This window comes from Anas acuta, chromosome 5 (genome assembly GCF_963932015.1).
Source record: "Anas acuta chromosome 5, bAnaAcu1.1, whole genome shotgun sequence".
Classification (NCBI taxonomy): domain Eukaryota; kingdom Metazoa; phylum Chordata; class Aves; order Anseriformes; family Anatidae; genus Anas; species Anas acuta.
The window spans coordinates 53668724-53931902 of NC_088983.1; the positions used below are offsets into that span (position 1 = coordinate 53668724).

Here is a 263179-nt window from a genome sequence, read left to right on the forward strand (position 1 = left end):
GGCCCCTTGCCAAAACCACAGCTGCTGTCAGAGCATTTCCAGTCCAGGATGGATAATCAATAAAAAGCACGAAGCCATTTCAGAGCCCTGCCAGGCTGTGACAGGTCCTTGGGGCATCTGGTTCCCTGCGCAGCCCCAGCTCGGGCATCAGCCTGGTGCTGCTGGCCTGAGGCGGGGGCAAAGTCCCTCACAGACAACGCCAGCCTGGCCACAACAGGCCCTAGAAAGCAATCTGATTTATTTTTTTCCAGGCTGACTGCTGAGTAATTGACCAGAGCACAGTCCCCGGTGTCATCTCAGCAGACGCAGGGCTCTGGAGCTCAGGATATGAGCTGAGAGTCAGAACTGAGTTACAGAGGGGAAAAACGTGTGTTTTCCGTGACAAGAGCTGTGCTGGGCCCAGAGTAACCAGGAAGCTGAAGCAGATTTGTGCTTAATTAATCTAAGCTCTCTGCTTGGCTCCGTAGTAGTGCTCCCAGTAATGGGAGAGGCCAGGCCACGGGCACTGAGTCTGCACAACCAGCATCTGGCCATGCACGTTAGAAGGTCCTTTCATCATTAAAAGGAGAAAATATCTCCTAAAAGGAGAAAGCATCTCCTGTACCTGTCATCTCTTGATACGTGTGCAAGCTCCAGAGCCCCTCACTGAGGAGTCCTGCTTGTCAGAAACGTCCTGTATCCTCGTTGTGTTTTCCTTCTTTCGGAGCAGCCAGCATCTGGAACGTCTCTTCACTTAATCTGGATTTCTTCAGCCTTTGAGAAGGAAAGAGGTTTAATCTACCCAAGCTGTTCACGGTTGGCTGTGCCATTGTGGAGCCAGAGACACCATAAAAAAATAAAAAAAAAAAAAAAAAGAGTTTTTTTTTTTCCTGTTTTTTGTTTGTTTGTTTTCCTGGTGTTGTCTGGCCTCTTATCCATCTCTTTCTCCTCCAGCAAGCAGAGCGCAGGGAGACTTGAGGCTCTGGGCCAAATCAGCCCCTGCTTCACGACGTCCTTCACCACAGCCTCTGCAGGAGGCAGGTGGGGTGCCCGAGCATCCCGCAGGGCAGCTGTGTGCTGTCTCCCAGGTCGTTCTCACCCAGGTGCCACCACTTGTCCACCTGGACCCACCAGCATCTGTCCCCCACAGCACACCAGCACACGGTGGTGATTCAAAAAACCCAGGTATCCTCAGGGTGACAGAGCTGTGGTGCAGCAGGATCTGCCCAGCTGCTGCCGGGCGGTGGGGCAGGGTGAGGAGCAGCCCCGGGGGGCTGAAATTCGGGCTAAACCCAGGCTGCAATCTCCTCCGGGCAGTTTGCACGCTCCCAGCGATGAGCAATAGCCCTGCTGTTTTGTCGGCATGGGAAGGAAGTAGGCAAGGGCAGCCCATGGAGGAAAACCATACACATCCTTCCAGAAGCCACGTCCCTTGCAGCTTGGAGACAAATCCCACGAGAGCGAAACCTGCTTAACCGATTACAAAGCGTTTGGAAGTTGTAAAACCCTACCTTGGCACGACTGTGCCGCGTTCGGCTCAGAAAGCAGATTTGGGTTTTGGCTCTCTGCCACCAGCTGGTAATTACAAAGAGTGTCAGCCAAACTAAAAATGTATCTTGGATGGAAAGAGACCCAAAACAAAGTCAAATAAAGCCCTTTGTAAGTGCTGCTGCCAGGATCCTGGCACGGCTCCGATCTTCCTGAGCCTTACCAGTCCTACCGTGACAGCACTCAGGCTGGGTTGACTTAGTGTAAGCACGTTAATGGCTGCAGAGTAGTTAAAAAGTAATTATTAAGGATCGGTCTGGTATATGGAGAATGGTGCCGAGGAAACTGGAGGTCAGCTGCACTCTGTGCTGATTTTATTACTAAAATACCCGCAGCTCCAGAGCTGGGCACATCCTGTGAGCAGCGAGGGAGCTGAGATCCGGTGGCTCCCATGAGAGAGATAAAGCCCAACCTGAATATGAGGCAAATTTACTGAGCTGGGCTGTCCAAAGCCACCTCAGGATCTAAGGGACTGGGGTGAGCCCGGCCAGTGGCTGTGCAGAGCTGGATGCAAGGGGCAACCCACACTGCTGCCTTACTGCCTCCCCCAAAAAATGCAGGGAGGGAGAAAAGCATCATCTGGAGCAGTCATCTGAAAAGTCAGCAGCCTTCTGCCTGTGGTTTTGTACCAGAAATGCTCTTTTTATGGGGCTGGACATCACAGGGGTGCTCTGGCCACCTGTGGGTGACCTGGTAAAGAGCAGGAGGGCAGCCCCAGGTGTTCCTAGCCCCAGAGGAGAGGGAGGAGATGAGCACATCGACCCCCAGCTCCAGCAGAGCAGTTTGCATCTCCTTCAGGGGTGCTCATCACCATCTCGGTAGTCCACAGCACCTTCATGACGTCTCCAGCAGGCTGCTGGGCTGCTAACATCCCTTCATTTGGGGAGGGAGATGGTTGGTGAGGGCGGCCACAAGCCAAGCTCTGACGCTTGGCCTTGAGAGCCATTAGAAATGAGCCCTGGTCGGGCTTATTTGCTCATTTACTTGCTGCAAATGCAGCCATAAATGGTGTACTAATAGATCCTCTGGAAGAGATTTGCAGCCAGCCATGGGTCTTATCTCTAATTACGTGTCTGGCTGAGCTGCATCTGGCTCCAGGGACGTCTGGGTGTATTTGGTTCCTGGAGCTCCTCTTGAAGCCCGCTGGGACCCTGGGCGACGAGCAGCGCCAATTAATACCCACCCCGGGGAGAGGCAGCCGCGGCCACGCGCCGGCTGGCTGCGGGCTGCCGTGGCTAGGAGGAGCCGTCCCACGGGGAACAAAGAGCCCCCGGCATCTGGGAGATGCCACCAGGCCGAAATAGGGAAAAAACTGGGTCGATTGGGCTGGCGTTTTCCGCTGGGATGGAGGCAACTCCGCCAAAACAGCGGGAGAAGGCTGGAAAAGACTGGGAAGGGAATACAGGCAGGCTGGGTTTTGAAAGTGCCTCCTTTCCCAAATGTCATGCCCGTGTTATCGCAATGTTTCCAGTGTTGCCAGAGCAGCCTTTTGTTCCAAAAGCTTCATTTGCATTTAAAGAAGCCAGCTGTGAGGGGTAGGGGGGGGGCAGTAAAGATGGCTTTGCCCCCTCCCCGTATGAAACGAGCGGAGAGCCAGAAATGATTGCTTCACGTGGAGCAAAAACAACCAGCTGCGGCTCCAGGCGTTTCCCAGGTCTGCAAACAAATAAATACAAAATAAATAAATAAATAAAAAGGGAAAAGAAACAAAACCAAGCCAACGTTTCAGCTGGGTGCAGTCGCTCCCGGCTTAGCTCTGGAGCACCTCGCTTTCCCCTCCTGCTGACACGTATTTGGTTTCTGTTTGCAGAGCCCGGCAAACCCTGCTTCACCCCATCCCACGGGGGTGCTCCCTGGGGCCGGGGGGTGCGCTGAGGGCAGCCGGTGGGCTGGGGAGCAGCCGAGCCCCCCGTGGGTGGCGGGGTGCCACCCGCTGCCCCTCATCCCGCTCCGTCCCCCCCCGGGTGGGGTGTCCCCGGAGCGGGGGCATTGCTCTCCTCCACCGTCTCCATCGCTCTGGCGGCTCCACATCCCGCTCTCCTGTTGCTCAGAGATGTGGAGGCAGTTGCTAAGAGACACCGAAACGTCAGTATCTGGCCCTCAAGGAAAAAAAAAAAAAAAAAAAAAAAAGGAAAAAAAAAAAAAAACGAGAGACAGAGAAAGAGAGAGACAAGGGAGGACGAGGAGGAGGAGGGGAGGAAGGAGGTGGGGAAAGACCTGCTCCGATTGCCAGGCTCGGCAGCAGCCTTGGCTGCGGCTGCAGGAGCCACTTGCCCAACTTGGTGGCCACCCGAGGACCCCTGCCTGGCCACCCAGGCCTCGCGGCGGCGGGGAGCCGAGCTCTGCTTTGTCCCCAGGGCAGCGTGAGTATCCCGGGGACCCCCACGTCCCCCCGGCGCCACCGGAGGGATCGGCAACCATGGCGGGGAAGGGCTGGGGGGGCGGCTGGGGCGGCAATTCCCCCGGCAAAAACCGGCTGAGGTGGGGAAAAGATGGAGATGTGGGGAGGGCACGGGGCGAGGGAGGAAGGAGCAAAGATGGCCAGGCAGCGGGGCCGCCTGGGCGAGGGATGCTGTGGCGGAGGGAGGGCCGGGCGTGGGGATGAGGTTGTCTCTGCGGGGGCCAGGCCAGAAGGGTGTCCCCAGCCTCGGGCAGAGCTGACGGCGGCGGCTGCTACGCCCCTGACTCTGCCCACCGCCTGCCAGGATGAGCCGAGCCCAGCCGGTGGGCTCGGGGCCCTCTTTGTGCTCTGCTGGCGGAGGCACGGGGAGGGCTGGGGGTGGCGTGGATACCCCGTGAGCCACAGCCCCCCCCCTCAGCAGGGCGTACCGCTAGCTTGGGTTTCTCTCACCCCTCTTCTCCACAGGCGGCTGAGAACGGCCTGACAGCAGCCCTGTGCCGGGGGGGGACTCGCTGAGCCCCCCGAATGTCTCCGGGACACCCCAAGCACTGCTTGGCTAGCTCGGAGCCCACCTCCGCTCCCCAAATCCTCCTCAGCCACCTCCAGCAGCCCTCGGTGTGAGCGGAGGGGTGACACCACCCCCCCCCAAGCATGGTCCCCGCCGGGCTGTGACGGGCAGAGGATGCCGCTGCGGTGCGGCCGGCGGGCTGTCCCCGCGCTGAGGCCGGCTGGCCGCCCCGTTCCCCGCGGCATGGAGCTCGCCGGGCTCTGAGATGGGCCCGGGGGCTGGCCGCCGGCCCGCCATGCTGCTGGGCCCCTGGGTGGTGGCGGCGGCGGCGGTGGTGGCGGCGGCGGGCGCCGGGGCGGGCTGCCCGGTGCTGTGCACGTGCCGGGGGCAGGCGGTGGACTGCAGCGGGCAGCGGCTCTTCTCGGTGCCCGCCGAGCTGCCGCTGGACACCGGCAACCTCAGCCTGGCCCACAACCGCATCGCCAGCATCCCGCTGGGCTACCTGGCCTGCTACGCCCAGCTGCGCGTCCTCGACCTCCGCAACAACTCGCTGGAGACCCTGCCCACCAGGCTGTTCCTCGGGGCCCGGCGCCTCACCCACCTGGACCTGAGCTACAACAACTTCAGCCTGGTGACGGCCGACATGTTCCTGGAGGCCAGCGAGCTGCTGCGCCTCGACCTGAGCCACAACCCCTGGCTGTGCAAGGTGCACCCCAAGGCGTTCCGGGGGCTGGCGCAGCTGCGGGAGCTGGACCTCAGCTACGGGGGGCTGTCGGCGCTCAGCCTCGATGCCCTGGAGGGGCTGACGGGGCTGGTGACCCTGCGCATCGGCGGCAACCCCTGGGTGTGCGGCTGCGCCATGGAGCCCTTCCTCAAATGGCTGAAGAGCCGCATCCAGCTCTGCGCCTCAGGTAAGGCGGCCCCCCGTTCCCCACCGCGTCCCCTCCTATCCCCCCCACCCCAAATTTATGCACCCTGACGCCGCTCCCCTTGCCAGATTCACAGCTGGCCAAGTGCCAGGCCCCCCTGGAGGTGAAAGGGGTCCCCCTCTTCTCCCTGACGGAGGAGAGCTTCAAGGCCTGCCACCTCACGCTGACCCTGGACGACTATCTCTTCATCGCCTTCGTGGGCTTCGTGGTCTCCATCGCCTCGGTGGCCACCAACTTCCTGCTGGGCATCACGGCCAACTGTTGCCACCGCTGGAGCAAAGCCAGCGAGGACGAGGAGGTTTAGGTACGGCCGGGGAGGCTGGGACGCGGGGCTCGCCCCCGTTGCCCCCAGCCACCCCCAGCCTCCCCCGCTCCCCACCCCGGCCCCCACCGCCTGGTGGGGACACCGGACTGTGCCTTGTCCTTGTCCCCTCCCGCTGTCCCCCCCCCCCCCCGTGCCTGGCCGTCCTGGGGAGACCGGGGGACGGTTCCCCTCTTCTTTTGCCCAGAAATGGGGAATTTTCACCCCAGGACCGACACCACTGCCATGAACCCCAGCGGAGTTTGGAGCCCCCCCCCCCCAGCTCCTGGGGCTGGTGGAGGTGGTGGCATAGGGGGCTCACGGGGGGGTCCCGGGGCCAGGAGCCTCCACGCGGTGCCAGTCAGTGGGAGATGGAGCAGGGGCTGCAGCTGGGGGGGAAAGGGACCTCCATTTGGGAGAGAGACCCCCCAAAAGCAGCGTGTGCCTTGAGGGATGCCCGCACCCACTGCCTTGGGGGGAAAACCATGGAAATCCTCACTTTCACCCCGTAAACAGCACCGGTGGAGCAAGAGCCCGGCAGCCTCCAGCTCCCTGAACCCTGCCCGTGCTCTGCGACCTTGCCAAAACGTGGGGGCCAAGCCCAGGACATGGCACTGCCGCCCGGCTCAGTGCCACCGCCTGCTGGGGGACAGACCTGCGCCTCGCTGGTGACCCTGGCCGCCGCTCGGACTCACAGACAGCCCCAGGGCCATCCCTCCTGGTGCTGGGACAAGAATCAAAGCCCCACGAGCAGCTCCCGGGCACGGCGTTCACCAGCCACCTTTTTGCTCCTTTCCCTTCTCCTCCGAAGTTTTGCACAGGTTCGGGGCCATTCCAGGTGCCCGATGGCTTGGGGAACCTGTCCTGATCTCGTCGTTAGGAGGCAGAAGGAACTCCAAAGGAATTAAAAAAAAAAAAGGAAGAAAAAAATAAAGCCAACAGCCCCTCTGCCCAGCCAGGGTGGCCACTGCTCCCACGTGCGTTTTACACCGTCTTTGTGGCCGTTCCTGCAGCATGCAGGGCCGAGGACTGCCGCCTCCACCCCAGCTGTAAAACCCCTGTGGCCACATAGCACTTTGCTGCCAAGAAGCATTTGCTCCCATCCTCGGCCTCCCGGGGTGGGTTTTGCTTGGGGAAAGCCCCCCCCCCTCTCCTTGCCCCTTCCCTGGGGCTGCTTGCCTGCCGGATGCATCCCGAGGAGGGGCCTCCCGTGAGTTGTTTTATTTTCTTACCGTGTTTCCATGCCTGTAGCTGGAGTGTAGATGCACAGTTTAGAAACAAATCAACCAACCAAAAAAAAAAAAAAAAAAAGAAAAAAAAAAAAAGAAAAATCGGGGAAAAATAAGGCAATGTGCTGGCTTGATGACTCCACCCCCAGCACCGAGTCTCTCCCAGGGCTGGTAGCAGCGTGAGGGCAGAAGGCTGGGTGCAAATCACTGCAGGCCCCATGGCAGAGCCCAGCGATGTTGCCTCTGGGGATAGAGGCACTGGGGGGGTCTCTTTTTTCTTTTCGGTGTCTGCCCCTGCCCCACCAAAACAGCCTCTGGATACCAGGGACCAAATATGTGTTTCCCCCAGCAGTTCCTGACCCTGTTATTGGGTGACGGAGGAGAAAGTGCGAATTCAAAGCTCCCCAGCATCCCTAAATTCATCCAGACCAATTTTCTGCCTTTCTGAAGCAAAAGGGCCTTCCCTCGCGCTTCGCTGCCCTGCATGGGGAGGGCAGGGACCTGCCTGAGGGTGCCAGCCCCCACGCCAGGTGCCCCCACACCACAGCCACGGCCAGTCCTGCAGCGAGCTGGGGAGCACCCGGGCGTGGAGGCAGCCGCCCTGCCCTCCTGTTGTCCTCTCCTTCCCTCAGCCATACCCTCATCCTCTCTTCTTTTTCCTTTCCTTTCCTTTCCTTTCCTTTCCTTTCCTTTCCTTTCCTTTCCTTTCCTTTCCTTTCCTTTCCTTTCCTTTCCTTTCCTTTCCTTTCCTTTCCTTTCCTTTCCTTTCCTTTCCTTTCCTTTCCTTTCCTTTCCTTTCCTTTCCTTTCCTTTCCTTTCCTTTCCCTCTTCTCTTCTCTTCTCTTCTCTTCTCTTCTCTTCTCTTCTCTTCTCTCTCTTCTCTTCTCTTCTCTTCTCTTCTCTTCTCTTCTCTTCTCTTTCTCTTCTCTTCTCTTCTCTTCTCTTCTCTTCTCTTCTCTTCTCTTCTCTTCTCTTCTCTTCTCTTCTCTTCTCTTCTCTTCTCTTCTCTTCTCTTCTCTTCTCTTCTCTTCTCTTCTCTTCTCTTCTCTTCTCTTCTCTTCCCTTCTCTTCCCTTCTCTTCTCTTCCCTTCTCTTCCTTTCTCTTCCCTTCTCTTCCCTTCTCTTCCCTTCTCTTCCCTTCTCTTCCCTTCTCTTCCCTTCTCTTTTCTCTTCCCTTCTCTTCCTTCCTTTCTCTCTCTTTCCTCCTTCCCCCCTTTCTTTCCCCCTTCCCCACGCTCCACCAAGCGCTGCTGGATGGGGAGGGCGAAGTGGGAACCGCCAAGTTGGACCCCACAACCCGGTCTTTGTACGGAGCACATTTTATAAACGTGTACTTTTGTAACAGTGAGCACTTTTTCAGAGCTGAACCTCAACAATAAAGAACACCAGTGCAGCCTGTCTCGGGGCTGGGGCTGGGGCGGGGGGCGCGTGAGCGCGGTCCCAGGGCCACGGGCACGCGGCGGTGGGTGTGGGGACGCGCGGGACCGGCCGGGAAGGAGGTGGAAAACAACCTGCAGAAGGCATCAGCCGTGTTTTCCCCTCCTGGAGCTTCCTGTTATTCCTCCGGCAGCATCTCCCGGCGCGGCGGGGCCCAGCTGCTGGCGGCCGGGTCACTGCGGTGTCACCCGGCTCCCCGGGGCGGCCGGGGGCTGCTCCTTCAGGCTGGGGCCCAGAGGTCGGGCAGCAGCTGTGTCGTGTCCTGCCGGCACGTGTGGCCCTGGGGACACCCAAGCCTCGCCCCAGCACCCCCGTTTTCATTCCACCCATCCGTCTCCAACCCCTCTTTCCCTCCTCGTCCTCCCTCCCTCCATCTCCTGCCCTCCCGAGGAGCTGGGGGGCCTCCAAGCCTTTCACCCCTGGCTGCTGGAAACATGAAAAAAAAAAAGTCTCCTTCCACTTCAACCCATTTTAACCCCTTTAAGCCCATCCCCTCATTACCTATCGCCTAAACTCTGCCTTTCCAAGGTCCACGGAGCTTTCCACCAACTCCTGAGGCTCTGTCTCCTCCTAACACACACAACCTGGTGAAGGGCCCAGGGCTCACTGCCCACCACGGGGACAGATTTTGGGTGGGTGGCCCAGGGACTCGTGTGTTGGGGACATAACAGGGCAGCGAAGGACTGAAATCTCCCCCCTTGCCCTCTCCAGGGGGGCTGAGCAGAGGAAAGCAGACATTTCTCACCCCATAATTATTTTCTCAGTCATTTCTGAGCTGCGAGGTCTGGCGAAACCTCCTCTGCCCAATGAGTAAGCCGAGTTTGGACAAATTCAGGTGTTCCCAGCACGAATTGGGGCCGTGCCCCACCTCGCCACGGCACCGCAGCCCCTGCAGCAGGGACCGTGGGTGACGTGGGGTCCCCTCCCTGCCGCCGTTTGCTTTGGGGAGGAAAGCGTGAAAGTGTAAACAAGGAGGTGACTTCAAAGGCAAGCTGGCCTCACGGGACACCTGGGGACATCAGCCGGGCTCGGCACGCCGTGATATTATTTTTGCACCTCCGGTGGGAGCTGGGAGCTGGGGGCTGGGAGGCTCCTGAGGGTCCTGTCCCCATCCGTGCTGGCTTCTCCACCTCCCCCATCTCCCTGTGCAGACTGCCCGTGTCCCAGTGCCACGTCCCCACCATGCCCATGTCCCCACCGGGGCCACACACGCGACACTGGAGCCCTGCAGCCAGCCAGGCCCCGCAGCAAGGCACGGCATCGCTCCTCAAGGATCCCATCGCAACCAAATTCACCCCCAGCTCCTTATTTTATTTTTTTTTCTGAGGATGCTCCCGGCCGTGGCCCCCCACCCCCCTCCATCCCCTCTATCTTCCCTCCTCATCTTTCCGCAGCCGCCTTTCCCCCCGCGCTGCCGCAGGAAGGCAACACCTTCCTTATCTCCTTCCGACCGTTGGTCCGGACCCGCTGCCCCTTCCCCCCCTCTCTCCGGCCTTGTTTTTCTGAAGTGTCCCTGCATTTCCCCCCAGAGACTCCTCGGCTCAGCATTTCCCTCCTCCGAGGGAAAAGGGAAATCTCCAGCAGCCGGATAGAAAGTCCGCAGCTCCCGCCGCCGCTGGCGAGGCGCCCCGTGCCTATATCCGTGCCTGGCCGCCGCGCCTGGGAGGAAGCTGCCCGTGCCTGGGCTCCTAAAAAAAAAAAACAAATCGGGGCTCCCTCTGCCCCCCTTTGGGGCCAGCTTGTTTAGGGGTGGTGGCCAGGAGGATGGAGAGGCAGGCTGGGTGGATAAGCAGGAGCCAGGAGCTCTTTTCCTTGCGTTTTCCAGCAGGGCACCTTGACTATACTCACCCCAAATTTCCCTTTGGGCCGTGGTCTCGGCTGCAGCATTTCCAGCATCCCAACCCCCCTGGCTCTTAGCCCAAGCCTGAAACCATGGGGAAACCCCAAAAAAGCCCCAGCCAGGGTGCAAAGAGCTCCAGTAGGCTCACCTCCATAGCTGCACCCCCTTTGCTGTTACCCAAACCAGATCTCCCTGGCCACCTTCCTTATTTACTGCACCGAGACAAAGGGCTGTCCCTGCGGGGTGATGAGCGAGGCTCAGCTGGTCCCAAATCGAGGACAGGGCAGGCAGCAAGGTCGCCCCAGCCCTCCTCCCCCCCGCGAAACAACGGGAAGCTCGGCGAGGAACCAAGTAATGATCCCGCATCCTTTCCAAGTGGGAACAAAGGCCAAGGAGACAGGATAGTTAATCGCGAGTAAATGAAGGATGTAAATAGCAAATAGGGGGAAGATTTATTTCGAGCAAAGCCTCAGGAAGCGGCTGGGGCTGGAGATGGAAACGGGAGAAGAGCGTTTTGGTGGCTCATCAAAATCCCCGGCCAGCGCAGGCCATTGTCCTGCTGGCGCCACGGGAGGATGGGGAAGGGGATGGGGTCCCCAAAACGCTGTCCAGCCCCAAACTGGCCCTGAGCCCACACCATGGGGGTGCCCTCGGTGCTGGCCTGGGGCGCGGGCAGCGGCCCCCGGCTGCTCGATGGCATCCACGGCCCCAGGGGGGAACCACTCAGGGTGTATCTGGCCTGAGATAAGGAGGATAAAAACCTCAAACGGGGATTTGGGAGAAGGGGACAGCTGCCTGATGCAATCAGAGCCTCCCACTGGGGCGGGCTGAGCTCCCACCCCGTGCACCAGAGGGTTTTTTGTTTTTTTTTTTTGGGGGGGGAGAGGTTCTTTTTCTGGGTTTCACTCTGGTCTCACCGTGCTGCGATGCAGCAAAGCGGCGCTCAGGGGTGGGAATTTTTGCACTTCCCAAAGCGTGTGGGGACGCACGGCGTGCACCCAAAATGTGGGGGGCGCGGGAGGGGGCATGCACACACACACAGCAAATCCACCCAAAACCCATGCAGCCCCCCCCCACCCTCTCCATCACCCCAGAGGGAATCGCATACTCCACTCTTTTATTTTTGTAACCAAAATTCATTTATTTGTCACAAATCTCGCGGCCGCTGCCCCTGCCCAACCCACCCACCCATGCTTTGGTATCCCCCCCCCCCACAAAAGTATCCCACAAGCAGGGGCTCCCCAAAGCAAGCCAGGCTCTGGGGCGCTGAGAAAACAGGAGGGGGGGGGTCCCCCAAAAATACCACAGGGGCCTCTCCCCGAGGAGACCAGCTCAGGGGGGGTGCTGGGGTGGGGATGGGGGGGCTCAGGCGCGGAAGAGCGTCTCCTGGGTGGCGGGGTCCAGCTTGCCCCCCCCGGGCGGCCCCCCTTTGCCCCCGGGGGGGTGGCTGTGCCCCGAGGAGAAGCTGCCCGAGCGCTCGGCCCCGGGGCCGGGGGGGCGGCAGCAGAGGAGGGCAGCACAGGCCCGTCGGAAGCGAGGGTCAAAGAAGGCGTAGAGGAAGGGGTTGAGGCAGCTGTTGATGTAGGCGATGCCGGTGCAGTAGGGGTGGAGGTTGTTGAGGAAGGCGTGGAGGCCGCAGGACCAGGGCAGCACCTCCAGGTCCATCAGGACGTAGAGGGTCTTGACCAGGTGGAAGGGCAGCCAGCAGCCCCCGAAGGCGGCCACCAGCACGGCGATGATGGTCAGCAGGCGCTTGCGCTTGCGGGGCCCCTCGGCCCGCTCCCGGCGAAAGTGGCTGGCCACGGTGCGGGCGATGAAGAAGTAGCAGGTCAGCATGATGGCGAAGGGGGCCACGAAGCCCAGGGCGGTGGACGACAGCCCCAGCCCCACCTCCCAGGCGCTCTCGGTGCCCGGCACAGCCAGGTCCCCGTAGTCCATGTAGCAGGTCACCCTGGTGTCCCCCTCCAGCGCCGCCGCCCGCCGCAGCACCAGGGCGGGCAGGGCCAGCAGGGCGGCCAGCAGCCACAGGGCCACGGTGGCCAGCAGCCCGCTGACCCGCGAGCGCAGCTTGGCCGTGGCCAGGGGCCGCACGATGGCCAGGTAGCGGTCGAAGCTCAGCCCCGTCAGGCAGAAGACGCTGGCGTACATGTTGACGAAGACCAGGTAGCTGCTCACCTTGCAGGCGGCCGTGCCGAAGGGCCAGTGGTAGCCCAGCCAGGCGTAGGCGGCCCACAGCGGCAGGGTGGCCACGAAGGTGAGGTCGGCGGCGGCCAGGTTGGCGATGAAGGTGTCGGCCGAGCGCCGCCGCTCGCGGCCGCCCTTGAAGATGGTCCAGAGGACCAGCCCGTTGCCCGCCGTGCCCAGCAGGAAGACCAGCAGGTAGATGGTGGGCAGCAGGGACAGCGAGGGGCCCCACTCCTCGTACTCGCACTCCGTCTCGTTGTCCCCGTAGGCATAGCTCTCTGCCAGCTCCTCCATGCTGCCGGGCTCAGCTCAGCTCATCCCCGGCGCCCTGGGCTCAGCACCGACCTCCTCCGGCCCTCTGAGCCCAGCCCGACGAATCCCACCTCGTTACCTCCCCTTCCTACCCGCCCTCCGCCCTCCTCCTCGGTGGGACGGGACAGGATGGGGAGCCCCCGTGGGAAATTTCACAGCTCCCCTCCCCACACACACACACCTCCCATCTGGCTGCCCCGGCCCCCTCCCAGGGGTTTTACCAGGCTCTCACCCAAGTGTCAAAGCGTCAGCCCACGAGATAACCCCGCTGCCCCCCGCCGCGGCCACCCCAGCGCCCAGGCTGGGTGCAGGGACACGGAGAACCAGCTCCTGGGGGGGGGGGACACGGGCAGGCACCCCCCAGGGACGTGGGAATTGGATTTCACATCTCAGAGGTTGCCTTCGGCAGCTGGGGCGTCGCACCCCAGGGTTTGGGCATTTTGCAGCTTGGGGCTTCGCAGCTGGGACCTCCCAGTGGGCGTTTGGCACTTGGGGTTTTACATTTGGCATCCCAAACTGCCTGGGCCCTCTTCTGAGCACTGCGGGAGCCATTTATGCATTTAGCCAAAATCTGGAGGGGGGAAGTTGCCGCTTGGGCTAGCGAAGGAACATTTTAAGGCATCTGCTGCACCGGTACGGTGTAACGCAGAGCCCCCAGGGACCTCACCGTGTGTGCATCCTGTGCTGACTATTTTTGTAAGGTGAAGGAGCAGAAAGCAGCCCTGCCTTGATGAGAAATCACCTCCAAACCCAGAAACGCCGGAGGGAGCAGGGCTGAGAGGCAGGATGCTGTCCCACCGAGGCTCAGCTCTCGCAGCTGCGGCTTTGGGCAGAGCCCTTCGCCAAGCCGCGTGTTTGCAAAACGCAGCCTGACAAAGCCACAAGCCTCTGCAGAGGCTGAGACAAACACGGGGCTCGGCTGCCCACAGCACGGAGACGAGAGGTGCCTTTTGCCATTAAAAATCGATAAATCACCAGTCGGAGGGATTCAGAGCGAAGCGAAGGCACGCTGGGGACAGCAGCAACGCAGACACCGAGCCGGGCACAGCGGTGACACCACCACCCCCCTGCCAGCACGGCCAGCCCCTCAAACCAGTGTTAAAACCAAAAAAAAAAAGAGCTGGTGGCGAGGTAATTGGGTTGCTGAAATACAGGGCAGCCCTAAGGGGGCTCCGAAATAAGGCGGGGGGAGGAGAAGCCCCGAATCTGAAGCAGCTCTCAGCCCCGTGAGAACAAATGGGGGGCTTCATCAGGCTCGGGAGGGGGGTGATGAATAATAAAATCTTCTGATTACCTGGGACAGGGTCAACTGGGAAAAGCCAAACGTTAACCCTGTAAGGAGCTGCGAAGGTCAGCATTTCGTGGAAAAATTAGAGAAAAAGCTGTTAAAATGCAATGCCTAAATGTGAGGGCTGCTAACTTCATATTTTAAGTTTCTTTTTTTTAAAAAAAAAAGAGGAGACAGAACCACACAAAACCCCAAGACTGCTGAAGCCGTTACTTAAGACAGCTAATGAATTGAATAAAACAGGGAAATAAAAAAAATGCTAATTAGACCCTTGGTATTGCCAGAAACTGCTACAAAGGGAGATGTTCCAGCCCGGGTAATGAAGATCACTATTAATAACAATTCCCCACTATTTTTGTCTTCTGTGGGTAGCGCAGGAGAACAGGTAACCCTTTGCAGCCTGGCGAAGGCGATGCCTGGCCGAAAAGCAATGGATGGGGAGGGAGGGGGCCGAGCGGTGCTGCTCCGTCCCACTGGGGGACAGCAGGAACGTGCAGAGGGGCCCCGGGGGGAAGGGGAAGCAGGAGGAGCTGAGCCCACGGCGAGGGGCTGTGCGAGGAGAGGTTTTTTCTCCTGCTGGGTGCTGGGCTCAGATCTGCGAGCCCATCAGGTAACCTCGCTCTTAGTCCCCCTAATTCGCGAGGCTCCGTAGCCGAAGTGCTGGAGCAAATCCCACATCCCCATGGCAGCACCGGGAGGCTCGGCGGGGGCAGCGACAACTGGACGCAATCAGAGATAAGCGGCCGAGATTCCTCTGCAATTCAGCAGGAGCCGGAGCATCTGCCGGCCCCAAGCCCCTGATAAAGCCGAGGGCTCAGCGGCACCAGGGGCGAGGAGACCTCAGCTCTGCTAACAGCTGAAAGCTTTCCCAAGGCATGCCGTGGGTCAGGGCACCCGTGGGGAGGTAGAACCCATTAATATCCACCCAGAACCCAAAAACCTCCCTCTGGCTCGGACCAGGGTGCTGTCCCCATATGATGTTTGTCCCAGCCTGCACAAAAACCTTGCATGTGTGTGGCAGAGGGCCCCAAAACCAGGGCTGGCAGTGTCCTGTGCAGCTCCAGGGGGGCACTCAGCGGTGCCATGGGGCCGAGCTCCCCACGTACCCAAACGGCGTGCCAGGAAGAGCAGAGCTGGACTGTACCCCGGCACGGGATTTGGTGATTTCCTCCGAAGTCACTTGGAGTTACTCATATCCTACCAGGGAAGCAACAACCCCTTGGCTCCATCTCTCCATCTGTCTCTTCTCCTTTCCGCTAGGCTCTGCCGGGAAGAAACCGCTTGGGGTTCCTCATGGCGGGGAGGGGACAGGGCCCGGGGCACAGCCAGCTCTGGGAGGGGAGCAGGGATTGCATTTTGCAGGAGAAGCTGCCTGGGGAGATTTGTAAACTCCTCCAGTCTTCCCTGGGATTGCATGAGGAAAGAAATGCCAGCAGGAACACAGGCACGGGCAGCTCGGCTGGGATTGCGGCTGGACTCACAGATGGAGGCTGGGTTGCTGGGTTTCTCAGGAAGCTTTGGGGCCAGGACCGTCCCTCCAAGCAGGCTGCAGGGACGTGGGGACAGTGGAGGTGTCCCCAGGCACCCCCCCACACACGGCGCTGAGCTCCCCATGCCGGCTGCAGGCATGCGAGGGCAGAGAGCTCCTCCTGGTGGCTGTCCCCGCAGCCTGGGGACAGGGACACCCCCTTCCCCCAGCCCCAGGGAGCCCCCAGAAGAAGGAAGGACACCCCAAGAACCAACCAACAAAGTTTTATTGTCCTGAAAAGTGGCACCAAAATAATGACCTGCTGCTCTTGGTCTGGAGGGTGGTAGGGGGGTGATGGGGAGGGAACGGGGCTTGTGGGTTTCCACCACCAACCCCAGCCCCCGGGAAATGTGGGGGGCTGAGGGGGTGGGCAGAGGAAGAGAGACCCCCGGGGAGTCCCTCGGGCCTCGGGGGGGGGCGGGAGGTGAGTGGGGAGGGGACCCTGCGAGCATCATACAAAGTGCATAGATGTGTGTGTGTGTGTCCTGCCACGGGGAGGGGGCGAGCTGCTCCGGGGGGAGCTGGCCGTGAGCCTCCCGGGGGCCACGCTGGCAGGAGAGCGAGCCTAAAAAAGAGACACGGGGAGGGGGGAGACACGGTCAGGAGGCAGGCAGGGAGCCCCAGCCCCTGGGGGGACCCGGAGCTGGAGGCATGTCCCCTCTGGCCCCTGTCCCAGCCGTCCCCGTGGTGTCACCCCCGTGCCGTGCCGGTACTCACCCCGCGGGATCAGCTCATGATTTCTTCTTCTTCAGCTTCAGCGCTTGCAGCCAGTGTGGCGGGGAGCCGTCTGACCTGGGAGGATGGAGCTGCATCACCAAAATCCCCCCGAAACACGCCCAAAGAAGCCCTGGGGGCTTCTCCCAAAGCCCTGGGGGGACGCGGCCAACGGGGCCCCCCGGCGCGGTCCCGCTCCCCAGAGGGGTCGGGCAGGCAGGGAGCCGGGCTGCGGCCAGCTGCGGAGGCAGCCTCCAAGCTGTGGCTTTAAGGGCTTCGTCCCAAGCACTGTTTAGGGTGGAGCAGCCCAACTCTCCCAGGCAACGGGGCCTTGGGAATGCCGGTCCCAGCAAGCCTCCCTCCCCGCTCCAGCCCCAGCCCCGAGGCCGGCTGCCAGCAGCAGAAACACCAACCCCGGGGCACCGGGTTCCTCGGGGCCGTGGGACTCCATCACAGCCCCACAGGCACCTTGGCACGTCCACCCCGCACCCCACAGGTCCCCATTGTGCCCACGGGGGGGATTTCACACCCCTTTCCTCCCCAGGGCCCTCGGCACTCACCCTGAGGACTTGTCCGGCTTGGGGGGCAGCGCCAGGGGCTTCCCCCCCAGGCCGGGGATCTTGCAGGACTTGGAGCGCTGCACGTGGGGGTCCTTCGGGGGGGCTGCCTTGCTGTCTGCTGGCAGCGCCCCCTCCTCGGCAGAGCGGTTTCGGCCCCTCAGCTTGGCCTGGGCGTGAGGGGTGCAGTCAGAGGGGTGCTCCCCGCCGCCCCCAGGGCCCCCCGTCGTACCCTTTTCCCTCCCCAGCCACCCCAATACCCACACGCTGCCCCCGTGGAGGGATCGGGTCCCCTCTTCCCGGCTGGGACATGTCCCTGGGGTCCTGCCGGGCCCGTACCTTGAGGGCAGACGTGTTGAGGCCGGGGAAGAGCGGCACCTTGACGCCTTTTCCCGACGGGGACGCTCGCACCCGCCGGCTCTTGGGCTCCTCTGCTGCCTCCTCGTCGGAGGACGCGGCCGCGCGGGGTGGACGGGGCTCTGTGGGGACAGCACGGCCGTGAGGCGCCTCTGCCAAGGCCACAGCACCTCAATGTCCCTGCCCCGCTGTCCCCAGCCGCAGGGATCTGACCTGTGGAGTCCTGGAAGATCCAGCTGTCCCCCTCCGAGGTGGCCCCGGGGCGGAGGGCGGGTGCCCGGTGCCTCCGCTTGCGGCCCAGGCTGGCTTTGGTGCGGTACACGGTGCTGTCCAGGACCTCCGTGTCCTGCAAACGCACGGGGGGAAGGTCAGTGCCCAGCACGGGGGGTCCCCCAGCCCCCCCATCCATCCCACAGGGCTTTATGCCTCCCCCAGGGCAGCAGTGACCCTACAGCGCAGGGCAGCCTGGTGCCCACAGCGCATTTGGATCAGGGCTGCCACGAGGGGGGGGGGTCAGCAGCTTCCCCCCACCCACTCACCTCCAAAAAGGTGAATTCCTGCCCGGAGAGCTCCGCGGGTCCCTCGGGCTGAGCGGGTTTTTCCTCGCAGCTCTGCGGTCTCTTCGCATCCGGGTGGTCCCAGGGGGTCTCCTCCTGGCTCCCCGCTTCTGGGGGGGTCCCGCTGCCAGCCTCTGGCAGCAGGGGGGCTGCAGCCACGTCCCTGTCCTCTGCGGGGCTGGGCTCGTCCTCATCCTCATCCTCATCCTCGTCCCGGGGGGGCTCTGAGGCTGGGGGCTGGGAGCTCAGCCCTGTAGGCTCAGCATCGGCACCCAAGGGTGGGCTGGGGTCCGAGAGGTGGGCGTCCATGGGGGTCCTGCTGGGGGAGACGAGAGGAGAGCCCACAGTTCCCCCAGCTGCAGCCAAGGGAAAGCCCTCCCAAGGCTGACGGAGCTAAGTCTGCCAGATCCTCCAGATCCCCCCCCGCCAGCTCCCTCCTTACCCTGGTGCCGAAGCCCCGTGGTCTCCTGGGCTCGGCTCCCCGGCACCGAAATCCCGGCTGCGTGCGGCACAGCGGGCGTCGAAGGCGCTGGCCCACTCCTGGCGCCTGGCTTCAGCCTCGCTCAGCTCCGTGCTCCATCCGCCTGCCTCCTGGGGCTGCCTCCAGCCTGCTTCCTCCTCCTCATCCTCATCTTCCCGGGGCTGTGCGGAGCTGCCTGGGGCTGCCCCGTCCTCATCCCAGGCCATCTGTCCCGGTCCACCATCACCGGTGCCAGCGGTAGGAGCCGAGGGGAGGTCGCCGTGCCAGCCTCCCGGGGGCTCCCCGCGCTCCTGCAGGTCCCCGGGGCTCATTTCGGTGCTCCAGGACATGGGGCCTCCTTCTGGCGCTGCAGTGCTGGCGGGGTCGGGCCCCTGCTCCATCCCAATGGCACCGAACTGGTTACGGTGCTCAGCTGCCCCGCGGCACAGCTCCTCCATCCAGCCCACGGCGCCGCTCTCCTGCTGCTCGCCGCTGCCCCAGCCCGGCTCCGGGGCCGGGTGCCCAGGGGCAGAGGAGCCGGGCAGCTCTTCTGTTCTGACCCCAAAGGCACTGCCCGCTTCTGTCTGGGCCGTGCCGCGTTCTCCAGCCCAGCTCAGCCGGCTGGGACCGAATTCTTCCTTCCTGGTGGCCACGGAGCCGAACTCGCTGGCCCACACTGGCCTGCCGGGGCCGAACTCCCTGTCCTGGCTCTCCATGGCCCTGCTGCTGTACTCCTCGTCCCAGGCCGGCCTGCTGGGGCTGAACTCCCTCTCCTGGCTCTCCTCCTCTCCAGCGCCATAACCACTGCCTTCAGCCGGCCTGCTGGGGCTGAACTCCCTGTCCTGGCTCTCCATGGCCCTGCTGCTGTACTCGCTGTCCCAGGCCGGCCTGCTGGGGCTGAACTCTCTGTCCTGGCTCTCCATGCCCCTCGTGCTGTAGTCGCTGCCTTCGGCCGGCCTGCTGGGGCTAAACTCCCTGTCCTGGCTCTCCATGTCCTGGCTGCTGTATTCGCCAGACCAGGCGGGCCTGCTGGGGCTGAACTCCCTGTCCTGGCTCTCCATGGCGCTGCTGCTGTATTTGCTGTCCCAGGCCGACCTGCTGGGGCAAAACTCCTTCTCCAGGCTGCCGGCGTCCCCGGTGCTGGATCTGCCAGCCCAGCCCAGCGTCAAGTCCTCCTCCTTGCTCTCAGCATCCCTGCTGCTGTATTTGCTGGCCCAGTCTGCGCCCAGCTCCCTGTCCTTCATCTCGGCGTCGCCGGTGCCGTACTCGCCGGCCCACACGGGTGTGAGCTCCCCGGCCGGGCTCTGCAGGTCCCCAGAGCCGTACCTGCCAGCCCAGCTGGGCTGCCTGGAGCTCAGCTCTTTGTCCTCCTGCTGGCCCACGCCGTAGCTCCTGCTCCACTCGGTCTTCCCAGAGCTCGCCTCCTCTCTGCCGCCTGCGCCGTCCAAGCCGTAGCCGGTGCCCCAGCTGGCTTTGCCAAAATCTTGGTCCTGCAGGCAGCTTTCCCCCAGGCTGTGGGGTTTGGGCCAGGTGCCGCAGCCCAGCCCCGCGTCCCCCAGCAGCTCTGTCCCTTTGTAGCTGCTGCTCCAGTCCCTCTCGGCGGCGCTGAAGGCCCTGTCCTGCCGCTCCACGTCCCCCACGCTGTGCCCGGTGTCCCAGCTGGATTTGGTCCCCACCTCGCCGGGCCAGTCCCTGTCTCTGGCCACAGCCTCGTGTCTCCAATCAAAAGCAGCGGCCCGCTGGGACCTCCCGATGCCGAATTCGCTGCACAGGTCCTTCCGCGACCAGCCCAGCAGGTCCTGGGGGAAAGGGAGCCAGAAAATCAGAGAGAGCATCAGAGAAACACCACAGGGGGCGAGCGGCCACCCTCAGCACCCCTCCCGGAGCCAGCCCAGCGCCCACCACCCGCAGCCACTGCACCCACCCAGGGCCCCTCGGAGCCCCTCGTGCTCCGAGCCCTCCCCAGCTCGTCGCGCAGCTGCAGGTTGGCCAGCAGCCTCCGCAGCACGGCCGCGGTGCCCGGCTCGGCCATGGCTCTCCGTGCCGGCGCACGCGGCGCCCGGCCCCACCCCGGCTCTCCCCGCGCTGGGTGCTCAGCCTCCACCCAACCCGTTGGACGGCTCCGACGCAGGAGAAAAAAAAAAAAAAAAGATGAAGAAAAAAAAAAAAAGCAGAAGCGCGCAGCCGGGTTTTAACCCTTGCTGCCTCGCCTCCGTGAGTCCTCACCTCCGAGCCGTCGGCCTGCGCTGAGCCGCGTCCCGCTGCCTGAGCCCCCGGCGATGCCAGCAGCTCGGTCAGCCAGCCCGGGTCGGGGTGGGTGTCGGGAGCCCTGGAGGAGCCTTCCTCCCGGCCCGGCCCGCCGGGGCCCTGCAGGTTGGAGGCAGAGCCGCCCGCTGACCCCGGCTCCCAGCAGGATTCGGGCTGCGGAGAGGCTGCGTCCGCCCGGGTGGCCTCCACAGGGGGCTGGGGCTCAGCAGGGTCCTCCTCAGGCTCTGTCACGTGCAGCACGGTGCTGTTCCACTCTGCCTCCTCCTCCTCCTCCTCTTCCTCCTCCTCCGCTGAGCCCTCGGCCTCCAGCTTGGCTATGGGCCCCCCCGGGCACGGATCCCCCTCCTCCGGCCAGCCGCCAGCCCTATGGGATCCACCATCCCCTCGGGAGCCCGCAGCCTCCCCGTCCGACCCGTTGTCCTCTTCGGAGAGCCCCGAGTCGGCCGCCTCCCGGATGGGGGAGCTGGGGGGGGACGGCAGCCCCCTGCCCCCCCGGGAGGGGAACGTCCACTCGAAGGAGTGCGAGAGGCTCCAGCTGGACTCGCTGCCCAGCGAGCGCTGCGCCGCCGGCTCCCCGGGCTGGGGCAGGGCGCTCAGCGAGCCCCCCAGCTCCCCCATGCCCTGCCCTTCGCTGGGGGGGGGCCGCAGGACCCCCTCGGAGCAACGTCGGAGCCCCGAGTCCCTGCTGGGGGGGGGAAGGCTGAAATCGGGACCCTCAGGGGACCGCGGGGATGTAGGGGAGTCATCGGGTCCTTCCGGGGAGCCCGGGGGACGAGAGGCTCTGGAAGGGGGCTCTGGGGAGGGGCTGGGGGGGGACGGGGGCTCTGCAGCAGCCTCAGGGGAGCCGGGGGGGTAGGTGGCACGGGGGGGCAGCTGGGGGGTGCCTGGTGTTGGGGGGCTGGAGGTAGCGGGGGACCCTTCACTGGGGGTGTGGGGGGAGCCAGGGGAGCGGGAGGCACCGGGCTGGGCTTCGGCCGGGGCGCCCGGAGCCTGGATGGAGGCAGCGGGGAGATCCTGGGCTGGGGGCTGAGCGGGGGAATTGGGGGAGCCGGGGGCCAGGGTGGGGGAGCCGGGGGGCAGCAGCTCCGGGGGGGCTTCGGGAGAGCCGGGGGCCAAGGCGGAGGGCTCGGCGGGCTGGAAAGGAGCGCCCGGGGCTGGAGGCGGGCAGGAGGGGGGTCTCGGGGAGCCGGGGGGGCCGGGGGTGCCCAGCTGGAGAGAGGAGAGCTGCGGAAAGAACGGGGTGGGGGGCACGGGGAGGGGGCACAGTCACTCAGGAGGAACCCCCCGGGCATCTCACCCCGTTCCCAAAACCCCGTCCCCTCCGAATCCCGGGGCAGGAGGCGCCCACGCTTCCTGGCAGCTCCGGGGCCGCTTCCTGCCTGACTCAGCCTCGGCTGCTCCCCGTGGGCCCCGGCCCCGCTCCGTGCCCCGTGGGCAGGGCCAGGCAGCACCCAGAGCCCCCCCAGAGCCCCTGCCCCTGCCCCAGCCCCCCGCCAGAGGCGTGCAGAGAGACACGGAGAGGAAGAACCGAAGCGAGAGGAAACAGAAACGCCCCCAGCCCCAACCCGCACCGCCCTGGCACCGAGGGCCCAGCCCTGCCCGTGGCCAGCGGGGTTCCTTCTCCTCCCCCCCGGCCCCGGCACGCTGCTCGGTGTCCCCGCCACCACCCAAAATCCTGGCCGGTGACTCACGGCTGCTCCTCGTCCCCACCTCGGCACCGCAGCGGGGCTGGCACCTGCCGAGCCCGCCCCAGGAGCCTGGCACCCCGAGCACAGGGGGGGAGCAGGGGGGAACCCGCCTTCCCCCCAGGGATGCAGGGAGGGATGGAGGGAGGGGGCTCGGCACCAGAAAGGAGGAAGGAGAGACACGCACCCCGCAGAGAGGGAGCCCCGGAGGAGACAGGAGAGCCCCAAAGGAGAGAGCCCAGGAGCGGAGCAGCCGCGGCGCAGGAGGGGGCGGCGAGAACTCACGTCAGGGGGGGACGGCGGCCTCCAGAGTCGGCGGGGGTCCCCGGCACAGCTCAGGCCGGCTGGGGAGGAGCCGCTGCTGCGGGGAGACGGGAGGCTGGGTGAATGCCACGGGCACCCCGCTCTCCTCTCCCACCACCACCCCCACCGGCCCCAACCCATCCCCGTGGGGCGAGCTGCAGCCACCCCGCATTCCCTGCCGGGTTCAGTCAGGGGGCTGGTTGCATTAGGGAGGGGGGAGAAGGGGCTGCAAAGCCCTCGCTGGGAAGTTTTTCATCCTTCGCACAGCGAGTTTCTCACACTCAGGATGAAAATAGCCCCTGCCCTGCTCCCAGAGGTGCCCGGCTTGCGGGAGCACGGCCAAGGGCTGGCTCGCCACCAGCCCGTCCCGCAGCCGGGAGTCCCACAGATCCGGCGTGGACCAGCAGGAAAAAAAAAAAAACAACGAGGGTGGGAAACAGGGAGAAAAGGGAGAAAAGGGAGCGTTTCCCAGGGGCAGCGAGCCCCCGAAATGCCCAGCTGGGGCAGCGGCAGGGCGGGCTGGCAGCTGTCCCAGCCGGCAGAGGGCTGCGAGCACGGTTCCGTAACCGGGCCAGCCCGTTCCTGCGGTTTCCACAAACCACCGGGGCTGTGGCGGGTGACCCAGCCTTCCCACCAAGGCAGCTCAAGGCGCTGTTGGTTAGGAGGAACCCCGGCCTCGTGCCGGAGCCCAGACCTCAGCTCCCTCCCGGCCCCGTTATTCCCTTCCCATCGCGCGCGGCGCCGCCCCCAACCCTCGTCCCCTCATCCCCGGGGAGCGGCCCCGCGCCCCTCACCTGGTTTCAGCCACTGAGCTCCTCTCGCCCCCCGTCCCCGGCTCCCCCCCGGCGTGCTGAGGGGGCTGCAGGGCTTCACCGGGGGGGGCTCCCTCCGCCTCCCCGCCGGGGCGCCTCCTGAAGACGGCGGCGAAGGGCTTGGAGCCGAAGCGGCTTGGAGAGGCGGCGTCGGGGCAGAAGGGCGAGAGCCGGGCCCGCTCGGGGCTTGCCGGGCCCTCCCTGCTGTCCATTTTGGCCAGGATCTCCTCCACCGTGGTGCCCGGGAAGCGCTCCGGCTTGGCCGCCACGGGCACCGGGGTCACCTTAAAGGGAGCGGGGCCCTTGCGGGATGGCGTCGGGGGGGCCGCAGGCGCCTCGCCGGCGGGGCTCGCACCCGGGTCTTCGGGGGCCGAGGGCGGCGGGGAGGGGAGCCCCTTCCCGTTGGGGGTCTCGGGAGACTTGAGGGTGAAGGAGGGGCGCCGGAGGGCCCCCCCGGAGCTGCCCCCGCCGTAGGGCTGGGGTCCCGCCAGGCGGTTCATCTTCTCGGCCGAGGGCAGCTCGGGGCGAGGGTGCCGCGGGGCCGGCGGGGGGTGAGGCTTTGCGGGGACGGAGGGCTTGGGCAGCACGCGGGGCTTGGGCCGGATGGGAGGTTTGGGGCGAGCGGTGCCTGCGGGAGGGAGACACGGAGAGAGACAGGGTGTTAGAGAAACCCTACAGCCCCGAGAAAAGCCCTACAGCACTGACAGAAACCCTACAGCCCCGAGAGATGCCCCGCTCCAGGCTGAGGGCAGCACAACCCACGTGTGAGCGGCTGTGGGTAGGGGGCCGGGCTGGTGTCCGGGGGGCTCTCACCTTTTTCGGGGCTGCCGGCCGCCAGCCCGGCCCCCCCCGAGGCGCAGGGCAGGGGGGGGTGCAGGGGCTGGGGCTGGGAGGCCATGGCGGGGGCTGGGGCCGGGCAGATCTCAGCGAGCGGTCAGCCCCTGGGGGAAGAGAAAAGGGAGAAGCGTTATGGGGTGGGGGGGAAAAAATCAGCGCCTGGGCTGTCCGCTGGGGCCCACCAACCCTAAAACCTCCCTAAAACCTCCCGGATCCTGCCCCGGCACCACGCCAGCCCCGCCGGGCACCTGCAGCAGCGCCCACGCCGCGTGCCAGGCTGCTATCAGGCTGCCGGCCCCGTGCCCGCCCTTGGCACAGCCGGGGCACCCCGACAGCCGCTCCCCACGCCCCAAATCACCACCGGGCCCCCCCAGGTCCCCCTGTTCGCCCTACAACACCCCAACCTGCTCACACCACCCCCATTTCTCCCCCGCTGCCCCCACACCCTCGGGGCAGGCAGCAGGGGCCCTGCAGCAGCCGGCTGGGCGCTGTGGGGTACGTCACACCGCCAGGCGCCCGTCCCGGCCCCACAGCAGCAGCGTGGGGGCAGCGTGCCAGCCCCCAGCCCCCTCCCCGACACCGCCAGCCCCCCGGCACCCACGCCAAGCCCCCCAGCGCCCCGACCCCATGCCGTGGGCTCCGCCGGGGGGCCGCTGGCACGGAGGCAGGGTTAAGGGGTGCCCCATGGTGGGGGTGCCCCCATGGAGGGGGTGCCCATGGGGCAGGGGGTGCCCCCCTCACCTTCCCCTCTGCGGCCTCATGGCCGGGCCGGGGGGCGCGGGGGCTCCTGGGGCTCGGGCCGCTGCCGTGACTCAGGGAGCGCTGCGGGGACAGGAAAAACTCGCTCCCTGCCTCCTCCTCCGCTCCTCCCGGCCCTGCCCTGCCTCCCCCCCCCCCCATCCCTCCTCCTCCTCCTCCTCCTCCTCCTCCTCTTCCTCACCCCCCCTTCACCCCCCCACCCCCCCAGCCCCTTTCAGCCCCCCATCTCCCCCCGCCCACCCCCTGGGGCCCACATCTGGAAGACATCTCCCCCCCCCAGCCCCAGCCCCAGCCCCAGCCCCTCCCCAGCCCTCCGCCATCTTCCCCCCCCCCCTTTCCCCCTTCCCTCCCCCCCCCACTCCGGGCCCCCCCCTTCCCCACCCGGCGGCAGCCCCGGGCCCAGCTCCCGGTGGCGAGGCCGGAGGGCGGAGAGGAAGGGCCGGGGGGGGCGGAGGAGGGGAGGGGAGGAAGAGGAGGGGAGGAAGAGGAGGGCAAGGGGCGCCCCCCCCCCCCCCTTTCTTCCCCCTTCCCCCATCCCCCGGGCCCCGCTCCCGTCGCCATGGCAACGCGGGCAGGCCTCGGGGCCGTCGCCATGGCAACGCCCCCCCCGCACCCCCCGTTGCCATAGCGACGCTCCCCGGAGCCCCCCGCTCATGAATATTCATGAGCTTGACCACGCCCCCTCCCCTCAGGCCACGCCCCCTCCCCGCGGGGTGCGGCCGCGGCGCCGCGTGGCGGGGCCGGAGGGGAGGGACCATAGAGACGCGCTACCATAGAGACTAAGGGGAGGAGGGACGGACGGGGGGGGGTGGGGGGACGGCGCCATGTTGAGGCCGCGCGGTCCTCCCAGCCTCCCTCAGGGCCTCCAGGGGCGTTTTTCGTTCAATAATAACGGCTGTAACGGCTGTAACGGCTGCAACGCGGCCTCAGCACCTCCCCTCCCCGGGGAGCCTCGGGTGGAGGCTGCGAGGCGAGGCCCAGCAGCACCAGGCCCCATGGAGGCCCCATGGAGGCCCCGCCGCGCCTCAGCCAGACGCAGGCCCCGGGGGGGTGTTTTTGGTGTTTGTTTTTTTTATTCAAGGCGAATGGACCCCAGATACAAAACGGAACCAACAAAAAGAGAGAGACCAAACCAAACCCCAGCGGTTTAAAAAAAAAAAAAAAAAAAACAACAAAAATCCGTGGGTGAGGAGCGGGGCTGAGGCTCCGCGCCCCCCCCCCCCCCCCGGCCAGGCGCTGAGGGGACGGGGCTGGGGGGGCGCCCCCCTGCCCTGCCCCCTGCCCCCTGCCCCCCCTGGCAGCCCCTCAGTCCTCCCGCTGAGCTGGGAACCAGCCTGGAGCCAGCAGGACAGCGCTAATCCGAGCCCGAGGCCGAATCCTCCGAGCTGGGGGGGGAATTGGCGCCTCCCTCCTCCTCCGAGTCCTGTGGGAACAAGAAGGGGCGTCAGGGGGGAGAACGAAGCACCCCACAGGTGCCAGGCTCTCCCCCGCCCCACTACAGGGCCCTACCTCCTTCTTGCTCTCCGCGGAGGAGCTCTCGTCGCTGGAGACGAACTCCTTGCTCTTGAAGCTCTCGCTCAGACCCTTGGCAGAGGACTTGGTGGAGGACGAAGACCTGGAGGCAGCGCCCTTCTTCTCCGCTTTCCCCTTCATCTGCTTCTCCTGCTTCTTCTTCTTCTTTTTAGACCTGTCCCTGTGACAGGCAGAAGGGATATTAGCCTGACCTTGCTGAGAGAGGCCCAGCCACTGTGAAGGCAGCAGAACTGGATCCCAGAGGCACGAAGCCCGGCCACCGCCCTCCTGCCTGCTCAGCACACTCACGTCTTGGAGCTCTCGGACCTGCCGCCCACGCTGTACTCCTTCATGGCCTTCTCGTAGTCCCTCCTGGCATCTTCTGCCTTGCGATCCCACTCCTGCAGCAAGCACACGAGGTCGGCAGGGCCTTCTCCTGACCACGCTCAGCCCCACCAGTCCCCACCCCACTGCTGTTACACCTCCCCGCTGCTGAGATCGAGGATCCTGAGCCCAAGGAAGAGCCCAGCAGGGCTCCTGGAGCCCACTCTTCCCCTCCTCGAGCAGCCATCCTCGCCCCTTGCTTCTTTTCCCGAGCGACCCACCTCTTTCTTCTCCTTGGACATGGCTTTCCAGAGCTCCCCGGCCTTCTTGGACAGGTCCGTGATGCTGATGCCGGGGTGGTCGGACTTGATCTTCTCGCGGTTGGCGTTCAGCCAGAGCATGTAGGCGGACATGGGCCTCTTGGGGGCGTTGGGGTCTTTCCCCTTCTTGCTCTGGGGGCGGCAGGGAGTGGAGAGAACCAGCGTGAGAGCCTCCCAAGACCCCAAGCACTCGACCTTGCCTCATCTGCAGGGTGAGTAAGGGCCCAAAGGAGGCAGAGCATGGGCTTGGACAAGCAGCTCAGAGCTGGGTATCTCAAAGGATCAGCGATCAACGTTTGGGGAAGCGGGTCCTGCCCTCCACAACCCCTCCAGCCACCCCCTCTCACCTCCACCTGCTTCTTGCGGGGCTTGCGGTCCTTGACGATCTTGGCCTTCTTGGCCGGCTTCTTCTCATCCCGGTCGCTGTCGCCATCGCCGCTGGAGGAGCTGGCCGAGGCGTTGCTGTCAAACCTGGGCGAGAAAACACGGATTCGGGAACAGCCTGAGCACGTGGCAAGACCTGCCCCGAATCCTCCCAGCCCCCAGCAGCCTGCAGGCCGAGCTGAAGCTGTGCTGGCACTCAGCAGCCCCCCGGGGGTTTTCCTTTACACGAACGTGGCTGATGCTTTCCTGACTTCCCGTAAACTTTGGGCATCAACACCACTCAGATCAACCCCTCCCCTCCCAACAGGGCGGGCAGTGCCCCCGAGCGCCTGTCCAGAGCCCAGGGGTCAGCCCAGAAGCGTGCCCACGCCTCCAGAATTCATGGCCAGGGATTTACAACAACCCTACCCGGACCTGGCGCTCCCCCAGCCCCATCCCACCACTGCCCCGACACAAATCCCTTCCAAAAGCGAGCCCTGGAGACCCCCGCCCTGCCCCTACTCACTCTTCAGCCACGTCATCGTCCTCTTCGACAGGGTTGAAGGATTCATCTGGAAGGAGAGCACGGGGTGAGGATGGGACCTCTCAGGGCTCTGATCCTGCCCAGGAGCGGGGCAGGGATGTAACCAGAGGGGGAAGAAGCCTGGGGACCCCGGACAGCCCCCCAGGGTGGCCCCTCCCGCCCCCCTGGCCCCTGCACCCACCCGTCTCCTCCCCAGAGCCGTCGCTGCTGTCGTTGGCGTTCTCCTCGCGGATCTTGCCCTCCTCCTTCATCCTCTCCAGGTAGGCATCGTGCTGGTCCTCGTCGGAGTCGGCGTACTCGTCGTAGCTCTGCTTCATTCCCTGCGGGAGGGACGGAGTCAGAGCGCTCCCCACACCCCCCACGGCTGCACACACGCCACCTCTGGAAGCCAAAACCGCTGGGGTGCTCCTGGGCAGGCCCCACACGCATGCACGGACACCCCCCGTGTCCCCTCCCCGTCAGGGAGCCAGGGATGGGGACAGCCAAGGTCCCCCAGGAGTGTTATTGGGGTTAGGGGGCCCCTCTCGCAACCCATGCTGGCGTTACTGGGTTTAGTCAGGGACCACCACAGCCATGCAGAGGAAACCTGCACCAGGAGGAGGAAGAGGAGAAAGAGGAAGGGGAATCGCACGGACCTTTTTCCTCTACAAGGGCAAGGAAAGAAAAGAGAGGTGAAAAAAAGGGGGAAAAAGAGGAGGAAAAAAAAAAAGCAGCAGAATCTGGGAGAAAAAGGCCCCGGCCCTGTCCCAGCCCGGCCAGCAGGGCGCAGAGGAGCGGGTCGTGGGGTGGGTACCTCCTTCAGGCCCCGGTTCTTGATGTTCAGCTTCTTGGCGTTGACGAAGTCGAAGAGCTTCCCGTACTCCTCCCTGCGGGACACACACAGCCCTTGGGAAACCGCCCGGCGCGAGGGGCCGAGGAGGGGCTGGGCCGGCCCCGCGCCCACCTCTCGATGCTGCTGAAGGTGTACTGCGTGCCCTGCTTGGTCTCGATCTCGAAGTCGAAGGAGCGGGTGGTGGTGGTGCCGCGGGCGAAGTTGACGAAGGAGATCTCGTCGAAGCGGATGTGCACGGGCGGCTTGTGCACGTAGATGAAGCCGCGCTCCAGCGGGTACAGCAGCCCCGAGCTGGCCTTGTAGGAGCAGGTGATGCACTGCGCTCCCGAGTGCCTGGGGGGGGCAAACACAGCCACGTCGCGGCGCTGGGGGGGCGAACACCCGAAATTTCACCACCCGTGGGAGGACGCAACGTGCCCTCACCCCTGGAAGTTGCCAGGCACGGTGATCTTGCGGTTGACCAGCGCCTTCATGACGCGGCTGACCATCTCGTAGAGGGAGCCGGACATGTTCTTGGTCAGCCGGCCCTCGAAGCGCTTCTCCACCTCCTCCCTGGGTGGGTAAAAAGGAGGGGAAGAGGCTGAGGATTTGGGCACCGGGGGGTTCCTCGCCAGCCCCCGGGGGCAGGGAGGGGAGGGGAGCTCACTCGTTCATGTTGAGGGTGAGCGAGATGTCCTCGTCCTTGGAGAAGAGCAGGATGAGGAAGTGGTAGCGGGTCTGGCCCTGCTTTATGGGGGGATCCAGGCTGATCTGAAAGGACACGATGAGCTGAGGACCACGAAACCCCAAAAAAACATCGCCCTTCCCCGAGGGAGGACCCTCCAGCCCACCCCTCCTCACCACAAAGAACATCTGGCGCTGGTCCTTGTGGGGCAGCAGGAAGAGGCGCAGCACGGTGGTGTAGGGGATCTTGTAGTCGAAGGTCTTGCCGTGCAGGTGCAGGAAGGTGGGGTAGATGCGGATGTCGTAGCGCCCGCGGGGCGTCAGGCACTGCAGCTCCCGGAAGATGCAGATGGCATCGCCCGTGGCCTGGATCACGTCCGCCTTGGACAGGACGTTCTGCGCGAAGGCCTGCGAGGAAAAGGGAACCTCGGGCACGGATCCGGCCACGCCGAGACCCCCGGGGTGCTCTCTCCATCCCCCAGCCCTCAGCTCACCTCCACGGGGTCCACGCCGTCCTCCTGGGTGGGGGGCACGTAGAAGCGCACCTCCATGAGCGAGACCTCGGCGTCGTCGTTCTGGTGGAACTCCAGCGTCACCTCGTTCTTGCCCGTGGTGCACTGCGAGACGTTGCTGAGGGGGATCTCGAACACCGGCTGCTCCCCGATGTCGAAGGACAGGAGCTGCCCTGCACGGGGCCAGGGGGTGAGAACCCGAGGATGGGATGGAAAATGCCCAAAATCATGGCTAGGAAGGGGGCAGCTGCCCGGAGGAGCCCCCTGAAGCTGGGAGCTGCAGGAACAGGCACCTGGTGGGACGGGACCCCCCCGGCCCCACCGCCTGGAGGCACCCCCTGCCCCTATTACCGCGACTCACCTCCGAACCTGACCGTGCCCCAGTTCCAGCCCTTCACGCACAGGTCCTTCTCCGCCAGCTCCAGGCGATAGTGGGCCTTGAAGAAATCCGACAGCTTGTCGAACTCCTGGCAACAGGGAACGCCGTCAGACACCCCCAAGGGCACCATCCAGAGCCCCCAACAGGGGACAGAACCCACAGAAATGAGGGAAACAGGGACAAAAAAAGGGGTCAGCTGTTGCTGGGGGGGAAGGGGGTGTTGTAGGGCGATGCCCGGACACACGGAGGAGGAAGGCCGGGAGCAAACATCGCCGGGGGCTCACCGATTCCCGAAACCCATCGTATTTGTAGACGTGGCCGTTCTTGGTGAGCAGCTTGAGGCCGTGGCCCAGGGCCACGCGGCGCCACACGCCCTCGGCCAGCTCCGAGGCCTGGATGTTGTCCACCTTGCCCGTCTTGCTGTTCTTGAAGATCACGCCCTGGCGGCTCAGCCGCAGCCGGCCGTCATTCTGGGGGGGCAGAGGGTGTCAGGCTCCCCCCCGGACACCCCCGGGGGCTGCCTCACAGGGCACGGATCCCCCCACGGGGCGACCTCCCCAAATCCCGTCAGGTTTTGTTCTCCACGCACCCCTGACCACCCTCGTTTGGGGTTTGGGTGGCCCAAAACACCCCCAGGATCCCATCAGGCTTGTAGGAACAGCTCCCAAACGCCACGGATTTATGGGGGGGGGATCCTCGACACCGGGGCTGCGCCACCCGATGTGCAACACCCAGCACAGAGATCCCAAAACACCCTGGCCCTATACGTGAGGGCCCTTGGAAAATGAGAGGAGGGATGGACGGGGTGGGATGGGGGTGGGATTGGGGTGGGATTGGGGTGGGATTGGGGTGGGATGGGCCCCCCCCCTGCTGCTCACCATAGAGCCCTTCACCTCCTGGTAGATCTCGTTGAACTCCAGCGTGTCGGCCATGGCCAACGGGGCCGGGGGGAGCCGGCGGCGGCCCCGGGGGCTTTTTGGGGGGAGGAGGAGGGGGCCCGGGCCAGGCTCTGCTCAGATCCCCCCCGGGGGGGCCGGCATGCCCTGGCGCGGGGACGCTGAGCACTGAGGAGCTGCTGGGGGGGGGGAGAGAAACCACAGGGGTGAGCACAGCGAGGAGAAGGCACCCCAGCGGCACCGCATGGCCCTACAGCACCCCGTGGCCCCATACAGCCCCCCCGCGGCCCTACAACACCCTGTGTCCCCATACAGCACCCCGTGGCCCCATACACCCCCCTGTGGCCCCATACAGCCCCCCACGACCCCATACAGCCCCCCCATATCCCCATACGGCCCCCCCGTGGCCCCATACAGCGCCAAATGGCCCCCTACAACCCCATATCCCCCCCCACGGCCCCATAAACCCCCCCCAGCTCCCCCCCCATGCCAGGGCCCCCCCCACATCCACCACCCCCCTACCCCAGCGCCCCCCCCGGCCCCATAAACCCGCCCCCCACCCCAAAAAATGCCCCCCCCAAAAAAAAATCCCGCCCCCACCCCAAAACCTCCCCCCCCTCCCCCAAAACTAAACCTCACCCCCCACCCTTGGGGGTCCCCCCCCCCCCCAAAATCCACCCCCCCCCCGCACCGCCGCCACTTTTCCCGCCTGCGCAACACGCACCTCCCCCCCCGGCCTTCCTCCTCCTCCTCCTCCTCCTCCTCCTCTTCCCCCCCCCCCGCCGGAACCCGCCCCCGCTTCCGCCATAGAGAGGGCGCCGCAACGTGGAGGACTAGAGCGGCACCCCCCCCCCCCCAAAAAAAATAATTCGGGGGGGCCCCGAGGGGATCATAGAGACGCGGGGGGGGGGAGGCTGAGGGCAGAGGGGGGCGCAGCGCCCCCAAAAGGGATGAAAAGGGATGGGGGGCACGGGGGGGACCATGCATGGGGGGGACCCCAAAAGGCCGGGGGGGGGGGGGCAAAAGGTGCATGGGGTGCTCCGAAGCTTTGCATGGACGCCCCATAAATGGGGGACCCCAAAAAAGGGGGACGCCAAACAAGGGGCACCACAAACAAGGGGCACCCCAAAGCCCTATGAGGACACCCCAAACAGGGAACCCCAAATAAGAGGCACCAAGGGGCACCCCAAGCAAGGAGCACCCCAAATAAGGGTCACCCTATATAAGGGTCACCCCAAACAAAGGGAACCCCAAACAAGGGGCACCCTATACAAGGGGCACCCCATACAAGGGGCACCACCAAAGCCCTACAAGGACACCCCAAACATGGAACCCCAAATAAGAGGCACCAAGGGGCACCCCAAATAAGGGTCACCCTATATAAGGGTCACCCCAAACAAAGGGGACCCCAAACAAGGGGCACCCTATACAAGGGGCACCCCATACAAGGGGCACCCCCAAAGCCCTACAAGGACACCCCAAACATGGAACCCCAAAGAAGAGGCACCAAGGAGTGCCCCACACAAGGGGTACCCCAAACAAGGGGCACCCCAAATAAGGGTCACCCTATACAAGGGGCACCTCATATAAGGGGCACCCCAAAGCCGTATGAGGACACCCCAAACACGGAACCCCAAAGAAGAGGCACCAAGGGGTGCCCCAGACAAGGCTCACCCCAAATAAGGAGCACCCCAAACAAGGGGCACCCTATATATGGGTCACCCCAAACAAAGGGGACCCCAAACAAGGCTCACCCCACACAAGGGGCACCCCAAACAGGGCCCCCCCCAGCCCTGCCCCACCCCCCGAGCCCCCATCCCTCTGCCCAGCCCCTCTCTGTGCCCCCCGCACCCCATCTCCCACCCTCCCCTCATCACCCTATCACCCCCTGCACCCCAAAAACCTCTCCATGCCCCCTGCACCCCCCCATCTCCCCCCACACCCCCCCATATCCCCCATCCCCCCCCATATCCCCCCCCACCCCCCCACCCCCTGCCCCTTCCCTCCCCCTCCCTCCCCACGCCCACGCCCTCCCCCTCCCTCCCCCGCCCCCCCCCCGCCTCTGCACCACCCCAGCTGCCCAGCTCCTTGCCAGCCCCTCACCAGATCCCCACCAGATCCCCGCCAGATCCCCGCCAGATCCCTGCCAGCCCCCCCCCGGCCCCCCATGCCCCCCCCGCGCCCCCAGCCCTCCTGCCTCTCCGACTTCTTCGCCTACGAGACCCCCAAGTCGGTGGTGGTGAAGAGCTGGGTGGTGGGCGCCGTCAACCGCGCCGTGCAGCTCCTCATCCTCTCCTACTTCATCGGGTGAGACCCCCCCCGACCCCCCCCCCGACCCCCCCACACCCCTCTGGGACCCCCCTCACCTCCCCCAATTCCTCAGGGACAGGGGACACGAGGTGCCACGAGGGATGAGGGACTGTAGGGTGCCAGCGGGTGCCCGTGACCCTAAGGGGTGGCACGGGGAGGAGCAGGGGGGGGGACACACAAAGTGGCCGTGGTGGGGGCGTGGGGGGGGTCCCTGCCGCTCACCCCCATGGGGTTTGGGGTGCCGGCAGCTGGGTGTTCCTGCACGAGAAGGCGTACCAGGTGCGGGACACCACCCTCGAGTCCTCCGTGGTCACCAAGGTCAAGGGCGTGGGGCGATATGGGGACCGCGTCCTGGACACCGCCGACTACGTCACCCCCCCGCAGGTAACGGCACCCCCAGGGGGGATTTGGGGTCGATCCCTTCATGCCGTGTCCATGATCCCATAAGGGACACTGGGCACCTCCTCGCTGCGGGCGGTCCTGCCCCAAATAACCCTCCTGTGCCCTCCCAAAACGCTGTGGGGTGGTGGTGACCCCCCCCTGTGCCCCTCGCCCCAGGGCACCTCGGTGTTTGTGGTGGTCACCAGGCAGATCCTGACGGAGAACCAGGCGCAGGGCGTCTGCCCCGAGGTAAGGGGCCGGGGGGGGGACACGGGGGGCACCGGCGTGTGTGTGTGTGTGTGTGTGCCCCCCCCAAATCCCAAATTATCCCCCCACCCCGCAGAGCGAAGCCACCTACCGCTGCGCCACGGACCGCGACTGCCGGGGGAAGAGCCTCACCACAGGCAGCGGTGAGTTTGGGGCTTATTTTGGGGGGGTATCCCCAAAAATCCTACGGGATGAACCCCCCCCCGCGCTGACCGCTGCTCCCAGGGGTGCTGACGGGGCGCTGCGTGCCCTACAACGACACCCTGCGCACCTGTGAGATCCGCGGCTGGTGCCCGCCCGAGGTGGACACCGTCAGCGTGTGAGTCGTGGGGGGGGGGGGAATAAAACAGGGGAGGGGGGCAGCGGCTCTGCGGCCCCCTCCCCTTCAGGCACCCCCCCGGCTCCTCGCCCCACAGCCCGGTGATGCTGGAGGCCGAGAACTTCACCCTCTTCATCAAGAACAGCGTCCGCTTCCCGCTCTTCGGCTTCGAGAAGTGAGTGGCACCACGGGGACAGGGGACAGGGTGTCCCCTGCCGGCACCTCACAGCCCTGTGTGTGTCCCCCCCCATGCCATGTCCCCTTTTGTCCCCTGTCCCCCCCCCAGGGCCAATCTGCCCCCCCAGGCCAGCGCGGAGGAGCTGCGGCGCTGCCGCTTCCACCCCGAGCGGCAGCCGCTCTGCCCCATCCTGCGGCTGGGCGACGTGGCGCGCTTCGCCGGGCAGGACTTCGCCGCCCTGGCCACCACCGTGAGCCAGGGGGACACGGGGGGGGCACGGGGACAGGCTGACGGGGGGCGCAGGGGGCGTGGGGACACGGGGACGCAGCAACAAGGGGAGTGGAGCGCGTGGGTGCTGGGACGTGGGGACGTGGGGAGGTGGAATATAGGGACACGGGAGCGTGGGGTGTGGGGACGTGGCAGCGTGGGACACGTGGGTTTAGGGCTGGGGGTTGTGGGACACAGGAAAATGGGGCTGTGGGGATGGAGACAGGGGGCACGGGGTGCATCTCGCCCTCCCGGCTGGGCAGGGGGGGGTGCTGGGCATCAAGATCGGCTGGGTGTGCGACCTGGACCGCTCGTGGGAGCTGTGCCTGCCCCGCTACTCCTTCACCCGCCTGGACGGCGTCACCCGGCACAGCCCCAGCTCCCCCGGATACAACTTCAGGTAGGGCCGGGTCAGCGCCCGGCGTGGGGACAGCGGGGTGGGGGCAGCGGGGTGCCATGGGGCCGCGTTCCCCGCAGGCACGCCCGCTACTACCGCGGGCACAACGGCACCGAGCTGCGCACCCTCACCAAAGCCTTCGGCATCCGCTTCGATGTCCTGGTGTACGGCAACGTACGTATGGGGTGCAGCGCCCCGCGGACCTATAGGGGCTGTAGGGCCGACCCCGCACGCTCACCCCCCTGCCTCCCCTCAGGCTGGGAAATTCGGCATCGTCCCCACGCTCATCAACACCGTGGCCGCCTTCACCTCCATCGGCGTGGTGAGTCGGCCCGGGGCGGGGGGCAGACCGATGCCCTATAGTGTTGTGGGGTCCCCCCCAGGCAGCCCCCAGCCCCAATGGTGCCACCCCGTAGGGCACGGTGCTGTGCGATATCATCCTGCTCAACTTCCTGAAGGGCGCTGAGCACTACAAGGCCCGCAAGTTCGAGGAGGTGAGGGGCGAGGCCGGGACGTTTTGGGGGCTGGGGCCGTGCTGGGGGGGCAGGCCCTAAAAGGGTGGGGGCATGGGGCTGGGGGTTACACGCAGAGCCCCCTGGGTGCCACTTTTGTGGGGCAGGGGCTAACGAGGTGCCTGTGCCCTGCCCCCCAGGTGCCAGAGGCCAGCGTGCCCCCCGCCCCCAGCAGCCCCACAGCGGGTGCCCCCGGGGCCATGGGGGACCAGGGCCGGGAGAAGCAATCCACCGACTCGGGCACCTCCTCCCTCGGCCTCTAGCCCTGGGTGCTGTGGGGCAGCCCCCCCTTGGCCATCGATTCCCCCTCTCCCTCCCCCCCAGAGCCCCCCAGCCCCACACCCTGGTGGCCAACCCCTTACCCACGCTGCCAACAGGACAGGGATGGGGGGAGAAATGGGGCCACGGGGCATGGAGGGGCTGTGGGGTGCACATGGCATGGGCAACCCTATAAGGGGCATGGCAGGACCCCCAGCCCCCAGGTGAGGAGTGGGGATGGGGACAGGGACAGCAAGGGGGGGCTGCAGCCCTGAGGCAGGCACGGGGGGTCTGCAGTGCCCCATGGAAGTGGCGGGGGGATGTGGGGGCACGGGCAACACGGGGCCGGGGTGGCCACAGGGGTGGCAGCAGGGCATGAGGGATTTGTGGGGTCGTGGGGGGGCTGAGGGGTAAGGGGTGGCAGCGGGGGCATGGGGACATGGGAATGGGGTGTCCCCAGGGTGGTGGGAGCCAGGGCCATGGGGGTGTCAGAGGGGGCCAAGAGCTGGGGGCAAGGGACGGGGTGGTGCTGGGGATGCCGGGGGTGGTGAGGGACATGGGGTGGTGCTGGGGACTGGTCCAGGAGCAGCCGAGGGGATGCAGAGCTCCCTGACCCCAATAAACCTCCGTCACACAGCCCCCTGTCTGTTCCCTCTGTGGGGGGAGAGCGAGGGGGCCATGAGTCGGCTGTGGGGGCTATGGGGTGAGAGGAAGGGGCCGTCAGAGCAGTGCTGCCAAATTGGGGTGGCCGTGGCCGGGTGCCACAAAGGGAGGGGACCTGTGCCCAGTGCCGGTCACAGAGGGACCTCGTTCCCAACACCCCGCTCTGCTCTCTGTCCCCATCACAGCCTGGGACCCCCCCACCCACGGCCCTAAACCAGAGCCACCCGGTGCCCCCCCAAACACAGAGGCCAGGCGTGAGCAGCAGTGCCAGCAGCTGAGGCTTTACTGGGAGCTGGGCTGGGGGCGCAGCTTGTGCTGCGGGGTGGGCAGGGGGTGCCCGGCGGGGCACTGAGCCGGGGGGGGCGTCCGGGCGACGGCTCCAGAGCTCTCGTTTATTGGGACAGCGCCCTCAGTACTCGCAGATGAAGGGCAGCCTCACCCGGCACCTCGTGCTCCTCCAGCGCCCAGCTGGGGACAGGAGCTGGGGTCAGGCCGTGCACCCAGCAGCCCCCCCCAGCCCCCCCGTGCTCCCCCACACGCACACCCGGGTTCAGCCCCACAGCCCCCTGCCCTCTCCTGCCACAACACCCCCCGGCATCCTCCCAGCCCCCCAGCCCAGCGCTTCTCAGGGCCCCGGCCCCCCACACACCCCCCTGAGCCCCCCGAGCCCCCCGGGCACTGACTTGCGGTGCAGAGGGTGGTGCAGAAGCGCCCCGTGAGCAGGGGGTAGCCGTGCAGCCAGTAGGCGTAGTTCCAGCCGCTGCGGTCAGACCAGTGGCAGAACACGCTGCCGCCCTGCGGGGTCACCGGCGTCACCCCCGGGGACACCCCTGGGGACACCCCTGGGGACACCCCTGGGGCCAAGGTGTCCAGGGGTGGCAGGGAGCGAGGTGCTGGGATGGAGAACGGGACCGGGACCCCACAACGGGGACCCCAGTGCGGACAGGTGCCCGCGGCCCCTTACCACGGGCCGGGTGATGGCCCCGATCCAGACGCGCCCGTTGTTGACGCGGGCGCGAGCCCTGCACTGCAGCAGGACGTTGGTGCGGTAGCTGTGGATGGAGGCCAGGCGGCCGCGGTAGCAGCGGGAGCACACGCGCTGTGGGGGGACGGCGCCGGTTACGGGGCCGTGCTGGGGCCGGGGCCGGGCGGCAGCGGGACCCCCCGGCGCGGCCCCCCAGCCCTGCCCACCTGCGCGGTGTGGAAGTTCTGGCAGCGCCGCACGATGATGTAGCGTAGCGGAAGGTGCGGGCGCTCTGCGGCTCCGTGATGTTCAGCGCCTCCGTCTCGGCCTCCAGCGGGCACTCCTCGGCCTCGGCCTCGGCCTCCAGCTCCGGCTCCGACTCTGGCTCCAGCTCCATCTCCTCCGGCTTGGCCACCTCAGAGGGGCCGGCAGCTGGGGACGGCGTCGGGCATCACTGCGGGTGTCCCCATGGCACCCTCGGACGTCCCTGCGGCTCCCCGGGGGCACTCACCCAGGTGGCGGGCAGAGGCCGTGCCCAGCAGGGCCAGGGCGAGGAGCAGGCAGGGCCGCATGGTGCTGGGGGCTGCGGGGACACGGAGGGCCTGGGGGGACCCCCTTGGCCTGGGGCCGTCTGGCCCCGGGGGACGGCCCCAGAGACCGGGGACCCTCGGCTGCCACGGTGCCACCCCACAAATCCAGTCCCCAGAACCACCCCCACAGCCCCAATCCGCAGTGCCACCCCCACAGTCCCAGTCCCAGTGCCACCACGTGTCCCTCCAACCCCCGGCATCCCCAGCACCACCCCTGTCCCATGCCCCAAGCCCTTTGTCCCTCTGACACCCCTATGTCCCTGGCCCCCACCACCATGGGGACACCCCATTCCCCATGTCCCCATGCCCCCACTGCCACCCCTTACCCCTCAGCCCCCCCATAACCTCCCAATTCACTTGTGCCCCGCTGCCCCCCTGTCTACGCTTCCCCAAGGCCACCCCCAGCCCCATGCTGCTCGTGCCCCCACGTCCCCCCGCCCCTTCCATGGGGCACTGCAGAGCCCCCATGCCTGCCCCAGGGCTGCAGCCCCCAGCCCCAGCCCATTGCTCAGGGCTGCAGCCCCCCCTTGCCGTCCCCGTCCCCGTCCCCGCTCCTCACCTGGGGGCTGGGGGAGCTCTGCCTGCCGCGGCCCTTATAGGGGTGCCGGGGCCACGTGTCCCCCGCAGCCTTGCGCCACCCCGGCCCCAGCCCCAAGCCACCAACCGCCAGTGGCTCTGCTCCGAGGGGACACTGGGGGGGACCGGGGGGGCCGGGGACACGTTGGCCGCTTGCCCGAGGCCGCTTCCTCCCCCGGTGGCCGCGGGGCCCCGCAGCGGCCGGTGCCAGCCGTTGGCCACAGGACCACCACCCTCCAGGGCACCCCGAGCCCCCTGCCCACGGGGTCCCCGCTCAGAGCCAGCGTGTCCCCAAGGGAAGGCCCTGCTGCACACACTCAGTCTCCTTTCGGGACACGGTCGCCCACCCCGCTGGTGCCGTCTGGCTGGATTTCGGCAGGGCTTTCCATACTTTTCTCGCAGCATCCTCAGGACAAAATGCACCGCGGGCAGCTGGGCACAGCGCAATGCAGGGGGGCAGCTGCCTGCCGGGGGGGCTAAAGGGGCTGACATCTGGGGGCCGGTCACCTCTGGGGTTCCCCGGGGCTCCATTTTAGGGCCACTTCTCTTCAGCGTTTTCCTCAATGACTTTGTTCAGCCCCGAGTAGGGCAGGCTGAGGGGAGGCCTCATGGCGGCCTGCAGCTCCCTCACAGGGAGCGGAGGGGCAGGCGCTGAGCTCTGCTCTCTGGGGACAGCGACAGGACCCGAGGGGACGGCATGGAGCTGGGACAGGGCAGGGTCAGGCTGGGGGTTAGGGAAAGGGTCTGCACCCAGAGGGGGTCGGGCACTGGGACAGGCTGCCCAGGGCAGTGGTTAAGGCACCGAGCCTGCCAGAGTTGTAGAAGCATTTGAACAAAGCTCTCAGAGTCAGGGTCTGGTTTTTGGGTGCTCTTTTGAGGAACCAGGAGTTGGTCTCGATGCTCCTTGTGGCACCCTTCCAGCTCAAGGTGCTCCAAGTGTCCTGCCGTGCCCCTGGGGGGGAACATCCCCAGGCACCACAACACGCTGGGGCCCACCCAGCCAGAGAGGGGCTCTGCAGAAGGATTTGGGGCTCCTGGTGGACACAAGATGTCCGTGAGCCAGCACGTGCCCTTGCTGCTAAGGTGGCTGCTGCTGTCCTGGGCGGTGTTAGGCAATGCTGGGGGACAGGGTGCTGCTGCCTGGGGGACCCCAGGGTGGCAGGGGACAGTTGGCCCCATGCCCAAGGCCACTTCGCCTCCCTGCGGACACGGGGCCCCAAAGCTGCTGGTGCGGGCTGTTGGCCCCAATGGCCATCAGCCTCCGGGCAGCCCTGTGAGCGTTACACCACCACCCTATTGCCTGCCGCCATCCCCCGATACCACTGCCCCGTCCCTGCAACCCAGCCACCACCAGCAGCAGCCTGTCCCCTGCCACCATCACTGTCACGGCGTGAAGGGCCATCATGGCACGGCCAGGGAGAAAACACTGCCATTGCCTGCTTGTTCTTCCCGGTCAGACAGCCAGAGGCAGCCCCTGACTGCAGTGTCTATATCCCAGCCTGCTCCTTAATCCTCTGGGTGCAGACCCTTTCCCTAGCCCCCAGCCTGCCCCTCCCCTGTCCCAGCTCCACGCCGTCCCCTCGGGTCCTGTCGCTGTCCCCAGAGAGCAGAGCTCAGCGCCTGCCCCTCCGCTCCCCTCGTGAGGGAGCTGCAGGCCGCCATGAGGCCTCCCCTCAGCCTGCTCTGCTCGGGGCTGAACAAACCCAGCAATTTATGAAGAGAAGTGGCCCTAAAATGGAGCCCTGGGGAACCCCAGAGGTGACCGGCCCCCAGATGTCAGCCCCTTTAGCCCCCCCGGCAGGCAGCTGCCCCCCTGCATTGCGCTGTGCCCAGCTGCCCGCGGGACATTTTGTCCAGCAGGATGCTGTGAGAAACGTATGGAAAGCCCTGCCGAAATCCAGCCAGACGGCACCAGCGGGGTGGGCGACCGTGTCCTGAAAGGAGACCGAGTGTGTGCAGCAGGGCCTTCCCTTGGGGACACGCTGGCTCTGAGCGGGGACCCCGTGGGCAGGGGGCTCGGGGTGCCCCGGAGGGTGGTGGTCCTGTGGCCAATGGCTGGCACCGGCCACTGTGGGGCCTCACGGCCACCAGGGGAGGAAGCGGCCTCGGGCAAGCGGCCAACGTGTCCCCGGCCCCCCCGGACCCCCCCAGTGTCCCCTCGGGGCAGAGCCACTGGCTGTTGGTGGCTTGGGGCTAGGGCCGGGGTGGCGCAAGGCTGTGGGGGACACGTGGCCCCGGCACCCCTATAAGGGCCGCGGCAGGCAGAGCTCCCCCAGCCCCCAGGTGAGGAGTGGGGACGGGGACGGGGACGGCAAGGGGGGGCTGCAGCCCTGGGGCAGGCACGGGGGCTCTGCAGTGCCCCATGGAAGGGGCGGGGGGACGTGGGGGCATGGGGAACATGGGGAAGGGGGTGGCTGCAGGGTACAAGGGAACTGGGGGGTCATGGAGGGGGCTGAAGGGTAAGGGGTGCTAGTGGGGGCATGGGGACACAGGGAATGGGGTGTCCTCAGGGGCGGTGGGGGCCAGGGCCGTGGGGGTGTCAGAGGGACAAAGGGCTGGGGGCGAGGGACAGGGGTGGTGCTGGGGATGCCGGGGGCGGGAAGGACACGGGGTGGCACTGGGACTGGGGCTGTGGGGGTGGCACTGGGGATTGGGGCTGTGGGGGTGGCTCTGGGGACTGGGTTTGTGGGGGTGGCTCTGGGAATGGGTTTGTGGGGTGGCACCGTGGCAGCCATGGGCTCCCAGTCCCTGGGGCCACCCCCCGGGGCCAGATGGCCCCAGGCCAAGGGGGTCCCCCCAGGCCCTCCATGTCCCCGCAGCCCCCAGCACCATGCGGCCCTGCCTGCTCCTCGCCCTGGCCCTGCTGGGCACGGCCTCTGCCCGCCACCTGGGTGAGTGCCCCCGGGGAGCCGCAGGGACGCCCGAGGGTGCCATGGGGACACCCGCAGTGATGCCCGACGCCGTCCCCAGCTGCCGGCCCCTCTGAGGTGGCCAAGCCGGAGGAGATGGAGCTGGAGCCAGAGTCGGAGCCGGAGCTGGAGGCCGAGGCCGAGGCCGAGGAGTGCCCGCTGGAGGCCGAGACGGAGGCGCTGAACATCACGGAGCCGCAGAGCGCCCGCACCTTCCGCTACGCTACATCATCGTGCGGCGCTGCCAGAACTTCCACACCGCGCAGGTGGGCAGGGCTGGGGGGCCGCGCCGGGGGTCCCGCTGCCGCCCGGCCCCGGCCCCAGCACGGCCCCGTAACCGGCGCCGTCCCCCCACAGCGCGTGTGCTCCCGCTGCTACCGCGGCCGCCTGGCCTCCATCCACAGCTACCGCACCAACGTCCTGCTGCAGTGCAGGGCTCGCGCCCGCGTCAACAACCGGCGCGTCTGGATCGGGGCCATCACCCGGCCCGTGGTAAGGGGCCGCGGGCACCTGTCCGCACTGAGGTCCCCGTTGTGGGGGGGTCCCGGTCCCGTTCTCCATCCCAGCACCTCGCACCCTGCCACCCCTGGACACCTTGGCCCCAGGGGTGTCCCCAGGGGTGTCCCCAGGGGTGTCCCCGGGGGTGACGCCGGTGACCCCGCAGGGCGGCAGCGTGTTCTGCCACTGGTCTGACCGCAGCGGCTGGAACTACGCCTACTGGCTGCACGGCTACCCCCTGCTCACGGGGCGCTTCTGCACCACCCTCTGCACCGCAAGTCAGTGCCCGGGGGGCTCGGGGGGCTCGGGGGGGCTTGGGGGGGCTGTGCTCGGAGCCGGGGCCCTGAGAAGCGCTGGGCTGGGGGGATGGGAGGATGCCGGGGGGTGTAGTGGCAGGAGGGGGCAGGGGGCTGTGGGGCTGAACCCGGGTGTGCGTGTGGGGGAGCACGGGGGGGCTGGGGGGGGCTGCTGGGTGCACGGCCTGACCCCAGCTCCTGTCCCCAGATGGGCGCTGGAGGAGCACGAGGTGCCGGGTGAGGCTGCCCTTCATCTGCGAGTACTGAGGGCGCTGTCCCAATAAACGAGAGCTCTGGCGCTGCGTGTCCATGTGTTTTGGGGACGTGGAGGGGCTGTTCCCCAGCCCCGTGAGGCAGAGGGGGTCCCAAACCCACAGCAGCCGCTGGGGACACCACAGGGAGCAGCACAGTGATTGTTAATATTTATTCCCCCCCAAAACACCCCCCCATCCCCCACTGTGCCCCCTGGCACAGGTCCATCCCTTCCCCAAAGTCCAGTAGAAAACGGCTGCGGCAGGCGCTGGGTGCGGGCTGCGGGGCTCAGTGCGGTGTCTGGGCAGGGGTCTCGGCGCTGGGGGGGGCATCCAGGGGGCTGCTGACGGCCTCCAGGTCCTTGGCACGCCGCCGGCACTCACGGGCCACCACCACGGGGCTGACGTAGGCCACCAGCACCACGGCAATGAGCCCCACATTCACCTGTGCGGGGCGAGGGGTGTTGGGTTTATGGGGCAGGGGTGACCCCACCCGGGCAAGGAGCCTGTGCTCCAGCTCCTCGGCCTCCCTGAGACTGCGTGTGCCGGAGGCAGCACCCCACAGCCCATTTTAACATGGTGCAGGACTTCCCGACCCTTCATGGGGCAGCACCCCCATCCAGACTTATTCCCAGCCCTCCATCCCATCATAGGGCATGAACCCCACCCAGCCCCAGACCAAGACCTCCACTCATCCACGGACCCTTACCACCCCCCCTCTGTAGAACAGGAGCCCTAAACCCCCTTGGGGCAGCCCCCCACAGGCTGTAGGACCCCCAGGGGCTGCGGCGAGCACTCACGTAGAAGGGGTCCCCATTGAGCACGCCGTTCACCAGGGCGATGCAGGGGTACTGCAGCAGGGCCACCAGCGCCGACAGCGCCATGGCCAGCCCATACAGCTTCCCGAAGTGCTGCGGGGGGAACCTGCGGGGACACCCCGCACGTCACTACCACCCCCACACCATTTGCTGCCCCCTCCGCCCTGTCCCCCAGCGCCGTGTCCCTCGCCACCACCCCCTGTCCCCCGGCACCGCCACTCTCCCGGGGCGCAGGACTCACGCGATGGCCAGGAAGGCGGCGTTGCCCCCGTAGAGGAAGGAGCGGCTGATCACCTGGAGCACGAAGGTGGCGAGCTGCACGGGCAGCACGGGCACGGCCGCGCAGACGGAGAACAGCACGCACTGCGTCACCGTCACCACCAGCGACAGCACCGACGCCTGCAGGTCGGCCAGCGCCCCCTGGGCTCCTGCGGGCACCGCAAGGACAGGGCACGGTGGGGACGTGTCCCCAAGGAGCACAGGGGCCAGGGCACCGGCATGGTGGCCCCCCAAGCCACGTGGGCACAGCGGGGACATGCGCCGTGCCGAGTCCCCAGGGTGGGCGCGCGGGGACGGGGGCGGTTACCCTCCGGGTGGTGCGCCTTGCCCCGCTTGTGCCGGTCGAGGATGAGGCCGTTCCAGGGGGCGCAGAGCACCCCGCAGAGCTGGGTGAAGGCGAAGGCGTTGGTGTAGGTGCTCACTGCGGGGAGGCAGGGTCAGCGAGGGGGCCGCGGTGCCCAGCTCCCCCCGGGTCACCGGGACCCCCGGCGCGGCCGCCGTGCCCTACCCAGGTTGGTGTCGCCGCGGGCCAGGTGGTCGAGCAGCGGGTTGAGGGTGCCGATGAAGAGGTAGTGGCGCAGCTGCATGACCGAGAGCCACACCACGTGCCAGAAGAAGAGCCACGACAGCACGCAGGGGCGGAAGGGCACCGGCGCCGCGCCGCCTGCACGGGCACCAACCCCATAATCACACGCATCCCATAATCATAATCACAAAGCCCATATTTAGAGACCATGCCCACCCATCGGGCCACACCTCCCAAATGGCCACACCCGCCCCCATTTGGCCCACTGAGGACCCCCTACTGATGCCCATGTGCCCACACCCCATAATCTGCTTGACCATGCCCAACCCTAAGCCATGCCCCCTTCATCTGCATATGATCTGCATATCATTTGGGAACGCCCACCCCCAGCATGCTCAGTCCCAACCATGGCCCTGCCCACCCCCGGTCATCCCCCCTGTCCCCCCGGTTCCCCCGTCACCTTTTGGGGCGCTGGGCTCCAGGGGCACCTCCTCGGGGCCCTCACCCCCCGGCGGGCGCTTCTCCTCGTAGGTGCGGTAGGACTGCGACCGCCCCGGGCACTGCAGCCTGCGGGAACGCTCACCCCGTCACCCCACCCCATCCCAGCGCCACCCCCACCACGGGACGGGCACCCCCAAGCACCCCCAGGACGGGCAGTGCCACCAGAAAGGCACGACCCCACCCGGGGATGGGATTTGCCCCCCCGTCGGGACCTCCTTACCCATAGTTGTAGTTTGGGGGCAGCGGGTAGGGGATGCGCGTGCGGGGCATGAGGAAGAGGGTGCGCAGCAGGTGCCAGGCGCTGCAGGCTGCCATGAAGAGGAACATGGCCTGCAGGGGCAGCCCGCGCTCGTACAGCACCTGGGGACATGCACACGCTGTCACCGCCCCGGCCGTGTCCCCAGCTGCGTCCCAGCCGTCCCCGTGGCCGTGGCTGTGCCCCGGCCGTGCCCCGTCCTCCCGCAGCGCCCCGCGCCCACCTTTATGATGAGGAAGATGGCAGAGGAGGAGTCGAAGGCCCCGTTGTAGAGGGTGATAACGATGGAGCGGTACTTCCCAAAGAGGTTGCCCACCTGGCGGAGAGACCCCCCCCGCATGACACCGGCGTCCCCAGCGCCAGGCGGGGTGCCCCGGGTGTCCCGAAGCTCACCTGCATGTTGGTGAGGATGAGGAGGATCCCGCCCACCGACAGCATGGACATGGCCGGGAAGAGCAGCACGGCCAGATCTGGGGACAGCGGTGTCAGCAGGGCTCGGAGACACGGGTGGCCCCCCAGCCCCCATGGGGGCAGCGGCACCCAGCCCCCGCGGGGTCTCACCTCGCGTGGAGAAGGCGACCAGCAGGGTCCCACCGGTGTAGAGGGAGCTGAAACGTGGGGACAGCGGGGACAAAGTGGGCACAGGGCACCGGGGGAGAGCTGGCAGCCCTGTGCCCGCGTGGCACCCGGCACCCCGATGTCCCCTGGGCGCCCCACCACTGCCTCACGGGACACCTGCAGGGCTGGGGGACATGGGGACAAAGCAGGCATGTTCTGGGGACATCAAGGGGGATGTCTGCGGGTCTGGGGGTGTCCTGGGACTGTGGGCAACATGGGACACGCCAGGGACATTTGGTGGCTGTCCCGGTGTCCTGGGGCTGCCACCCGCGCCTCCCCCGTGCAGGCAGAGCCCTGCCAGCCCCACCCTGCCTGGGCTCCCCGATAACCGCCCCAGTCCCGATAACGCCCCCCTCACGCCTCCCCGGCACCAGCACCCTGCTAACGAGCCCCCGGTCCCGGGGCACCCATGGGTGCCGTGTCCCTGCCCTCCGACGCGGCCACTCACATGGCAATGAGGCGGGCCACGGCGGTGCCGAAGCGGTCAAAGACGTAGCCCATGGGCAGCGTCATGAAGTTGTTCATGAAGGAGCCGATGGTGAAGATGAGGGAGAACTGCTCGTCCTGCCCGCTGCAGTCTGCAAGGCAGCGGGGACACGGGGACAGCGGGGACGTGGGCACCGGCACGGCGGGGACAAGGGCATGGGGACGGGAAAATCAGCACCCAGGGCACCAGGCATGGGGACAGAGGGCAGGGACGTGGTGCACCAGGACAGAGGGGACACTGGGGAAGCTGGCGTCCCCTGGCACCGTGACAGTGGGGATATAGGGATGGGGACTGCAGGAACACGGGGCACCAGACACTGGGGACACGAGGCAGAGGGACAACGAGCAAGCAGGACGCGCAGGGAGCAGATATGGGGCCAGGGGAGCAGGAGGGATGGGGACGGTGTCCCCGGGGCCATACCGGACAGCGTCCTGTTGGGGCTGGGGCTGGGGCTGGGGCTGGGCGAGGTCTGGCACAGCTCCCCGAAGTACTGCAGGTCCTTCAGGACGTAGACGAGGGAGGCCCAGCCGAAGATGATGCCGCAGAAGGCCCCGCACTCCAGCAGCCCCGAGAGCAGCGTGCCCAGCCGCTTGGCCCGCCCCGCGCCCCCTCCCGCCATGCTGCCGGGCACGGGGCTCCCGCTGCGCCTGCGGGTGACAAACGGGGGGGGTCACAGCCCGGCATGGTGGCACCCCGCAGGGCGCGTGGCCAAACTGCCCCTTGTCCCCCGGTACCCTCCCCATGCACCAGCACCCCCCGTGCGCACGCGTGCCCCCGCACACCCACCTGCCTGCGGCCGGCCCTCGTGCCACCGCCGCGGAGTTTGGACCCGGGGCCGGACCCCGTTGTGCACGCACGGCCGCCCCGCACGCACCCGCGGTAATCTCACAGGGGCACCCGTGGGCCCCCCCGGGGCTGCCGGCACCGATAGGCGCTGGTCTCCTCTCCGCAGCACCGCCCCCCCTCCGCCACCCCCTCGCCTTATCTCCCCGCAGCACCCAGTCCCAGGGAGCTGCCACCTCCCCTGGGGGCCTGGCACAGCCCCCGGGGACATTGGCATGCTGCTGAGCACCTGGGGACAATGACACGCACACCCTGCCCCGGGGGCCTGGCACAAACTGTAGGGACACTGGCACAGCCCCTGGGAAGCTGGCACACCCCCTGGGGACAATGGCACCGTGACAGGCGCGCTGGCACCCCCCCAGGGATGCTGGCACCCCCTCCTAGGGACGCTGGCACCACTTGTAGGGGCTCTGCCACACCCTTGGGTGCCCGGGGAACCCCAATCACAGCCCCTGGGGACACCGGGACCCTGCTGGGAAGCCCTGGAAAGCTGGCACACCCCCAGGAACCCCATCAAGCACCCCCTGAGGGATCCCAGCACGTCCTCTGGGGACACCGTCACATCTTGGGGACCCCGTTCCCGTGCTGGGGCCCACCGTACCCACACCAACCCGGTCCCAACGGTGCCACCAGTGTCACCAGCCGGCTGCCACGAGCACCAGGCTCCCATCCCCTGGCCTGTGTGCTCCGCGCCCCCCCTCCGCCCAGCGCCCACCCTGCCCCTCGGTGTCACCGCGTCCCCGCACTGTCCCCGGCGCTGGCTTGGCTGTCCTGCGGCCCCGCGTAATGGCTGCTAATGAGGCTTCATTACCGCTGGACGGAGCCGGGCAGAGCGGCTAAAGATTAACCCAGGCCCCGTGGCCAGATGGCGACGGATGCGTCCCAGCCTTCAGCCACCCCACGGGGACTTTGTGGGGCTGGGGCGCGGGCAGGGGTGGCACGGGGTGGCCGCGGCCACCGGTCCCAGCATGGCACGGAAGGGGACGTTGGCTGCCTGGTGCTGGCGTGGCAGCGCAGGACACCCCAAAAAAAAACCCACGGGTGACCAGGTCATCGCCAGTGGGGGGGTGATGTCCCCTCCGTCACCCCGTGCCACCCCCGGCTGTGACATGAGGCTGGTGGGGACGCCCCCCCTCTGGGATGCGGGGCGCTGCCCCACGGCCCCCCACATCCCCCCCATCCCAAAACACCCTGGGGTGGCAGCGGGGGGCTCCCCACGCCCGCTCAGCCCCGCAGCCCCCCCGGGCAGAGCCGTGCCGAAGCGGGGCGGCGCCGTGCGCCACGAGCACCCCGCGGCCCCCCAATTCCCCCCCTCCCCGACTCCCTATCCCCAAAACCTGCACCCCCCGATCCTGCTGAGCCCCTCCCCGGCCCGGCCCGGCCCTGCACGGCTCGGCTCCGAGGCGCCCCCCCGCATCCCTCCGGGGATGGCACCGCGGCGGCTCCGCCCCGCTCGGGCCCGGCTGTGCCCGGCTCGGTTCGGGCTCAGGCCCGGCTCGGATGCTCCCGGGGCTCCGCACTCACCCCCGGCCCCGGCAGCGCTCGCCCGTCCTCCGCGGCGGGGGGGGCGGACCGCCGAGGTCCGGAGCCTCCCCCCGGGCGTGGCGGAGGCTGGGGGGCGACCTCCGGGGGTCACCTCCCCCTGGGTGTGTCCCCGGCCCCCCCCCCCCCCGGCTGCGCCCTGCCGCGGTGTCCCCCTCCCAAAATCTGTGTGTGTGTGTGTGTGCGCCCCCCCCCAGCTCCATTCATCCTCACCCGGCCATTCAAACCCCCCCCTGCGCCCCCCCCCCGCGGCTCCATTCAGCTGCTCAGCACCCAGCCGTCCGTCTGTCCGGCCAGCACCGCCTGCCCCCCCCCCGTCTGTCCGTCCAGCCACCCATTCACCCCAATATCTGTCCCGCTGCTCAGCCACCCCCCGATGTCACTGCGCCCCCCCCGACCCCCCCAGCACCTCCTGCCTGCCCTTCCCTCCCCACCCGTCCGTCTGTCCGTCCTCCACCCCAATCCCTCATTGACCACCCCTACCCGCCCGCCACCCCATTGCCACCCTATCCCTGTTCCTAGGCCTTATAGGGTCACCAGGGGCCTGTCCCCGTGTCCCCACGTCGTGCCCCCACGGTGGGTGCCCCCACTGCACCCCCAGCACCCTACAGGCACCCTACAGGCCTATAGGACGGGGACAACCCTTGGCACAACGGGGTGCCCGGCTCCCTGCGGGACGGGAGAGACCGTGGGGGCCGCGCTGGGGAATTTGGGGAGGGGGACACAATTAGGGGGGGGGGACACCCAATTAGGGGGGGGGGACAGCGAGCGGATGGCAGCCCCTGAGTCAGCCCCGTGCCGCCCGCGACGCCCACCGCTCCCCGCCAGCGTCTGTCTCTCCAGCTTGTGATATTTCGCTCGCCGGGAGCCGCGCCGGAGACGGCACCGCAAACACGGCGGGTGCCAGATTGTGCCGCCGCAGCCTGGCACGGCCACGCGTGCCCCTCCCCACCCGTGGGGCCGCTGGCACCCCACGCTGGGAAGGAGGGAAGGAGGGAGGGAGGGGGACACACGCACACGGGACACCCTGGTGGCGCAGGAGCCACCCAACGCCCAGGCTGGCACCGCGGACAGCGCCCGCTCCGGCACCGCGGACAGCGCCACGGTCCCGCGTGGCCGTGGGGACGGAGCGAGGCCACCTCCCGAGCCCCCCCTCCCGGCTGTCCCCCCGTGTCCCGCGCTCGGGACGTCCCCTCCGACCTCCCCAGGCCCCCCGCGGCGAGTCCCCAAATCCTGGAGAGGCTCCTCCGCCGTGCGCCCCCCCCTGCCCCCACTCTCGCCGCGCCCACTCGCGAGTCCCCGCGTCCCGAGTGGGGCCCCCCCGTGTCCCGCACCCGCAGCGGGCACTGCCCACCCTCTGCGCCTCCCCTCGTCCCCGCGCTGCCCCCTTTTGCCCCCCGCGGGTGGGCGCGTCCCGCGTGGGTGTGCGCGCCCCCCGTGGCGCGTCCCCCCCCCACGAGGCTTAACGGGACGGCCCGGCCCGGCCGGGGAAGGGTTAAACCGAGGGGGGCGGAGCGGGGCCGCCCCGGGATAAGGCGCGGCACCGGGCACGGCTCAGCCCCTCCGGGAGCCGCGGGGAGAACCGAGCCCAGCCGTGCCCACCCGTGCCCAGCCGTGCCCACCCGTGCCATGCCCCGGGGCGGCGGCGGCGCTGGGGGCGGTGGGCGCTGCCGGCGGCGTAACGGGGGGTAAGGGGGGGCGCGCAGCCCCCCCCCCGGTCCCGGCCATGAGCACCCGTGCACCGGGCAGTGCCTGAGCGCCCGCTCCCGGTCCCGGCCGCCCCCACCATGCTGCCCCCGACGGCTCGGGACCTGCCCCAAGGTAGGCGTGGGGCGGGCCGGGGGCAGGGACCCGCCGCGGGGGGGGGCGCACGGCCCGGCTCAGGGGTGCCCCGGGACCCCCGCCCCCCCCCCCCCTCCCCTCCTCCCGGTGGCCGCGGGGACGTCGAGGGGGCGCAGCTCAGGATTTTGGGGGACCCCGAGGTTCTTGGGGTGAGCCCCGAGCGCACGGCTCGGGGAGGGGGGGCCCGGGGTGAGCGGGGAGCCCGGGGGCACCCAAGGGTGCCCGGGGTGCGCTGCGGGTGCCGTGCGCCCCCCCCCCCCCCCGGGGTGCGAGGAGCACCCCGGGGTGCGCCCCCTCGGGGGGGAGCCCTCAGGGGGAGCCGGGGGGGGACGGGGGCACCCCGACAAGGGCGCGGGGCGCATTTAGGGCGCGGGGCCAGCCGGAGTCCTGAGACCCCGCAACCCCCCCGCGGCACCTCGGGGGTTCGGGTACCCCGCGGGTGGGTGCCCGGGGGGGGGGGGCGCAGCGCTCGGGGAAGGGAAGCGGGACGGGGGGGTGGGTTTGGGGGGGGGGGGGAGCTTTTGGCACGGGGAGCGGTGCCCGGGAGCCGGTGACTTCAGCGCTAAACTGAGTCAGCCCGCGGCGAGGGGGAGTGACAGATGGGGCGCGGGAGGGGGGCGCCGGGGGGGCGCACGCCGGCACGGGGCGCCGGAGGAGGGGGGCGGCGCCGAGCAGCTGCGCCGGACGCCTCCTCGTCGTCGTCCCCCCCTTCTCCGTGTACCGGGGGGGGGCACACGCACACACACACACACACACACACACAGAGCCGCCTCCCATCCCCCGGTGGAGGCAGCTCCGCGCTTCCCCCCTTCCCCTAAAAAAAAAAAAAAAAAGAAAAAAAAGAAAAAAAGAAAAACTCCCCCCCAACCCCCCCCCCATCTCCATCTCCACCTCTCCGGGCCCGGGGCCAGGCCGCGGGGCTGAATTATGGATGAGGCTCTCGGGTTGCACCCGAGGGGGGGGGGGGAACCGATATGGAGAGGGGGGGGACACGGGGGCGCAAACGCACCCGGAGCGGCGGCGACGCGTGTCACCGGTGCGCGCGTCAGCCCGCGCCCACGCCTGCCTTGCCCCGCACGTGGCCGCGGCACGCGTGCACGTGGCGCCGCCCTGCCGCCGGGGGCGCGCATGGGGGGCATCACCCCCCTCGGGGGGGGGGGGGCGGACCCCACGGGAACGGGGGTGTGAGGACGGTGAGGGGCGCCCCGAGGGCTCCTTGGGGTGCGCCGGGGTGCGGGGTGCGCACGGAGGTTGGGGTGGGAACGTGAGCCTGGGTACGGCCCGGGGGGCTCCGGGGGCAGCGGGGTTGTGCGGGGTGGGTGTGGAGCTCTTGGGGTGCGTGGTCCTATAAAAAGGTCGTGGGCACGGCCCCGGGGGCTCCTATGGGGTCTTGGCCCTATGGGATGGGCATGGCCATGGAGAGCGCCTTGGGTGCGTGACCCAAGGGTGGGCACGGCCATATGGGGTGGGCACGGCGTTATGGGGTGGGCACGGCGTTATGGGGTGGGCACGGCGTTATGGGATGAGCTTGGCCATTTGGGATGAGCACGGCCATGCGGGGTGGGCACAGCCCCAAGGAGCTCCTGGGGCCAGAGAGAGCCCGTATCCATCCCGCACCCTGGGGTGCTCCTGGGGGTGCCCTCCCCGGGGTGCCGCGGGGTGCTCCGGGCGCCGTGCGGGGCAGCGGGTGCGCGGGGCTGGGCTGGGGGCTTCGGGGCGCTGCCCCAGGCCGTGCCCCCGGGCTGATGCCCCACTGTGCCCGCAGGCGGGCGCCTGGCGGCCCTGCTGCTGGTGGTGCTGGCGTGGGTGCCCGGCGGGGCACCCGCCTGCCCTGCGCTCTGCACGTGCTACGTCTCGCCGCCCACCGTCAGCTGCCAGGCCAACAACTTCTCCTCGGTGCCCGCGGGGCTCCCGCCCGGCGCCCGCCGCCTCTTCCTGCAGAACAACGTCATCAGGGCGCTGCGGGCGGGCACCTTCGGGCCCAGCACCGTCACCCTCTGGCTCTACTCCAACAACATCTCCTCCATCCAGCCGGGCACCTTCCGCCACCTGCCCGCCCTCGAGGAGCTCGACCTGGGTGACAACCCTCACCTCCGCGTCCTGGCGCCCGACACCTTCCACGGCCTCCGGCGCCTCCAGGCCCTGCACCTCTACCGGTGCCAGCTGGCCAGCCTGCCCAGCGGCATCTTCCGTGGCCTCCACAGCCTCCAGTACCTCTACCTGCAGGAGAACGGGCTGCTCTACCTCCAGGTCCGCCTGCGCTCGGGCAGGGACCCGGGGCAGCGCCGCCGGAGGTGGCCCCGTGGGGCTGGGGGGAAGGGGGTGGCCGTGGGGCGGGCGTCGGAGCTGGGTTTGGGGAGGCTGGTGGGGTTTGGGGAGGCTGGTGGGGCACGGGGCAGGGTGATGGGTGGGGATGGGGGTGCGGGGATGGGGCGTGAGGTGGGGCACCAACGGGACGTGGAGGTCTTGGTGGTGCCCATGGAGCGAGGATGGGGAGAGGGCGCTGGTTGATGGCTGAAGGATGGGGACGTGGGACGAAGATGAGGGCTGCCCGCGGGGCAGGGACACGGAGATAAGGGATATCTGATGTCCTTGGATCAGGAACTGGGGCAGGAAGATGAGGGATGCCCACGGAGCACGGATGGATGACACCCACAGGAATGGGATGGGAGGAGGTGAAGGCGACGCTTGGTGCCCGTGGGGCCGGGACAGGTCCCCAAAAACGCCCCCAGCACCCACGCCCTTTCTCCCCGCCCCGCAGGATGACCTCTTCGCCGACCTGGCCAACCTGAGCCACCTCTTCCTGCACGGCAACCGGGTGCGGGCGCTGTCGGAGGGCGTTTTTCGGGGGCTGCCCAGCCTGGACCGGCTCCTGCTGCACGCCAACCGCCTGGCCGCCGTGCACCGCCGCGCCTTCCGCGGGCTGTCGCGCCTCACCATCCTCTACCTGTTCAACAACAGCCTGGCGGCGCTGCCCGGGGACCCGCTGGCCGCCCTGCCCGCCCTGCAGTTCCTGCGCCTCAACGCCAACCCCTGGGCCTGCGACTGCCGCGCGCGCCCGCTCTGGGCCTGGTTCCGCCGCACCCGCGTCTCCAGCTCGCCCGTGCCCTGCGCCAGCCCCCCGCAGCGCCGCGGCACCGACCTGCGCCACCTGCGGCCCCAAGACTTCGACGGCTGCCCCGAGGAGGACGAGGACGAGGAGGAGGAGGAGGAGAAGGAGGAGAAGGACGAGGGTGGTGGTGGCGGTGGTGGTGGCGGTGCGGTGGCCGTGGTGGGCACCCCCGGGCGGGCGCTGGGCCGCCCCGGCACCCTGCCCGCCGCGCCGCCCTCCGCCTTCTATCGCGACGGGCTGCCCCCTCACGACCTGCGGGGGTCCCAGCCCCGGCCGCCCCCCCCGTCCCGTGACTCCCGCGGCCCCCCCGAGGACGACGTCCCCTTGGCTGCGGCCCCGCGCCTGGCCCCCGCCCTCCTGCCCCTGCTGGCCCTGCTCCTGCCCACCCTCTGAGCCCACCCTCTGGGCTGGGGGGCTCGGCCCCATTTGGGGGGCACCCGGACCCCTCCTCGTCCCCGGGGGGGTCCCCCTGGGTTTCCCTGAGCTGCTGGGGGCACCTGGAGCAGAAGGGGGGGGGTCCCTAGGACTCGGCCCTCCACCCGCCCTGAACAAACCCCCCCCCCGCAGGCAGTGAGCGGTCGGGAATTATTTATTAAAAATGGTCTTATTTTGGGAGCCTGGGGCCCGGCTGGCTGCGGCGCTGCCTTTCCAGGTCACGGCGCGCTCTCTGCTCCTGAAATATTGATGGGCCCGGCACCGCCGCCGGCCCGCAGGGCGCCACGGCGCACGCACGGCTCGCTGCGGCACCGCACGGACAGACGGACGGGGTCAGGACCGGCCGCCCCTCTTCTGGGGTCTCTCCAGGGGTTTCCTCTCCCGGTTCCTTGTCCCAGTTTCCCCGTGTAGGTGTCTGGTCAGGTATCTCCCCCCAGAGCATCCCTGGTGGTGTTTTGGGGTCGTCCCTGTCCCTGTGTGGGTGTATTAGGGTTTTCCCTGCCCAGGTGTGGTGTATTGGGGTTATTCCCCTGCAGGTGTCCTCGTGTGGGTGTTTTGGGGTCGTCCCTGTGCAGGTGTCCCTCTCTGCCTGCCCTATTTCCCTGTGTGTCCCCGTAGGGTCTTTCCTAGCCATCCCCTAGCGTTTCCCTCCCCCCCAAGCCCCCGGGGGGCCGGCAGCGCCCCGTCCCCACCCCGCAGGGGATTAGGAGGGGCTGAGCCCGGCTCTGCCTAATCCCAGATTACATGGGTGGGGCTGGGGGCACGGCGGGTGCCCCCCTCAAGGACACAGCTCTGGGGGACACCGGGGGGGGGGGCATCCCCCATCCCACAGCCAGGTTTGGGGCACGAAGGCACGAACCCCTGACAAAACACGGCAGGGTGGGTTTGGGGGGCGAGGCGAGCAGCCAGCCGGCCCCAAAGCCTCCAGTTTATTAACGGGGGAAGGGGAGGGGACACACACACACACCAAGGGGGGGTCAGGCGGTGCCCGTGCCCTGCTGCATGCGCTTGAGGAGCTCCTCGTCCTGCAGCGACAGCTCCGTCAGCTTCTTGCCCATCCTCTCGTGCACGTCCAGGTACTTGGCCACGCAGCGGTCCAGGCACACGCTCTCGCCCTTGGACAGCTCGGGCTCCTTGTAGTGGGGGGGGACGCACTTGCGGTGGCACGCCTGCGTCATCCTGCGGGGCACCGCGCTGTCACGGCCCCGCCACGTGCCCCAGCACCCCCAGTGCCCCCCCAGTGCCCCCCCAGGTACAGGCAGTTCCCCAGCCCCCCCCCCAATCCCTCAGGCACCCCCAGTGTCCCCTAAATGGGGTCCCCCCAAAGACCCCCAAGACCCTTAGAGCCTCCCAGGCCCCCCAGCTCCCCCAGTTCCCTCCCAGCCCCCCCAGTGTCCCCTCACTCGGGCCTCTCAGCCCCCCCCCCATTCCCTAGCCCCCCCAAGACCCCCTAACTCCCTGCAGCCCCCCAGCTCCCCCAGACCCCCTCAGCCCCCCCCAGGACCCCCAGCTCCCTAATCCCCAACCCTATCAGGACCCCCAGCCCCTCCCCAATCCCCATGGCCCCTCAGGACCCCCAAGCTCCCCCCAGACCCTCAGGACCCCTCCAGCCCTCCTAGGACCCCCCAGCCCCCCTCAGCACCCCCATACCCCCCCAGCCCCCCCAATCCCCAGCCCCCCCAAGACCCCCTAAAACCTCCAACTCCCCCCCCAATCCCCAGCCCCCCAGCCCCCTCCCCAGCTCCCCTGAACCCCCCCAGGCCCCCCCAAGCCCCCCCAGCCCCCCCCAACCCCAGCCCCCCCCCCCAAAACCCCCTCCCCAGCCCCCCCAGGACCCCCCAGAACCCCTCAGCCCCCCCAATCCCTAACCCCCAGGACCCCTCAGCCCCCCCAGCCCCCCCAGGCCCCCCCAGCCCCCTCACCGGCTGTACATGTCGGCCATCATGTCCACCTCCAGCTCTGCCGCCAGCTGCTGGGCCCGCAGCGGGTCCATGGCGGCCCCCGGCGGGAAGCGGCCGCCCCACGCGCTTCCGCCCGCACGCCGCCCCGCCCCGCCCCGCCGCCGCCCGCCGGCCAATCGGAGCCGGGAGGGGAGGGACTGGCGCGCCGCCCAGCCAATGAGAGGGCGGGGATCGAGGGGTGGGGCGCGGGGCGGTGAAGCGGGAGGGGAGGCGGGCTGCCCGCCCTCAGCCCCACAGGGACGGGGCCGGCGCTCGGCCCGCGAGTGTGGGGCTGGGCCCCAGTGGCACAAATGTCACCAGTGTCCCCCCCAGTGTCCCCCAGTGTCTCCCCAATGTCTCCACATGTCCCCAGTGCCCCCCCAAGTTCCTAAAGTCCCACATGTCCCCTCATGTCCCCCTATGTCCCCCTATGTTCCCCATGTCCCCTCATGCCCCCCCAATGTCCCCCATGTCCCCACATGTTCCCCATGTCCCCCAATGTGCCCCCAATGTCCCCCCAATGTCCTCCATGTCCCCCCATGGCCCTCAACGTCCCCCCATGTCCCAAATGTCCCCTCAATGTCCCCTGTGTCCCCCAATGTCCCCACATGTCCCCCCATGCATCTGTGTCCCCAGTGTCCCACCACATTCCCCTGTGTCCCCCCCGTCCCCCAGTCTCCCTCCATGTCCCCTCACATGCCCCATATCCCCCATGTCCCCCCCAATGTCCCCACTGCCCCCCCCATGTGTCCCCCGTGTCCCCCATGTGCCTGTGCACTCCATGTCCCCTGTGTCCCCTCATGGTCCCCATGTCCCCCCAATGTCCCCATGTCCCACACCTGTGACCCCCCCATGTGCCCCATATCCCCCCTGTACCCATCGTCCTTGTGTCCCCCCGTGCCCCCCACATCCCTGTGTTCCCCCCATGTCCCCCCCATACCATTTCCCCCCGACCTTCCCAAACCCCATGGGGGTACCGCTGTCCCCTTGTGTCCCCATTGTCCCCCCCGTCCGGCCATCCCGCTGCCACCCACGCGGCCGTGTCCCCTCCTCGCCCGTCCCACAGCGTGTCCCCCGCTCCCCCCGGCCCCGCTGACTGAAGGCGGCACCTGCGGTGCTCAAATAGCGCCGGGGGCCGGGACGGGGCTGGGGAGGCCGGGACGGAGCCCGGAGGACGGTGAGGGTGGCCTGGGGGGGATATGGGGCAGGGGGCTGGGGGCCGGGGGAGCTGGGGGGGTGACGGGGGCGTTGGGGAGTGGGGAAGGGGATGGGGAGAGGAATTGGGATGGGGTGGGGTGGGGGAGGCCAGGGGGAGGCTGGGAGGGGGAATGGGGAGAGGATTTGGGGGAGATGGGAGGGGGACGGGGCAGGGTTTGGGGTGGGGGGGATAGGGGGGAGAGGGAGCAATGGGGTGGGGGAGAGCTCAGGGTGGGGAGAGGCAGGGGGGAGGCTGGGGGGGGGCATGGCGAGCCCCCCGCTGACAGCCCTGCGGCCCTGCAGCAGCGGCATGGAGCCCCATGGAGACCCTGCCCCCGGAGACCCCAAATTCACCACCCCTGGCACGGGGGACCTCACGCAGCCTCCTGGGGGGGCGGCGGAGGCTGGGGGGGAGGCCAAGGAGGAGGCAGCGAAGGATAACGGGGGGGAGGCCAAGGGAGAAGAGGGCAGCGGGGGGGAGGCCACGGTGGAGGCACCAAGGAATAACGGGGTAGAGGCCAAGGTGGAGGCTGCAAAGGATGACGGGGGGGAGGCCAAGGGAGCAGGAGATGTCGGGGGGGAGGCCAAGGCGGAGGCAGCGAAGGGCACCGGGACTGAGGCTGGGGGGGACACTGGAAAGGGCGCTGGGGACGAGGCCAAGGCAACGGAGGAGGCCGCTAGGGATGGGGGCGAGGGGGAGGCTGCGAAAGGAGCCGGGAGCGAGGCCGGGGGAGCGGAGGCTGCCGGGGGCGAGGCCGATGGGGGGGCAGCGGTGAAGGAGCCCCCGGCGGCACCGGCTGCTGGGGGAGAGGCCGAGGTGGAGGCGAAGGCTGAGCCGGCGGCTGCAGGCGGCCCCCGGGGCCGGCAGGTGAGAGGGGACACGAGTTGGGGACAGGGGGACAGGGGGACAGGATGCGGTGCCACGTCCCGCTGCCACCCCACCTGTGCCCGGCAGGAGCCCACCTGGCTGCAGGACGAGGAGGACGAGCTGTGGCCCGAGTTCCCCCCCTGCTCACCCAGCGCCGAGGGGGCGGCCAGCCCCACGTCCCCCCTCTCTCCCACATCCCCCGTGTCCCCTACGTCTCCCCTGTCCCCTGTGTCCCCCACATCCCCCACAGGTAAGGGTCGTACTGGGCAGGGACACTGGAGCCCCCTACAGATCCCCTATAGATCCCCTACAGATCCCCTACAGATCCCCACATCCCCTCCCTATAGGCTCTGTCCCCAGCCCAGGGATGCCCCTCAACCTGGGACCCTGCACCCAGGGGGTGTCCCCATGTGGGGTGCCCCCCCCACCCCGCTGACCCCTCTGATTTCCCCCACAGCTGGTGCTGAGGGCTCGGGAGGCAGCGAGAGGTGAGAGCCGGGGGGTGGGACCCCAAAACCCGGCTGTCCCCATAGGTGGCACCCCCAGCGGTGCCCCTGTCCCCACGCACGGTGGCCACACCTGTGTCCCCAGGGCTGCATCCCCAGGGGGGGCCGCGGGACCGGGCGCCCCCCAGGGTGGTGGCTGTGGGGCGGCCACGGGTGAGTGCCAAGGCGCAGGGGCGCAGCGCCATCCTGGAGAAGTTTGGAGGGTGAGTGGGGCCTGGGGGGGGACAGGGGGAAGTGGGGGCTCAGTGGGGTGGCTGGGGGGGAATGGGGTGCGTGAAGCAGTCGGGGAGGGAATGGTGTTGTTATGGGGCACGGGGCAAAGGGGATACAGGGGACGTGGGGCACGGGGCCGCTGGGGAAGGGCCCCGTGAGGGAAACGAACCCCCGGGGGGGCACCGTGCGCTGCCCCATGGAGCGGGTCGGCCATAGGGCAGCCAAGGGCCCGGCCCCACACCTGAAGCGCCCGGGGGGCGCCGGCTCGGTGAAGGCCATGCTGCTGGAGTGGTGCCGCGCCAGGACCCGCGGCTACCAGGTGAGGGGCGGCGGGGCGGGGGGCCGGGGAGGGGCTGCCGGCACCCTGACCCCCGCCCTGGCCGCCCAGCAGCACGTGGACATCCAGAACTTCACGGGGAGCTGGGGCAGCGGCCTGGCCTTCTGCGCCCTCATCCACAGCTTCTTCCCCGACGCCTTCGACTACGGCAGCCTCCAGCCCCAGGAGCGCCGGCACAACTTCACCCTGGCCTTCGCCACCGCGGAGTGAGTGCGTCCCCGTCCCCTCCGGTGGGGAAAATCGGTGCTAGGGGACGGTTGGGCCAAGGTGATTTTGGGGTCTTCCCAACCCTCATGACTCCGATGCCGCGGTTTTAGGGCGCGGGCCGACTGCGCCCCGCTGCTGGACGTGGAGGACATGCTGCGGCTGGCGGTGCCCGACGCCAAGTGCGTCTACACCTACGTGCAGGAGCTGTACCGCAGCCTGGTGGCCAAGGGGCTGGTGAAGACCAAGAAGCGCTGAGCCCCCCCACACACCCCCAGCGCCCACCCCGCTCCCCCCCCCAGCGCTTCGTCCCCCCGGCAGTAAAGCTTTGCAGTGCCCGGCCTCGTCTTTATTTTTGGGGACCCCATCGTGTTGAAGGCTCACGGAGACGAAGCAGGAGAGGGAATAAATTAATCACTTTATGGACGGAGTGGGGGCGATGCCCAGCCCCCGGGGGGGCTCAGGAGGGGGCCGCAGTGCTGAGCTGAGCTCAGGACCCGGGAGGCTGTGGCCGCGGCTCGGCGTGGCTGCGGGTGTGCTCCTCTGCCCGCCGCCAGAAGGTTTCGGGCTGCTCGCCCAGCTCGCGGGCCAGCTCCAGCCGCATCACCCGCTCCCTGTCGGGGTGGTCCAGCAGCAGCAGCAGGTCCTGCAGCACTGCGGGGGGTACACGGGGGGTCGGGGGGGGGTCAGCACCCGGATCCTCCGCACCCTGGCATCCCCCAGCCCCCGGCACCCACCGTGGATGGCGCGGGTGCTGTGCTCCCAGATGTGAGGGGAGGTGAGGGGCTGGCAGACGTGGCCGTCCTTGCTCACGCCGGGGTGGTAGATGCTGGTCAGGAGCCTGGCGCGGGGGGGTTCCAGCGGGTGGTGCGGGGAGAAGGTCAGCTCGAAGCGGAAGGCGCCCATGTTATAGGGGGGGTTGTTCTGAGGCACAGAGCGGGGCGTCTCAGCCCCCCAGTGCCGCCCGGGCACGGAGGGGATCCCCCCGGGACAGCCCCCACGGAGCACCCGCAGCCCCATGTGCCCCATGGGGGGGTGGGAACCCCACCCACAGCCCCCTGGGTGCCCCCACATCCCCCCAGTCTGCACGGTGTCCCCAGGGGAAGCCCCCCTATAGTGCTTCCCACAAGAAGGACACCCCCCCCGTGTCCCCAAGAACCCTGTGCACCCCTGGGACCCCCCATGCACCCACGGCACCCATATGCACCCCTCACGCCCCTGAGCCCCCCATCCCCTGGACCTCCCCTGTATCCCCCCACCCCCAGGCCCTCCCCAGGACCCCCCCACCCCAGGCCCCCCACTCACGGGCAGCAGCAGCCCCCCCCAGCGCAGCACGTTGCCCTCCAGCAGTTTCAGATCGCAGACCCCCCTCCACTGCTGCACCTCCTCCAGCTCCTGCGGGGGGGGGGGGAACGAGATTAGGGGTGGGGCCACCCCAGTACACGCCCCGACGGGGAAACGAAACTGGAAGTCGGCACCCACCGGCACCCACCGGCACCCACCGGCACCCCACGGCACCCACCGACACCCCATGGCACCTGCTGCCACCCCACAGCACTGGGACCCACTGGGACCCCCCGGCATTGGGACCCTCCTGGCACCACACCCTCTGACACCCACTGGCACCCACCAGCACCCACCGACACCCCCTGACAGCCACCAGCACCAGGATCCCCCCCGCACCCTCACCTCGGGGCCAGCACCCCCCAAGTGCCACCAGCACCCCCCACAACCCCCTGCCCCAAATACCTCCCCGCTGCACCCCAGTACCGGGACCCCCGCCCCATTAGGGTGGGCACCCAGCGTGCCACCCCCGGTGCCTCCACCCACCACTGCCAGCCTCCTGCTCATGGCCATCGGTGCCGGGTGCCGGGTGCCGGGTGCCGGGTGTCCCGTTGGGCACCTCGGGGTGGGACCCACCTGAGGCCACCCCTTTGGGGGTGGGGTAAGAGGCTGTAGCCCCTCCCTGAATATGGGGGTCAGGGGGGGCAGATGGGGCAATAAGTGGCTGTGCTGCCCCTTGGCACCTTGGGGGGCATGGAAAAGGGGTCGTTGGGTGGGTAGGCTGCCCTACCCCATTTCCCAATGGGTGCCCCATAAGGGGGGCAGCTCCTCCAGCCGCTGTGGGGTGGGCTGGGCGATGTGGGGTCAGCACCTCTCACTGCGGGTGCCCCCGCCAAGCCCGGCCCTCAGCCCCCCCTGCACCCTCCCTCCGCCGGGGCTGATTTACGGGAAGCCTCCCCGGCCTCCCGCCCTCCTTAATCTTTAACCACGCGGGGCTGCGGCCGGCCAGTTCCCCCCAGCGCCCGGCCGGACACTCGGGGAGCACCCCCCCGGCACCCAGGTGGGACGGGGACGGCCTCCTCCAGCACCCAGGGCTGCGGGGGGATGTTGGGCAGGGGGCTCAGGGGGGTTGGGGCGCGCGGTTTGTGGGTACAGGGGCTGGAGTGGGGGCGTCGGGTGCCCTTCGGGGCCGTGACCAGTGCTTGCCCCGCAGGATGGCCACCGCGAGGTTCTGCCTGTCCCTGCTGTGGGTGGTGGCCGCAGCCTCTGCCGCTGTCACCCCGGTAAGTGTGGCCCAGGGACGTGGGTCCCCACCCCCGGGTGCCCCCCTGCCCGCCCTCACCAGGGTCCCCGTGCCCAGGTCCCCACACTGGAGGCTTCTCCCAGCACGCTGAGCCTGGGCACGCCGCAGACAGCGTCCCCACGTCCCAGTCCCACCCCAGCCCCTCTGGGGGACGTGGGGACGCCGTCCCCGCCTGCGCCCAGCCCCGAGGAGGAGCCCACCCTGGACATCACCCTCGAGAGCAAGGAGCCCCCGGGCACCCAGGGGCCAGGGCCAGCACCCGAGGAGCCCGGGACCACCGCCAGCAGGAGCACAGCAGGAGCTGCCCCCGGGACCACCGAGGATCCCTTCGGCACCCTGAGCGCAAGCCCCCCGCCGTGCCCCGGTGACGAGGACCCCCCCGAGGCCTGCGGGGCGCCCACGGGGGCGCAGAGGGCGGCGGTGGCCGAGGCCCTGGGCACCTTCGCCGTGCGTTTCTACCGGCACATGGCGGAGGCGGCCGAGCCCGGCGCCAACCTGCTCTTCTCCCCCCTCAACGTGGCCCTGGGGCTGTCCCACCTCCTGCTGGGTGAGGGGCTCCGTGGGCACCGCCACCCCGCCTGGCACCCGTGGGTGCTGCTGTGGGTGCCCGCTGAGCCTTGATGTCACCTGCAGGTGCCCGGGGTGAGACCCAGGAGCGTTTGGCCGCCGTCCTGGGCTACCCAGCGGGGTTGCGGTGCATGCACGGAGCCCTGCAGCAGCTGGCCGCCGTGCCCGGGCTGCTGGCCGCCTCGCAGATCTTCCACCACCCAGGTGAGCCGGGTGCCAGCGGGGGGGTGCCAAGGATGGGGGCGAGCCCAGCGCCTCCTGACGCGCCCCTCCGCTGCGCAGCCCTGTCCCTGCAGCCCCGCTTCTTGAACGAGTCGGAGCGTTTCTACAAGGCGCTGCCGCAGGAGCTGAGCGGCAACGAGAGCCTGGACCTGCAGCGCATCAACGCCTGGGTGCGCCAGGCCACCCGCGGCCGCCTGCCCCGGCTGCTAGCACAGCTGCCCCCCGAGCCGCGCCTGGTGCTGCTCAGCGCCGTGCACTTCCAGGGTACGCCGCTGCTTTTCGGGTTCTGGGGGTGCTTGCGTGCTCGTTGCCCTGCTGGGATCCCCACAACCCACGGTCCCCACGGTGCCGTGTCCCCGCAGCCCGCTGGCAGACACCGTTCAAGGCCAAGGAGACGGTGCCGCTGCCCTTCCTGCGCCCCGGCCTCCCGCCCGTGCCCGTGCCCACCATGACCAGCAAGAAGTACCCCGTGGCCTCCTTCACCGACTCCCGCCTGCAAGTCCAGGTACCCCCCTCCCTCCCCATACATCAATCCCACGGGATTTGGGGTGGGATGCCCCCCTCCACGGTGACCCGAGGCTCCGTCCCCCAGGTGGGGCGGCTGGAGCTGAGCGAGGGGCTGAGCCTGGTGGTGCTGGTGCCGCGGGGAGCCCCGGAGGCGCTGGGGGCCGTGGAGCGGGCGCTGGACCCCCCGACCTTCCTGGCGCTGCTGCGGAGGGCGGCCGGCACCCCGACACGCGCCACCGCCATCGCCCTGCCCCGCGTGCACCTCGACCTCGCCATGGACGTGGTGGCCCTGGTCCACGACATGGGTAAGGCACCCCCCGGCGCCCGGCCCTATAACACCCGGGAGGGGTCCCCGCTGTCCCCCACGCCCCCAAACGTCCCCCTCCTCGTGTCCCCATGTCCCCGTGTCCCCGTGCCGCAGACTACGGGCTGTTCCTGGACGCGGAGCTGTGCGGGCTGGCGCGGGGCCCGGCGGTGGCGGTGGACGCGGCGCAGCACCGGGCCGTGCTGGCGCTGGACGAGGCCGGCGTGGAGGCGGCGGGGGCCATGGCCACCTCGGTGGCCCGCACGGCCCTGCTGCTGGAGGCGCTGCAGCCCTTCCTCTTCGTCGTCTGGGACCACGCCGGAGAAGTCCCCCTCTTCATGGGGCGCCTCAGCGACCCCCAGCCCTGATGCCTGCCCCATGGGGGGCACGGCCCCCTCCTTCATCCCCTTCTCTCCCTGCTTCTCCTCTCCCTCCTTCCATCCCTCTCTCCCCCTTCCCATCCCATCCATTCCTTTTTCCTTCCCCCTTTCCTCCTCTCCTCCCTCCTTTTCTCTCCTCCCCTTCCCTCCCTCCTTCCCTTGTCCCTCCCTCCCTCCCTGCTTCCTCCTCCCCTCCTCCCATCCCATCCCATCCCATCCCATCCCATCCCATCCCATCCCATCCCATCCCATCCCATCCCACCCCACCCCACCCCACCCCACCCCACCCATCCCATTTGCCCCCATCCCATTTTCCCCCTTCCCATCCCTCCCTCTCCTCCTCCCCCCCCAAACCCCCAGCCCCCTGGGGTGCCGCAGAGCCCCCGGCCCCCAGTCACCCCATCAGCTCCGGGCCTGGGGCCCCAATAAATGCTCTGTCCCCCTGCACGGCTCCTGTTGGAGGGGGGAAGGCAACGGGGGGGGGGGGTCTATTAGGCTATTTGGGGTGGCAATTTGGGGGCTATCACCACCAGCACACCCTGGGGGAGCGCTGGGCACGTGCCAGGTGTCCCCCAGAAGGGCCAGGGCTAAGCGAGGGGGGAGCAGCAGTGCCGGGGGGTGACACCTGGCACCTTCCTATAAAAAAAAAAGCTTTTATTCCCCTAAAAAAGCTGCCCGCAGCCCCCCCCCCCCCGTGCTGGTGATGGGCCCTGTGATGCCCCGGCAGGGTGCCCCCACCACAGGGCACCGGGAAGGTGCGGAGTTGTGGGGTGGGGGGGGGACACCGCACTGCCACCCTGACAGCGGGGTGCCCCCCCCGACAGCGGGGTGCCCCCGGCGTGCCGTCAGTCCCAGCCGTTCTCCTTCACCATGTGCGACGTCTCGATGATGAACTTCCCCTCCTTGTACTTCTGGCTGCTCTCGAAGGCCTGCTCCTGGGGGGAGGGCAGCCTGAGACCCCCACCCCCGTATAGCCCAGGATTTGGGGTTTAGGGGTGCCGGGGCCGCGGGCCAACTCACGTATTTCCAGCCCAGGGTGGTTTTGCAGCTCTCGCAGAAGATGTCGGCCACCGAGTGCAGCCCGGTGAGCAGCAGGCGCTGCTCGGCCGGCCCGCAGCCCACGTTAACCCTGCGCAAAGCCGGGAGCCGTGGGCACGCCGGGGGTGTCCCCGTCCCCCCCCCACAATGTCCCCTGAGCCCCTCGGGGCAAACAGAGCCCCGTGGGGACACCCCCGGTGCCCTGCGGTACTCACACGGAGTTGAAGAGGTAGGCACGGCCATGGCTGCCCTGGAAGGACTGCGGGGACACCAGTCACCAGCGGGGACACCCCTGTCCCCACCGCGTCCCCCGGGGGCACCACCACGACCCCCCTGCCACCCCCGAGACCCCACGCGGGGATGCCCACCGCCCCGGGGACCCCACAAAATGGATGCCCGGCACCACAGGGACCAGCCCCCCCCCCCCCAGGGGAGGATGCTCGGCACCCCATGGGGACACTCGGGGGGGACGGGACGGGGACGCAGCGCGGGGGGGGCACCTTGGAGATGAGTTCCTCGTGGCGGGCCAGGTGTGCCCGGCAGTGGACGCAGCTGTAGGTGCGGTGTGAGCGGGGCAGGTAGCTGTGGAAGGTCCTGGGGGGCAGGCAGGCGGCGGGGGGCAGGTGGCGGCGGGCTGGCGGCGGGGGCACCGAGGGTGGCAGGGCCCCGGGGGGCCGGGGGGGCGCGGGGGGCACCGTGCACCCCCCGCACAGCCGCTGGCAGGGGAAGCAGCGCAGCAGGGTGCTGAGAGCCGTCTTTCCTCCCGTGCCGCGGCCCCCCCAAGGGGAGAAGGGGCTGGAAATGGGGGGGGCGAGCTGTAAAGGGGGAGGAAAGTGAGGGGGGGGCAGCGCTGGGACCCCCCCCACGGGGTGTGCAGGGGGGGGGCAGTCCCCGGTGTGTCCCCCTTTGGGGACATGGGGGGGGGCAGGGGGATAGGGGGGTGTGGGGGGGGTTTGGGGGGTTTGGGGGGGGTCTGAGGGGGTCCAAGGGGGTGCGGGGGGGCCGGTGCCGCGCTCACCGCCTGCCGCTGTCCCCAATGTCCCCGCTGTCCCCGGTGTCGCCGTCCCCGGTGCTGTCCCCGGGCGGGAGAAGGGGGGTGGGGATGGAGGGGGGTGGGGGTGGGGGTGGGGGGGGCACCGCACGCCCGGGGACTGCATCACGGCCCCGTGACTCATCCCCCCCCCGCGTGACGTCACCGTGACGTCACCGCCGTGATGTCACCGCCGTGATGTCACCCCTGTGACGTCACCCCGGGGGGGACGCCGCAGAGACGGGGCCGTGGGGGTCACCTCGGGGTCTCCCCCCCCCTCTTCTCGGGGTGCCCCCTCCCCCAGCCCCCGCCCCCCGCAGAGGGGAGGGGCATGCAAATGAGATGCAAATGAGATGCAAATGAGCTTGGTGCAGGGAGTGGCGTGCAAACACAGTGTGAATGGCACCGGGGGGGGGGCACACGGTGATAGATAGCCCCAATCAGGGCTACAGCCCCCCTCTGGGGGGGGTTATGCAAATGAGATGCTAATTAACCGCGGGGGCAGCGCCCGGACTACAACACCCAGGATGCCCCGCGCGGCTGCCATAGCAACGGCGCTTCTCGGTGGGCCAGTAATGACGTCACTTCCGGCGCGGCGCGCGGCCCGTCAGGGCGCCGGTAAGCGGGAGAGGGGGCGCCATGATGGGGGGGGCCGGGACCCCGAGCCGGGAGGGGGCTCCGAGAGGGGCCCGGGGGGGCTGAGGGGGCCCGGGGGGAGCCGCGGGGAGCAGGAGCGGGCGGGGGGCGAGGCCCCGGCGCTGCAGCCCCGCCGCGCGCCCCCTCAGGGCCGGCGCCAAGATGGCGGAGGAGGGCGGCGAGGAGAAGAAGCAGGTGGCCAAGTTCGAGCTGGAGCGCGAGACCGAGCTGCGCTTCGAGGTGGAGGCGTCGCAGACGGTGCAGATGGAGCTGCTGAGCGGCATGGCCGAGGTGTTCGGCACCGAGCTGACCCGCAACAAGAAGTTCACCTTCGACGCCGGCGCCAAGGTGGCCGTCTTCACCTGGCACGGCTGCAGCGTGCAGCTCAGCGGGCGCACCGAGGTGGCCTACGTGTCCAAGGACACCCCCATGCTGCTCTACCTCAACACGCACACGGCCCTGGAGCAGATGCGCCGGCAGGCGGAGCGCGAGGACGAGCGGGGGCCCCGCGTCATGGTGGTGGGCCCCACCGACGTGGGCAAGTCCACCGTGTGCCGCCTGCTGCTCAACTACGCCGTGCGCCTGGGCCGCCGGCCCACCTTCGTGGAGCTGGACGTGGGCCAGGGCTCCGTCTCCATCCCCGGCACCATGGGCGCCCTCTACATCGAGCGGCCGGCGGACGTGGAGGAGGGGTTTTCGCTCCAGGCCCCGCTGGTCTACCACTTCGGCTCCACCACGCCGGGCACCAACATCAAGCTCTACAACAAGGTGAGCCCCGGGGATCTCGCCCCACGTGCAGCAGGGCAGGGGATCCCTGCCCGCCTCTGTGAGCCTGGGGTCACCCAGTTGGTTTTGGTGCTGGGTAACACTGCGGCTGTGCCAGGCTGAGCTGGGACATGGGGCTCAGCACGGGTGTCAGCTCGCAGAGAGGAGCTTGGCCCTGCCAGCTCTGCTAGGATTGAAGCTGTGCGGCTTCCTTTCCCTTCCTGCTGCCCCCAGCCAGGCTGTCTGCAAGCAGAGAGCCCCCAGGCAGAAAGAGATCCCACAAAAGCACATAGAAGCCGATTTGGACTCGCAGTGTCCTGCTGCACCTGCTGCTTGGTGACAGTTGGAGGCCCCTGTTTGGCCCGGAGCTGTCCTCAGCCCCTCTTGCCCCTGTCCCATCTGTGGGACACCAGGGAGAAACTCTGGTGTGGCTGAGCACCCTTAAGGTCTCGTAATGTGGTTTAGGAACAGCTCCAGCACCAAGCCTGGCAGCTGACTGGGAGGACTTCCCCCCAGGGGGTTGTCCACGAGCCAGACATCGCTCCTGTGTCAGCAAATAAACCTGCCAAGCACATTTAGGGACGTTGCTGATGGTCAACGTGTCCCTAAGAACAGGACACGGCCTCGTGGCGTGGCCTCCTGCCCACCCCCATCAGAATCGATGTGCTTTGGCTTGCACGCCCTGGGAGCAGGTCCCAAAGGTGATGGTGAGGGGTTTTTGGGGGGTGAATTTTGGGACGCTGAAGTCAAGGAGGTTATTTGGGATGACACGGTGAGCTGCGGGCTGGCTGTGAGGAGCGAGGGGGGGGCAGAGGGAAGAGCCCAGCTCCCGTTGTGCCCCCAAAGCTCTCCCCGTCTGCCCCGCAGATCACGTCCCGCCTGGCCGACGTCTTCAACCAGCGCTGCGAGGTGAACCGGCGCGCCTCGGTGAGCGGCTGCGTCATCAACACGTGCGGCTGGGTGAAGGGCTCGGGCTACCAGGCGCTGGTGCACGCCGCTTCCGCCTTCGAGGTGGACGTGGTGGTGGTGCTGGACCAGGAGCGCCTCTACAACGAGCTCAAGAGGGACCTGCCCCACTTCGTGCGCACCGTGCTGCTCCCCAAATCCGGCGGGGTGGTGGAGCGCTCCAAGGACTTCCGCCGCGAGTGCCGGGACGACCGCATCCGCGAGTACTTCTACGGCTTCCGGGGCTGCTTCTACCCGCACGCCTTCGACGTCAAGTTCTCCGACGTCAAGATCTACAAGGTGGGGGCGCCCACCATCCCGGACTCCTGCCTGCCGCTGGGGATGTCGCAGGAGGACAACCAGCTGAAGCTGGTGCCGGTGACGCCGGGCCGGGACATGGTGCACCACCTGCTGAGCGTCAGCATGGCCGACAGCGCCGACGACAACATCTCGGAGACCAGCGTGGCCGGCTTCATCGTGGTCACCGGCGTCGACCTGGAGCGCCAGGTCTTCACCGTGCTGTCCCCCGCGCCTCGCCCCCTGCCCAAGAACTTCCTCCTCATCATGGACATCCGCTTCATGGACCTCAAGTAGCGCCCCCGCCCCCCCTTCTCGCAGCCCCCTTTTTGTACCCGTTCTTATTAAAGCCCTGCCTCGGGCTCCTGCCTCCTGCTGCCTTCTGCCCCCAGCCCCGGGACGACCGCCCAAACCCCCGCTGCGTGTGCCTGGGGGGGCGCCTGGGCACCCCGTATCCCCCTGTGGGGTTCCCGTGCCCCGGGGCTGAGCTTTGGGGTCCCGCCCCCGCCCCAATGCCGTGCCCGGGGCTCCCCCCGCACGTGGTACGTTCCCCCCCGTTCCCACATGGTACATCCCAACATGGCGAACTGTGCGCATGCGCCGCTCTGCCCCCCGAGGCCACTCCCCATGCCCACACTCTGCCCTTCCTTCCCCTTCCCGCTCTGCGCATGCGCCGCTCTCCCCCTGAAGCCACCCCGCCATACCCACACCCCGCCCTTCCTTCCCTCCTCCCTCTCTGCGCATGCGCCTCACTCCCCTCGAAGCCACCGCCATGCCCTCACCCCTCCCCACCTCCCCTCCCTCTCCTCCCTGCGCATGCGCGCCTCCCCGCCCCTCTCCTTCCAGGCGGTTCCCGGGGCGGCAGCCAATGAGCGGCGGCGGGCGGCGCGCAGCCTCACTGCGCAGGCGCGGCCGTGACGTAGTGGCCGGGCCGCCGGAGCGCGGCGACGGTGCGGGCCCGGAGCGCTGCCCCCGCCGCCGCCTGGGCCGCGCCGAGCCGGTGAGTGCCGGGGGGGGCCGGGGGGGGCCGGGGGGGGCCCTGACCGACCCCGGAGGCACCGGGGCCGCCCCCATCGCGCCCCAGCCTCCCCTGCCCCCTCCCCGGGCCTCCCCCGCCCCTCACGGGCCCCTCAGGGGCCTCCCCGGGCAGCCCCTGGTGCCCAGGCCCGGCCGTGCCCCCCCCCTCCCGCCTCGGTTCGCTCCTCAGTGCCCTTTGGTCGGCTCCGCGGCCTCCTTTGGGCTCGCCCCAACGGCACGGCCGTGTCCGTGCTGCGGGTGTCGGGGGGCTGAGGTTTTGGGGAGCAGGAGGTGAGGCAGGGATCCGTGGGGCAGCCCTGGGCTGGGGGAGGCTCTGTCCCGGCCGGCTGGGCGAGGTGGAGCAGCAAAACCTCCCTGCAGGCGTGCTCCTGGCGGGTTGAGGTTTGAGAAGCTGCCGTGTGAGCTCGCAGCGCTTTGGTTCCCGTGGCCCGGCGGTGTGGCCAGGAGCTCGGCGCCTGCTCCCGGCCGCACGCTGCTGCCCTGCCCGGGGAGGAACTGCTCCTCGCAGCGCGTTTCCGTGCTGCTCTCCGGCCCCGCTGACGTAATGGGCTGCGCTGGCAGGTGTTCAACCTGCCTTCTTGCTAAGCGGGGCCAGATTGTCGGCGTGAAGCCTGGTAATCCCAAATTACCGGCCCCGGGGAGCTGCTCGCGTCTCCCTGCGACGAGAGAAAAGCCCCACGGAGCCTCCCCTTCATCTCGCTGCTGCAGGAGAGGGGGACTCGGCCAGGGGACTGTAGCCTCGTCTAGAGCAAAGCGAGGAGACTCAGGCAGCTCGGCCGCCTTCATTTAAGGCTGGGGAGGTGGCAAACGGGCGGAGCTGGCGTCACCCAGGGGCTGTGGAGCAAAAGGAGCGTGCTGGGGCTGGGTTTCAGCTCCTGGGCGCGGGCGGTGCAGACACGGCGGGCTGGGGACGGGGCAGAGCACACCCCGCCGGCCCGCCGCCCCGGGCTTGCGTCACTGGGAAGGAATGGTTGGGCTGCCCGGCCCGCGGAGGCACGGCGGGGCAGGTTTGGGGCGGGCAGGTAGCTGGGAGCTGCTGGGTGCTCTCCATGGGTTGCTCCCAGCACAGTGAGGAGCTGTGAGGGAAACCCCAAAGGAGAAGGAAAAGGGAGTCCCCGGTGCCGCAGCAGCCCCTAAAGCCTGACTGGGAGGAGCAGGGAGAAGGGCAGGGCCCCAGAGGCGTGGGAAGGAGGGGCTGGAAGGGGCTGGGGACAACAGCAGAGCACGGGTGTCCCTCAGGTGAGCGGGGTGCGGCTGGCCTCTGGGGCTGGGGGAGGGCGGAGAGATGGGGAGAGCCTGAAGGAGACGGGCTGTGGGGAGAGCGGCAGTGGGGTGGGCTCTGCGTGTGGCTGGGAGCTGAGCCCGCTGCCAGCGGGGTGGGAGCACCCCGCTCACGGCTCCAGGACACCACCTGGGTTTCCGAGGTCGGGCTGGCTTTGTGCAGGGCCGCAGTGGGAGCGGCTCCCCCATTACTCAGCCCTTGTGCCCCGCCGCCGGGTTGTGTGACGGAGCCCGCTTAATTACGACGCCTGGGTGTCATTAAACGCACCTCTAATTCTGCGCCGCGGCGCTCCCGACCCCCGCCAGCGTTGAGTCAGCGCCGACCATCGCCCTGCCCGCCCCACAGGACAAAACTGGGGGAGCAGCAGGGGATGGGGATGGGGATGGGGGAGGAAGATGAGGAGCTGGGTTTTGGGGCGGGTCGCTGCCTCCTGCTCCCCTTTTTGGGCCGGTTTCTCCAGCAGCCCGGCCTCCTGCTGCCAGCGCAGGTCCCGCCAGTTCCTCCCCTGCTGGGGACACTGGTGTTGGCCCCGGGCATCCCCCGGGGGACAGAGGCCGGGATTGCCGGCCTCCTGCAGCCTCCGCCCTGCCATTAGGGCTGGGAGCCTTTGATTAGCCCCTTTCCCTCGGCGTTTCACACCAGCAGGGCGAGCGGGTGGGAGGCAGCAGCCGGCCGCCAGCCTGGCTCTCCCCATCCAGGTAGCGGCGTTCTGCGGGGTATTTCCACTCGAACACCTTGATTGCCTTGCTGATTTATTGCCCTTCTCTTTTCCAGGTGATGCCCGACGCCTGATTTTAATGGTTTTATGCATTTTTTTTTTAAACATATGGATTAACAAGGAGCAGCTTCACCTCCTCTCCGAGATGGAGCCGGATGGAGCAGGCGCCGCTCAGGCCACGGGCGAGGCAGAGCCGTGCAGCACCCTCCTCACCTCCAGCACGCTGCGGGGCTTGTGAGAGCCCTCCCTGACAGCTCTGCCCGGGACCTGGCCCCAAATGGTCTCCGCGGGGAAGATTTGATGAAATTCCCCTCGCTTTGCAGCAGCCGGGTGGAAACGAAGCCTGCTGGGAGGCCGGAGGGCCGGGAGGAGGAAGGAACGAGAAGGAAGAGGGTGAAACCGCGCTCCACGGGGCCTTCCCCTGCAGCCCCCCTCGCGCAGAAAGGATTTACAGCTCAGCCTCGCACCAGCTGTTCCTCGGCTTTGCCTGGCCGGGGAGAAATAAATAAAATTAAACGGCCACCGCCGGGCAGCCGGCCCCGCAGCCCGCAGGAATCAGGGAGAGTGCTGCTGTGACTGGCAGGGGGGAGGAGGAGGAGGAGGCCGAGCGGCTCGCTGGGGAGACGTCCCCGTCCCCCTCCTCCCTGCGCCCACCGAGGGGCTGCGGGGCTGGGAGGGCGGCGCAGCTCCCGGCGGGGCTTTGTGCCGCCAGCTCCTCGCCTCCACGCCGGCACGGGCCACGTGGGGACCTTTTCGGAGGCCAGCGCCTGACCTAGGGGCTCTCAGCCTGACGGCTGGGTGAAACCCAGACCCGCTTCTCAGCTCGGAGTTCTGAATTTTGGGGTTTTGAACTCTCTCGGGGCTGTCCGGAGGCCGCAGCGGACTTCTCCCGGCCTCCTGCTGCGGCCGGAGCTCGCTCGGGGAGGCCGGGCAGCGCCTCGGCCCCTTCCTCCTCCCCTCCCCTTCTCACCTGGCTCTGACTCCAGCTGGGCCTGGGCTATGCTGCAGGGCGGATTCCCCAGCAGAGCTCCACCATGCCAGCAGCGTCCGCAAAGAGGTTCAAACCCAGCAAGTACGTCCCGGTCTCGGCCGCTGCCATCTTCCTAGTGGGAGCCACCACCCTCTTCTTCGCCTTCACGTGAGTCCTGCTGCTTTTCGGGGCCCCCGTGGGGCGGCGGTGGGAGCGGGAGCAGCAGGGCAGGGCGGCTGGGATCGCAGGCCAGCGGGCGCGGGGTAACCTGCTGGGGAGCACCTCGGGGAAACTGGGGCACTTTCACACGGGTTTCACTGGGGTGGCTCAGCCAGGGAGGGAGGTGGAACTGATGGGGCGGTTTGTCCGGCCCTGCCCCTCCTACGGGATGAGGGCCCTGCTCCTTGTGGCCAAGGAGCCAGCAGCAGCACAGGCAGGGGGTGTTTTTGGGGTTGCAGGGGGTGTTTTTGGGGCTGCAGGGAGGTGTTTTTGGGGTTGCAGGGGGGATCCGTGCCCGCGGAGGGGAGGAGGAGCCGTGCTGGGAGAGGAGGAGGTGTGGGGCTGCGGGCGTGCCGCGGCGCTGCCTTGCCCCCAGCGCTCTCATGTGCTGCCAGCGACAAGTCCCGGCACAGCCGGGCAGGCTGCGCCCCACGGCTCGGGGAGCAGACCCGCCGAGTTCCCCGGGACATGCGTGGCTGCAGCAGGGAGCAGCCTTCCTCCTCCTCCTCCTCCTCCTCCTCCTTCTCCTCCTCCTCCTCCTCCTCCTCCTCGCCACACACCGCCAGCCGGGCAGGGTTTAAAGTCCCCTGGGCGCAGCAGGGCCCCTGGCAGCTCTCCCAGCCGCTCGGGTCTCGCCGTGCCTGATAAGGCCAGGGGTTTGGGGCCGCCCCAAAGGGCAACGCCAGCCCCTGCAATCAGCGCTCGTTCCCCGGGGCCAGGGGTCAGAGGGTGGCAATAGGCTCCTCCCAGGAGGCTCAGTCCCTCCGTGCCCCACGCTGGGTGCGCGGCCACCCCCAGATGATGGCAGGGGGGTTCCTCCTCCTGCTGGCCCCGTCTGTGTCCCTGCTGGGGTCCTTTTGGGGCTCCATCCAGCCTGTTTGGCTCAGCCCCGCTGTCAGCGTTCCTGCTGGCAGTGACTAACACGGTGATGGGGCTTAATGGTGGCCCTGGCTGCCCTCCGCTCCTTTCAAGCCAAGATTTTGGGCTTGGACACGGCTTTCCTAGAGAGAGGGGCTCCTGGAAGGGCTTCCCCACCTTCTGCCTCCCCTCCGAGCGGGGCTGGGAGCCTCCCGTGGAGTCGGGGCGTTGGGTGCAGGGACAGGGACAGGGAACTCGGCCCTGCCCTTCCCCGGGGCAAAGTCCCCTGAGGAGGAGGCGCCGTGCCCTCAGCCCCATCCACACGAGGAGTGGGGTGGGAAACGCCCCAAGGGCAACCCCGGCTGTCCTGTGGGGCCGAAGCCCTGCGTGCAGCCACCTCTCTTCCCCTCCTCCTCCTCCTCGGCGCCCTGCCCCGCCGGGCTGGCAGCACCCGCCGGGCGGCCTGGGGAGGCAGAGCCGGCACGGCCGGTGCGGCACGGGGCTGCCGGGGAGCCGCTCCCAGCCCCGCAGAGCTCCCGGGGGAACGCCGGGGCGATGCCACCGCAGATAGGTGCGGCTGGGGAGGCAGCGCCCCGGGGAGAGGCGCCCTCCTCCCTCCCCGGCTTCCCGCGGGGAAAGCTGTCACCCTCTGCTTCGTGGCGGAGGCGTCGCGGCGTCGAGACCCCAAGGACTGCTCACCCCAGAGGGTGTTAGAGGGCTATGGAGGACCCCACGTTGCCTCGTGCGCTGCCCCCTCCGCTCTCGCTGCCTAAATCCATCCGAGTTGGGTGCTGCGGAGGAAAGAGAGGGACAGATGCTGCCCTAGATCCGGGGGATTAAACTCCCCGCAGCAAAGCAGATTAGGGAATTACTCTGGCGCCTCCGCGGGGGAAGCCCGCTGCCCCGAGCCTGCACCCAGCGGGGCCGGGTGGGCGCTGGCAGCTCCCTGGCCCCCTCCCAGCCCCATGCAGGAGCACCGAGGCTGCTCGGGAAATGGTTTTGGGGGGTGGGGAAGAACCAAGCTGCCCGGCTCCCCCAGGCCTCTTCCCGCTGCGGTGCTGCACGGCCCCGGGCCGGGTGTCTCAGAGCTGTGTCCCCGCAGGTGCCCGTGGCTCAGCCTCTACGTGTCCCCGGTCATTCCCGTCTACAATGCCGTCGTCTTCCTCTTCGTGCTGGCCAACTTCAGCATGGCCACCTTCATGGACCCAGGCATCTTCCCCCGAGGTGAGCGCGGCTCTCGGCGGGGATCACCTGGGGCAGGGCCAGTTCCTTCCTGGGGGGGGAAAGAGGATTACGGGGCGGGACGAGGGTCGGGGAAAGCCGGCCTGGCTGGGACCAGGTGGCGGCACACTGCGGGAAGGTCGTGCTGGGTTCGTGGCCCAGCTGGTGGGATCAAGTGGTGAAAGTCGCCTAAATCCCGGCCCCTTGTGTGCTCGGGGAGCTCCTCCCTCCTCTGTCTGTGCTCAGCGGTGCCCGTGGCAGTGAGGTGGGCTCGGTGTGGGGGCAGAGCGGGGTTTTGTCCGCTCAGAAGGGCAGTGGGGCCATGGTGTTGGGCGCCCCGTGCCCTGACGCGTGGCCGTGCCGGCGTTTCCCCGCCAGCTGAAGAAGACGAGGACAAGGAGGACGACTTCCGAGCTCCGCTCTACAAGACGGTGGAAATCAAGGGCATCCAGGTGCGCATGAAGTGGTGCGCCACCTGCCGCTTCTACCGCCCGCCGCGCTGCTCCCACTGCAGCGTCTGCGACAACTGCGTGGAGGTGAGAAACCGCCGGGGCCTCTCCCCCGTGAGCCCTCAGCCCTAAAACCCCGCCTGTGGGTACGAGGGGCCGCGGCCAGGCCCCTCACCGCAGCTCCTCCCCGCCCCCAGGAGTTCGACCACCACTGCCCCTGGGTGAACAACTGCATCGGGCGCCGCAACTACCGCTACTTCTTCCTCTTCCTGCTCTCGCTCACCACGCACATCATGGGCGTCTTCGGCTTCGGCCTGCTCTACGTCCTCTACCAGGTGGAGCTCTCCGGCGTCCGCATGGCCATCACGTATCCTTCAGGGTGGTTTTTTCGGGGCAGGGCGTTGGTGGGGCCGGGGATGGCACGGGGCGGAGCAGTGCTGTTGGCTCTTCCTTAGCGTCCCGCTGGCAGCATGGCCGTGATGTGCGTGGCCAGCTTGTTCTTCATCCCCGTCGCCGGCCTCACCGGCTTCCACGTGGTGCTGGTGGCGAGGGGCCGCACCACCAACGAGCAGGTACGTGTGTGTGCCGGGTGCTGCGGGGCGCTCAGCTCCTCCCAAAACACCTCCGGGTACCTCGGGGGGCGAGGCAGACGTGGGCAGGGTGGGCTGAGGCACGGGAAGGCACCGGGGACGTCCCGCAGCCACTGCCCGTCCCCGCACCGTGCCCCTCGTCCCGCAGGTGACGGGCAAGTTCCGCGGCGGCGTCAACCCCTTCACCAACGGTTGCTGTAAGAACGTCAGCCGGGTCCTCTGCAGCTCCCCAGCCCCCAGGTAAGCGCGGCATGGCGTGGCCATGCCCGGGGAGACCGAGCCGCCCCCAGCTGCAGCCCCTCACCTTCTCCACCCTCTCCCTGCCCTCGCCAGGTACCTCGGGCGGCCGAGGGCCGAGCAGACGGTGCTGGTGAGGCCCCCCTTCCTGCGGCCCGACGTGTCGGACGGCCAGATCACCGTCAAGATCATGGACAACGGTATCCAGACAGAGCTGAAGAGGACGAAGGTGAGGAAAGTGGGGGGGGTTGGCATTCCCCCGCCGAGCCCAGGGGCGCGAGCCTGCGTGAGTAAAGAACCGAGTGAGCCTCGTCACGCCCCGTGTCACCCTCTGTGTCATCTCGTGCTGCGTCCCCATGGGGCAGGCACCGTGCCCGGCCCATGCGGCAGCGACCCCACAAGGCTTGGCACCCTCCATCGCCCTTCCCCGTCCCGTTGTCTGCCCCTGCAGCCCTTCAGAGGTCCCCCTTCCTCCACACTCACCAGCAGCCGGGACTGGATGGGCCCAGGGCCGCCGAGAGCCCACTCCTGCATGCTCCCCGCCTGCCGGGGGCACAGCGGGGGCCTCCTGACCGCCTGCGCTTTGTCTCTGCAGTCCAAAGGAAGCCTGGAGGTGACGGAGAGCCAGTCCGCTGACGCCGAGCCGCCACCCCCACCTAAGCCAGACCTCAGCCGCTACACGGGCCTGAGGACACACTTAACCCTGGCCACCACCGAGGGTAAGGAAGGCGAGCAGGGCCCCGGCCAGCCGCCAGGAACAGGCTGCAGGGCAGACCCGAAGCACGTCGGCACGCCGCACGGTGGGGCAGGACGTGCCCGCACCTCCGGGCTGGCACTGGAAGAAGCCTGGGGGCTGCTCACAGCCAACCCTGCTCCATCTGAGGAAGGCAGGGACTGGTCTGAGACCGCTCCTCGGCAGCGTGGCGGCCAGCGGGAGCTGCCGTGAGAGGCAGCAGAGGCAGGTTGGCAGGCACAGGAGCGCAGGCCTGGCTTGGTGGCAAGGAGCGTGCTTGTTGCAGCCTGCACAGCTCGGGCTCGCTCTCCCCGCTCCCCTGAGCGCCACATCGAGCGCTGTTCGGAGCCTCCAGCGTGGGCTTGGCACGAGAGGAGGGGTGAGAGCGGGAGCTCGGACACGGCTGCGTCCCAGTCCCTCCGTGTGCCGCCGGCCCCGCTGACCTTCAGGTCTTGCCGGGGAAGCGCCCCCAGTGCTGCGGGGACCCATTTTCCATCCCCCTCCATCTCAGCCCTCCCCGAGCACCTCCCCTCGACCATTCCTCTCGCCTCCACCTCCGTGGTCTGTCCGCCCCAGGCTCAGAGCCGGTTCTGGGGGGAGGAGGGCACCGGGCGATGCTCCCTGCACACTGCCTTGGGCAGCAGCCTCGCCTCTGAGCCTCTCTCTCCCTTCCTCCCCCCGCAGACAGCGGCTTGCTAGGCAAGGACAGCCCCCCGACGCCCACCATGTACAAGTACCGGCCCGGCTACAGCAGCAGCAGCAGCTCGGCCGCCTTGCCCCACTCCACCAGCGCCAAGGTAAGGTCACAAGGGGATGTCCTACCCCTGGCCGTGGCTTTCTGAGCAGGGGGGGCTCAGCAGGGAGTCGCTGCCTTCCCGGGGGTGACTGCTCTGCCTCCTTCCCCCAGCTGAGCCGGGTGAACAGCCTGAAGGAGCCCAACTCCATCTGCGACGGCGGCCGCAAGCCCAGCTACCGCTCGGAGCCCAGCCTGGAGCCCGAGAGCTTCCGCTCGCCCACCTTCGGCAAGAGCTTCCCCTTCGACCCGCTGTCCAGCGGCTCGCGCTCCTCCAGCCTCAAGTCGGCGCAGGGCACGGGCTTCGAGCTGGGCCACCTGCAGTCCATCCGCTCCGAGGGCACCACCTCCACCTCCTACAAGAGCCTGGCCAACCAGACGCGCAACGGCAGCCTGTCCTACGACAGCCTGCTCACCCCCTCCGACAGCCCCGACTTCGAGTCGGTGCAGGCGGGCCCCGAGCCCGAGGCGCCGGTGGGCTACACCTCGCCCTTCCTCTCGGCGCGCATCGCCCAGCAGAGGGAGAGCGACCTGCACGGCCGCTTCGCCGCCGCCACCGCCGCCGCCTCCCCCAAGCACGTGGCGCCCCGCGAGCCCTCGCCCGTGCGCTACGACAATCTGTCCCGCCACATCGTGGCCTCCATCCAGGAGCGCGAGAAGCTGCTGCAGCAGCCGGCGGCGCCGGGCAGGGAGGACGATGCGGGGCCGGCGGACTCGGGCGGCGCGGCCCCCCGCGGCGGCTCCTCTTCTTCCTCGGACGATTGCAAGCGCTCGCCCCTGGGCAAGAACCCGCTCACCCGCCCGGCCCCTCCCCGCTTCGGCAAGCCCGAGCCCCCGCACGCACTGCGGGCGCGCTCCCTCGGCTCCCCTGAGCAGCCCGCCGCCCCCCACCTGGGCAAATCCGTGTCTTACAGCAGCCAAAAACCAGCGTCTCAGCCCGAGGCCGAGGAGGTGGCCTTGCAGCCCTTGCTGGCACCCAAGTGAGTACGCGCGTCCCCAAATTCTCCCCCAAACTCCTCAATTTTGTCATTTTTTTGCCCTCCCGCTCACCCCCCGTCCCCGCTTCCCTCCGCAGGGACGAGGTGCAGCTGAGGCCGTCCTACAGCAAGTCCAACGGGCAGCCCAAGAGCTTGGGGCCAGCCGCCCCCGGCGCGGGGCCCGTGCCCCTCAGCAGCCCCACGCGCGGAGGCGTCAAGAAGGTGTCGGGCGTGGGGGGCACCACCTACGAGATCTCCGTATGAGGGGCGCCCGGGGGCCTCCCCGCGGGCACGGACACACTGCAGCCCCCAGGGACGAGGGGCGGAGGGGCTGGCGGCGCTTCCCTTCCTCATTTTGGGTTTCTCCTCCCCGTTTTCCACCCCCTCCCCAGGACTCGGGTGCCGCCTGGCGCCCCAGCAGCGCCCCTCTTTCCTCCGAGGACCGCGGGGGGGCCCCCGTCCTGCGGCCCCCCGCCCGGGCCAGCCACTTGTGGGCCTTGTGCAATCACTCGCTCGCCTAGTGTGGTAGGAATGGATTGTTTTTAAAACCAGAATAACTTTTTTTTATTATTATTGTTACCGGATTCTATTTTTTTTCTCTTTCTGAGTTACCAGGTGTGTGTATATATAAATATCTATATATATAAATATAAATATTAAAAAAAAAAAGAAAAGGAAGAAGCAGAAATTATATATCTGACCCCGAGAGAGGGAGGAACAGCCGGGGCTGCTGCCCACGCACAGGCCCTGCGGGCACCGGACAAGAAGGGGAAGGTGCCTGGGGGCAGCGCCCTGCCCCGCTGAGCTGGGTTGGAGGCTGTGGGGCCGCCTCCTTGCTCCATTTTTGGGGTTTTTGAGCCTCCTGCAGCCCCTGAGGGCACAGGGTGGGAGAAGGGGCGAGGCCCAGGTGCCCCACACGCCTCCCAAACCCCCCCTCACACCCGCAGCAGGGCTGGGGGGCGCAGGGGGGTCTGGAGAGCCGCTCGTGGGCTCCAGCCGCTCCGCCCCCGTGGCTCCCGCTGGTTTTTATCCGTGTCCCTGGGGGCTGTAGTGGGCTTTCTGTTGTTATTTCTTCCCCATGGGTGTAGGAGGGGTTCCTGGCTGTCACGCCCTTGGTTTTATTTCCACGTGGGGACGAGGGAGGCCGGCGGGGCGCCGCCCCCACAGCAATATTTTCTCATCACATGCCAAAAAACAAAAACAAAACAAAATGCAGACAGGGAGCCCAGCGCTCCCCAGCCCCTGCCTGGGGCCCGGGGCCCTTGACGCGTTTCTTCACTCGTTCTCTACGGCAATATCTCTCCCGGGGCCTGCGCAGGGCCACGCCATTGTTGTTTTTTTTAATTCTTATTAGCCATTTTAAAATGAGGAATAAAAGGATATTTAATGAGCCATCCCAGCAGGCATGCGTGTGCTTTATTTTAGTGTCCGGGGACGGAGGCTCCCCACAGGGGCTCCTGGTGTCCCTCCCTGCCTCAGCTCCCCCTCCGCAGGGGGGGGAAGGAAAAGGGGGCCAGGAGGGGGGCACGCTGCAGTGCCTTCAGTCCCGGGGCAGAGCCAGGCTGCAGGAAACAGCTCCCGGGGCCCCGCTGCGGGTGAGGGTGCCAGCCGACAGGTAGAGCCACTGCCACCAGCCCCTCCTTAGAGCAGAGACTTTAATTAAAAGGTGAGTAAAAAAAAAACAAGGAAAAAAAAGAGAGAGAGAGAGCCCTCAGTGCAGTCCCGGTACGAGGGGCTGAGGGCAGCCAGCCCAGCTCCAGCACAGTCCACGCCTTCCCCTGGTCCCGGCCCTCCGGGTGGGGAGGCGCCTGCCCAGGTCTCCCCGCTGCGCTCCGCGGGAGGGACGAGTCCATGGCGGGGCAGCCGGGGCCCTCCACGGCCACCCAGAGCTCCCCGCGGCCGCCTCACCGCAGGCTGCTGCTGCTGCTGGCCTGGGAGCTGCCCACCCCCGGGTGCTCGGGGCTGTGCCGGTTCTGCGGGGGAAGGAGAGAGACGGTGAGGGAGCGGCGGGATCAGCACGGCTCCCCGGCTCTCCCCTGCTCCCCCCCTACCTTCTTTTTCTTTTTCTCTTTCTTCTTCCTCTTCCGCTCAGGATCCTCCTCTTTTTTCTTCTTTTTCTTCTTGTGGTCCGAGTCCGAGGGGGTTTCTGGAGGGACCAGAGGATGAGGATTAGCGCGGGAGGGGGGACAGGACGAGCTGACGGCCTCATGGAGTGGCTCCTTACCGGGGGGGACGGGGTCCTGCGTGCGGCTCTGCTTGTGCTTGTGCTTGTTCTTCTTCTTGGGCGGCTGGATGTGCATCAGCCGGCACTGCTCGGGCAGCTGCGGGAGGAGATGGGGGGGGGTTAGAGGGCGCTGGGTGCCCTCTCCTTACTCCTCCTTCCCCCCAGCCCCTGAGGGGTGCCCCTGTGCCCCCCCCCAGCACCCAAAGGCTCCTCCCCAGCCCCCAGGAGTCCCCCAGTGCTCACGGGGCCGGCGTGCAGGCGGAACCCGGTGAGCATGGTGCCGGTGAGGGGCGTGAAGGAGCTGCCGCAGATGGGGGGCTTCTCGATGAGGGAGCGCAGGCTGCTGTTGTCGTGGGAGCCGGGCAGGTCGATCATGCCGGGCAGGTCGGGCAGGAAGTTGCTGAGCTTCTCCTTCACCTTCTTGCCGCAGAACTTGTTGTAGGCGTGCTCCAGGTTGTAGTGCGTGATCAGGTTGGTGCTGCCCGTCAGCTCCGTGCTGCCTGCGGGGGGCGGCGGGCGGCGAGTCCCGGGGCTGCCCCCGCCGCCATTGCGCTGCCCCCCCCCCTTCCTCCCCCTCCTCCTCCTCCTCCTCCTCCTCCTCCTCCTCCACCTCAGCCGCCTCGCGCGCCCATTGGCCCGCCGCGCTGTCACTCAACGCCTCCCCGCCCGCCCCCTCGCCGCCCATTGGCCCGCCGCGCTGCCCGTCAACGCGCCGCCGCTCCCCATTGGCCGCCCCCTCAGCGCAGCGCCCGCCCCGCACCTGGCAGCTCCCGCAGCAGGTAGAAGGGGCCGGCGGCGGCGGCCTTGCCCTCGCCGGGAGCCGGGGGGGCGGCGGAGGCGGCGGCGGAGGCGGCGGGGGGCGGCGCGGCCCCGGCCCCGGCCGCTTTGGCGGGCCCGAAGCCCAGCGCGGCGGCGGCGGCGGGGGGCGGCTGCTCGGCGCCGCCGAACAGGGCCGAGAAGTTCTCCATCTTCCCAGCCTGCCCCGCGCGCCCCGCCCCGCCCCGCCGCGCGCCCATTGGCTGCGCGCCGCCCAGCGCCCGGCGCGGTTGCCGGGGCAACGCCGAGCCCCGCTTTCCGATTGGCCGTCCCACCTGTCAATCTCGCTGCGGTTCTGTGGAAGAACGCGGCGGCTCGGCCTCCTATTGGCCAGCGCGCTGATAAATCCCCGCCTTTTTTTGACAGACAAGCGGGTCGGCCAATCGCGGCGAGGCGGGCGGTGAAGGAGGAGGAGGAGGAGGAGGAGGAGGAGGAGGAGGGCGGCAAGATGGCGGTGGTGGCGCCGCTGCTGGCGCTGCTGTACTCGGTGCCGGGGCTGTGCCGCTGGCTGGCCCGGCCCTACTACCCGCTGTCCGCGCTGCTCGCCACCGCCTTCCTCATCGTCCGCAAGCTGCCGCCGCTCTGCCGCGGGCTGCCCTCGCAGCGGGAGGACGGCAACCCCTGCGATTTCGACTGGGTGAGACCCCGGGGCCTGCAGGGCCCTGTCACAGCCCCCTCAGGGCCTGCCACAGCCCCTCAGGGCCCCGCCACCCCCCCCGGGTCCTGTCACCTCCCGGCACTGCCCTCCCGGGCCGCTGAAGGGCTCCCCGGGCATCAGTGCGGGTTGGTGCCAAGCTCCAGCAGCCGCCGTCCTTGCAGTCCCCTGCAGGGTCACACAGCGTTAGGGGGAAGGGCCCCAACTCCTGACGTTATGGGGACGGGGAGGAGGTGCGGGGATTTGGGGGCAGTGGAGCCAGCAGCCCCCCCATCGTGCCCGCTTCTCACGGCCTCTCTCTTGCCTGCAGCGGGAGGTGGAGATCCTCATGTTCCTCAGCGCCATCGTCATGATGAAGAACCGACGCTCCAGTGAGTCAGGGCTGGGACCATGAGGTGGGGGCTGCTGCAGCCCTGGGGAGCTGCGTGGGGCGGGAGCTGGAGGAGCAGAGAGACATGGGGAACACGGGGCAGGGCGGAGGGGTGCCTGGCGCTGTCTCCTAACCTTCAGCCCCTTTTTCCAGTCACGGTGGAGCAGCACATCGGGAACATCTTCATGTTCAGCAAAGTGGCCAACGCCATCCTCTTCTTCCGCCTGGACATCCGCATGGGGCTGCTCTACCTCACGCTCTGCATAGGTGAGACCCGCGAGGATGTGAAGGGGGGACCCTAGGGTGCTGGAGGCTGCTGCAGCGCCCCTTGGCGTGGCTTTGCCTGCCCCGAGCAGGCGTCGTGCCAGCTGTCAGGAAAGGGGCTGGAGCTCCCTGCTGTTGACCCGAGGCTCGCTATCCTTGCAGTCTTCCTGATGACCTGCAAGCCGCCGCTCTACATGGGCCCCGAGTACATCAAGTACTTCAGCGACAAGACCATAGACGTGAGTATCTCCTCCCCGCGCCGCGCTGGCACAGGGGGCCGGGGGGCCGTGCCTGCCGGCCCCCGCCGAGCCCCGTGGCCCCGCGGCAGGAGGAGCTGGAGCGGGACAAGCGGGTGACCTGGATCGTCGAGTTCTTCGCCAACTGGTCCAGCGAGTGCCAGTCCTTCGCCCCCATCTTCGCCGACCTCTCTCTCAAGTGAGTGCTGGATGCTTGGCGAGCCGTGGGGCGCGGGGTCACGGCGCTGAGGGTCATTTTCTGTCCCCGCAGGTACAACTGCTCGGGGCTGCACTTCGGGAAGGTCGACGTGGGCCGCTACACGGACGTCAGCACCAGGTCTGCAGGGGCGCGGGTGGCTCCCCCAGCCCCGGGTGGCACCGGGGAGCCCCCCAGGCCTCACGGATGTCCCCGTCCCTCCCTCCCCATCCTCCTGCAGGTACAAGGTGAGCACCTCGCCCCTCACCAAGCAGCTGCCCACCCTCATCCTGTTCCAGGGCGGCACAGAAGTCATGCGGCGCCCGCAGATCGACAAGAAGGGCCGGGCCGTGTCCTGGACCTTCTCGGAGGTGGGTGAGGGCGGAGGGGGCGCGCCAGCCCCCTGCCCTGCCCCCTGGGGTGTCACCTGGAGGTGCTGGGGACACTGCGGGGGGGTCAGGGCGGGCCTGACCCCGCTCCCCGCCCGCAGGAGAACGTGATCCGCGAGTTCAACCTGAACGAGCTGTACCAGAAGGCCAAGAAGCAGAGCAAGCCGCGCGACGAGGGCAGCGAGGAGGCTGCCGAGGGGGCAGCGGCCGCGGGGCTGCCCAACGGGGAGAGCAAGAAGGACAAATAGAAGCCCCTCACACCCCTGTCCCCCTCTGTCCCCCCCCTGTCCCCGCACCCGCGGCCCCCCCGTGCCGGTTCGGGCAATAAAGCTGCGGGGGGCGGGGCTTAACGGGAGTGGGCGGAGTCTGTGTGATGTGGGCGGGGCTTCATGCATAGTGGGCGGGGCTTGCGGTTGGGGGCGTGGCCTTCTGGAGGGAGACGCGCCCTGATTGGTTCTGCCCGCGCCGCTGTTTCCCGCGCCGGGCGGAACCATCGCGCACCCCGCGGGGGGGTGCGGGCGGAGCGCGCTGCCGGGTTCTGCCCCGCGGGTGCGCAGCGCGGCGCTGTTCCCCCCCCCGTCTCTCCGCAGTGGTTGGGGCCGCCCTTCCCGCCCCCTCGCGGCCCGCGCTGCCGCCGCGCTCCCCGCATGGCGCCCCGCGGCAGGAAGCGGCGCGCTCCGGCGGCGGCCGGGCAGGGCCGGGAGGAACCCGAGAGGCTGCGGGCACGGCAGGAGAGCGGGACCGGGGGCGGCGGGGCCAGGGTCGTCATCGAGCACTGGTGGGGCCGCGACCGGGAGCGGGACGGGGTCGGGAACGGGGCCGGGAGGGGGATGGGGCCAGAAGCAGGTCCCTGCCCGGCACCGGGATGGGGCTGGGGAACGGGGCTGGGAGGGGGCTGGGAGCAGGGCCAGGAATGGGACTGGGCTTGGGCTGAGCTGGGGTCAGGATTGGGATGGGGCCAGGATCAGTGACCCCCCCCCCCCCGTCCTTCTCGCCCGCCCCCAGCAAGAGCTGACGGGTGTTCGGGCGCAATGCCGCGGCGGTGAGCGAGGCCCTGCGTGAGGCCGTGGCCGACCTGGCCGTGGACATCAACCCCGAGAAGCCCCGCAGGAACAGCTTCGAGGTGTCCCTGGTGAAGGAGGATGGCAGCAGTGAGTGCCCGCGGCCGGGGGGGTGGGGTGGGGTGGGGTGGGGGGTCCCCCTGGCAGCCCTGACCCTTCCCTGTGTCCTCCCCCCTCCAGCCGTGGAGCTGTGGAGCGGTATCGGGAAGGGGCCGCCCCGCAAGCTGAAGTTCCCCGACCCCGCTGCGGTGGTGGAGGCCCTGAAGAGCGGCCTGGCCTAGAGGAGGCGCCAAGGTGAGGAGAGACCCCAGCAATGGCACCAGGACCACCGCACGCTGACCGCCCTCACCCTCTCCCCCCGGCCCAGCTGGGCTCAGCACCCGCGGAGCGAGCACCCATGAAGGGGCGTGACGAAGGGAGGGGGCGTCTGCCCCCCCAGTCCCGTCTCCGATGCCGCAGCTCCCCTGTGGGCAGCAAACGCTGAGCCCCAGCTCCCCGCTCCCCCCTACAGCACCACCGACCCCTCGTTCAGTTCCCCAATAAAGCGCTGCAGCCCCACACCACGAGGCTGTCTGCTCCAGAACTTTATTTTCTCAACAACGCACGGCCTCTGTGGCCATGCACAGGTGGCCTGTCACCTGGGTGCGGGGCAGGGGGCTCCTGGGACCCTAGCCCAGGATATCTACCTCCCAATCAGACTCTGATGAGGGGCTGGGCCAGGCGCAGACAGCACCGGGGGGCAGCCACGGCTCTGCCACCCCCACGTCCACCTCCTCGTCCTCCCCGAGGCCATTCCCCTGCAGCTCCTCTGGCCCACAGGCTGCGGGGGGGGACCACGGCTCCGCCACCCCTCCAGCACCCACAGCCGGCCCCTCACGGGGCTGCCCCTCCTGCACCACCTCCCATTGCTTCCCACCCTCCACCTTCCTCAGTTTCAAGCGCCCCAGGGGAGGTCTGGGGCACGGGGCCCCCTTGGGGGGGCTTCCAGCACGCCCAGGTTCAGCCCCGCCGCCTGCTGGGGGGCAGAGCCCAGGGGAGCCGGGCTGGGGGGCGCGCAGGCAGCTGCGGTTGAGCCTCCAGCGGGGCCCGGGGTGCACCAGGCAGCCCCCCTGCAGCTGCAGCGACTCCAGCTCGGCCACACGGAGCTGCCGGGCGGCCGCCAGCACCTCCTGCGCCTCCTCCGAGGACGCCTCCAGCTCGGCGGTGTAGAGGAAGCGCACCAGCTTGCGCAGCGCCCCGATCTTCAGCCCCTGCAGCTCCAGCACCACCCTGCGGCCCTGGGGGGGCAGCTCCCGGGCCAGCTGCTCCATGAAGAAGGGGCTGCACACCGACAGCACGCAGCAGTGGGCTGCCACCGCCTCCCCTGCGCGACAACAAGCAGCCGTCAGGCCCCATGGGGGTGCTGCCCTCCCCGATCCTCCCCCGAAATTCCTCGGGGGCTCAGCGGGACCCCTTTTCTCTTGCTCCTGCCACCCCACAAGGGGGGTGCGGCTGCACCCAGCCCTTCCCTCGCCCCCCAGGCACCCCCAGCCCTCGGCGCTCGGCCGCCCGCTCACCTTCCGCCCGCAGCATCACGTCGCAGAAGACGTCCTCGCGCTGCTGCTGCTGGTGCAGCCGCAGGAAGGCCGCGTGCAGCAGGCGGGTGCTGCGGTACAGGAGCCGCGGGGCGGCCGCCGACGGGGAGCCCGGGGACATCCCTGCGGAGACACACACGGAGCTGGGGGCGCGGGGCTCAGCCCCCCGCCTGCTGCAGCCCCCCAGGGCAGGGCTGCATCCCGCAGCACTCACTCACATCGCTGTCGCCTCCCTCCCGGCCCCAAGCACGTCCCCGGCCGCCAGGGGGCAGCGGCCGCGCCGATTCTGAGGCAAAACCGCGCGGTTTTGGGGCCCGCAGCCTGCCCCGCGGCCACGGGGCCGGCACCGCCGCGTACCTGCCCGTGCGGGTGGCGGGAGCCGCGGGGTGGGGACGCGCGGACACGGCCGGACAGACGGACAGAACCGGGACACCCGGACAGGGCCCGGACACGTGGACGGGGCGCGCCCGCCGGTGGCTGCGGTTCCCGCGCGCGCGCCTCGACCCCCGCGCCACGTGCGGCCCGGCCCTACCCTGCCCAGCAACGGCCCCGCCATTGGCCCGGCCCGCCAGCCAATGGCGGCGCGCCGGGGTGTTTGGCGGGAAGGGCGCTGAGGGAAGGGGCTGAGGGGAGGCAATGGCGGGCGGGAGGGTGGGCGGTGAGGAGGGGGTTGTGCTCGTCGCGCTGCCCCTTGCCATGTCTGTGCCCCATAATGGCCGCCCTGGCCTTTTACCAAGAGGCTCCTGTTCAAATTCAGCCCCTCGTAGTTTCTCAGGCTGTCCGAACCATGTTAAATGGGGCTCCGGAGGCAAACCTGTTGGGTTCTTTGTAAAACCCCATTAGGGTTTCCCCAAACCCTAACATTAACCACACTCAGGGCTTTGCCAGACCCAGCCCTCAGGCTTCAAAGCACCCAAGCTAGCAGGCCTGAGGGCTGAGCTCCTCCCGGCCACCACCTCGCAGGGCCACGACGTGAAGGCAGCAGGGATCAGCTCCCTGCCCCGTCCCGGTCACACACCATGCCCAGGCTGTGCAAGACAGCCCAGCAGAATTTGGGAAAAAGCTTCGTGCTGCTTGCAGTCACCATCATGACAGGGTTTAAACACACAACGAAGAGAAATAAGCGCAGTGGGTGCTGAAGCTGCAGGCTTCAGTGGTGGCACTTGAGCTCAGCAGCGTCAAAGCCCTGCTCCGGGCCCTGTTCTGGGCTCCCCAGGCCCTCTGTGGCTTTGCATGTGAGAAACGGCGCTTCCAGGGCTTCCTGACGCCCCTCGGGAGGCCGGCCGGCCGCACAGACACCAGGCAGAAAGGGGAGGATTGATAGCGGGGGTTTTGGAAACTGGCCTTCGTGCAAGCAGCGCGGCCCACTGAGGAGAGCCTGAACCGCGTCTTGTCGCGTTATAAAGCGCCCATTGTGGAGACATCTGCGTCAGTCACTCCACACACACACCAACAACAATTGTAATAATCCCAGCCCCATGGCCTGCAGATATTAGCTGCCCGTACAAACAACCCAAGTGGGTGGAAGTTTTCAAGAGCTGCGGAAGAGCGGCAGCCGAAGCGGCGCTGCCGACGTGAAGCCTACAAAGTTTGCTGCAGCTGTGCCATCCCCCGGTGCTTTCTGCGGCGTTATGGACGGATTTGCAATGGATTTTCATGCGTTTCCACATGGGAGGGTGTTCTCAGTTTTCGCTGCGTGCAGAGCTGGCACAAACCGGGGAGGAAAGTGCCTGATTATAGGTCTGGGCCGGGGACTGCTGAGGTTAGTGGCAGTCTTTCCACTGACCTCGAGTGGCTTTGAGGCCAGCTCTAAATACCAGGGGAAACAGCGAAAGGCGTAATTTCATATCAAAGTGCTATCATATGCTCGTAAAAATAGACACAGAAAAAAAGAGAGAGAACTTTCCTCCCCCACCCTTTGCAGTCTTTTGGAGTTACGATAGTCGAAGCTGTGTGTTGGAAAACTTGGATTCATGGGGAGCAGATGATTATTGATTTAGGGGCATCCCTTCACGTGGGTCTCAGAGTACAGCCATAGCTGCTTCGTGGTGTTTTATGCCATGCCTGCACCATGCTGGTGCTGCAGAGTGGGAGAGGGTGAATTTATTCAGCAGAGCTGAGGGAGAGACCCCAAGCCTGACTCGTAAAGCAGGAGCCCTGTACAGCAGGAGCCTGCAGGTGGGACGGTAACGCCGCAAATCGCTTGTCAGCTGGGTGAGCTGACCAGGGAGGAGAAGGCAAGGCAAAGCAACGGAGCCAGGGCAAAGCTAAATTAAAAAATTCCAAGGCGCTGATATCAGAGGACTTCCCCTTGTGACCGGGCGGCTGGCGAGCAGGTGAGGCAAAAATCCCGAGAACTGGAGCAGGCTGAGCCTTCGGTGGCGCAGCGTTTGCACGTCCACCCTCGGGAGGATTCCTGGCGAGGCAGGGCTCTTCCCTTCCCTTCCTTGTGTCGCTCAGCTTCCCACCCTCGTCCCGCTCCCGAGGACATCCCAGAGGCAGGAGTGATCAAAGGGTGGGTGACCCTGTCCTAGGGTGCAATCTTGGCCACCAGCAGCTGCTGCTCTGCCTGCAGGAGGGGCAGAGAGCTGCGAGCTTGAAGGAGGAGAGAAAACACAGCCTGTGCTCCTGGCAGGCAGCAGGGGGGCTTGGGGGGCACGAGCTGACCGAGGTCAGGCTGCAGGTGACACAGGAGGGACAAAGCCCCTGGGCTGCGGGGTGTGACAGGCTGTGCGAAGCAGCTCCTCCGCGTCCTGCTGGTGCTGGCCAGGGAAGGGAAAGCAAAGTGTTAAAGGGCAGAGTCCACTCTGGGTTTGTGGGCTGCCCCAGCAGCCTACAGAAGGAGGCTGGCACAGGCGGCAGGCCCTTCGCTTGGAGGCGTTTTTAGTGTTTCACAGAGGCAAAAAAACGCTAATCCTGGTCACACTCCTCAGCCGCAGCCCCTGGTGCTGCCTCTCCCTCCTCTCCTTGTCTGCCCTTAAAAAGTTTCTGCTATATGACCTGGCAATACCAGCAAACAATCCTCCTGTAGATAGCTGCACACAAAAGGGGCCTTTGACGAGCGTAACTTCTACTGGTGCTCAGCGCCAAATAATGGCAGGCTGGAGGAAGCACCCACACCCTGCTGTCCCAGAGACCCCTCTCTTCACAGACACCCCCCAGCTGTACCCAAAGCCAGAGGGGGATGGGGTCCAGGTACCCGCACCCTCCTTTATTATTATTAACCCTCGCTGCCTGTGGAGGGAGACCCTGAGGACACGGCCAGGTCCGTGCTCTGCCCTTGAGAGCCTGTCCTTGGTGGGGGCCCCAGTGGATGAATGTCCAGCGGGGTTGGGTGAAACCTCACTTTTCTGCTCAACATCTTCAAATTAGGCTCAAAAAGCCCCGGTAGCCCCACCGTGCCCCCTCCTGCTCCACGCAGACGCCCCACAAAGGAGCCGATTCCCCTCCCCTGTCGGGATTCCCATAGGAAGGGGTGGCGGAAGCCTGGCAGCGCTGCCTCGGAACAATGCTGGGCCTGCGGACAGCACGGCACGGCTCGGCACGGCACGGCACGGCTCGGCACGGCACGGCAGCTCCTCTTCCTCCTGCCCCCCGCCGCCGGGGAGCCTTCCCCCGGCTGTAAACAAGTCGTCGTGCTCTGTTCCGGGCGTCTCGTCTGGGGAAGGCATGGGCAGGATGAAAGGGGACGTGCGAGGCGTTATTACCCCTAATTACTGGAAAAGAGGGGAATTTTTTCCCATGCCGGGAACGCAGCTCTTCCTCCCAGCAGGCGGTGGGACGGACTGCTCTGCCCCGCTGCTCGTGTTTAAGCCATTTCGCCCCGATGTGCTGCGGGGTGTCCCGAGGCAGCAGCCGAGGTGACAGGGCGCTATTAGGGCCTGCCGCCCCCGGGACAAGAGGCTTCAAAGAGATCTGGGGCTCCCGTTCAGCCCCACACAGGCGTGTTCGCAGCAGCCTGGCTCATCTTTGAAGAAACCCTCCAGAGACTTGAAAGGCTGCGAAATTCCTGGGCTGACTGAAATAGCAGCGCCCAGGCGGGGACGCAGCAGACACGGGGGCACGGTGACCGACCCACCTCAGGGAGGGTCTGGGGGCTGCTGCGACAGCCACCGGCCTTGGTTTGTCCCTCGCCCGAATTTAATCCCCTTTATTTTTGCATCACCCTCAGCCAACCCCACCCCTGGCCGGGGGATTTGCCTTCCTCAAACACTTGCAGGCGCTGAGCACGTCCTCGTCCTCCCCACCTCCTCCTCCTTGCCTAACTGGGCAAGGCGTATTTACCCCTGGAGTCACCTGCCCCCACCCAAACCATTCGGCAACGCTTTTCCTCGTGTCATTATCTTGCCGGGAGTGTGGCAATCGGGAGCAGGAAGGATGATCTAAAGAGCCTGGATCTCGCCAGCCCCCATCCGGAGGCGAGGCAGCGAATTTGGGATTTTTTGGCTGGTGGGGGCAGCCGAGACCCCCCCCAGCACCCTGCTTATCTGCACGGGGCTCACCCCAGCCCAGCCCCATGTTTGCAGCCCTGTCTGCGTGGGGAATTCCCGAATCTGCCTGGCCAGGTCCCTGGGTGTCGGCCCCCCGTGTCTACACCTCCAAAAGGAGTTGAAGACCCCCAACCCTTGAAGACCCCCAATCCTTGAAGACCCCCAATCCTTGAAGACCCCTAACCCTTGAAGACCCTCAACCCTTGAAGAGCCCCAACCCTTGCAAACCCCACTCCTCGAAGCCCCCCAACTCTTGAAGACCCCACCCCTTGAAGACCCACTCCTCGAAAACCTCCACCCCTTGACGACCCCACCCCTTGAAGACCACCACCCCTGAACACCTCACCCCTTGACGACCCCCAACCCTTGCAAACCCCACTCCTTGAAGCCCCCCAACCCTTGAAGACTCCATGCCTTGAAGACCCCACTCCTTGAAGACCCTCACCCCTTAGAGACCCCACCCCTTGAAGACCCCCAACCCTTGAAGCCCTCACCCCTTGTAGACCTCACCCCTTGAAGACCCCACTCCTTGAAGACCCCCACCCCTTGAGGACCCCCACCCCTTGAAGCCCTCCCCTCCCCGAAGCCCCCCACCCCCTGCAGCCCCCCCTCGCCATGCCCCATTAGCGCAGGCCGCCCCCATCCCCCCCATCCCCTCCCTGGGCACCCCCACTCCCTGTGCCCCCCCCCATTGCCCCCCCTCCCCTTAGCCCCGCCCCCTCCCCATTAGCCCCGCCCCCTCCCCCTTTAGCCCCGCCCCCTCCCCTCCGCCCCTCACCCCTGCAGCAACGCCCTCCGCCATTGGCTCGCGGGGCCGTGACGTCACGAGGGGGCGTGTCCACGGGCGCCCCGCCCCCCGCCCCGCCGCAGCACCTTCCATTTTAGGTGCGGGAGCGGCGGCGGGCGCACGGCGGGGAGGCCCTGCGCGGCCCGGCCCGCTCCGCACCGCTCCCCAGCCGGATCCGCAGCCGCTCCGCTCCCCGGCACCAACCCCGCAGGAGCAGCCCGGCCGCGGTGAGTCCCAGCGGGCCCCTCCGTTCCCTTCCCTCCCCCCCCCTGCGCCTTTGTTCCGCCGGGGCAAGTGCGCGGGGTGGGGCCCCGGCAGTGCGAGGAGCCCCGCTGGGGGCTGCCCACGGGGAAATCGGGTTTGGGGGGGGGGGCTGCGGGGTGCCCTCGGGGTGCACAGGAGCCCTGGGGGGTGGGAGCAGGGCTGGGGGGGCGGGGGGGTTAGGGCTGCCCCCAAAATGCTGCCCTGGGGGTGGTGGGGGTTGGAAGTATGGGGATCTGTAGGTCTCGCTCCTGTGGGGTGTGCTGGTTTATTTTGGCAGAGCTTTGGGGTCCTGCTGCGGGACCCCGACCCCCAGGAGGGGTGTGGGCTCAGCGGGGTGCCTGCTGCACCTCTCCTGCTGGGGGTTGCCCCAACACCTCAAAAAAAACAAGAAACACCCTTAAAACCCTTTTCCTCCCAGCCGGCTGGACGCGGCCGGGACGCTGTTGCATGCCAGTGGCCGTCCTGCGTGATGCGGAGCCTTCCTGGAAGGGGGGGAGGATGAGAGAGAGAGGGCGCTTCCTCGGGGGCTGCGCAGGGCTGAGCCACCGCCTGCTGGCCGTCAGGCCGGGCACATGGCCCCGGCTCTGCAGCCCTCGAGGTCAGCCTAGAGACCTCGAGGCAGAGGTGAGGGGTGCGGCTGGTCACCACCTCCAGATTTTGGTGTCGGCTTCTTCAGGCAGCCTGCTGGTTCTCGTGACCTTAGGGTGCTGCTTGGGTTTCTCCATTTCCCTTCTCAGCACCCCCTTATAGTCAGCCCTGGCTGCTTGGGGTGTTCCTGAGGGGTGTGTGGCGCTCCCAGCCTCGCCCCCCACACCCAGCTCCCCATATTGCTGCTGTCCTCGCCCATCATCATCATCCCTGATGGGCAGAAGCAGCACTGGGGCTGCTCGGGGATCCTAAAAGCATCAAGGTGCTGCCCAGCCGCGGTGCCAACCCCAAACCTTGGGGTGACCGAGGGCAGCGTGTGCCACGGGGCTCGGCGGGCGGAGGGAGCCGTCCCCTGGCACGGAGCGCAGGAACGCGGCTCCACACAAGGCTGCTGGAGAAGGGCCGGGTTTACAGCCCGCAGAACAAAGTCCCGGACTTCCCCGAGGTGGCCGCCACCACCCGCTGGCTCTGCTGCCCCCACCGAGGCCGTTTTGGGGCCGCCAGGCTCGGCGCCGTCTCCTCGGAGGCTGGGGGCTCCCGGCAGCGGGCCGATGACTGGCGCTGGCTCATGAGCGTGTCTGGCTCCTCCGCGTCTCGTGGCTGTTGCTAATCCGCCCGCCTTTCCACCCAAAATAGCCGCTCGCATTGTCTCGCCCGCTGCCACCACGTATCCGAGGGACCGAGCTCCGTCCCGTCCCCATACCCCAACTATGGGATCAGGAGTTCCTTCTCCTGCTTTCCCCACCTCTGGGGAGGGGGAAGCGCGGCCAGGTCCGGGTTTGGGGTCAGAGCCCCACGGGGCTGAGTCAGGAGCAGGGTGCCAGGCGTGGCGTGGGCATGGGGCAGCCGTCAGCCCGCTGCGGGGCTCCCCCAGGGCACGAGCCCGCCCCGGCTGCCGCCGTTCCTGCGGGGCGTTGGCCCCAAAGGCTGCTCAAAGTTCACCCCCTGCCCGGCCCAGGAGCCTGGAGGACACAGCCCTCCTCCTCCCGGCTGCTGGGGGCGGTTTGTAGGAGCTCAACAGCACTGATTTGTGTGGTTTTTCCCCTATTTTTACACCGTGATCCCGCCGAGAAGCCCTCCCAGTGCCGTCCCGGCGCGGCCGAGTGCCGGGACCAGTTTTTGGGAGCGGTGAGGGCGGGTGGCCGGGCTGCGTGCCGCCGGCAGGCCCCCGGCCCCGTGGAGCAGCGCGGCACGGAGCAGCAGGGCGCATTCTTGGGAGCGTGTCGCTGCTTGCCGGGCCTGCCTCGCTGCACGCTGCCCCCGGGATCCTCGGCCTGCTGCTCTGCGGGGTGAGCACGGTTCGGTTTGTCCCCACGGGATGTCCCTTGTCCCAGGGTGTGCTGCCACCACGGGCCAGCCCGGGACGGTGCCGTGCCCCTCCTGGGTGCCTGCCTGCGTGCGGGGCGGAGGCGGCGGGGAGCGGCCCTTGGCAGGACGCGGTGTTTAGCAGCTCACGGGAAAGGGAAGCCGTGGCGTCACCTCTGGCTGACCAGGAAACGCCGCCTTCCTGCCCTGCGCTCCCCCTCGGCGCTGGGACAGGGGGGTGGGCTCACCCCCAGCCTGCTCACCCAGCCCTGCACCCCGGCTGGGGCTGGGGGGGGTCCCTTATGGGGGATTTGTGCTCCTGCCCCTTTCCACTGCCCTATTTTCGTGGTGATTTTGGTGTTCCCCTTGGCACAGGCCGGTGTTTTTGGCACTTTGTGTGCCGGTGAGGTGGTGCCGTGCCCTCCTAGTGCGTGGTGCTGCCCGGGTGATTCCCCCCCGGGTTAATTCGAGTCCCTTTTTCCCCAGGGCAGCCCTGGGGTGGTGCTGAGCAGCCTGCGGGCAGCACCAGCCCCTCAGGGCAGCACCAACCCCTCGGGGACCGTGGCTGCAGGTGCCGGGAGAGGAAATGAGCTCAGGTGGCTGTGCCGGGAAGGGGGAAGCGCGAGGGCCACGACACGGGGAGGGGCGAGACCCACATTGTCCCGCTGCGTGTCCCAATGATTTCACCCAGGGGGACTTTGCTCCCTGAGCCCCACGGCCCGGCCCTTATCTCCTCGCCGCCAGCCTGCTGTTTGCTTTTCCTGCTGGGGGAAGCCAGGCGGCCGCCTGGGAACCCGCAGCCTGGCTGCTGGTGCCAGCGGGGCGCAGCACACGGGGATTGGGGGCATCCCAAAGCCACACGGAGCTGGGGGGGATCACGGGGCCGCCCCCCAGCTCCTCGGGGGGCCGCAGCCCTGCTGTCCGCCGGAGCTCGGCCTGTCCCAGGAATGCTCTGGCCCCGTTCCCGGGCTGGCGGCGCTGGGGGTTTGTTTGTTTGCCGTGCCCCCGAGCTCTGCCGCTACCGTGACAGGAAGCCTGGAGGCCGGGGGGAGGGAGGGGAGGGGAGGGGAAGGGAGGGAAGGGGGGGCCGGCTGGGGATGTGCCTGCGAAATCAATCCCTTTGTCCCCGCGCCGCGCTCGGCTGCGGGTTCCCACAGCCGGGAGACGAGGAGGAGAGAAGAGGAGAGAGCCGCCTTTGTGCTGCCCCCCCCCCGGCACCCCGCAGCCACGCTGCTGGCACCCACGGGGGGCACGGGCACCCGCAGCGGGGCGATTTGGGGTGCTGCTGCTGGGAAGGAGAGGGGCCGAGGGCACGGGGCTGTCCCTGTGGGGTATTTCCCCAGGGGCAGCCCCCACAATCCTGACACCGGAGCCCCCCGGGAGGGTGTCCCAGCCCCGTCCCCAATCCCAATGATCCCAATCGCCCGGCTGGGGGGAGCCGGGGCTGCTTCCTCCCCGCGGCCCCACCCTGCCTCTTATCTCTCCCTCCTTATCCTGCCTTGGCCGCCGGCCCTTTCCCTTATAGGGCCTGCTGCTGCGCCTCTGCTCGCATCTGGGCAGGTAACTCCCTCTCTGCTCTCTCCCTCCCTCCCTCCCCAGGCAGATTTGGGAGCCCCGACCCAGGAGCAGGGCCAGGCCTCGCGCCCCGCTGCCGGTCAGACCAGTTGCACGCGACAGAGGGAGGAGAGCAGCGGGGAGACAGCCCGGGGCGGCCGCTCCTTGCGGGGTTTTTTTCCCCCCCTCCTCGCTCCCAGCCGTCTCCCCGCGGCTCTGTGGGGCAGGGTGGGTCCGTGCGGCGCCCGGGGCGGTGGCTGACCCGCCTGCCGTGAGCTGGTTCTGCCCGGCCAAAGTCCCCTCTGCTTCCTCCCTGCTTTTGGGGACGGCCCCTAAATGGGATCCCCAGGGGTCCTGCACCAAAAGGAGCCCTGGGGGTGCTCTCAGAGCACCTGGCGGTGGCAGCTTTGGGGTCGGTGCCGTGCTGCTCCCTGTGCCCGTGTCTCTGAGGTTGTGTTTTTTTGTGTTTTGAGCCCAGCCAGCTGAAATATTTTTGGGTTTTTAAGTAACGGGTGTGCCGGCGAGCGCCTGTCCCATGATGAAAAGCCTTCCTTGCAGCCGGCCTCCGAGCTGGCTTCGGAGGACAGCCCCACAATTTTATCTTTGGGTGTTTGTGGGGGAAAAGGAGAGCTGGGGGGCGAGGGACCGGGGCTGTCCCTTCCCCCCCGGCCGTTGTGCCGCGCTCCCTGTGGAAGGGACAGGAAGGAAACCTCGCAGGGCTGCTCCGGGCCCTTATCTGGGGCCCTGAATAGCCCCACAAATCCCATTGTTGGCGGCCCCACAACGCCTGGAGCTACGGGGATGGGACAGGGAAACCCTCGCCCGCCTCTGGGGCTGCTGGTTTGGGGTCCCGCACCCCCGGGGGGGCTGTGGGGGGCAGCGATCCCCGTCCCCTGGGCTTTGGGGTGCTGCCTGTGTGCGAGGGAGGGTGGGCAGAGCCGCAGCGGGGCTGGAGACCGTGGGAAAGCCGTTCCTGCGCCGGCTGCCTGGCTCGGACGAGTCCCCACACGCCTGCCGTGCCTGCGTGGCTTTGGGAAAGCTCCCGTGGGCCTGCCGGGCCCAGCACCCACCCCACAGAGCAGGAGGGAGGGGGAGAGGAGCCCCCAGCCCCTGCCTGGTGCCCGGTGACCCTGTTCTCCTGCTGTCCCCGCAGCTCTCCCCCCTGCTGCTTCCTCCCCGTGGTGGCTGGGCTCTCTCTGCCATGGCTCTCTGCGCCTAGACCCGGCTGTCCCGCTGCCTTTGCCAATCACACCCGAGCTTCCTCCTCCGACAGGTCTGTATGGAACAAATTCGCCTCTCTCTCCTCTCTCTCTCTCTGTCTCTCTGCCCAAATCCCGTTGATTGTGGTCTGTCTGCATGCTCACTGCCCTCCCCTGGCACGGGGTGTCGGCCCCAGGTTTGGGAGCCCTGCTGGGGACCTGGGGGTTGGAGGGGCTTGGCAGCTCTCATGGGGGTTTATAGGGTCCCCTTCTGGGGGTTTATAGGGTCCCCTGCAGCCCTGTGGGAAGGAGAAACCCCAACAAGTCGTGGCCTTCCCAAACCCGTGATGGGAGAAGGGCTGCCTGACCCCAACACCTCACTCATTCCCCAAGCTTAACACTGGGCAAGGGGTGGCCAAGCCCTGCCTGGGGCCGTGCTCTTTGGGGACCCTCTCCCCACCCAGCAGCGGGGCGGGACGGGGCGTTACTGCCATCAATCATATTTTCCCCTGTTCTCACCAGCTGCCTTAATAAAATCAGTCTCTCCTGCCCTCTCTTCTCTCCTCCTCTCCCCCCAAATCACGCACAGCGAGGAGCGGGGCTCCCCTCCCTGCCGGCTCCCCCCCCTTTTTTTTTTTCCTCCCCGCGTCCTCGCCCCCTCCCTGCCCGCCCTGGGCTCCCGGCACCCATGGACGACTCGGAAGTGGAGTCGACCGCCAGCATCCTTGCCTCCGTCAAGGAGCAGGAGGCGCAGTTTGAGAAGCTGACGCGGGCGCTGGAGGAGGAGCGGCGCCACGTCTCGGCCCAGCTGGAGCGAGTCCGGGTCTCCCCGCAGGACGCCGGCCCGGGCTTGGCCAACGGCACGCTCACCCGGCGGCACCAGGTAACAAAAAACCTCGCTGGGGGCAGCCCCGGAGCCCCCCCAGCCACCTCGAGAGGAGGGCAGCCCCCGCCTGGCTCTCTCCACGGGGCGTGAGGATGATTTGTGGCGCTGCACGCGGCTGGGAATGAGTGATTAGGGACGTGCAGGCAGACAGCTGGGCGAACAGTGTCTTTTTGGGGACATGGAGCTGGCCTTGAGGGTCTCGCAGCGGGTCGGCTCGGGTTTTGGTGTTTCTGTGAGCGTTGAAGGCTGGATGTGGTCAGTACCCGGGCGTCCGCCCCTGTTGGCTCCTTGGAAGGAGGTTGTTGTAGGGCTGCGTGGCCGCGGCGAGGTCCTGGGGGCTCGGTGTTCGTGCCTGCAGGAGCTGAACGAGGGCTGGGGGAGGCCTCTTCTCCGCAGGGCTTGAAATGTGTATTAATCCACCTCGGCTGGAGAGCTCTGTCCTCTTCTTCTCCTGTTTTGGGGTGTTCTCAGCGGGCTGTGCGTGGTGCCGTGCGGGAGCAAACTCTCTCCGGAGAGGGTGCTGGGTGCTGCACCGCGCTCTCGAGGGCAGTGGTCGTGGCACGGGGGCTGCTGGAGGCCAGGAGGTGTCTGCACAACGCCCTCAGACACACGGCCTGGTTTTGGGGTGGTCCCGGGGGCTCTCCGTGCTCCTCTCTTGGCAGCGACGCGTGGGGTGGGAGCAGGAGGCGGAAAGAGAGGATATTTGGGGTCCTGGCGGCTGCGTAACCGGCCTGCCCTCGCCCTGTGCCTTTCAGAACGGCCGCTTCTTGGGCGATGCTGACCTGGAAAGGCAGAAGTTCCCAGATCTGAAGCTGAACGGCCCACAGGTGAGGGGAAAGCTCTGGTTTTGGGCAGCCCCCATGTGGGTGGGGGCATTGGGGTGCTGGGGCAGCGCTGGCGGTGTCCCACACCCAGCTGGGAGAGCGAAAACATCAGGTTTGAAGGCAGCCACGCTGGCCTGAATGGGTTTGGGGCGGGTTTTGGTTGGCATGCAAGGGGATTTGGGAGTTCCCTGATGGGTCAGATCTACCAGGGAGGCTCGAGCCTGGTGCTGGGGTCTGACCCCGTGCCCCTGTCCCCGCAGGACCACAGCCACCTCTTGTACAGCACAATCCCCAGGATGCAGGACCCGGGCCAGATCGTGGAGGAGACCTACACCATGGAGGAGGACCCCGAAGGAGCCATGTCCGTGGTGTCGGTGGAGACCTCGGACGACGGCACCACCCGGCGCACCGAGACCACGGTAGGGACCTGGGTGGGTCGGAGTCCTTTTGGGGTGGTCGACTGCCACCCCGCTGCTCCTCAACAGGAGGATTCCCCGGGTTTTTGGGGCCGTGGTGCGGGACAGCCCCCCTCACGCTCCTTCTGCCCGTCCCTCCAGGTGAAGAAAGTGGTGAAGACGGTGACCACGCGGACGGTGCAGCAGGTCCCGCTGGGCCCCGACGGGCTGCCCTTGGAAACCTCCCCGGTGGGCGGCGGCAGCGGCTACGTGCAGACGATGGACAGGAATTTCCGCAAGAACGGCACCGGCGGCCCCGGCGCCTACCTGGGCCAGCCGGGCACGGCCACGCTGCCCCGCAACTACCACTACCCCGACGGCTACGGCCGCCCCTACGACGACGGCGGCGCCTACCCGGGCAGCGAGCACAGCTACGGCAGCCTGTCCCGCGTCACCCGCATCGACGAGCGCTACCGCCCCTCCGCCGACGCCTACCGGGCCCCCAGCCGGCAGGATATCTACGGCCCCCAGCCCCAGGTGCGTGTCGGGGGCAGCAACATGGACCTCAACCACTTCCACCCCGAGCCCTACGGGCTGGAGGACGACCAGCGCAGCGTGGGCTTCGACGACGTGGACTACGGGCTGATGTCGGACTACGGCACGGCCAGGAGGGCGGGCACCCCGTCCGATCCCCGGCGTCGGCTCAGGTATTGGGGCGCTGCGTGCGTGGTGGGGGGCTCCCCGGGGTCTCTTTTCCTTCCGTTTGGGTTTCAGGGAGGTGCGCGGGGGCCACGCGGCGCGCTGAGTCAGGAGCAGGGCTCGTGCAGGAGAAAGCCTGCGCCCGCTTCTAATTGCCCGCTTAATTGGTGGTTAAAACTCCGGGCTAATTGAGCCGCTCGTCCTGCAGCGAGGAGTTCCGCGGGGCGGCTGGACGTAGCTCCGGGCCCTTCCCTCCCTGCTGCCCGTCCCGCTGCCGTGGCGGCCCCAGACAGAGCCAGGTGTTGGGATGGGGCACTCACCCCCACCCCATTTTCCTTCTCTCACCCATAACCGTGCCCGGTGCCCGTTTTGGGGCACAATCCCCGTTTTGGGAGCGGCGGCAGCGTTCCCACTGATCCACGAGCCCCGAGCCGCCCCGCAGGAGCGGTGCCGGGCGATGGAGGCGCTGCGGCGCTCCCACAGGGCGGGGGAGGCTGCAAGACCTGTTCGGCAGTCGCAGCTCCTCTCGCCCTCGCTTTGTTTTGCTGGGGGGGGGGCGGCAGCGCTCCCAGCCTGCCTGCTGAGCTCAGCGGGGGCTCGGGGGGCTTGGGGTGCGCTGGGGGCGTCCTGCGGTGCCCCCACGGGCTCGGGGCTCGAAGCAGGCAGGGCTGGAGGCTGTGCGTACGGCTGGGTGCCGCAGGGGGGTAGGAGAGGCTGATGGCAGCCTCCCAGGGCGTGTTGGGGAGGGAGGGAGAGGAAGGGAGAGAGGAGGCGTTTGCCAGCCCCTGACAGATCCCTGGTCTCTCGAGGCGTGTCCCGTAAATCCCCGGCAGCCCGCGGTGACTCAAGGAGCAGCTTTGTCCTGCGGCCTGTGCCAGCATGAGCGCTGCTGCTGCCGCGGCGAGGAACCAGTCAGGGCGGTTGTGCTCGGGGCTTTATCTCCCCAGCCCGCCCCGCGCTGCCCCCGCTGACTCCAGCAGCCCGTGGAGAGCCAGCCCTGGGAGCTGTGGGGCTGCCTGTTCGCCCTCCGCCCCCAAAATCTGGCCATGTGCAGGCTCTTCCCTCCCTGTGAGCTGATACCGATGGCAGCGATCCCTGGAATCCTGTGGCTGTGGGTTGGGGTGGTGGCAGCTGGTTGGCTCCTGCCTTTCTTCCTAGAATCAGGAAGAATTGAAAAATTGTGCAGGGAGTGCTTTGGGGTGTGCAGTGCCCCCTCAGCATGGAGGGGTGGCTGCGTGTCCCTGCAGCCTCTGCCTGCTGCTCCCAGCCCCGGTGGTTTTGGGGAGTGCCAAGCAGTCCGAGCCCAGCCCCGGTGAGGTTTTCCCCTCTAAAACAAGGGCAGAGGTTTGGTCAGGAGGCAATGTGTGCCCACAGGTGCTGTGGGGCAGCTCGGATGATGGCACAGCAGGGGTGTAGGTGGCACAGGACCGGGCTGGGTGCTCCCGGTGCCCGCTGGTGTCGCCGCCTGGCTCGCAGCAGGCTGTGCTCGGGGTGCTCCGGAGGAGCTTTGGGGCGGTTTGCTCTCCCGGCAGCTCTGCTGTGGGATCGATTTGCCCTCTAGTGGCCACAGGCCCGTGTTTGTTAGTCACCTGTGGTGCTGGGTGAGCCGCCCGGCCCTCAGCATGGGCTCTTCCCTCCGCCAGGAGCTACGAGGACATGCTGGTGGACGAAGTGGCTCCCGACCGGTACTACTGGGCCCCGCTGGCTCAGCACGAGCGGGGCAGCTTGGCCAGCCTGGACAGCCTGCGGAAAGGGGGCCCGGCCCCGGGCAGCTGGCGCCAGCCCGAGCTGCCGGAGGTGATCGCCATGCTGAGCTTCAGGCTGGACGCCGTCAAATCCAACGCCGCCGCCTACCTGCAGCACCTCTGCTACCGCAACGACAAGGTGAAGACCGAAGTGCGCAAGCTGAAGGGCATCCCGGTGCTGGTGGGGCTGCTGGACCACCCCAAGAAGGAGGTGCACTACGGAGCCTGCGGGGCGCTGAAGAACATCTCCTTCGGCAAGGACCAGGACAACAAGATCGCCATCAAGAACTGCGACGGGGTGCCGGCCCTCGTGCGCCTGCTGCGCAAGGCGCACGACATGGACCTGACGGAGGTCATCACAGGTAACGGGGAGGGGACGGGGTGGTTTGGAGGGCGAGGGGGGCACCAGGAAGGGTTTAAAACCCCCCCGTGGTCTGACCGCAATTTTGGTGTGTGCCCCTGCAGGGACGCTGTGGAACCTGTCCTCGCACGACTCCATCAAGATGGCCATCGTGGACAACGCGCTGCACGCCCTGACCGACGAGGTGGTGATCCCCCGCTCGGGCTGGGAGCGGGAGCCCAACGAGGACTCGAAGCCCCGCCACATTGAGTGGGAGTCGGTGCTCACCAACACCGCCGGCTGCCTCAGGTACGGGCTCCTGGAGGAGAGCTGGTGCGGGCTGGGCTGCTGCAAGGCGCCTCCCCAGCAGTCCCACACGGCTAAATGGGAGCAGCCGTGCTCTCAGCAGAGGAGCTGCTCTCCTGGGACTGCTGCTGGCGGTGCAGCTCTTAATTTTGGGGGTGTTCCTCTCGGTGGAGAGAAGCCAGGGGGGTGTTGAGCTGTGCTGGGGGTGTGCTGCTCCTCTCCCGTGACGGATCTCTCCTGCCCACCAGGAACGTGAGCTCTGAGCGGAGCGAAGCCCGGAGGAAGCTGCGGGAGTGCGACGGGCTGGTGGACGCCTTGATATACATCATCCAGGCTGAGATCGGCCAGAAGGACTTGGACAGCAAGGTGGGGGTGCTGCCAGGATTGGTGGAGCGGGGCCGGTGTCCGCAGTGCTCTGCTGCTTGGGGTGGCTGAAGCTGGGTCCGTGCCTCCCAAGGAAGGGATTTGGGGCAGGAATTAGGACAAGCTGGAAAAAAAAACAAACAGGCTCCAACCTTGCTGTGGTCTCTGCTTGGGAAGAGAGCCTGTGTGGGGTGTAATTGAATTTTTGTTGAGCCTTGCGTTGGACTAGTGTGTGGCACAGAGCTTTTTGGCCCAGCAGGGTGTGAACTTTTCAGCAAGGACTGGCCGTGCCCCTCTTGGGCAGGGGCGTGCAGCTGAAATGGAGCCGCGAGTCCCTCTGGCCCCAGTTTGGCCAGCTCGGGGTTGTGACCGTGCACCGGGCACGTGCTGCTGTGGGTAAAGCTTCCTGTCTTCCTGTCCAGCTGGTGGAGAACTGCGTGTGCCTGCTGAGGAACTTGTCCTACCAAGTCCACCGGGAGATCCCCCACGCCGAGCGCTACCAGGAGACGCCCCTGGTGCCCACCAACAACACCGGGCCCCACGCCGCAAGCTGCTTCGGTGCCAAGAAGGGCAAAGGTTGGTTGGCAGGTGGCGTGATGGATCTGTCTCAGCTCCAGCGGGGCTCGAGGGTGGTCTGGGATCTCTGCGCTGCTCCTCTGGCATCTCTCGTGTGAAGGCTAAAGCGCGGCTTTCTCTGGAGGCGCAGTGGCTCCTTCCTCCCCTGGCTTTGGGAGCTGCTGCTCGGCTCGCCCGAAGCGTTTGGCCCAAGCTAACGGCGCCCTGGCGGGTTTCTGCGGTGGCGGGACGGTGGTGGATGGACCTCTGCTAACTCCACGCCTTCCCTTCTCTCCTGTGTCGCCCCTCCCCTTCGCTTTCTTGCCACACGATCTGCCCCATGACGCTGTCGGCACTCCTCTCCTCCTGCCTCCCCTCTCTCCTGTCCTCCTCTCCACCTCGCCAATAGACGAGTGGTTCTCCAGAGGTGAGTGTGCTCTCGGTTTTAATTTGTCCCTGGTTCCATTGGGTGCTTCTCCTGGCTCTTTGCCCCCCCTTCAGCTGGCCACGCGCTGCCTGCTCTGTGCCCAATGCCCTTGGTGGCCCCTCCTGGTACACGCTGCTAGCTTCAGCAGCTCGCCTCTGGGCTCGTTCTCGCAAAAAATGGCAAAAAGCTGTCGGGCTGACGTGGCTGGGGAGTGGTGTCTCATGCCCCTGTGCTTGCCCTTTGAAGGTAAAAAGCTCCCGGAAGACCCTGGTGCCGACACGGTGGATTTTCCCAAAAGAGCAACTCCAGCCAAAGGTACGTTGCCTGGTGTGTTGGTGCAGGGCTGGAGCACACAGAGCTGCTTCTCCCGAGCAGGTGGGAAAGGAGCAGCGTTGATTTCCCACTGAAGTGAGCCTCTCGGACGGGCAGAGTGTGGCTGCAGATCCCATCCGTTCCCTGGGCTCTTGGCCTAGGGCTTGAGCTCAGCTCCTCCTGCCCCAAACCGCCTGGGTTTCCTGGGGGTACCCTGGTGTCTCCAGGGAGGGTGAATCTTCAGGCCAGAAGAATCACGAGGAAGCTTAGGGTGGAGTTGACCCTGTGGGCAGCTCCAGTAAGCCATGGTCACTCCTTGGGCTGGGCTGGGGGAGGAACTGGCAGCCATGTGGAAATCTGAGCAGCCACCCATGTTCTGGGGCTGGCATCATCCCTCCCCACAGCTGGAGAGACAGCATGGCTGTAAAACTTCAGTGGGATGGCAAATCTGGCTTCCTACGTGTAAATAGCAGTCCCACTGTGCAGTGAGGTTATACCAGAGGTGATACAAACCCCTGAAGCAGCAGCCTGCTTGGTCTCAGAGCCCTTCAGTGAGCCCTTTCCCCCCGCGTGTGTGTCCGGCAGGCTACGAGCTGCTGTTCCAGCCCGAGGTGGTGCGGATATACATCTCCCTGCTGAAGGAGAGCAAGACCCCAGCCATTCTGGAGGCGTCAGCGGGAGCAATCCAGAACCTGTGTGCTGGCAGCTGGACGGTGAGCACCTCGCGGAGCTGGGGGGGGATGCGGGGAGCACCACGTCCCCCCGGCGTGGCTGGGGGGGCTCAGTTTGGCTCCGGGGAGCAGCGAGCAGAGCTGGCAGAGACCCCGGGAGCAGGGTGAGGCCATGGGGGTGCCCGGGCTCACGCCGTGGTGCTGTGCTCCCCCCGCAGTACGGCCGGTACATCCGCTCGGCGCTGCGCCAGGAGAAGGGGCTCTCTGCCATTGCTGACCTCCTCGCCAACGACAGCGAGCGCGTGGTGAAGGCGGCGTCCGGAGCCCTGCGAAACCTGGCCGTGGACGCGAGGAACAAGGAGCTGATCGGTGAGGGCTGCGGGGAGCCCCTGACCCCACAAATCTGTCTGGCTCCTCGGGCAGGAGCTCCCTCTGGGTTGGGTGGCTGAGGGGGTGCATGGGCATGGTGACATCTTGGGTTGTGGCTCCTCTTCAGGTTGCTCCAGAGCATCAAAATTAATTTCTGACTCTTCCTTTGGGGACTTTTCCCTTGTTATCCTTTTTCTTGCTTCCTTACACACGCTTATTTCCCCTTCCCAGGCAAACACGCGATCCCCAGCCTAGTGAAGAACCTGCCTGGAGGCCAGCAGACCCCGGCCAAAAACCTCTCGGAGGACACGGTGGTGTCCATCCTCAACACCATCAACGAGGTCATCGCGGAGAACCTGGAGGCCGCCAAGAAGCTGCGGGAAACGCAGGGCATCGAGAAGTTGGTGCTGATCAACAAAACCGGGTAAGGCTCCGCTCAAAGGGCGGCGTGGGGGCAGAGAGGGGCTCCTCCAGGGGCCTCGAGGCCGGGGCTGTTCCAACATCGTGTTCTCTGCCAACATCTCCTCCTCTGCCTCTTCCTAGGAACCGCTCGGAGAGGGAGGTCCGAGCGGCTGCCCTGGTCCTGCAGACGGTTTGGGGCTACAAGGAGCTGCGGAAGCCCCTGGAGAAGGAAGGTTGGAAGAAGTCAGATTTCCAGGTACGGGGTTCAGTGGGGGAAGTGTCCTGTAGTGGTTAGAGCAGGTTCCTGCAGCAGGGGACACTCCGTTCCTGGAGCTCTGCAAGACTCAGTTGCAGCTCCCGCCTTGCTGGTGGGACTGGAGACCCTTGAAGGTGTCCCCTATTTCTTTGGGGTGGGGGAGAACACTCTGTAAGAGGGTTAAGGTCTGCCAGGAGGGGAGTCTGCACCACCTCTGGTGTCCAGTTTTTTTCCCAAAAGCCACAAAAGTGCTGTGGGGCACCCTTGGGTTGCTTCAGGCCCCTTGCTCGAGGGCTGTGGGAGGGCAGCATGGTTGGGGCTGGTGGTGTAGGGGCTGTGGGGTGGGGGTACGTGCTGGGGAAGGACGAGCAGTCACTGTCTGGTGCTCCAGGTGAACCTGAACAGCGCCTCTCGGACCCAAGGGGGCAACTCATTCGATGACAGCACCCTGCCTCTCATCGACAGAAACCAAAAAACAGGTAGGGGCACCTCTGGCACCTGGCCCTGTCGCCAGCCACCTCGTCAGTCCCCAGCCGGGCCGCGTTCCCTTCCTGCTCCTCACCCCAGGTTCTTTGGGAGCTCACCCACGGGCATTGGTTTGGGCTTTAAGTTGTTTCTCGGGGCTGGAAACGATGCTTGGGGTGTTCGTGTAGGCCCTGTAGCATCCCTGCTGAGCAGTGCTGAGGCCGTAGCTGGGTTTGGGCTGCTCCAGCGGCTGCAGGGGCTGTGCCTGATTTGCTTTTTCCCCCCCTTTTAGACAAGAAATCCTCCCGGGAGGAGATCCAGATGAGCAACATGGGACCAGGTAGGGAAGGGGCTGGGTTGGGGCGTCCGGTTTCCCTGGCGTTTGGGGGGGAAAACCTCATCCCATGGGGATGGGGCTGCTCCCTGAGCTTCCCCCGTGCCGCTGCAGACAATTACTCCACGCTGAACGAGATGGAGCACAGCAGGACGCTGGACAGACCCGGCGACCTCGGGGACACGGAGCCAGTGAAGGCGGCGCCGCTGATGGTGAGCAGCTCTCCTTTTGGGGCAGGGGTCGGCACGCCGCGAGGAGGGGGAGCTGGGCCCCCGTGACTAACCCTGCCCGCTGCCCCCCACTAACCCCGTGTGTCTGCAGCAGGACGAGGGGCAGGAGCCGCAGCCCGAGGCAGAGGAGGCGGAGGAGGATGCCCCTGTGCCTTGCCCCGTGTCGGTATGTCCCGCGGTGCCCTGCCCAATCTGAAGTGGTGCTGGCGGATCCTGCTGTGTGCTCCCAGGGGTGCTTTGCCCGGCCAAATCCTGCTCTGATTGCTGCTGCTCCATCCCTCGGGGCCACCGACACCTCTCCGCCGTCACCCCGTCCCTGTGCTAACATCTCTCCCTTTTTTTTTTTCCTCTCTCTCCCCACAGCAGAAGATCTAGCTGCCATCCCTGCCTCCGTTCACTTTGGGTTGATAATATATTATATATATATAAATATATAACTTCGTGGTGGATTGGACTGATTTTTTTTTTTTACCTTTTTATTTTTGCTGGACTGTTTGTGCCAACTAGCCAGCCAAATGCCTGGGCCCGCTCCCGCCAGGGGCAGCCCAGGCCACTCTGCCTCCTCTGGGCAGCTGTACCTCCCTCTTCGGGGACGACTTCACCAAGAACTCTTCCTCCCTGGCCTTCGCTGCCACCTTCCTCCGGAGAGCCGACCCCAAACCCTCCGCCTGCCCGTCGGGACCGCCCGGCACCGATGCTGCAAAGACTCCAGCCTTCTGCCTTCACCAGGAGCTGCCTTCTCCTCCCACACCTCCCCTCTGCTCGCAGTCGACTGCAGGGACGGGGCCAGAGGCCTCGCCACCTCCTCCTGTTGCCTATAGGATATATTTTTTTGGGGGATGGCTCCGCAGTTGGGGCTGTGCGGACAACTGGAGCGTCCCTCCCCACTGGTGGTGGGGCTGGAGTCCGAAGGAGGCTGGAGGCACGGGGCTGCGAGGCGAAGAAGAAACAGCAATAACTTTTTTTTTTCCCTGCTTTGTTCTTGTTAGGAGGCTTTGGGGGTGTGGGGAGAAGGAGCTGAGTCGGGGAGGGGTCTGGACGGGCCCCCTGTGCCAGGAGGGACCCTGAGGTGTGAAGAAGGCTGGTGTAGGGGGAGCGGGACGGGCTTCCCCGTCCCGAGGGCGATCCCCCCGGGGGTAGGAAGGCCGGAGGAGACGCGGCAGGGCTTTTTGGGGCGAGGTTTCTTCGGGAACTGGCTGAAGTAGCGGAGTGCTGTGCGCCGGGCCCTGCTGCCGGGCTGCCAGGGGGCGAGCAGCGGGGCCGGCCAGGACCCCCCCTGCGCCCCGGGTGCCCGCGGCAGCGCCCCACAGCCTCCCCTTGACATGTGCCTTTCTTTTGCCACTGTGAAATAGCTCTTTGAATTGTACTGCCCGGCTTGGCTGGGGCCAGGGGGGGTTTCCTGGGCTGCCGGGGGGGCTGAGCTCCTGCCGGGAGCTTCAGCTGGCCGCGGCCGTGCTGGAAGCCCGATTTTTGGGAGCCCCAGGGGGAGCAGGGCTCTCCTCCGTGCCCTGTCCCCTGGAGGACAGGCTGGGCTGGGGGCGCGCAGCCTTGTCCTCTGCGCTGTGGTGGGGGGGGCTGTGACTCTCTTTTTTTATGTTTTTTGGGGGTGAAGCGGGGAGGCCGAGGCTCCCTGTGCAACTGGACGCCTCCTTGCAGGGCTAGGAACTGGATGCGGAGCCCTCCCCAGGCTGCAGCTCACCCCGTGTGCCTCCCCCCGGCCCCCAAACACCGCCGAGCCCCCCCTCCGGCTCCAGCCGCCCCTCACGTTGATTCGGTTCTGCTCGGGGGTCTAACTTCTCTTTTTTTTTCCTTTTGACTACGTAAAACACTAATTCCTTTTAATTTTGTAATTTCAGATGAACCAAAAAAAACCCCACCCAGTTCACAGCCCGGCTTCCCCCTTCCCTCCTCTCCCCCCGTGGGCAGGGGAGCTGGCTCCGGGGGGAGGGAGGAGGGGGGGCAGGAGCCACCCCGCTGTTCCCTGTCTGATTCCTGTGCACACTCTTATAACGCTTTTCAAACAAGATGATTTTTTTATATAAATAAAGTTTTTAAAGCGTGGCTGCCGCTTTTCGTGTCTTTTTACAGATTTCTTTGCCAATAACCCATTTATTTCCTCCCCTAGGGGCTGACCTCCCGGGCTGCGCCTTGCTCGGCTGTCTCAGCACTGATCCTGCTCTTGCAGCTGCCCCTGGGGCTGGCGGGATGCCTCCTCCTGGTTGTAGATCTACCGAAAAATGGCAAGAGATGGGAGGAGCCACGCTCCCGCGTCCCTAGAGCACGGGGCTTCCTGCTGCTCTGCCTTGCCCTCCTCCGTGCCGCAGCCCTGGCTTGTTGTTGTTTGCTTTTCGCAAGTTCAGAAGTAACATAACGCAGAAATTGCTCTTTTATCTAGGGCCAAGAGCATCCCTTCAACAAAAACCACGCTTGCAGCCAGCTGGGCTGCAGGAGCAGACATCAGCATCACTCCTTACCCCTTCTTGGGTAACAGCGAGCTCCTCTGCTCGTTTGCTTTGTCCTCGTGCGTGGCGTGAAGCGAAGCACAGGAAGGAAGGGGGGTTTGCAGAGCTGCCTTTCTGGAACCCCATCTTCTGCCCCAGCCCCGTGTTTAGGGAAGCCGTGGCGCCCTCAGACAGATTTTGCTGCAGATCGGAGCAGCTCTTCCTGCCCTGTGGCCGGGCAGCAGTGGGATGTGGCTTGGTGCTGGTTGGTTTTTGCCTGGTACAGCACGGCTCCAGCTGCTCTGCGAGGGAAAGCGGGTTGGAGAGGGGAAGAAGGGAGCTGGGGCAGAGCCCCGGGATGCAGTGGGGAGCACCTGTGGGTGCCCCCGGTTATGGGGGCGTTGCTCTCAACCCTAAAGCAAGCAGAACCAAAGCAGGGCCAGGTGTTTTATTGCTTCACAGACGGGGTAACACCAGGGATATTGGTGGATGGGACAATATGAGGGGTTTTTGGCTCAGCGGGGGTGATGCCAGGGGTGGCGATGGGTTCCAATCTGTGGGGTTTGTGGCTCACCGGGGCGCTGCCCGTGCTGATGGGGGGGCTAAGAGCGGGGAAAGGAAGCCGGGGCTCAGAGGAAGAGCTTGTCGTGGCAGGGCTGGCAGTACATCTTGTCGGCGCGCTCGCGGAAGGAGCCCTTGTGCAGCTGGCCCAGGCAGTAGGCGCAGATGAAGTGCTCGGGGTGGTACTTGCGGCCGGCGGCCGTCACGCAGCGGCCCGTCACGGGGCGCCCGCAGCCGTGGCACACGGTGCCCTGCCGCTGGTGGAAGTGGGTCTCGCAGTAGGGCCGGCCCTCCAGCTCGAAGAAGGAGCCGCTGGCGAAGCCGGTCAGGCAATCCTGGGGGGGCGAGAAGGGGACGAAGCTGGTGCCGGCACGGCTTGGGGGGTGCCCGCTCCCCTTCAGCCCAGCCCGACCCCACTCACCGCGCAGACGAAGCACTCGGGGTGCCAGACGCCCTGTAGGGCCGACAGGTAGTTGTCCGTCAAGGGCCGCTCACAGCCTTGGCACTTTGGGGCGAAGAGGGCTATGAAGTCCTGGCGGCAGTAGGGCTTCCCCTTCCGCTCGTGGAAACCTGCGGGGACGACGCCAGGATCAATTCCAGGGCTTGGGAGAGGGGACAGGGGTGCCCGGGGAAGGGGGCGAGCTGGGGAAGGGCCCCGGCCAGGGCTGGGGTGGTGGCAGGGGGCTGGGACCACCCTGTCCCTTCCAGAACAAACCATCGTCCCCAAAAACCTTCCCGCAGTGGGTGCAGAAGAAGTGCTCGGGGTGCCAAGTCTGGTCCATGGCGGTGAGGACTTTCTGCAGGGAGAGGTGAAATGAGGCTCCGGGGTGGGTGGCTGTGCGCGTAGGGGAGTTTTGGGGGAAATCTTACCTCGCGGATGGGGCCGGCGCAGTAGGCGCAGCGGGGGGAGAAAGCCTGGTGGTAATCCTCCTCGCAATACGCCTGCCCCCCCCGCTCGAAGAAGGGCTGCCCCCCCAGCTCCTGCCCGCAGCGGGCGCAGGTGAAGTGCTCGGGGTGCCAGGCTTTGCCCAGGGCCGTCAGCACCTGTGGGGTGGGAGCAGGTGAGGGTGCCCCTTCCTGGGGGGGCACAGGGATGGGAATGGGGCTTTGGGGCTCACCTTGCCCGCGATGGGCTTGCAGCAGGAGGCGCAGAGCCCGGTGGGGGTGGCGGTGATGCCCAGCTCCTGCAGGTCCCGCGTGAGGCCGCCCAGCATGTGGTCCAGGGAGGGTTCGGGACCCCCCGGCGCCCCCCCTCCCTGTCCCGTTGCTGCCAGCTGCCGGGATAAAGGGGGGTGAGGGATGGGTTCTGGGCTGCCCGTTTCCCTCCCGCAGCCAGGGGCAGGACTCACCTTGCTCTGCATCTGGCCCAGGTCGGCCAGGAGCTCATCCAGCTGCCGGGCGGCCGCCGTGGGGGTGGGCGAGGGGGGCAGCGGCTGTGGGGTCAGCGTGGGGCTGCTGCGGGTAGCACAGGGGGGGGGCTGCAGCTGCTGCCGGGGCTGGGGAGCACCGGGGACCATTCCTCCACCCAAGCAGCAATAGAGAGGTATGCTGATAGCTGGGACCACTCCCAAGGTCAGATGAGGATGTCCCTCACCCCACAGGACCCCTCCTCACCCCCCAGCCCCTCTCAGCCCATTTTGCACAAGGACCTGTTTGCTGCAGGGACACGGAGGCCACCAGGTGATGCTGGAGCTAAGGAAGAGGTAACCCTGACAGCGTGGCCACCCTCTGGCTGTTATTTTACCTGTACACGGTGTCTAAATCCTTGTGGGGAGGCTGAGCCCGGGGCGGCAGCTTCACCTGCGAGGACACATCCCTGCAGCTCAGCCCGCAGGATGCCCCCCAGTGCCCCTCAGCACCTCGTGGGCACCACCACCATGGTGAGCTCAGCGGGGGCCTGGGGGCTTTGGCCCACTTGTCAAGACCCCACAGCGTTACCTTTGGGGGTGCCGGGGCATGTTTCTTCTGGCTGCAGTTGGCTGAGGGTCTGGCCGCGGCCGTGTCCTGCTGTGCGGAGCTCGGAGCCAGCAGCGTGTAGTCCATGGAGGCCGGCCGGGAGCTCTGCTCCAGCTCCGCCAGCAAAGCATCTGCAGGGGCAGGACAGAGCTGGGACCCCCACAGCCCTCCTCCTGCCCCCCGGCACGAGGCTCGTGCCGTGCCTGCCCCTGAGGGCTGAGGAGCAGAAGTGGCCGCAGGGCGCTTTCTGCCATCGCCCTTTCTCCTTTCCAGCCAGATGCCAGGGCCCTGAGGGGCGGCGGGGGCCCTAAGCACCCTCACCCCACCGCCGCTCCCCCCCAAAACCACAGCCCCATTTCTCAGATCAGCCCCTCCGACGCTAAGGGAGGGCACAGCACTTTCTCTTTTCACTTTTCCCTCACAGCAGGAGCTGGCTTTTCACACCCCACGTAGGGCGGCCTCTTCCCCGGCCCCATCTCCCCACCCAGGGCTGCCCCCTGGCCCCCTCGGATGCGGTGCTCTTCATCTTGGGGCGGTTTGGCCCCATTTTGTGGAGCTGTGCTTGCATCACCGCCGCTCACGGCAGAAGCCTATTTCCTGCCTCAAGGCTCTCCATTTTTGGCAAAGCGCTCGCTCCGACACCCAGCTTCATCCCCCAAGCTCCTCCACCGTCCCCTCTGCAGCATCCCCAAGAAGCCCCCGACCTCCTGGAGCTCCAACCCCGCTGCAAGCTCGGGATCAGGGCTCCCCGGTACCCGAGGCTCACCCAAATCCTCCATCCTGCCTCCGCCGGGTCGCGCTGGTGGCAGGATGAGCCCTGTGGGCTCTCGGTTCCGCTCCCCAACCCTGCCTCCGCCCCCGGGGTTTGGCTCTCGGGGTTTTTCCCTTGTGGGCTGTGTGACGGTGAGAGGTGGCAGACAGCACGCCCTGGGGCACGGGCAGCCAGAGAGACCCCATGATGGGGACAGTGAGCGGCCAGTGGGGTGCTCGGGGGGCTCCTGGCTGGTGGAGCCATCCTAAAAGACAGAGATTTGGTGTCCTGCAGGGCTCAGCGCCCTCCAGAAGCCACCTGGTGTGTGTGACAAGAGGTGGCATCGCCATGCAGAGAGCACCGAAGCGTGGCACTGTGATGGAGACAGGCCCAAGGCTGATGCGGCTCCTCCAGCACAGCCTGGCCTTTTCAGGGGTGTTTCTCTGAGCCTCGGACTCCCAGCAGAGCCACCAGTGTTTCCACCAGAAGCCCTGATCACCAGTCTCAGCCATTTATCCACCACCGGGACGTTTCTGCCCCTTCTGAGCCCTGCTTCAGCCTCCGGGCTCCGCGGGCGGCCATTTCAGGTGCTGCCACAAGGCCTCGCGTGCAAGGAGGCGACAAGCCGTGGGTGTGCGCTGGCAGCCTGCCCGGCCCCGGAGAAGCAAGCTCAGCACCTCGCTGCTCAGCCTGGTCAGGCACAAAAACCCTTCCCTGCTGCATTTAGCCCCGCCGCCATCTGAACAACAGGCTGCTGGTGGGACCAGCACCATCCCCCGGGGCAGCACGGCCTCAGGAGCACCAAAACATGTCCTTCTTTTTGGGCTGTGGGGCCAGATCTTCTTCCAGGTCCATCCTATCTCCACAGATAAGGTCACCCCATGTGCCACGGGTGCTGCAGTGCCCTGCACAACCAAGCTGACGCACCACCGGGGTGAAATGGGTTCAAATTGAGCCTTTTTGTACCAAGCTGGCACGCCACGGTTCATTTAATTACTGATGCTCTCCAGAGTGGTGACAGCTCTTTTGTTGTCTGCCCACAGTGGGGACATTCAGCCGGGCACTGTCCCCAGAACAGCCACGTGGGAAGCCAAACTGCAAGTCCCGTGACACCAGGAGCCAGCCGAGGGACGAGATGAGGCAGTGCTAGCTGGTGTCACTGCCTTGCTGCCTCTTGGGGCAGGACCATTGCATCAGACACTTCCCTTTCTGCAGATAACAGAATCTCTGTGGTAGATTTGATTTACTCCCCCCCTTTCCTCTGTGATGATTTAACGCCTAATGCAAGCATTGTAAATGAAGCTTTAAATTCAGATTCTAAAGTTTCATATTATGAAACTCAAGGCCAGGTGAGGCTGATGGCTGAGCTGTGTCCCGATGATCTGAGCTGTATTTCCATGCGGTGGTTTAGCCCAGACATTTTAACAAGAGTTAAGCAATCCCGTGCCCTGCCTACGGAGGAGAAATTAAGCCACAGAGCGACTTGAGAATAACCACCCACAGCAAGACTCCGCGGTTTTAAATAAAACGGGTTTAATTTGAGAATAAATGGAAAGTCATCTCATGTCAGAAAGCACGGGTTAACTGCAGCAGAACAGTGACTTTGGAAGGTGATGTCAATCAGGTTTTCAGCTAGACGGGTCCTTGGGGAGAGGAGGAATATTTTCACCCACTTACAATACAAACAGCAGCAGCAGACATTACTTAAATTCTTCCTGGGATTTTTCTCGAGGAGAGAAAGAAACTTTTTAACCGAAAGAACCCGAGCAGAGCGACATCGGGCTGACAAAAAGCACGAGCCAGCCAAACTGCCTCTTTGCTCAAAATGAGCCTCAAACCACTGAAGTAACCAACCCCGAAGAAAGTTTGTATATCATCCTTAAAAAATGCTGCTGCCAAGCCCGCGGGCTGCCAGCGCTGTGGCAGGAGGCTGAATCAGCAGCCTCTCGCCTCGGCCTGCGAGGGACGGGCTGGATCCCTCTGCAAAGATCTTGAACTTTTCGGGTTCTTTAGGTTTAGCACCAGGACATACACTTCCTCCCCGCGGCCTGGTGCCTTTGCCAGGATGAATCAGACCGTGTGCGTTTCTCCACAACACGCTGGGTTATTACAGCGCTCCCAGGAACCGAGGAGCGTGAATGTGGAAGGGAGGGGATGAGGAACACCTCATTGCAGTGCATTTATTTATTCATTTATTGTGTTTATTATATTCTATATAATGTTGGATCCCGGGAGTTAAACAAAACCCGACCAGTTTAGCCAAGCTTTTCAGGAACCGGGGGAAAGCTGGGTTTTCTGCTGTGGAAGTGTCACCTTGTACTACAGACCGTGTGTTTGGGGGAAATAACTCTGTTTTTTGCACATAACAAGGGGGGCTCCTCCAGCAGAGCCCTCCCAGGGGCTCGGGGTGCTTGGTGGCGGTGCCGGGCCCCGCACGGCCGGGGGGGGGCTCAGGGGGTGCCGGGCGAGCCGGGCCGGGCCACGCGGGGCGACCCCACGGGGACACAGCGAGCCCCAAGCCGGGAACTACAACTCCCAGCGTGCCCCGCGGCCACTTCCGGCCAAACAGCCACCGACCCCCTAAGGCGGGAACTACAACTCCCGGCACCCCCCGCGCATGCGCGGAGGCGCGGCGGAAGCGGGGCGTCTCCCCTCAGCGCCGGCCCCGCCCCCCTTGCGCCGGCCGCCATTTTGTCACCGACTTTCACCCGCCGCCCGCCGGGGCGTTTTTTTTTTCTTAAAGGCGAAGCGGCCGCACAAAGCCGGCCCCGCCGCCGGGGCCGCGCCGGGCCGGGCCCTACCGGCAACCGCCGCGGCGAGCGGCCGGCAGGCGGCCGGGGGGGCGGCGAGCGCTACCGGCCCCCCCCCAGCGGCCTCGCCCGCCGGCCCCGGGCCGCAGGGGGCAGCCGGAGGGGCGCGGGCGGCGGCGGTAGGAGGCGCCGCGGGGAGCGGGGCGGGCCCGGGCCGGGCCGGGGGCGGCGGGGCCGGTGCCGGGGGGGGCGGGGGGGGGGGGCCGTGAGGGGAGGGGGGGAGCGTGAGGGGAGCGAGCGCGAGCGCGGCGGGCCGCACTGCGCCTGCACGGCTCGCGGCGCGCCGATTGGGCGCCGGTCCCGCCGCGGGGGCGGGCGCTGCGGGAGCGCGGGCGCTGATTGGCTGCGAGGCGGGGGGAGGCGGGGAGGGGAGGAGGAGGGGGCGGGGCTCGCGCCTCGCACCGCCTCGCGATTGGCGGCGCGGGGGCGGGGAGGAGGGCGCCGATTGGGCGAGGCCGCGCAGGGGGCGGGGCGGCGGGGCGGGAAGCAGCGCGGGGCGGCCGCCGCGGCCACTCCGCTCCCCGGCCCGATGCCGGCGGGCGGCGAGGAGGGGACCCCCGGGCACGGCCCGACAGCCGCACCCCCCGCCCGCCGCCGCCCCCCCGCGCCCGCCGCCGAGCCCGGCGACGACTCCGGGGGCAGCCGCGTGCTGCGGGGCGGCCGCGAGCGGGGCCGAGCCTCCGCCGCCAACACCGCCGCTTCCTCGGCTTCGGGGGCGGCCGCCGCCTCCCGCCGCCGCAAGGCCGAGTACCCCCGGCGGCGCCGCAGCAGCCCCGGCGCCCGAGGAGCAGCCGCCGCCGCCGAGCAGCCCGCGGCCGAGCCGCCGCCCGCGGCCAGGAAGGGCGCCCCCCGCCTCGGGTGAGTGTCGGCACCGGGACCTGCCCCCGGGCGGGGTGTGCCGGGGTCGGTCGGCCACGGGGGGGCGGCTGCAGCCCCGTCCCGAAGGGTTTTGGGGCTGGCGGCCGGCGGTGTGGCCGTACAACCCCATAGCTATCGGTATCGGGGCTGCTCGGTGCGCCCCTAACAGCGGGGTCCCTGGGGTGTGGGTGTAAGCAGCGTGGGCAGGGCTGGGGCTGCTCGCTGTGCTCTTACCCCGCAGCGTAACTTCCCCCGGGTGAGGCAATCCCTGCTGGTATCAGCCTCTGCTCGCTTCAGCTTCCTCCAGATGAGCTAACCCATATTGGTGTAAGGGCTGGGAATCACCCTTTTGAGGACATCTCCATCTAACACAGTTTCTTACTTCTGCTGCCCCACAATAAGATCTCCCTCTTACAACTACTTTTTATTTTTTCCAGGTGCACGGATAAAGCAGCCGGTAAAGGTAAGGGCTCAATGCTTGTTCGTGCAGTTGTATTCCCTCCAGAAAGTCAGGGCTTTCCCATGAAGGTAGCCAAACATCTGCTGTATCGCCCTTCCAGGGAAAGCTCTGTTGCTTGGTGACGTGCGGGTGCTTTCCAAGGTCTCTCCCAAGATTGTGGAACTGCAGCAAGCTGCCAAGGAGGCTTGCATGTGCCCAACTTGCAAAAACTTTATTCCAAATAACCACTAGGGTGTTACTTCGCTATCAGAAGCTGAGACCATACGGTGCGGCGGTTTGACAGCTCTCGAGCAGCTGGTAAAATCCGTGCTGGCATCTGTTCTGCTGCTGTCAGGAGTACAGGTGTGTGTGCTCAAGGGACAGCTGGAAGGTGGATGGAAATGAGAGCACTCAAATATTTACGCTTGTCCTTTTCTCACCTCGCAGTACCGAGCGGGTGGTGAATCTTATGCCTTGTTATTCCCTTAGGGATGAAATCAAAGTCTGGGGGGAGACATGGGAGTGGCTTAATGAGTCTTATTGGGAAGGCCTTAATGATGGGGAGCAGTGGCCAGGAGCAGAAGCTTTGTTTCTCCACTGTGAGCTCTGTCCGTCTACATAACAGCTTCCTGTAGAAAAATATTAGAGGGCCTTGCTCCTTACCCAGTGACTTCTGAAACAGTTGTGCCCCCAAATTAATAAATAAATAGGTTTTATGCAGTGTTGGTTTAGATCTGGTACGGGGAATCGTAACAGAGGATGAAATAGCAAGGGAGATCGTAGACCTGTGCAAATGAATTCATCTTTGCTGGAGCTGCTTGGTTGTTGTTTACTGGCTTTTGTGCCTAGACTTCACAGGCTGCTTTTATTCATGTAGTTCTTGAACTCTTTGACTTTATTCCTACGAGTCTATAACTTTATTCAGCTCAGGTATTGAAATCTGTCACAGATGTAGTCAGTGAGGTGTACTTCTGCAGACCAAAACAGAATTAACCAACGTGTGTTGACCTCAGACCCCACAAACATGTACATGTTTGCTGTTCACTCCATCCATCCTTCTACACCGTAAAAACTTCATCCTTCTGGGCCAAACTTTGCTAGAATATGTTTTCATACATGGCATTGCCACTTAATATGTGTAAAAAGAAGTGATATCAGGAAATATTTTGATGGTGATTGCCAGTGTGTTGAATACCTGTAAGTAGAAACGTTTACCTTGCTGGATTGCCCCATTTTTACCACAGTTTCTCAGCGTGTTCTTGGAAGTGGCAGGCGTCTGGCTGCTGGTTCCCGAGTTTGGTGTCTTTGGAGAGTGCCTTCTTAAACTTGGGCCTCCGAGAGATTCGCTTGACCTTGAATGTGAGATTAAGAAAAACATTTATTAAGTTTCTCGAGTCTTTCTTATTATGAAACTTGCAGCCAACAAGATGCCATGAACCTTTGCGTGCAAACTGGTGTTGCAGTAAAGTGCTGGGTGGGTCTGGTGGAGACTGGGAATGTCGAGTTTGCAGCTACCGGCTTGCCTTCTGACACGGGATTAATTCTCCTTCCGTGGTAGTTGGTAGTACAGGATAACAGCACAACACAAAGTTTTACATCCAGGTTGGAACATTAAATTTAATTGAGCTCAGCAGTTGCTGTTGGTGCCTGCGTGCTGGGTGAGCAGTTGGTGTGAGTGTAGCACACTGCGAAGTCCTGAGCATCTGCTGGAGAGGTGGAGAACCTGGTGCACCAAGGTTTGTGCAGTAACATCTGTAGGATCCTATACATCATATTTCAAAGTGAAATCACCACTGCTGCACTCAGAAAAGGAAGCCCAGAGGCGATGGCTGTGATGCCAGCTGGTTTGTGCCGTCGGTCGTAACCAAACTGCCATAACAGCAGAGCAAGTCGCCAGGGTTTGTGTTCCTCACGTGGAGCCACAGGATCCGAGGGTTTGCTGCTTGTTGGCTGCAGAGCAGGGCACAAAGGTCCGTCAGTGCAGGCCCCATGGGAAGCTTACTGCAAGGGTAAAGTCGAGGTGTGTTGTGTCAGAGCTGGCGTGCTGCTGTGCACCACGGCAGCTGCAGAGTCAGCGTACCGGTGGTGGTTCCTGCCCGGCCTGCTTAGTCATGCAAGTGCAATATTTCCTTCGTGTGCTCCTGTGGAATATTGGTGAGATAAGTACAGCGTTTCATCTTTGCTTGAAAACAGATCCATACAGCTGTATAAATCCCATCCGACTTTCTACGACGCTGCGTGCTCTCGGGGAAATAATTCTCATTTCTGTTAGGCCCGAGTAATTACTGGAATATAGATTTAATGAATGTATTCCATGTCCTCCACTCAGTGAATTGAAAATCAGGTGCTTACAGTGCAGAGAGCGGGCATTAGCAGGAGCTGGGGGGTGGAACACTGTTGTTAGGTGTTCCCAGCTTTGGAGAGCTCTCCTGGTGATTTGTTCCTCGCTATTTCTCTTCCTGCTCTCTTGGTATGAGGCCACTGCAATGTGCTTTGTGGGTGGCTGGTATTTTAGCTGTGCTCCCATCACGCTGGCTTTCGGGCTGTGCTGAAGGGGAAGCCAGAGAGAATTACTTCAAGGACTGGGAAATGGTGTGGGGAACACGAGGCTGCTCTCTAGCAGCCTGCTTCCAACAGAGAGACAACACGAATCCACAAATTCAGGGGAGATGGAAAACTTTAGGGCTTGAACCGTACAAAGCTGTGCTGTAGGATAGATAACTCGTATTACACCTCGTTATTTGTGTTCTCAGAGCTTCAGGCTGCTGTGGTAATGACTGCTTTTCTTGAGGCGTTTGTCAGTGTTTTGAAAGAGATGACACGACTTATAATCAAGCCTTCTAAAAACGTGCTGCATTTAAACAGCTCGGGCTGCCCGTGCCTACTCCGACTCCTGGGAGGATTTTCCTGTGCCCTGTACGTTCAACTTCACAGATATTTTAGGGGAAAAAAAAGCTATTCGGATAGAGGCTTACAGCAGGATTTATTTCCTGACTGGTTTGTTGGTTGTGCCATCACCACATGGGGCATTAAAGATGTTTTACGTGTTTGGTATGTGCAATTAAAGCCGTGCTCAGACAGGTGTACACGTTGTGATGCAGTTGCTTTTATGCCAGTCACTCTGAAACTTAATAATTCATAGTTGATTCTTTTCCCTTCCCATAGTTGTACGAAGAAAGGTTCATGTTTTATTGCTGCAGGCTCACAGGAGGCGGGTAAATAAAAGCTCGAACATCTGAACAAGTGTGGCTGGAAACAGCTGATGCAGAGTCCCAACAGCTCCGATTTCTGGGAGTAATCGAGTGGATTTTCGGGTGCCAGCAGGGCGGAGCTGGAAGGCAGCAACGCGTGGTACCTCTCCTACAAAAGGCTGGCTTTAGCAGGCTGTGGGATGTGTGAGCACTGCTCCGGTCCTTGGCCCAGGCACGCTCTTAACGCTTGCTGCATCCAGTGGTTGTAAAAACAAAGGCAGTAAGCACCTGCCTGTGGGAACATTGGCCTATAAAGTGATGCTTTTATATTTATTTATATGAATGGTGTGGGACCCTGGGATGCCCAGCACGCTGAGTGAGGATGGGATGCTACCGGGTAAACTCTTGTAGGGAAGTAGAACAGTGCCCAGAGTCTGTTCTTTTGGTAGCCTGAGCTACTACAACAGAGCTACAGCTCTGCACCGAGTTTCCTCCCAAGTTTCCTTCTTTTTTTCCCTTTTCTGACTTTCAAGTGAATGTACCTCCATCACTCTGATGTATTTTCTGCCCTGGACGCTGTTAGCTGGAAGGCAACTGGGAAGGATCAGCAGGATGGTGAAACTACCCCAGAATTAAAGAAACTACCCCAGAATGGCAGCTGCTTTTAACACAAAGTTACTTAGTTAAGGGAGAGTTCAAGGTAGGAGAGACTCCAAGGTTTGACCAAAGGATCAAAGGGACCGATAGGATTTCAAGGGGTGGATTTTTCCCCGTATCTCTTGACTGGCTTCCCGTAAGATGCTGGCACCCACCCAGCCTGCAACTGGCTCCTGCTGAGGCAGCTGGAGGAGGCAGATCTCTGCACGGGAGGGCCTGCAGGGCAGTGTGAGTGCAGGGGCAGCTGCAGCCTTTCTAATTTAGTGTGTTCTTTGTTTCAGTCTCGAGACACTAGAGCAGCATCTTCCTTTCTGGAAGGACAGAGCCCGATTAGCTGTAGCGACAACACTCGCTCCGTTTATCTTATCTTGCTCCTCTCTGTAATTAGCCGAACCCTGTGAGCTGAGGAGCACGTGGGCTTTGGTGCAGACACGTTTGTGGGAGAGAGGGGCAGCACAGCACTCACCCGCACGGCCTAGGCTTGGCCAGGTTAAGTGTGGTACCCAAGCCAGGACTGAAAATAGCTGTAAGGTTAATTACTGCAAGGTGAAGTTAATTGGGAGATGTGGGCATCTCTTACGGATGACAGACGAGGACAACCACGATGCAGATGTGAGTGGTACAGTGTCCTGCCTAACCTCAGAGGTGTGTGGAGGAATCCTAATTGTAATTCTACAATTTCAGTTGTAGATTGATCCTAATCTTAATTGTAATATCTCTGGTGAGCCTTGTGATCACCTCTAAAGCCAGATCGGGTGGGTTAGACAGCGAAGCAGCATGGGGAGTTCTGCTCTTCTCCAAGACAGCTGCCAACTCTGCTATTCCTCTGCTTCTGGATGTGCAGGCTGGGTCCCTCAGAAAGCTGTTTCTGTGAATTTAAAAGGAAATTTGGATATGGGAAAGAGACTGGAAACTCAATTAAAAAAAAAAAAGGGACTTTCTGTTTCCTATTTTAGATTTCAGGCAAGCCCAAACACTTGTAGACAGTGCTGAAGGAGATGTAAAAGTAAAAAAGGGAGTTCATGAGGAAAGGCTTTAATATTAAACTCCCTGACCTCAGAGCAATGAGGCCAAGCTGCCAGGTGAGCGGTGCCTCAGGTGTGCTTCGTAGGAATCCTTTCTGAGGGAGGTCTGCTTCCACTCCCTAAGTGTGATCTATAAAATACTAGCTCTTACCAAGAAATCACCACATGATTGGTTTTCCAAGGGAATAACCATCTTTTTGAGAGCAGCAGTGTGTGTGAACGCTGGTAGAATGGTAGTGCTTGATGGGAAAACTGGAGAATGGTTTCAAAGTGGCTTTGAGTTCGATTTACCGTTCAAAACTGAGGATGATCACGATTAGGATTTGTAACCAACGTGAACTCTGTCTGATTTATGAGATCCATACACCTTTTTTGGCTTCCTGGTTGCAGTCCGTGCTTTGAGGGACTTGGCTGTGCACGTGTAAGATATCAGACTTGGTTGCTGTTTCACAACGAACTTGCGAGGCCTTGTATCCTATATTCCTTCTGATTTTTCAGAGGTTGGTGATTCCAGCTCAGTTGATAAGGGCTGAATACCAAACAAGATGCTGGAAGTTCAATTCAAAAAGCTTGATGCAAAATTAAAGAAGAATTCAGGTGGGAGGGGACCTCCGGAGGTCTCTGGTCCTGGGTTCAACCCGGAGTTCCCATCCTGTTGCTCAGGGGCATTTTCCATCCAGGTCGTGAAGCCCTCCAAGGATAGAGGTCACACAGCCGTGCTTCCAAGCCCCTCTTCCAGCCCGTGACTGTCCTCTTGGGGCAAACTGCTGGTGCTTGAGCAGCACAATCCCCCAAACCAGACAGCTGTGTAAAGGGATTTAAGGAAAAAGGAGGGAGTCAGAGCTGAGGCTAGAGCACGGGCCCTGTGCCCCACTGCGGGTGCTTTGTGTGCTGATGCAGAGACAAACCTGGAGTGCCAAGCCGAGCCAGCTGCTTGGGATGGGTTTCTTTAGCATGTGGTAGGTGAAATATCAAAAAGCATTTGAGTTCATCGAGGCCTGGTGTTCCAGCAACCACCAGAAAGTGAAATCAGGTGAACCGTACTTGGAAGCCTTAATTTTTGAAGGGATGAACTTGCTCACCTATAATTTTCGGCAGCTCTGTTATCTTGCCAAAGCGTATCTGGAGGTCAGCCAAAAAGAAACCACCTGCAGAAGCCATAAACGAGTGCAGAGACCTCAGGCTAGCGGTGCTTGTGATGCTTCTTGCTCTAGCACGAGAGCAGAAACATCCAGTTTGGATTCCTCTGGATCAGTACCAGGTGAACGTTTCGGATTAAATACGTGCTTGGGGGATTCTCCAAACACAACTTTTAATACAGACCAATTCTGAAACTAGCCTGTCATTAAACAGTTGCTGAGGTTTACGAATGGTTGTGTTGCTCAGGCGAGATCAGAGCCAGCAAATAATCGTCCTACACACCTTTATCAGAGGCAAACATGAGCTATTTTTAAATATTTGTGTCTTTACTCGGAGGCAATGGGGAACTGTGCTGTTCCACACCGTGCAAGGGGCATGAAATAACCGTGATGTTCACCTTTATTCCTAGTAGCACTAACGGGACCACAACATGTGTTTCAGATCCCAAAGAAGAGAAGGAAGAGGAGGAGGTTTCCAGCCTCCTCAGCCATGGCTCCGCTGCCGGCGCAGCCCGGCCCAGCAGAAGCTGGCGCAGCAGCAGGTCGGCCGCTGCGGCCCGCCAGCGCGACACCGAGAACTCGCGTGCCTCCAGGTCCAAGACTGGCTCCCTGCAGCTCGTCTGCAAGTCAGAACCAAACGTGGACCAGCTCGAGTACGGTACGTGGGCAGCCCTGGCTCAGAGGCAGATCCTGGGGACCTCTGAAGGGAGCTGCACGTGGCTGGTGCAGGCGTGGTGCCTCCTGCCACCAGTGCTCCTGGTGCTGAAGGGTGGTGGAGGTATCTCGAGACAGGTGAGCTCGCTGCAGAGATTGCAGGTTGAAACTTACTGGTGGCTTTTCCTTTCAGAGGTCACAGAAGAGCATCAGTCTCCAGCTGGAATCAGGTAGGAAGCTCTTACTTTGCGGTGTTTCTTCATATTTAATGTCAAGATGGGGGAAAAACACAATCTCAGGCTTTTCAAAGGCTTGTGACGTGGTCTGTGGAAAGAATAGTAATTGTGCTCATGCAGTCCTGAACCTCTGTATTTTTGTTTTGGGTCGCTGATGGACTGCAGCTGTCAGGAGGTGTGGAGAAATGTATTTGGTGGGGGTGGGCATCTCACCTCGTAGCTTTATTCCTTCTGCTGTAACTGGTTGGGCTCACGAGAAGGGGCTGCTCTGCCTAGCCTGTCTGCTTTGGCTGTCATTGTGCTCCTTAGGCAGTGCAAGCTGTTAGCTTTCCACAGCCTTGTGGAATGTAAAAATGCAGTGTAAAAGTGTCATTCCTATCCCGTAGGGTGGTGCATGAATATCTTTGCAGTAGTGCTGAAATTGCTGCTGCTAAGCTCCTCTGTTCTCCTTTTCTCCCAGCAGCGATGACGAGGAAGAGATCCTTGTCAGCGAGGAAGAAGTTCCCTTCAAAGACGATCCAAGAGATGAAACCTACAAGCCCCATCTAGAAAAGTATATTAAATTACCTACTTACTGTTTGTAGGGCAAGAACAATTGTGACATGATAGTTGAAGCTTAATGTGACCCAGAGAACCTGTGTGACTTGCTGAGGTGAAATTGAACTGAGTTTCCCTACTGCCTACAGCTATTGGGGCCATTTTTCTGTCATAGTTTGAAGCTATTAGAGCCCTGCTGGCTGTCAGGTTCTCCAGCGATCCTACTTCCCAATTAGAAAAAGGGATTTGATTAAAGTATGAACTACTACCCAGTTTTTGCTTAAATCTCTGTGAAACGCAGACGCTACTTTTTAGTAGTATGGCAGGAGAGAAGCCCTTGGTGTTAGCATGTCAAAGAACCAGGCGCTGCCAGCCAGAGGTGCTCAAAAGAGGCTAAGAGGAGAGAGAGGCATGAGGGTGTCTTTGAATACATGCAGGTGGCCACTTAACATGGGAGTAATACGCTGTGGTTGTGTCTTTGTAGGGAAACTCCAAAGCAAAGGAGAAAAGCTGGCAAGGCAAAAGAGGAAAAAGAGAAGCAGAAAGAGATTAAAGTAGAGGTAAAAGAAGAGAGCGAGTTTCATGAAGATGAAGAGCCACCAAGGAAGTGAGTAACATTCTGGAACTGTATGTACGGGTCTGTATTATATACTTGGCACTCTTGGTAGTGTACAAGGGTAGTTTTATTGTTGCTTTCCCCCTTCTGGGTCTGAAAGAATAGGGCAGAGCCTCTTGTTCTTACAGAAGTGCAGCTTCCTAGTGTCTTGCCTGTGTTTGGCAAGGAAAAATGGTTCATGTTTTCATCTAGTTAGGGAAAGTTTTTCCATAGTGTGGTTTAGTCAGCCTACCTGGATACAAGCACATCCTGTGAAATACTCAAGAGTTCTTAAAAAATAGGCTTCAGTTGTGATGTCTGAAGTGTTAGGCTTATTAGACTGTGTTAGAAAGCAGTCTGGGAAGGCCAGTTCTCTTCTGCTGTGTGCCTGGAGAAGGATGGGAGAGCACTCTGTACGCATCAAGTGTCATTTTAACATGTTTGGGACTAACGCAACAAAGCCCAGGAAAAACAGCTGGGTTCTCCCCTGTTTTGGAGAAATAAAGAGAACAAACTTCCATTGCCTAGTTGGTCACTGGTACTTGGAGTGGAGCCTCAAAATATTTGAGTGTCCTCTCACTTGAACTCAATTCTGCAGCTTGCCTTCTGGCAAATGAGAGAGATGGGACTTGTGTCAGGGTCCAAATCATTGATGTAGGCTGGAAAAAAAACTTTTGCACTTGATCTCAGCCATGAGAAATGGGAGCAAATGTGGCTCCCTCTGCTGGCCTGCGGTGCGGGGCTTTGCACGCCTCTGTTGGAACTTCTGGTGCTGTTTCTAAGCAGCTTTCTGTAGCAGGACTGATTTATTGTGGAGGGAAGTACAGATGTTTGTGTTTTGGAGAAGGTTTTCTCCTCCTAAAGGTGGCCTTCGGAGACTTGTGGTTGTGTTGCTGGATTGGTGCTGCTTTTGCCCCTAAGAACCCGTGCAGCTTCTGAAGGCTTGGCCTGAATGCTGAGTGCCTGCGCAGCTTGTTTACTGGCGTGGCCTCACCATCGATAAAGATGTCTCAGTACAGTCTAGAAAAGACTGACTGCATCAGCCTGCTGTTAAGTGTCTTGGTGCAGCAGTATGATCGAGCAGGCGCAGTGTTTGGGGTAGAGCTATTGCTTGGGGCTTGGATTTCACATGTAAACGCAGGTCTGCTCAGAGCACAGATCCTATTTTGTCTTGACGGGTGTGTAAGCTGTTACAGTTAATTCAGACAACTGAAAAATAGCTGCTGGACCATCAATCCCTTTCTTCCTAGCCTCCCAGACTGACGTGTTTCACGTGGTGTGAAATGTTGCCCAACAGAGCAGAGGAAATAAAAGGCACCATCAATTCTGGACTGTGAGGGCCAAATTATATGTTTATAAAAAATTCATTAGGATATGGGAGGGCTTGTGAGAGCAAACCACACAAAGCATTTACTTCGCGAGAATATTGCCTTCCTCTGAATCTGCATCAAACTTGGTCTTTATTGATTTATCTAGAGCTTGCATTAATGAGGCAATAGCTTGCTAACTGTCTGCAGCAGCGACTTATAAGCAGAATCTTGTGTGCTCACGTGCAGCCTGGAAAGGTCTGAGTTTAATCAAGGGCTACGAGTTGTTCAGACAGTCGCAGGTTGAAAGGAAAAATGTGAAGCATGTGAAGCCTGGCAGAGGGTTTTTAAAATAGCAGTTCCTCACTTTATTGTGGCAGGAGACTTGGTAATTTGTGACCACAGCCTGCTGGGCTGTGGCTGCCTGGTACCTGTTTGCTGGTGTTTGATGGGCTGGGGATGGCGGGGCTGAGGCAATGCGGGAAAACGTTCTCACTGCTAGGTTTGGCCCTAGTCTTGCAACCACAGCTCACTCGGCTGTATCGGGAGAGGCAGAGTGGTGTGAGATCTGCCACAAGCCACCAAATGCCACGCAGGAAAAAGTGTGACCCAGGTATCAAACATGTGAGGATTGTTCTGTCACAGGGACTGGTCTTCTGTGTGATGCAGGAGCTGTGCAAATTGCAGGGACAATTCAATGAAGGCCTGGTTACTTGCTTTCCTTAGGGCACTGCCCGTCTACCCCAGGAGTAATAACTCCTTTGAAACTCCTTTGAAGCTCATCAGCCACTTTGATCCAGAGCAGGTGCCTGTTTAATTCCGAGTTGCTGGGTGCAGTGTTATTTTTTCAGCCTAAAATTGCAGGAGAGTTGTGTTGTAGCACACTGCTGAAAACCTCTGCCCAGTACCAATGCGAAGAAACCTCTTTGAATTCTCTCTGTATCTGCTGCAGGAGGGGAAGGAGAAGAAAGGATGACAAGAGCCCGAGGTTGCCCAAGAGAAGGTAAGTGACACCCCTCTACTCAGTCGTGCTCTGAAGACTTGCTTCCTCTGTGTCCTACACAGATGCTAATAGTCTGAGGCATCTCTCTCACGCAATACAGAAATCTGCATTAAAGGGAGAAAAAAAATATTAGCATGTACTGACTTCCCTGCTTTTTTTTTTTGCATTTTTTCCCTGTGGGTGTTGAATTTGGTTTCTTCCCAGCTGTTTTTTTTAACCTTACCTGAGTTGACCCCTGCCCCGGCAGTGTACAGGGGTAAGGTTTAGGGGAGCCTTGCATCTGGGTTTTTTTCAGTTCTGGTGAAAGCCCTCAGATGTTTCTAGGAACAGAGCAGACTCTTGGCCAGAATCTCTATCAGCACGGCACAAACAGGAATACTGGAGCAGTGATCCCTTGCTCTCACGTTACTGAGCTGCTCTCACGTTACTGAGCTGCACTCACGTTCACTTATCTCACGCTGCCTTCCCTTGGGATTTCTCAGCTGACCTCTCTGCTCGTTTCCTTACCGACCTCTTAGGAAGAAGCCCCCGATCCAGTACGTCCGCTGTGAGATGGAAGGCTGTGGCACCGTCCTGGCTCACCCGCGTTACCTGCAGGTGGGCTGCGATGTTCTGCTGCTTCCTGATGTGTGTGAGGGCAGGGGAGGGCCATCTGCACCAGGGCCTCCCACTGTGGAGGGGGGCCATCAGGGATCAGAGGGCTTCAGCCATCATCTGAGCTGTGTAAAGAGAGCTTACAGCCTTCCATTTCTCTTCTTTTCCAGCATCACATCAAGTACCAGCACTTGCTGAAGAAAAAATACGTCTGTCCCCATCCCTCCTGCGGTCGGCTCTTCCGCCTCCAGAAGCAGCTCCTGCGGCATGCCAAGCACCACACAGGTACGGGGAGCTGGGAGACAGATCCAAACTCCTCCTGGAACAGAGGGAGGGTGGAGGGGAAGCCTCCAGTGCTTACGGAGAGAGTGAAGCTAAGGCAGGTGGTACAGACTTGCAGCAGTGGGAGAATATTACTCACTCCCAGATTACAATCTTTTAAGGAAATGAAAGGAAATGGGCCATGGAGTTCTCGATTCACCCTCTGGCAAGTATCATTCAGGGGTTCTGGAGAGGGATAAAACGAGCCAAGCTTTATCCTAATTTGCCACCCTTCAGCACTGGTCAGAATGGCTAATTAGCTCGTAGAGTCTTAATCATGCCTTAACTCTCCATCAGTTTCTGTGGTGTCCTGTGGGACACCTCCTCCCCTGCTGTCTGCTGGCCTCCCAGCACTTCTCGTCCTGCTGCTTCCTGGGCAGCTTTGCCTGCAGCGTGAGGGCAGGGAGAGCCAGCAGGGCTGCAGGGGAGTAACGCTGCGACTGGTGTTGCTTTTCAGATCAAAGGGATTACATCTGCGAGTACTGCGCCCGGGCGTTTAAGAGTTCCCATAACTTGGCGGTGCACCGAATGATCCATACGGGCGAGAAGCCCTTGCAGTGAGTACCTCTGCCTGTCTCTCACCCTCCCGAGTGACCCGTGGATATATCTGCTCTGAGAGCAGCTCTGAAGGCAGGGCTGGGACCTGGTCCTGGAGTCCCTGCTCCCTTTGAGCACGCAGCTGTGGGAGTGTTCGGATTGCTGCTTGTTGTCTCACCTGTTCCTTCAGGCAGTGCCTTAGATCTGAGGAGCGTGAGTAAGCCCCTGTAAATCTCTCTGGAAGAGCTGGCGCCGTGGTGGCATCCCGTTAATGAGCCCCTGCTGCTTTCCTGGGCTGCCTGTGTCTGCACAAAGGCGTGCCGATGGCCCCTTTGTCGTGACCTCCCCCTCTCCCCTTCCCCAGGTGTGAGATCTGTGGGTTCACCTGCCGGCAGAAGGCCTCCCTGAACTGGCACATGAAGAAGCACGACGCCGACTCCTTCTACCAGTTCTCCTGCAACATCTGCGGCAAGAAATTCGAGAAGAAGGACAGCGTCGTGGCCCACAAAGCCAAGAGCCACCCCGAAGTGCTCATTGCCGAAGCACTGGCCGCCAACGCGGGTGCCCTGATCACCAGCACTGACATCCTGGGCACCAACCCCGAGGCCATGGCGCCGCCCACCGATGGCCAGGGCCTCCCCCTTCTTCCCGACCCCCTGGGGAGCGCCGCCCCGGCCGATTGCCTGCTGCTGAACCCCGACGGGATGCCCAAGACGTATTGCGGCGGGGCGGAGCGCGTGAGCCTGGTGGCTGACGGCAAGCTCTTCGTGGGCGGCGGCAGCAGCGCGACCCCAGAAGGGCTGGTCATGAACACAGAGATCCTGGGAGCCACCACGGAGGTGCTCATCGAAGATTCAGACTCCACTGGACCCTAGTGGGCGGGGAGCACGTGGGTGCTGGGACAGCTCGGACTCTGTATTTAAAAAGGAAAAATGATGGAGACGCGTGTTGAAAGAGAGAAAAGCTAAGCAAAAACCTAAAATACTAGTAAATAACCGAAGGGTCTGCTCTCCTCCGGCGTGGATCACGGCACGTCCTCTTTCTCCCAACCACTTCTGTCTTGTCACTGCTCCTTGGTAGGAAAGGGGCACGCGCCGCCGTTACCAGAGCAAGTTGGACCGAGCGACGGATTTCTCTGAGGGAGGGGGAATGGCCGAAACCCTTTGCTCTGCCCCAAAGCGATGCCTTTCTTGACGTGGCCCCGCTAGGAAGCGTTTCGGTGCGCTCTGGACGAGTTTCTTAGGACTCCCTTCCGCCCCGTGGTCCCGACTTCTATGCATCACTGCACTCTGGTCCTTGCAGTCTCCTTCTTCTTCCTGGGGCTGGGAGGTTGGCTTGGCACTTTAGGCCCCCTCGGCAGGGCGAGCTGCGGAGGAGCGAGCGCGCGTCCCCGGCCTCGCCGCGCTGCTCTGCTCCGTCTCTGGCAGGAAGTTGAGGGAACGCCCTGGCTCGTAGATCATGTTTGCTCGGAGAGGCCCCGGGGGCTACGGGAGCCCTGCGTGGGAGAGAGGCAAGGAGGAGCATCCCAGTTTGACGACAGTAATTTGCACTTTGAACATGTTTCGTTTTTGTGTTGTGGTAACGAGATTCCTTATTTATTGATAAAAAAGGGTCGGTATTTTTGAGTTCTGTTCTGGGTGGGTGGGGGTGGAAGGGGTTCGGGCTGTTCCCCAGGGAGCGCGCCGTGCCATCCTGACCTCCGCTGGGAGGAGAGCTGAGGGGAGGCAGTGCTCTGGAGGCAGATCTGTCTCGTAGCTTTTCCAGAGTAGAGGGAGAGCCCGGAGAAGAGCCTGCTTGCAGTGGGAGTCTTTGCGGCAGCGTTTTAGCAGGAGGATGAGGTGAGTGCTGGAACAGCTGGCTCTTGTCTCCTTCCCTCCCAGCTCCTCGCGTTAAGTGCTCTTTCTGCGCCCCCTGACTCTCGCAGGGAAGGACATCGTTAGCCAGGAACTTGTTCTCGTGACTTAGGGCCCTTGTGAGCCGCTTGCTGGTGGGGGATGCCGCGCTCCTCATCCACCTCTGCCTCTCCTTTCCGGGTCTAGGCGAAAGATCCAGAAGCAGAGACCGGGTCCGGTCGTCTCAGGAGAATTTATCCCAGGCGATAGGCTGAGGGAGGAGGAGGAAGGGGCTGTCAGCTCGCTCCCTGCCTCTGTTTTTCTGTTTTCTGCACAAAACGCCGCTGCTTTCCCCGGAGCCTGGTGGTTTGAGTGTCGCCTGCTGGCGTAGCTGGGACAGCCCCGAATTCTCGGAGAGGCTCGCGTGGGATGTGACACGTTTGGTAGTGAGACTCGGATCTTTCTCGCTCTGTTCTCTGAAACTGTGTGTGGAGACTCAGTGGCCTTGAATTCTTAGTGTTTTTTTTTCTTTTGGAAGAGGTGAAAAATAACCTGGGCTTTTCGTTTGTTTACTTGTTTTCTTTCTTTCTGTTTGGTTGGGTTTATGTGCTTGGAACAGAGCCCCAGTGTCTTGTCCAAGCGCACGGTCAGCAGCATCGGTCTGTAACACGGCAGCCAGGCAAAATCGGGGATCTGGGGGCTGGAGAACAGCAATAAAATGTGGAATTCAGTTGGAAACTCTTACAGGAAACTGACTCTAAACACCCACTCTATCCCCTGCCCTGCCTGGAAATCCAGCTGTGGCCCGAGCCTGAGAGCTTGTATGGGGTCGTTTGTCCTGATTTCCCCTTTCCCTTCCCCACTGACACTGATGTCTGTGTCGGAACAAGCCAGAATGCTTCTGGTGGTGGGGCAGCTTGTGCTCGGGCAGTCTGCAACCCTGGCATCTCGTGATCTGGGTGTGAGCATCCCCTGTGGCTCCCGTGCTTCTCCTGGGGGTAGGCAGGAGGGCTGCAGCACCCCTGGGCGGGCAGCTCCGGGAACACCCCGCATGGCAAATGGGCAGGGGGTGGTGAACCACACGAACCCGTTTCCTTAGTTGGGGTGATACAACCTCTTGTTTAGATCAATTTTGTGATTTCCAGGGAGAAGTTTTAGGTTGGCCAGTTGGTTTTCCCCCCTCCCCATACCCTTCCCTACCTAAAGGGACAAAGAGAGGATCAGACCCAACCCTGCTGGTTTCACCCACCAGCAGCGAGGGTCTTCAGCCCGGGGCAGTAGGGTCAAACCCCTCTCCTGCCTCAGACCCCGCTGCCTGTAGGGGATGTGCCAGCCTAGTCGGGGCTGCCTGCTTTGCCCCCGGGTTGCTGCAGCCCCTCTGCTGCTTTTCATGCCCTGCCACCGCCCCCCCGGAGGAGCGGAGCCGGCAGAGCCTTGCACAGAACACTAAACGAAAGGGAGAGCTTGGGGTTTTGTTCTCCAAGACTGACACTAAAACGCTTCTGGGCCACCAGCTTGCTCCCCAGCGGTGCTGCCCCGCTCGGCACCCGGCTGGGAGGCGAGGGAGCCTGCCTCGGCCTGCGCCTGCCCCTGCTGCCCTGGGCAGAGCAGCGCAGTCGTGGCAGCGGCGGCGGGATCCGGCAGCTTGCTCGCCTCCCACCTCATTCCTGGCCTCGAGACCTCCGCTCCCTGCCTCGCCCTCCCCTGCGCCCCCTCATAGCTGCCCTTTTTTTTCTTTTTCTGGTCTCGGCGGGTTGCCTGCCTGTCCTCTAACCACAGCCTGCTCGCCCTGCTGCAGGAGAGACTGGTGTAACTCCTTCCCTCTGCCCTCCCGTGCCCTACAACTGACACAGCCCTCCTGCCGCCCCTCCCCTCGGCGTCTCTCCTTCACTCGCATGCAGTTTGCTTCAATAAATTATTGTAGTAGTTTGCAATAAACTTCTTTTTGTATTTTCCCCTGTATTTATTTATTATTACTATTTTTTTTTTCTCTCCTCCCTGGGAGGGAAGCCAGGGCCTTTCTCCTGCAGGCGTGCGGAGGGGTGGGCTGCGGGCAGGGGGCTTGGCAGCGCTTTCTGCAGTAGCCACCAGGTGGCACCGGTGCTGCTGGGCTATCCCGGGGGGGCTGGGGCTTGCCCCCCATCCCTGCTAGCCCCCGAATTCCCCCTGGTAGCCCTGAGCCTCTCCCCGGTAGCCCCAGGCCAGGGCAGGGCTCGTAGTGGTGCGGTTGTAAAGGGAAGCTGCTTTCCAACTCCCATTTTTCTCTTCATCTGGGTAACACGTAACCAAAATAAACATCTTGAGGAAAAAGCAAATAAACCTAAAAAGGGCTGGTTTTTGTGTGGTGCTTGTGTTTTGGAGGGGGGGGGGGAATCAAGGGCCTCCTCCTCGCGGGCTCTGCTTCGGGGCAGGCCCCTGCAGGAACGGGTGGCTGGGAAGAGGGCAGCAGGCAGGGCCTTGAAGCCCCAAAGGGTTTGGGGTGAAGCCCTGAGGGCTTTGGGGTGCAGCCCCCAAGGGTTTGGGGTGAATAGCACAAATCCCACAGCTGGTGCTGGATGTCCCTGTGTCCCCTGTGCCCTGCTCAGGCCCCAGGCTGCCCTCCCTGCTCAGCTGTTGAGCAACGTCCCGGCTTTGCTCGCCTCTTCCCGGCAGCGTTTTCCCATGCTCCGGCCTAAATGGAGGGAACGGGGCCGGGGCTGGGGGCTGGTTTCCCTGCGGGGAGGCAGGAGAGGGTCCGAGCTGGGGCTGGGAGAGCCTCCTGCTGCCGCCGGGCGAGGCCGTTCCGGGCAATAGGCTTAGCGAGTGGCGAAGCGTGGGGGAATTAGGGCAATAATCTGTGGCTGTTGATCCCAGAGGCGGGAATTGGCAGCGTGGTGCCAGGCCCCAGGCGCGGAAGAGGGGGAGAGCCGGGCCAGCGGACGCGTGAGCAGAGCACGCCGGCTGGAATGCACCAGCTCAGCACGGGATTGTCCTTCCCGGGCCAGGCGGGCGCCGCGCCGTGAGCCCGGAGCCCCGGGACGAGCGCCGGGGCCATGGCAGCAGCAGACACCCCCTCGGCCAGCACCCTCCGGCGCCGCGACCTGTGCAGCCGCGGCATCCGCCTGGCCAGGAAGATGCGTTCGGACGTGGCCGACCTCCTGGACATCTACGTGAGTGCATCTCCACCCATGCCCCGAGGCTGCTGCCGAGCTTTGGGACAAAATCCTGCCGACGCCTCGGCCTTGGGGTCTCATCGGTGCTCGGGTGACCTCCTGCCTTTCGCCTTCTGCCCCCGTGCCCCAAACCATCATGGGGGCTGCTGAGGGTCCCCGTTTCTCGTTTATTTTTTTCCCCGCACAGGTGGAGCGGCAGGGCTTGGACGCCTCGGTGAGCGTGGCAGCGGTGGAAGGGGTGCCGGCGGCGGCGGCGGAGCACTGGGGCGAGCAGACGGGGACGCAGCGGCTGCTGGACAACCTGGCGGCGTACCGGGCCTTCCGCGCGCTGCTGGCCCAGATGCTGGAGGAGCAGCGCGAGCAGCTGGGCGACGCCGACGCCGCGCTGGGCCGGGCGCTGGCGGCCGTCCTGCTGCAGGTCTCGGCCTTCGCCTACCACCTGGAGGAGCTGCTGGAGCTGGAGAGCCGCCGGCCCCCCGGAGATGATGGGGACGGGCCCCCCGCGCCCCCTCGCCTCAGCCTCTTCGAGCAGAAGCTGCGGGGCCTGGGGGTGCTGCGGGAGCTGGCCCAGTGGGCCGTGAGGTCCGTGAGGGACCTGCGGCAGCTCGCCCGGCCCGGCCCCGGTCCCAGCTCAGCCCCTGGCATGGCCGAGGGCCAGTGATGGCCGCACGGGGTGCGGGGAGCCCGGGTCTGGTGAGGGGGCTCCTTTTCCCAGCTGGGGGGGCAGAGGCACGGGGAGGGAAGCCCTGAAGGACGAGGCTCGGGATGAGTCCGGCTCTGCGTGCTCGGGGTTGGCAGGGCCCAGAGGCCGCGGTCCTTGGTGAGCAAGGTGCCGTGAGACTCGCTCGCTGCCTCTTGTCATGGCTTGATGCTGCTTCACGAGGCAGGGAGCTGCGATGGGGCTCTCGGAGAGGCAAGGCGGGAGTGAAGGGCTGCGAAACCGGCACCTGGTGGAAGGAATTGTAGCCCCCTCTGCACCACCCGAGGCTTTGCCCCCTTCGGGTGGTTCCTTGTCCTTCCCCTCTGCCTGCTCCTGCCCTCTTGGTGTTCTCCGTGCGTTGAATTTCTGCTCTAACTGCTTGGGGGCTCGTTGGGGAGGGGGTGGCGGGGGGGTTTGGGCAGGATGGCGTTTCTCAGCTGCTCCCACGATCCGGCAGAGAGGATCTGCTAACCGAAGGCTGGCTGGGGAGACCCTCTGCGAGGAGACTGGTGCCCCCAGGCCACAATTAGGACTGGAGAAGGCCTGGAGAAACGAACAGCCCCAACCTCCAACCTGCATCTCGTACCCTGCGAAGCCCTGAGGCTTCTCAGCTGCCTTGGCCATTGTGGTTTTTCTTTTTTTTTTTATTTTTATTTTTTTTTTCCTTGATGGCTGCTGAGTGAATAAAGTGCCTGGGAGATCTGCTGGGGAGCCGTGACTTCTTGGAGGACGGGGGGTCCTCGTTCGCTGGGGCGTGGGGGGAAAGTCTGGGAGCGTGGTGCGGGCACACGGCTTGGAAATGCCCAGCCAGCCCCGCACAAAGCAGCTTTGTCCCCGCGGGCGCTGGAGGCACCGGGCACGGTGCCCGCAGCAGCACCAGTGGCGTCTGCAGGGGCTGGGGGGGCACCGCAGGGGGGGCAAAGGGCAGGGCAAGCAGGGCCACGGGGGGGCTGAGGGCTGAGGGCCGCCACCATGACCAGAGGCACCGTGAAGAGCCGAGCTGTCACCGCCCGCCCCGCGGCCTGGCTGATGCTCGCTGCCAGCTGGGCGAGCGGCCCCAAACCCGGGGCTCTCCCTGCCAGCAGGGCCCCGGCGCAGCTGTGCTGACACCCGAGCCCCCCACCCCGGGCTCAATTTCGGATTTTTGGCCGAAACGCGGGCGAGGAGCATGAAGGGAAGCACCCTGAGGCTGCAGGCTCTTTAGGCCAGCCTCCCATGGTGGCGGTAGCCCCGTGGCCAACAGAAACCCACCGGGAGCGTGCTTTGGGACGAGGGAAGGGATTTGGGCAGGAAAACGTGCTCGGGGGCCCATGGGGGGATTTGCTCCCATTTTGCCATAATATTTATAATAATATTTATAATCATATTTATTGCCTGGAAAATGGAATTTATCGGGAGCTGAGCCCCCACGGATGCCCTACAGCCACAGCGCCCCCATGTCCCGGGGGAGGGTCCCCCCTGAGCACGCTGGAATGGGGAATTTGCCCAAATCCCGCAGGCACAAGGTGTGGGGGCAGCGTTCCTTTAGTCTTTTTGGGGTGATTTCTCCCCAAAATGGGAAAATGAAGTGCGGTGGGCGCCGCTGCTGGTGCTGGGGGGCTGCAGGAACCCAGCGTGGAGGTGTGAGGATAATTTGGGGTTCCTCCGGCGCTGTCTCAGTGTCTGGGGCGGATTTGGGGGTGCCACAGGGGGGCTGCACCCCGCTCCCCCCCCCCCCCACGCCACCAATGGTTCCTCCCGGCTTTGCCCCCCCCTCGGGGGCGAGTGGTCGGCGCCTAGGGGGCGTGGCCTCGCACCAAGGGGGCGGGGCCAAGTGGTGATGGGGGCGTGGCCATTGCGCGTTAGGGGCGTGGCCACCGGGTCTTGTGGGCGTGGCCAAGGGGCGCGGGGGGGGCGTGGCTCCCCCGTGGCGCCCCGCCGCGCGCTGGCGCGGGCGCGGGAACGGGGCGGGCGCTGCGGAGCGGAGCGGAGCGGAGCGGGGCCGCCCCCCGCTGCCGCCGCCCGGCCGGGGAGAGGCGCTGCGCTCCGGCCCGGCGCCCAGCCGCGGCCCTTCCCCTCCGCGCCCCCTCGGCGGACGGCCCCGGGGCGGGGGCAGGCGGGCGGGCAGCCCCGCGGAGCATGCGGGAGCCGGCGGGGCGGGCTGCAGCGGCGGCGGGGCGTCTGCGGCGGGCAGCGGGAGGAGGAGGAGGAGGAGGAGGAGGAGGAGGAGGAGGAGGAGGAGGAGGAGGAGGAGGAGGAGGAGGAGGAGGAGGAGGAGGAGGAGGAGGAGGAGGTGGTGGTGGTGAAGGGGGCTGAGGCGGCTCGGGGGAGCGATGCTGCTCGCTTCGGCCGTGGTGGTGTGGGAATGGCTCAACGAGCACGGGCGCTGGCGGCCCTACAGCCCGGCCGTCAGCCACCACATCGAGGCGGTGGCCCGTGCCGGGCCGCGGGCGGGAGGCAGCGTGGTGCTGGGCCAGGCCGACAGCCGCCTGGCGCCCTACATCATCGACCTGCAGTCCATGCACCAGTTCCGCCAGGACACCGGTGAGTCAGCCCTGGACGCAGCGGCCCCGCTCCTTGCACCCTGGAGCTCGGCACCGCTGGGCACTGCCAGCACCTGCCCGGTCCTCCCCGGGCTGCCACCACCTCGCTTCGCATTGCTCGGCACCGCCCGCTCCTCCCCGTGCACCGTGCGGTGTCACCGAGGCCCTTCCAGCCCTGCCCGCTCCCTCCCTGCTTTGTGCTGCACGCCTGCAGCCTCCCTGCATCGCGCTGCGCCGTGCTGCCCGCTCCCATCTGGTGCTGCCCGGTCCTGCCCGGGCCCTCCTGCACCGTGCTGCCTGCTGCTGTGCTGCCCTGCCCTGCCCCACTGATCCGGCATCGCCCTGCATGTCCCTGTCGCTGTTTTACACCGCGCTGTTTAGCATCAGCTTGCACCTGGCTCTGCTGCCAGGTCCTGCGCTCCCTGACCTGGAATTGCTTGGCGCTGTGCTGCCAGGCCCCAAGCTGTGCTGTGCCGTGCCGCCTTTCCGCGTCCCATATTGCTTTGTGCTGCCTTCTTCTGCGTTTCATCCCCTTGCCCACCCTGCTCTCGCCCTGCTGCCCTCCTGGGTGCTGCCCGATGGGGGGGGGGGTTGCATTGCCGGGCCCCCTATTGCATCATGCTGAGCTCTGGGTTTGCATTGCACCACCCTGCCCTGCCTGACCTAGAATTGCACAGCTCCGCTTCGTGCTGCCCGGCCTGCCTGCTGGCCCTGCTGGCCTGGGGATGCCCGGGCTTGCCTGCTGCTGACCTGCCTTACGCCATCCCACCCGGTCTCTGTGCTCCCCCTGAGCCTGCTCCTGCGTGGTGCTGGGGGGACAAATCCTGCCTTGGGGGTGGGGGCACGGGCAGGTGGGGTGATGCCCAGGTGAGGCAGAGGTGGGTTTTGGGGGGTTTATAGGGGGGGACACGAGCAGGCGTGGCTGTCCCCAGGGTGGGGAGCACAGACAGGTTGTAGGAAATACCCAGGGGGTGAGCGCAAGGTGCATGAAATTAAGGGCATGGGGTCTTGGGGGTGGCTGTCACAGGGGCTTGGGCCCCTTCCCTCCCCAGGCACCCCCATAATAATAGTAGGGAGGGGGCCTGGCAATGTCCCTTGTCCCTGGACAGCTTGCTCTGGGGGCTGGTGGGGACCGTGGTCGTGGGGACAAGGGGACAAGGGACCTCTGCTGCCCGGGGACAGCTTTCAGCGCCATCCGTCTGAGGGCTATTGTCGCCTGGGGGGAGGAGGCCTGAAAGGGGGATTGTTCTGCTTCCCTCCGGGTTGCCGGGAATGTTGGTATTTTGGGTCATTAAACAGCTCTGATTTGGGGGGGGTCGTGACCCTGGCAGGCCCTGAATAGCTATTGTCCCCTTTCTTCCCCCGCTGAATGGGAGGCTGGCGGCCCTGCGCTGGGCTGGGGCTGGGGGGGCCGTGGTTTTCCCACACCGTGGCCGGGGAGGGACCGCCAGATGCCACATGCCATCGCTCGCCCCGGATTAGGATAAATCACCGCTGTGCTGTGCTGTGCTGCGAGGCCCTGCTCCCCTCCGGCCCTCCTTTGTGCCCTCGGGGCTGGCAGCTTTTCTCCCCCGGCTGCCCCTTGGCAGGATGGGGCAGGTGGCCCGTTTTGCTTTTAGCCTTTTTTTTTTTTTTTTTTTTTTTCAGGGGACCTGGGCTTGCGTGGTGGTAGTGGGCATTTCCCGTGGGGGTTAAAAGGGACTGAAATTCCTGCAGGATTTAGGGGGAAGAGCAGCGCAGGAATGCTCGCGGTTCACCCCGGTGCCAGGGTGCCACGGGCTCACCGCCTCGTGGTGTAAAGCTGGAGGCTTCCAGCTCGTGACTTCTGCTCCTTGAGCTCCCTCGTTCCTGTGGGGGCAAGCGATGGGATTTTGCAGAAGGGTGCGGTGCCTCCAGAGGCAGCGATGCTCATGAGCTCACCCGATTCATTAACCAAACAACCCTGGGCCAGGAGGCATGCTGAGGACAGGACACCAAGGCTGGGCATAGCCCCGTGCTGTGCTGCTGTGAAACGACCCAGATAGGAAGGCTTTTCCCTTGTAGGAACTCCCGATGTTGGCATCCTTGCTTTGAACGTGCCCTAGCTGCCTTAGTGCAGTGGGTAGGTGCAAGCTGCCAAGTGCTTTGCTCTCCTGCCCCACTCGTGCACTTGCTGGTGGAAGAGCAGGGGCCGAGGCACAGAGCCCTGCTCCAGCTCCTTTACTCAGCCTTGCGGGGATTTTCCTCGTGCTGCTGGCTGGGTTTTCACTGCAGGACGTTTCTGGGGCTGCCCTGAGCCCCTCTACCCTGCTGGTGCACATCATGCTCTGGGTGCTGGTGCCATGCTGTGGGGCTCAGCGCTGCCTCTTGGCCCAAAATCTCTAATTTCCCTCTCCTGGCCCACAGCTGAGAGGCAGACGGGGCCATGTCGTGCCCCCCAGGAGCCTGGGGCATGCCTTGTGTCACCCAGCTCCTAAGGGAGGCTCCTGGATGAGGTTTTGCTGCTAAGCTCATGGTTCTGTGTCCCATCGAGGCTGTGCCTGGGGAAACTGAGGCACGCCGCTCCCGTGGCAGGGCGGGGACAGCAGCCACGCCAGAAAGCCGTCCCGTCCCCAAACCGAGCGGCACCAGCAGGGCAGGTTGGGGTGGTTTGGAGGTGCTCCCTGCCTGCGGGTCCGAGCCTGATAGCATCTGTGTCACCCCCCCTCCGGCAGGCACCATCCGCCCGGTGCGCCGCAGCTACTACGACCCGTCGTCAGCCCCGGGCAAGGGCGTCGTGTGGGAGTGGGAGAACGACAGCGGCTCCTGGACGCCCTACGACATGGACGTGGGCATCACCATCCAGCGCGCCTACGAGAAGCAGCACCCCTGGGTGGACCTGAGCACCATCGGCTTCTGCTACGTCATTGACTTTGCCACCATGGGCCAGATCAACCGGCAGACCCAGCGCAAGCGCCGTGTCCGACGCCGCCTCGACATGGTCTACCCGCTGGTCTCGGGCACCCTGCCCAAATCACAGTCGTGGCCGGCCAGCCCGGGGGCGGCCGCGGCCCCCCCGGCACCCACCTGCGCCTGCCCCCAGTGCCTCCTGGTCATGAGCGTCAAAGCCGCCGTGTCGGCGGGCGGCCTGGGGGCTGCCACCCTGCAGCCTCGCAAAGCCCCCCCCGCGCCCCCCGCTGCCCCCAAAGCCCCCGCGCCAGCCCCGGGGGCCAAGGCAGCCGACGGTACGGCCGCGGCACGTGGCTCGCTGAAGGTGCTGGCCTCCCAGGGGGGCCGGCAGCAGGCAGCCAGCACGCCGGCGCTGAGCTCCGTCGTCTCCGCCGCCAGCCCCCCCGGCCCCGGTGCCGGCCCCGGTGCCGGCAGCGGCAAGGCGTCGCGCCCCGGCATGGGCACCCTGAACCGCAGCCACCTGCAGCGCCTGGCCATCGCCCAGTCCCGGGTGCTCATCGCCTCCGGGTGAGTCCTGCCGCGTGCGAGCGAGGGGGTAGTTGCGGGGGGAACAGGGGAACAGGGGATGCGTTGTTCTGGGGCATTTCCATGCATCCCTGAGCCTGAAAGGGAGGGGTCCGCAGGGCAGAGGGGTGTGCTGGCCCCTCCTGGGGGCACCCAAGCGCCCTGCGTGGGGTGGGGGGGGTGATTCGGGCTGGAAAAGGCCTCTGAGATCACCGAGGCTGCCTGTGGGCTGCCAAGCCCACCGCCCGGCCCTGGCGGAGCGCAGCGCTGCATCTCAATGAGGGGCCGGGGCCGGGCGGGGGGCAGCACAAACAGCAAAGAAAAGGCATTCAGGGCTCCTGGAGAAGGGGTCCTGCCAGGCCCCCGGCCTACAGAAGACACTTTTATTTTTTTCCTGGGGGGGTTGGGACCATTTAATGAGCCTGTTTTTTTTTTCTCCCCTTTGTCTGGCCCTGCCATCAGCCTTCTGTCACAGCCTGGCCCCTTTCCTCTCCCTCCCTGTCCCCCCCTTCCCTCCCTGCTCCTGACCCACCGGGAAACTTTCCCATGGAAGAGAAGCCTTGGGGAAGGAGGGAGGGGGGGAAGCAGCCACGGCTACATGGCTGTAGGAGAAAGGAGGAAAAAAAAAAAAAAAACCAACACGACAGCCTGGCAAGCAGCGACAAAAAGGGGCCGTGAATAGTTGGGAGACACAGGCCGGGTTTCTAAAGAGCCGGAGAAAAGGCAGCGGCGGGGCCGGGGGGGCACCTTGCCCCCCATGGGGGATTCTCTCTTTCCAGCCAGGGCCTGCTCAGTTGCTCAGGCAACTATTGTCTGGGGCTGGGCCTGGCTCGGGGTGAGGGACGAGGGATGGGGACGCCGTCTGTGGGCCCTGACGTGGCCCCCGTGGACTCTCCGCAGGGTCCCCACCGTCCCCGTGAAGAACCTCAACGGCTCCAGCCCCGTGAACCCCGCGCTGGCAGGTGAGGACGGGGCTGTGGGGGCTTGCTGGGGAGGTTTCTGGGGGGATTCTGGAGGTTTGGGGGCTTGCTGCTTAATGCTTGGCCCCTGCGCAGGCATCACGGGGATCCTGATGAGCGCGGCGGGGCTGCCCGTCTGCCTGACGCGGCCGCCCAAGCTGGTGCTGCACCCGCCGCCCGTCAGCAAAAGCGAGATCCAGTCCATCCCTGGCATCTCCCACACCTGCCGCAAGACCACCAAGAAGCAGGCCAAGAAGGGTGAGACGCGCTTGGCCCCTTTCCCCTTCGGTCCCCTCTCGGGGGTTTCTCCGGCGCCTCGCCCCAGGCCCCTCTGACTCGTGTTCCCCGCAGGTAAAACCCCCGAGGAGGTGCTGAAGAAATACCTGCAGAAGGTGCGGCACCCGCCCGATGAGGTGCGAGCAGCGGGGGCTGTTTGGGGTCTGTATGGGATGCCCGGGGGGCATTTTTATGTGGGATGAGTCTGGGGACATGGGCACTGGCTCCCTGCCCTCCTCAGGGTGGGGAGGTTGATCCAGAGGTGACACCAACGGCGTTGGCCCCGTGTCCTGGCACTGCTGGCTCAGCGAGGTCTGTCTGTCTGTCCTTCTGTCTGTCTGACCCTTCTCCCCATCCCCACAGGACTGCACCATCTGCATGGAGCGCCTCTCGGCACCCTCCGGCTACAAGGGCCCCCAGCCCGCCATCAAGCCCGACCTGGTGGGGAAGCTGGCGAAATGTGGCCACATCTTCCACCTCCACTGCCTGGTGGCCATGTACAACAACGGCAACAAGGTACGGGGCTGCAGGCTGGGGGGGCCCAAATCCCCCAAATCCAAGACCCCTGCGCTGTGGGGGGCACATTGGGGCTGTGGTGCACACCATAGACACATCCCGAAATAAAACAGCTCTTGGTGGGAAGGTGCTGAGGGCTCTTACCCCCCTGTCTTGGTGCAGAGTTAATTTTTTTATTATGCCTTCTCCCTCCGTCAAACTAAAACAAAAACTAGAGGCAGGGAAAGCAGTGAGGACTGTACAACTGATGAGGAAGAGGAATTCAGCTTTAACGAAAGACCTGAGGTCTGGTTTATAAATGCTCCCAGCCCTCCCCCGCCGCTGCCGGAGTGTTTTTGGAATGACTGGATGCTTATGACTAAAACGGTGCTCAGCATTGCTCTGGGTGGTGCTGGGGAGCGCTGCTCTCATTGCTCCCCACTCCTTTCCTCCCCTCAGGACGGCAGCCTGCAGTGTCCGACCTGCAAAACCATCTACGGGGTGAAGACGGGGACGCAGCCCCCGGGGAAGATGGAGTACCACATCATCCCTCACGCGCTGCCCGGCCACTCGGACTGCAAAACCATCCGCATCATCTACAACATCCCCCCGGGGGTGCAGGTGGGGCTGCTTGCCTGTGAGCGCGTTGTGGGAAATGGGGGCAAAGCCCTGCAAAAGCGCTGATCCCATTTGTTTGGTGGCAGGGGGACACGGTGGATTTTAGCGCCGCTGTCGGAGTATTGCCTTGCACGCAGAGCATGCTTCTGAGCTCTAAATTTGTTAATTTATTTTTAATTTCTCTCCCGCTGCAGGGACCAGAGCATCCGAACCCAGGGAAGAGCTTCACGGCCCGTGGCTTCCCCCGGCACTGTTACCTGCCCGACAGCGAGAAGGGCAGGAAGGTGAGAGGGGCTCACCGGGGTGGCTTGAGCTGGCCAAAGTGTCCTCAAGGATGTACCGAGGGGGAGAGGGAAGGGAGCAGCCCTTGGGGGCACGGGGAGAAGCAGGCTTGGCTTACACAGCCAAACCCAGACAGGTTTGCTAGGGCTTTCCTGCGTTCTCCTTGCTGCCTGCCCTACCTCCCCCTCCCCAGGTACTGAAGCTGCTGCTGGTGGCCTGGGACCGGCGCTTGATTTTTGCCATCGGGACCTCGAGCACCACGGGCGAGTCGGACACGGTGATATGGAACGAGATCCACCACAAGACGGAGTTTGGCTCCAACCTCACCGGCCACGGCTACCCCGATATCAACTACCTGGACAATGTCTTGGCCGAGCTGGCGGCCCAGGGCATCACGGAGGAGAGCCTGGCCCAGGAGAAGGACTGAGACCGCCGCGGGGAGGGCTGCCCGCCGCTCCCCCTGCGGATAAGGCAGCACCCCCTCCAGCAGGGCCATCTCCGGGCTGTCTGGGGGTGTTGGGGGGCGTCTTTTGGGACATCCCTTCCCTGCTGGCAGAGCCGGTTGGCGCTCTGAGCCACGGGGGTTCAGCGGGCCTGGCCGTCCCTGCCGGCTAGCCGCTGGTGTGTGCTGTCCTGGGGAGCTGGGGGTCGCTGTGAACAGCCCAGACCTCTCCCCTCTCCTCGCCTGGGTCCCTGATCCCCCCCCGGCACCCACCTGGGGTTGGGACCCCGTCCTGGTGCTGGGCGGAGTGGGTGGGAGCAGGGGCTACGGGGTGGGAGCAGGGGCTACGGGGGTCCCTCTCGCTCTGGCCCTGCCTCGTCCCTTACCCGTTTGTTCGTTTGTTTGTCCCGTCTGGTACCTCCCGGGTGGTCTCTGTCCACAGAGGTTGGAGGGGGGGGGGGCCCTGGTCCACCTCGGCCAGACCCCCCACCCCATATCCCCTCTCCTCTTGGCTGTGTCTGAGCTGTGTCCTGTGGGGTCCCCTCGTCCGGGCTGTGCTGGGAAGGGGCTGAAGGGTGGTAGAAAGCCGAGTGGGGGGGGCCTGTATGTCTCTCCCCCCCACGGTAGTGGGTTCCTTGAACTGTTTGTATGGGGGCGTCCCCGTGTCGAATTTTATATACCTCGTGTTTTGGGGGTTTGTCGTATATATGTACATATAGGGCTGGTGGTGTTTGGGGTGGCGGCCTGGCGGCTGGGAGGATGCGACGTGGGGCAGGGGCTGAGCCTGGTGGTGCTCGTGATGGGGTGGGGGTGGCCCAAAAGGGGTCGGTGCCCCCCGGCGGGGGTCTCTGTGGGATCCCATCCCCTCCCTGCTGTATCCCAGCAGGGTTCCAAGACTCGAGGGTCCCTGGTGAGGTTTTTTGGGGGGCTGGGGGGACATGGCTGGCGGGGGGAGGACAGGGTGGCTGGCAGCGGGTTGGCGCAGTGGTTTGGGGGCTGTTGGGGTTGATGTGTGGGGGGGAGGTAGGGCGGGTGGCGGGGAGGGGGTTTGCATGGCATCTTGTGGTCCCCACCAGCCCCGGGGACTTCACAGGGCCTCGTGTGGGATGGGGGTCCCAGTGTCTGGGGGGCTTCCTTGGGGAAATCCTCCTCATGGCTCCATGCCCACCCTTTGAGAGGCCCTATTTCAGCGAGCCAGGCAGGGGCAGTGCTGCGGCTGCCCGAACTGCCCCCTGTGGGGTTAGGTCCTCGTAGTCCCTTTTTGTTTAGCCCCCTTTCTCCTCCTGCTTTCCCTTTGGGGGGTCGGTTTGCCCTCTGTCCCGGAGGCTGGCGGTGCGGGGTCTGTCCTGGTGTGCGTCCTTCTGTTGTCATCGCTGTTTCTCCTCTTCCCCCCCCACCCCAAACCTGCGGGCCCATCACCCGGCCACCCCGCGGGGGATCAATAAAAGCGGACGGCGGAGGATGCTCGCTGTCCCCGCACGGCCTGGACTCTCTGTTGTCTTCTGTCCGTCGTCTGTGTGGCCAGGCGAGGGAGGGGACACCCACGGGGAGGGCCGGGCACCTCCTGTCCCGCAGCCACCCTCCCCGGAGGGACGGCTGGCCGGACGTCTACCTCAAGGGAGAAAATTCCTCTTCCCCTAGGAAATCCCCTTCTGGGCCCTTCTGCAGCAGTGTGATTTCTCCTGGCCTGTGCCCGGGGCTTCCCCCGCTGCAGAAAAACCCCAGCTGGAGCTATGCAAAACCCTGGTGTGATCTCAGAGAGGAAGGGACCCCCCCCGCCCTCCCCCGGTGCCCGGGTTGCCGGCTCTAACATGACGCAGCCTTTTAACAACATCACTTTTTCCTTTTATTTTTTTTTTTTAATGCCGTGTTGCCTATGCAATTAGTTGCTGGCTGAAATAAAACTGATCCGTGCCTCTCTACGTGTGTGTATATCTACCATGCTAGATATACATGGAGACCGGGGGGGGGTCCTCCTGTCTCTTTGCTCCCTCCTTTACTGGGAGACGGAGCGTTGCTAATGCTCTCCGTGCTGGCCCTGGGTGTCAAAAATACCTGGGGGGGGTCTATGGGGGAATGGGGCTGGTCCAAGGGGTCGGGCACCGACGCTTTTACATGCAGCAACTCTTGCAGTGGAGCTGAGACTGGCTGGTGTCCCGGTGGGTCAGGGAGGGGGTGCCGCATGGCTCCCCCCTGCTCTTTGGGGGCAGCTTGGGGTGTCCTCGTCTTTTGGCACCCCATGGGCTTCAGGGGCAGGTTGGAGGGCCCTGGTTCCCCTTTTCTGTCTGTGGGGGAAGAGAGGAGGCATGGCCTGCAGCGAGGAATGGGGTGGTTTAGTTCTCAAGCGACAGCTGCCTGGGAGAGGGAATGTGCAGGGGCGTACGGGGGTGGGTCACGGTGGTGGGACAGCCCCAGGAGATGGCGTCAGAAATCAGCCAGGGAGCCTGGCGCGGGGAGAGAGGCTGTGCAGCACCGGGGGTGCTCCAGGCTGGAGCTGGGGAAACCTTGGGGCCTCTGTGGGGATGAGGGGTGGGCAGGGGGGGTTGCCTAGACCGGGAGCTCACAGCATTGCCCAGCAGCGGGACCTGAGGGATGCTCACGCCGTGAGCCCCTCCGCCTCTTGCTGGTACCCCTCGCCCATGCTCACCACAGTGCTATCCTCCGGGCTCCCCACGGGCGTGCTGTCCCTTTCCTTCATCTCCCGGTACCCCCCTCATCCTGTACCTCCAGCGGCCGTAGCTGACCATGGCCAGGAGCGTGGCCAGCCCCACCACCACGGCGGCCGTCACGCCGGCCACCTCGCCCCCCGTCAGCCGCCGGCCCATCACCATCTCGGCTGTGTGCTGGATCTCGGCGGGCTGGGCCGGCCTCCAGAGGCGGCTCTGCCCGTCCCTCACCCAGGCGCCCTCCCCGTCCCCGCTGCTCACCAGCACAGTGTCGGTGGCCGGCAGGCTGGCGGGGGGGCGGGTGAAGGGCGGCAGGCGGGCAGGGGGCAGCGAGCCCCCCGTGAAGATGCCAGCCTGGACGCAGTAATTCACCTGGCAGCTGTCGCTGATCAGCGCCAAGTGCTGGCTGAAGCCCGAGGGGCAGCGCTTGACGTAGGGGTCTTCGGGGGTGCCGCGGTGCTGCCCCCCCAACGGGTTCCCTGCTTGGCAGCTGAAGAAGCCCCCAAAGGGCACGGAGTACTGGATGCTGCTCTCGTAATCCTGGCTCACGCACACCCTGAGGTCGTCGAAGAGCTTCAGCTGGAGGTACCCCGAAGGGCAGGACTGGGCGCCGGTGAGGGGGTTGGCGCTGTGGCTGCTGAACAGCCCCCCGAAGAGGTAGCCGGAGTCGGGGGGCACCGTGCCCCTCGCCGCACACCAGTAGGCACTGAACTGAACCCGGGAGAGCCAGAAGACGTCCTGGCACACGCGGTGGCAGAAGATGCCCAGGGTGCACTTTTTGTGGCACTCCAGGTGGCTGTGGCCTTCCTCCCGCTCCTGCGCGCCCAGCAGCACCGGGATGTAGGCAGAGGGGCAGGAGAAATCCCCCGTGAGGGGATTTTTCTGCTCCAGCGTGTGGCACAGCGCGCCGGCGTCCGGGCCAGAAAGCCCAACACACTTCTGGAAGACACCCCCGAAGGTGAAGTTGGTCATGGTCCCCTCGCAGGAGCCGTCGTCGGCGTTGGCGTGGAAGTTGAAGTTGGGCGAGGTGGCGTCGGTGCAGCCGGGGTAGGTGTTGAAGGTGTAGTAGCGGCGGATGGCCGCCTCCAGTCGCTTGGCCAGCTTCTTCACCGTGGGGGTGGGCAGCTCTGGCAGGGTGCTGGGGCTGATGAAGAAGTACAGGGGCAGCCCTGAGCGGTCGATGGCCACCAGCTGGTTGTTGATCCCCTCCTGCCAGGTCTTGAGGGTGATGCCTGGGTAAAAGGGGATCCCACCGACGCTCTCCACCCTGGAGTTGGTACGGTTCTCCATGTACTGCTTGGTGAAGGAGGAGCTGGTGTCCAGGGAGCCCTCGGTTTTCGTGTTGATGATGCTGTGGAAGGCGACGCCGGCCGAGGCCGTGATGGTGTTCCGCATGCCCCAGCTGTCCTTCAGGAAGGTTGTTTTGACCTGATCTTCCTGGACCAAGCTGGCTCCAGCGTCCACAGAGGTGATGGTGTGGGTGCCGTAGTTGAGCACCAGCACTTCAGACAGAAAATCGGCCATCCGGGTCTGGTTGTTCTCCAGGTGGCTGGCAATCACCATCAGCTGCTTCTTGAAGCTCTTGTCCAGAACAGCTCCTGGGTCTATCTTGACGGTGTAAACCAGGTTCCTGACTTGCACTCGGGTGGTGAAAGCCCGGTCCTGTACTTGGTGGGTCTTGGTCTGGTGGAAGGCTTCAGAGAACTTGCCGTTGATGGCGGAGAAGAGGGACAGCTCCAGGTTGATGGAGGAAGAGGTGACGCTTTGGTAATTCTTCCAGGACTCGATGATCTCAGAGTTGATGTCCAGGTTGCTGTGCTTGCGAGGGATGGTGAAGACCTCATCTGGGATGATGTAGGACCCATCTTCTGTGGTCTTGCAGAGCGAGTAGCCCAGGTTGATCACTCTGCCCATATCCAAATTCCTCAGGTTATCCCAGCCCCCACCAGGGAGGACTTCCAGACTCGGGACCTTCAAGTTCTTCTTGCAGTCCTGAATCCCTGAAGAGGGCAACAGCTCCTGGGACAGCTCGGCCCCTCTACTCACAGCTGCCAGTGTCCAGGTGAGGACGGCCACCCTCAGCACCCAGAGCATGGCTGAGCTGAGCGGCGGACGTCTCGCTGCTGAGGAGGGAGCCGGGGAAATGAGGCAGTCGGGGGTGCAGCTGCCGGGTGGTTCCTCCTCTTGGGGGGAGGCTGAATTAACAAGGGGAAAGGAGAAGTGAGAGCTGGTGAAACGTGGTAAAGGGCTGAGCAGAGCTGAGAAAACAGGGCGAGGAGCAGAAAAGAGGTGCCTGGAAATCATTGCCTCCCTAAAGTGAAAGCCTCCTCTCCCTGTGAAAGCTGCTGTGCTGGAGATGGAGCACGGAAAAATCCCTTTTTCAGCAGTGTACCTGCACCTATGCGATGCCGTTGTGTGAACCTCCCTTGAATGATGCTTCAGTGACTCTCAGATCAGCCCTTGGCCACCCTGAATGACCTGGCTCTTTGTGCCACACACAAGACCCGGCCCCAGCACCACAGCCGTGCTCATGCAGTGGGGTGAGATCCGGCCCTGCTCGCATGAGCTGTGCTGCAGGGCTTTTCCCCATGGCAGGACAGAGGCGAGGCTGCTGGCCATGCAGGGAAGGAATCAGGAGGAACTGGGGAAACGGCACTCTGCTTGTGTTTCCTGGCGAGACGGCTGCCCGAGCCCCTGGGACAGTCCTTGATGTTTTTTTGGGGGGCCCTCCATGGTGGCCAGGTTCAATTTTTCCTCTCCACTGTCCCCGTTTATGTCAGGGCCTCCTGTAGCCACCTGCACCCGATTCCCCTGAGGGAAGGATCCTTCCCGTGGTGTTTCTGGTTGAGAAGGGCACCTCCTGCACGGGGCTGCAGAACCTCTGGTGGCCTCTGGCTGCAGCAGTCCTGTCACCCGAGGTCCTGCCCAGGGGTGCCTGAGCCTGGCTGGGCACCAATGTCAGTGACACAGAGCAGCAGCTGTGTGTTTTGGGTAATAAACAGTTAAATCCATTTCTACTCTGAAAGCTGCTTACATAGCCATGGTTCTTTCCATATGGACCGGTTCATTTCCCCTATTTTTGCTGGTTAGTTCCTCTTTCCAGGACGGATCTGGCAGAGAACGAGGCTGAAGTGAGAGCTGCGGTGGGGAGAGGTGGACGTGTGTGCGTGCCTTCTGCTGGACAACACCACCGAGAAGCTGTGGGACGATGCAGGGGAGCAGGAAGGCTGGTGGGGGACACCCAGCCCCGTCATGGGGCCATGGAGGAGCCAGCAGTCCCAGGAGGCTCCCACAATAACCTGGAGCCCGTCTGCATTTTGGACTGTTTCAAGTCTGACTTTGAAGCCTGAATGGAGGCCCCCACGGTGATAGCTGTGGCTGGCAATGCTCCCAGCCTCTGGGATGGGAAGAGGAGAACAGCCTCGTGGGGTGGATGAGCCCCCTCGTCCCTCTGTCATATGGGAGCAGAGCCGAAACAGAGACCGGGGGCTTTTCTGTGCCACCTGTGCTGCTGGGGGACATCTCGTCCTGTAGTGGCCGAGGCACAGCAGAGCAAGGCAAAATCTGGCCAGTGCACACAGCTTGGGTATAAAAACCAAAAATATATCTGCTGCCTGATCCTGGCAGGGAATGAGCAAATGGTGAAGCAGGTCGGTGGGCAATGGGAGGGGAGGCAGAGCCCCAGACAGGGTGCTTCCCTGTCGGACAGAAGGGAAGGGGAAGCAAGGGAGGGTAGCAAGCAGCTGAGCTGCAGATGATGCAGCAGGAGGGGGAAAAGCAGTCTGCCTCCCATTCCCTCCTCCCCTCCCCTGTAAATAACAGAGCAATTTAAACGTTCAGGGCTGGGGACGAGGAATGGGACAGAATCATACAGTTCCAGAATGGCTGAGGTGGGCAGGGACATCTGGACATCACCTGGTCCAACCCTCAGTTAGGGCCAGCTGGAGCTGGTTGCCCAGGACCACGTCCAGATGGCTTTTGAATATCTCCAGGGAGGGGAATATTCCTGTTCCCATTCCCAGCCCCGGCTCTGCCCAAGTCCTGCACAGCACCAGTGAGGGCACTGCCTGTGATGGGGACCATTCCTGCCCCTGCCATCCCTTGGGGAGCAATTGATCCTTGCTGCTCCTTGATAGAGGCTGCCAAAATAGTCTGTGTTTTCTTTTTTATACAGATGCTCTTTCACCATTAACAACACCGTGTCACAGCAGGGGATAGTGTACTTAAACTGCAACACAATTATTTCTAGTCTTGGACGTTGTGGGAATCTTGCTTTAGGACAGAGATCAGGCGGTGACCTGGGTGATCCAACCTACCCTCGGGACTGCAGGCACTGTGCAATACAGCCCTTTGTGCAAATGTCTGGGCATGGGCTGCATCCTTGTGAAGTTAGTGGCAGATTCCAAACCAGAATACTGGGTTTGTTTGTTTGTTTTGTTTGCTTCTTTGTTTTTCTTTAGTTGGCAAATAAGTTATCTTGGGAGAAAGGAGGTGTTCCCCAAGCCAGCTGTATCTGTGCTGTAAACCCAGTTATAATCCAACTGCAGGAACCACGACTGGCTTGAAGCCTTGTTCCTCTTCTGCTGTGTATTCAGGTTTTACCCTGGGATGACAAGGGGAGTTAAGGGCCTAAGCCTGCACTGGCCACCCTCCACGTGGCTTTCAGGTAGCTGCAATTAGTGTCCATGGGTTGAGTTCGGTGACCTCAAGCAAATTTTGGAGGGTGTCACCTCTGTTGGATGATCTTAGCTCTGCTAATCTCGGTTAGCTGTGACTTTGGGGCTTTTTATATATTTATTTATTTTCTGGGGGGAACTTGTAAACATTATGCTACTTAACTAGTTAAGGACCATCAACTGTCAGTTGCTATCACAACTGATGCAGTTAATTGGCTAGCTAATTAATCATGCCAATCTTATTAATTATGCTAATGACTCCACTCCTCTTCTACCAATGCTGAAGGACACAGTGAATATTCAGGGTAATCCTCTAGCACCTCTTCCCTTCCTGTTCTTTCCCTGCTGAAAGTGGTGGTGGGGTGGTTCCTCCTGGCAGTGCCATCTGACAGTGGGGTGGTACCGACTTGGAAAGGAGCTGGAAGCCCTCAGTGCAGCAGAGACTGCTGCGAGGTGTGGATATACATTTACAGGGTATGTGGATATACATTTTCTGGGGATCTGGAGCAGATTGGGGATTTATAATCCAGAAGGCAGCTGAATTACTGGGCTATCGAGCTTGGATAGAAAGACCTACCTGCAAAGACAGAATGGTGGAAGGCTCCCCCCCACTTTGCTTCTCTTTTGTTTTTTCTTCTGGTCACTTGGAGGATTATTTTTTTCCCTTTTGGAAGATAATTGTTACAATCTGCTGATGCCTGTATTTTTTATTTTTTATTTTAAAGATTTTTGTAGGGGATGCTTGTGCTCCTTTGAAACAAAAGGTCTGTGTGGATCTGTATCAAAGACTGGGCTGACCTGAGACTCTAATACCAAGCAGATTTGAAGATTACAGCCAACATGGCCTCACCACAGCCAAAAGTAAACCTGACTAAACTCTTGGCCTTCTATGCTGGAGTGACACATCAGTGGACAAGGGAAGAGCAACTGATATCCTCTACCTGTACAGGCCTTTACATTGTCCTGGTTTTGGCTATAATAGAGTTAATTTTTCTCCTAGCAGCTGGTATGGTGCTGTGTTTGGGATTTAGGATGGGAATAACGTTGATAACACACTGATGTTTTAATTGTTGTAGAGCAGTGCTTACACTAAGCCAAGGACTTTTGGGCTTCTCACGCTCCGCTGTCAGCAAGGAGGCTGGGGGTGCACAAGGAGCTGGGAGGGGACAGAACCAGGACAGCTGACCCCAAGTGGCCACAGGGTTGTTCCATACCATATTAAGCAATTAATTAGGCAATTCCACTGAGCAATTAATATGGGGTGGCTGGGGGACTGCTGCTTGGAGACAGGCTGGGCATCAGTCAGCGGGTGGTGAGCAATTGCATTGTGCATCACTTGCTTTGTACGTATTATTGTTATTACTACTGTTATTATTATGACTTCTCTTTCTTTTCTGCCCTATTAAACTGTCTTTATCTCAACCCACAAGCTTTTACTATTTTTTTTTCCAATCCCAAAGCTTTGTGCAGCCTGCAAACTAGACCTTTTGTAGCTACAAGTTGCCAAGATCTTTTACTAAGAGCAGATGCTCACAGAAGACCCGGTTAATGGGCCAATATATTGCAACACCAAGCACAGTAACAGATGCTGTTTTTAATGGAAAAATGAAGACTGGCTTGCCATTTTATTGTTTTTAATGATTTTTCAAAAATTTTCTTCTTTATTTGGACTGAAGTGTGCCAAATCTGGTGACTACCAGGGCATGGCACAAAAGCCTCGTGGAAGCTTAGCATGTGATTTACAGAACGAAGAGTGAGCAAGAAAGATGTTTTCATTTTGCCCACATGAGGCCAAAACAAGCCTGAAATGCCTGGCAAAAGGATGGTGCTGCACGCGCTGAACTCGGCGGACAGAAGCAGAGAAATCTGGGTTGCTCTGGACCACAGTCTGCTTTTCTGTTGAATCAGGAAATGTTCTTCTCAACATGATGAAATCCCTTAAGCCGAGCTCATTTTTTTTTTTTTTTTAAGTTGTGTTTTCCAAATGAATCTGCTATTCATTTTTTTTCTATCTCTCTTGGCTCTACTTCTCACTCTTTCATCTGCCCCTCTGCCTTTTGGTGTTTGGCTTCTAACAGGGTGTGTTGTAAGAGAGTGAGGATGGTGAAAAACAGCACGGTGAGGAAGCCTAGAATAAAGCCTGGGAAATGGCTAGGAGAAGCCTTCCTCCTGAAATGCAGAAGGGGAAACTAAACATGTGAGGACAGCCCTCAGGTCATGCTTTCCTTATCCCTCAGAAGCCAGCAGAGAGAGGAGATGCTGCTTGATGGATAAGATGAGCACTGCTCAGTCCCCATATCAGGGAGTAGCTGTCATAGTACCCACGGCCATAATAAGGCCTGCAGTTCTTGGAGCTTGTTTCCCACGGCAGTGCTTCAGGGAGCCCTGTTACTGTAAGTGAAAATACATTCTCAATTCTAATTTATTGTGAAAAGTTCTATTAAAGTTTTGCACAGAAAGCCTGGAGGCTTACAAAGAAAGAGAGTGAGGATAATCATTTAAAGCAAATGAAGCAATTCCTAATTAATTTTAGTTCTTAAAACACTTCATTTTGCTTATTCATTTTACTTTAATCAGCTCTTGTCATTCTGGGGCATTCTCCTGCAATTTTTACTATTTCACAATCATCAAGGGACTACTTAAAAGTGTCTCAAGAGTTTCTTTAAAGCAGCTGGTTACAAATGGCTCTAGAGATCTTTTGCCATCCAAGCAGGGGGCTTTTAGGTGACCCCACAGCCAAAGAAGGATTAAACTGGCTACAGCTCTTAGTTGAAATACTTTGAGGAAAATAAAACCCTAAGATATATGGATTCCTAAGTGATTCACCCATCAAGTTATCACATACCTGTTGCTATTTGATTTTGCTGAATGAGCTAAGAAGTGTTAGGATCGATAGAAATGACTTTGTCAAGACTGGTGAGATCTGGACTAGATTGCAGGATTCATAAAAATACGAATTCATGATTCTTAACCAAAAAAAAATAATAATCACATGAAGTGTACCTCGTGTATGAAATGTCTTCTGTGGTTTATCCTGTTAGGTCACTAAACACCATAAGGTCATTGACTCACTCCCTGCACGCCTGAGTGGGATGGGGGAAGAGAACTGAAATAAGAAAAAGCGTGAGAAATTGTGGCTTGAGATAAGTATAGCTTAATAAGAAAGAGAAAAGGAAAACAAACAAAAACAAACAATGCAGAACAAAGAGGAAAAAAGGAACAGAAAAGAAACCCTGGATGAATTTTAACTTGTAATACTGGCAGTGCACTCTGGCCACCTTTGTGCTGGCAGGGAGATAGTGCCTATGAAAAGTCTGCCCGTGCTACTTATGTCTTCTGTGAGGAACAAAGTTGTGTTTTTGCAGTAGAGAATTGCTTTTCTGTATTCCAAGGTGGTTGTGTAGTCATAACAAGGAGAAATGCTAAGTAGATAAGTGGACAGTAGAAGACCTCACTGTTCCCAAATAAGGTAGAAGCTTGAGAAAAACAGGATGAGCAGTGTGAGAACAGTAAAGACAAAGATCACAAGTTCTCAAAATATAAGGAAGGAGAAATTAAAGGGTTCCAAAAAAAAATTAAAAAATAATTGTATATCTATGGTATAAAGGAGCATTGAGTAGCTTGTGAACCTGCAGTACTCAGGCAATGAGGAAACAGGGGAGGTGATCAGGGATCAGTAACAGGAAATAAAAGGTTATGATTTGTTTATTAAAACATGCTCCTGATTGACAGGATGCCCGCCATTGCAATCGCGAATAAAATGGCTTCACAGAAGGTCCTGTCTGAAGAGAATTATCTGAGGTGTTTCGCACACTTGCATGCGAAGAAAACTGTTGTCCCTAGTAGACGAGATCATGGAGGGAGTGGAAGGATTTAGAGCTGGGCCCAGCCTTGTTCCCTGCTGGTGTGCTCTTGTGGGTTAACCCAGCAGGCAGCTGAACACGACGCAGCTGGTGTCTCACTCTCCCTGAGAGTGGGGGAGAGAAATGAAAAAATTGTGAGAATTTGTGGTTGAGATAAAAGGAGAGTTTAATAAGAAAGAGGGGGGAGGGGGGAGAGAAGGAAAAAAGAAAAAAAATAACCACAAAAAAAGGAACAAAACAAGTGATGCACAATGCAATTGCTCACCAGCAACTAACTGATACCCAGCCTGTCCCTAATCAACACCAGCCCTGGACCAACTTGACCCCATTTTATTGCTCTGAATGGCACCATATGATGGGATATTTCTTTGGCCAGTTGGGGTCAGCTGTCCTGGTTGTGTCCCCTCCCAGCTGCTTGTGCACCCTCAGCCTCCTCCCTGGCAGGGCAGGGTGAGAGCCTGGGAAGTCCTTGGCTCGGTGTAAGGAGTCCCCAGCAGCAGCTGAAACATCGGTGTGTCATCAGCACTGTTCTCATCCTAAATTGGAAACAGCACCACACCAGCTACTAGGAAGGAAATTAACTTGATCCCAGGCGAAACTAGGACAACGCTGCAGAAATAGCAAGTTCATCCAGGTGTTAAAGGGAGCACGTTTCTACAAAAAACACAGGATCAGTGAGGTTACAAAATTAGAGCTAATGGGGGTCTCATTTGCTGCTGATTTTCTTTTTTTTTTTTTTTTTTTTTTTTTTCTTTTTTAACAGGCTCAATCACAAGTGAAGAAGAAAAACTAGTAATGCAAGTAGCTTTGGGAAAAAAACAAACGTTTCAGACAGGTTACTGTGCACCTGTTACAGAGTAAGGACCGCTTTTCATTCTTTGAAACACTTTTTTATTTTTTTAAAGCGTCCTCTAAAGTATCCTCACCCAAATCTTCCACAGATTTGTGAGAAATAGTGGATAACTGCTATCAAGGTTAACCACTTTTTTCCATAGAAAGGTTTTCAATTCTACAGATGTCCACCAGCCTCTTGCAAAAGCTGAGAAACGAGTTACAGGTGGGCTACACCAGGAGAAAGCTGCTTTTTCCTTCTGCCAAATTGCTAGTTCCTATATTTTCTTCTGATTTTACTATACATATGAAAAGAGAGATGGGGGACAAGAGTATCTAGGTTTTCTCTCTTCTTTATATGCTTTTATTTGGTTGTGGAAAAACTGTTCTCTGCTATGCCCACCAGTTTGCCATTGCAATTTGGGATATGGCTCCCATAATTTGAACATGGTGGGCACTGAGTTAATGTTGCCAGATGGAGAAGGGATCAGTTTTCTTTCCTGTGACACCACCAATGGGATCATAGGATAAGAGAATAAACATATAGCAAACATGGGGTAAGTAAAAAGTTTGCTTGTTCCTGGTTTGTGGCACAATCTATGGCATTTGGGTGATAAATGTGGTGTAAGGGTGACATTCAAGTTGGATATACTTAAAAGTAAGGTATTGCTGTGCATAGAGGCTGTGTCTGTGTGCAAACTGAGGACACTTCAGTGTCTTCAGTTTGTCTTCAGTTTCCAGGGTGGTCGAGGGATGAAGATGTAGAGGTGAGACTGTGGACTGAGGAAAGATGGGTGGGAGAAACTGCAGAGCTTCAGCCTCTACCTGGCTTTGCACAAAGCTACTACCCGTCATAGCAGGTCTCCGGGTTGGGATTTTGGACCACCTCAGACATTCCTCTGGCCATCTTCTGTGCTGAGGTCAGCACATAGGAAGTATTTGTATGCCTTGACGTGTTAATTAATATCCTGGTGGGAGAGTGCTGGTCCTGCTGCAGGACTGACCCAACTGGATGCAGGTAAGATACTTCCAAGCAGTCAGCAGAAAGTGTTCCTGCAGATGCTAAAGTAGGACACAAAAGACAATCTGTATTTATAAGATAGAAAAAAAAAGTGCAGAGTTTAAAATAAAAGCAATGATCACCCATGCCCTGGAGATGGCAAGTAGGACCACACGCCAGCTGTTTAGTAAGATCTGAAAACCCTGGTTCAGGGGTCACCCAATTTAGGTGAAGATGCTGCTGCAAGCACCTTTGCAGTGGAGGCTATCATCACCAGCTGGGAAGCCTGGCAGAGCTTGATTAACCACTTGAGCCTTGCTTTTCTCATTCAGGCCTTAATTTCAGACCTTACCCTGAAATAATTCAGTGCCACCAGAAAATACTGTCACCGCAGTAGGTGACTAGGTCACTAGGCTTAAAGGAGAGTGGTTAATTATTTCTAATTAGCTTAGAGCCTGCTTGCAAATGGGATTTGTCAGGAGCTTGTCTGTGTCACAGACCTGAGGGCAGCAATAGGCTGTAATAGCTGTAATCAGCCTTGCACGCCCTCACCTCCAGCAAGCCCAGCAGTTCCCAGCGGGATGGTTTGGTGCAGAGGCACTCAGCTGGTGAGAAGCAGCTTGGTGACACAACAGCAGTGAGTTACACACAGGTTATCAAGAAGCTAATAACAGGTGCCTTACTGAGGTAAGCAGCAGTGAGGTGAGGGATGTGGTCATAAACTGAAATGGGTGGGTTTGTCATGATGTAAAAAAAATAGTGTTTTTTTTTTTTTTTTTTTTCTCTCCCTCAGAGGACAGTAAGATACTGGAAGAGGAGCCTGGAAGCAAAGCTGTGCAGCCTCTGTCCTTAGAGGTGTCCAAGAAAATGGAGAAATCCCTGCCCCTAACCAGGATGTTGAACCTGTTGAGGCTTGCATACAGACATCCTAAGGTACCTCCCCAACCGCTTTGTGAGCGGGCTGATTTTATGGTCGTGCCTGAATATGCTGAAGAGCCAAAAACCTTTCTTAAGCCTCCACGTGTGACCTGGAGACATCAATGTTAAACCAGCCAAGATATTGAATACCATGCACGGGTACATAACCAGAAGCAGGCAGGATGCTTTGCTGTACTGCCACTGCTCTCTGCTGGCACGAATACAGCACAGCAGTTTCAGGACGTAGCTATTTTATGGCCCATAGCATGTTTTATGCTTACCATACCTCGTGCCTTAACATCTCAGGTGATAGCTGCCCATTCTTTCACCTGCTGCTTGCTTTCTGTAGGATGGTGCCTTGCAGCCTCCAGCGACCTAGAGAAAGCCCCAGGAGCTTGTGCTGGTGACGCTGAGAGACAAATAACTGTTGCCCTTTACAAACCCTGGCCCAAGGTGGACAAAAAAAAGGGAAGAAATACCACAGAGAAGAAGCCCTGGATGAATTGCAACTCATAACACTGGCAGTGTGCTCTGGCCACCTTTGTGCCAGCATGAGAGAGCGCCCATGAAAAGTCTGCCCGTGCTATTTATGTCTTCCATGTGAAGAAAACTGTTGTCCCTAGAAGATGAGGTTATGGAGGGAGTGGAAGGATTCAGAGCTGGGCCCAGCCTTGTTCCCTGCTGGTGTGCTCTTGTGGTTTCAGCCAGCAGGCAGCTGAACACGACACAGCTGGTGTCTCACTCTCCCTGAGAGTAGGGGAGAGAAATGAAAAAATGTGAGAATTCATGGTTAAGCTAAAAGGACAGTTTAATAAGACAGGAAAAAAAAAAAAAAAAGGCCAGTCTTTGGTGGTGATGCCCACCCACCCCCTGCAGCCAGCAGCATCACTGACTCAATTCCCCTGCAACCTCCCTGTGCCAAGGGGTACCCAGCCAGGATGCGTCCCTGCTCCGTGGCTTTGTGACATGAGGTTCTGTGCTTGTTCGTGTACTTACACAAATGTTACGGTATGGCAGAGAAGGCATTTGGTACATTTTTGTACCCCAAATACCATTTATTTCTCCATCTTTTAGTAGAAGTAGAAGAAATCAAGGTATGACGTTGCTGTCAGCATATTGCTTGTCTGCAGCTACAGAGCTCTGAGAACAGACTTTCTATTATGGGAACTCTTCCTAGAAAACTTGGGCTAGAGTCCAGACAGACCCAGCTGCAGTTCACTGTCCTGCTTTCTCTCTTCTTTTGCAGCTTTCTTTTTGCTACTGAATGAAGCCGCTGGCATTTGGCTGTGCAAATCCAACTCCTCCCCGAGCGAGCTGGCCGCAGCGGCTGCTCAGGAACTGGCTGGGCATCAGCTGGCGTGTGGTGAGTGTTGTAGCTTAACCGTGGCAGGCAGCTAAGCACCACGGAGTGGCTCCCTTACTCTCCCCAAGCGTACCCTCTCATCGTGTGTAAGGGCTTCTTGGGAACACGAACTCGATCACTGCCCTTCCTCCTTCGTTACTCTGGCTGTTACTGCTGAGAAGGGCGTCACATGGTGTGGAATATCCCTTTGGTCCCTTTGCTCACCCGTCCTGGTTCTGTTCCCTCCCAGCGTCTTGTGCAATCCCCAGCTTCCTCTCTGGCAGCAGTGCTTGTCTGTGTATGGACGCTTACCACTAACCATAAATCTGACCCTAACAAACTCCCCATACCCTAACACTGAACCTGAGCAAGAAACATAAGCCCCAAGCCTTAAATGTTAACTCTAACCTTATGGTTAAAACCTAATCCTAAGAATAACCTTAATGCAAAACCCTGTGCTGTACCTTGACCCTCCTTAGCCTAACCCCAATCCTATCCGTCAACTGAAACCTCACTGTAGATCTACCCTGAATCCCTAACCTGTATATACCAAGCCTGACCCTGTCCACTATTCCTGTTTTTAATTATAACACAAACCTAAAACCTAATCAATAATCTGAGACTGTTCCAGAAGCCAGACACGAGCACTAGTCTGGATCTGAAACTGAACCCTGACTGTAAACTTAAAGCACTCCCCTAACGCAAACACTGACCCTAGAGAGTGCCAAGGTCCAACACCCACCCAGTTTAGGGCTTCCATGAAATACCTCTCACAATGGAAAAATTTTGGTAGCCCTCAACATCTTTTGACAGTCCTTCCATAATCCCACTCAGAAAAAGACTGTGTGTTGTCTTTCTCTCAAACATCGCCCTAAACCAACCCTCCCTAGTAACCCTTACCTGAATCCATAACTGTAACCCCCAACCCTAATCTAACCATAACCCTAAACCAAACCTTACCTTGAGCAATCCCTAAATCCAGCCCTAACCCATAGCTTTAACTGTAAACCTAAAGCCAAACCCTAAACATAGTCCTAAAATTTAACCCTAACAATCATAAACCCTAAACTCTAATCTTAACCTGTTTCTATGAACACTAACACTAAACCCTATAACCATAACTTGAACCCTAATTCTAACCTGAGACAGAACCAGAACTTGGAACTCAAACACTAAACTGAAACAGAACCTTGAAATTTAACCCTAAAACAATCACAACCTAAACCATAAACTGAAGCCTTAACTTAATCTGTAACCTGGACCTCACCCCTAATCTAAATGTATTCCATAGCAGTAAATTTAGCATTAACACTGAACCTAACCCAAATCATAAATTCTAAGAATAACCCTTATCCACAAACAGTGCCCCAACTCGAGCAACACCCTAACCTTAACCCTCTCCCCAAACCTAAAGATAAACTTTATTGCTATCTGAAGCACACCTTAACTAATACTAACCTTAAACCTAATCCAAACCCAAAAGGTAGCCCTAACTTGAGCCTGAACACTAACCTAATCCTAAATCTTGTGCTATTTCTTTTTGCTGCTGCTGTTGGTTTGCCCTCATCTCTGGAAATCCTCCTCTCCAACGCTCATATTCTTTTTATTTCAAAACAGAGTATTGTGCTTAGTACAGCTGTTGTAATCTGCTATCTAAAACTAGGCCAAAACAAAACCACGCAACATGATTCTTCTTGACGGAAAGGAGGTGTTGTGAGATGAGCTCTCTGGGAAATTTGAGACGTTATAAACGTGTTTCCACAGGTATATATGTATGTGCACATATATGCATACATGTAGCAAAGAAAACCAGCTGAATAGTATGAATAACATATTTCCTAAACACATCAATGCAGAATAATGCATTCTACCTTAAGCTTCAGTTACTTGTCTACTCCCATTACGATCTTCTGTCCGAATTGCTTGGTATGATGTTCTTTTGCAATCATGCAATATTTTTCTAGTTTCAAGCACAGCCATCGTTTAGACTTCAGCCATCTTCTTAGAGGCCAAAAAGGTCTTTTGTAAAGCACAGCACAGGCAGGGATTGGGACAGCTATGGTGTTTTCATTTTTTATTATGTGGGATTTTGTGCAGTGTAACTGGAGCTTTGACGTCTAAGCTCCTGTTTGTAGCTTTTGATAGTAGATAGGCTACATCCTTACCAGGGATAAAGACGACATCAGGTTGAACTGGTTTCAAATGCTTCCAGCACAGGTTTAGAGATGAGGATGATCTCAGAGAAATGATCTCTTCCCTATGCTGTCGCCATGTACCAGAGGGCCCTCCATGGTAACCAGGTCTTGTCTCAGCAGGGGCCTGGCCTCACTAGTACACATTTTTCACATCCAGCCCGTCATTTTGTGGCTCTAACACTATTAACCATTTCTTATGTGACATTCTTCCACCCCTGGAGCTCCCCTGCTACAACACGTTGGCAAAGTCCTCTTCTTTGCCTCCTGTGGCTTTATACAAACCAGAGCCTTTCTGGGCATCATTTCTGATCAGTATCTGCATCCTCTGGATCCACGTGGCAAACTGCAGGTTTAATCTACATGCACCTGCCCTCTGGCTACTGCTGGGTTATTCTACAGCTCCCTCTTCTTCCCCTATTTACTGCCCAACTCCAGGTAGTCTCTGGACACAGGCAAAGTGATCTCTGCATTTTACACCATTGTCTTTCCCCTGCTGAACCCCCTTGGTTTAGGCCCTGAGGAAAAAGAGGTGAAGGGAGCCGTAAAGAGAAAAACAGAGAAGTTGTTTAGTGTTTTCTCACTTATTTTTTTTCAATGCTGAAGAAAGATACAATGTGTTTCTGGTACAATATATAGTAAAAATACAAGTGATAGGATCTACTTGACTAAATATAGATGATTTGTTAGGAATATGTACATCTAAACGAGCTTCCCAGGTCAATTTTGTAGTCACAGGGAAAAAATTGTCAAATTTGGAGGTGATTCACTATCATAGAATATATTTTCACCTTATCATAAATTACACAACCAAGGTCAGATGAATCACCCTGGAAAGATCTCTTTCTCCTCAATGTCCGGGAAGGCACTCTATCTCAAAATGCACCAGAAAGTCATGGTTTTTCAGCTCACATTATTGATGCTCTGTTTTGTGTGAGGCAGCGGGAACAACCCCAGCCCCATGGGTAAAATGCAAAGAGTAGATTTCTGCTCGTTACCTAGCCAGCTGGGGGATCCCCAAAGCAGCACCTGGGCAGAGGTACACTGGGGGGGATGCAGGCACTGCTCAGCTCAGCTCCTGCCAGCAGCTCACCGCCTGCTCTTTACACCTGTTTACCAAGGGCTCTGTTTTTACCACCATGCTGTGATCCTCGCTGTGCTGCTTTGATCTTCTCTGTACCAAGGCCAGGAGCCCACGTGTCTGGCAGGGCACCTCCACGTCTTCCAAACACCTGCTTCCTCAACACAGATGTGCTACTTGCCAAACACAGAGAGCACAAACAGCAGCAGGTACAATTTATGTACTTTTCTACATTACTACTTGCCAGACGTTACTCATTCCCACCTGCAAGGTCACTTGAGTATATTTACAACCCTCCTTCTCAGTCCTCCCTTCTGATACCATCCTCCTCGCCAATCTTTTAACCCATTCCTCCCAACAGTTATGCAATCGGCAGTGATATGATCTTACATAACAAATACTCCAATGTCAAGGTACAGATTTGTCGCATACTGGTGTCTGTTTTCAAGACAAGCCAGTAGTAATTGTATCCTGCTGAATATAATAATACATTGTGGGTGAAGTGGGCTCTGCTTTGGCTGCACAGCATTTCATAGAATTTCAGCACTGAACGCTTTTTTGTTGGTTTTCTGCTTGCGGGTATCTACAGAAACTCTTCTATTAGCCCTTGCTCATCTGTTGTCACTCAAATCTGCAAAAAAAAGAAAAAAAAAAAGATTGATTTTGATTGATTTCTTAATCCCACCCCTTGCAAGCCCAAGAAATGCTCCTGTATTTGCCTTGGCCCTTGGCAGCCTGTTCCTGCAGAGTGGTAGTAGAGAGGTTATGACTGATTAGGAATCGGGTGCTGACACCAGCAGCCCTTCAGGCTTAGCAGAAGCAGTGGTGGTGCCTCTGTGGCAGCACTGATTCATTCAGAACAAACCAGAGAAAGGCCCAAGAAGAGGAAGGGAATGGTAGCTGCCCCCCTGCCAGGTAGGCAAGGTAAAGGTGAAGGTAAAAGTGCAGTAGTCAACACCTTGGAGTCCAAGGGGAGCGAATTATGGGTGACATCGCTCAAAAAACAGCACTGGGGCTGTTCAGCATCACCATCGTCACTGACCAACACAAAGGGACAGAAGGTTCCTCCACAAGCCTGCTGATAATGGTAAACTGGGAAGGGATGGAGCAGCTCATAGCCACAAAGGCTGGATATAAGTGTATGTAGAAGGAGAGTGTCTGCTTCTTAAAGGGTATCTGGTGAAGGGCCTTTTCCAATCCTACAATGAATAAGAAAGGGATAAAGTGGTGGGAACCAAGTCTGATCAGTCACGCTAATCAAAGAGGGCATGTGACAATGTGGGGATGTTTATTCCAGCTGGGTTATCTGATGGAGGACTTCTGAACTGGGATGACAAGAAGAAAAGTTGGGGGAGTCATCAGCAAAATGCTGGGACACAGACCTGACAAAGCAGAAATGGAAACAATGATAAACAAACCTTCTAGTCATGCAAACTGATGGGCTATCAAACCACACGTACCACGTCCAAGAAGATCAACCTGGACTTTGCAACTGGTAAGACTGTGAACTGGGGCAGGGGCTGGGCTGGGAGGGGTGCAGGAAACTGCAGAGCTCTGCAAAGCCATGGGGAGTGTGCAGGTGGAAGGGGCAACAGGAGGAACAAGATGGGGCATAGATTAAAAAAAAAGGGTATAAAAGTGCCAGTCACATGTCAAATGAGGCTGGGCAGTGATCTTGCACTGGCTGAACCCTGTGCTTGATTATCATAGACTGTTCTATCTTTTTCTGATTGTTGTTCCTTAACGATCTGTGTTTTCACATTCTCTCCCCTGTGTTTGCATGCTGAAGGACGACATGCCAGCTGCTGTGAGTGAACTGGGTGCCAACTACTGGAGTAAGACTAGGGGTGTAAGAGCCCCCAGCCTGTGGTGCCAGCTATTGGAGCGACTGGGGTCATCAGCTAGCAGAGCAAGTGGGGGTCTTCTACTCCCATAGTAGGAGAAGTCTTTACCTTGCTCCTATAATGACTCTATAGCCCTCCTCCTTTCATCCTTTCCCCAGTTTTCAGCTTCTCTCTGAGTCTGGAGTCCAAGGTCTATCTACAACACACCAGCACAGCCCCAAAATGCATATTTCCTCCTTCCCCAGCCTGGCTCTCAGATGTATTTTCTTCTTTCCCTGCGGTGCTCAGACAGAGACATAAGCACTTACATGGCCTGGTGGTTGCACGGTGACTTGAATGGCCTCAAGTTGTGCCAGGGGAGGCTCAGGTTGGAAATGAGGAGACATTTCTGCTCAGAAACAGCAGTCAGGCACTGGGACGGGTTGCCCAGAGAGCTGGTGGTGTCTCTGTCCCTGGGGGTGTTCAAGGAAAGGTTGGACGTGGTGCTTAGGGACAAGGTTTAGTGGGCGATATCGGTGATATTGGTGGGTGGTATGGGGCTTGTTGGACTAGATGATCTTAGAGGGCTTTCCAGTGTTAATGATTTTATGATTCTGTGACCCCGCTGGCAGGTGGAAAGCGCCTGCTTGCAAGCACTTGGCAATTTGAGGCCCTGCTGAGCTGGGGAAGCCGCAGGTCACAGGCAGGCTGGATAGGTTTGGGAGCGGGGAAATGCCCTGATGTTACAGGTAGCCGTAGGCAGCTAGGTGAATTGGAAGTGTCACTGAGATTGGTTCTGCTTTGGGAAAGACTCAGATAGGTTATGACACAGCCGTACAGCCCGAGGAAGCAGAGCTAACGTATATGAAGTCCAACGAAGTGGAAAGCACATATAGGAAAAATCTTGCTTTACGATGACAGGATTAGGCAGGTGTGTTAGCAAGGCAAACGGTAATGATACTGGAGGGCACTGCTGGCAGCCAGCAGCTTTTTGTTGTCTTCCTTCCCTCCCTCTCCTGAATTCTCTTAAATCTCTGTGTTTTGGGGACATGGGGTGGAAATGGGAGGATGAGGGGCACTGGGATTCATGACAAATTTCTGAGTGTGCTAGCTGTTTGTTGTAATCCTGGTGGTGTAAGCAAGATGGGAACGACAGAAAGTTTCTGAAATCATCCTAGGAACAGCTGTACTAGAAAGGATTCTTCGCAAGACAACTGAACTCTGAAATTAAACTTAAGTGCTGTAAGCTTTCGTAGATCCTCTGACCTGCCGTATAAAGTAAGAAAACCCCTCTAGTTTTCAAATGTAAAAGGAGATGCTCTTTAAAAGTTGCTCTTAGTAAATGAATAGTGACTTTCTTACTTTGGTTACTACAGACGTCAGGCAAAACATTTTGCCTAAAAATGAAATGTTAATTCTTTCTCAAGTAGGAAAATGAATAAAGGTCACATGCTGGTGAAGAAGAGCCTCTTTCTGCTTCCCAATTCTGAGCCCTTAGGGTATGGTTGCTTTCGTAGGTGCTGTTGCTCAATCCTGATATTCCCACCTAAAAGGAAAACAAACTGCGATAAAAAGAGGTCTGTCTGCTATGAGAAGTCCTGTGTTGGAGGTGATATGGGGGGAGCAGTAGAACTATTCCTACCAGTTCTTTCCAGAAGAAGACACTTCTCACGGACTTGGTGCAAAAAGGGAAGTTTTCCAGTTGCTCTAAAATAACAGTTGTGTTACTTTTTCTTCCAGTTCCTCAGCGTTTCCGTGCAGTGGTGTTTCTTAAGCTGGATGTGGCTGTAGAAACAGATCAATCCTCAGTCCCCTTTCTTCTTCCTTTCCAGTCCTCCAAATTTCCAGCTTTGGTCCTGGCTTTTCAGGCTTGTTTTTGTAGGTCTCTGTGTGGTGTGTTACTGTGATGTGGCTGGAGGCCAGTTTAGGTTTAAGTAGTTTAGGAAACATTCCTTTCTCCTCTATTAATATGAAAAGATGAAGAAACTAGAGAGGACCTGCACTGTAAACACCTATTTATTTCTTTTTAACAAGTGAGGTTCTGGGCAAATAAAGAAGACTTAGAAATGGTGGGGATATTTTGCAGGGACTCACGCTCTGCCCTAATGCTGCTTCATGGCTCAACAGTAGGATCGGCAAATGTTACTCGTCTACTTTTTAGACCAGTCACAATTGCTAGCAAAGTATATACAGATGGTTCTGGCTCATTAGGTTTCTTAAATACAAAATTGTTTTTAACGGGGCAACGAGACAGCCTGTTCCTTGTCTGTGGGTCTGAATTGACTGATCAGTGAGGCATATGAGACTGGAGTGGGAGCTAAATTAGAACAGGGCTTGATGGCAAATCTGTTTGACCCTTCCTTTTGAAAACGAGGCGCTCGGGATAATGAGTGAGCAAAGGGCTGGTGTGCTGGGCAAGGACCTGGACTCACGACAGCAGTCTTCCCAAGGGAGCCTCTGCTATAGCAACGGTATTAGGGGCAGGGAAAGCAGTAGGAATTGCCTGTCAGTATTCACTGCTAATTAGGCTTCACCCTGGCCAGGGATGCAAGCACTTACAAATTCCAGTAAAAGACTGGTGGCTTTTTTGTGTGGTCATGCTGAGGTAGTTCCTACAGCTGAGTTTACTGCCAGAGTTTCCTGGATTAAGTAACAATGCTGCAGTTCTGGCTTATTTTCCTTCTCGAATGGAGAACTGCACGATGACCTAAGTAACATCCGCATGGTTTAGCATCTGAGCCGCTCCCACCACCACCCTGTTTTTTTTAGCTGATGTCAGCCTGTTGCTCAATCTGCACCTCCTGACTGGAGAAATGCTTTGTAAGAGAACTCCTTGCAGTCACTTCTGTTTTGTGCCTGATTTAACATCTTCACAGCTTAATCCCCTGGAATCTCAGCTAAATCTTAGGTGTTCAATAGGCAAGGAGGAGCTGCCCAGGAAATCCACTCAGACCCACAGAAAGATGTGTATTCTGTCATTATACAAGGGAAATGGCATTGGGAAGGGCTGTTTTGTGGCATGAATGGGGAAGCTTGCTAGCTCCATCCATCAGGCAATCCAACCCTGGAAACTGGCCAAAAACAGTTCACTTTCCCTATTCTGTTTTCTACTCGATTCATGAGCTGAACTGGCTCAGAGGGGCCCTGATGAAGGTTGAAGCTGGTGTAGGGTAAGCGGAGTGGCAGGGGACAGAGAAAAGAGGCAAATAAGGTGCTGGGGCAGGTGAATGATGTGTGTGTGAGAAATGCAGTCTCTCCTTACTGACAGCCTTACCTTGTGTGGGTACTCTCAGCCTGTTGCTGTCCTACGGGCTATGACCCTTCAGGATGCCTTTCAGAAGCAAACAAGTCCATCAAACAAAAGGCAAGGAGTCCAGCCTGTACTAAATAAGTGAGGAATGGAGCCTGTTTTCTTGTCTGACTGGGAAGTTCCTGATTTGACTGGTTTCAGTCTTGGTCATGACAGCTAATTTAGACAATGGGGCAGTGTGGCTATGCATGACCGAGCAGACCTACTCATAACAGAGTGACTGAGGGACAGGTTCGTTAGGTCAGGGGGAGCATTCCACCAACCTCCTTAAACCTGAAATGAAGCTGGAGAAGTCTGAGAGCCTTGCAGACTGACATTTTTTGCTACCTCGTGAGACTGATAGCAAAGATTTTGGCTGGGGTCTCTTTCCAGCCTGCTGCCCAAAACAACAGGACAACGTAAGCCAAGGTTTGAGAATCTAGTGGTCTGCCCGGTTTATTGATTCTTCCTAGTCTGTTTTTTTTTTTTTTTTTTTTTTCTATTTTCAATGGCTTGGAATAGACAGATGTGATTGCTGAGGCGTTTATATACTCTTTTCTATAGCAACACATGCTCCTGTAGCTGCCTGTCCATGTAGATGATTGCAAGGGCAGGGTGGCCTGTTCTGAAAGCATTTTATCGGTTACTGAAATACTGGACCATGCCCACAGATACCATTTGCTGAATTTAACAAGAAGACTTGTGCATGGTCCTCATATCCAGTCCTACATATTGATACCACATTGGGTTTCACTGCAATAGAGGCTGCTGATGCTTTTTTTTTTTCCCCATTTTACTTCTCCCTCTGTCCAGTTTCACTGATTTTTTAATTTATTTAGTTTTTCCCCCACAAATGCTGTGCTGAACTGTTTGAAAAGGGTGAAGCCCTTGGCTCTCCTTTTGCCCAGTTTGTTCAGCAAGTGGGGCAAAAGTGGGTATGACACAGGGAAAGCAGCAGCAGATCGTTTCCCCCCCAGTTGCTGCTGGTGTTGTGTCCAGCTCATTCAGAGGCAACTCTGCAGGGACAAATGCACTTCGGTACTGGCTGACTGCTCCACAGATAGCACATGCATGAACAGGTCCCCCTTCACCCTTTTGAACTGCTTTTAAATATTTTTACCCTGATGGTGAGAGGCTGGGCATGGCTTAGGAGTAAATTACAGCCCCAGAAAATCTACTTTCCATTTTTCTACTTCTACCTCTACTTTCCATGTGTCCTTGCCAGACTTTGCCTCACTTGAGTAATGAAAAATCCTCCAGTTCTTCTAAGCCAGTAAGACCCAACCTTTTCAATTCCTAAGAAAAAGCCATGAAATGAAATCCTGGAGAGACCTGCTCAAGAACAGCAGTCCAGAAGTGTCCTCCCCTATCAGCATGCCCTGCCCGAGAGATCTTGATGTGGGCTGGTGCTTGTTTTTGAGGCAGAGCTGATGTTTTATCGGGCCGGTGCATGTTCTTTAAGCTGGTGTTTAATGGCCAGTTCCCTGTAAAAGCTTGTTTCTTCTCGTCATGCTTGAAAGCATTTGCCTGCCTGCCCCTTTTTGGGTGGCTACGTATAAAGGCAAAGAGCACTTCAGGCTTAATGCTATATCATGTCTGTTCAAACTTGATGCTACGCAGACTGCCAAAATGGCATCTCAGGGATGAAATGTAATTACCAATACGAGCATGCATGGGTGGGTGGATAGCCTGGTTTTGGGGGCATAGCCATGGGATAGAGAACCTTTTGGAGAGCTACATGGCTCCTCCTCAGATCTGCTGCACTGATGTCTCACTTCCCCCACTGGTCTCCGTGTCCCGCTGACCACGTGCAGTGCCACAGCTTATTTCTGTATGAAAGCCCTATAATGCACCGTGTGATGGGAGCATGTGGGATCCCAGTGTCGCCTGTGGGGCCAGACATTGTGCTGCAAGCATGCCAGTTCCAGCTGTGTGCCCGAAATGTGCTGTTAGGCATCCTCACAAAAACAGCTGAGAGCCTCAGCTGGCAGGTATATGCTTAAAGTTTCTCTCTGTGATGGATTCCCAAATGAAATCTGATCTTTGATCATAAGGACACGACCTGTGCATCGTACTCAGAATGAGAGCTGCCCCATCATTCATGAAGACTTGAATACTTCAAAGTGTTTTGCAGGGGAATTCCTGATAGGAAGTTGATGATTTTTGGTCTGTTGAGAAATTTTCCACTGTTTGTTGACTTTAGCAGGGTGGTTTTATTTACAAGCCATTTTTTTCCCCTAACATTTTACTTAAATACTAAAAGTTATCAAGTAGAACAGTATTTAAAGAATTTGTAAATCTGAAAGGGAAGAAAAGTTGATCACGCTAGAAGAGGATAATGGCAGCATAGCAAATGTTGTGGCCTGTGTTAACTGTAGAAGACTCTTGATGTTAAACTAATTCTGTATTTTGCAACCAGGCAAATCTCTCTATGCCCACCTAGTGCTCAGGCTGTCATTGGAATAAAATCTAGAGCATTTGACTCACAGGTAGCGGAGCCAGACTTCAAATTAGGTTAAGTGGGAAAGGTACGTCAGTAAATTCACCAAATACTGCTTCTGGCTGTGCTGAACAGACAGAACTGTTGTGTTATTAACATTGTTCTTCCTCATTCTCATGCCTCTAAGCACTTTTTTTTTTTTTTTAATTTCTTTTAAACAAACACATGCCAAAGAAGAAAAGATTAATTAAAAGGATATTCTGAACAAATTAGAGAACTGTAATCTCCTGGGGCATTTAGTTTAAACTGTCTATGTGCAGAAATGTTTCAGAGAGAGAAGAAAGCTGTAAGTACTTAGAAAATGTTTGTCTGTCCAAAATGCATGTTATGTTATTTGCCTACAAAATCCTATAGTACAGACTGTTACAGATTATTTTGTCTTCGTGACATTTTTTTTTTCTATAGCAGAACAGTTTGCTGTCCCCTAAGCAAATGTACTAGAGTAACTTCCAACACCCTTTGTTTTTCTGCCGTAGGACTCTGTTTCCAGGAATCAGCAGTTCTGTGTAACCAGCTGTTTGCATACTGAATTGGTATTACTCAGTGAATCCCAGCGCCTAAAACCTGGGTTTCCCCAGAAACTGGGCACCCGAAAGAAACGACTGAAGAATTTAAGCAGTGTTTTACCCAAGGAGCTACAGGAGGATTTTGCAATCAGCTGGAATTCCATTTATAGGATATCTTACAGCACAAGTGGAGCCCAGATGTTTTCGGTAAACGGCTTTCAAAACAGTTAGATCAGTGTCAAATTTCCAGACATGTGATCCAGCTTGGAGTCAAGTTTGGGGTTGCTTTTGTGTTTACCTAAAGTCTGTGTGCTGAATTACACTGAAGTTTGGGGTTGGAATAAAGTTCTCTATAACAAATATTTGACTGGACACATGGTTTATCTTATTTGCAGGACTTTGAGCTTTGAAAAAAGGTTACTGTATTTTCTTAGAGTAATATTTGAGGTATAGTCAGCTCCCTCTTGCTCACTGGATTTAGAAATGGCGTTGCATTTTAACTCAGATCTGTTATTATTCTAGCTATTAAACTAGCATGGCGAGAAAACATTTCAAAGCGAGATGGGAACCGTTTGTACAGATGATAAATGACACATGCATTCCTGAACAATCCGGCTTGCCCAACTGCAGTGAACTCTGCTCACGTGAAGGCAGCCCTCTTGTTGGAGGTCTAGCTGGATGCCGAAGTCATACGCTAAGTTTTTGCTGAGGCAGTCTATCAGCAAAAAAATCTGCCTTCCAGTTTTACAAGCTTAGAATTTACTTTTGCAAGTACTGTCTAGTCATTTTTCAGCCCACAGTAAGATCACTGCCATAATTTGGAAGATCATACAGAAAAATGGCACAGGTTGAGTCAGTATGAATGATTGTAAAGTGTGTGGAAGAGACATGGGAACCCTCCCATTTTAAACGCTGTATCCAAGCCTTACCCTATGCAAAGTCCTTGCCAACTTCAAATCCTACGTTGCCCTGTCTGTGCAAATTGGCTGTAACTGTGTGTCATGCCCTCTTCAAAACCTGCTCAGGGCTTCCAATCTAACAGCGATTTACCCTTGGCCTGGGGTCGGACTCCTCTTTCCTGAGACTGTGCGTGCGTCACACGCAATGGGTGTCACACGACACTGAGATACTTTGAGGTGTGTGAAAAGACAACCTTGGTGCTTTTTTTTTTTCCTGCTACACCTTGAGCTGTGTCAACCAGTTCTCTGACTTAACCACCTTGTGTATATGTATGGAAAGAAGCTCATTTTATTTAGGCATTTAATTTTTATGGGCAAAAAGGCTCAAGTTTTTGCAGACTTGAATCGATGTCTTAAGTTGTCATATAAGGAACCTAAGCGTTACTGTCCTTAATTTGGCTGAGCTTCAGATTTGCGCTCTACATAGCATGTTTACATCTCAGCTGTAAACAAATGAGAGATCTTGCTCCATTGTTTCAGATGGGATCTAGTCCAAGGGAAAACAGAAGATTGTCTTCAACAATTTGAAGCTTGTGTAGGCAGACAATACATCGCCTCTTGCCTGTGGGCAGCATGAAGAATGCCTCTGGTTTAGATCAGCAAAGCAGCCAGGAGCTGACACAGATGCAAAGCAAGGCTGCGCATGCACTCAGCTAAGATGATGGATCAGTCCGCGGGCCACTGTGATGTTTGTGTGCAAAAGTGTACTGGAGGAAACAGTTTGGACTATGCCAGGCTCTTCCTGACTGCACTGAGACCTTTAATCTATTGGATTTGAATAAAAAATGCCAGGATCTCCCTACTGCTTTGGACAGTTGCATGAATAACGGTCGGGCATGCAATTAACTACTAGCTACTGGAAGCTATATGATAGAAAGTAGTCTGCAAAGCATTGCCAGATCCAAAATGTGAGCTTGCAGTTAGCAAACGTGAATGGCATTTGATGTGAAGTCCAGCCCGAGGATGATAATGCTTCTTGCAGGCTGCTTCCCAAGAATGCTCATTCTTGATGAAGAAAGGCACAAGATAAAAGAGGGCTTGACCCAAGCCACAGAAAAACAGTAGGAAATAGTCAAACTTAAACCACTGTGACAGTACTTTGAGAGAGTCAACATAAAACTTGTAGTTATAGCTAAACCTAAACTCTTCTAAGACCAGAATGTTAGACAATCTTTGTATTTGTAACCAAGATGCTATGATGAATGAGCGTACAACCCAATATTTACTATTCTGGACAAATAAATCTGCTGTCATCACTGTTAATGTGTATGTTTATGCAACTTGCTATCAATCTAGAAAGCAGAATGTAGCATTTCCTAATCTTATTGACATTTAATCATCGGTGGCACAGAGTGTCCAAACTTCAGAGGAAATATTCCCATTATTAATAGACTATTTGCTCAGTTGTTTACAAACTGCGATGTTGTACAGCCTTTCATGGAACAATGTAATGAGGATTTATGCAGCTTTGGTCATGATGAGATTGGAAAAAAGAATAAACAATTGTTTGCAATCTATAAACTAGTGGGTAACTTTCTTCTCATAGTTCCAAGCATGCCTTTGTCAGTTACAGGCATAAAGGTGGAAGGAGAGCACAAAGAGCAGAGAACGTGATGAGTAAAAAAGAAATAAAAAATTTAGTAGTAGGTTCAAGGTTAATCTTTCTGGAATATTGAACCATACTCTGCAATTATGTGCAAATATAGAGGCCTGCCCGAGTGTAAAGCTATATAAGAGCATATATGCTTCAGGAGGACAACCACTAATGTTTGACAAGCCTCTTCAGCTAAATGTGAGGTTTGTTTGTTTGAGGTTACCTCAAACTGTTCAAAATACTACAGTATGAAAATAGTAATGCAAATCTGCCCAGCAGTTACTAAGTTACCACTGTTTTTTTTTTTTTGTTTTGTTTTGTTTTTTTACATAAGCATTTGCGTGGGAGGGGAACATGAGGGTTTCAAATGTACCTGGCAGCCTGCAGAAGTGCTAAGTATGATCCACATTAATTTACAGATCTTAATTACTTCTGATGGTTAACTGACAGAAGCAAGAGAAAACTTTAAGCCAAAGGAAGACATTGGCTTTCTGTTCCTTTAAAACACTCAGAACGCTGCAAAAAGTGCTGTTGTGCTGATGCAGACCGAGCTGAAAGCTGTCACACGTGGGAAATCAGACATTGCCTTCAGAACAAGGAAGTTCAAAGACCAAATGAAACTTTGTCAAAAGGACAAGTTAGAGGAAAAATTAACTTAAGCAGAGTTTGCAGGCTCAGTAATCCGTGTGCCAGTACTTGCAATATTTCTGACTAATTTCAACATTTTCTGTTTTCCTGAGCAAAAGCCAAGATTTTGGGAGCCTGATGTTAAGGGACGATCTCACAGGACGTTTCTAAACCTTCAAAGTTGTGCTCACAATCTGCTTGAAAAATCAGAAACCAGAAAGTAAAAGAAGCCAATGTTTATTGAAAATAAACGACCACACAAACTGAATGAACGTAGTAACAAAAGCAGCTGAAATAGCCCTCCTGATATCAGAAGGCTCAGTTTGTTCCATTTGACCTTTGGTTTCTCAATTACCTCTTTATTATTTGGCATTATGTTTGAAACACTTAGAGGCCCCTGTCCTAAATCTCACCATCGAGTACATCGAACATCAGAGGGCAGGAAATGTTTGCTTTCTCACCGTCTTTCTTGTTTGTGCTGCCTTTAGTCATCAGTGGGCAATCGTGCTAAGACACGGGGAGTTTCTTTCCCAAGGTCACACACACACACCAGCAGCGATTGCTGCATGTGCCTGTCCCTATCTTGGAGCAGCTCTGAGGAAAGCTGGTGCCCCTCAGCTGTGCTCTTTCTCCTTGGGTTGGCTCCCCAGATTAACCCAGGATTTTGGCCCTCACTTAATGGCTACTTGCATTTCTTTGCCGCATTTTTGTGGCAGTATCTATCCGAAGCTGGGCCTGGTCCCTGAAAGGGGGAAGTCTGAAAACTTGCTGGGCCTCGCCACTGAGTCACCGATGTTTGCTGGTGCGCAAAGCCAGAGCTAGAACTCGATGTTCCACTCCAGCAGAGTACACGAAAGGGGGAAGAAAGTATCCACTATGGCACAGATTTCTTCCTCCTGACGCTGTCCTAAGCAGCTCAAGCCCTTCCTGATGAAGTTACAAAGCTGCACGCTGTTTTCTGGGGACAAACAAATGCGTTTTTTGGTCCGGGCTATGGGGCGTAGGCACAAACGGCTGTGCTCCTGTGGGGGCAGAATGGCAGGGCCTGCTTCATCCATGGCAGGGCCTGCTTCAACCCATGGGCATCCTTCATCCCCTGGGGATCATTCTGCAGCCCCAGGACCTGCTTCATCCTCAGGGCATCCTTTACCCCCGGGGCATCCTTCCACTCTCTACAATGCCCTGAAGGGAAGGTGTGGGGAGCTGGGGCTGGCCTCTTCTCGCAGATAGCTGACAATAGGGCTGGAGGGAATGGCCTGAAGTTGTTCCAGTGTGGGAATTAGGGGACATTTCTTCTCAAAGAGCAGGGTTATGTGTAGGGACGGGTTGCCCAGGGAGGCGGTGGGGTCACCCTCCTGGGGGTGTTGAAGGAGAGGCTGGACGTGGTGCTTGGGGACACGGTTCGGTGGGTGACAGTGGTGGCAGGGGACTGTTGGACATGATGATTTTTGGGCTCTTTTCCTTCAGGAATTCTGCGATTCAGGCCCAAACCGACCCCACTGAGCCCAGCACTGGGGCGGGGGGGGGGGGGGGGGGGGGGCTGTGAGGGGAGGAGGAGGGGGCGTGGCCATGTCAGGGGGCGTGGCCACGGGTCACGCGCGGCGGGGAGGTGCTGAGTCACGCTGGGCCAGCAGAAGCTCCGCCGGGCCCCGCCCCCTCGCCCCCCCCGTTTCCCGCCACGCCGGCGCGCATGCGCGCGGTGACGTCAGGGACGCTATAAAAGGCGCGGCGTCGAGCTCCGCCGGCCCAGAGTGCGTCGGCGAGGCAGAGCGGAGCGGGTTCCTGCGTCAACAGTGCTTGGACGGAACCGGCCGCGCTCGGGCCCGCCGCCTCACCACCACCACCACCAGCCGCACGCCGACACCGCCGCCTCCATCTCAATCTCATCCCAGCGCCATGGCTACGCCTCTCTCCCAGGTGCGCCAGAACTACCACCAGGACTGCGAGGCGGCCGTCAACCGCCAGATCAACCTGGAGCTCTACGCGTCCTACGTGTACCTCAGCATGGTGAGTGGGGGGCGGGTGTGCAGGCCCTGGTGGTGTTGTGGTTTGGCCTCCCTGGGGGGGCGGGCCTTCCCGGCCTGGCCTCCTCCTATTCCTCCTCCTCCTCTTCCTCCCCGAGGGCTGTGCGAGGCCGAGCTGCAGGGAGCGATCCCTCCTCCCTCGGGGGAGGCTTTTCCCTGAAGGAAGGGGGCAGGGAGGGTGCCCGAGCCCCGCGCAGCCTGCTCGCTCCGCCCGGGGACGGGGATGGCCCCTTATTTATGCTGGCTTTCCGTAGGTGAGGTGCTTATCTCGGGTGGGTGCTGCTTGCATGTTAACTGCTCTTTGTTCGCTGCCCCGGGCGGGCTCGTTATCAGCGCGGCTCAGCAGCAGCCTCCGAGCGCCTCTGCCCTTGGGGCAGGGCTGGCTGGCTGGGATTGCCTAACGAGGTGATTGGCACCTCTCCCACGGGCGTTCTCCTCTCGCAGGCACGGTTCTTCGTAGTTCTCAAGTGAATTAGGAATCCAGGGGTTTCTTGGCCCTGTGCCTCTTGCGCTTGGCAAGAGACACCAATTTTAGCCATAGCTGAGTTCAGTAAGTCGCTGTGGGCACGGCTCTGACCTCTGCAGCAATCCGGGTGACTTAGATCTGCAGGCAACTTGAGACTTTGTAGTGACACCGTAGTATGTTGGGGCATCTAAGTGTACAGTTAAAGCTTATTTCTGGGTTACTACGGAGGGTTGAACCTCAGCTGCAAGCCAAATGTAATGGTTGGCGAAGGCAGTGACACACAAGCACCATTGTCTTGCCTTGAACCTCCAAACTGCTGGTTAAAGAGCAGAGAATTCCGTGCCACCTCATCTTGGAAATAACTGGTAGTCAATACAAAGCTTTCTGTTGAATTCTGTTTAGGACCAGAGTCCAAATAAGCTGTGACTTCTAACAGCTGTTACGCATTCAGTTTTTCAAGAGATGACTTTGCATTTTTTGTTGAACATGCACTTCAGTTGAACTTCTGTCTTTAAGTGATACAAAAGACTTTTCAGAAACAGAAAACATTTATTAATCTGTTCTCAAGTAAACATGATGAAACATGCCTGAAAGCTTAACTGTAGAATTATCTTAAAGTTCTTTGCCCCCTGAACCAGTGTTACAAGTCAGAACCTTGACCTGTGACCATTGTAAACAAAGAACAGGGAAAACTTCATCCTTGTTTACAGCGAAGCATTTCGAGTCTGTGTTTAAGGCAGCAGGAGAGCAAACACAGTGGGGCAGGGGTTTTTGTATGTTCAGAAGTGAACTGCAAATACCATTTATTTGTGTTAATGATTGGGATGCGGGTTAAAACGTAATCCAGGCTGGGAAAACTGAACTTGTTATGAAGGGAAGAGCTCTGCCATATTGCCTTGCTGGCTAGCCTTAGCTTGGATTCCAGCTGCCTTGAAGTAGGGCTGGTAGCAGAGATGTCTGAAGTCACAGTATGTGCTTTGCTTCGTGTGCCTGCTGGAGTGAGGATCAGGCTTCTGAGCATGTGCATTCTTTTCAGTCCTACTACTTTGACCGGGATGATGTGGCTCTGAAAAACTTTGCCAAGTACTTCCTGCACCAGTCCCACGAGGAACGGGAGCATGCTGAGAAGCTGATGAAACTGCAAAATCAGAGAGGCGGCCGCATCTTCTTGCAGGACATCAAGGTGAGGACTAGTGCTTTGGGTTGTCCTGTCTAATTCAGAGCTAGACTTTGGGGCCTGTCCTTAGGCTGGAAGGGAAGGAATTCCCCAGGGATGTCTCATAGAAGAGCAGCAGCAGCTGCTTCTACACTTGAATAGACAGAAAAGGAAGGTGAAACAATAACAAAACATACAAAGCAAATGATGCACAGTGCAGTTGCTTACTACTCACAGACAAATGCCCAGCTTGTCCCCAAGGATTTGTGTTGTCTCAAACTGGCTGACTCCCAGGGAGAGTTGTATTGTTCAGTGTGATGCCACATGGTATGGGATATCCCCCTGACCAGTTGGGATCAGCTAGTTCTGTCCTTTCCCAGCTTCTTGTGCACCCCCAGCCTCCTCGCTGGCAGGGCTGTGTGAGAGGCTGGAAAGTCCATGAACTGATGTAAGCACTGCTCTGCAGCAGTTAAACACCAGTATTTTATCAACACTGTTTTTCTCCTACATCCAAAATGTGGCACCATATCAGCCACTCTAAGTAAATAAACCTTATCTCAGCTGAAACCAGGGCACCTGCTTACACAGGCAAGTGCTTAGGCTGTTAGATTACAAGGGTGGGAGGAGGAAGAAAGCAGCTCTGCTAAGCTTTACCCTGCAAGATTTCACTGAGCATAATATCAGGAGGACCTTGGGAACAGGTGTCCCTGTTCTGTGACTTCCAACATGCATTCAGTTCTATTTACTGTGCACTGTCAAGTTTTTCAAGACATCAAAATGCCTAAACTTGGTTGTGCTCAAAGAACTTCAAGACCTTTGCTGGAGAGCTGCATGATTGCTTTTCTAAGCAGAGTCTGAGACAGATCTGAAATGCTTTGCTCCCTATTGTTCCCTGGTTACTTAAAATATGGTCATGTGCTTTCCCCCCTTAGAAACCAGATCGTGATGACTGGGAGAATGGGCTGACTGCAATGGAGTGTGCCCTGCACCTGGAGAAGAACGTGAACCAGTCGCTGTTGGAGCTGCACAAATTGGCAACTGAAAAGAACGACCCACACGTAAGTGGGCACTGAAGCTGAGCCAGTAGCTGTACAGGGAGTGCTGGGTGGTGAATTGGGGGTACCTGCTGGTGAAAAAGGGATGGACAAGCTGTGCAGCCCTTCCAGAGGGAAGGGCACAGGTGTCAGCACCTACTGTAGCCATTTGGTATGGTTATTTTGCTTATTTCTTTGTGGAGGACCAGTTATGTTGTGTAGGGTGGTTACAGCTGTGCTTACAGAGCAGTGGGTGTATGGCTGTGTTCAACCCCTTCTGATGCTGTTCTGCAGAACAGAAGGCATGTGGGCAACACTTCGCAGAGAAGTGTATTAAGCAGTTCCCTGCTGTGAATAAACCTGTGTTTGCAGAGAACTTCTAAATATGGCTGCAAGCTACAGCTTTTCTGAAAGGAGTAACATGCTGGACAAGACAGGTGTTAATAATTACCATGAAGGGTAATGCAAGTGTCTAAATGTGTTCAGGAACTTTCTTGTGGTCTAGAAGGGGATGTTTCCTGAGCATGATACTGTAATGCAGGTTCCTGGAGCAAGCATGCCTGGATAGGCGTGCTTCACTCTGGTTTTGCCTTGGCAATGCAGGAACGAGATCAAAGGCTGCTTCTCAGATAGCTTCTGCAGCTTTAAAGTTGTCCCTGTATATCATCTTTCACTGGGCAGAGTTAGAATGATTTCAGATCCTGTTTCAGCAGGATAAGCAATGTGCAGACCTAAACCGTTTTTTAATCTCCGTTTTAGCTGTGTGACTTCATCGAAACTCACTACCTGGATGAGCAGGTGAAGGCCATCAAGGAGCTGGGCGACCATGTCACCAACCTGCGGAAGATGGGGGCACCCAAGTATGGCATGGCAGAGTACCTCTTTGACAAGCACACCCTCGGGCACAGTGATGAGAGCTGAAGTCTTGCCACGAACACCACCCTGTGGGTTTCAGGAAGATTCCTACTTTACTGTCCAGCAGTGCATGCATCTTCAGCTATCTAGATAAACAGTTCTCTTACTCTGTACCAAATATCAGCCTTCTTTTCTCTTGTGTTTTGTGTATCGCCTTCCATCCAATAAAGTGACTTGGTTCAAAGTGGTTCTTTTTGTCCTTCTTGAAAGGAAAGGGTTGTGCTCCCTAGTCTTTGCTGGGAGAGTTATTATCCTAAGCTGGGCATGAAGAAATGCATAAGGGGGATCAGGTTGCACTTAGTCTTCCTTAACACTTCTACAAATCATTTTCTTTTCCACCCATTAGTATCCACTGCAGGAATTGCTCAGGAACTAAAGCTCTTCTAAAATGCTTTTGCCACTACAACTTGTGCTGTAGTGCAAGGAAAGGGAGGTTTTATTATCTCTGGGCTTCCTGAGTTGCTGAAGGGTGGGATTAATGCCTCGTGGAGCATCATGCATGCCTGACAGCGGACTGCACTTGTCCATGAAGAAATCTCTCTGTGAGTAGAGAGCTGTCTGTGTGCTCCAAACCAGACAGAAACAGTGAAGCAGGAACTACCTCAAAGGACAATGTTGGGAGTTTGTTGGGGGTGGTGGTGACAGCTGCTGAGGCCAAACAATCCTCTGAAAGGCAGAGGGGGGAGTATATGATGTGGACTGAATTTGTTCTGTTCCCTGTGGTGCGGGGAGATCTGCAGCTGTTCCTGAAGCTGTGAAAAGAGGAACCCCTCAGTGCTTTGCTTTTAAATTTCTATTACTGCACAGAAATTGAAATGAGAAAACAAGTGGTCCTGGACTTCAGCCTTGCTTTTTTATTATTGCTTTCAGGGAGGATTCCCACTGCTTTCCCAGTACTGGGGAGCACCAGCTAGGTAAGGCTTTGAGGCACCGTGGGTCTGTATCATGAGTGCTGTGACTCAGTCCCTTTCCCTGGAGTAGCTGTCAGCAGTGCAAGTCCTGCATGAGACCTGTAGTGGGCTTTGTGGCAAATAATGTAAACTTCAGGTTCTAATTCTTGCTGAGAGGAGGTGTTACTGGCTGTATTCCTCTTCTGCTTTGGGCTACGCCTGAATTCCAGGGTTGTCAGGGTGCTGTCAGCTACAGTTCTGCTGTTTAGGTGTCTGTAATGCCTAACACCAAAAGTCTCTTGTTTTGTAGAAGTGTAGGGTTTTCTCCTCACTTTTTTTCTTGTTGCAACACTGAGACCACGTGCCTGCTGTGGTACCTGAGGGCTGTAGTGGGGCGTCACCTGGGCTGTGCTCTCAGTGGATGCTCCAGCAGCTTGGGTTTAGGCTGCACTGCTCTTCTCTTGGGCCAGGTGTGAAGATATTGCAGTATCACTCGGACGGCAGGTATTTTAACAGACCTGTGGTTTTTGGGCTCCTCTAGCTGTACTGATCCATCAGATCATCGCATGTGCTTTCACTAGTCTCCATGATCACCTCCATCAGCCCCACGTAGTCACTGTCACCTAGGGAGATGCCAGAATCATTTGGGGACGGGCTCTCCACTCGTCTTGTCTCTCTCGTTGGGGGATTATTAGTGCTTCTGCTTCCTGAATCTCTTGTCCCGGAAACCTCTGACGGATATGGGTCTGGCGCACCGCTTGTGTCTTCTGAACTCAGGCTGTCGGGGACCACGTTCCCCATGGGGGACCTCTCCAGCACTGGAGACGTTACAGGAGTGAAGGAGAAGCAGGGAGGGGGGCTGCTGGTGGGCGTTTTGGTGCCAGGGGGGTGCAGGGTGCTCAGCTGCTCAGGACCGGGGACGGCTGTCGTGTTCTCCAGAGTCAGCCAGGGCGGCTGGGAGCCTTTCGAGCTCTTCAGGCTTTTGAAGTTGCCCTGCTTGTCGTGGTTGGGGGACTCTGCCAGGAGGGGGAATTTAGGGCTGTCCGATGCTGCGGACAGAGCTTCTGGACTCCCCGTGGTGGCGGCTTCTCTGCCTCTACAGTTAGAGTTGTTTTTTTCTTCCACCATTGCAACCAGCGGGTCAGGACCTTTGTTCCTTTCCGTCGGCCAAATAAAGGTTTCCTTGGTACCCGAGCCGAGGGAGCTCTGGCTTTTGTACATATCGCTCGTCCGGGAAGGCGAGGAGTTGGCGATGACGTCCCTGAGGGAATTGGAGCAGGCAGCGATGCTGGAGAGCGCGGGGGGCTTCTTGCGGCCCTGGCGCCGGGAAGGGAAGATCATGGGGATGGAGCTGATCGGCGTCTGCGGCGCGCTATAGAAGCCGGGTCTCTCGTAAAACGGGGTGGACATGAAGGCATCGAACTCCCTCAGTTTTCCATCGTCGCCATCCCACTGCTCCTGAGGGTTGGTGTCGCCCCTCGGGGAGGGGACGGCCTTGCCCGTGTCTTGGTAGGCGTAGTGGGAGAAGGGGGAGGTGGGCTCCCCTCGCCGGCGCAGCAGGTTCATCCGGGAGGAGGACCTGGAGAAGCTGGGTGACTGCACGCCGAGCAGACGGCCCAGGTGGCCCAGCAGTGGCGTGGAGTGGTTCGCCTCCTCGTTCTCTTTGATTTGCTCCAGGGGCTGGAACTCCATCTCTTCTTTCTGCATGCTGGGGGAAGGCAGGACGGGCTGTAACGCGGCCACGACATGGTGGTTTTGGTGGGGAGGCTGGCAGCACGGGAACGTTGCTGCCTGTGGCAAGCCTCTCCTCCCGTGTTAATTATGTGTTTATTAATTATTATTAATTATGTGTTAGTCCCCCCAAATAGGGGTGCTCATAGCACAGGAGGGCAGCAAGAGGTCAGAGGCATCCTTTGCCAAGAAAGATATTGGCTGCATCTTTGGATGAGCCCGAAATACATTGGAGCAGGATTTCACAGACCGTGAAAGATATTATTGCTCTCTAACTCCTTAAGCACAACACCTGACCTGAGGTGTAAACGTGGCCTGCTCTGGTGCCCTGTAGCTGCACCCACCTGATATCAAAAGTAGAGCCAAGGAATGAGGGGCGCTTGTACTCTGCAGTGGCTGCGGTGTAAGGCGGCTGGGGGTCGGGCTCGTTCCAGTATAGGTCCTTCTCCAGGATGGGCAAATCCTGATGCATCTCGTCCACTGCCATCAGGGACACCTGCCGGGACAGCAGCAGTGTCAGGGAGTGGTGCTGCAGGTGCTTATTGTCAGAGGACTAATAATGCAGGGCGAAGCTATGTAGCCCAGGGGTGAGACGAGTGGCTAGTTTTGCTGTGTTTTTTGTTATTTTTCACATGGAGAGATTTGGTTAATTAAAGGGAAAGTGATGCTGAAGGAAACATGAAAGCAATACGCTCACTAGAACAGTGAGGCTTAGTGTAGAACTGAAGGTGGAGAGTTACTGCATGGAAGAAACCGGAGGAGGCAGTTTTAGGTACAGACATAGGGTGGAAAAAGCTAGGAAGAGGCAGGTTTGTCACTGAAAGGGTCTGAAACAAGTCTGGATCTGTCGTGTGTGCCAAAATATGGGCGAAGGGGGCCGGGTGGAACTGCTGCTGGTCTCTGGGTACAAATATGTGCCCAAAGCCCTGTGTTGCTTGGTGTGTACCTTATGCTCTCCTGCTTTTCTAGCCATCTCTCTTTGGAGATCCTGAGCCCCTTCCTAATATGCAGCCACCGAAGCCTGCAGGCAGAAGTGCTGCAGATCACGACTGAGCTGATGGGGCCACGAGGCTCCTGCCTTCACCGTACCTGCAGGTTCCTGTCGATGAGCCAGTTGGTCTCAAAGTCATCATCATCCTCCCCAAAAGGGTTGATGAGCTGTTCGGCCACCTGCACGTGGAGAGCACACAGCAAGGGTCAAGGTCATGCCCACCCTTTTCCCTGCAGGAGAAAGGCCCGTGGGGCTGAATCCAGAACTACCCTCAGGGGTGACGTGCCCTGGATTTGGAGCAATGCTGTTTTTTCCAAAAAGAGGTGGGTTAAAACCAGAACCTTTCCAGTTATTAAGAGGCATTGGTGCACACAGGAACTGCCCTGTGCTCGCTGCAGACCATGTACAACACTCTGCAGGTAAAGCACAGCCCCCTGCCTCTCTTTTCCCCCAAACTTAGCAAACGTGGCATTGTTCTTCAGGATGAGGTGCTCAGAAACTGAAGGTCTTGGCAGTGCCCTCGGTCCCTGTTGGGTCCCAGCACCTGGCACGTTGCCCACAGCTCAGCCCCTGGTGGCACAAACCAGGGAAAAACCCATGCGTGGATCAGGTTTCAGGTCCAGGCATGTTTTCTTGGACTTACCTTTAACCAGCCAGCGTAGAAGAAGAACTGCAGAAACGTAAAGACTGGCACGAAGAGGTCTAGCTCGTGGCCAGGATATGCTTTTTCCGGATCCAGGAACTGCCGCCCGATCAGACAGGCCAGGAAGAAGCTGTAAACAGCCACGGTCACCACCTGGGAAAGGTGCCAAGGGACACAGCAGAGGAGTTTGAGTTCCCAGCTTGCTTTCTCAGCAGCCCTCTCCTACTTCCACCCCAAACAGCGGTGAGCGGCTGCAGATGTGCTAGCTCAGTAGCCTTTTGAAAGCCATGTTGGATATTTTTACATTTGCCTGTTTGCTTGCCCAGATTTTCAGGCTACAATGAGTAATCATGGGACTGGAAAGTTCCCCTTTGCAAATTACTAGCAGCTGAGGCTCAATGCCATCCAGCAATCAGGGTGGGGTCAAAACAAACACCCAGCACCACAAGATTTAAGCTGGCCCTGCAGTGAGCAGCATGGGGCTGTTCTGTGGTGGGTAGGCTACCTGTAATGATGGATTTTACAGGCTTCAAGACCTGAATGCTGCTGCTGGAGGAGCTGCCAGTTTGGGCCCAGCCTTTTCTATAGCCTGATGTGGCTCTCTCACTTCTTCCTGACCATCTCAGTAGCTGAGACTCTCCTTGCTGCACTTGGGGTAAGGTGTTGGTGGAGCTGAGCTCTTCTTCCTATGGGTTTCTTGGTGGGGGGCTGCAGCACTGTGCTGGGGCCATAACAGCAAAGTATTCTGCCTCAAAAGTAAATTTGGGAAGCTGATGCAACAAGTTATGGTGTTACTTTTGCTCCTGGTTTGCAGGGCATTGGGTCTGTGCAGGAATGTGGTTTCCTGATGTGTTCCTCGTTAACCTTCAGCACTGTGTGAGTGGAAGCTCCCTTTTTATGGTGGGGTGCATTAGTGTTACCTGTTACATATGAGGTAAAGGAGCAAGTTGGTGCTAAAGCTTCTGTCTAGAGCTGTGTCAAGGGAACTTAAGCAGCTGAGCACATGCACAAGGCTCTCTTTCATGCACATGGCATGAGTGCATCACAGCTGCCCTGAGTGCTGGAGCAGACTTGCTGGCAGGCAGCTCTCAGCTGTGCAGTGTTGGATCCGCACGTTTTTGGGTTTGCTGTGCAGCCACGTGGAACACATCGGGGTAAATAATTACCCTAGGTGTATGTGTGTTTCTGTGGTGGCTGTGCCTGAATTACAGAAATGAGGCTGGGCTGAGTGCGTGCTGCTGGGTTTTGCATGCAGGAGAGCCAGCACAGGCTACGTGTGTAGGTGTGGGTGAGGGGTACAGGCAAACGGAGCACCAGCATGGTCCTTGTGTAGGATGGGTATGGGTGGGTGCCAGTGGGGGTTCCCTTGTGGCACGCACAGCTGTGGGGGATCTCTTCTCACCTGAGTGTAGACCAGGGGGATGCTGATCCAGTCATAGCCGTAGAGCCGCCCGCACTGGCTGCGCAGGGTGTTGAGTTCCTGCAGTGGGAAAAGGGAACGTGCTGTTGGTACCGACTTCGTGTGTCCTTTCCTGGCCTTCTCCAGCCCAGCCCCTCGTGCTCACACCTCCCCTGCTAGGTGGGATTCAGCTGGGACTCCTGCTCCACTGGTGTCCTGCCTGTCCCCAGAAGCCCTGAAGGGCAAGCTGCCTGGATGTCCCTGTCCCCTGACCAGGGTCCCTTCCTAGCTCACTTCACAACAGAGTTTCTCTCTTCAAAAAGCGAGCAGCTCCGCAGGTTAGGCAAATAATATCTTAGAAGTATCCACCTCTCTCTTGATTATACAGTGACTTTAGGTAAATATAGCCCAGAGGGATGAATCTTGCTCCAGGCAGCAGAGGCAATGCAATTCTCTGCACATGAATACCAGGGAGGATGAGCTGCTCTGGAGCCTCTTAATCTGCAGCTGTACAGCATCACTGCCATGTCCTGCCTGTGGAGCACAGCCTGCTTCCCAGGACTATCCAAGGGTTGTTGATAGTGAAGTTCTCCACAGGAACCGTGGTTGTTAAAGGTGCTTTTGACTTCTGATGGTCCCTTCCAGATCTGTGTTCTGCTTCCTTGTGCCATTGCTACACCTGGGTGTGAGCCACGTGGCTCCTCCCTGTCCCAATTTTGAGAAAGGTGTCGTGTTCCTCTTGCCTCTTGTGTGTGCTATTGCTAACCTGTCACCAGGCCATGAAAAGCTCTGTCCTGTCACAAGCTGGAGAGCAGACATGACGGTATTTCCTATCAAAATTAATGCAATATCCCTAGGGACAGGCCTGGATCACTGTCTGCACATCCTACTTCAGTATTCCTTGCCTGACCTCTGAAAATCCCCTTCGTTCCTCCCAGAGGACAGGATAGGGATCTCAGGCAGTTGCCTGCTGGCTCTGTCACTCACGTTCAGGATGCCCTGGAGCAGCACGCTGTCACGGATCCTCCCCTCGTTCCTTGCCTTCACCGCGAGGTTGGAGAACCACACGCAAGGGATCCAAAACTTGTTGTGGGGGGAATTCAAACTCTCGAACTTCTTGTGCTCTTCTGGGGTCATGAGACCTGGGTGGACAAGAGTTGATGGGAGAGGAATGTCCATAGAAAGCAGAAATGAGTTGATCGGGTAGGAAATAAAAACATCTAAATATCTGGGAGTCACCTTAGCTCTCCTTATAATCCCAGGAAGGACTTGGGCATTAACTTTTTGGGGGGACGTAAAAGGACAAGAAGTCTTGTTAAAACTTTGGTTTATAGAGGGGTAAGAAGTGGGATTTATTTCATAGAATCATAGAAAATCCCAAGTTGATGATCCTTGTGGGTCCCTTCTGAGTCCAACTTCTGTCCCTGCACAGGACCACCCAAAAATCAGACCATATGTCTGAGAGCATCCCCCAACTTAAAACTTGGCAGGGGTCTGCTCATGCTGTGCTGTAAGCCTGTGCACAGGGTCATTTACTGCAGAGCAGCTGCCAGGAAAGTCGCTGCAGCACAGTTACAGCAATCTGATCAGCCAGGGATGCCCTGCGACCTGCAGCATATCTGCATTCACACACGTGCTAGTTCTACTCCCCACGCATAAAAAAAAAAAAATGTGAGAAGGGATGCTTCATCTTTCAAACAGGCATTGCAGCCAGAAGTAGGAACAAGCATGGTGTGAAATAGGGAAACATAAACAGTTATTCCAGAGGAGCAGGGCTAGTGCACAAGCAGATGCTGAGGACTCACACCAGAGCACACTGCAGCACTTTCCCTTCTCCAATGTAGAAGTCAAGGGGTCATTTACAGAGCTCCTGGCCCCAAGCCCAGCAGCAAGGTGCTGCCTGCCTGGGGCTGGAGCCGTGCAGGAGGCAGTGCCAGCACTGACCTGCCCTCACGACGTGCTCCATGCTGGGGAAGCGCTTGTAGACGGCGGTGCTGACGGAGCGCAGGATGAGCACGCTGCACAGGTTGCTGTAGCGCATCAGCGTGCGGCGCAGGAGCCGCCCGTACTCGTCCTCCCCGTCCACGTTGCAGGAGACCAGGTTCATGATGCGGTCGGGCCAGGGGATGCTCTCGTACTGAGCCCACCAGCGGGACACCACCAGGGCCACGTAGAAACCTAGAGGGGAGCCGACCACGTTAGCCACCCTGAAGGAGCAGGAGGTGTGCGTGCTCTTGTGTGGCTGCTCTCATGGGTATGAGTGAAGGCACGCCTGGCAAGGCATGAAATGATGCTTTCTGCCTTTTTTTTTTTTTTTTTTTTTCCAAAAGGCAGGGTGAGGGAACTAACTGCTCGATGAATCCTGCCTACCCGCAGAGCTATGACAAAGCAGGGAGATAAATGCTGCCCCGTTCCCTCCCTGCACGCTCACGGTCAGGGCTCCTTACCCAGCACGAAGGACACGGGGATTAGCTCGGCATAGCTGTTGCAGTAGAGCGCCAGCTTCTCAAACATCAGCCTTTGGCTTTCACTGAGGATCAGCCTGAAAGGGAGAGAAATAATCATCAGCCTCACATGAGAGACCCAGGCCTGCTGGGATAGGAATATGGCAGGGGAGGTGAATAGAAACTGCGGAAGGTGAAGATGTACAGCCACAACACGGCCGCTCTGTGAGCCTGAAGATGATGTGGGTGAGCAGCCCAGGACATCAGCCCACCTGCCCCAGGAAGAGTCCACCCAAAACACCCTGCTGGCACGTCCAAAGGAACCAGAAAATGGCCATGGACAGAAATTGTGCAGTAAGTGGTGCAGCCTGATCAGGGCCATCTATGTTTTTAGTCCAGCAGAGTGCTAGCAGGTATCAGGGGGCTGCCACAGTGCTTGGATGTGCACGAAAATTCATTTAACATCTTGCAAGACGTCATCCCCAGCTCTGCTCCTGCCAGCAGCGGCTGTTTTGACGTGGGTTTCTGCCTCTTCCTCAGAGCTGCTTTCCTCCCTCCGTGCTGTATCTGTGCACGTTGACCCAGCTAGGGGAGGTCCCTGGCTTTCCTCGCTAAAACCAGACCAGCCACAGACCACGGTTGCCTTATCACAGATCTGCAGCCCCAGGGCTGCTGTCTGCTCTCAGGAGCGTAGCCCCAGTGTTGCTAGCTGTGTACATGAGGGGAGTTCTCTCCTAATGCTTCCTGCTATTACTGGTGCTTCCAGTGCTGGTTCAGCCTTGGTGTCTACATACCATTCTTCTCAGGTAGTCACCGAATGCAAATCTTCATCCCCAGAAAGAGGAACTGTTCCTCTCCAGGCCAGAAAAAGGAAATCTGTCAGCTGCTAAGCCGTGCTGGCGCAGTGAGGAAGGAACTTTCCTTTCCTCCTCTGAACAGAGGCTGGCGGGTGTCTGGCCAGTTCCCTTTTACCAGGACCTCGGTCCCAGTCCCGTGCTGCTCTGGGACAGGCTGAGAGCGAGGGGTTGTGTCAGTGTTGCTGCAAGGGTGCCCACCTGTAGACAAGACTGATGGCGAAGTAGAGGGAGATGAAAATCAGGAACTCAGAGTAGAGGAGCTTGTAGATACTGCCTTTCCACTGCAGCAGGAGCTGGGAGAAGGTGCCTAGGCGGGCATCGGCCACGCGGTTGGTGTATGTCACTGTCATCACAGATCCTGGCAGAGACACAAAATGGGCAGATGCTGAAGCTGCCAGCAAGCCTGAACAGGGGCAGGAGGCAGAGAAGCATCAAGTGTCCCAGCAGGCAAATGAGATTGAAGGGAGGAAGAATGAGAGAGAGAGGAAAACTAAAAGACAGGTCAGACGAATTCATTAGGGTAGGAAACCATGAAGAAGTTTATGGGGAGATTTCTTGGTGCTGATCCAGATGAAGGTACTTCTGGAGATTTCACAGGTTTTGTAGCACTCGTTCGACAAATCTTGCTGTCTTTAAATTTGGGCTGGGGGGCATATCTGGCCTGTGCTGGTCCCGATCCTGCAGGCAGAAGAGCTTTCCCTGTCAGAGACCCGAGGGATGGGGTTTGGAGTTTGGCCAGGCTCGCAGAGCTCAAATTCCAGCAACTTTACCTCCCCATTCCTTCAACCATACATTGCACAATAAATCATGCCGAAAGAAAGAAGGCATTCAGGCTCATGAAATGCTTCCCAATCATGCAGCATCCCCGCTACACTTCTTGTCTAGCCCTAATAGATAATTATTAATCATCAATTAATTATCAGACTCATGTAAACCTGAAGCTTTAAAAAAAAAAACAACACAAGCCAGTGTAATCCATGCCAGGCAAGCATAGATCATTTCACAAATAATTATCCAATGTGAAAAGTGTTGGAATTTCTAAGCCAAAACACATCGCCAGGTGTTATATGGACATTGCAGTGACACTGATGTTAATATCGAGGTCTTGGGCTCTTGCCTCAATGACGGAGACAAAGAAGTGCCTTCAGGCACCTTTAACTAGAGACTCGTGTGCGTTTGTGCCCTTTCCATGTGTTTTTTTTGGCCAGTGCACAGGACTGAGAAGAGTGGTTTTTAAGCGCCCTAGACCCTATATGCTCACGGGCTACACGGATGAGAAATGCACGGGAGCACCCATAAATTTGCAGGGGGCCGCTTGCAGGAAGCAGGCTGCTTGCTCTGTGCTTTGGGGCTTGGAAGCACTGAGGGAGACTCCTCGTTGCGTAACTCAGACACGGAGCCGCTTTTTACCAAACATGGGAAACTTCAGCTCGTGTCCGTGTAAATAATGGACAGCACCTCTGTGCAGTCCTGCTCGGGTGCGGGATATGGGGCTTTTCCTAGTGATTTTGCCCTCAGCTCTGCATGGTTAAGGCAGCTCCCTGCTGGTCTATGCGGGATGTCCCCGGTTGTCACCTGGCAGCTGGCACGCTCACGGCACTGATTGGGGTTGAGATTTGTGGCGTGAAGCAGCTTGCCGCAGCACCGGTGGTGGCAAAGCGGTCAGTTTGGGGACAAGGAGCCATCCCTGTGCAGATCCCACACAACCCAATGCCACCCATAGGGTCATGGGGAGAGCGTGGCACTGCCACCCCTGTGCCTGCTCCCACATCACCTTGGCTGATCCGTCCGATCTAGGGGTTGCACCTTGGGATCAGCTGACACTAATTAGACAACGGGAGTCCACAATGATCAAGATCTCACATTAGCAAGCCAGATTTGCCTGTATAAGGTGTGTTACCACTATGTAACACTGGAAACAGACCCAAACGCTGCCTGCAGATGCAGAGAACAGACACAGAGGACAGATAGAGTGAGAGCAGTGATGAGTTCACAAGACAGACAGATCGACCGGCTAATCTTTGGAGGAATCTACCTGCTCCTGTGAGGACTAGATACTCACAGTCATGGGCTCCTGGGCTGCACCGGAGATGGTGAAGGTTTGGTCCTGCACGTGTCCTTGCTGGGTCCTGTGTGGCCAGCGCCACAACCAGCCTCCTCTCGGCTCGTGGGGGGATTGAACCTGGCAGACACGGTGTGCTAAGGAGCCTGAAACCCACTTGGGAGCTGCAGCCGGTCACTTGATGCCATAATCCTTCCTCATTACAAAAGAGACTCTGTTGTCTTTTGCCCCGTTCCCTTCTAATCTTCTGAGTAAGCTCTGGGTGTTTATAGAGGCGGCCGGAGGAGGGGAGGCAGGGCTGGCTGCTCCACAGCTGCTGCTAATTCCTGGCACAGCCATAGTGGCTGCCAGAGGAGAGGCATTTTCCTCTAATTCTTTCCTGTTTGGTACCTTTCTCTGTGTCACAACCTTACAGGAGCCCCAGGAGATTAAGTAGGGCTGGAATTTTCCACAAGTGCTATGAGTGTGTCCCCCTTCAGAGCCTGTGCAGGTCTCTTCCCTGGGTGTTAGCTCCCTAGGTTTGGGAAACACCTGGCCCAGAGCTGCATGGCTCTCAGCAGAGGTTTCTCTGCCGTCACTCTTCCTTCTTGCTGTCTCTTCCAGCTGTGGTTTGGATGCTGGGGACTTCCACCCTGCCACTGGCTCCCTGGGACTCGTTCCATGCATTCACTTTTTCTATTTGCTTTTCCGGCAGTGCTCCTGGGCTATCAGCCTCGTGTTTCACATGCCAGCCTGGCAAGGACAGCTCCTTCCCTTTGTCTTCAGGCCTTTTGCAAGACAGAGAATGCCTCACCTCTGTCTCTGCAGGACTGCTCTCAGGCCTTTGTTCCCTTCTCTGCTCTCATGTGAGTTCCTGCAGCCACAGCCCTCTAACCTAGGACTAACGCCCAGAGACCATCATCAGTGTTGAAGGCAGAGGTGAAGAAGGCATTAAATGTCTCATTTTGTCTATGTCCCTGTCTGTGAGTTGGCCAACCTCATCAAGGGATGGATAAACGTTGTCTCTTTTTGCTGTTAAGATACTTAAAGCCTTTTTTATTGTCCCTCACAGCCCTGGCCAGCTTCAACTCTAATTGAGCTTTGGCCCCACTAATTTTCCCCCTACGATGGGGAACAGCATCCTGCGTCACCCAGCTTTGCTTGCAGTGGCCGTACACTTTCCTTTTCTGCCTAAGCTCCAGAAGATCTCTGCTCAGCCAAGTTGTCCTCCTGCCTCAACTGCTTGACTTCAACACTTTAGCATTGCCTGCTCCTATTCTCCTAAAAGAAGGCACTGGGCAAGTTGCTTTTAATTTCTAATACTCTTTCTTGGCATTTCACTGCTCCCTAGCTTTGACGATGTTCTGTCTAAGCTTCCGAAAGCCCAGTCCTTGGGTCTAGATGGGTCTGGATGCTGTTTGGATACGGAAGAGCCCTGTGCTTTCCTTTCCCCAGGGCTGACAGCTCTGCAAGGCAGGAGCTGGAGTCCCCTGTGCGCAATGTGCTGCGTGACCACGAAAAACCAGCTCTCCTACACCTGGGCAGCCCCTGGTGTGTGGTCAGCCCCTGTGGGTCTTACCCTGCTTCCTCTGTGCTGAGCTGACAGCATAAACTGTGATACACCCGTGGGCTTAGCAGTGAGCTGTGCAGCTGGAGGCCCAGTCTCCCTCCTGATGCTCTGCGTGATTGCCAAAACACGTTTGTCACTTCTCCTTCCTGCAAGAAAGCTGCAAAGGCTTCAGTGAAGGTAGATGAAGAAGGTAGTTCCTTGCAGTAACCTACTTTCTTTTATGCTGGTCTTTGCCTATGTCTTCAGCACTTGCTTAGACAGCAGGGGTTAAATTGTCCGAACTGTGGGTTTTTCCTTTCCGTAAGGCTGAGCCTAGACAAGAGGAGGGTGCTGTTTTGTTGCTCCCTGGCAGCTGGCTAGTGTGGGATTTCTGGTGCAGCTCTGGGAGTTGCTGCCAGTGGTGGGTAGGTGATGGCTTAAATCGTGGAATTCAGTGCCAATATCTGAGGTTTTAGTCCCGGTGTCGACTGTGGTGTGTTCGATTACTTCTGGCCCTGATTCCTTTTCAGCGACAATGGTGGAGACAACTGCATCCCTGGGAGTGTTACAGCCCTGGAGCCCCTAGCAGGGATGACTGCTTTGGGCAGGAGGGAGGCACAGCAGATGGGAAGAGGCAGCACGGTACTTCTGCTGCCTGCGATACAGACCTGGCAGGAGGAGCACAGCCACAGGGAGGGCCGCCAGGAGAGCCTCCTGTTTGAGGTGTGGAACTAGATAGGGCTCTTATCAGCGGCCAGACACTGGTGAGTGAGGGGTTGTTTCACCGGCCCAAGCACAGCAAAGCCGTCAGACTGACTGATACAACACACGGCTTTGCACTTCACCCATCCATAAGTGTTGTGAGCAACACCACGCCAGTTCAGGAGAAAGAGAAGTGGTCACCAGGCCCTACACACCCCAGCTGTCCTTCCTTTCTGAAGTATTACCACCGGCCAGCAGTGACGCAGGGTGGCTGCTTCTGGCCCTGGTGTGGCTACTGTTCCCGTGCGAGTGGCATCTGTCTGGGGCAGCCCGCAGGGTGTTGCAGCTCCTGGCCAGCATCATCCCTGAAAGGTGCATTGCCCTGCCTGTCTTACTGCTTGTTATGGAGCTGAGCTTGCTGCGAGGTCCCTGAAACACTACTGCTAAGTGGCAGCAGCTCCCAAAGTGCTTTTATGGCCAGGATCACACAGCTGTTGTCCCAGCAGAAACCCTTAACTGCTCAGGATCACAAAAATGTCTCAAAACACACAAAAAATCCTGTGAATGTGGGCAGGCCTGGGTCAGCAGAGGGATGGACTGACTCTTCCTGAAGGTAGGGTTATCCACACTGGGAACTGGGGTTTGGGCACCCTCTTCGGATGGGTTTTGGGAGGGAAGGAGTTAGTAAGCAGGCCACAGTGCCTGAGCCCTTGTCCCTTTACAAAACGGGGACAAAAACTGGGAGTTGTTCAGGTGGTTCTAAAATGAAAGAGCAAAATCTCCAGTGTCCAGCTCTCTATAGAGGGAGACGCTGGCATCTGAGGCACTCTGCTGCCCTCCTCTGAGAGCAGCTCATCCGGCAGTTCTTGTGGCTCTGAGCAACTGTTGGGACCCTGTAAAATATTTGTGGAATTTAATGCGAAAGTCGGTAACTGAGAGGCTACCAGTGTGGCAGCAGTACTTGTGTCTCTCTTCACCTTCCCCGTGGCCTCAGTCCTTCCAGATCTTGAGCAAAATGCCCTGACAGCCTGCCTTAGGCAGCAGCAGAGGGGGAAGCACGGGGACGCTGACACCCGTCCCCAGCCTCGCTGCCTCTCCAGCCTCCTAGCAGGCCCTGGAAGCCTTCCAATCTTCTCCATTTTACAGATGTGAAGCTTGAATTGCTGCGGCAGGAAGCGAATCCCTCCCCGCAGGGATCACAGAGGCCCCTTCCCCGTTCTGAATGCAATTTGTGAGCTGCAGCTGTCTCCGGGACAGGGGCAGTGCCCTCCCAGAGAACAAGTGCTTCTCTCAGGAGGCCGTGGGTGCCAGCGCCTGCTGAAATCCCTCTCCCTTCTGCGGCTTCGGTGCCAAGAAAAATGCAGATGTAGCTGCAAGGCATCAAGGGTGTCTTTCAAAGTGACGCTCTTCCTTGGAATCTGAGGAAGAAAAAACAAAACTGAGTATCTGAGGAAGTGCTGCCTTTCATAGACAGGATAGGCTCTGAGATTTGGGCTGTTTGTGAGCCTTTTGAAAGGGATGCAATGCCTCACTTTTGTGACCCCAATACTGTGAAGCAGTGTACAAGCAGCCTTTTGGGATGCTGCAGACTGCTTGGGAATCCTGGACAAAAGCTCAGTACATGGATTGTAGCACTGGATGTTTTTGCTCTGATTCCGTGATATACCTAGATATGTCTCTTCCCAGGCAGCATTATGTGAGCACTTCTTCCGTCTCGTTCTTTCACCCTCTTGCCCTGGAAAACGGGCAACAGTTTGTTTGGGGGTGAAGGCAGATCCCATCCATGAAACTGGAGGTCTTAAACCCAGGGATTTCAGAGTCCTCTTGCTGAAGCCCTTCTGAGACAGGTTTGAGGGAAGGGAGCATGTGACGGATGAATCCTGGAGTGTTAGGCCTTGCTTTTGTTCTCAATTTCATGGCATTAACATCTGGTCTGGGTTTGCTGGGTTCGGGATGTGGTCCTGCTTTTTATTCTCTAAAACAACCACTTTTCCTCCTGCCTTTCTCATTTTTATTTTTTATTTTTTTTGTTTTGGTGGTGGGATCTGAATCCCTGAGCAGACAAGGCAGCCAGCGGTGGGGCTTCAACCCCCTCCCACAACTAGACAGCACTCATGCTGGCAGGCTGTCCTAGCCAAGAGCTGCTTTTGCTTTGTAGGGCAGCCCTTTAACCTGTTTAAACCAAACTCAGGATTTTTACTCCTATTCTGCATGTGACCTATTCAGAGGTAGATGTGAGCTCTCTGGGAGGAGCTGTGAGGGGTCGGGATGGTGTGGAGGTGGAGAGCTTGCTGTCTACACAAAGGAACTAGGACCACTGGAAACAGACCCACCTACCTATCTCCTGTCCAAAAAAGGGGGAATTTCTGCTTAGCCCTGGTGGTTCGACAGTTACTCAGTACGGGTGTGTTAGCAATTGCCTCTGAATAACAGAGGTGGGGGGTCCTCTCCTTTGTGAAAGTGAAGCTGTGGGAGCAAGGGACCTGACTGGACCTGACTCTCAGGAGGATACAGAGAGCATTACTGAGATGTTTCTGTGTCTGGATGAGAAACAAAGGGAGAATGAGGATTGTACAGGGCTGGATACCAGCAGGGAGGATGCGAGGCATGTGATAAGGGAGGCCAGGAAGGGAAGAGTTGGGGTTTAGTAGCCAGGTGAGCTGGATCTGTGGGGAGCTATGTGGGTGGCTGGGGACGAGTGGATGCAGGTGAGGGAGCATGGGCAGTGGAAGTGGGAAGGATAAAATATGGGGAATAAAATGTGTGACCAAAGACCTGTGGCTGTGGGGAGGTACCATGTCAGGGCCTTCACAACAGGAATGTACCTTGCTGGGAGGCTTGCAGGAGGCAAAATGGTATTTATTGTGAAGGAAGGTAAAAAGAAAGAAGCCAGTGGCTTCCTCCCCCAGCCACTCCCCAGGAGCTGCTGGGATCCAGCCCAGTGCCCGGGGACCCAGGGTCCCTGCCCAGGCATGGGGACGTGGCTGCCACCTTCCCATTTGGAGGCTCAGCTGGTAGCACATATCTCAGAGACACAGAGACAGGGCACTGATACAGCCAGCCATAAAGGCTGCCCTGGTCGAGGGCTGCCTTCAGCAGCACTTAGACACAGGACTCATGTAAAACAGGCACAGGGAGCTGAGACACCTTCCTCCTCTGGTAGAGACATAAGTTCATTAGTGAAGGCACACAGACATCGCTCTCTAGGTTCACAAGCACACACACTTTCACAGATCCTTTGAGTACCAGGCACAGCCCCTCTGTCTGTCCAGATCTTCCCCAGATCCCACAGGTACTGGCATGGCCCCTCTTTCTGTCAATCACCCCCTATCATCCCTCAAATACCTACGTGGTCCCCCAGCTTTAGCTTGCACTTAAACCTTGCAGCTCACACACACATAGGAGAGTGCAAAGACACAGAGATCCTTATGAAAATATTTTAATGAAAGATAGGACAGACTGTAGTCTATGAGGTACAGCCAGACAAGTGTACTGACCAGTCCCTTTTCACACACAACTGACTCTTTTAAATCCTTTTTATACCTATCCCTCCTCTTTGCTCTTCCTGATACCCCTTCCACCTGCACACTCGCCATGGGTTTGCAGACCTCTGCAGTTTCTGCACCTTCCCAGCCTGGGGCCCCTTGGTTCACAATCTTATCAGATGCAAGGTTCATCCTTCCTGGAAATGATGCCTGTAGCTCATTAGCCCACCAATTAGTGTGACTGGGAGGTTTGTTTCTTATGATTGCCTCCCAGCGTAGAAGTCATCCATCAGATAACCCTGCTGGAAGAAATGCTGCTCACATGCTCTCAGAAATTAGCGTGACTGATCAGATTTGGTTCTCATCACTTCTTCCCTTTCTTTTATCCCTTATTGCCTTGGGAAGAGGCCCTTGACCAGATACCCTTAAAGCAGCACAGAGGTCAGTGATTTTTCAATTTCCATGAAATGTATATGGGAAATAACGTGGGAGAGAGCAATGCACTTGCATGGTGTGAGATGAGGGTTAGAGCTTCCAACTATGCTGAGGCTTTAAGGTTGTCTGGTGGCTTGCTGGCCTCTCTTTAAGCCACAGGTGGGAGCCAGCTCTGTGTGTCTCACTAGCTGCTGAATTAGACACTCAAGAACACTTCATAGCGCTGCCTGGGGGACAGATAACCTTGCTCAGAGGCTGTGGAAAGGCAGAAGTTTTTGCTGCCTCATGGCAGCTCAAATGATAACCTGCAGCTTGGTACTGATATGTGCTAGTTCTGCTCTGCTGAGCCACCCCATTCATCTGGGCATTGGGAAGTCTCAGGGTTTGTCCAGGCTTCCTTCACTGATCTGCCTGTCCTTTGGGAGTGAGGCAGGACACATGCCACTTTTACCTTGTGACAAGTATTTCTGTAAAGGACTGGGATTCTGCATCCCCGGTACATCCTCTCTTAATGCTTCCTGACTGATTTATCAGTTCTCTTCCTGCCTTTGTTGGATCTTGGAAGCAATTCTGCCTTCCTAATCTGAGGACCCTCCATCCCTCCCAGCCAGGCCTTGGGAGATAACAGTGACGACTGATTAGTTCTGGTGCTGCCTTGCAAAGCTGAAGATCTCCTCCCTTCTCCCAAAATTTCCCTGAAGATAACAAGGGCAGGGCTGTAGGTGACATGGACAATCAGGAGATGCTGGGACATGGAATTGCCCTGGTGTGGTGTTCCACAGTGTTCAAAAATTTTGGGAGGGATATCACTGCCTGGACAAGAGCCCTTGGCAATGGCAAGGTGAGAAGCAACAGGAAAAGTGGAGGAAGGACTGATCTGGAGAAAATGCTTTGAAGGTGACCTGCGAGAGCAGGGGCAGGCACTGCTCGCCAAAATTGCAGTGCAGTCAATCCAGAGGCTGTTGTGGACCCATTTGGGGCCTGGGGTAACAGCAGGAATGCTTTGCCCTTTTTGTTCCTAGCAGGCAGACATACCCCAGTGACTTGGATGTGTGCTTCTTTGGGCAACTTGCTGGGGAATGCTCAAAGTGACAGCTGTCTTTCTGCCTGTAGTTAATGCCCCAGAGAGGGGGAAGCACAGAGAGAGGGAGAGCTTCTTTCCTAGAAGCACAGCTCCTCTTGATTTCAGTGGCTGGCTGTGTAGTGGATTGGTCATTTCCAAATGCCCCAGGCATTACTTGCTCACTTCTGGGGCTGACCCTTTTCGCCACTCTGTGCTCGTAGATCAGGCCCAAGAGAGGAAAAAGCTTTCCAGATCAGTAACGTCCTGGGTACAAGGGCTCCTCTGTGCACATGTGGTGATGCAGGGGGAGGAGAAGCAGTGGACAGAGAACAGTGTGTTCCCTCTGCTTGGCAGAGAGGATGTAAATTTGTGGCTACAAGGCTGCTCTCATCTACCGGGAGGGCAGCCGTGCTCCCTCAGCCTCCCGGGGCTGACAAGTACGAGGATGAGCTAGCTAAAAACTGGAGCCATGATAGCCAAAGCCCAAAGCTCAGTAACAATGAGACCAACTCATCTCACTCAGGTAAGGGTACGGAAGCTCCAGTGCTTTCTCTGAATGCTGAATTTAAAAATTCCTATCCTTTCACTTTCCTGTATGTTGTTGCTTCTTTAAATCCCTGGGTTTCCTACTGAGCCCATATAGCTGTTTCAGCAGGACTCCAAGGGCATGCTCTGTGCTGGGGAGCGACGATGTGTTTATGTGCAGCGTAAAGGTGTTAGTAGTCACTGGTACCAGTCTGAATCCCTCGCTGAGCATACACCAGCCCTCAAGGACCCCTCCAGCCGAGCAGTCTATAAACTGCAGTGACCTAAAGTTGCTTATAGCTGCTTCCTCTGTGGCAGCATCACAGCAGAGGTTGTCCCTCTGCAAACCTTAGCTAACCCCAGCAGTGCAGACCTCTGACATCCGGACTCAGGAACTCTAAATCAAGACACTGACAGAAGTTCTGAAATTAGTGTTTATCTTTTATCTATCCTCTAGGCCTTCCACATGACTTCCAGTCTCCTCCACGTAATCACAAGGTCCGGGATTGTGTCTGTCTCTCTGCAACTACCTGAAAGGAAGGTGTGGGGAGCTGGGGGTTGGCATCTTCTTGCAGATAACTGGTGAGAGGACGAGAGGGAATGGCCTCAAGGCGTGCCAGGGGAGGCTCAGGTTGGAAAGGAGGAGATGTTTCTGTTCAGAAAGAGCAGTCAGGCAGTTGGATGGGTTGCCCAGGGAGGTGGTGGAGTCACCTTCCCTGTGGGTGTTCAAGGAGAGGTTGGACGTGGTGCTTGGGGGCACGGTTTGGTGTGTGATATCGGTGGTAGGGGGATGGTTGGATGATCTTGGAGGGCTTCATGACTCTACACTTCTCTTCCATGATTCCATATTTTTATTATGAAGAGCCTGGCACGCTTTGCCTGGAAGCCGGAGCTCTGAGGACGGAGCTGGCCCCTCAGGGCGGGCCGAGCCCGTCCCGTCAGCGCCGCGGGGCGGCCTCACGCACTCGCTCCTCCCGCCGCTGCCGGGATCGTGCGGGGGGCCCCTCGGTCCTCCCTTCCCCTTCTCCTCCCCTCCCCTGCCGGCCCGTCCCCTCCCCGCAGGCGGGAGCGAGGCCCTTGAGGCGGGCCCGGGTGGGCTCGGGGCCATGGGGGCAGCGGCCGCTCCTCCTCCTCCTCCTCTTCCTCCTCCTCCTGCGTCGCCGCCACCGCCGTGAGGAGCGGCGCGGCTCCGCCGGGGGGACGCGGCATGAGGCGGGGGTAGGTGCCGGGGAACCGCGGCCACGGGGGGCTTCCGAGGCTCTGGGTGGGCGGACAGGGGCTGGGGGGGCGGTGGGGGAGCCCCCCGGGTCTGGGATTTGGGGCTGGGGTCGGGGTCGCGGTGGGGCTGCCGAGCTGTGCCCGCTCGCCGGTGGGGTTGGGTTTGGGTTTGGGTTTGGATTTGGGGTTGGGTTCTCCCCGGTTTTCCATTGGGCTCGGAGCCCTTCACGCCTCGTGTCCCCGCAGCTGCAAGCCTCGGGGAGAGTCCAAAGAGTGCAGCCAAGCCTTAGCGCGGGCGGTGGGACGCAGATAGCGAGATGAGATCCGCGTAAGGAGGCAGGAGGCTGATAGCGAGCGCTCCCCAGCCCAGACACAGGAATATTCCCCAGTTCGGACCCGAGAGCATTCACCAGCTCAGACACAAGAATATCCACCAGCACAGACACCAGAACGCAGTGCCTGATTGCCGTCCGCCGAGGCCAACCTAAGAGCTAGGAGCTGTGCGTTACATTTCTATACACCACTCCCGTAAGTTTCACCAGGGCAAAAGCTTCAGGGAGCGAGCTGCCGAGTGCCCGGTGGGACAGGCGAGTGCTTCTCCATGGGCTGATTTCGGCTGGTGGCAGCACCCCGCAGCAGCTACGGGGCTGTTCCCACCATCATGGCACGCTCGAGCCCTCCTCGGCAGGCTGGAGTTTAACCTGGAGGGACCCGCAGGCTGCTCGTACAGGAAATAACCCTGTCAGATCAGCACTGCAGGAAACGTGGGGCCTGCTGGAAAAACTGCGGATCCTGCACATTTTTTTGCTTTTTCTACAGAATCCAACTTTAGAAGGTTGTGGTGCGTGTGGCTTTTTTTTTTTTTAATGTATATTTTTTTAGTTCTTTTTTTTATTATTATTTGCTTGTTTGTTGGGATTTTTTTCCCCCTGATTTTTGCATTTTTCGTGTATGTGGGGGACCATTAGCATATGATACATTTTTCTGAGGAATACGGCCACCAGTCAGGCTAGCAATAGCAGGAGGGCACAAACGTATGTGGTCCTTTGGTTGCTCAGGGTGTGTATTTCAAACCCCAGCTGGAGAATGGAGATAAAGGCTTGGCTGGGCAGAAGTCAGCAGAACCAAGGCTTTCTTGGCAATTCTGTTTGCACAACATGGAGAATGAGCTATTCCATTATAGAAGAGGAGATGATTTTTTGGGGTAGGTTTTTAGGTCCCTTGGCATTATGGAGATGGTGTAGATGGGGCTTGTTCCATTCCTGCCTGTCTTCCACTTTTCTTCCATCCTGCTTGTGTATACAGAAGCATGCGTGTCTTCCAAGACAGATAACTTTCAACTGAGAACTTAAGTCATTAAGAAACATTTTTTTTTCCTTGTTATATATGGGATAGGTTAACTCTTAGTAGTTAAGTGGACTATTGAAATGTCCTCATTTTTTTTTTCAGCTGTTTGGGTTTGAATTTATTTTTTCCTCCCTGCTTTGTTTTTTGTTCTCTTCTGATCACAGGAGCTGGGGTCCTTCTGGTGAGTTTCCTGTCCAACGCAGGAGCGCCTGGGGAGATGTGGTCCCTGCCTAATCTCAGAAGTCCATGGCAGAGAGGGCTCTCACTCTGCCGTCTGAGAAATGGTTTAACTGTTGAACAAACCGTTCTGTTGGGAATGCTCTCCCTGCTTCACGGCAAATCCACTGCAGAAAACCTCCCCTGATTTTTGTGTGGCTAGGATGAGTTGTTTTCATCGACTCCCCACCTTCCTGTAATGGGTTTCATTCCTTTCCATTGGGTCATTCCTTTGCTGGGTACCTCCCCTTCCTGAGTGAAGTCTTTGGAGACCTACTTATTCCATTAGCAATGTTGCTGTTTAGGTACGCGATACATGTTAGCTAATTTTGACCTTTCTAAACCATTTTATTTCGTCTATGCAGTTTAGCCTGTCCTCTGATGAACGAAACACGTCAACAGAGCGGCCAAACTGCATAAAAGAAGTGCTGCACAGCCTGAACACTGTGTAATGCACACTTGTCTGCTCTCTTGCACCTAAAGGAGTAGAAGCACACACAGTATGGGAATTCCTGTTGGTCATGGGTCACTCACTCAGGTGTATGCGTTCGTGTGCATTGTTTTTTATCTAGCAGTTCCAGTGTGATGAATAGCTTGAGGTGAATTATCTTCGCATGGCAGCGCTGTCTGTCCTTTTCCCTCTGACCAAAATGATTTTTGTTTTCATGCCCTTTCCCAACGTTATTTTCTACACTTCCAAATTTCCAAATTTAGTGTTATTACCAGAATGAGCCTCCCCCCCAAGATTTTCCCAACGAAAGTTAAGTAAAAAAAAAACAAAACAACAGGTGAAGTCAACAGGACCCCATTTTCCTTCTGTATCCTTTCCTATCTTCCAGAGTTGATATTCTCACTTGTTCTTGCTCTACTAAGAGGCCACCAAAATCTGTGGTTCTGACTGTAATGTCCGTCCACCTTTCCCAGTTCAGTAGCAAAACTGCTGCCCAGTTTGCATAGCATGATGGGTGGTCCTGTGCTTTAGTTTTCCAAGGATTCAGAGATTTCGCTGTGTCTTTTTCATGTTATTCCTGTGATACCTAAGCTGAACTAGCTGCTGTTGCTTTCCCTCTTTGAAAGTTCACTGCAGACAGCCAGTGCTCCTGTACAGCTCTGAGGAGAAGGAAGGTACCTGCATTGCCCAAGGACTATTTGAGTAGAAAAGGCAAGGGCATCATGCTGCTGCCAGGTGGCATAGCCTAGGTGAAAAAGGCTTGTCTGCAGCTGGACCTAATGATTAGACTGCCTTTTTTTAATTTAGATGAGATCAGAGAGATCAAGGTTGTATTGAGCTGTGCGTGGCTGAGGATACAAGCTTGTTCTCTGTGGTCTGTGCTCTGATGTACAGTATGGGGCTGGGGTCAGAGTGAGAGGGAAAGAGCGGGGTCTGGTTGGAATGCAGGAGGTGCAGCAAGACCAGGAGAGAAAAATAGAGATTGGAAACTGGGAAGAACGGGAGGGGACCCTAAATGGTAAAAGGTGATGGCTTCTTTGCACCAGAAGGTAGTGGGCAAGAGGCAGCAGCCAGGCAGCGTGCAGGAGGAGGGACCGATGCTGTGCATGCCAAAGGATAGCTCCGCAGCTCAGCTAAGGCTTGTTACAGATAACTGGAGCTGGTTAATCTGCAGAGCAGTGTGCGAGTGCTGCCGAGTGGCTGGACATGATAGAAAGCTTCCACGTACACAAGGCTTGATTGCACTCCCTCGGGCTTCAAGTGGCAGGTGACCGTGCGAGGACAGCTCTGCGCAGGGAGTGATGCACACGCTCCAGGCAGCACCGTGATTGCAGCGCCTGCCACGTGGACATCCAAGTCTGCTTTTCCCTCCCGTAAGACCCCAGCAGCTGCAAAGCCTGCTCGATTCATCAGTCTCGGGCTGTGTTAGCGTGCCAGCAGCTGACAAAGTCCTACTGAGCGCTGGGGAGCCGTGTCCCGGGTGACTTTTCTGATTTCCTGTCTCTGTTACATCTGTACGTGCCAGCCTTTGGAACTGAGGCGCAGGGCTTCATCCCAGCTCAGTGAGGATACGCTGCTCTAGGCAGCACCGTGGAGGGCTTTGGTGGAAAAACAACAGTTTAAAGAGGAGGGGTGAAGGCTGGGTTTGCCGTGAAGGGTCTGTATATTGCTAGGGAGTGTGGGAGCTGTGCTGGCTTTGTCTTCTGGTCGTCCTTCAGACCCGTGCGTGCTTCTGGGTGGTGTGGTCCTGCCTACCAGGCTCCTGGGCTCTGTGCTGTGTCCCTGCTGGTTCTTTCAGCTCCTGTTTGAAGGTCTGGTTGTGAGAAAATGGTTTGTTTAGGACTTTCTCTCCCTGGAAAGTCTTGTGCTGAGGGTAAGCAAGCCCAGCCTAGGGGTAACGGAGGCTGGCGGTAGGCGTGCTGGGAGTGTTAGAGGGGGGCTGCGAATCACTTCCTAGTCCTGGTTTTGAATCAGGTCCTGGTTTTGAGAGTCAAATTCCTGCAGCACAGAGGCCCACAACCTTTTGAGTGCCCGCTGCAGCTCTACCAGCAAGCAGAGCACGCTACTGAGTGCCCTGTTCGGTGCAATACTGCTCAGCCTTCTTGAAATACTGGGGAAATGCAGCCTGGTGTGTCTCAGTGTTGCCTCTGGGGCTCCCTCTCGGCCTGGTAGGTTTGCTGATAACCCCCATGTAAAGTTTGACTGTGCTGATCCCCTACAGCCAGACCCATCTGGAGGAAGACAGCCAGAAGGAACCAGCTGTGGGATACTGGAAGCCACTGATGCCATCCAAAGGCAGCAAGGAGGAGCCAGAGACTGGGTGCCAGGATGCTGGACCGGGGGATGAGAGCCAGTCCGCTGAGCAGTGCAACGTCTCCCGTCTCCGCAGCTCCTCGGTGGAGATCCGTGAGAAGGGATCCGAGTTCCTGAAGGAGGAGCTGCACAAAGCACAGAAGGTAAAGCCTGGAGCGTGTGAGAAGAGCTGAGGATGGAGGCACAGACTTGAGCAGTGGGGGGTGTTGCAGAGGTCATGGGGGAGCAAGGTCTGGATGTGGCTGTGCAGGAATCTGGGGTAGGCAAAAGGGGAGAGAGATTGATGTGGTCATAAAGCGCTTTGGAACAGGACAGCAGTTACTAGGATGGTCCAAAGTCCCTGGGCCAATGTCCAAATTAGTCCCAGAAACCTGCTACAGGGGTCTGTGGTATGCAGAGAGCAGCTTGAGGTGGGCAGTGCTTACTGTGCAGCCTCATTGCTGATGGCAAACGAGCAATGCCAACCTGAGAAGCCCACCACGACTTGTGGAGGGATGCCTTGGGTGGCACCGAGTGCTGCGACAGGAGTCCTGGGCCTGTGATCCACGCAGGGGTAGGTTTGCTAGGAGCTCATGAATCCCTCTTGTCTTCCTCAACAGGAGCTGAAGCTGAAGGACAAAGAATGTGAGAGACTGTCAAAAGTCAGGGAACAACTGGAGCAGGAGCTAGAGGAGTTAACAGCTAGCCTGTTTGAGGTACCACCCTTTTCCTTTTCCCATCATTTCTTAAAACTCAGCTCGCTTCCAACTCCAGAGAAAGTCTACCTCAAAGGACTTCCACAGCCGTATCACCTCGCACAGCTTCCTCCTTCCCTCTGTTGTTCTTTCTCAGTGAAAAGCTGCGCAGAGCTGCCAGCAGAGCCCCACAGGAGCTGGTACCTGCTCCTGGGGAGGGTTTGCATGTGTTCCTTTCCCCTCCTCACAGCTGTATGGTGATAAATAGCACAGCAGGTATGGGGCTGTGGTTGCAAACCCAAGCAAAACCAGATATGGGGATGCCCAGAGCGTGACTCCCTGCCCTGTGCCTGCTCTGCAATCTGAGCAGCGGCTGCTGTGTAGCAGAGATGAGTCCCTGGCTCGTGTCAGCCCTTGCTTGGGGTAGGAGCAAGCTGGATGTCCCCTGTACGCTCAGCTCCAGTGAGGGTTCAGAAGGTCTGTTTGTGGCGGTGATGTTTGTGGTGGTGTTTTGCTTTATTTTTTTTGGTGATGTGGTTCTTGTCAAGCTCAATCCTGACAAGATCCCGTTGCCAACAGCTCTGTTCTCTAGATCTGACTGCACAGTGAGGGAAGCCAGAGCCCAGCTGCACCTTTGAAGCACAGGCTGGTGCTGAGTGGGAGCGCCTAGAGAGCATCCCCCTTCTGGACAGCTGGCTGCCAGGCTCACAGTGAGCTTAGAGACAGCACACCCGAGGGATTTCTCCTTCCTTTGGTGGCCTTGGACAAAGTGCTTCCAGGCCGTGCTGTGGGGTGGCCTCAGCTGAGACCGACAGCACCCACCTCACCCTTCCTGTGGGAGATGCTTTCAGGCTAGTCTTGTTTAGTCCCCACCTGAGCTACCGCTGCTGCGTTGCAGCCATGCCCAGAGCAGCGAGGGCTGGCCAGGCCACAAAGGAAGTGGGAGCAGAGTGCAATAACAAGTCAGGAGAGGGCAGGAGAGCAGTGACCTCAACCAGTGGATGAGCAAGGATGTGGAGTCTGGGTCAGGATCTTTGCCAGAGATGGTGATCAGGGTGAGAAACAGTCCAGTGGTCAGCCAGCAAGCGTGCAGTGGTGACACATGGCTGAGGTCAAGCCAGGAGACAAACCCCAGGCTTAGAGTCAGGATTGCAGGAGCAGTGGATGGGGTGCAGACACAACTGCTAGATGGCTGAAATGTAGCACAGGTGGGTGCCAGTGTTAAAGCATCAGCCTTAGAACAAATCCCAAGGGCAAGGAGGGGCAGGCTCTTGCTTCTAGCTTTCTTCACAGCACCTTTTATCAGTGAAGATTACGACCTTGGACTCAGCCAGCTAAACTCTTAGCCAGTTTAGTCAATTATACTCCTAGAAGGGGGATGCACTCCAGGACCTGAGACCCTTTTTCTGGGAAATTCTGGGGGAGAACTCTTCACATCTAGTAGAGTAAAACCCTCGGATGTGGCAGTGATGTCTGTCCCCTTGCTTGCCTGTGATGTGGCAGAGCTTTGGCCTGCCTTGGTGGCTTTATGAGATGGAACTGCAGCAGACAGACTAAAACTCTTTCTGATCCAGGAAGCACACAAGATGGTGAGAGAAGCGAACACGAAACAGGCGGCAGCAGAGAAACAGCTGAAGGAAGCACGGGGAAAGGTGAGAACTGTGCTGTCTGTGACTTGCTCTCTGTGCTGGGTTGGTGCTGGTGACTCTCGCCTTGTCTCTCGCAGATCGACATGCTGCAGGCAGAGGTGACAGCTCTGAAGACGCTTGTGATCACATCCACACCTTCATCTCCAAACTGGGAGCTGCACCCTCAGCTCCAGAGCCCTTCTAAAGCTGTCTTCAGGAAAGGCCACGCGCGAAACAAGAGCACCAGCAGTGCAATGATCACAGCTGCCAGCCACAACATGGCTCCAGAGCCAGTCAGTCGTGAGTGCAAAGAGGTGGGTGAGGGCCATGCACTGCATCAGCCATGGAGCCACTGCTGCCAGCGGTTGCTGAGCAGAAGCCAGTTTATTCTGCTGCATCTTGGCAGCTGAGCCCACTGTCTGTTCTGGCATGATTTACTTTTGGTCCTTTTCTCTTAACTAGTTTGGCTTTTAATGATCACAACTGGACTCCAGGATTCCTCCATCAACTTTTAGTCTCTTGTTCTGTGCTCTTGGGCATGTCACTCTACTTATTCCTCTTAGCAGAGCATATATGTAATGTTTACCTTTCTCTCTGGAAGGACTGGGCAGAGAAGCCTACAAAGCATTTGTGAATATCTTTGAACCAAACTGTGTTTAATTCCCTCCAATGATCATTTGATAGTCCTCCACCTGCTGTGACCATGAGTGTAATGCTTTTCTGCTAGCAGGACTTCTCTAGCTGGGACCTTTCCACTACCCAAATGTATGCACAGCTACCCTGAAGAGCAGAAAGGAGGCAAGTTGTGGCACTTGATCAGTAAGAAATAAGGGCTGCTAATGAAACTAAGACTTTCACCAAGCAGGACTGTGCTGGCAGCACTGGTAACCTCACTTTTGGGCAGTAAATTCAATGACTATACCTTGTCAGCTTCTGCGTGGTGCTCTTGTTGCTAGTTTGGATGAAATGCTTCAGACAGCATCGGCTATAACAATTGCAGTAGCAATGAGAGATGAAGATCTTTAACTCTGTTTCACAGGCAGAGAGGAACAAAAGCTATGTCAGAAAAAAAATAAAGGAAAAAATGAGTTCAGTAAGTGTAAAGCCCTGCTGTACTAGTTTCTCTTGGTCATCCAGACATATGCTGGGAGTTGGAGTCAAACACATAGTTGGCTAGAAGCTAATTTAAGGGCCGGGAAGAAAAAGGTTTTATTTTTTTTTTTTAAGGTCCTGTGACCTCTCCTAATCATAACCATTCCTCCAGTCAGGACAGAGGAGTTCCAGACTGAAAACCCAGTTAGGTGAACCACTGATTACACGGTAGAAGTTACTCTCTGCCTACTGTAAGCAGAGATAATTTTATTGCTGACTGGTTAGTTCATTTTTACTGTTCTTAGCTCAGTCTCAGCAAAGTTTACATTGATGATGTGTAGAGAAATGCTAGCTCTTATAGGTGACTTGCTTGTTAAAGAGGTGGACCTGTCACTGCTTTGAATTCCATTTATTTGTGTAAACAACTTCCACATTGTGCAAATATCCTGGAGTTGAAAGTCCTGGGGCTACAGCTTCTGAAGTGACTAGTAAGTTTATGTATTGGGGTGGGGTGATTTTTGCTAATTTACTCATTTCTGACCCTTGAGTTCTTTAAAGACCTGGATGAGGGGTGATAAGATGGAATTGGCATTCCAAGAGAGTTAATACATAGTGCTTTATGGAAAACATGTCCCATACTGAATTGGGCCTAAAACTTACATCATTTTTGTTCTCTTTTTGTACCTCAAGCTGAAGTCAAAAGCTGTGTTTTGTGACTGTGTGATGTCTTGAGCAGCATGCTTTATTCCCTGGAAGCGAGGCCTTGAGCCTTTGTTTGTATCTGTTGTTTTGTCTTGTGTATTTTTACTTCCCGTTCTTGCCTGTCTCTCTCAAACCTTTTCCTTTCCTGTCTGTCTCCTCTTCTTGCCTCAAAGTCTGGGGTACCTGCTGCCCTCTCTCTGCTCCTCTGTGTGCCCCCCGGGACGGCTGTCCGCATCACCCGTGAGCCAGGCTGGCAGGCACTGGGGGCAGAGGCTTGCTCGTCCTTGCGGCAGGTAACCGTCCTGGGCAGGATTGGGGAGGGGTGGGACCCATCTGCCTCACACACTTCAAGCCTTTCAGTTCTGGTTTCATTTTATGTTAACCTCCGTTTTTGCTTTGTTTTTTTTCTGAATTTGGTTTTCCATCTTGTGGCTCTGGAGCTCTCTCCTGGGGCGAGGTAAGCAGCCTCCGTAGCATAGAGCAAGTGCGATAGAACTCAGACCTTTTCCAGTTTTGTTCACTTGTGTTCTTTGTCCTGCTCAGCGTAGTTTCTTAGTTTTGTTTTTCCTTTCAGCACCTTTAACAGGATTTGCTGGCCTTTTAAGGACGTGCCCTGTCAGTTCGGTGGTGGCTGTCATCTGAGGTTTAAGTGTCAGGTCCCAGAGAGTCTCAAGGACTGAAGAATTTTCAGCCAGGCAGCGTTGGAGGGAGCAACCTTCCTGCTGGTCAAGGGGTGGGAGCAAACTCTTGGGTCCCTTGTTCCTGAGGAGTGGTAATTCTTGCAAGCCCATCTGTAAAAGGCAATGAGCAGGCGTTGGAACTGGGAAAGCTGAGTTTGATATTCAGCTTCTCCCAGCAAGCCTGTGTGATCGCCCAGCATTGCCTTTACTTCTGCAACTCCCCGAACAGCAGAGCTCTGGGCTTGGAGCAGCCTTTAAAGGGCTGGCATACCCTGTTACTCGGGCTCACTGAATGTAGTCCTGTTGATGGCTATTAATAGTTTTTTTTTTTCCCCCAATTCCTCTTTTTCTATAGCAGTCCTTTCCTTACAGAAGTGTTCTTTGTCCTGTGTGTCGTTGCCACTGTGCTTTGCCATCCAGCTGCTCTCATCATTTCTGCAGTGGGCACTCGGTCAGTTCAGCAGCTGTGTGTGGCTTTCCTTCAGCAGAGATGCTGTCCTGTCCAGGAGGAAGGTAGAAGAGAGAGGGGTCTGCAGGTTTCTGGCAGAAGAAGCCCTATGTATGGGTCTGCCACAGAACTGCAGACGGGTGAGAGACAAAAGATCATCCGAGTACGCCAGCTTCCCTGAGACACTTCTGTGATAGCCCTTCTAGATGCTGGTGTAGATGTTCTGTAGCTAGACTACCTGCTCAATAACAGATACCTTTTGATACGGCATCTTTCCCTCCATCCACCTTCTGTCTTCCTTCTCCTCTTGGATGTTTGCTGCAGGTTGACTCCGTTTTATTTGCTGAGTTCCAGTCCTGGAAGGAATCTCCAACTTTGGATAAATCCTGCTCCTTCTTGGACAGAATTTACCGCGAAGATGTGGGACCTTGTCTGGACTTCAGTAAGCAGGAGGTGAGTGCTGGAAATTGAGGACAAAAACTGCGCAGTCTGACAGACCTATAAGTGCACATTTAGGGAGGTGAGCTTTGTCCATCAGTATCTTCAGTCATTTCTCTTTGCTGCAGCTGTCCGAGCTGGTACGAGCAGCCGTGGAGCAGAATACACTCACCATTGAGCCGGTTGCTTCCCAGGCGCTGTCTGTGGTGAAAGGGTCAGCAGAAGACTGCGGTGGCCCAAAGTAAGGAACCTTTCTTATGCTCCCTTGCCTTCTCTTTGCCAATGGTGTTTTCTGGCTGCCTAGCAGAGTTGGGCAGGCCTGGCTCAGTCAGTTACGAGGGCTCAGCTGAGTGTGCCGCTAGCCTATGATCAGTGGTGATGAAGTTCAACTTATTTATGCGAGAAGAATTAGATCAACTGAGCTGATCTACTCTAATTGAATGCTTGGGGGATAACTTAGTGATGTATTAATGCCCTCAGCTTGGAAAATGTTTTTTTTTTTTTTTTTTTTTTTCCCCTTAAAAAAGAAACTTTTAATGTTCTCTAAAAGTTTGTGCATAACCTAGGGTGAAAGGGTTAAATCAGGGCTGCGTTATCTCATGTTCTTGTATTGCGAGACCTTTGAGCTCACCTTGCACTATTGACATTGCTGGTGCTTCAGGTGGATTTGAGCATTGATCAGATTCCTTCTTGCAAGAAGATCCCTTCTTCTCATGTCATCTTTCCCACCTGATGCTCTCACTATGCCATTGGAATCGGGGCATGGCTGCTCCAGAGCTGTGTGACTGTGTCAGATGTGACAGACAAATTAGATTGCCTCAAGAAAGAGGAGCTCTAGCAGGAGTGACGTGATCTTCCAACCTAAGATAGGGGTCTTTATCCGGTTAGGGAATTCAATTTCAGTCAGGGCTCTCTCTCTGTTCTTCCCCCCGTTATTTTCAAGTTGAGCACCTTCTAGGCGAAGATGTTCCTGTAACAGTAAATGTTGCTCACGTACAGGTTTCCTACCACTCTCTTCTGCATTTTCTCTCATCTCTAGATGAATTATTCCAAGAGCACGTGTCAGATACGTGCCAATAACAACCCATCCCGTGTTTATCCTTGTCGGCTTCCTTTTGATTTTTTTTCTCTTTGCAGCAGGTTCCAGTCACAAATTCTAATGTAAGTGAAGCATTAGGCAGTGATCAAGGATCTCTAATCCATTAACAAGTTACTAATTTAGCAGCTTTGAGGCTAGAGCTGAACTAAGCTAATCTTTTAACTGTGTTTAATTTCCACTCAGACAAGGTGGTAAGGAATCTTGCTGCTGGTAATAAATGCCCCAAAAGGGATTTGATTTGCCCCTCTTTGTCCCCCAGATGCAAAGTACAGATTTTTATGGCACCTTTGGTCGTGCTGTAGAGCAAAAAGGAGGAACTTTGGGTCCTTGCCACCCTGTTGTACAGACTTCAGTGCAAGGCTTTCAGGAGTCTAAACAGGCAGGGACTATGTTGGTCACGTTGCCCATATGGCATCAAAACAAAATGCTGGCCAGGAGGTGCTGAGGATAACTGGCTTTCCTGATGGCATGCCCAGCAAAGTGCTCTGAGGCATACAGAGTGCTTAAGGTTGTAGGTACAAACACTGTGGTTTAGGTTACTGCTAGCTAGGGTTGTGAGAGCTGGTGGTACACCAAGTGGTACCAACCAAGCAGCGACCAGCAGGATTCTCTTTTTTCCAGTGTGCTGAAGTGCTCAAATTGAGGATTTTGTACAGGTATCTTGTTTACAAAGGTATTGGTCATCCTGCACGTTGTGAGAATTTAAACCCTTTAAGTTGTGTTAATATTTGGGCAAGGATTGCTTCTTATTGCATCTGAACACTCACAACCCAAGCTTCCACTCTGAGCTAATACTTGCAGCTAATATTTTCTTGGTAGCAGTGGGAAGCAAGCACCAAGACATGCTCAGAAGCTCTCTGGTACATCATCTCCTGTGTGTGTTGTCATCTTTCGTGGCTCCCAGAGTAATCTGTGCAGCTGGGGAATGACGTCCCTCTTCCCACCTCATGTTTCTTCTTCTGGGGAAACGTGGTAATGACTCTGCAGCAGAAAATTCTGCTTCACTGCTCTAAGTGATGGTAAAGGAGGGACCACTGGCTGGTACTGGGAACCATTCATCTTGAGAATAATGGAAGGAAATGGCAAGAAAATAGAGGCGTGCTGCACCCTTGCTGGCCACATCTTTTTGCGATCTTTCTGGGAGCTGTATTGTCTTGAAAGGATTATACTTTTCTTCACTTTGTCTGAAATCTCTTTACAATTGTGAAGCCAAACTTTTTTCCCCGTCAGCACAGGAAGGGATGGGCTTGTTCTTAGGGACTTCAAGCCTTATCAGAGCCCCCTGAAGTCAGCACAAAGTCACCCCATGTGGCTTCAAATCAGGTGTAAATTAATGAAGAGGAGCCTAGCATAAAGGTTACAGTGTGGCTCGTTTTAAGTACGAGTCGCCGGTGACAACAGGGTTCGTGCCACTTGGTGGTGACAAAGTGTGATGAGCAAGCTTTAGGCCATACAGAATACCTGATAGCTTCCTGTTTTTCCTCAGAGGAGGCTTTATTTTTACAGTCTTTCTTTCAGAGTTCCCGTGTAATGCTTTCAGGGTTATCAGCTGCCCTTAAATGTGTTTTCCTGCAGCGTGGCAGCGAGGTTTGCTTCTGGCTTGGTGCATGGAAAAAGTCCAAGCAGGGACACCTCAAGGGACATCCTGCATGTCATGTTACAGGATACTGAAGAGAGGAGTCCAGATAACACTTGTTATACTATGCTTCAGCTTTACCTGTTTCATACTTCCTGTGATTCTGTCATAGGCTGTCTGCCACGGAAAGGTGATGCTTTGGTTTTCTTGGGCATGGAATAATTTATGGTACCAGATATTTAGCCTCCTAACCTCACCATTTATAGGATCTTCCTAGGTGCAAAAGGCTCATTATCAGCCATGTTTTTTCCTTCTTAATGCTCACCGACATGGGTCTGGCTTCTGAGCTCCCCCTTCCATCTCCTGGGGGTAGCCTTGAAGTTGTTGCTTTGCTGTGTTCTGCTGTGCCTCTGGATTGCTCTGGGCTGAAGTGTTGTTTTCTCTCCCTGCAGGAAGTGTGCCTTAAGCGGCCTCCCCAGGACCTGCAAGCACCGCATCACGCTGGGGGATTCTGGAAATTACTACTACATTTCCCCATCCTGCAGGGCCAGGGTGAGTCTTCCACCTGCCCAGGGTGCCTCAGCCCTCCAAAATTATTCCAAGCCTCGAGGTGGAGGAGCTCTTGTGTCATCCCTCAAACTGACAGAGATCTGCGGGCCTTGAGTTTGTTCTTAGAGTTGTGGTGGCTCTTGATCAGAGTGGCTAATGCAGAGGTTTCCAGACCTGTCTCAGGCCCTGGTGCTCTGGGTTATGCTCGTTCAGGCAACCTGTCTTCGGTGTGTTCACTTCCATGGTTTGATTCATTACAGGAATTTGGTTTTTATTTATTTGTCATTCTCCTTTATAAAACACCATGATTTTCTGCTTTTTAAATGCTGGCTTTTGTTACTGTTCTGGTACGGATTATTGACTCAAATTGTTATGAGAACACACTGTCCTTTCCTTTAGAGGGAAGGGAGAAGGTGAATGATTTATTAATGCTGCCACGAGGGCTGTAATTCAACAGAGCATTTAAAAGTTTTTGCTTTCCTGAGTTGTGTATCAGAAGAGCTGATCCTGCAACACATGGACTTAGCTTGATTTAATTTTCTTCATGCCGTAATGTGTCAGAAACTCCCCTACCTCCCTGCCTGCGGACTTCCTGCACAAACTTTTAACTCCAGAGATTTTCATTGAGTCAGAAAGCAGTGCTTTAGAAGGGAGCTTGTGGACTTTGTTGCCGCATTAGTTAGTGACCAGTTAGCTCTCAAGCCTGCAGTAGAAATTCCCACACTGTTTGTTGTGGGCAGTGCAATATCCTGGCATGGTATTGCAGATGCCCAGAACTTGGATATTTATATCAGCGTTCTTCCTGTGTCTTTGTCCGGTGATACGTGGTACTATTTCTCAGGTGACAGGCCCCTTGACAGGCAAAGCAGTTCTGTATCTGACTCCTTTTTCTTTTTCTCTTCCTCAGATCACAGCAGCATGCAACTTTTTCACCTACATTCGCTATATCCAGCAGGGCTTGGTGAGGCAGGACGGTAAGAGGGGAAAGTAGCTGGGTGTGGTGGGGGCTTTCTGTGGGCCAGCTTTGGATCTCCCTGGATCTTTGAGAAACAGTTGAATGGCAAAAGAGAGGCACGAGTAGAAGGGATAAGTGCACCCATTCCTTGCCCTTTGGCTTCTTGGGAGCATTGCCCTGGGGTGGAGCTGGTTAGGGGTGACCTGATGGGCCAGTCCTGCTGGGACCCTCCAGCATGTCTGCTTCCCTTGGCTGTGGGATGAGCCTGGTTGGGCTGCACAGTATGGCACGAGGTGGTGTTTACTGATGCCTTTCTTACTGATTTTTTTTTCTTTTCTTCTTCCCTACCCTCTTTTTGCCTTGTAGTGGAGCTGATGTTCTGGGAGGTTATGCGACTCCGGAGAGAGATGTCTCTGGCCAAACTTGGGTTTTATCCCAATGAGATCTAAGCAGATGCCTGGAGCACGGAAGGAAACTGCTCCTGAGTGAATGACTTGTCAAATGTAGCCTGCCGAACAGATGGATGAGGTGCCTCTCCAGCAGTGGCCTTGCTCCCTCCCCTACCTCCCTATGCCTGATGCTGATCATGGAGCAAAAAGCACAAGTTCCACCTCCGGCTGTCCCACTTCTCCAGCTGTGACTGGAATGCAGCTGCGAAGCTACCCCTTGAGAGCTGGGCTGGTCCTGGCTGCTGGTCCTGGGTGGCTGTCTACAGACTGTCCTCTGTGGAGACACGCAGCGTATACCCATTGTTTTTAAACTTCTGTTTTTATATGCAATCTGCTTTGGCATAGTCTGAGGCCAGCCATGTGCGAGGCAGGAGTCCTGGGCTCCCTTCTTTGTAAGCAAGCCTTTCAGGACAGATGCTGGCTGTCTGTCCATTTGTCTACTCCACTCATTCCTTGGGGCAGAGGGTGCTGTTGCCTAGCCATACACACAGGTTCTGCCGACAACTTACTCCTTTAACAACCCTGTAGATGCCAGCAGCACAAAATAATCTTATGGAGAACCATGAACTACCTATTTCCAAGTTCATCCATGCTCCTTTTAAAGAAGCCTGCAAGAGAAGCTTTCTGCCAGATGAGTCACAAGAGGGGTTTGTTTCTGTTTTAGTTGGGGATTTGGCACTGGGAGCTTGTAATCCAGGCTGGGGGAATAACCAGAGCTGAGCACCTGGGACCTTTGGGAGAAGAAAGCAAGTAGGAAAATTGTGTAACTTGCAGCTGGCTGCAGCTTGGCTCCAGGCCTTGTTAAAAGGCCTTGACAAGTTGCTGTAGTTGTAGCAGGCAGATGGAGACCTTGGAAGATGTTGCCACATGACAATCCTTGGTGCAGAAGTCCCCCATGGTGCTCCTACATACAGATGTCACCCACAGGCAAATGCCTTTGGTTTGTTACTACTCTGGGCACTGTTGTTCACACTTTGGATATAAATCACAGTTCCAGGCCAGGTTCTTTGTCTCCAGAAAGAGGCTGCCCAGGCTGGGCATAGTCTTGAGGCCAAAATTTCCTCCACAACATAACAGCAGACCTAGAGATGCATGCCCCTTTGGGAAACCCAGCATCTCTCAGGCTGCCATCCCCAGTGAGGAAATTTGAGATGTTTCCACATGTACATGTGAGGGATGTGACCGTATGTTTCAAAATCCACTGGGAAGGATGTCACTTTTCATCTCACTTGGCATTTCTGCACTCTGGTGTGTCACCCTCTCTGCTGTGAAGACCGAGCAATCTATAGCAATCATAACTTCTGTGTTAGCGTGTTGGTTCCCAGAACCAGGTTGCTGTCTTCAACTCCATTAAGTTTCATCCTCTCCTGGGAGATGCTGCAGTAGGGATTTTGTATCTTTGCTGTAAGAAATCTGAGCTGCTGTGGTTTTGTCCAGGGGAGGGAGGAATAGACAGGGGAATACAGGCTTTGGTTTGGAACCTAAGACAAGGGCAACTTCACAACAGATCTGAGAAAATCTTCCCGTGGAAGACCCCTAGTGAGCACAGGCTTTCCTATCACTGAGCAGACACTTTCTATATGCCACTGAGTTGCTCCTCAGGGGGCTCCTTTCTTAATAGCTATACTGCACACATGGTATTATTTGCTAGGGGTTGGTAGCTACGTGAAACCTGAGTCCTCATCATCCCAAGAGCTGGAAGAACACATTCTAAAATTACTCAAATAGCTTTGAATCCACCTCCAGCTCAGAAAAGGCTGACCTGCAGGTGCTGGTTGCTACCACCCCGGTTCTGTTTTCACTTAACACAGCTGAGCTGCCTCTGACTCGTGCTGATCACCCTAATTAGATGAGTGCCAGCATCAGCTGCTCTTGGCTGAAGAAATGTGTTTCAAATGTGGAGTGAAAGCCTGGAGAACATATCTTTGGGTCTTTAGGCAGTGATACCTTGCATTTATTTTGTTGGTGTCTGCGGACTTCTGGCAATTGGGCATCAGCTTTTTCAGAGGAGAAGATAAAAATACCTTTCATCTGCTGCAGTTTTCAGGTCAGTTCTATCCCTGGTAATTTCTTCTTGTATCTGCTCCCCCTGAGCTTTTGATCTCTGCATGTCATCATGTGCCATGAGCTGCTACGTTGCACACCAGATGTGCCTACGTTACAGCACTGGGAATGAGACGATCTCTATGTAGGAGATGGCTTGTAGGACAGCCTCCTCCCAGTGTCACTATGTAAAGCACTTTGAGATAAAAGGAATTAGAGAAATGTATTGTATTTAGCTGACTTACATCTAAAGCATAGAGAACAATTTGAAAATTAATATGAAGTCACTTCATTAACAGCAGGATGGGTGCACCCTGCTCTTTAATAAAGGAAAAATAAACGTTTGCTATTAACCTCCTTAAAGGTCTGGTTGCAGTTCTAAGGGTAGGTTGGTTGAGGGGCGTGTGTCTGTGTGAGCTCAGGAGACAAAAGAAAAATCGAATTTGACTGGCTCGTGATGGAGTAGTTTGACCTAGAATGATGGGCTAGAGTTTTGGGGGGAATGTACTGAGTTTTCCCCCAAAACCTTGCCTCATCTGGGCAGATTGGGGATTGATTATATTCATAGTAAGGCCAGGGGGAAAGGCTGATGTGGTGGCAAGCCCTGTGTTGCATGTTTGCTGGGGAGGTCTTGTGCTAGAACATGGCTAAAGGCATGGTATTGTGGGGAGGGTGTGCAGAGATGTGCTGACTTCAGTCTTAAAGTGGCTGGAGGAGCTAACTACAGAAGGAAAAGCTAACGGTAACCTAGCAGGTAAAGAAAGTGACAAAGAGCCTTCTATCAGTGCTGCTGAGCTCAAAGATGCTCTGAAAGCAACAGTCAGGCAGCTATATGCTCTGTGTTTCTTTGCCAGAGTGTCTCTTAAGGGACTAGGTTTTCAACAGTTTTTGTTATCACTCTGACCACTCCTGTAGCTGTTTGCTTCTTGACTTCAGCAGGAGGTTAAGTGACAGTATTTTGGTAACAAGCAGCATTTTTCACAGGCATTTCTCGCTACAATGCAGGCCTGTGTGGTTCTTGGTAAGTGAGACTGAGGTCTGCTCAGCTGTGGTCTCTTTTACTGGCCTGAAGCATTGCATGAGCTACACCGGCTGTCTCAAAGGCTGGTTAATTCAAGGTTAATTCTTCCTGCCTTGCAGAGCTGAGCAGCCTCCTGCTTTTCTTAGCTCCAAGTGAAGACAGAACTGATGGGTGCATTTCAGAGGTTGCTATTGCAAATGCACCCTTAATGATATGGCATGAAAGTTTGGCTGGGTAGGTTTTTGGCCTATGGACTCCACAGCTTTCTAGTTCATGTTTAACCTTCCTAGCTGTGCCTGGCTTGCCCTTGTGTGGTGCAGCAGCTGGAAAGGTGCTGTAGCTCTCAAGGAGAAACATCCACTAAGCAGTTTTTAAACCTGATGAGCAGGAGACTGGGCAGTAAAATACTTCATGGAGCTGATACAGAAATAACTTGTGTTTTTCCCAGTGGACTTCTCAGATTCCTCCCCCTGCTGAGCTGTGATTAACTCGAATGCTGAGGTGACTTTGCATCCTACGAGGCTGGGGAGGGCTGAAAGGTAACTCAAACACCAAATGCAGTTTTATCCCCACTATAACCAGCTGCTGGGATTTATTAATTCTATCAAGAGAGGCTGAGATAGTTGGGGTTTCTTCAGTTTAGAGAAGAGATGACTGGGGGGACTTTATAGTGGCCTTCCATTACCTAAAGGGTGCCTACAGGAAATCTGGAGAGGCACTCTTTATCAGGGAATGGTGATAGAACAAGGAGTAATGGCTGTAAACTAAAAGAGGGTAGGTTTAGACCAGATGTTAGGAAGAAATTCTTTACTATTTGGCTGGTGAGGCACTGGAGGGGGTTGCCCAGAGAAGCTGTGGTTGCCCCATCCCTGGAGGTGCCCAAGGCCAGGTTGGATGTGGCTTTTGGGTGAGAAGTGTCCTTGCCCATGGCAGGGGGGGTTGAGCTAGATGGTCTTTAGGTCCTTTCCTCAACCCAAACCATTCTATGAAATTACTTGAAAGGAGAGGGCACTCAGACTTTTATTTGGAAACATAAAGCAGGCTCCAGGTAAATGCAGCTCCTGCAGACCCTTTCTTGTCCTTTATAGCCTTCTATGAGAAGGGGGACTGTGGCTGGTCATGGTTATTTGTGGACGCACCTGGCAGGCAGCTCTCTGTGGAACAGAAGAGGCAGGCACAAGGGCTGGGTGGCAGCTGGCTGCTGTCACACTGTGTGCCTGACATGGGGCAGCAGCCCCCAGACTTCTCAGGCTGGGAAGCGAGGCTGCTCTGGCTTCAGTAAAATCATTTGCTCTCCCCTTTGTCTGTGGAAGTTAACATGGAAGATCTCTTGTACCGCTGTGATGACTGTGGAGGGGAAAAGCAGAAGATCACAGGCCTTTGGGAAATGAAACAGAGGTACAGAGCAGAAAACAGCATTAGGCCTCACATTAGTAATGTTTGGTAAAGCCTCTAAATGTCCCTGTCATCCTTTACTCCTTGTAAAATCCTCATACAAGCTTGTATAAATGGGGGCATTGCCTTCCTTTAATAGGAGGAGTGGTCTATTACCACAGCTTTCAGGCTATTCTGGTCAGTTTTGGCCAGCGAGGGTAAGATTTGCGCTGACTGGATTCCCGCTCATTGGCATCAGATGTCATGGGAGGGAGAGGCACCAGAGGCAGCTCAGTGTCCACAGCTGCCCAGAGGGAAGGACCTGCCACCTCTGAGACCTGGAGAACACCAACAGGTAGCAGTGACTCTCATTTGGCCCCTGGAGTAGTTGGAGTAGTGGAGGCTGGCTGCCTCCTGCCATAGCCCTGTGGCGCTTCCCTCTGGGCCTGAGCAGGGCTGTCTGCGCTCGGCTGCTCTGTGCTTTTCAACTTCTGTCCTGTGTTAAAGCTGATGGATTTGGGATTGAGAGCTGTCTCCAGAGTGGGAGATAGATAAATAATCCTACGGATTCTGTGTGTAAATGTGATGTAACTGGCCCTACCCGCTGCAGCGTGGCCTTGGTGTTCTGTCAGGCAGCCACAAGAGGGCACAGGCAGCCCAGGCAGGGACCGACCTCAGATCCCAGAGCTTCCCCGTGAGAAAGGAGCATCCTCGGGGCCTTCCTCCCTTCTCTTCTGGCTTTTGAGAAGGTTTTGTGCCTGAAGATTTGGCTTCTGCAACCTCTTGGTGTACTTCTGTAGCCTGCCTTCCCTGCTAGCAGTAAGAGTTGGTGTTAGCCGGGTGCTGTTCTCCTGGGCTGATTTTGGGGTCTTGTGTGTTCAGTGCCAGCCCTTCAGCAGTATCAAAAGGCCTTGCTGAAGTGTGCTTTGTCAGGAGTGCCTCACAACACCCGTGTTCCCCTTCACTGCTGTCATGCCCAAAGCCATGTTGTGTCCTGCTGAGGGACACTTCAGAGAGGTCTCATTAAGCGAGTTGTTGTCAGGCCTCTGCTACTGAGAGGAAGAGCAGTGAGATGAAGAGCCCTCACCCTCTCCCTGGTGGAGAACAGAAGGTAAGGAGTAGAATCACCTAAATGTCCTTTTTCTTCCTTGTATTTTGGGCAGGCTGCTATGTCTTTGGCAAAATGGTTGTGGGGAGGTGGCAGCTAGGCAGCAGCGTGCAGTGCCTGTTACCTGTGGTGTCTGCCTGGCCCAGGGCCATCCCCTCAGTATTATTTCTCACCCTGACTCTGTGGAGTTCACAAGCAGACCGTCAGAGTCGAGAGAGCCCTGTGGTCTCCCACCCTCTGCAGGGCAGTGCTGCACGAACGTGCCTGCAGAACAACATGAAACCACATGCCTGACACCTCTCTCCATGTGCAAGCAGACTGAGCATTTTGGCACGGTCATCAGGTTGTGTTCCCATGGCCTTCAGCAATCACACTGCTTTGCATTTGGGTCTTGACCTTAAGAGCCTTCTTTGATCCCTTTTTCTTTTCTCTAATACCATCTTTCAGAGCCCAACTCTTCAATGCTATGGAGAAGTTTGTTCCTCTCTGGGATTTGTTTCCCTGGTCCTCCAACTAATCCTGTGTCCTGCACGGGATGGTTTGACCTTGACGTATTTTTTGACAGTCCTTTCCACAGAGTCTGGTGGCTGCATTACCTTTATTTCAATCTCAACAGCAGGACTGGATTTCCGTGTCCTTTGGGCAGAGTCTTCAGGTCCTTTTGTGCAAATTGTATGAACAGCATTTATTGCTGTGTCCATCTGCATCTACAACCTCTGCTAGTCTGTCCTCAACTAAAAAAACAGCTTCAAAGGGATAGTAGTTTAGACAACTGTCTATGTAGATAGGTTTGCTTTGCTTGAAGGACAGTGAGCAAAACCATTGGAGAGGAAACCATTGTTTTCTCCTCCTCTTTCCCTCCTAAATCCTTTTTCCATGCAATAAAGAAGAAAGAAGGTTTTATATCTGGAGGTCTGTGTCCACAAATCTGCCTTTGTGTAATTCCCTTTCCTTTATCATGCTCTTTATACAGAAAAGCATGTTTGACCTCAATCTCTTCTTAGAGCTGTTGGGGAAGAGGTTGGTGGGAGCAGGATGTCTGTTTGTCCTGGAGATGCCCTGATAATGCACCAGAGAAGGATGTGCTGTGAGGATCAGTGGTCCTTGTGACAATTCACACACAGCCTTAGCCAACTTGAGTGATGAAGTTTTGTAGTAATTCTTTAAATATGTAAATGTACAAATACAAACCTTGATCATACCTTGATAGTATGCCCATTGTGCCACCACCATCTTCATCGTCAGCCTCTAATGTTGGTTAATCTTGGAGGTTAGGGTTGTGCACAATGAGGTGCTTTTTTTTGGCACCTAGATTTTAATACACATTTAAGTGCAGAATTTAGCAGACTTTGAATGGCAAGAAAAGAGATACCAGGACTGGGAGCCTAGTGATCGTCCTGTCCTTTACCTTGCCTTCAAGGTTACTCAGGGTTTGCAAAGGACCGTAAATCAGAATGCCTTTGCACGGCAGGTCAGGCTGTCCCCAAATACACTTTGAAATGAAGGTTTCTGGGAATGAATAAATTAAACACTTCCTACGAGTTTCAGGTGCAGGCAAGGAGAAGGGAAGAGGTAAGCAGGTGGCCTCAAAACTTCTCAGAAAAGCCTATTTCCATGCTTTCATGACGACCAGTAAATTTCCATTTTGACGAATACGTTAAAACAGTGAAGATCATTGCAGATAGGCAGCGCTCTGTAAGCCATGGAGAAATTCCAGTTATTCTGGGTTGTGTGGCCCTGCCAAGAAGAAGTCAATATCCTGGCACAACTCTGAAGTTGCACGTGGCACAGTGAACTGGGGCTGATCAGCTCTGCCAAGCCAACACGTTCCTAATAGGAGCAGTCCCTGTGGTGCCACTGGTGCTGGGTGCCAAGAGGTCAGTTTTGCTATCCATCATGTCAATATTTCCATGTTTGACTGAGGGCTATTGGGCCGAACTGAAAGGAGCTGGAATACTGACTTTAGCCAGCTTGTTTAAGATGGACTTTGTGCTGTCTTACATAATTTTGCAGGCTTGTCAGAAGCCAACATAAGCCCCCAGTGGGGTAATTCCCCTCGTTTTAAGAGATAAGTCAGATAACAGGATGCTTTTTGGCCCTGCTTGCTCTGTGGCTCTAATGATACCCTTTGGATTTTGGTCACCAGTGAAATGCTATGGTTGTGTGCCTTTTTCTTGTGGAGTTGGTCCAGCAGAAGGCTCAAGTATGCCATTATGTGCTTTATGGTTGAGGTTGGATGGGTTCAGTGAGCAGTGAAGCCCCTTGTAGAAGAGCTGATGTGAGCCACAAGGAATTGAGGTACTGTAGCCTATGCATAATGCCTGAGAATGGACCATAGTAAAAAAACAAACAAAAAAACCTGCAAAGCATATGCACCGGGCAGGTTGGCTAAGCACCAAAACACGTGTCCTTTTCTCAGAAGAAAGACCAGCAGGAAGATAGGCAGGTGTGAGGGGAATAAGGGCAACCCTGAGCTGATAGCGATGGAAGTTTGGGAAGGAGAAGTTAATTCTTAGCTTCCTTTTAGCCAGGTGGAAACTGAAATGATTCCTCATGCAGAAGAAGCTCTCAGATTGGGTTAGCTGAACGGGTGAAGTTGACTTGTTGGTACACGTCTGGTTACTTGTAAGTAACAAAGACAGAAGAGTTGTTCACAGCCATTGGTGGAGCAGCAGAAAGCCCCCAAAACAGCTCACTCAAGGGAGCTCAGAAGCTAGAGGAAAACACCGCCTGTGCTCCTACTCCATCCAGTAACCACCCCAATGCCCTGAAGTCCCTTTTGACAGCCCTCAGGCTTCTCTCAGCAATTTCATTGCTGCCAGTGTGAATTATCACTGAGGGGTAATAATTGGAAGGGTGAGCAAGGCCAGGAAGTTTCCTGGCAATGTCCCTGACCCATGTCCCAGGTAGGAAGCAGACTTCTCTAAGGGTAGGGTCTGTCTGACATGTGGGGCCGTTACCCTTCTTGCCTTCTTGTTGGAGGAAGTCTTGAGGCATGGGGTCGACCTCCTTGTCCTAGACAGCCTCCTGTGACTTTCCCCCACATCTTCACCACGCTGTCCCTCAAGCTCCAGGGCCTCAAACCCATTGTGTAAGGGCACCTGGGGAGGCAAGGTAGGTAGGGACCTCACCTGTGACACCGAGCAGGGACCTGTTTCCATTCCTCCCCATCTCCTGGGTCCCCTCCCTCCACCCTGACAGCGACAGGGCAGGGTGTCCCCCGATATTTGTGGCATATTGCCCCGGTGCCTTTCCCTCAGGCATGGCAGGGAGTCGCCCCAGCAGTCTGACTCTTGCTCACACACCCTTTGTGCCCGATCTCTCCTCCCTGTTTTGCGTGTGATTCAATTTCATACCACACTGTAGACTGATGAGACATGTCTTTGCTTTTCACTTATGGATTTCTAGCTAAATAGAAATTTTAATGGGCTAAGGAAACGAGAAAAAAGAGAAAAGAAAATAGAAACCTATAATTTCTTTTTTTTTTTTTTTTTTTTTTTCCTCTTTTCCCATGAGCCAGGATCAGGCACCACTGAAAAGTGTATTTTTTTTTTTTTTGTGGTAAGTTATTTAAAACAAACACCACCACCACCCCCAAACAACAACAACAACAAAAAAGTCCATCACAACTTAAACAAATAGTCCCAACTAAAAGTGTGCACTAAATGTCAAAGTGTATGGCATTTAAATGGGGAACTGGGGGAACAAAACAGGGAAGAGTAGGTGACTTGTCCAAGGTCAAAGGCAGAATCTGATGCTGCCGAATTCAAGCCCAGACATTGTTTTCAGGCAAATTGTGTTGTTTTTTTTTTTTTTTTTTTTGGCAACAGTATGAAAGGGATCATGGAGGGATGCTGTCATGAAAAATGAACGCTCTAATTCTGAAGTCATCCTGAAGGTGTTTTGTCCTCTAGCCATGTTGCACTGAATTTCAGTTACATACAATACCAAATTAGATGTTTATTTTTGTTAATATTTAGTGAGTTTAGCCATGATCTGGGTACAAGAATGAGCAAGTGATTGGAATCAGTGCTGGCAGCTGAACAATAATAATAATGTCTATGCTTTTTTCTTCCCCTGGACTGATGGTGAAGACTAGACTTTGCTGCTTATGTCCATTTGGGGTCATGAGTATGGCCCAAAGGTCTGTTGACTTGCAAAGGGCTACAATTTCAAGTCAAGAGTGCTTGATCTGGAGTTACGTATAGGACCAGGCCTATAAGTAACCGGAGGTGGTATATTTTCCTGATCTGGAATGTTGCTTGGCACAGAAAAGGGCTGAAATTATTTCATAAACTGCAGTATGGGCTTCTGCTGAGAGGGCAGTAAAATGGCACAGACTGAAAAGATGTAAAGCTTCATTAGTATATTATACAAATGTGCAATTATTGCACGTTATTTGTATATTATACAAACGTGCAATACCCAAGACCCGTGCACAGAGGCTCTGGCTTTGATATGGTCACTGCTCACTACAATAGCAAGCCCAAATCAGACAGACAGTACAGTAGGGTGGTTGTGTTCTGCATGAGATGGGTCGCTGATCAGTGCCACAGAGGAGTGTGGATGTGGGCACAAGACAGCTGTTCTGCTTGTCTGATTCATTCATTAGCTTCAGCTACACCCTTTGCAGCTAGGACATGTGCAATTACAAGCAATTACCGTGATTAATCTTCTCATTGTCATCTAAATTCAGCACCTGGCCAATAAGGCGTGTAGCTGTCTGCGCTAAGGACAATGCTTCAGGCAAGGGTTATACCCCTGTGTAAGGTTCCCTTTCACTTGCCTTTTTCCCACTCATTTCTTGACAGTCTTGAGTTTCTGCTGAGCCTTCCTTGTCTTTTTCAGCTTGACCTGAGTAATCTGTTTGATGTTCAAACATCAGTTGTGAGCTGTCAGTGGGAGAGCTCTGCTACAAAATTGCACGGTCTTTAAGGCAAAAAGCCATCATTCAATTCAGTGGAGCAAAAAGCCATCATTCACATCAGCAGATCTTCCTCATATTTGCAACCAAGCAACCTCTGCAGTGGTTAGATGGCACCTTGATTTATGAAAGAGATTGCTGACTTTGGATCTTGATTGAATCAAGATACTGCTCTTCACATTGAAGTCTTGAATGCTGGATACATTTATCTCTTGGTATCTCACAATTAACCCCAGGCAGGAGTAAAACTCCTCTAAGTGGCTAATTCTGATCAACAAGTGCAGCACAAGATATTGTGGGCTTGTGCAAAAAAATGTCTCCAGCAAAACCGGGCTTTGGGCTCTGTATTTGTCCTCAGCTTTTTGCTGGCCATCTGGAAATGGACACACATGCTGTCCAGTTCTGTAGCTGGCTGTTGGATCCCGGTCTCTTTGGGGTGCTAGGAAAGGTTTTTTTGATACAGAACAAAGCAGTGATTTTGGAGTTGTTCAGTGATTAGAGAAGGCTTTGAATTTAATGCCTGATTGCCAGGCGCTCCATTCTCTTAACGAGTCCAAAAAAACCAACCCCATTAACTAAAGATAAAAAATCAGATAACGTTAATTTTATGGTTCCATTTTATATTGCTGTTTACACATAGCATTTGTTACCGTAAAAGCTAACTTATCCTACCCATAATCACTGGACTTGCACCAGGATATTTCAAGAAACAAACTTAACTTTCCTTACACGTCATGAATCGGCCTGCGTATATTTGAACAGGGTCCCAGTTATGGGAATTTTTCTGCATTTCATTTTGCTGGTCACTTCAGGGTGTGTGTTTATACTGGAATGCATTTTAGTAGCCGTTTCCTTCGAGTTAGGCTTGCCAACAAACTTCTTGTCTTTGTTCTTATTTCCAGTAGTTAACTTTGTTGTTTAACACAGGTAAACAACAGAGAGAGTTTTAATGTTCCCAGAAGTAGAGTTATGTGCTTCTTAATGTAATTGATATGATAGAGTAATAGTTGGAAGGGCACTATGGTTATTTAACCTTATATTTATAGGGAAAAGTGAAGTATATAGTAAATATTGCAGCCCTTGGTCTGTATCTTTGAACTGTTGGACTAGCATCACTAATATTTTCCTGTAAACCCATATAAAAATAGACATGTGCTATCTTTATTCAGGATTATAGAAGACTATTTTTAAACCAAACCTTTTGAATGATGCAGATTTTCAGCTTGAGTACGCTGCTATTGCTCAGACAAAGTGAATTGAGACAATTCGTGGCTCAGTCTATGAGGCACGTAGGAAAGATTCCTTCACAGAGAAGACAAACCACCCACACTGCAATCTCAGCCGTGTATTTATGTTTAACTCAGTAGATTTCTCACTCTGCAATGGGAAATAAGTGAGTTTATCCTGTAGCTCTTATCTGTGTAATTGTTTTCATGTTGTTTCTGGTTAATCTTTATCCACACCCATCCTAATTCTGTCAGCAAGTAAAATGTAAAATATATTAACTTCTGTACATAAATGAGACCTTCTCATAATTATCTTCTCCTCTCTGTGTCACTCAGCTGTCTTGTAGTGGTTCTACTTCAGCAAGAGGCTGAGCAGCACGACAAACTGCTTTTTAGCCCTTGCCAATTATAAATCTCTCTATTCTTAGGACATTAAGCAGCTTAAAGAGAGCTGGAACTGAAGACCTGGTTGCCTGGCATATGAGTATTTAACACAAGAGTTTTAGGCATGTTTTATGTTGGTTTTGTGCCTTAGATTCCTTACTATACATGTGCATAGCAAGGGAGGGAGGAAATTGAAGGGATTAATTTCAATTTAGGGGAAGTTTTAATCACTCACAACCGATGAGTTGAACTTTGGACAAGCAGAGCTGAAGTCTGTGAAAGCTAAGATTTGGAGAAGTGGGTAGCTTGCCACATTTCAGTTAATACTTGCAGATTCCCAGGTACAAGTGCTGTAAAATCAGGAAGTGTTTCAGTATGGCTGGCATAGGTGGCTTGAGTGTAGGCATCTTAATCCAGGATGTGTGCTCAGAATTATCAGGTCCTTGTTCCCCTTCAAACTCTGCCGTGTAGGGATGCTCGGAGGTTCTGGGAACAGTTGCGGCAGGGAGGAAAGCCAGATGATGTATCAATCTGCAAGAGTTTGTTTTTGTGTAAGAGCCTCTTCTGTTTGTATTAGGGGATTGTGTTTACTCTAGGATCAAATAAAAGTCCTAATAATGGAGCAAGGTGGGGTCATTTTCTGTTTTGAGTTCTATGACTCCTCATGGAGTGCTTTCTGTGCAGAATGAGTTTACTTATGAAGCAATTAATGTGTACTCAGGGAAAGTGGGGTATTGATTTAATGGAACAGATAACCACAGGCTGTCCTCCTCTGACTTTATCACTTGGTCGTCTGATCTGGGCCAGCCTATGTGATTCCTACTCACAGGCTCTGTCCATTGCGATGCGCCTCTGCAGCTGGCGATTCAGTTCAGGTAGGTTTATTTGCAAGGACAGGCTCCCAGTTCCATTAAATGTGGCTGCACTGAAGCCTCTGGGCTGACCCGAAGCCCACTGACTCCATTTGATCAAGCTGCCAGTTAGAAAAGCCACTGCAAGCTGCTTGCTACAGCACTGTAGCAAGCCATTAATAGGCAGAAAAAATTGTCTTTCAGACAAATTCCAAGAAGCTTCTACAGAAGTTTTCATGTAATTATTTCTTTTTTTCCTCCTCTGCCTCCCTGAAGTGTCTAGAGACACTTTTTTGAATGTTTAGGCAAATCTTTCTCAATGGAAATAAATCATTTTCTTTGGTGCCTGTTCCCAAGACAAGGGTAACCATTGCTACTGTTCCTGGGCTTTGCGATGGGTAGCAGAGAAATCTGTCTATTGTCAATGCCATAACAGTAATTTCATTTATTTCACCCTGTGCAATGGAAAAGAGGCTTTCCACAACAGCACTGCAGGGACTCTGGACGTGACTGGAAAAAACACATAAAGCATTTTTTATGGTCAACAAATGGTTATGATTTTAATGAGCCATGAATACACCAGGAAAAAAAAAATTCACTTTGGGTTACTGATGTGTTTTTGAAGAATGAAATAATCGGGAGCCATCATACGAGGAATGTGGGTTTGTTTTTTTTTTTTTAACAACTTCTAAAGAACATTTGAGATGTTAGGAAGGCTTTCCTAGGAAAGCATCTACTGGAAGAGGCCACGGCTGGAGCATGGTCATTTTTACAGATAGAAAAGGATGTCTTGGCCCTAATGAAGAGCTAAAATTCAGTCCGTGTGATCGGAGAAGAGAATGCATCCTCTGCATCCCCTGTAGCAAGGAGATGGGGCCTGAAGCTGTGTCCTGAGGGGGCTCTGCTGGTGCTCTGAGCCTCCCAAGCTTTTTTTCAGTAAAAAGTCAGGATCTTAGACTCTTCTAATTCTTGCTTAAAGGAAAATCTCAGTGTGAGTACCCTCATTCCCACCGTGCCTCTCCCTGAAAACATGGGGCTACATTCCTTGTTAGTTCACAGAGCTGGCGCTGACCCATGGCCTTGGCTAGAATTAATTTCTGTTTGCTGAAGATCTAGGTCACAGTTTTAAGCAAGCTTAGCCACGTTTCTCCCAGCTCCGTCCTACTCCTTCCAAAATACATGCCCGTATCTCTCCTGCCCAGAGCTTTCTGTTGCCTTCCCTGCACTTGCTGTAGTTAATGCCTTTCTCCTCCAACCCTCTCTGAACATGCTGGTGCTCCAGCCTGTGTGCCAGGCCCTGCTAACAAGCGACTGAAGAGAAGCACAGTCAGTCATTTCCTGACTATTGTTGCGTTACTGGACCTGAGACAAGCCGTTGTTTCTGACTCACAGCTTCTGTATGCTGGCAAGTGCTCCTGCAGCCAGCGACGTGGCTCAGATGAGTTTATCTGCAAGTCTTTGCAGGTTTTTCAAGAGAGAAATGAAATCCCATTCATTTTCAGAGAAACTACTGAGTTTTAGGGCTCAGCTGGAGCAAAACCGTGCTTGAATTTCAGTGCTTATATAATTTTGATGGCTGATTGGAAACTGCGAAGGGAAGCTCACCCAGGAGGGCTGCATTTTGCCCTGGGGACAAAGCCATGCAAGGCCACATGAAGTTTACATCCATCCACGGCCCAAGTTTGCAGTTTTAGCAAAACTTCTTGAACAGCTGTAGCTCAGATTTTATAGTGCTACTTACAATTTTAACAAGGCAGATTTCCCCAGATTTCCTTTTTTTTGTTTGTTTTGTTCAGGAGTCTGTTTGATCTGATTAATAGATGGAGAGCTTGTACATTAAGGTGCACATGTAACAGTTTGACTTCTATGATATTGGCTGGGATTTTTTTTGGAGGGAGGGGAAGAAACTGCATGAGTAATGCTGCCAGAGAAGCTTTGCCTGAAATAGTCACCGGCTTCTTATGTTTTCACAAGGCAAACTTTCTGAACATATAAGTACAATGAATAAAAGAACAAACTGCTGGTTAAGAAGTGTTGGTGACCTGTTCTTTGCAGAGCAGATCCTTTTGTCTTGCAACAGCAAGAACAGTGCATGAGACTTGGAAGTCACTTCTGACTATGACATTACACTTTTATTTTTTATTATTTTTATTTCTGGATTTGAGCAACTGAACAATTTTTTATGAAAAGGGAATTTTTGAATGTCTGAAAAAATCACGTAGCAGGGAGAAGAGCTAGTATCAAGATCTATCCCGTCCCTCCTTTCTTCTCTTTTGTACCTTGCCCTAAGGTCTTGGGGGGGTAGGGGTGGGGAAGTCCATTTGCCTAAGGTTTTTCCTTAGGCAAATTTTTCTTCTGTAGACTTGCAGCATGGTTGCTCTCCTAGAACTTCTCAGGTTCTTTCAGCCGTCATCAGCTGTAGCTGCTGTCTGCTAGGCACTGTTAGGCCAGGCTGTTGGGTTGGAAGCACTTTGGATTTTTAGGAGAAAAACAGTCCTTCCAGCAGGCAGGTCAGAAGCCAAGCTGCTAAAGCAGCACTATTTACCTAGGCAGAGGTACAAGTTCCCTGCAGGAACGTTTGTAGGTGTAAAAGGGCTAAAGGTTTCCCCAAGACAAAAGGCAAGATAGACAAAAGAGGACAGAGCTAAGGAGGAAGAGGCATCTGTACGCAGGAAACATCTGCTTTGGAAACAAGAACCGAATGAGCAAAAAAAAAATACAAGCTATCAGAAAAATAAGCTGAGTGTTTAAAAGATTGCACCGCTGGCGAGACAGCGTGTTTGTGGTAGAGGCAGTGAGAGACATTGAAGGAGTCAGAAACAAATGGACATGGTAAGGCAGCCTTAATAAAGCTAACCACAACTGCCTGCTACTGCCTGGCTGAGAGGTTACAGCATCCAGCAGGACGTGACTGTGTATGGTGTTAGAAAGAAGTATAAAAATTCCTCAAATTCTGTTCAAGCTTTAGACACCAGCAAGGTTTTGTGCTAACTATTCGTGGTGATACTCAAGTGAGGGGTGACAAGAACATGAAGGTAAGCCCTTTGCACACCTCAGGTATTAGGAGCTGGGTTAAGTTGCAGTCCTACCTACGAGTTTCCTTTCTGTAAGCACAGGAATCTCATCTGGATCTCCAAAGTGGGAGGTGAGAATGTGGTTTTGGAGGTGTCTGGCCACAGCCCTGGAGTTGTCTCTGTGTGTGCAGAACCTTGCTGATTCCCTGGGGCTTTATTAGCATGGAAGGACTTGATAGTGAGAATCGAGATTCAGGATTGAATAAAATAATGAGCTGTGCAAATAATTAATGTATCCTTGCATCACCAACACAGCCTGGTCAATTCTGTTTTCATCCACCTCCCCAGAGGTCCTGGGGGAGCAGGTCGAGTGGTTGGGGAGCTCCTTCTTGGTCTCAGGACAAGGACACGCAGTCCTAGCCTCTGACCAGCAGAAGCAGTCTTGGTGTATGTCAGGTAGGTGCAGACAGGCAGAATTGGGTGTTGAAGTACGCTGCCCAGCTGCTCTTGCAGGTGAAAAGACCATTTGTGTTTCCCCTGGAGCATTGGTGCAATCAATAAGTTTTGTCTTATTTCCAGTTTGATTGTTTATGAGTAAGTTACTGACAATTAAAATGCTCTGCTAGGCCTGGTGCTCATTAAAGGAAGAAAATAGACCCTCTACCAAAAGGAGATATTATACCACGTAAACCCAGAGGTTTTTCATGGGAACTTACAAATAGGGCTAGTGATAAAAATACAGACACAGTCCTGTATTAAGCACCCTGACCGAAAGGTGCTGAGATGTTAATGGTTCAGGGTCAATATCACAGCTTTTACTGAAGTGCTGCTATGATTAGAGAAAGAAAGGCAGGAGAGGAAACAGAGAAACCAACAAAGGCACAGTAGGGCTCAGAGCAGGACTGAAAGCCGCACCATACAGCAGCTGCTGGTCCCCACGGAGTGTGATTCCTGCGGGCAGAGCTGGCAGGGAGCACAGCCCCCCTGAGCTCCTGTTGTGATGGTGAGCACAGACTGAGTTATTTTGAAGTGAAACTCTTCTGAGTGCCTCTTTTGCACAAGCACGGATTAAAAAAAGGCACGAGGTGACACCCAACAAGTCATATGTGCCTGTAAGTCAGGGCTTGTGTGTTCTAGGTAGAGCTAGAATGAATCTTTAATGAAGAGAAAGTGGAGGGCAGATGGTAAATGCCCCCTTTTTAGATCCTCCTCTCCAATCTACCCCAGCCTTCCATTCCGTGCGATGCAGGCACTGGGTCTCATCCTCTGAAGACTATGCTGAGCACGTTTTAAATCTGTCTGGGTTTAACTAGCTGCCTGAGCTCATACCAGTAGCAGTTCACAAGACAGGAAACTCCACTCAAACTGTGCACGTAGATACAGACTGAAATCTAGCAGTAAAAGACACGCGTGATTCCCCCCCTCACCACCCACCCCAGCCCTCCCGGTCACTCACACCCCCCATTAAGCTTCATGTTCACTTATGGAGGTAAGCGTCCAGCCATAGATCTCCAGATTTCTTTAGGGACCTGTGGGAAGAAAAAAAAGGAAGAGAAGTTTGCTTGGCTTGTGAATCTTGCCTCTGTTATTTTGTTCCTACAAAGGATTAGTCTGTTACTGAATCTGGGCATGAATCCTTCGGATATTAAATGTCTTTTCTCGGTATATCAGCTATGGTAAGAGGAGCTAGCTGTTTTGGTGTTAAAAGTTTCAGACTCAAAGAGCAAGGTCTTCAGGTGATGCCCCTTGTACCAGCTGTAGTTCCTCCTATACCAGCTCTGTTGGGATGGCAAGCAATTGCTGAGGTGCTTACTGTAAACTTGCATAGGAATGTGAACTCTGCCTTGTAGGGTACTGGCTATAATCCCCCTGTGTCTCAGTGTTGGGTGGATTTTCCTGTGCTGATTGCACGATGGGGCCAAAGGAGGGTTGGGAACAGTTTTCAGCCCTTCTGCATCTTGGGGCCAATCTGCTTGGATTTGTATTTGATTTAGAATGGCTTTCTTGAGACTGACTTAGGGGAGGTCCATGGACAGCAGAATAGCTGCTTATATTCCGTGCCATGAATTATTCCCCTTGGGGTAACCGAGTCACAAACACGAACACAGCCTGCCTGAGGGTGGTCTGTTAGACTAATCTTCACCTCTGCTCTTAGGGAACAGTCCTTTGCTGCTAGCAGGGCTCAAATAGGAAATGCCATGGGCTGTAACCTGATTCATTCCCCTTTGATTCCTCAGTTTGCAGCCCGAAGATGTGCTGCCAGCTTCCAAAGGCAAGAATCACCAGCTATCAGAACAGCATTTAAGAAGGATAGAGCTTAAAAATTCCCTATGAAATCAGTTTAGTGCTGATCTGATTGCTGGTTTCACCAAGTACTTTGACAGCAGCTGCTCTGGGGCTAGTTTTTTCTTCTCCCATGACGTTGTGAAGCAGCTTCCCAACTGCTGTCACCTGAGGCTGCTCCACTCTATCAGTGGAGCTGTGTCACTTCTGCTGAAAAAAACCACACATTTCTGCAGGTATTTATTGGATTGTGATATGAAGGTTATTGCCCTAGTGAAACCAGGTTACAAAATACTGACATGCTGTCTTTAAAGGGTCTGTGGTGTCCTGAATTCTCTGTAGGAACATACATAGGATGTTTATATAGCAAGGAAATGCAGGCTGCAGGAATTAAAAGGACCTTACCCAACTATGTCTACAAATGCTTTTCCAAGAGGCTTCTCTTCATATTGGACTCCGTACTTGGCACATAATGACTTCACCAAAGGTTTGACTTTCCAGAAATTGTGCCGTGGCATTGTTGGAAACAGGCTTGAATAGAGAGAGAAAACAAACATGAGAAAACTCTAGAGACTAATCCCAAGGGATGGGCATCTTTGTCTGCATCCTCATAGGGGCTAATTAATAATGTCTCCTCCTCAAACTGTACAAGTAGACAAAAGAAAAAGAGGCAGAGAGATCCATGCTTTACAGTCCTCTGCTTCCAAGTAGCTCGTGAAAACTGAATGCATTCATTCTGCTGCTGTTGTGTCTCAGAACAAAGCTGTGTTCAAGAGAGAGAATGAAAGTCAGTTTATGCAGAAAAGGACACAGCTGGAATGCGAGGGGAGCAGGAATGAGGAAAGAGCTGTCTGTTTCCTTTGGGCAGAACTCATTTTCTTGCCAGATTGGATAGTCAGTGAACCTGTTTTCCATCCCTGGAAGCTTGTGGAACTGAGAAGCAGGTATTAGAATCTGGGATCACCTTGCCCTGTACATTTCAATGAAGATTTCCTAAGTTGGCTTCCAAAACAGTCAGCTTTACCCTAGAAGGCATCTCTTTTATATTTTGATTTGTCACGGGTAATGGGAAGACCGGGCATGGCCCTGGTTTTAATATGTTTCCTGAAACCTGGTGCTCAGCGGTGTATGCAGTCCTACACAGGTGCCTCCAGCTATGAAACGCTGAAGTCCTTTTAGTCAGGGAGAGGAAATTTTTGAAATGGATATGAAAGTTCAAGTAGTTAGCTTAGGATACAAGTCCAAAGCATCTATATCTTGTCCAGGCCCTGTTTTTACCATGAAGGGTTGGAGCAGGTGATCTCTGGGACCTTACAACCTGGGCTTTTCTACGATTCTGTCTCATCTCACATGTCTTTAGCAGAGTTTTCCCTGCCTCAAGTTCAGTGTTGTGACAACCTGGTAATGACCAAATGATGCTGGGTCCATACTCACTGGTGCTCAATTTGAAAATTCAGGTGCCCGGTGAACCAGTCATTGAAAAAGGACTGCTCGATGTTGCAAGTGGCTGCCAGCTGTGAAGGCAAGAAAGCAGCAGTGAATATTAGTGAAGCCTCGCCCTGAAATCAGCACAAAGCTCCTCTTCTCTGTGCCAGGTAAGAGAATGAAATGTGTCTTACCCCACTGCTGAGCTGTCAGAGCGCAGAAGGCTGCCCTTCTGAGCTACCTGATCGCAGCAAGGGCAACTTTAATCCTCCTTCAGGGATTGCTGTCAGCTGTTGTGCTGACAGTGCCTTTACAGGTTTGAACAGTGGTCAAAGGACAGGGAAACAGTCCCATTTGGTGACACATCAGCCCAACTAGAGGCTCCTAAATCTCAGCCTATCTAGTTGAAGATCAGATGGTTAAAAACTTTACCAAGATGGGAAATTGAGGAAGAAAAAACACAGGGACGCAGGAAGCCTCCTTTCCCCATCCCATTTGGTTATCATCTAGTGTGCTTTAAGTGTTAAATCTGAATAATAGAGAAATATTTCTTAGCTACCCCTGCTATTGTAAAAAATATCTTTGATTGCAAAGTTAGGTAGTCTTAAAATCCTCTTGGACTTCTAACTGGCTAAACCGTGATTGCTACACGGTTACCACAGGAAATATATTCTCCCCATCCCTGAAGTTGTCATAAAATTGTGTCAGTGTCAAAAAGGTTTATCTCTTTCTGTTTCTTTTCCTTTTTTTTTTTTGGTCATACCTACATTTGCTCCCTGCCACGTTTTTGTTCATAATCTTTTGCTTTCGTAATACTCCCCCCACCCCATCACTCTTTCTTTCCATAAGTATATGAATCTACTAAGATTTACATGATTTACATACTTATTTAAAAAAATGCTTCAGTGTTTTAGTGAATCATGGCATAAGGGAAGGAAAAGCACGGATGGGAAGGCTAAACAGAGGGATCTAGACAGGCTGGGCTGAGGCCTACGGGATGAGGTTTAACAAGGCCAAGTGCCGGGTCCTGCACCTGGGGCACAACAACCCTAAGCAGAGCTGGGAGATGAGTGGCTGGAAAGCTGCCTGGCAGAGAAGGACCTGGGAGTATTGGTGGATAGTCGGCTGAATATGAGCCAGCAGTGTGCTCAGGTGGCCAAGAAGGCCAACAGCAAGCAGCCTGGCTTGTAACAGAAGCAGTGTGGCCAGCAGGACCTGGGAGGTGATCGTCCCCCTGTACTTGGCTCTGGTGAGGCCACACCTCGAGTGCTGTGTTCAGTTTTGGGCTCCTCACTACAAGAAGGACATCGAGGTGCTCGAAAGAGTATTCTGTTATTCTGTAATTCTATGAAATTGCCTGGCAGACTTTGAAAGCCCGTGTTCAAGACCCCACTAACAACCACAATTACTACTTATACTGGTTAACGTGAGGTTATTTCTTCTCCCAGCTCAGTTACACAAAACTCATATAGCCAGTGTCAAAGCTACTGTCACTGTCCTCTGGGGCTGAATGGGACTTGGTCTACTACAGATAAGAGGTATTCTTTCAGTGCATTTATCTTACGAGGCGATAAAGAGATTCATAAAGCAGCTGGTTTTTATTCCAGTCCTTATTCCCTTAGAAAACTATAAACTTTAGAAATATACTGAGCTCTCTCTTAACTGGGGTTGATGTATTTTCAGCACATTGATTTACAGCAGCCAAAGATAGCATTTAGCGTTAACTGTTGATTTTAATTGAGGCTCTTCTATTTGCTCGTGTGTGCCTACAAATACCACAGGAAGGTCAAATCATGCTTGAACCTGATCCTGCCTCAAATCAGAAAGAACAACAAAGAAATGTTTTGATTGTCAAAGTTAAAACAGAAGTTTGGGCTTCCATGTCTTGAATCAGCATTACTGACTCTGGGAGAAGAACTTTATGGCACAGGTCATGGATGGAGACTGTGTACTAGTATTTTGTATATTTTCAGGGGAGAATTACTTGGGAATAGTGGTAATCCATCCATTGTTTTTGAGTATATTTCTAATCCAGTTTGGGGTGAGAGGAGTCAGAGATATTCTTTTCCCTCCCAGTTAGTTACCTGGGAGCTGAGCCAATCTTTGTGTTTCTCAGAATCAATTTCCATTGGAATGTGATTCATCTGGGTGACCCACACAAACCAGTGACTCTCCAGAAACCTTTAGAAACAAACAGAGAAAAAGCACAACAATTGATATTGCAGACCAGGATCTCAGGTAATCTGGGGTTTATAGGGAGCAGCAGGAGATACTGCATGTGAGGAAAGCCTTACTCCAAGGTATGGAAGTAAACAACCCTCTACCTAGGGAAACTACAGAGAATCACTTCTGCAATGAATTTCTGTCTTTATAACTCTGAGACTAATGCAATTATGATTACCTTTGCAGAAGGACATCCTACTGAGCTATCCCTCTCCTTCCTCAGAAGTAGATTGATCTTTCTTGCTAATTTTGCCTTTCTGTAAGTAAGGGTGATCCAAGTACTTCAAAACAAAACAACCGAGCCCTGATTAGAAGTTCTCTGAACTATTTTTATTTTTGCAGTTGCTTGCTGAATACAGATTATTTTTAAAATCCACCTGCCCATTGGTGTTAACTTTATCACACTGGGGGTCCCACCTTTGCTCTCTGTACCTTTACTGTAATTCTGAAGTCTGACCTGGGCTGGCAATCACTTTAAAGTGGCTTATTTGATGCTTATGGTAATAAAACTACATTTTTAGCCCTTGTAGAACGGTCTGGAGCAATGCACTTTACCCAATGCAGGTTTTCTACGCTGAGACTGAGATGTATGCAAGGTAGTTATCCAGGAGCATCTTTGTTCTAGTCTTTAGGCTTGATTTCTAAAATAGCAGATGATCTGAATCTCTGCTTTCACCAGCAGTAATTGCATATAATCACAGACTGGAGTAAGCTAATTAGAGTGGTTTTGGAAATGTTTCGAAGTCTGGATTTTGATGGGTATTTGTTTTTCCTCAGTATTTTAGTCTAGCTTCTAGAGGATGAATGAGACTGCTCATGTCATGCATCAGCTATTTAGAACAATCTCAACTTTCTACAAACTACTCGTGCCTAGGGTCAAAAGAAAACTAGATGTTTTTGTTTAACTTTATACCCTACATATTTTGATTGAAAGTGAAGACCCTCCTTACGTATCCTTATTTCTCTGAGCAATGGGAGAGCTGAGTACAAAGGAACATTGTTCCCTAAAGCTCCTGGGGCTCTCCTCTTCCTGACTCAAGTATAACAGAGCTATTATTAATAGGGAACTATCTCCTGATGAATCTTCATGATTAATTAGAAACAATTTTGCAAGGGGAATATTTGCCTTCTTGCATTTTTAGCTTAATCAAAACATTAACATTTTTGAAATAATAGGTCAGTTGTTGTCAATTTGTCAGCTTGATTCCAGACCAAAGATGTTGACTATGCATTTACACAAATGTGTGTATTTTGTAGTTCCCATTTTTCTTCGGACTGAAGTGGTTTGAGGCTATGAAAACTTAAGTCATGAACAGTGACATTAATTTTTTTTGGAGGCAAATCTTCATGTTTTATGAAGGTTTTTGTGCATCTGTTGCTATTTCTTTTTACTCTACATTTATTTATTTAGAAAATATTTTTCACTGTGATGAAATGTTTTCCTAAAACTAATGCTGGCTGTGGGACTAAATGCCATTCTTTGGTACTAGCCAGAAAAGCTGCAGATATCACATACAAGACAGAAATATGTATTCAGTGCTGCTACCTGGAATAGCGTAACCATTCAGTGAGTAAGCCTACAAAGCCCTGCCATGCCTGATTCATTTTGGCAGCTTTGGAGGGATAGGACTGGAGTGTAGGGGCAGAAACACTGATCTGTGGTGTGAATGAAACAGCTTTTGGAGGCCATGACCTCTGTGAAGAAGCAATGATGTGTGCATGTAATGTACAGGCCATGCATTCTCCTGCACTGGGAGAAATGGTGAGCATTTCACTTAAAGTGCTCAGGAGGGCTCCTGAATTACCTTCCCAGTGAGCTGGGAAGAGGGAGGCTTGAAGCACTTTGTCCAGCTTTAGACAATGTGGAAAATGCATGGAAGTGTTGGAATCAGGCGTCATGGGGAATGAGGAGAGAAAGGAGCATCCTGGCTGAACCATAACAAGTGCTGAGCTCCAGCTCCAGCTCTGCGGAGAGGAAACAGCACTGGGAGACGATATGGAGAACGCGAGGCAGTGAGAATACCCAGGATAACGCACAGTGAGGTAAATGACTGCAAAGAACCTAAACGGGCAAGGTGTGGGGCCCATAGCAGAAATGAGCCTTGCTCAGCCCAAGGCTGGAGGGAGGGGAGAGCAGCAGGGAGCTCCCGTATCTCCTACCTGACAAAAGTGAGGAGAAACAGGGATCCCAGAACGCCATAGAATGGGATGTATGTGATGAAATAGCGCATGTAGTAGCTGAAGGCCCAGGCTAGGTCCTAGGGGAAGACAGAAAACATCAGGCATCTCTTAGCCTATTTCATACAGCATGGCTCTGCTGGTAATGGTGAGGACATTGGGAAATTAGCAGAAAAGTGTGATCCCTTCATACCCTCCCTTTGCCAGGTCTCTTTGTGGTGGAGAGATGTCTGGCCACTCTCCCTACTCAAGTGTAATTTCCTACGAGCCAGCTGGACCCCACAAACACTGACAAAACATTTCACTCACCGCCCAGAACCTGCGCTTGATCATGGTTGAGATGATTTGGATTTGGAAATACACGGGGATGAGCAGAGGTGGGAAGACTGCAAAGCAAAGGGAAATATTTTGGACATCAGAGAGGCAGGAAAGCGCGTGACGTGAGAGTGACCCAGTGATTTAGGGACTGTTTCAAGGAAGTCCGAGCACTGGTAATGGAGGTGATGTACTGGTGATGGGGGCAGTTGCCTTTCGGTGAAGAAAGGAGGCTCTGGTTCACAAGTGTTCATTTTGACTTATCAAAGAGCATCAACAAACCACATGCAGTCATTACATTGAGCCTCTCACACAGAGATTACTTCCCAGTCTCAATTGCTTGCCTAGCTGGCAACGTGAAAGACACTTGGATATCAGTGAGAAATTCCCAGCAGTGAGAAATTTAGAGACCTGCACAGGTAGACCATTAATGAGATCTTGGGAAGGGCAAGACGAGTTGAGACTTTAACGAGTTGCTCTGCTAACACAGGAGGGGCTGGAAAGGTCAACAGACTTTCAGTTCCCCTCACCAAAGGGAAAAAGGAGGAGCACGGTGCAGATACTCACTGAAGAAGAAGTACTCATGCTGGTGGTTGTAAGGCAGGTACTTCAGCTTCTTCTTGCCGTACTGCGGGACACAGATAAGAAAGCTCAGTCTCGGACTATGACCCCCACATGTAAGAGAAGATTCCCTGCAATGCTTCTTTATTGTCTGGAGAGTTCTGACTGAACTCCCACAGCAGGAAAGCTAGGAAGTGTTTTGCTATGGTTAAATATCATGACTTCATAATTGTGCTATGTGTAAATTCCTTTTTAAAGCCTTCTGTCTTGATGTTCAGATAATTTCTTGTTGTGCGCTTGGGGGCATTTCCGTGCATTTCTACACCTTCTGCCATGCCTGCAGCTGTGCTAAGACTGCTATTTTCTTTGTTATTATCAACACAAATTTTATGCATAGAGAAATATGACCTTAGGTAAGTCATTATGCAGGATACCGATGGCAGAGCAAGGCAGTGAACCTTGGCTGGTCTTCCATGCAGATGTCCTGCCCCGATCCATTTTGGCTTCTGCAACCATCAGCCCCATGAGCCCTGGTGGCTTGTAAAACCTTACTTTACCAGCAGTGGGAAAACCAGTGCGGCCCTTTGCTCATGTAACAATAACTCAAACAGATATGTTTAAATCTACAACGTCTGCGTCACTGGTTTGATATGGTAAGAATTACAGTGGTGTCACTGAGAGAGGTTCTGCACTGATTGCTGGTTAGTGTGGTTCACCTATGGACAGCAGACACAGAGAAGCTCCCCCAAAGGCAGGTTTAGACCTTTGTTGCATTCTTGCAGGTGCCCATTTCTCTTCAGTGAAAACAAGGAGCCAAGAGCACCTGGTCTCCTAATTGTATCTTCTTACCTAGAGCTACGCAGAAGTGTCTTTTTTTTTTTTGAGCTCTAACATTGTCAATACGAGGAGCTAATTTGCTGTGAACTCACATGTTTTGCTTCCAGCATAGCAACTTGCAGTGAGTGTAAGCCTCGTAGCACCAATAAATAAGCTGTAGCACATGGAACTTAGGGCAGTGCATTCAGGTGCCTGCACCCTGTAATGGGTTGTACTGGAAGTCTGCTGCAATCAGGAGATTACTGGTATCAGTGGATTTTGGAAGTGAGGATATACTGCTACAAAGAGCAGCAGGAAAACAAATATGTAACAGATTAAGTCTGAACAGTGATGGCTGACCAAAGAGGAATTGAATTTCTCCCTATAGTTCCTAGTGAACAGCTGCAACCGTCTCATTAAACTTCACGATGGGATGTTCTGGTTATACAGTAGAAAGAGCTTCCTGGTAATCCTGAGGGTTGAGCGTGGGACTGGAGAGCCCAGTGAATTTCCAGTATGCTTGCTGGTCAGAGCAGACCAAAAGAACAGGGATTATAAACAGTCCTCTTTCCACTTGTACTACATCTTAAAAGCTAAGGTCGTGGTGACCTCCTGGCCGATTTGAAGCAATACAGCTGGTTGTTCCCTGAGTGTGTGTGCAGATATCTATATAACTGCCCCCTCAGATGTTTCTGACAGATCCTGTGCTGCTGCTCTTTTTTGGGTTTGTCCTCTGATATGCATTGCCCGTGTGGGTCTCCTGCACAGGGAGGCCCTGTGAGCTTTGCCTGCTGTCCTCAGACCATAAGTCACCTGAACTGTGTTATTGTCTAGCAGAGCTCCCCCCTATTTTTATTTTTATTTATGGCCTCTGACTTGCTTTCCCCATTGCTTCCCTCTCCACTTGTCAGTTCCTTCCCCCTGGGCTGATCACCAGCTCTGTGATGTCCATTCATTTCCATTCTGTTTTCCTCTGTCTCTCTACTCTGTCTATTCGTGGTCACTAAAATTTTGGAGCCTGCAGGAAATAGTGGCTAAACTTTGGGCAATATAAGGTTACTGAAAAGGAATTCACTGTGCTCTGAGATCTAAAGACAGTCTGCTTTGGATCATGTAGAAAAGGATTATGTGCAAGTGTGAGAGAATATTGAGATAAACTGACACTAACCTACCATTTTAGATATATGAGAGAGACCTAGTTTTCCTTGTTATTACAGATGCCTACATCTTCAGTTCTTCCTTTAAGTGGTAGAATCACGGTCTACTTTAAAAAACAGTTTTCAGGCACAGCATTTTCCAATGGGATGTACCAATACAGTGAGGAGCTTAATACTGATTTACATGCTCTAGATACTGGCTTTTGTATACTCCAGAGGTCTTCCATTTCAGTCATATGCAAGAGACCTTTCTGCCTCTTAAATTCTGTGTGTGCAAGACATTCTCTATACATGACCATACATCAGCACGTGTGTCCCCAGCATATGTCTGGGGTTACTTTCTTAATAGGGTAAAAGCTGAGAAAGCATTAGTTTTTTTTTTTTTTTTCATTTTATATTTCCCTGTGCTGTACTTACTGCAGATTTGTTGGTGTTGGTTTTGTTTTAGGTAGAAATGCTTGTTGTTATTATTTTTTTTTTAAAGACCAATGGTTTATTTTCTTTGTGTAGGCTTTTGTAAAATAAACTGTAAGTATTTTGGCTCTAGGAATGGACAGGTGGAATCAAAATACCTTGACATGGCCTGTTATTCAGTGGGTACATAGTGTAAGAAAACAGTTCTAGCTGATGACTGCAGTAACCTAGAGTAATCCAAAGAGTTCACATTTGGTCTGGTCCTGACCCCACTTTTTGGGTAAAATGTAAAATTCAGGGTTAGATGATGTCTGAAGATCTCCGCAGTGAGGTAGGAGTGTGATCATTTGTGACTAGCTTCTACCAGCAGAAACTTTCCATATACTTTACCTGTTCAAATCAGATCAGCTTTGATGGCTTACACCCTCAGATCAAGTCAAAATCTCCACAGATTGTGCTTCAAGTAGAAGAAGGGAAAAAAAGAAAAAGAAAAAAGAAGAGAAAAAAGGAGAAAAAAAAAAAAAAGGCAGGAGGAAATTTCTGTGTGTATGCAAGCAATACAGTATCCCCGCACATGCATGGCAAAGGCTCCAGTGGACAGGACATTGACATTGTGAAGATTGTCTGGAGCACAACTGGGGTAATATTGGAAGATATTTTCTGTGGAAATGGAAGATCAGTTTTGAAATATTCATGATGAAGTACTGAGAAACACCACATTTTCCCCTTACGTTGATATTTCAATACAGCAGAATGAAATTTTCTTTAGCAGTTTTCTACATTCTTTATGGTCCCAGCTTCATGGCTTTTCCCAAGCTATCCCCAAATATTTTTTCCTGTGAAATGGATAGGGAACTATACAGTCAATCCTGCTCTTCAACCCAAGGTTTAGGAGGGTGTAAAGGCCAAACTCCTGTCAGACACTGACAGACGAAGTCCCTGGGAGAAGCATGTCCTTTTTCAGCATTGCTGGAAGTCTTGACTACGTAAGTCATGTCCAGCAACGTTCACAAATTTCTGTTTTTTTTTTGCACAAGCATTCGCTGAAGCCCTTTGGGATAATAGTTTTCCACTTTTTTTTTTTCCCCACTTTGCCTTACCTCAACAGGCTGTGTATCTCCAAGGACAAAAACATGCAGCATGTTCACGTCTGGGTCTTTCTTGAATATGTTGGGCTTGGCATGGTGTTGGAAGTGACGATGGTTCCACCAGTTGGCAGAGGCGCCCTGGGCGGATACAGGGAGTTAATCCATGCAAAAGCACAGCTCCTCTAGTGGCAGTTGCGTTAAAACAGTGCAACTCTGATTGTGCCCAAACTAATATTTGCTTTTGTAATAGCAGTAGGCGGCTGTGGTGGCAGTTACTATGAGACTGCTGGTTTTAGAGGGCCCGTGCCAGCTATGCCAGACTGCTTTGCCCTCACTAAAGATCAAATAATTTGAAAGAACAGGCCATAAAGCTACACTCGGTGACTTGCATCTCACAATGTCTTCCTACAAATGAGGTTGCTATTAATAGCTGAATGGTAGGCTATTTCCACTTGGTGTCTTACTGACTGTTGCTGCTGCTTGCCCTCTATTGAGCAGGAGGAGCCAGGAAATGCAAAGACAGTTTGGGAGAATGGGCAAAGGTATGTCCTACCCTGCTTAAGTTCCTACTGCAAGTGGGTGCTGAAATGCTTGTCTGCTTTGGACCTTGCCTATGATTTAATTCTGATGATACCTGGAATGGATGGGATATATCAGGATGGGACACTTAAAAAATACTGAAGCTTAGTGGGAAGTAAGTGGAAAATATGACAGGGTGTTAAAACAGTGTTTTATGCAATTTAATGAGCTCTGTCCTCAGCTGCTATAAATTAGAGCAGTTCTACTGAGGTTGGTGGAATCGCTGTGTTCTGTAACAGCTGTAGTTGTGCTCTCATCTCTCTCTCTTCTATGCAGCAGCTCCATGTGCAATTGCTCACTGACTTCTCCTCTCTGCATCTGCTCCCTGTGGAAAGGCTGAGAGCTGCAGTTTCCTGCTTTGATGCAGTCAAAGCGGCTGCAGCTATTTCCACAGTGCCCTGTGTCCCCAGTGACCTTTACCTTCAGGTGTCCAATCACAAACTTGTGGACGAGGTGGTTCCAGGAAGACTTCTTGAAGACAGACAGATGTCCAAAGTCATGTTGCAGCCACCCTGCCTGGGCCTGGGATGATGGAAGATAAATCAGATAAGTGTTTGAATGTTGGCAGGCTCAGTGCTGAGACCACATCCCTTGGGAGCCTGAGTGCTCAACCACCCTCTTGGTGAAGAACCTTTTCCTAATATCCAGCCTGCGGTGTTATAGATGATCTTCAGGGAGAAGAGATCAGTGCCTCCATCTCCTGGAGAATGAAAGGTGCAAGAGGCAAGAAAAACGTGTGATGCAAAAGCACCAGGGGCAGCCAGAAGGCACCATAGGGGCAGATGTGAATGTTTTTCCTAGTTCCTAGGTCTAACAATAAAAGTTCAGTGCACGCTGACCTCCTTGAGTACCCGGTATGCTCTGTGCCTACTGCTTCTTACCTGAGAAGTTGCAAGGATGAACGCAAGGAGGAGAGTTGTGATCCAGCCGGTGCCGAAGTATGAAACCATTAGCCAAGCCAAAGCTTCCAGTGCAATGATATGAGCCAAGTAAAGTGAGAAGAACAAAGGGCTTGCTCTGAATAAATTCATGTCCTCTGCTGTCTTCCTCAGGGTCCGGAAATCCTCCACCAGCTGGGGCTGCAAATGGACACATAAGACACAGCATGCAGCGTGTGGGTAAGTCTGAACGTGTCCAGGGAAGGCTCCATCCTAAGGACCGTGGCTGTTTCTTGCTTTGGTTGGCTACTCCAGAAGTAAGGAAGTACTAATCTCCATATTCACACTGCTTTCTAGCTTTCCATAGCACTTTCCTATGAATCAACACCCTGGCTGGCCTCAGCCTGGGTCCTGACCTTTTGCACCCTGAGCTAGGAGAATTCTGTGAATCAGCAGCACTACCTTGCTATGTCATCATATCTGCTGATGACTCTAGTCTGAAAGAGCTATACAAGTATTAAAGACAGCTGGAGAATGAGAGAATTCAGTCCTATTACTTAAGCATAATTCCAAACCTTCTGTGATGAGCACCCAAGGGCTGGCTGAAGGATATGGGATGGATGGAAAAGGTACTTGTTGGGTTGCTCCTTCTTAAGCACACCTACTGAAATGGGACATCTGTTTCACCTCACTCATGAGTACCTATTGCTCTGCCACTCATGGCACAAACACCTGTACAGAAGTCTGAATGTTTCAACTCCGTCTCACATTTTTATCCATGCACATTGCTGCACAGAGGTGTTCAGCTGCTTTCTCTTTCTCTGCAGCTGCCTGTACTGAAGACACCTTTACAATCTGTCTGATGTTTTTTCCACATCTTGGAGAACATCCTGAGAGGGGAAAAAAGTGGTGGAGTATGCCCACAATAAACCCCAGCTCAGAAGAAATACTCACATTTTTATCTCGATCTTGGCTGGGTTCCCCTGGAGCAAGCTCTCCGATCAGTAATGGCTTGAGAAACTTTTGCACCAAGGTGGGATTGATATGGAAGGCCTGGAATGCATCCTGGAACAGAAATGTGAGTAAATGTGAGATTGAGGACTAGCTGGACTGACTTCCATCTCTGGGATTCAATGCAGTACTGCTACTAGAGAAGATTTCTGCTGGAGGCTGCTGAATTTGCTTACCTGTAGAAAGTAAACAGCGAGAACTGGGATGCTATCTAGACAGATGGAGAAAGGCACCTCAGGAAACTTCCTAAGCACCTAAATACCTAAGTCCTGCTAATTCCTTTGGAAGGCAGGCCAGTAGGAGTTTGTGCAAATCCCCTCCGGGATATAAATACCCTTTGAAAGTCTGCTGCCTGGAGGCAATTCAAGAGAGGGCGTTTTTAGAGTGTGTTTGATTTGGTGTTCACCTAAAGCATATGGCAAAGTGGAAGAGAATGAATTTATCTAATAGATCACTATAGGTTTTGGTTTTACTGAACAAGCTCTTTGGTATACCCTCAAGGGTATTGATAATAAGTGCAGGTCCTTTTGGACCAAAATCAGAAGAAAAAAAAAAAAGAAGCTTAACCCTATCAAGGTACTGTTATGTATTATTTTTAATTCCTTTTCTTCATATCTAAATTTTCTAAAATTGACCATCTCAGACCCTGATTATTCCATGCAACATCATTTATGAATCTGGTGTGCTAACTATATCTTTTTTTTCTCTATTCCTTCCTCATTCCATATCTTTTTGTGTATCTGTGCCCTGCAGATACGTGATGAGAGCATATATTTGATGTATCTGCTGCTAGTGAAGTCTTGCACATCCCTCATTTCACATCACTTGAATTTTAACCCCAAAGGTAGTAGTAGGGACAGAAAGTTCACCAATTATGATCTCCTTTTCTCATTGCATTGAAATCCCTATATTGTTCATTTTATGAGTAAGGGAAATACAACTGGAGTATTGTCAAAAACAGAAGTCAGAAGTACCATGCTTCAGCCTTTCTTCCTTTGTCCCATTTTCTAACCACGGACCAGCTAAATCTCACCTCTTGTTCTGAATGGGAAAGGCAGATTGTAAAGTGCTCATTGTGTCTAGCTGACCTTCCTGTGAGCTGAATTCCGCTGATAGGCCAGCTCTGGTGTTTGTAATTACCACCAGCAACTTTGGTTCCAAAGTCCTCTGAAACTTTCAGCTTATTCCAAGATTTAGGGTTGAGCCTCAAAGTAATACTTGGACCATAGACATTTCACTGTAAGAGGCAGGAGAGTGAAAGCTGGTCTCTGCCACTTAGCTTGAAGTTAAAGAAATAATATATGAGAAGAGAATCAACAGAAGGATGGAAAGAACAGGTTTTTTATTTTATTAGTGTATATATATGTATAAATATTAATAAAGATTACAAAAGCCTTAAAACGCCAGAGGCCATGGGGGAAGATGCAAAAAGGAGAAAAAATGTCATTGCAGCAGATGGGGGAGGCAAACTGAAATGCACTGGACTTTTCTAGTTACTCTCAGCTCAGCTCTCATGACATTGCTAAGTGTCCAAACTATCCCATTCGGAAACAATTTCAGAAACAAAGCGATATCTGTTATCACGGGGGAAAGTTTGGATGGGTTTGCCCTGTTCTACTCAGGAAGACTGCCACACTGGCAAAACTTATCCCAATTTCAAGCATGAGTGGGACCAGTGCTTTCTGATTGCATTGTGTTATTTATTGGTGTTACCTTCTTGGTGCCAAAATGAAGGTAAAACTCCAGGGCCAGCAAAGCTGTTACTGCAGTTTCCTTGGTATATTTTGGTATATTTCCTTGGTATTGAGTTTCCCTGGTATAATTTGCAGAAGGTGTGAAAGAGGAAGGAAGACCAGGGAGAGTGGGGAAGTGAGTATCTGACTGTACCTGCTGCAAGGTTGTACCATTTTGAGGTGAAAAGTATGACAGGTAAAAAAAAAAAAAAAAAAAAAAAAGGAGAAGGGTAAAGAGGGAGAGGGTGAACACTGAGGAAGCACTGAAGAATATTCTCAATATTGTTCAAGTTAATGGGGGAAAGCCATCTTTGGAGGTCTGGCTGGCTACCTCCTTACCTCCATGATGGAGATCACTCAGATTTATGTAGTGTTAATGGCAAGGTGACTCAGAACAGCAGCTTCTGCCTCACTGCCTAGAAGGTATTTCTGTTCACCTAAGGCTTCCCTGGCAGCAGCACATCTGTTTTCTAAACATGCTCTGTCATGACTTTTCTGGGGAGAGGTCTCTTCCATCTCTGAACCCTTCTTCCTTGGTTGGATGAAAAGTAAAGGTTGAAACTGGTCAGAGATGTAAGCATGCATGTCAGAGCACAGTTCTTACTTAAAACTATATATTACTGATCTTCTACTTCACTGCCATCTTGAGCTTATTCCATGAAGAAAGTAGGAAAGTTTCACCTTCACTGGGGGGTGGCTGAAAAATAATACTCATATATCACTGGCATAGGTAGAGGATGAGATTTTTCAGTATAGTCTCCAAGCATGAGACAGAGTATCATATCCTAATACTCCTACCATCATCAGGCAGAAAGATATGGTGAAGGAAAAATTGCTTTTTGATTTGCTATATCTCATGTGTCTCCTTTACAAATAGGTCCTGAAATTTGTAATTGTCCTCAAACCTGTATTGGAGGAGATAGAGAGCAAAAGGTGGAAGATACACTCTGGAAAATGCCACGTGATATTTACATCTGACCTCTCAGTTTGGTGGTCTATTGTCCAGGTAAGCTGATGTGTCTTATGGGAAGTGGGAATTGTTCCAGCTGCGTTTTGTGGAAAAAAGCTTTACTTTATTGAGGTATGAGCTGTACACGAGCATCAAAGTACTCATTGCAGTCAATGCAAAGACATTCTTTCACATCCTTGAACATTCCTAAAACAGAGGCTGGAAGGTGTCTGTTCATATTCTAAGCCTTGTTCGTTTACTGAAAGCAATTGTGCATAACGTGATGCCAGAACATGTTCTCCCAGACTGGTGTGCTGTAGCAGTATCCTAAAGTATGGCCTAAAATGAATGAACACCCAATATTGTTAGTACTTGCAGGGAAAATTCATGTGTAAGCTAGCCTGGGCTCTCTTGACTTGATCAGCATCAGCTGAACATGCTGAGCATAAAAGCTGTCATGGAGCTTTTCAGTCAGCTATCTTGTGAGCATCCTGAGATGAATTAGCTCACATATCACCAACCAAGTCATTTTAGAGCAGCCCCAGCGTGGATATAGAGTTCAGTGAGTCTGTTTGTGGGCAGTCTGCGATAGATTGATACACCTGATCCTCTAGAGTATTGGTAAAAGATAAACGGAGAAGTAGCTGAAGTTCCTTTGGTGCACCTTTGCTGGACTGTAGGTCCTAACTGCATGTGATGCTAAGGGGAATTCCAGAAAGGTGAAAGCCATTCAAGAACTAGGAATGAAAACATGTTGAACTGAGTTTTTATCATTGCCTTTTCCTCCTCCTAAGCTCTTCCATTTGTGAGATCTTGCAACTCAAAATGAAACTTGTTAGTAAAGCCTTGGCAGACTCAAGGACAAGGATTTCTCACTCTGAATGCAAGAATTTATTTTGTATTAAAATGTGATTCACCATAGGGAAGTTGGAATCCAGATACCAATTCCATTTTAGTGCTCGGGATGGAAGGGACAATTTCAGAGCACTCTTAAGACCGCGTCTTCTTGGAGTATGCTCTGAGTATAGTGAGATGCAAGGTACTCTGGAGAGGTGGTAGGGGAAGCTAGAAGGACCAGCAGTAGCAGACTCACAAATCTGATTCAGTTTCCCTTGCAAAGATCAGAGACAAATACACTAGCAGATGATTTTCGATTTCTAGTGGAGGTATTAAAGTGCATTCTTGGGGACAGGAGCCCAGCTCCTCTGATTTTAGCAGTACCTGCACTTATGCAGCCTAGAGAAAATCCTCACCCAGCTACTTCTTTTGGAGGGAGAAAGCTTTTCATTCAGAGGTTTTTCTGTAAGGGGACAGGAACACTAAAATGCATCTCAGTGCTTTAAGGAAACCAGTGGAAAATAACCACAAACCTCAGACAGATGGAGAAGGAAAGGAAAATGTTAGTAATTCTTGCCGATTAATTCTGTCACATGCACAGCCTCCTTCTTGATAAAAGGGTTAAGAGACGTGGCAGATACACAGTTAAAGTTACAGCTTGATCCCTTCTGCTGTTTACCATGCCCATGGAAAAGCTCTGAGGCAGCTTAAATTTGTTAACTCTGGGCTGGTGCTGGGGGTGAGGACACGCTCCCTGTACGCGCTTGTGAAGTAGGTGGCTTTGGGAGAAACTTCAGACAACACTTTCTGAAACACTTTGTTCCTTTTTTTTTGTTTTTAAAAGTTGCTGAAACACGAGAGGCAGCTGAAACAAGCCAGCTATGAAGCGTAGGAGCAGCTGTAGCAGCAGAAAACTTTTTTTTTTTTTGCCCTGTAGAAACCTGCAACAACATTTTCTCGAGAATTCACCACAGGGAAAAGGCTAAAAAGCTCCTTGTTTGAAAGCCTCAAGCTCACACTGTCCAACAGAAGCATCTTTGAAACGCGGGCTGGACTCTTTTAACCCTTTCTTGTGTTTGTTTTCGGTGTAGCTCGCGTAACTACGCCCTGGAGAGGGGAAGACTGGGGACACTTGGATTATGAAGCGTCGAAAGACAGCACAGACAAGAGACAAAGACAAGCAGCAGGGCTTAAGCAGAGCCGAGCAGTTTTTACCAACCCACTCTTCCAGATGTTATTGCCCATGGCTGCAGGGAGCTGGCTGCCCAGGCGTCGCATGGATGCGCGCCCAGCGCTTTGCTCCTCGGTGCTAGAGCAGAGCTGAGCTGCAGGTGGTAGAGAGCTGGGGGAGAGGGAGGCTGTGCAAAAAATAACAATAATAATCTCGTTCTCAGTAACCCTGAGGATGGCAGTGACCTGTCAGAGGCTGCTGGCGAAGCCTGGGGGCAGCCCCGCGTGTGTCCGTGCGCTCCTTACCGTGGCATCTTCCCCGGCGCAGTGGCTGATGACTCGGTGGCCCCCCGGGTGCCTGTGAGCCCACTGGGTGACATTGTACACCTTGCGCTCAATCACCAGCCACTTGTCCGTCCTCAGGTTGTGCTTCTGGATCTCCTCCCAGGTGTAGAGGGGGATCTGCGCCTTGCACTCCCCCGACTCCTCGCTTTTCTCCCCCCCTTTCCCCATTTGCCGGCCGCTTCTTTGTCTTCTGGCCGAGCGGGGGGGACCTGGCCGCGCTGCCCTCGCTCGCTTTCGCTCAGCTGCTCCCCTGCCCTCTCCCTTTCCTTGCGCTCATGTCCTCCCTTCTCTTTGTCTCTCGGCTCTGGAGCCGGCTCGGAAGTGCCCCCTAGGCTAATTTTCCCGGCGCTGATGTACTTTCACCTCGCACACAGCCCCGCTCCGTGGGAAGCTCGGCCCATTCCTCCCCCCGCTCCCGCACCCCCCGCACCCCCCGCGTCCTGCATTCAGTACCGGTGAGGTTTCCCCCGGCATCAGCAGAGCTCCTGCACCAATCCCGGCCCTCCCGAGCCCGAGCAGGTCCCTGCCATTGGTCTCGGCCGATCTTTCGAAGGGCAAAGCCGGCAGCCGGCCAGGCTGCGCCGCCAGCCCGCGGGGGTGCGACTTGCGCCGGGGGGCGAGCAGCGCTGGGGCAGGCACCCCCTCTTCCCCTCCCCATAACTCCCCCTTTTCCCCCCGTTTTTCTTCTTTTTTTTTTTTGTCTTGTTTTCTTTTCATCAGGACTTTGGCTCCTGCTTTAAAAAGCATTTTTTTCCCCCTCCTCCTCTTTTTTCTTTTTTTCTTCTCTCCAAGAATCACTGCCTTACTTCTCAGCTAGCGCTGCACCTCAAAAGGGGATGTTTGATATCGGTGTCCTGCCCGAAATTTACATCGTTTCGCTCTGCCCTGCAGACTCAGAGGCTGTCAGCCTCCACAGTTCCTTCCATCACACAAGACCTGCTTGTTCTGCTCACAACAGGCTCAGCTAACGATCCCCCACTCAGGGCGATGCTTTATTAACAGGGGAGAAAGCGCAGCCTTTTCCTTGCCGTGGGGCACTCTATGCTAAAATAATCCTTGTCGTTAGGTTATGCAAGGCGTTGCAGTGCAGGAGCAAAAACAATGGGCCAGCGTTTTCGCTGATGTCTATCTCACATCTGGGGATATCTGTGGCTGCTCTCCAGGGCAAGGCAGTCATGATCTGCAGCTTTCCTGGCACTAAGTATCCTTACTTGTGGCTGTTTGCTTTAGTAAGTGGAAGGTTTATTATTCCTTTCTCTAGAGGCTCTAGCTGTTTTTAAGCAGACTTCCTACATGAGCTGTTCAAATGTTTTACTCTACAGATTGCCCCTCTTGAGTTAGAGAATAGAAGTGTTTTTCTGCCCTATGATCAAATCTTAGGACAAGAGCAAGAGTTCAGTAGCTTGGACCTTCGTTTGTCTTGTGTTTCAGTAGCCCTGTGTCTACAAAAATAGGGGGGAAAAACATTTGGTAAACTATCAAATGTTTTAAATTCTATGCATTTATTTACTCTTCAGCCATCTACTCCACATCTCTGCTGAAAGAAGGAGCTTATACATAAGATAAGAGCACCTTCTTCAGTGAAACTTCAAGATGCATCTCCAGCCCTGGTGCTCTTGTGCTCCTGTCCAGAACCAGCCTTAGTTTAGAGCAAGCATGGATAAGAGTGCTCTGGTTTTGCCTGCTGCCATGGGCTTGCTGGGAACAGTGACTGAATAATTAAAAATCTTTTTCTCCTCTCCTCCTTCCCACCTACGCTCCCTACATGGGCTATAGGAATGGAGACTGAAGTGAAAACACACCCATTGCTTCTATACCAGTGGGAATCACTTGGTGCTGTCCTCATGCCAAGGCATGCTGTAGGTTCTTCTGCTTCTGCCTGGTCTTATTGCTGCATGAGAACCTCAGACTATCAAGCAGCCTTTTCTGTGGTGTGGGATGATGGAAGTCAAAAATGAAAGGAATGTTTTCCTAAGACTTGCTAGTTTTATTTAGTTTGGTTCAAAATAGACCTCTGACATTTATTCATGTCAGAAGGACGCTATTTAAATGGAGCTGAAGCTTGCTGCATGTCACGCGGGAAAAGTTTTCCCCCTTAATTTTTGTGCTGTGTTCTTTGAATTTCAGGATTCCAATCCCACTGGTGCTGTCAAACAGCAAGCTGGATGCTTTAAGCCTTGTAGTGCTAAGGGTGTGCCCTCACAGCCTGCCTTTACTCGTAATCATGCACCTGGAGGCTGCCGCCGCTGTGGTTTTTCGGTGGAGTCCACGTGCTTCTATCTTTGCGACCTTGCACAGGTGCATACTAAAACCTTGTTCCTTCTGTTATTTCTGGTTTATCCTGGGAACTAATTGCCATTGATAAATGGTTCATTCTTCTTACCCCCTCCTTTTTTTAAGAAAAACTTTTTACCTTGGAGCTTTTAGTTTATAACTTCAGAGCCTACTAGATAATATAGTAGGTAAATCATTTATAAATCCAATAAATATCACTCTGCAACGTACGTCAAGAAGGCTTGTATGTGCATGTACATGTGCACTGAGCATGCAGCTCCTGACCTCATCAAGTGTGCTTCAACCAGTGCTAACATCGTCTTAGGCAGGGTCACCAGTTTAAGTGGCTTTGGTTGAAAACTGTTCAAAAACCAAGCAGGTTCCCAGAGAGGATGTCCAGAAGAAGACAATTGTCTGGAAGACCCCATTGCTTCTTTCCTTGACTGGTCATTATTGTTTCCTAGGAAGAAACCCTGCCAGCAAATAATTTATCCGTCCACCCTGGAGGATTTGGGGCTTGGCGATGTGAAATGTTGAGCAGCCTCACTGACCGATTACAGGGGCTGTAATGACTTGTATAGCAAATAGTGGATCCTGAAGGGAAGCCTGGGTTAGACTGGTGGGCTGAGATTGCAGGGAAAAAGTACCCTTGCCCAGAAGAATCCAGAGGGAAAGAAACATGAAAAAGAGCGATGGAGTCTGGTGGTAAAAGTGGAACTGAATGAAAGGGACAAGCAGAAATGCTTTAGATATATTCATTTTGCGTTTAGGTGCTATCATCCTCAGAATGTTTCTGTTTAGTAAAAGGAAATATATATAAAAAAGGAAAGGATGTCACAGGAATGACATAGGCTAGGTTAATGTGCCCAAATTTTTCTGTTTTTGAAGCGCACCATTTATTTAAGAGTTCGCAACAGGAATCAGTAAAAATCAGGAGCACTGTTGTGAAGCATCATATTTCATATTTCATACGAGCTTGTGCTGTGGTGCTCAGCAGGGTAAGCGAGGGAGAGCCGGGACATGAAAACTATGTGCTATCAATGGGACGTCACTGCAGGAGGGGGAGAGCAACTAAATATCCTAGCAATTTCCTCTTCAGGAAGTCAGAAGGGGTGGTTATTAAAAAGATATTGGTGCACTTCTGTGAAAGGCATAACTATCAAGCTATTAGCCTCGTTGTCTTCCTCTTATTCTTTTCCTTTCTCCCATTGTTAAAGTTACTTGATAATTATTTGCAAATGCAGCAAATCAGTCAATCAAGCACACAGAGACATGTAAGTTTGTTTTCTCGTGTTTTTGGATGGGGACTTAAAAAAATGTTTTTTTTTTTTTTAGTGAACCCTGCCTGATAGAGTACAGAGGAATTTAGTGTTGTTGCACTTAAGGAACTCCAAATGCAATGAAATGAGAAATTATGTCTAAAGAAACATAAGCTCTTAGCAGCAGTGAGAGTCACCTACCTTTTTCATGAATATATATTTCTGCCTTTTTTTTTTTTCAGGTCATCACTTTTTCGCCTTTTGCATTCTGCTGATCTTTTTACGAGAGAGTTCCACCATAGAATGCAAACAGAAAGAGGTAGGGGTAGAAAACATGTCTGAACATTTTATTTAGGAGCAACTCTGAGAGACCTCTATTCTCTTTTTACTTTGGTCCTGTTGTGAGATGTATCTACTGATATTCTGAGTTTCTGCTTGGGAGTATAGTGTAATTTGTCTATGGATTATTTGAATTTTCACTCTGCAGCTCTGAAACAGGGCACTAACTGTAAAAGTCAGGTTGTTATAAGCATTGTTTGCTAAGAAATATGGTAGTACAACCCCCATACCATGATGTGATCTTTTTAGTGCATATGAAGATTTATTTTTGTTTTTCATCTGTAATTTTTGGCATATCTGTGGGGTCATTTGAATTACTATAACACTTCCACTTGTGGTACCAGTTCAGGACAAAGGCCTGCAGCATCTCTTGCCCTGCTGCTTCTGCAGAATGAGATTCTGCACAGCTTTAAATTATTGAATCCAAATGATTTTCCTGTTAATAGCAACTCAAGATCTGATTTTGTAGATTCTTTGACTCTGCTGAGAGAGACAGTAGCTCCTCTTTGAGCCAGGAGGTTGGACTACAGCCCTGCAGAGCTCCTTTCTCACCTGTATTATTTTATAGAAGACTGCAAAGCTGAAGAGGATAGTGATGTCTAACAAGAGGAAGAGGGCCATTGGGCAACACAGAAAAAGAAATAAGAAAACACACTATAATTAATTTTTTTTAGGATGCATTTCTTTGAACTTCCCTAAGGTTATTGTATCATTAGAAAGAAAGCTTGTGTGGGGAAATCCACTCCAAAGCCAGATTTTTTTAAAATGAATTTAAGTTTGCAAACTCATGAAATATTTTTGCTCATTCCGTGTCCTAATTAAAGGTTATGTCCTCTGTATCCAAAAGTGGTTTCAAAGTCATGGTTTCTTTTGACCTTGTAGAGATAAAGATATGGATTATTTGTAGCTCACAGCATGAACTGATGGTCATAGTCCATCAGATGTCTCGTCAATAAAAGAAAGGTATCAGATTATTTTGGTGGCTATTTCTTATTAGTAATTATCTTGTTTATGTAAAACTTTTCCAGTTAGTCCGTGGAAGTTCATGCTTCAGAGCTGATGACTTTAAGCAGTGGATGATCAGTGCATGGGCTGGCTACAGGTGGAAACTCTGGGCTTGAAGTGTAGATTTCTCTGAGCATGTCCTCCCCTGGGAGAAATGAATTGATAAGAAGGTAGGTGCATTTTGGAATCGTCTGTCATATACATGAGATGGACATTGATACCAAGTCTGCGTACTGATCTCTTCATTTGATGCCCTGGATATTTCACAGATAATTGTGTAATAACTTAATGGCAAATCATTTAAAGGTTTCTATCAAAACAAAACAAACAACCACCACCAAACAAACAAAAATCCTAGCACTATCATCTTTCTGTAGCACAGCCTGTAACGTTGGCAAGGCTTTATGTGGCACTTGCTCTAGGGTTTGTTTGGCTCATGGGGCACAAAACCAGCCAAGGCAATGAGAGAACGGGTTGTTCTGTGGCCAACTAGGTGAAAGGCTGCGTTTGTTGTGCGGTGCAGCTTTAGCAGCACGGAGAATTTGTGCAATGGACACAAAGGCCCCGAGTTTGATGAGGGTAGTCAGGAGAGAGGGGCAAAGATGGTGAGAAACACAGCAGGCAATAAAGCATGGAAATGGGGATATGGAGAAGTGCAAAGCATGGTAGTTTTTGTAGGAGGAACACATAGATGGGGTACATCTGTTCTTCAGAGTAGTATAGAAATACATGAGCTAATGAGTAAGTGAAGGCCCTCTTGCTGAGCTAGCACAGAAAGGGGAAAGAGAATGCTAGTTGAGGTATCTGCTCTGTGTTGTGCATTGGTTTGCTGGTGTAAAGGTAAGAAACAGATTCTGAGGAATTGAAATATTAGAAAATAGGTTTTTTTTGTGTTGGTTGTCTTGTCCCCTTACAGAGTTCAGTGCAGAAGTTAAATAAGTCTGGCAGGCTCCACAGCAGCTGATGGGAAATGGAGCAGGTAGAAGAGAGCAGTGAGTAAAGGGCACGTGGGAGGAACATGGAGCAGGTGTTTGAAGGGCACAGAGAATATTTGGTTGTAGCTGAATGAAGACTGGGGATGTGTGAGCTTCAGAATGAAACATAGGTATAGGATATACAGTGCTGAAGAGCAAGAAACACCACCACCCTGAAAGATTTCCACTGTTGCATACTATACGGTTTGTCTGCAATTTTTAGGATTTAAAAAGAAAAATAATTAGTATTTCCATTGACATATGCTAGCATTTTGAAGAGAATTGGTGGCACTTGTCTTGGCTGAGAGCTAACTTTACACGGCAAACAAAGAAAATCCAGAAGCTCACATTATACTGCCAGCACTGGCATCAATTTCACCTTCTGCAGTGGATCTTGGATTGGCCATGTGGGACTGTCAGGTCAGGGCACAAGCTGGTCTGCATGCCAAGGAAGCAGACTACATAATCACCCTTAATTGGTATGGGAAGCAGCAGGCATTGCAAATACCCACCAGGATGTGAAAAAGGAAATAAAAGTTCTGTTTTTAGCACTGCCTTTTCAGTATAAATTTGTAATAATTTATAATGAAAACGATGCTAAAATTGATGGTTTCCTCCTGCATTTGCTTCGTCGGAGTAACTGTTTTAATTGTATTGGCAATGGTCTGCATCTCGTACATCTTCAGCTTTTCATTCTGCTCAAACAGGAGCTGCTCCTGATCCTAGCATTTTCTCCTTTAACACCTTGATCCTGTTCTCAGCCTCTCTGCTGACACACCACGGTGCACATGCATGTACTTAGTGATCCCTTATCACCGAGGTCACCTGGGTATCTGAAACTGCTACAGCCACATGACTGTAGGGACATGAGGAGTTTTAATATCTCTGACTTGTGGCCATCCCCAGCCATGTTAGGAATGAACTGCAGCCAGGTCAGAAGTCTGAAACAAAGATCATCTATCTTCCCTCATGTTTTCAGTGGTCCTTGATAGTCTGGGAAGCTGGGTCATGGCTAGAACATGACAATAAAGAGAAATGAAGATGGGAGTAGTGGAGGTAAAACAAGTTAGAGCACTGAAAAGAGGGAATGCTGCTGGAAGAACGGAGCAGCCAGGTCTGTTTTACCTAGTTAAAAAGCAATTAAATGAAATGTAAGACTGACTCTCTGTTAATGCAGGTAGTCACAGCTGGATGTAGGATGTTAATAAGTGTATAATGGCAGCTGTTTTTTCCTTGCACTCTTTATTACAAAGACTTCATTCTTGCCAATGTGAGGCCCATTGAGCAGGCTTGCAGCAGGACATTGAACCCCTCGCTGCCTGGACTTGAATGGTTCAAGTAGCCTGCAAGATGTCTTGGACTGAATCATCTACTGCGGGAACAAACAAAGCCATGATTTTGTATCAGAAAAAGCTTTAATGTTAATTCCATTACATAATTTGTCTGGGAAAATCTGTAAATAAGTTGTTAACATCGCATTTAGCTTCTGGTCCTGCTGAAATCAGAGGAGCCCTATAAGGGGAACAAGAGTGCACTTTATCCAACTCAGTCACATTTTTTGATAACTGTTAAGATCCCTTAAAAATATATTCCTAAGGCCCCATTTGTATAAGAAGAACAATCTTTTTTTTTTTCTTTTCAGATGTTGTATATAAGGAAAACTGTGCCACCCATATTCATGATGAGAAGTCAAACTGAAAACATTAACTGAATTTGTGGTAATTATTCATTTGTGCAATAGGTAATCAGAAAGACGTAGAAACTATTCCTGCGCTATTCCGAATATAATGGTTGAATTTAAGATGCTAAGCGTCATTTATCAATGCTTTTATGGTTATGTTTGCAAGACAGTCAGCAGCCAACATAGTAAAAAACAACATTTATTTTTTGCTGAGAGTAGGAGAGAACCTTTTCCTTCAAGGACAACAGTGCAGATGTGTATAAACAGAGATGCCTAACTTGAGGTATTAGCTGTGGCATTGCTAAAGGAAAGGAGAAAAAAAAAAAGAAAAAATTATATTTGATCCAGTGTTTTGTGCAGGCACAGAATTCCAGGCTGGAAAGTCTCAGTGTAGTAACAGGGTGATGTTCAGAATGAGGGGATGCAGTCTAGTGATCCCTCGTTTCTATGGTTACAGACAACAGGAACTGCTCTATCTAGGTCAGATGGGAAGGTGTGAGTGAAAACAAAGAAACTTGGAATCAGCAAGGAGAGTTCAGAGAGGAGAGGCTTGTGAGGGAAGGCCATAAGGGAGCTGTACGTGAAGGCAGTCGTTTTAATGTATATGCAATGTATGTGTGTGAATTCCCACGATTATTCAGTCTGTTTGCTGGGGGTGTTTGTTTGAAGACTCATTCTCAGCTGTGCAAGCAGGGATATTATGGGATATAATGTGATATGGGGCACACCTAGCCATGGGGACAAGATGGGCTGAAGGGGGAGGCAGGAGAGGCAGAAGAGAGAGATGGATGTGCTGGGAAGGGGAAATGCAACCGAGGAGTGATGAGGGGTCCCCAGGCCAGAAGTGAGGAGAAACAGGTTATAAAATTGTCCTAAAGGAAGCACCTGGGGTGTAGGTAGCGCTGCACAGTCTGTGCATCCTTCCTCTGGCGTGGCTCCTTGGTCTGTTCTGCTTTCTTTCTCTGAATCCTATCCATGGTATTTTCTCAGATGAGCAAATTGTATCAGTTCTTGTGTCTTTACCTGTTGTTGACCACCCAGCCTCTGTCCTTCCCAAGTAGCGTAGGACTTGAGATTCTGATCCTTTCCCCATGCTTTTACCTCACAGTACAGGACTCTGCACCCGCTCATGTGCAACTACCTGATGTCCCTGCCAGCCTGTCCTTGTGGCTTGCAGAGGGCCCTTTCCTCCCCCCCGGATCGCCTCGACGTGATGCGACACAAGCAGCGAGCTGGATCCAGCTGCATCTCCCATCTCCCTGGCTGCAGGCAGAGGCACATCAACAGCACCCGTGCCAGCACCGACACCTTGAGAAACGCGACTTGCAGCCAACCAGTCCTTAGGCAAGCCAAAATTATTAGGTAAATAATATACTGAGTTTTTTTTTTACATATATATATATATATATATATATATATATACACATATATATATATAATTATGCAATACGTTATATATTATATTATGTATTACATGGTATATTACATTGTTATATAAAAAAGCATATAAAAAAATACATAAAAATACATAAAACAATACAATAATATAGCACATACTATATAGTAATATTATTAATATAATGAAGTATATTATTACATAGTATATTATTACATATATAATATGACATATAATCATACATAATATTGTATATAATACAATATATAATAAAATAAATACAATTATATATTGATATCTCAACGATTATAATTGATAATTAGTATAAATTATCAATAACATCGCCAATTATTAACGTTAATTACCAATGACATCGCTAACCAACACCAATGCTAACGTTATACTTCACGTTACATATAACATATTCCGAATTATTTCTTCCTCAGCCGCAGCAGCAGCACGACGAGGTATCCCCGGGGCTGTTTGCAGCTCCGTGCCCGCGGTTTTGGGCTCATTTTCCCCCATTCCCGGTCTCCCCCCGCTGCCTGAGGGGGGCAGAGCCCCCGCGGGGCGGGGTGCGAAAAGGGGCGGGCACAAGGCGAGCGCGGACCAATGAGCGCGGAGGAAGGGGCGGCCTCGCGGCGGAGGCAGCCAATGGGGGGCGGGCTAAGCGGGACGGGGCGAGGGGCGCGGAGCCGGCCGAGCCCAGGCGGGCCCGGAGCCGGAGCCGGAGCCGCGATCGCGCCTCAAGATGGAGGCCCCGGGGCCGGCCCCGGCTCCGCGCCGCTTCACCTGGGAGGAGATCGCGCAGCGCTCGGCCCGCGGGCCGCCGCCTCAGGAGCGCTGGCTGGTGATCGACAGGAAGGTGTACGACATCAGCCGCTTCCACCGCCGGCACCCCGGCGGCTCGCGGGTCATCAGCCACTACGCCGGGCAGGACGCCACGGTGAGGGGCGGCTGGGGGGGGAGGCTCAGGGTGGGGATAAGGAGAGGTTTCTGCTCAAAAACAGCAGCCAGGCGCTGGGACGGGTTGCCCGGGGAGGTGGTGGGGGCACCGAGCCTGGGGGTGCTCAGGGGGAGGCTGGACGTGGTGCCTGGGGACAGGGTCAGTGGTGGCACTGGTGGTCCTGGAGGGCTCCCCAACCGTAACAACTCTGAAGTTGTCTCTGTGGAGGCACCCAGGGTGCTGCCGGAGCTGTGGAGGGCTGGCATCGCGCCTTCTGCCGGGTTTAGGACACACACAGGCAGCAGGAGCTCTCCCGCTTCGTGCACACCTGGCCGCAGACCAGATCTGGAAACAAACACCTGAGCTTGCTGCTGCGTTCACAGGAAGAATGGTTCCTTGCAGCTGTAGGACCCAGCTTTTGAAGAATTATTCCTTGCAAGTCTAAGACCTAGCTCCTCGAAGCCTTATGTAGGGGCACGGTAAGCCCCTACCTTCAAAAAGGCAGCGCAATGTTTCCACGAGATTATAGGCGGGCGAAATCTTTTTGAAAAATCGTTTTTGTCTGAATGCCAAAGGTGAGTAATCATTGTTAGAGTTGGAAGTGAGGCGTGTGGTAGACTGTGGTTCCTCTGGTTGTCTGCCTGTGTCTTTTCCCCCCCAAAAATAAAAAAAAAAAGTGTGCATTTCTCCAGGTGTTAAGTAACCGGACCCTGGAGCAGGTATGGGATGTGAAGCTCCATCTCATGTGCTTTGCTGGGTTATGTTTCAATTCCTTTTTGTCCCTTTTAACACTAGGCACTGAGCAGAAAATACGACACTTGAGACCTAGTGCTTTCCTTCACTCCTTCATATCTATGTAGCGTAAAGCCAAAGATAATACGTGAATTTGCACATACTTCACGAGGCCAGGACATGCACATGCGTTTTGTAAGCTCTGTTGCTGTTGTGTGATCAGAAACGCGTTGCTCGTAGTGGCTGCCAGCGTGTAGGGCTGGACGCAGCCGGGTGGTGTGATTGTATCCGACAGCATTCTTTAGGCATTATGATCTGTGTTGCTGCTGGGTGCAACTGAACTGCTGACCTCTCAGGAACCTGAGCCAAGTAAATTCCATTAAATAAAAACAAAGCAAAGCACACACAAGAAACAATCTTCTTCCTTGCCCCCCTAAGAAAAAAACACCCGAAAACAAGTAAAGAAAGAGCAGTTTTCCTTCTAGTTTGCCAAGTGCTACTACAGTGCTCTGATTTCTAGAATGTAGTCCTCCGTTTCTCAGCCTCCCATTGAGACTGCTCTGCCAGGTTTTACAGCCTGCATTGATTGTAACGATTGGTCTAAATGTGTGGTACCATCCTTCTCTGGCCGGCCCACATACACCTCCCCCCTTTTTTTTTTTTTTTGCCTCTTTCAGTGAGAAAATGCAAATGAACATGCCTCTCTCTTCTTTCCCTCCTTTATTCACATTAACTTCTTTATTCACTTTTTTCCCTCCTTTATTTGCATATGTGATGCTACATCTGAAGTGCAACAGAGCTGACCTGGAGCTAGCTGCATCAGCCTCCTTTTCAATCCATTTCTTAACTAGAGATCTTTCAAAGGAAGGGTGGGTGCTGGAGATTGCCAAGAAGGCACATCAGGAGCAACGTGGGGCCTCAGAGACTGGTGTGGGTCAGCAGGAGCTGCCACCATCTGTGTCCTGCTTGTCCCATTATTCTTCCCAGTTCACCTAGGTCCTTGAGTTTTTGTGCTAACATTTTGCTTTTCTCCCTGGTCTGACTTTTATTTCACGGTATGTAGTGTCAGCACAAATAAGAATGATGCTTAAGGCAAAAGGGAGATGGGAGTATATGGTTCAGATGATATATCTTGAGGTTCAACAGGACGTGAAGTGTTAAGATTCAGAAGTTAGATGGAAGTGAGCTCGTGTTTATTGGTGAGCAGTGCACAGAATCACAAGAATGGTTTGGACTGGAAGAGACCTTAAAGATTATTTAACTCCAACTCCCCTGTCATGAGCAGGGACACCTCCCGCCAGACCAGGTTGCTCCAAGCCCCATCCAGCCTGTCAAACACTTCCAGAGATGGGGCATCCACAGCTTCACTGGGCAACCCGTGCCAGTGCCTCACCACCCACATTGTAAAGAATTTCTGCCTTATATCTAATCTAAATCTACCCTCTTTTAGTTTAAAGCTATTACCCCTTGTCCTATCACTGCACTTCCTGACAAAGAGTTCCTTCCCAACCTTCCTGTGGCCCCCTTTAGGTGCTGGAAGACTGCTATAAGGTCTCCCTGGAGCCTTCTTCAGGCTGAACAACCCCAACTCCCTCAGCATATCTACATAAGAAGACTCCAGCCCTTTGATCATCTTTGTGGCCCTCCTCTGGACTCGTTCTAATATGTCCATGTCTTGTGCTGTGAGCCAGATCCATTGGTTGGGTTGCTTTCTACTAAATATCGTGAAAAACTTCCATTTGCCATCACCTAAAGTGTTTTTTCTCATCCTATTCCTCTATCTGTATTTCAGGATCCTTTCATAGCGTTTCATCCTGACAAGGCACTGGTGAGAAAGTACATGAGCCCCCTCTTGATTGGGGAGTTGGCACCAGATCAACCCAGCTTTGAGCCCAGCAAGAATGTAAGTGCCTTAAAAACCTGTTATTTGTGTCGAAACTCTGCTCTTTACTTTCTCTTACTGGCAGCCTGAGATCCCTGTACATAAAATAGTGATATTTTATTACTGATAATAATGATAATGCCTTGTGGAATCGTTGTCAGTTTGAGGCTTCCCCGTGATTTAATGTCATTAGTAGTGGCCTAGGGTTTTGGGGCCTCCGAGACACGTTCTTATGCAGCTTTCCTGTTGTAGAGAGACAGAGGAGCTGTGCTCAGAATGACAGGTGTGTAAAGTAAAATCAGACTGGCAGAGAATTTCCTTTATTGTTACACCATCTATCACCTGTGGGTAGGAATGGAGAGGGTAAATAAGTCAGCTAAAGAAACTCTTCATTGTCAGAGAGGTACTTGCATACTTAGGGGTCATAAAATAGCTACTGAAGGTTTGTCTCTTAAGTCACTGACTCTCAGCTTTAAGCCATTGCCACATTTCTCCTTGAGAGGGGAAACAGAGCTCCTCTCAGGGTTCCTGAGGCATTTTCAGGCCAGGACATGCTCACCGTTGGCTCTCCCTGCAGAAAAAGCTGGTAGAAGATTTCCGTGAACTCCGTGTAGCTGTTGAGAAGATGGGACTCCTCAAACCCAACCGCACCTTTTTCATGCTGCATCTCTGTCACATCTTGTTGTTGGATGTTGCAGCTTGGCTCACCATCTGGTATTTTGGATCATCCACAGTGCCTTTCCTCATCTCTGCGGTGCTTCTAGGCACTGTCCAGGTAAGCAACTAGGCACTGAAATGGAGGGAGGAAAAAAAACAAAAAACAGCCCCAGAAACACCAAAAGCCAGTCCTTTGAGAATGAGGTCCACGTTGCCATAAGCACAGGGGAAATCTTGATCTTTGTGGACTTCTCAGAAGTCTGCTTCTCCCTGAGTTCCACAGAGGGGGCAGTTACAGTACCATGACATGATTTTTAGGTAGAGTGGGCTTCCTGCTGCTTTTTGCTTTCCGTAGTCTGTCAAAGCCCTCCTTATTCCCAGCCTTCTTCGTTCTGTGTAAGCCATGCTACACTTCTGAGGTCCCTTGTGTCAGAACTCTAAGGAACTGTGCGTGAGCCAAGTTGCTGTGTTCCCATGGGAACCTACAGTGAATTAGAGAGAGAGCAGAACAGCTCTGAAAGCCCCAGCTATTTCTTCTGTGGCCAGCTGATCCTCCTGGAATTACAACTACTCAGAGGAGGCAGCAGCAAGCTGTTCCTTAAAGGAAACTTCGTTGCCAATTCCACTGCAGTTTTGTAAGAGAATAAAAGCTGTTTCTTAGCTGTGTTACATTTTTCCTGATTTTTTTCTTTCCTCATGAAAACAAGGGTCTGTGAGCAAAAGTCATTAGGCAGAGTCTGGACTGCACTGGTGTACAGTAATTAGTAATTGTTTGGATGGGGTATCAGTAATGGAAATGCTTCTCTGTGACAGGGTGCTCTTGTTAGCCAGTGATAAAGTCATGAGGAGAGTGGGAATCGTTAAGTGAAGTCCCCTGAAAGTCCCCTTTTCAGAAGTTCCCAACTCTTTTCCCGGCAGGACTGATTTTTTTTGTTTGTTTCTTTCTTCTTTCTTTTTTTTCCTCCCCTTCCAGGCCCAGGCTGGCTGGCTCCAGCATGATTTTGGACATCTTTCAGTCTTCAGCGAATCCAGATGGAATCACTTGGTGCATAAATTTGTGATCGGCCATCTGAAGGTGAGCAGCCAGTGCTGAGAGTGGCTGCTAGAGACTACCCTAGGAGTCTGTACAGTCTAAAACAATCTCAGTATGAGAAGAAAGGAAATGCAAGGAACTACTTGGGAGGGAGGACTAAGGGCAGAAGATGCAGTTTTTTAATGGCATTATATTCTCATCCCTTCCTGCAGGGAGCACCAGCCAGCTGGTGGAATCACCTCCACTTCCAGCACCATGCTAAACCCAACTGCTTCCGAAAGGACCCCGATGTTAACATGCACCCCTTATTTTTTGCTTTGGGAAAAACACTCTCTGTAGAGGTGAGACCTGGTGAAGTCTGAGAGGCTGCAGCATGCAGCTCTGGAAAGCTGCAGAGAGCTGGGAGACTAGTGACCCCTTGGTTTGGTCTCAGTATTTCAGGAATTTG

General features: G+C 57.3%; 30 protein-coding genes and 1 long non-coding RNA gene across 66 annotated transcripts in view; 17 read left to right on the forward strand and 14 right to left on the reverse strand.

Annotated features, from left to right (window-relative positions):
• The first annotated feature begins 3665 nt into the window (after window positions 1-3665).
• Window positions 3666-7122, forward strand: LRRC55 (leucine rich repeat containing 55). The gene is made up of 4 exons (XM_068684852.1): window positions 3666-3890; window positions 4394-5347; window positions 5434-5669; window positions 6183-7122. Exons 2-3 carry the CDS (start codon window positions 4702-4704, stop codon window positions 5667-5669), a joined length of 882 nt encoding a protein of 293 aa, XP_068540953.1. The 5' UTR covers window positions 3666-3890; window positions 4394-4701; the 3' UTR covers window positions 6183-7122.
• A 4336-nt stretch (window positions 7123-11458) lies between these two features.
• APLNR (apelin receptor) lies at window positions 11459-12747 on the reverse strand. The gene has a single exon (XM_068684921.1). It carries the CDS (start codon window positions 12648-12650, stop codon window positions 11538-11540), a length of 1113 nt encoding a protein of 370 aa, XP_068541022.1. The 5' UTR covers window positions 12651-12747; the 3' UTR covers window positions 11459-11537.
• A 2945-nt stretch (window positions 12748-15692) lies between these two features.
• On the reverse strand, window positions 15693-25313 carry TNKS1BP1 (tankyrase 1 binding protein 1). Of its 6 annotated transcripts, XM_068684890.1 has the most exons (13): window positions 25175-25294; window positions 24776-24856; window positions 24011-24138; window positions 23180-23825; window positions 22368-22443; window positions 20356-21621; window positions 18112-19928; window positions 17652-17988; window positions 17326-17458; window positions 17095-17234; window positions 16759-16925; window positions 16202-16276; window positions 15693-16049 (listed from the first exon to the last, which is right to left on the reverse strand). In XM_068684890.1, exons 3-12 carry the CDS (start codon window positions 24093-24095, stop codon window positions 16216-16218), a joined length of 4728 nt encoding a protein of 1575 aa, XP_068540991.1. In that variant the 5' UTR covers window positions 24096-24138; window positions 24776-24856; window positions 25175-25294; the 3' UTR covers window positions 15693-16049; window positions 16202-16215. The 6 variants fall into 6 exon arrangements, with proteins under 6 accessions (XP_068540991.1, XP_068540992.1, XP_068540996.1 ...); XM_068684891.1 differs by lacking the exon at window positions 24776-24856 and having other exon boundaries at window positions 25175-25313; XM_068684895.1 differs by lacking the exon at window positions 25175-25294 and having other exon boundaries at window positions 17652-17985; window positions 22368-22440; window positions 24776-25017.
• A 531-nt stretch (window positions 25314-25844) lies between these two features.
• Window positions 25845-31992, reverse strand: SSRP1 (structure specific recognition protein 1). 3 transcript variants are annotated; one of them, XM_068684899.1, is made up of 17 exons: window positions 31863-31992; window positions 31121-31317; window positions 30527-30712; window positions 30225-30330; window positions 29846-30036; window positions 29529-29759; window positions 29335-29438; window positions 29112-29240; window positions 28800-29021; window positions 28650-28722; window positions 28038-28176; window positions 27839-27884; window positions 27297-27420; window positions 26911-27081; window positions 26615-26706; window positions 26303-26486; window positions 25845-26216 (listed from the first exon to the last, which is right to left on the reverse strand). In XM_068684899.1, the coding sequence occupies exons 2-17, from the start codon at window positions 31172-31174 to the stop codon at window positions 26148-26150; spliced, it is 2121 nt and encodes a 706-aa protein (XP_068541000.1). In that variant the 5' UTR covers window positions 31175-31317; window positions 31863-31992; the 3' UTR covers window positions 25845-26147. The 3 variants fall into 3 exon arrangements, with proteins under 3 accessions (XP_068541000.1, XP_068541002.1, XP_068541001.1); XM_068684901.1 differs by having other exon boundaries at window positions 31121-31314; window positions 31863-31975; XM_068684900.1 differs by having other exon boundaries at window positions 31830-31906.
• Window positions 31993-33226: 1234 nt separating this feature from the next.
• Window positions 33227-36176, forward strand: P2RX3 (purinergic receptor P2X 3). The gene is made up of 12 exons (XM_068682181.1): window positions 33227-33445; window positions 33697-33832; window positions 34007-34078; window positions 34173-34239; window positions 34322-34415; window positions 34513-34590; window positions 34702-34843; window positions 35124-35260; window positions 35338-35431; window positions 35514-35579; window positions 35674-35751; window positions 35910-36176. The coding sequence occupies exons 1-12, from the start codon at window positions 33306-33308 to the stop codon at window positions 36030-36032; spliced, it is 1227 nt and encodes a 408-aa protein (XP_068538282.1). The 5' UTR covers window positions 33227-33305; the 3' UTR covers window positions 36033-36176.
• Window positions 36177-36942: 766 nt separating this feature from the next.
• On the reverse strand, window positions 36943-38256 carry LOC137856605 (uncharacterized). The gene is made up of 5 exons (XR_011096622.1): window positions 38166-38256; window positions 37882-38086; window positions 37655-37789; window positions 37374-37485; window positions 36943-37158 (listed from the first exon to the last, which is right to left on the reverse strand). It is a non-coding gene; the product is annotated as an uncharacterized lncRNA (long non-coding RNA).
• A 3394-nt stretch (window positions 38257-41650) lies between these two features.
• On the forward strand, window positions 41651-42842 carry LOC137857639 (bone marrow proteoglycan-like). The gene is made up of 5 exons (XM_068684383.1): window positions 41651-41711; window positions 41808-41995; window positions 42087-42221; window positions 42394-42505; window positions 42732-42842. Exons 1-5 carry the CDS (start codon window positions 41651-41653, stop codon window positions 42788-42790), a joined length of 555 nt encoding a protein of 184 aa, XP_068540484.1. The 3' UTR covers window positions 42791-42842.
• An 87-nt stretch (window positions 42843-42929) lies between these two features.
• SLC43A3 (solute carrier family 43 member 3) lies at window positions 42930-48712 on the reverse strand. Of its 4 annotated transcripts, none has more exons than XM_068684855.1 (13): window positions 48627-48712; window positions 46680-46906; window positions 46221-46350; window positions 45716-45762; window positions 45548-45624; window positions 45378-45470; window positions 45119-45258; window positions 44858-44964; window positions 44380-44535; window positions 44179-44292; window positions 43834-44020; window positions 43575-43698; window positions 42930-43219 (listed from the first exon to the last, which is right to left on the reverse strand). In XM_068684855.1, exons 2-13 carry the CDS (start codon window positions 46876-46878, stop codon window positions 43064-43066), a joined length of 1530 nt encoding a protein of 509 aa, XP_068540956.1. In that variant the 5' UTR covers window positions 46879-46906; window positions 48627-48712; the 3' UTR covers window positions 42930-43063. The 4 variants fall into 4 exon arrangements, with proteins under 4 accessions (XP_068540956.1, XP_068540957.1, XP_068540954.1 ...); XM_068684856.1 differs by lacking the exon at window positions 48627-48712 and adding an exon at window positions 47818-47973 and having other exon boundaries at window positions 43887-44020; XM_068684853.1 differs by lacking the exon at window positions 48627-48712 and adding an exon at window positions 47818-47973.
• A 1459-nt stretch (window positions 48713-50171) lies between these two features.
• RTN4RL2 (reticulon 4 receptor like 2) lies at window positions 50172-54213 on the forward strand. Its single transcript, XM_068684920.1, has 3 exons — window positions 50172-50465; window positions 52252-52736; window positions 53248-54213. The coding sequence occupies exons 1-3, from the start codon at window positions 50432-50434 to the stop codon at window positions 53989-53991; spliced, it is 1263 nt and encodes a 420-aa protein (XP_068541021.1). The 5' UTR covers window positions 50172-50431; the 3' UTR covers window positions 53992-54213.
• Window positions 54214-54913: 700 nt separating this feature from the next.
• Window positions 54914-56115, reverse strand: TIMM10 (translocase of inner mitochondrial membrane 10). Its single transcript, XM_068684935.1, has 2 exons — window positions 55956-56115; window positions 54914-55212 (listed from the first exon to the last, which is right to left on the reverse strand). The coding sequence occupies exons 1-2, from the start codon at window positions 56024-56026 to the stop codon at window positions 55011-55013; spliced, it is 273 nt and encodes a 90-aa protein (XP_068541036.1). The 5' UTR covers window positions 56027-56115; the 3' UTR covers window positions 54914-55010.
• A 910-nt stretch (window positions 56116-57025) lies between these two features.
• Window positions 57026-59639, forward strand: SMTNL1 (smoothelin like 1). Of its 3 annotated transcripts, none has more exons than XM_068684928.1 (6): window positions 57420-58038; window positions 58126-58288; window positions 58496-58747; window positions 58974-59076; window positions 59146-59300; window positions 59412-59639. In XM_068684928.1, exons 4-6 carry the CDS (start codon window positions 59035-59037, stop codon window positions 59554-59556), a joined length of 342 nt encoding a protein of 113 aa, XP_068541029.1. In that variant the 5' UTR covers window positions 57420-58038; window positions 58126-58288; window positions 58496-58747; window positions 58974-59034; the 3' UTR covers window positions 59557-59639. The 3 variants fall into 3 exon arrangements, with proteins under 3 accessions (XP_068541028.1, XP_068541029.1, XP_068541030.1); XM_068684929.1 differs by having other exon boundaries at window positions 59149-59300; XM_068684927.1 differs by lacking the exons at window positions 58974-59076; window positions 59146-59300; window positions 59412-59639 and adding an exon at window positions 57026-57150 and having other exon boundaries at window positions 57474-58038; window positions 58496-58719.
• Window positions 59640-59704: 65 nt separating this feature from the next.
• Window positions 59705-61496, reverse strand: UBE2L6 (ubiquitin conjugating enzyme E2 L6). Of its 2 annotated transcripts, none has more exons than XM_068684934.1 (4): window positions 61373-61496; window positions 60604-60693; window positions 60036-60222; window positions 59705-59952 (listed from the first exon to the last, which is right to left on the reverse strand). In XM_068684934.1, the coding sequence occupies exons 1-4, from the start codon at window positions 61394-61396 to the stop codon at window positions 59789-59791; spliced, it is 465 nt and encodes a 154-aa protein (XP_068541035.1). In that variant the 5' UTR covers window positions 61397-61496; the 3' UTR covers window positions 59705-59788. The 2 variants fall into 2 exon arrangements, with proteins under 2 accessions (XP_068541035.1, XP_068541033.1); XM_068684932.1 differs by lacking the exon at window positions 61373-61496 and adding an exon at window positions 61129-61255.
• Window positions 61497-61568: 72 nt separating this feature from the next.
• Window positions 61569-64310, forward strand: SERPING1 (serpin family G member 1). Of its 2 annotated transcripts, XM_068684902.1 has the most exons (8): window positions 61569-61642; window positions 61796-61865; window positions 61943-62432; window positions 62519-62656; window positions 62735-62938; window positions 63037-63179; window positions 63267-63486; window positions 63603-64310. In XM_068684902.1, exons 2-8 carry the CDS (start codon window positions 61797-61799, stop codon window positions 63851-63853), a joined length of 1515 nt encoding a protein of 504 aa, XP_068541003.1. In that variant the 5' UTR covers window positions 61569-61642; window position 61796; the 3' UTR covers window positions 63854-64310. The 2 variants fall into 2 exon arrangements, with proteins under 2 accessions (XP_068541003.1, XP_068541004.1); XM_068684903.1 differs by lacking the exon at window positions 61569-61642.
• A 192-nt stretch (window positions 64311-64502) lies between these two features.
• On the reverse strand, window positions 64503-66106 carry YPEL4 (yippee like 4; the record flags this gene model as incomplete). The annotated part of the gene is made up of 5 exons (XM_068685424.1): window positions 64503-64800; window positions 64886-64994; window positions 65119-65162; window positions 65404-65698; window positions 65922-66106. Coding segments are annotated over 5 exons (723 nt in total), but the record flags the coding sequence as incomplete, so codon positions are not given.
• A 476-nt stretch (window positions 66107-66582) lies between these two features.
• On the forward strand, window positions 66583-68938 carry CLP1 (cleavage factor polyribonucleotide kinase subunit 1). The gene is made up of 2 exons (XM_068684919.1): window positions 66583-67337; window positions 68202-68938. Exons 1-2 carry the CDS (start codon window positions 66732-66734, stop codon window positions 68871-68873), a joined length of 1278 nt encoding a protein of 425 aa, XP_068541020.1. The 5' UTR covers window positions 66583-66731; the 3' UTR covers window positions 68874-68938.
• Window positions 68939-69424: 486 nt separating this feature from the next.
• Window positions 69425-80055, forward strand: ZDHHC5 (zinc finger DHHC-type palmitoyltransferase 5). Its single transcript, XM_068684898.1, has 12 exons — window positions 69425-69576; window positions 71671-72752; window positions 74764-74885; window positions 75261-75418; window positions 75529-75698; window positions 75801-75903; window positions 76070-76161; window positions 76255-76387; window positions 76754-76877; window positions 77576-77688; window positions 77799-78664; window positions 78760-80055. Exons 2-12 carry the CDS (start codon window positions 72649-72651, stop codon window positions 78923-78925), a joined length of 2151 nt encoding a protein of 716 aa, XP_068540999.1. The 5' UTR covers window positions 69425-69576; window positions 71671-72648; the 3' UTR covers window positions 78926-80055.
• Window positions 80044-81899, reverse strand: MED19 (mediator complex subunit 19). The gene is made up of 5 exons (XM_068684926.1): window positions 81646-81899; window positions 81129-81385; window positions 80886-80982; window positions 80713-80807; window positions 80044-80634 (listed from the first exon to the last, which is right to left on the reverse strand). The coding sequence occupies exons 1-5, from the start codon at window positions 81851-81853 to the stop codon at window positions 80566-80568; spliced, it is 726 nt and encodes a 241-aa protein (XP_068541027.1). The 5' UTR covers window positions 81854-81899; the 3' UTR covers window positions 80044-80565.
• A 212-nt stretch (window positions 81900-82111) lies between these two features.
• TMX2 (thioredoxin related transmembrane protein 2) lies at window positions 82112-84159 on the forward strand. The gene is made up of 8 exons (XM_068684923.1): window positions 82112-82338; window positions 82667-82727; window positions 82880-82993; window positions 83153-83229; window positions 83319-83425; window positions 83498-83563; window positions 83664-83793; window positions 83913-84159. The coding sequence occupies exons 1-8, from the start codon at window positions 82150-82152 to the stop codon at window positions 84057-84059; spliced, it is 891 nt and encodes a 296-aa protein (XP_068541024.1). The 5' UTR covers window positions 82112-82149; the 3' UTR covers window positions 84060-84159.
• Window positions 84160-84434: 275 nt separating this feature from the next.
• On the forward strand, window positions 84435-85438 carry SELENOH (selenoprotein H). Its single transcript, XM_068684930.1, has 3 exons — window positions 84435-84589; window positions 84817-84962; window positions 85053-85438. The coding sequence occupies exons 1-3, from the start codon at window positions 84459-84461 to the stop codon at window positions 85151-85153; spliced, it is 378 nt and encodes a 125-aa protein (XP_068541031.1). The 5' UTR covers window positions 84435-84458; the 3' UTR covers window positions 85154-85438.
• Window positions 85439-85441: 3 nt separating this feature from the next.
• Window positions 85442-87067, reverse strand: BTBD18 (BTB domain containing 18). Its single transcript, XM_068684922.1, has 3 exons — window positions 86804-87067; window positions 86429-86569; window positions 85442-86235 (listed from the first exon to the last, which is right to left on the reverse strand). The coding sequence occupies exons 1-3, from the start codon at window positions 87000-87002 to the stop codon at window positions 85541-85543; spliced, it is 1035 nt and encodes a 344-aa protein (XP_068541023.1). The 5' UTR covers window positions 87003-87067; the 3' UTR covers window positions 85442-85540.
• A 4723-nt stretch (window positions 87068-91790) lies between these two features.
• CTNND1 (catenin delta 1) lies at window positions 91791-108333 on the forward strand. 9 transcript variants are annotated; one of them, XM_068684858.1, is made up of 21 exons: window positions 91791-91950; window positions 96648-96767; window positions 97283-97576; window positions 98335-98406; window positions 98664-98822; window positions 98961-99505; window positions 101141-101604; window positions 101708-101891; window positions 102137-102254; window positions 102674-102827; window positions 103216-103233; window positions 103480-103548; window positions 104131-104258; window positions 104435-104585; window positions 104817-105009; window positions 105129-105243; window positions 105635-105722; window positions 106001-106048; window positions 106157-106254; window positions 106364-106438; window positions 106636-108333. In XM_068684858.1, the coding sequence occupies exons 3-21, from the start codon at window positions 97382-97384 to the stop codon at window positions 106645-106647; spliced, it is 2886 nt and encodes a 961-aa protein (XP_068540959.1). In that variant the 5' UTR covers window positions 91791-91950; window positions 96648-96767; window positions 97283-97381; the 3' UTR covers window positions 106648-108333. The 9 variants fall into 9 exon arrangements, with proteins under 9 accessions (XP_068540959.1, XP_068540961.1, XP_068540962.1 ...); XM_068684860.1 differs by having other exon boundaries at window positions 106639-108333; XM_068684861.1 differs by having other exon boundaries at window positions 106367-106438.
• Window positions 108334-109146: 813 nt separating this feature from the next.
• Window positions 109147-112117, reverse strand: LPXN (leupaxin). The gene is made up of 9 exons (XM_068684868.1): window positions 111997-112117; window positions 111213-111361; window positions 111019-111074; window positions 110624-110729; window positions 110393-110548; window positions 110145-110318; window positions 109990-110071; window positions 109696-109844; window positions 109147-109609 (listed from the first exon to the last, which is right to left on the reverse strand). The coding sequence occupies exons 1-9, from the start codon at window positions 112007-112009 to the stop codon at window positions 109343-109345; spliced, it is 1152 nt and encodes a 383-aa protein (XP_068540969.1). The 5' UTR covers window positions 112010-112117; the 3' UTR covers window positions 109147-109342.
• Window positions 112118-115007: 2890 nt separating this feature from the next.
• Window positions 115008-131678, forward strand: ZFP91 (ZFP91 zinc finger protein, atypical E3 ubiquitin ligase). Of its 2 annotated transcripts, none has more exons than XM_068684870.1 (11): window positions 115008-115649; window positions 116087-116112; window positions 122543-122758; window positions 122948-122984; window positions 123451-123543; window positions 124012-124134; window positions 126382-126432; window positions 126951-127029; window positions 127197-127311; window positions 127805-127904; window positions 128249-131678. In XM_068684870.1, exons 1-11 carry the CDS (start codon window positions 115321-115323, stop codon window positions 128757-128759), a joined length of 1680 nt encoding a protein of 559 aa, XP_068540971.1. In that variant the 5' UTR covers window positions 115008-115320; the 3' UTR covers window positions 128760-131678. The 2 variants fall into 2 exon arrangements, with proteins under 2 accessions (XP_068540971.1, XP_068540972.1); XM_068684871.1 differs by having other exon boundaries at window positions 115010-115649; window positions 123454-123543.
• A 140-nt stretch (window positions 131679-131818) lies between these two features.
• Window positions 131819-134279, forward strand: CNTF (ciliary neurotrophic factor). The gene is made up of 2 exons (XM_068684875.1): window positions 131819-132865; window positions 133056-134279. Exons 1-2 carry the CDS (start codon window positions 132749-132751, stop codon window positions 133527-133529), a joined length of 591 nt encoding a protein of 196 aa, XP_068540976.1. The 5' UTR covers window positions 131819-132748; the 3' UTR covers window positions 133530-134279.
• Window positions 134280-135476: 1197 nt separating this feature from the next.
• DTX4 (deltex E3 ubiquitin ligase 4) lies at window positions 135477-144082 on the forward strand. Of its 3 annotated transcripts, none has more exons than XM_068684872.1 (10): window positions 135477-135726; window positions 135826-136091; window positions 138784-139525; window positions 140423-140484; window positions 140578-140739; window positions 140833-140894; window positions 141121-141273; window positions 141712-141873; window positions 142065-142154; window positions 142346-144082. In XM_068684872.1, the coding sequence occupies exons 2-10, from the start codon at window positions 135881-135883 to the stop codon at window positions 142577-142579; spliced, it is 1878 nt and encodes a 625-aa protein (XP_068540973.1). In that variant the 5' UTR covers window positions 135477-135726; window positions 135826-135880; the 3' UTR covers window positions 142580-144082. The 3 variants fall into 3 exon arrangements, with proteins under 3 accessions (XP_068540973.1, XP_068540974.1, XP_068540975.1); XM_068684873.1 differs by lacking the exon at window positions 135477-135726 and adding an exon at window positions 135753-135770 and having other exon boundaries at window positions 135849-136091; XM_068684874.1 differs by lacking the exons at window positions 135477-135726; window positions 135826-136091 and adding an exon at window positions 136801-136957.
• Window positions 144083-144416: 334 nt separating this feature from the next.
• Window positions 144417-147441, reverse strand: MPEG1 (macrophage expressed 1). The gene is given in 2 exon segments (XM_068684869.1): window positions 144417-145304; window positions 145306-147441. Coding segments are annotated over 2 exon segments (2163 nt in total). The 5' UTR covers window positions 147355-147441; the 3' UTR covers window positions 144417-145190.
• Window positions 147442-174015: 26574 nt separating this feature from the next.
• Window positions 174016-178243, forward strand: FTH1 (ferritin heavy chain 1). The gene is made up of 4 exons (XM_068684925.1): window positions 174016-174468; window positions 175988-176134; window positions 177040-177165; window positions 177901-178243. Exons 1-4 carry the CDS (start codon window positions 174031-174033, stop codon window positions 178060-178062), a joined length of 873 nt encoding a protein of 290 aa, XP_068541026.1. The 5' UTR covers window positions 174016-174030; the 3' UTR covers window positions 178063-178243.
• Window positions 178067-189319, reverse strand: LOC137857826 (bestrophin-1-like). Its single transcript, XM_068684897.1, has 10 exons — window positions 189074-189319; window positions 187210-187369; window positions 186158-186252; window positions 185655-185888; window positions 184698-184852; window positions 183714-183791; window positions 182312-182464; window positions 181767-181847; window positions 181022-181173; window positions 178067-180654 (listed from the first exon to the last, which is right to left on the reverse strand). The coding sequence occupies exons 2-10, from the start codon at window positions 187359-187361 to the stop codon at window positions 179484-179486; spliced, it is 2271 nt and encodes a 756-aa protein (XP_068540998.1). The 5' UTR covers window positions 187362-187369; window positions 189074-189319; the 3' UTR covers window positions 178067-179483.
• RAB3IL1 (RAB3A interacting protein like 1) lies at window positions 182779-215046 on the forward strand. Of its 10 annotated transcripts, none has more exons than XM_068684908.1 (11): window positions 182779-182966; window positions 197269-197393; window positions 202265-202499; window positions 202956-203051; window positions 204605-204682; window positions 204757-204972; window positions 207905-208033; window positions 208147-208259; window positions 211146-211245; window positions 212150-212216; window positions 212564-215046. In XM_068684908.1, exons 1-11 carry the CDS (start codon window positions 182904-182906, stop codon window positions 212644-212646), a joined length of 1305 nt encoding a protein of 434 aa, XP_068541009.1. In that variant the 5' UTR covers window positions 182779-182903; the 3' UTR covers window positions 212647-215046. The 10 variants fall into 10 exon arrangements, with proteins under 10 accessions (XP_068541009.1, XP_068541011.1, XP_068541016.1 ...); XM_068684910.1 differs by having other exon boundaries at window positions 182780-182966; window positions 197269-197309; XM_068684909.1 differs by lacking the exon at window positions 182779-182966 and adding an exon at window positions 196741-196809.
• A 6971-nt stretch (window positions 215047-222017) lies between these two features.
• On the reverse strand, window positions 222018-248916 carry FADS2 (fatty acid desaturase 2). Of its 2 annotated transcripts, XM_068684907.1 has the most exons (13): window positions 248515-248916; window positions 243463-243573; window positions 242512-242709; window positions 242051-242152; window positions 241064-241189; window positions 237583-237643; window positions 237010-237086; window positions 236683-236780; window positions 234384-234480; window positions 232309-232388; window positions 231280-231405; window positions 230048-230120; window positions 222018-225257 (listed from the first exon to the last, which is right to left on the reverse strand). In XM_068684907.1, exons 1-12 carry the CDS (start codon window positions 248719-248721, stop codon window positions 230069-230071), a joined length of 1335 nt encoding a protein of 444 aa, XP_068541008.1. In that variant the 5' UTR covers window positions 248722-248916; the 3' UTR covers window positions 222018-225257; window positions 230048-230068. The 2 variants fall into 2 exon arrangements, with proteins under 2 accessions (XP_068541008.1, XP_068541006.1); XM_068684905.1 differs by lacking the exon at window positions 222018-225257 and having other exon boundaries at window positions 227602-230120; window positions 248515-248915.
• Window positions 248917-258078: 9162 nt separating this feature from the next.
• Window positions 258079-263179, forward strand: part of FADS1 (fatty acid desaturase 1) — a 12406-nt gene continuing 7305 nt past the window's right edge. Inside the window, 6 exon segments of the mRNA XM_068684904.1 lie at window positions 258079-258261; window positions 258263-258427; window positions 260952-261062; window positions 261619-261816; window positions 262672-262773; window positions 262944-263072. Of these exon segments, the coding sequence (XP_068541005.1) occupies window positions 258094-258261; window positions 258263-258427; window positions 260952-261062; window positions 261619-261816; window positions 262672-262773; window positions 262944-263072 (873 nt within the window). The 5' untranslated portion in view covers window positions 258079-258093.

Coding starts and splice junctions, on each gene's coding strand:
- LRRC55 (XM_068684852.1), top strand. CDS start 4,702: ATGGGCCCGGGGGCTGGCCGCCGGCCCGCCATGCTGCTGGGCCCCTGG. Junction 5,348..5,433: donor CATCCAGCTCTGCGCCTCAG/GTAAGGCGGCCC, acceptor TCCCCTTGCCAG/ATTCACAGCTGGCCAAGTGC.
- APLNR (XM_068684921.1), bottom strand. CDS start 12,650: ATGGAGGAGCTGGCAGAGAGCTATGCCTACGGGGACAACGAGACGGAG.
- TNKS1BP1 (XM_068684891.1), bottom strand. CDS start 24,095: ATGGCCTCCCAGCCCCAGCCCCTGCACCCCCCCCTGCCCTGCGCCTCG. Junction 17,235..17,325: donor GATCTTCCAGGACTCCACAG/GTCAGATCCCTG, acceptor CTGTCCCCACAG/AGCCCCGTCCACCCCGCGCG. Junction 16,277..16,758: donor AAGCCGGACAAGTCCTCAGG/GTGAGTGCCGAG, acceptor CCATCCTCCCAG/GTCAGACGGCTCCCCGCCAC.
- SSRP1 (XM_068684899.1), bottom strand. CDS start 31,174: ATGGCCGACACGCTGGAGTTCAACGAGATCTACCAGGAGGTGAAGGGC. Junction 29,022..29,111: donor GTGCCTGGCAACTTCCAGGG/GTGAGGGCACGT, acceptor TGCCCCCCCCAG/GCACTCGGGAGCGCAGTGCA. Junction 26,707..26,910: donor TGTCCAAGGAGAAGAAAGAG/GTGGGTCGCTCG, acceptor TGCTTGCTGCAG/GAGTGGGATCGCAAGGCAGA.
- P2RX3 (XM_068682181.1), top strand. CDS start 33,306: ATGCCCCCCCCGCGCCCCCAGCCCTCCTGCCTCTCCGACTTCTTCGCC. Junction 33,833..34,006: donor ACTACGTCACCCCCCCGCAG/GTAACGGCACCC, acceptor CCCTCGCCCCAG/GGCACCTCGGTGTTTGTGGT. Junction 34,240..34,321: donor GAGCCTCACCACAGGCAGCG/GTGAGTTTGGGG, acceptor CGCTGCTCCCAG/GGGTGCTGACGGGGCGCTGC.
- LOC137857639 (XM_068684383.1), top strand. CDS start 41,651: ATGCGGCCCTGCCTGCTCCTCGCCCTGGCCCTGCTGGGCACGGCCTCT. Junction 41,712..41,807: donor GGCCTCTGCCCGCCACCTGG/GTGAGTGCCCCC, acceptor GGCCCCTCTGAG/GTGGCCAAGCCGGAGGAGAT. Junction 42,506..42,731: donor CACCACCCTCTGCACCGCAA/GTCAGTGCCCGG, acceptor TCCTGTCCCCAG/ATGGGCGCTGGAGGAGCACG.
- SLC43A3 (XM_068684855.1), bottom strand. CDS start 46,878: ATGGCGGGAGGGGGCGCGGGGCGGGCCAAGCGGCTGGGCACGCTGCTC. Junction 44,021..44,178: donor CAAGGCGCACCACCCGGAGG/GTAACCGCCCCC, acceptor CGGTGCCCGCAG/GAGCCCAGGGGGCGCTGGCC. Junction 43,220..43,574: donor TCAATGGGGACCCCTTCTAC/GTGAGTGCTCGC, acceptor CGCCCCGCACAG/GTGAATGTGGGGCTCATTGC.
- RTN4RL2 (XM_068684920.1), top strand. CDS start 50,432: ATGCTGCCCCCGACGGCTCGGGACCTGCCCCAAG. Junction 50,466..52,251: donor GGCTCGGGACCTGCCCCAAG/GTAGGCGTGGGG, acceptor CTGTGCCCGCAG/GCGGGCGCCTGGCGGCCCTG. Junction 52,737..53,247: donor ACGGGCTGCTCTACCTCCAG/GTCCGCCTGCGC, acceptor CCCGCCCCGCAG/GATGACCTCTTCGCCGACCT.
- TIMM10 (XM_068684935.1), bottom strand. CDS start 56,026: ATGGACCCGCTGCGGGCCCAGCAGCTGGCGGCAGAGCTGGAGGTGGAC. Junction 55,213..55,955: donor ATGGCCGACATGTACAGCCG/GTGAGGGGGCTG, acceptor GGTGCCCCGCAG/GATGACGCAGGCGTGCCACC.
- SMTNL1 (XM_068684927.1), top strand. CDS start 57,481: ATGGAGCCCCATGGAGACCCTGCCCCCGGAGACCCCAAATTCACCACC. Junction 58,039..58,125: donor GCGGCCCCCGGGGCCGGCAG/GTGAGAGGGGAC, acceptor TGTGCCCGGCAG/GAGCCCACCTGGCTGCAGGA. Junction 58,289..58,495: donor GTCCCCCACATCCCCCACAG/GTAAGGGTCGTA, acceptor TTTCCCCCACAG/CTGGTGCTGAGGGCTCGGGA.
- UBE2L6 (XM_068684932.1), bottom strand. CDS start 61,155: ATGGCCATGAGCAGGAGGCTGGCAGTG. Junction 60,694..61,128: donor TGAGCAGGAGGCTGGCAGTG/GTGGGTGGAGGC, acceptor CCCCCCCCGCAG/GAGCTGGAGGAGGTGCAGCA. Junction 59,953..60,035: donor CAGCACCCGCGCCATCCACG/GTGGGTGCCGGG, acceptor TACCCCCCGCAG/TGCTGCAGGACCTGCTGCTG.
- SERPING1 (XM_068684902.1), top strand. CDS start 61,797: ATGGCCACCGCGAGGTTCTGCCTGTCCCTGCTGTGGGTGGTGGCCGCA. Junction 63,180..63,266: donor ACTCCCGCCTGCAAGTCCAG/GTACCCCCCTCC, acceptor TCCGTCCCCCAG/GTGGGGCGGCTGGAGCTGAG. Junction 63,487..63,602: donor GGCCCTGGTCCACGACATGG/GTAAGGCACCCC, acceptor CCCGTGCCGCAG/ACTACGGGCTGTTCCTGGAC.
- CLP1 (XM_068684919.1), top strand. CDS start 66,732: ATGGCGGAGGAGGGCGGCGAGGAGAAGAAGCAGGTGGCCAAGTTCGAG. Junction 67,338..68,201: donor ACATCAAGCTCTACAACAAG/GTGAGCCCCGGG, acceptor TCTGCCCCGCAG/ATCACGTCCCGCCTGGCCGA.
- ZDHHC5 (XM_068684898.1), top strand. CDS start 72,649: ATGCCAGCAGCGTCCGCAAAGAGGTTCAAACCCAGCAAGTACGTCCCG. Junction 74,886..75,260: donor CCCAGGCATCTTCCCCCGAG/GTGAGCGCGGCT, acceptor TTTCCCCGCCAG/CTGAAGAAGACGAGGACAAG. Junction 77,689..77,798: donor CCCACTCCACCAGCGCCAAG/GTAAGGTCACAA, acceptor TCCTTCCCCCAG/CTGAGCCGGGTGAACAGCCT.
- MED19 (XM_068684926.1), bottom strand. CDS start 81,853: ATGGAGAACTTCTCGGCCCTGTTCGGCGGCGCCGAGCAGCCGCCCCCC. Junction 81,386..81,645: donor CCTGCTGCGGGAGCTGCCAG/GTGCGGGGCGGG, acceptor CGCCCCCCGCAG/GCAGCACGGAGCTGACGGGC. Junction 80,983..81,128: donor TCCGCCTGCACGCCGGCCCC/GTGAGCACTGGG, acceptor CTCCTCCCGCAG/CTGCCCGAGCAGTGCCGGCT.
- TMX2 (XM_068684923.1), top strand. CDS start 82,150: ATGGCGGTGGTGGCGCCGCTGCTGGCGCTGCTGTACTCGGTGCCGGGG. Junction 82,994..83,152: donor CTACCTCACGCTCTGCATAG/GTGAGACCCGCG, acceptor CTATCCTTGCAG/TCTTCCTGATGACCTGCAAG. Junction 83,230..83,318: donor TCAGCGACAAGACCATAGAC/GTGAGTATCTCC, acceptor GCCCCGCGGCAG/GAGGAGCTGGAGCGGGACAA.
- BTBD18 (XM_068684922.1), bottom strand. CDS start 87,002: ATGGCGGGGCCGTTGCTGGGCAGGGTAGGGCCGGGCCGCACGTGGCGC. Junction 86,570..86,803: donor CCCGCCACCCGCACGGGCAG/GTACGCGGCGGT, acceptor GTGTCTCCGCAG/GGATGTCCCCGGGCTCCCCG. Junction 86,236..86,428: donor CGTGATGCTGCGGGCGGAAG/GTGAGCGGGCGG, acceptor GTTGTCGCGCAG/GGGAGGCGGTGGCAGCCCAC.
- CTNND1 (XM_068684857.1), top strand. CDS start 97,382: ATGGACGACTCGGAAGTGGAGTCGACCGCCAGCATCCTTGCCTCCGTC. Junction 99,506..101,140: donor GATCCCCGGCGTCGGCTCAG/GTATTGGGGCGC, acceptor TCCCTCCGCCAG/GAGCTACGAGGACATGCTGG. Junction 105,723..106,000: donor CGACAGAAACCAAAAAACAG/GTAGGGGCACCT, acceptor CCCCCCTTTTAG/ACAAGAAATCCTCCCGGGAG.
- LPXN (XM_068684868.1), bottom strand. Junction 111,075..111,212: donor ATGCCCCGGCACCCCCAAAG/GTAACGCTGTGG, acceptor GTGTCCTCGCAG/GTGAAGCTGCCGCCCCGGGC. Junction 110,730..111,018: donor GATTTAGACACCGTGTACAG/GTAAAATAACAG, acceptor TGCTACCCGCAG/CAGCCCCACGCTGACCCCAC.
- ZFP91 (XM_068684870.1), top strand. CDS start 115,321: ATGCCGGCGGGCGGCGAGGAGGGGACCCCCGGGCACGGCCCGACAGCC. Junction 126,433..126,950: donor CCGAGGTTGCCCAAGAGAAG/GTAAGTGACACC, acceptor CCGACCTCTTAG/GAAGAAGCCCCCGATCCAGT. Junction 127,030..127,196: donor CTCACCCGCGTTACCTGCAG/GTGGGCTGCGAT, acceptor CTTCTTTTCCAG/CATCACATCAAGTACCAGCA.
- CNTF (XM_068684875.1), top strand. CDS start 132,749: ATGGCAGCAGCAGACACCCCCTCGGCCAGCACCCTCCGGCGCCGCGAC. Junction 132,866..133,055: donor CCGACCTCCTGGACATCTAC/GTGAGTGCATCT, acceptor TTCCCCGCACAG/GTGGAGCGGCAGGGCTTGGA.
- DTX4 (XM_068684872.1), top strand. CDS start 135,881: ATGCTGCTCGCTTCGGCCGTGGTGGTGTGGGAATGGCTCAACGAGCAC. Junction 139,526..140,422: donor CGGGTGCTCATCGCCTCCGG/GTGAGTCCTGCC, acceptor GACTCTCCGCAG/GGTCCCCACCGTCCCCGTGA. Junction 140,740..140,832: donor CAAGAAGCAGGCCAAGAAGG/GTGAGACGCGCT, acceptor TGTTCCCCGCAG/GTAAAACCCCCGAGGAGGTG.
- FTH1 (XM_068684925.1), top strand. CDS start 174,031: ATGTCAGGGGGCGTGGCCACGGGTCACGCGCGGCGGGGAGGTGCTGAG. Junction 176,135..177,039: donor TCTTCTTGCAGGACATCAAG/GTGAGGACTAGT, acceptor TTCCCCCCTTAG/AAACCAGATCGTGATGACTG. Junction 177,166..177,900: donor CTGAAAAGAACGACCCACAC/GTAAGTGGGCAC, acceptor TCTCCGTTTTAG/CTGTGTGACTTCATCGAAAC.
- RAB3IL1 (XM_068684908.1), top strand. CDS start 182,904: ATGTGGCTCTCTCACTTCTTCCTGACCATCTCAGTAGCTGAGACTCTC. Junction 182,967..197,268: donor CTCTCCTTGCTGCACTTGGG/GTAAGGTGTTGG, acceptor TCTATCCTCTAG/GCCTTCCACATGACTTCCAG. Junction 203,052..204,604: donor TAACAGCTAGCCTGTTTGAG/GTACCACCCTTT, acceptor TTTCTGATCCAG/GAAGCACACAAGATGGTGAG.
- LOC137857826 (XM_068684897.1), bottom strand. CDS start 187,361: ATGACAGTGACATACACCAACCGCGTGGCCGATGCCCGCCTAGGCACC. Junction 184,853..185,654: donor GGAGCACGTCGTGAGGGCAG/GTCAGTGCTGGC, acceptor TTGTCCACCCAG/GTCTCATGACCCCAGAAGAG. Junction 181,174..181,766: donor TCATCGACAGGAACCTGCAG/GTACGGTGAAGG, acceptor CTGTCCCGGCAG/GTGTCCCTGATGGCAGTGGA.
- FADS2 (XM_068684907.1), bottom strand. CDS start 248,721: ATGGGGAAAGGGGGGGAGAAAAGCGAGGAGTCGGGGGAGTGCAAGGCG. Junction 241,190..242,050: donor TTGTGATTGGACACCTGAAG/GTAAAGGTCACT, acceptor GTATCCGCCCAG/GGCGCCTCTGCCAACTGGTG. Junction 234,481..236,682: donor TTTCTCCTCACTTTTGTCAG/GTAGGAGATACG, acceptor TTGTTTCTAAAG/GTTTCTGGAGAGTCACTGGT.